This window comes from Dermacentor variabilis, chromosome 2 (genome assembly GCF_050947875.1).
Source record: "Dermacentor variabilis isolate Ectoservices chromosome 2, ASM5094787v1, whole genome shotgun sequence".
NCBI lineage: Eukaryota > Metazoa > Arthropoda > Arachnida > Ixodida > Ixodidae > Dermacentor > Dermacentor variabilis.
Window position 1 is genome coordinate 94,908,268 of NC_134569.1, and position 288,358 is coordinate 95,196,625.

At 45.7% G+C, this 288,358-nt stretch overlaps 5 protein-coding genes across 19 annotated transcripts in view; 2 read left to right on the forward strand and 3 right to left on the reverse strand.

Annotated features, from left to right (window-relative positions):
* Positions 1 to 37,375: 37,375 nt before the first annotated feature.
* Positions 37,376 to 44,142, forward strand: LOC142572323 (uncharacterized). 2 transcript variants are annotated; one of them, XM_075681334.1, is made up of 4 exons: positions 37,376 to 37,723; positions 38,665 to 39,492; positions 40,309 to 40,394; positions 40,669 to 44,142. In XM_075681334.1, exons 2-4 carry the CDS (start codon positions 39,050 to 39,052, stop codon positions 40,887 to 40,889), a joined length of 750 nt encoding a protein of 249 aa, XP_075537449.1. In that variant the 5' UTR covers positions 37,376 to 37,723; positions 38,665 to 39,049; the 3' UTR covers positions 40,890 to 44,142. The 2 variants fall into 2 exon arrangements, with proteins under 2 accessions (XP_075537449.1, XP_075537448.1); XM_075681333.1 differs by having other exon boundaries at positions 37,378 to 37,723; positions 38,997 to 39,492.
* On the reverse strand, positions 43,881 to 135,397 carry LOC142572322 (uncharacterized). Of its 2 annotated transcripts, XR_012826042.1 has the most exons (20): positions 135,109 to 135,397; positions 134,929 to 135,014; positions 134,765 to 134,838; positions 132,211 to 132,377; positions 127,999 to 128,069; positions 121,510 to 121,583; positions 118,797 to 118,912; positions 112,849 to 112,956; positions 100,282 to 100,659; positions 94,971 to 95,035; positions 93,559 to 93,629; positions 84,119 to 84,261; positions 83,860 to 83,936; positions 83,273 to 83,343; positions 80,273 to 80,460; positions 72,160 to 72,230; positions 67,079 to 67,161; positions 66,405 to 66,520; positions 46,909 to 47,143; positions 43,881 to 46,452 (listed from the first exon to the last, which is right to left on the reverse strand). XR_012826042.1 is itself a non-coding variant. In XM_075681332.1 (19 exons), the coding sequence occupies exons 1-19, from the start codon at positions 135,155 to 135,157 to the stop codon at positions 47,127 to 47,129; spliced, it is 2,025 nt and encodes a 674-aa protein (XP_075537447.1). In that variant the 5' UTR covers positions 135,158 to 135,397; the 3' UTR covers positions 43,881 to 47,126. The 2 variants fall into 2 exon arrangements, 1 of the variants encoding a protein (XP_075537447.1); XM_075681332.1 differs by having other exon boundaries at positions 43,881 to 47,143.
* A 2,497-nt stretch (positions 135,398 to 137,894) lies between these two features.
* LOC142570369 (uncharacterized) lies at positions 137,895 to 156,076 on the forward strand. Its single transcript, XM_075678758.1, has 6 exons — positions 137,895 to 138,023; positions 140,070 to 140,179; positions 143,182 to 143,482; positions 148,942 to 149,451; positions 152,383 to 152,757; positions 155,835 to 156,076. The coding sequence occupies exons 1-6, from the start codon at positions 137,895 to 137,897 to the stop codon at positions 155,901 to 155,903; spliced, it is 1,494 nt and encodes a 497-aa protein (XP_075534873.1). The 3' UTR covers positions 155,904 to 156,076.
* Positions 156,077 to 156,840: 764 nt separating this feature from the next.
* Tm1 (tropomyosin 1) lies at positions 156,841 to 181,725 on the reverse strand. Of its 12 annotated transcripts, none has more exons than XR_012826045.1 (10): positions 181,506 to 181,725; positions 176,912 to 177,037; positions 170,401 to 170,534; positions 168,947 to 169,064; positions 166,630 to 166,700; positions 164,403 to 164,478; positions 163,463 to 163,525; positions 161,963 to 162,032; positions 161,085 to 161,224; positions 156,841 to 157,721 (listed from the first exon to the last, which is right to left on the reverse strand). XR_012826045.1 is itself a non-coding variant. In XM_075681338.1 (9 exons), exons 1-9 carry the CDS (start codon positions 181,617 to 181,619, stop codon positions 157,639 to 157,641), a joined length of 855 nt encoding a protein of 284 aa, XP_075537453.1. In that variant the 5' UTR covers positions 181,620 to 181,724; the 3' UTR covers positions 156,841 to 157,638. The 12 variants fall into 12 exon arrangements, 7 of the variants coding, with proteins under 7 accessions (XP_075537453.1, XP_075537451.1, XP_075537450.1 ...); XR_012826044.1 differs by lacking the exons at positions 166,630 to 166,700; positions 168,947 to 169,064 and adding exons at positions 166,939 to 167,009; positions 168,760 to 168,877 and having other exon boundaries at positions 181,506 to 181,723; XR_012826043.1 differs by lacking the exons at positions 163,463 to 163,525; positions 166,630 to 166,700; positions 168,947 to 169,064 and adding exons at positions 163,301 to 163,363; positions 166,939 to 167,009; positions 168,760 to 168,877 and having other exon boundaries at positions 181,506 to 181,721.
* Positions 181,726 to 223,807: 42,082 nt separating this feature from the next.
* LOC142572326 (uncharacterized) overlaps positions 223,808 to 288,358 on the reverse strand; it is an 85,238-nt gene continuing 20,687 nt past the window's right edge. The window contains exons 4-33 of one of the 2 annotated variants that reach the window (XM_075681343.1): positions 287,925 to 287,972; positions 287,565 to 287,597; positions 286,611 to 286,637; positions 285,681 to 285,824; positions 281,818 to 282,129; positions 277,018 to 277,053; positions 276,902 to 276,949; positions 276,767 to 276,814; positions 273,742 to 273,771; positions 271,681 to 271,809; positions 269,455 to 269,742; positions 260,997 to 261,032; positions 259,103 to 259,228; positions 252,140 to 258,373; positions 246,801 to 246,842; positions 246,560 to 246,679; positions 245,447 to 245,752; positions 244,388 to 244,441; positions 243,114 to 243,161; positions 242,968 to 243,009; positions 242,645 to 242,683; positions 241,252 to 241,395; positions 240,153 to 240,374; positions 237,352 to 237,465; positions 235,020 to 235,070; positions 233,226 to 233,264; positions 233,095 to 233,139; positions 227,252 to 227,302; positions 225,627 to 225,758; positions 223,808 to 224,118 (exon numbers count right to left, since the gene is read on the reverse strand). In XM_075681343.1, the coding sequence (XP_075537458.1) occupies positions 223,955 to 224,118; positions 225,627 to 225,758; positions 227,252 to 227,302; positions 233,095 to 233,139; positions 233,226 to 233,264; positions 235,020 to 235,070; positions 237,352 to 237,465; positions 240,153 to 240,374; positions 241,252 to 241,395; positions 242,645 to 242,683; positions 242,968 to 243,009; positions 243,114 to 243,161; positions 244,388 to 244,441; positions 245,447 to 245,752; positions 246,560 to 246,679; positions 246,801 to 246,842; positions 252,140 to 258,373; positions 259,103 to 259,228; positions 260,997 to 261,032; positions 269,455 to 269,742; positions 271,681 to 271,809; positions 273,742 to 273,771; positions 276,767 to 276,814; positions 276,902 to 276,949; positions 277,018 to 277,053; positions 281,818 to 282,129; positions 285,681 to 285,824; positions 286,611 to 286,637; positions 287,565 to 287,597; positions 287,925 to 287,972 (9,152 nt within the window). In that variant the 3' untranslated portion in view covers positions 223,808 to 223,954. The remainder of the gene's footprint in view (positions 224,119 to 225,626; positions 225,759 to 227,251; positions 227,303 to 233,094; positions 233,140 to 233,225; positions 233,265 to 235,019; positions 235,071 to 237,351; positions 237,466 to 240,152; positions 240,375 to 241,251; positions 241,396 to 242,644; positions 242,684 to 242,967; positions 243,010 to 243,113; positions 243,162 to 244,387; positions 244,442 to 245,446; positions 245,753 to 246,559; positions 246,680 to 246,800; positions 246,843 to 252,139; positions 258,374 to 259,102; positions 259,229 to 260,996; positions 261,033 to 269,454; positions 269,743 to 271,680; positions 271,810 to 273,741; positions 273,772 to 276,766; positions 276,815 to 276,901; positions 276,950 to 277,017; positions 277,054 to 281,817; positions 282,130 to 285,680; positions 285,825 to 286,610; positions 286,638 to 287,564; positions 287,598 to 287,924; positions 287,973 to 288,358) is intronic. The other variant, XM_075681344.1, reaches the window with a different exon arrangement.

Below are 288,358 nucleotides of genomic sequence, written 5' to 3' on the forward strand. Positions count from 1 at the left end.
AGTGGCTCAAAGAAGAGAAAGCGTTTGGTGACCACGATAAAGTTCTGCAGTGCTTCGGGCTAGAACAGTTTTATAGTCGGTTACCGGAGAACGTGCGATACTGGGTCTTGGATAGGCCAGACGTGAGTACGGTGGCTAGAGCCGCTGAGCTAGCCGAGGAGTTTGTGACGCGTCGAGCTCGCGGAGCTAAGGACGGTCAAAAGGGTGAATTTGGCTCGAAGTTTGAGAGGCCGAAGTTCACACCCATGAGAGCAAAGGGGGACACGCGTAGTGCGGATGCGAGCGAAAGCAGTCCGACCAAACGTAAAGAGACGGCGGCAGCCAAACGCAGAAAGCGGTTCGAGATGAGGCGAGCGCGCTTGTGTTATACGTGCCAGAAGCCGGGTCACTTTTCGGCGCAGTGTCCGGAAACAACACCAAAAGTTGTGTTTTTTTCAATAGGCAGCACTGACGAGAACATGAAGCTTCTCGAGCCTTACATGCGAGACCTCCTCGTGAACGGGAAAGAGTGCCGAGTGCTTCGCGATTCCGCAGCTACGATGGATGTAGTTCACCCATCTTACGTAGAACCGCATATGTTCACGGGCGAGTGCGCATGGATCAAGCAAGCCGTGGAAGCTCATAGCGTGTGTCTGCCGGTAGCAAAAGTGCTTATTGAAGGACCTTTCGGAGCGCTTGAGACGGAGGCCGCAGTGTCATCTATGCTGCCACCCCAGTACCCGTACCTATTTTCAAACAGGTCCGATCACCTCCTGCGCGAGAAGGGGCTTTTGTTTGGTGAAGCTAGTGTTCAGGCCTTAACCAGATCGAAGGTTCGGGAGCTCGCTGCAAAGGCGGTAGTTGCGGGGCCGACGTTATCAAACAACGAAAAAGGGTCAGAGGCGCAGCAAGCTGATATTCAGAGCACGCCCGAACAGAATAGAATTGAGTCTGTAGCGTTGAAGGCGCCAGATACTGGAGAGGAAAATCCCGACGCGGGAAAGTTAGAAGAGCTATCTACTGATTTGCTCATCGCGCCTACGTCAGACGGACTTGATAGGTTGCTAAAAGTCAGCCGGTCGGCTTTGATAGCCGAGCAAAAAAAGGATGGCAGCCTGGAAAACGTGCGCTGCAATGTCAAAGAAGGTATCGCCAGGAAAACTGCGCGTTTTGTGGAAAGAGGGGGAGTCCTGTACCGGAAGTATCTAGACCGCCGAGGAGTGGAGTTCGATCAGCTGGTCGTGCCTCAATGCTATCGTCAGGATCTGTTGCGCTTGTCACACGGGGGTTCGTGGTCCGGACACCTAGGAGTTAAGAAAACTAAGGACCGTCTCTTGCAAGAGTACTATTGGCCAGGGTGTTTTCGGGACGCAGACCATTTCGTGAGGACATGTGACACTTGTCAGCGGGTGGGCAAACCAGGGGACAAATCGAGGGCGCCGTTGAAATTGGTACCTATCATTACGGAGCCTTTTAGACGGCTCGTTATTGATACTGTGGGACCTCTGCCGGTAACAGCCACGGGGTACAGACACATTTTGACTGTGATCTGCCCAGCGACAAAGTTCCCTGAAGCAGTGCCGCTTAAAGAACTCAGCTCAGTTGAGATAGTTAATGCACTACTGTCCATATTTGCGCGAGTTGGTTTTCCTGCAGAAATTCAATCAGATCAGGGCACAGTGTTTACTAGCGCTTTGACGACAACTTTTCTCGAAAGGTGTGGGGTAAAGCTGCTACACAGCTCAGTGTACCACCCACAGTCGAATTCCGTTGAGAAGCTCCACTCCGTCATGAAGCGCGTGTTGAGAGCCTTGTGTTTTGAACATCAAACTGACTGGGAGCTGTGTCTGCCTGGGGTGATGTTTGCTTTAAGGACCGCGCCGCATGCGGCTACGGGGTTTTCGCCAGCTGAACTGGTGTACGGTCGCTCGCTTCGATCTCCGCTTCGCATGCTTCGAGAATCATGGGAAGGTAGGGGCGACGACCCAGTCGTGGTGGAGTACGTGCTTAAGCTCCTCGAACGCTTAAGAAGGGCACAGGAGTTGTCAGGTGAAGCAATGACAAAGGCCCAGCAGAGGGCCAAGGTTTATTATGATCGGACAGCCAGGGCCCGTCGTTTTGAGGTTGGCGATGAGGTCATGATATTGCGCACATCGCTAAACAACAAACTAGACGTGCAGTGGGAGGGCCCAGCGCGAATTGTTCAGAAACTGTCGGACGTTAACTACGTGGTAAGTCTGCCAGGAAAGCGGAAAGCACAGCAAGTTTACCACTGTAATCTGCTCAAACCTTATAGACAAAGGGAAGCAGTGGTGTGCATGATGGTAAACGTTCCTGAAGAGCTTCCGGTCGAGCTTCCGGGACTAGGCTCAGTGACGAACAGGGAAGACACCGGTCAAGTCATTAGTGACCTTATCAGTAAAGCACCGCTGTCGCCTGAGCAGAAAACCGAACTACACCAGCTATTACAAGAGTTTCAAGGTCTGTTCTCTGAGAGGCCTGGTAGGACTTCTGTACTTACTCATGATATAGAACTTACCTCCACAGAGCCAGTACGATCCAAGGCGTATCGGGTGTCACCCCGCCAGAGCGATATTATGGAGGCTGAGGTAAAGAAAATGCTACAGCTCGGTGTTATTGAGGCAGGTGAGAGTGATTATACCTCCCCTTTGATTTTAGTTGAGGTACCGGGCAAGGAACCTCGTCCTTGCGTCGACTACCGCAGGCTTAATTCCATCACTAAGGATCAAATTTATCCGATCCCTAACATCGAGGAGCGCCTTGAGAAAGTTAGTAGCGCTCAGTTTATTTCCACCCTAGATCTTGTCAGGGGTTATTGGCAGGTTCCACTTACAGAAGAGGCTAGGAGGTATGCGGCGTTCATTTCACCAATGGGAACATTCCGTCCTAAAGTGTTGAGTTTTGGTTTGAAGAACGCGCCATACTGTTTTTCAAGTCTCATGGATAAAGTGTTGCGGGGACAGCAAGAATTCGCTTTACCGTATCTAGACGACGTAGCGATATTCTCCGCATCCTGGTCTGAGCATATGACACACTTGCGGGCAGTGCTAACCCGCCTGCGCGAAGCAGGCTTGACAGTAAAGGCTCCTAAGTGCCAGTTAGCACAGGCCGAGGTTGTCTACCTCGGTCACGTGATTGGTCAGGGTCGTCGCCGCCCCTCTGAAATAAAAGTGGCCGCTGTGCGAGACTTTCCGCAACCGCGCACAAAGACCGATATTCGGTCGTTCTTAGGTGTCGCCGGCTACTATCAGAGGTACATCCCTAGGTACTCTGATATCGCGGCTCCCCTGACGGATGCTCTAAGAAAAACAGAGCCTCAAACAGTCGTCTGGGACGAGACAAAGGAAAGAGCTTTTAGCGCCCTAAAGAGTGCCCTAACAAGCCAGCCTGTGCTACGATCGCCAGACTATACAAAAGGGTTCATTGTTCAGTGCGATGCTAGTGAGCGAGGCATGGGCGTTGTACTGTGCCAACGGGAAAATGGAGAAGTAGAACACCCCGTCCTGTATGCTAGTCGTAAGCTGACCAGTCGTGAGCAGGCGTATAGCGCCACCGAGAAAGAGTGTGCGTGTCTCGTGGGGGCCGTTCAGAAATTGTCATGCTATCTAGCCGGCTCGAGGTTTATCATTGAGACGGATCACTGCCCTCTCCAATGGCTGCAGACCATCTCTCCCAAAAATGGCCGCCTCCTGCGCTGGAGCCTCGCTTTACAACAATATTCCTTTGAGGTGCGTTACAAAAAGGGGAGTCTCAACGGTAACGCCGATGGCTTAAGTCGAAGCCCCTAACGTAGGAATCAGCCTCAAAATTGTTTGTTACTGATGTTTTTCTTCCTGAGGCAGGATTTTTTTTAACATATTGCTTTTGTTTAGTGTTTCAAAGTGATGATATGCTTTCTAGTGCAATTTTTCAATTTGTGGACGCGTTCTGAGTGATGCTAGACTACTGTAAGGAACTAGGCAGTGGTATAAAAAGGGGAAAGAGCCTGGCGGGGCTTAGTGAGGGTTGTGCCGTGCTTGCTGACTGAGCGGTTGAGTTTTCAGCGTAGTTCTAACGCTTGCCGGGAACGAGAACAAAAATGTGAACTCTCCCGAAGTCACTTTGCAGTGTCCCGTGCGAACCTGAACGAGAGAACGAGGCCTTCTCTGTGCGCTGCGCTCAAGAAACGTCAAGGGACGCCCGACTTCGGTTATGAGCATCATCGAGCGACATCCCTCCGGACAGCGGATGCAGTCCCCTGTCCATCGGGATCTCCTTTCCCCGGCGGGGCGGTCTGTTGCGTTTCGCCTGCGACACGTGGTTTTGCCGGCGCGACGGCGGCGGGGCGGCGGACATTTTGGCCCGATCGTCGTCACCGCAACACTCATCGCCAGGTGTTTCCAGGCGCGTCTGCGGCGATGCGACCGCCTAGGGATTTCGTTCCAGTCATTGTGCCCGAAACAGGCGATGCCAAAGCAGGGATCTCCTTCCAGTTATTGGGCCCGAAACAGGCGATGCCAAAGCAGGGATCTCGTTCCAGTCATTGTGCCCGAAACAGGCGATGCCAAAGCAGGGACCATCTTCTCGTTACAGTCATTGTGTCCGACCGGCAGCGCCACGACAGTGTGCTGCGCAGCGCCACGACCAGGTGCTACGAGATCGTGCGCAGCGCCACGACATGGTGCTACGGCATCGCTACGACAGTGTGCGTCACCATTAGCCCATTGTACATTCACGTGCTCGTCTTTTGAGGGGTTCCTTCTTGCCCTCAACTGCGAGAGTATAAAAACAGCTGCCCCCGGACGCCAGAGGAGGGCTCCGATTTCTTCTGCTGAGTGAAGTGCTCTCCCGTCTCTCTACTTCGGTCAAACCTGACCGCCAACTCTTTGCGATGTTAAAATAAACAAGTTGTTTCGTTGTTACCAGTCGACTCATGCTTTGCCGGGACCTTCGGATGCTTGCAGTTGTACCCCAGGCCGCCAGGCCAACGCTACCCTTGGGGCTTGCGACCCAGGTACAACCACGGGCGTCAGCGCCGAGTTCCCAACAGATCGTACCAGCAGTCGGATCCAAATAACGCTAAGATTGAGCGCTGGTTGTCCGCAGGATGAGAAGGTGGCTTGAAGACGACGACGACACGATAACGATGACGAAGGCCGTCAGTGACGGCGTAAAGAACGGACTTGTACAGCAAACACGGTTTCATGCTTCTAACTGCTGCCGCAGCTAAACATACATCTAGACAAATGTTCCCTTTGTGGAGCTGAAGGAAGTTGCTACTAATGACGAATGCATTCTGAGAAATGGCCGCAGTCAGCGCGAGCCACGAAATATCCATCACCATGTCATATATCTGGAACTCCAAGACTCAACAGTGTCAAAACGCTAAGCTGAGAGCCTGCTGATTACGGACAGCATCGCGGCCTTGTGGGCCCGTTCGAGACACAGTAAAGTGAGTGGCGCTACTAGTCCTCGCTTTCGGTATTTGCATGCTCTGGTTTGCCTCAGACTATATTGGGACTTGGTTTACTGTTTTCGCTTACTCTTTACTGTTACCAGGCGTTCACTGCCTTCTACGTTCTTGATTTTCCGAAATTGTGACGCTGTTCATTATTTTGTATTATTTTTCGCTTATTATGTAAGAAGCTCGAGTAGTCGTCAGCACTGTAAAGTAACGGAATCTCTTTATTTTATTTTCATTCAAGTTGAGAAGAAACGGGTACATAATGGGGCGCAGCATTTTCATGCCCTTCGTCATCATCATCAGCCTGTTTTATGTCCACTGCAGGACGAAGGCCTCTCCCTGCGATCTCCAATTACCTCTGTCCTGCTCCAACTGATTCCCACTAGCACACGCAAATTTCCTAATTTCGTCGCATCACCTAGTCTTCTGCAGTCCTCTACTGCGCTTCCCTTCTCATGGTGCCCATTCTGTCACCCTAATGGTCCAGCGGTTATCTAATCAGCGCATTACATGACCTGCCCACCACCATTTTTTTTCTCCTAATATCAATTAGAATATCGTCTATACCCGTTTGCTCTCTGATCCAAACCGATCTCTTCCTGTCTCTTAAATTTATGCCTAGGATTCTTCATTCCATTGCTCTTTGCGCGGTCCTTAACTTGTTCTCAGGCTTCTTTGTCAGTCTCCAAGTCTCTGCCCCATATGTTAGCACCGGTGAAATGCACTGATTGTATGCCTTCCTTTTCAATGATAACGGTGAGCTCCCAGTCAGGAGCTCACTATGTCTGCCGTATGTGATCCAACCCATTTTTATTCTTCTGTAAATTTCCATATCATGGTCAGAGACCCCTGTGATTAGTTGACCTAGGTAAACGTACTCCTTCACAGACTCTAGAGGCTGACTTCCGATCCTGAACTCTTGTTCCCTTGCCCGGTTATTCATCCTTATCTTTGTCTTCTCCATATTAATCTTCAACCCCACTCTTACACTCTCCCTGTTAAGGTCCTCAATCATTTGTTGTAACGCGTCTGCATTGTTGCTGAATAGAATAATGTCATCGGCAAACCGAAGGTTGCTGAGATATTCGCCATCGATCTTTACTCCTAAGTCTTCCCAGTTTAATAGCTTCAATAGTTCTCTAAGCACGCAGTGAACAGCATTGGACAGATTGTGTCTCCCTGTCTGACTCCTTTCTTTATAGGTATCTTCCTACTTTTCTTGTGTAGAATTAAGGCAGGTGTGGAACCCCTGTAGATATTTTCCAAGGTATTTACGTAAGCGGTCTGTACTCCTTGATTACGCAATGCCTCTATGACTGCTGGTATCTCTACTGAATCAAATGTTTTTTCGTAATCTATGAAAGCCACATAGAGAGGCTAATTGCACTCTGCGTATTTCTCGATTACCTGATTAATGACATGGATGTGATCCATTGTAGAGTATCCCTTCCTGAAGCCAGCCTGTTCCCTTGGTTGACTAAAGTCCAGTGTTGCCCTTATTTTATTGGAGATTACTTTGGTAATATTTTACATAATACTCGGAGTAAGCTAATGGGCCTATTATTTTTCAGTTCTTTAACGTCTCCCTTCTTGTGGATTAGTATAATGTTTGCATTCTTTTCTGGGACCATTGCAGTAGATAGACACTTCGTATAGAGAGCCGCCAGTTTTTCTAGAAATATGTCTCCTCCATCTTTGATTAAATCGACTGTTATTCCATCTTCTCCTGCCGCTTTTTCCCGTTTCATGTCTTGCAAGGGCCTTCCGACCTCATCTCTAGTTATAGGAGGAGTTTCTGTACCCTGTTCATTATTGTTCTAATGGAGTACTCCTGAGTCCTCTGGGTACTATACAGTTCAGTATAGAATCCTTCCGCTGCTTTTATTATACATTCGAGAGTGCTGATGATATTACCCTGCTTATCTTTCAGTGCATACATCTTAGTTTGTCCTATGCCAAGTTTCGTTCTCACTGATTTCAGGCTGCGTCCATTTTTTACAGCTCCTTCTTTCTCTTCCCCTTCTCCCATCCCCCAGTGTAGGGTAGCCAACCAGAATATTGACTGGTTAACATCCCTGCCTTTCCTGAATTCTCCTCTCTCTCTCTTTTCTTCAGTCTTTCTCACGTTATAATTTCGAATATCACTTATTTTCGTTTTGTTTATCAGTTTTGACAGTTCCGCGAATTCTACCTTATCTCTTGAGTTGGACACTTTCATTCTTTGTCGTTTCTTTATTAGGTCCTTTGTTACTCGGGAGAGCTTGCCTACTGCATGGTTGCCTTGGTGCCTTGCCTCCCACTTCAATTGCTGCCTCTGAAGCTAGCCTCGTTACGGTTTCATTCTTTATATCTCTATGTTATCACCATCAGCTCTCTGGTCTAAGGCTGCATATTTTTTCGCAAGTAGCAGCCTAAATTTGTCTACTTTTACTCTTACTGCCTCTAGGTTGACCTGTTTCTTCTTGAGCAATTTTACTCGTTTTCTGTTCAAATTGAGGTGAATCCTAGCCCTCACTAACCTATGATCACTGCACTTTACCCTACCTATCGCTTCTACATCCTGCACTATGCTTAGATCACCAGAAAGTGCATAGTCAATTTCATTTCTTATTTCACCATCAGGGCTTTTCCAAGTCCACTTTCTGTTGCTACTTTTCCTGAAAAAGGTGTTCATTATTCGAAGCTTATTCCTTTCTGCGAATTCTACCAGCATCTCTCCTCTAGCATTTCTAGAATCGACGCCGTAGTTTCGAATTGCCTGTTCACCCGCCTGCTTTTTCCCCATTTTTTGCATTGAAATCACCCATTACTACTGTATACCGAGTTTGCACTTTTCTCATGGCTAATTCAATGTCTTCATAAAACTGATCTACTTCCTCATCGTCGTGATTTGTTGGAGTGTATAGGCTTGTGCTACCTTTAATTTATACCTCTTATTAAGTTTGATTACGGCTACTGCTATCCTCTCATTAATGATGTAGAATTCGTCAATGTTGCCCGCTATGTCCTTATGGATTAGCGATCCTACCTCGTATTGCTTCTTATCAGGGAGACCTCTATAGCAGAGGACATGGCCGTTATTTAGCAATGTATAAGCCCCACCAGTTCTTCTAATCTCACTAAGGCTGATAATATCCCAAACAACGTCTTATATTTTTTCAAAGAATCCTGCTAAGCTAGCCTCACTCGAAAGAATTCGGATGCTAAAGGTTGACAGGGTCAGTTTCCATTGGCGGCCTGTCGGGACCCAGAGATTCTTAACACCCTCTGCTGCGTCACACGCCTGACCGCCGCGTTGGTCAGGTGCTCCGCGGCTGCTGGGGAATGAGGGCCGTGAGTTAATTGTAGATATAATCAGGGAGGTTGTGGCCGAATACTGCACCAGGGAGGCCAATTCCTGCTCTTGTGTGGGAGTGTCATGCCCTTATGCCCTTATGCACAGGTAAGCGTTTCCCAACGCTATGTACCGGGTTTAAGCAAACGCTTTCAATTTTTTTTTTAATTGCCTTTGGCAGATAGCACAATTCTAGCCCTCGAGTTAATCTCCTCGAAGAGGCGGACACTACTTGCACAAGAATTGAAATGCACAACCGAATAATTAACACAAAATACTAATTAGGACTTTAACCAATTGCCTCATGGCACGTATTGCAATTTACAAATTCTAGCCCTGGAGCTCGCAAGACGGATCATCCCACTTGGAGCGAACTCTCGGAATGACACCAGTTTCGAGGTATTAATTCCCGAACTTTGTGGAAAAAATGCATTGGCGTTCCAGTTACTTTTCTGCTCCAATGCATAAAACGACGTCTTGTTAAGAAAGTAAGTGGAACGACAGCGCATTTTTTACCGCAAGTTTGACGGCGCATGTCTCGTAAATGGTGTCATCCACACAATTATTTTCAAGTGGACGTGCCTTGCAGTCTCACCCGCTAGAATTTGTAAATCGCAATATGTGCCATAAGGTAATCAGATGTTTGTTAATTAGTTGATTATGCATTTCGATTCCTCTGTGGAAGTAATGTCTGCATATGCAAGTAGACCAGCTCACGGACTAGAATTGCGCTATCTGCCACAGGCAATTTTTAAAACCATTTGAAAGCGTTCGCTGAAACACCCTGTATATAGGCTGGTGAACGGCCGAGGCTGAATGTTCTGATGAGCACACAGAGCCACTTTTCGCAGCCCTGGTTTCGGTATAGGAAGCGTTTGGCCTATCCGTCTTCATGATGTTAACGTAAGAACACTACCGCATAGGAAGCCGCGATTTCACGTCGTTGCATGGAGGAACAGATGCGCTGCGTATGCCTTGTCGAGCGGAAGTGGCCCCACTGACTATATCGAAGCTGTCTCCGATCTCCAAATCACTCCGCTTTAGCAAAAGACAGACGGGACTTCCTGTCTGTCTTTTTTTTTTTCGTTTTACATCAAGCCTGTTCGTGCTTGAAAAATAGAAGGAAGTCTAAAAAAAAAAGAAGTAAGTAAGTGCGGCTAAGGAGATCGGAGAAGCGGTGGCTAGCTCTACACGCGCGTGGCAGGCACGACGTGCTCGGTAGGAGATAGCTGGTATCACCTCTTTCCTTACACTACCGCTCTAAATGGGGCGCTGATCGTGTTTTGTTTTGTCTTACGGGTTGTTTTGACACCACCAGTCTTCCTCTGGCGCTTCCTTCTATCCAAGGCGAAAGTATCTTATCTTTATTTTATTTATCTTTTATTCTCCTTCCTCTACTTCAAGTTTCATTTCTTACAGTAACTTCAGGAAACAACATTGCGAAAGAACGTACCCAATATCCGGTCACTCTGCCCACGAGGAACGCTTAGCAGGTCTTGTTCGTTCGTTTGGCTTTGTGTGTGTTCTTAGTGGTAGTTGATCTGAATAATTATGCAGCACAATCAAGCACAGCAAAGTTATTATTTTGCCAGTCTAGTTTCTGAGTCTTATCTTTTTCCCGACATAGGCGGCACGCATTCTCGCGCTTTCAATACGAACGTACAGTGTTTGTCCCCTCTATTAGCTCATAACAGGGATATCGCCATCTGAGCGAACGCAGTGTCACACCTCGTCGCTATACCCTCCCTTTCTGAAACAGGCGGAGACGCTGCCTTTTAATTATCAAGCTTTTGAGGCACCTGCCGGAGATATTATAATGGCGTTTCCGTAGAAATTAGTACTATATATGTCAGAAGCTCTATTTGATCCGGCCCAGAATTCGGTAGAGCGTCCGATACATGTGAGCAGATTTTGCTTATACAAAAGCGCTGGATATAACCACGGTTTCAAAGCGAAGCGTAATTAAAAGCGACATTTTCAAAGCGAAGCGCCATAATCTACAGGCGCAGCAAGAGCTGCGCCTGTAGATTATGGTTGTTGAGATTATAGATTATGTAGATTATGTAGATTATGGTTTAGTTGAGAAACTTGAACCCCTGGATCAGCGTAAAACTTCCATCCGCTCGTGCAGGTTGTGCGACAATAGGGCCAAATGTTCTTTTCTCTACTCACCTGCGTAAAGGCGAAAGGTTCTCGGAAGACTGTGTACAGCTCCTCTGGAGCAGATTCGTTAAGACGTATAACGCACCTCTGTCCCAGGGGAGCGCGGCTCTTCTACACCAACGCCCACGCTGGGCTGTACAACGCTTCCAGTGTGGAACGCGAAGAGGCGGTCATCACATGCAAGTGCACCCTAAAAGCTCATAGACACAACTACGGATGCCGTGTGAATGAACGTCGAACATAGGATGTCCAGCAAAATGAGATCGATCGCCCTTGCCGTTCTGCCACTCATCATCCACAATCGGCCATCGACAAGCCGGACATGACAAAGACAAACGTAGATGTGGCAGACGGGCTCGTGAACTGGGACGTCTGAATGCTCCATTGCATCGATAAGGAGCATTAAGACGGCGAGTGCCGTTTGATTTTACAGTTCGAAAACGCTTCCATCGGTGCACTACAACTAGGACGAAGACCAAGCCCTAGCACCCGCACAACCCGGAGATCCAAGGTAATGGGGGGCCCACACAGGAGAAGTTCGTTACTGAGACCATCCACGAACGAGAAAACATTACCTACACGAGAACGAACTTCCCCCTTGTCCACGCAAGCGCAATGGCCATGCACAAGTGTCGTACGCGTAAGTCGTACGTAAGTCATAACTGCTACGTACGCGTAAGAAGTATACGACTGGCAGACGGGCATACGGGTATACGTAGATGTGGCAGACGGGCTCGTGAACTAGGACGTTTGAATGCTCCATTGCATCGATAAGGAGCATTAAGACGGCGAGTGCCGTTTGATTTTACAGTTCGAAAACGCTTCCGTCGGTGCACTACAACTAGGACGAAGACCAAGCCCTAGCACCCGCACAACCCGGAGATCCAAGGTAATGGGGGGCCCACACAGGAGAAGTTCGTTACTGAGACCATCCACGAACGAGAAAACATTACCTACACGAGAACGAACTTCCCCCTTGTCCACGCAAGCGCAATGGCCATGCACAAGTGTCGTACGCGTAAGTCGTACGTAAGTCATAACTGCTACGTACGCGTGAGACGTATACGACTGCGACAAGAAGCGCCCTCGGCGCCTCGTCAACGTAGGGGTTTCACGCGCCACCAAGTTGCAGGAAGTTTACCGAACTAACGGCGAACATTCAAACACAAGAGCGGGCTCAACGAGCTCCGAAAGCCAAAATTGAGCACTTGCCTCAACGAAGCTCTTGATGCGAGGACCACTTCGGTGAAGACTGGGGAGTTTACCTCGCAAAGCCATGGTCGCACACGCTTGCAGACATCGAAGCCGATTTAGTCGTCCTCAAATCCGACATCGTCGCGCTCTCCGAAACGCAAGGCCTCGAGATGGTCTGCCACGCGAAGCAGGAATCGCAGAGACGCGCGGAAGTTCCATTCTACAGAAACGACAGGCAACGAGGCTTTCGGCCGGTCCACACGAGTTCACCTTGCCGCACCCAGTGCTGTGATGTCCCGACTCCCAAGCAGCGTGGGACACGCCTCATGTGGCAACGGTGTAGTAGTATTCCGAAGACTTCGCCGTTGCCACAGTTTACATTAATTAGGCCCAACACCCCCAAAGAGAAAGTAAAAGCATTGCTCGCGTTTCGCTTTGCCGAGTACTTTCAGGGTACTACGATCGCCGGTCACGATAATTACAAAGAGGAGAGGGGCTGCCTCAAATCGTGACGGGCGATTTCCATGTGGCCTTGCACGAACCAGAAAACACCTAGATAATCAAATTAATGCGAGAGACATGCTGTTCGCGTTTTATTCGTCCTCGTCAACAATAACAGCACAAGCACATTTTGGCAACGTGAAGACAACGTGACAACGTTCACATGTATGCGTGTCGTATACCTCACCGTACACACGCAGGCAGCGCTTCATTCGCACTTCAACAACACAATTTTAGCATTCCTTCACGTAGGTCCATCACGTTCTTGCGTTTTTCTTGGCTCCGCAAACACGTCAAGTATGGAACCGCCTTTCTGCACTTGGTTTTAATATAAGTGAAACTAACGCTCATGATGACACTTAATGCGACCTTAATGCGCGCACACGTACCTACGCGTACGTGAGTGTGTATGTATGTATGCGTGTGCGTGCGTGCGTTTGTCTCACTGCACTGGTTTACGTTAATCGTCATGTGTTGGTACTCACTTGTTGTGGGAACTGGGTATCAAATGTGCACGGCTACACAAAGAGGAGAGAAAAAGGGTAGCAAGACTTGGAAAATTAAGATGTCAAGGCTAATTTTGTGATTAAACGAAAACTATATTAATAATCTCTTTTTTGGCCTTTAGCAGCCGTTTCTCTTTCTAAATCGAAATTAAGCTTTAGGAAAAGCTCTGAGCCCTCTGGCAAGCAGAAGATGCAGCCCGAGTCCAAGGACTTCGAGCCGCCGCCTGAGGCCACCACAACCGAAACTGCCAGGTCATTCTTTTCATTGAAGTTTATTTTCTTCTTCTTTCTTCAGAAACGCCGTACACTTCACTGTCGTTGCCTATATTTGAACGTGCCCGCTATATCCTTTCTGTCGGAGTCTCTGTACCTAGGCACTGTCACGGGGATGCCCGCGCTGCTGTTAAATTTCCTTTTTTGATCCAAGGCGGTTAGCTCGATCAAGTCTTCTTTCTGTGCGGCTTCAATTGTTTCCTATTTGTGCCCTGTGTATTGCTTGACGTTAAGCAAGTGATAATTTGTAGTTGCCAATGGCAACGACAAATTATCACCCGTTAGTCACTTCTTCTTTTAAGGGCCGTCCTCAACTTTTCGTGTTCTTTCCATTTCTTTTTCTTCCCATTTTTCAAAAATATTTTATTTATATTTCGCGCGCGTTCCGCTTCGCGCTGGGACAACAGCAATGTCATGTTTCCAGGTAATGCGCCGTCGCCGCATAAATTACGAGGGCGCCGAAGCGTACAATGGTACCTGCGACGAAAAGGAAATCGCCAACGCGTGAAGGGACTGTGTGAATCTGTTGCTAGGTGGGCGGGTGTCTACGATAACGGCAAGCGTCAGCCGAGTGGGCCCCGTCCATGAATTAATGGCGCGACGACAAAGCGAGGTGCAAGCAGCACAATACAACCCAGCAGCAAGTATATATGCTCTTATCGTTGTCACGGGCTCTGTGCGACACAAGCTCTGTCGTGTCCTCGTGCGCTTGGCGCTGTGCATATAGTTATTAATGCGTACTGACCCTACCGGATTACTAGTCTATGTACAGCTGCTTTTCTGTACGTGCCTAGTTTCGCCGTGTACAGTTTTCTCATTCCACGCTTAGCCGCATGTGTTGTCTTCAACATGTACGTCGTCGTGTTTTATTGGTAACGTGTTTCATGATGCCCTCTTAAGAGAAACCTTTAGCTCGGCAACCGCTGCACCAAATTTGACGAAGTTTGTTGTACTTAAAAGGAAACCTAAAATCTAGCGACTGTTAGTTTCAAATTTTTAATCTGGGCCTTTAATCTTTTATTAAAAATTGACAAAAAAAAGGAAATGTTCTGAAAACGAAACTACCAAGTTTACAACTCTGTAACTCCGCAATCAAAAATGATATCACAATTCTGTTAATTGCATCTAATAATGCATCTAAAGCAGACAAAATTGAAACGTTACACAAGAATCTCAAAATGTTTAGTAATATGAAAATACAGATTTTGCAGAACCCTCGTGCACAACGTAACGAATTCACGTAAGATATAAATTGACACATGAAATTTGTCCGCTTTGAATGATCTAATGGATGCCGTTTACAGAACCACGATATCTGTTCTTGATGCAGAACTATTGAGCTGTAAACATCGTTCTTCTATTTTCTTTTTTCAAAGTTTCGAATCTTTCAAAAGTCTTTTAACAAAATTCAGGCCACAAATAGAAATTCTGCTTCCAGCAGTCACTAGAATATAACTTTCTCTCTCAAATGTAACAAATTTCATTAAATCGGTCCAAGGGGTATTTCAAAAAAGTGTTTCTGCGTTTTACGTGCATTTGAATAAGCAGCGTCGGAGTTGGGCCCGAGCTAAAGCTTCCTCTTGACGTGAAATTAAGAACATCGCGTTTCTTAGCAGCCTTTTCCTTTTGTCTTTCGTAATTAAAGAAGGATCGAGTTAACCACTTAATGCAAATACATTTCGACTAGACGCGCCCTCTCTTACTTGGAAGGTATAAGGCTTGGAGAAATACAGTATAGTAAGAGTGCGAATGTTGTAATAGAGTGGTTGTGTCGCCCTGAATGTTGGCGTTGCTTTCGTCATGCAACAAGTATAAATTACAAGCAACCTTAAAATATTTCTGTTTAGATATATTCAGTTGGCAGGAAATAAATAAATTTCGTTAGTTTTAAATTACCTCCTATCTATGCCTACTGGCTCAATAAGAAAAAAAAACAGATGAAGGGACTCGCTAACCTTACACGGGCCAAGCTTCAGCTACACAAATAACAGATAAGAAAAAAAAATATAACACGAAAAGCATCAGCTATAAGCCCCACAATCTTCTGTGCAGACAACTTAAACATACGGCAACGGTGGGTTATCAGCCCAAATTTTGTTTATGACTCCTGTAAACGTGAGACATGTTACCACGCATCAGCACTTCCGACAACGAAAGCCGCCAAACTTCGAACAACTTAGACAGGCTCGGCCGCATTTCAGCCCGCCGTATTTCGTCCCGCTCGCAACACATCTCAATAATCTAACCTTTTATTTCTCTCATTTCTTTCTTTCCTTCTTTCTTTCTTTCTTTCTTTGTCAAAACCAGCGTTTACACGCTTGTCTCAACGCGTGACGCTTCTATTGCGCGACACTTAAAAAAGAAACACGTGTGAATTAATGGTCTCCCGGTGCTCCTGCACGGACCTCCGAAATACGACACAGAGAAGCCTTCCAGATGTATACCGTTGACCCACAAACAAACCTGCCGAGAAGATAAGGAAACTGGTTTTCTTTTTCTCCGAAAAAAAGCAAAATCGCACAGCCGCCCTCCGCAACCAGCGCCCATACATAGCAGCTTCCCCCCGCCGATCTTAGGTAAGAAGCAGCAGCGCGAACAAGGAAGGGAGGAAGGAAGACCGGAGAAGGGGAGGTGGCGCTCGAGGCAGAGCGTGCTATATTATCGAGACGCCTGCGTCTTCGTCTCTCGCTCGGACGCGGACGGGCTGTATATCCACACGCTTGCCTCACAACGTGTACTGTGCCATGATCGCGCGGGAACACGAGGCGAGCGGCTCTCCCGCGCGTCTCTGGGTTCGGAGCACGAGGCCGTTTCCGCACTCACGTGCGGGCTCTGCCAGAGCGGTGTATATGTACGTACGTGCGTTACGTACGAAGGGGGTCGAAGCACCTGCCGGATGCGTGAGACGACGTCCCGGAGCGGCCGCCGGGGGCCACGAGTTTCGCTTTTGCTTGTTCGCGCGTGCCAGCCCGGAGAGGATGCGTCGTCGATGGGCCGCCGTATATACATCGAGCCGTGACTAAATCTCATCGGCGCCGCGGCGCCGTCTGTAGACCTGCGGGATAACGACCCGGCGGTGCAACGATAAAAACTATATTCCCGAGCGTGCGGGGAAAGAAAGAAGGACGCCCGAGCACTCGGAGGCATAGGGCCGTATACAAAAGCTCGCGGTTTTATATCTGCGGGCGGGCCCCCATAGCCTCCTTGGAAGACCCTTCCTGAAGTCCGCGCCAAGTAGATTTGTAGCTTGTCTTCTTGGCGTTCGAATCCCGCGTCGACCCGAGTTTAACCCTTCGGCTCGAAAAGCCCGGAGGTGTCGGCCATTGTCGATGCCTTCTCGCCGCTTTTTCCTTACCCGAACCTTTCTAAGCAAGAAACTCTATTTGAGGTAGCACTTCTGACAGGCGTTCTATAAGCATTAGCATTTCATGCGGCTTCCTCACGGTCTGACTGAAGACATATATTGTTGGGCAATGCCGGGCTTGTATGCGTTACGTAGGGAAAAACACCGCCACCGAGCTACATGTATACCAGATGCCAACTGTAACGTCAAGTGTGTGGAATAAGTCTCTGAACGTGACCTCATCAATTACCTTTCGTTAATCATCACGTCATCTTCTTCGCGTTCGACGAAATCTTTCAGTGCCTTTTAGGCCAAACTTATCAGTGTATGCACCTTCACCGTCGGAGCCCAAGTCGGAAGGATGAAGTCGGATACGTGTGTCATCATCGCGAAATGCAATTGACGCTCTTTATTTATGAATCAAGTGGTATACCAAACGACGTGAAAGGGGGGAAAATCAACATAACGATTGCTGCTCCTAATGGGCTAAATGAGCTCGTTTATCAGACCTCATAGTTTCTCTATTCGAGTACACGGTTTGGGTGCTGCGACATTTATAGCTGCAGCCGTATGTTAATCTGCACCATGTTTAGTTCAGGCTTATCGACGCTAAACTCGTTTGCTGGTTACTTACTTGTTTACGCAAGTTCCCGAAGGCTATTTCGTGACCCCTCCTTGGATCTTTCGAGAAGCTTCTCTATGCCATGTATGGAAAACATTGGCCCATTCTATTTAAAGAAACAAAAGATAACGAGAGCGTATCTAGTGGAAGTATCCGCTTATAGAATATCCGAGGTGCCATCCAAGTTTCCTGTAAGTGTGCATCGTTCAGTATTGCACCACCAAAGTACACTAGTCACTTTGAGAACCCTGGAAACGGTGCCGTTAAAACGAACACTTTGACTCGAGAATCTGCCTCGCTGGAAATCTTCGCTACGCGTTCGCCCTATAAGAGAGCTAGCTATATACGGTGCATGCATACACGCGCTGCCCAACACGGCTCGTTCTATTCACATGCTGGGACTTTGTACATACAGCGGCGATTAAGCGCTGTGAACTCCCATCTGCCTAATTACATCCGCCAGTAGGTGGCAGCACTGTGTCCTTGTGCAGTTGTATATGGCGCTCACGCGAACATTGTGCGCGGCACAATCATCTCGAGCGCAAACCACTTCTGCCAGCCGCCGCGCACTAAATTTGAATCCGTTCTGTGTGCCGCTGTTTCCAACGAGGCTGGTACTCGGGGCGGCGGTCGTGGCGCACAGTTGAGTAGAAATTGTTAAGGGCACCTTCGCCTTTAAATCCTATGCGCGGGCATCCATTCGCTCCACAAGTCGGTACGGGCATGCGGCGCGGAATACATTATGGTAATTGATGGCCAATCAATTGACCGAACTAAAACACTATATAACGAATAGTAGCGCGTATTTCATTTCGTCGAACTATGCTCATTTCAACAGGTAAGACTTCTTATTTTATATGTCTATTTTATCCATTCCCTGCCAATAGCTGCAATGCGGCGACAAAAGTCCTTCCTTGAAAATATTTCTTTTTTAAAGAAAAAGGAGGGTGGGGGGAGAGCAGACTTTCAAGCACTTCCTTCAGCTCTGAACTCGCGTACACGGCGACACCAACAGGCTCTCGCGAGGACGCCGTCATCTTGCTCGCTTGCTTGCTTGCTTGCATCCCTAATGATGGTGCTATCTTCTCAAAAACAATTTGATAATAGTGATGACGACCATGATGATGATTCCTTCAACAATGACGCAAACCTACCTTGGTTGACACGCCAGGAACCGTGTGGTTATTATGACAACCAAAATATAAATAAAAATACGAAAGAAACCTGTATATGTTATCAGTCAAACAAAAAAGTGAAGGGCATCCCCTTCGTGGATAAATGCGAAAGCATTGCGTCGTCTTCCAGATGACGACGCGTTTCACCAAACGTAATGGTATTGTTTTCACGTCGCCTTGTATCATTTGTTGCATCACGTGCCTCGGCCTCGTTCGCGTACTGCGTGGATGTTCCAAAGCAGTCGGGCGCAGCTATACTGACTGAGACGTCGAAGTCGAAGGTTCGTTCATCGGAGCGCGCGATAGAACTCACCGAAATCACCGCACCGACTGGCAGTGGGGTCAGTACCGTCAGCGCCTTCGCAGAGGGAGAGGCAATATGGGAACGCTGGCATGATGAGCGGCATCGGAGCCAGCTGTGGAAGACGACGACGAACGCGCGAGCAGTGGTACAAGCACGTCTCTGTGACCACGTGACTTTTCGTACCATCTCCGCCCACGCCGCCGGATTTCCCGTTTCATGAGCCATATAATGCTTTCGCATTAATAATGCGTTATAGAGCCCGTAAGTCACAAACAAACAAACAAAAAGAACATCGAGAAGAGCTGCAAAAAAATCCGAGGATACCTAAACACTTCTTACGAGTTGTGAATGCGAAAGCATTAATGTCCACTTGAACACTGCTGCGCCGTCTTTCGAGCTATAGACTCCTCGCGGGCAAGTGAGCGTACGTGTTGAGACGCTTGGCGCGTTTGATTTGGCCTAACCGAGGCCATAGCCTCCTCTGTATGGCTATACCAAGCGCAGTTAGAAAGCAGGGGAGAGCTTGCGTGGACAACGCAGGCTTCCGAGAGCGATAGCGACGGTGACCCGGCGATGCCCTCTCGCCTCACACAACACCGGTCGCATCATCGCTATAGGCGTGTGTGCCGTTTCGCCCGCTCTGATCCGTCGAGGCGCGCTCGTGACGCGGCGTCGCAGCCAATGGCAAAGGGAGCTTGGGCGCCGTTTCGCTGCTACAGGCGACGGACGCGAGGCTTTTTCGCTCAATGAGCCATTCGACGCTTTCGCATCAATAGCGATTTGAGGTAAACGGTAATCACTAACAGATCTAAAAAAAATTCGTTGCAATGTGCGCAACGCCGTCTTCGTGCGCTACAGCGCTGCCTGCTGTGGCAGCCTAAACACAGACACTGGCATCACAGAGTCTGCGTGCCGCACAAGGCACCGAACAAATTTCGAAGCGCCGATGATGCGCGATAGCTCACTGTTGTGTAGACTGCAGGGAAGCCGTGCTCCTTCGGGACATTATTCGGATAACGCTTAAGAAAGACTTAGGTATCACACCGTACACAATTCGTTTTCGAGACCTTTTAGAAATGTGTATATACGACTCACCACACGACATGTTTATGTTACTTGACCTGCACAGCCTTTTCCGACAGTACAGAATGCGTGACAGGCACGATGAAACACCGCGAAATCTCGGCCGCTCTGTCGGGAAGTTACGGTCTGCGCTGTGTATGCAGAGTAAAGAATCTCGGCCGGACTGGATATTTTTGACACTTGCATTTGCCTGTCTGACTTTTGAGTTCATGTGCTTGTAGAAATACCTTCTATTTTTGTTCGACTGTGTGTGTATGTGTGTTTTTTTTTAGATTGCTCTAAACTCCCGTGTAATAAAACAGCCACTTAAGCGTACGCTCAAGAGGCTAAATGTGAGAGCCTGCGCACTCATGAGGCACTCATTAAATTACTTTGACATTCTCATTCGAATGTGTTGTTACTTCTTATTGCTTTTCTTTTATTATCTTTTTTCGGTCGCCTAGACACCGCCACTGGCTCTGCATGGTTAATGGCACGTTATAACGATCGTGGCAAGAATATGAATACCATTAAGACAAATAAGAACACTTTCATCGACGAGGGTAGCTGCAGGGGCTTGTATATATGGTGCCTTCTGCTTTCTTGCAGCGCAGTCAGAATGAGAGGTACACGGAAAGGCAAATTAGACAAACACAAAGCGCGAACTTTCAACAACAGATTTATCTTCAATTCTCGCAGGCGTACTTATACTTCTCAGCATTGCCATTTGTTGGGCGTGTTGGAGAACTGAAAGCATATTTAGCGCCAGCAAACAAGGACGGAAGGGAGACGCATTGTGGTGTCGTCTTCTTTCCGTCCTTGTTTGCTGGCACTGAATATGCTTTCAGTACTTATACTCCTCAAAACATCATAAGACACGTGTACATTTATCGGCAAAGAGCAAAACCGAGAAAACCGCACGCAGACACTTTTGCGGCCACACTGATTATTTAGAAGGGTGTCCGTTCAACGCGAACAGAAATAATCGAGCTCTTTTTTTATTACTGATGAAATACTGGCGCATGCGCTTGACCTTTGGCGCCATAACACCGGACGGTCAATTTTTCGACCCCTGAGCCATCGAAGGTTTTCACCTTAAAAGTCGCAGTTTCGTCCGAAAGGCGAAGCATCGATTGCGATAACAAATTAGTAGACAGCTATACGAAGTAAGGACAGTAATTTTGTCAGCCGTGTAAACTATAGTAAATGTTCGCTTACTAAATAAATAACAAGCATGGTGTCACGCGCGCACAAGCAGACATGAAAACGTCTCACTGGATGACCGCGGAAACTCGCTGTCAAAACGCTGGAGTGAGGAAGCGCGGCAGCAGGAGGGAGCGAATAGACCTTCGTGCTGCCTCCCGCATAAACGCGAACTATGCGACGAGAACACAACGCACACGAGGCTATCGGCCCTTGGTGTGCTTAGTCGCCTATAGACTCTGTCTCCATCGCAGATCGCTTTCAATATCGGGCTCGCGCGGCCGCGCCATACACAGCAGCCGCCGGGCGCGTTGCTGCATCGACATTAGTTCGACCCCTCGTGGAAGTGGTGGGCCAAGTTTGTTTTAAAGCGAACAGCTTCCTTTGGTTCGTTCGCCCATTTAGGTGGTTGGTGGTCGGACCTTCAACGCTGATACAAAGGCGCCTATGCAAAGTGCGCGTATTCTCGCGCAACCGATTTGTGGGGCTCGTTCTTCGCCGTACACCACACGTTCTCCCGCGCGACTTCGGAACATCAGAAGGTTTACGTGCTGTGGTGGAGCGCTCGGGAAGGACTGCCCTCCTCTTCTCCAGCCGGTATTTGGATCCCACCGATGGCATCGGTTGTTGGGAACTCGGCGCTGACGCCCGTGGTTGTACCTGGGTCGCAAGCCCCAAGGGTAGCGTTGGCCTGGCGGCCTGGGGTACAACTGGAAGCATCCGAAGGTCCCGGCAAAGCATGAGTCGACTGGTAACAACAAAACAACTTGTTTATTTTAACATCGCAAAGAGTTGGCGGTCAGGTTGACCGAAGAAGAGAGACGGGAGAGCACTTTACTCAACAGAAGAAATCGGAGCCCTCCTTTTGGCGTCCGGGGGCAGCTGTTTTTATACTCTCGCAGTTGAGGGCAAGAAGGAACCCCTCAATAGACGAGCACGTGATTGTACAATGGGCTAAGGTGACGCACACTGCCGCCGGTCGGGCACAAAGACTGGAAGGAGAGGGTGACCCCCTGCTGTCGCATCGCCTGGTTCGGGCACAATGACTGGAAGGAGAGGGTGACCCCTGCTGTCGCATCGCCTGATTCGGGCACAATGACTGGAAGGAGAGGGTGACCCCTGCTGTCGCATCGCCTGGTTCGGGCACAATGGCACATACACTCACACACGCACATGAAGACACGTGGCATCGGAACATGCCTGGAAACGCCTGGAAACGCCTGGCGGGGAGCGTTGCGGCGACGCCGAACGGGCCAAAATGTCTGCCGCCCCGCCGCAGTCGCGCCGGCAAAACCGCGTGTCGCAGGCGAAACGCAACAGACCACCCCGCCGGGGGAAGGAGATCCCGATGGACAGGGGACTGCATCCGCTGTCCGGAGGGATGTCGCTCGATGATGCTCATAACCGAAGTCGGGCGTCCCTCGACGTTTCTTGAGCGCAGCGCACAGAGAAGGCCTCGTTCTCTCGTTCAGGTTCGCACGGGACACTGCAAAGTGACTTCGGGAGAGTTCACATTTTTGTTCTCGTTCCCGGCAAGCGTTAGAACTACGCTGAAACTCAACCGCTCAGTCAGCAAGCACGGCACAACCCTCACTAAGCCCTGCCAGGCTCTTTCCCCTTTTTATACCACTGCCTAGTTCCTTACAGTAGTCTAGCATCACTCAGAACGCGTCCACAAATTGGAAAATTGCACTAGAAAGCATATCATCACTTTGAAACACTAAACAAAAGCAATATGTTAAAAAAAATCCTGCCTCAGGAAGAAAAACATCAGTAACCAACAATTTTGAGGCTGATTCCTACGTTAGGGGCTTCGACTTAAGCCATCGGCGTTACCGTTGAGACTCCCCTTTTTGTAACGCACCTCAAAGGAATATTGTTGTAAAGCGAGGCTCCAGCGCAGGAGGCGGCCATTTTTGGGAGAGATGGTCTGCAGCCATTGGAGAGGGCAGTGATCCGTCTCAATGATAAACCTCGAGCCGGCTAGATAGCATGACAATTTCTGAACGGCCCACACGAGACATGCACACTCTTTCTCGGTGGCGCTATACGCCTGCTCACGACTGGTCAGCTTACGACTAGCATACAGGACGGGGTGTTCTACTTCTCCCTTTTCCCGTTGGCACAGTACAACGCCCATGCCTCGCTCACTAGCATCGCACTGAACAACGAACCCTTTTGTATAGTCTGGCGATCGTAGCACAGGCTGGCTTGTTAGGGCACTCTTTAGGGCGCTAAAAGCTCTTTCCTTTGTCTCGTCCCAGACGACTGTTTGAGGCTCTGTCTTTCTTAGAGCATCCGTCAGGGGAGCCGCGATATCAGAGTACCTGGGGATGTACCTCTGATAGTAGCCGACGACACCTAAGAACGACCGAATATCGGTCTTTGTGCGCGGTTGCGGAAAGTCTCGCACAGCGGCCACTTTTATTTCAGAGGGGCGGCGACGACCCTGACCAATCACGTGACCGAGGTAGACAACCTCGGCCTGTGCTAACTGGCACTTAGGAACCTTTACTGTCAAGCCCGCTTCGCGCAGGCGGGTTAGCACTGCCCGCAAGTGTGCCATATGCTCAGACCAGGATGCGGAGAATATCGCTACGTCGTCTAGATACGGTAAAGCGAATTCTTGCTGTCCCCGCAACACTTTATCCATGAGGCTTGAAAAACAGTATGGCGCGTTCTTCAAACCAAAACTCAACACTTTAGGACGGAATGTTCCCATTGGTGAAATGAACGCCGCATACCTACTAGCCTCTTCTGTAAGTGGAACCTGCCAATAACCCCTGACAAGATCTAGGGTGGAAATAAACTGAGCGCTACTAACTTTCTCAAGGCGCTCCTCGATGTTAGGGATCGGATAAATTTGATCCTTAGTGACGGAATTAAGCCTGCGGTAGTCGACGCAAAGACGAGGTTCCTTGCCCGGTACCTCAACTAAAATCAAAGGGGAGGTATAATCACTCTCACCTGCCTCAATAACACCGAGCTGTAGCATTTTCTTTACCTCAGCCTCCATAATATCACTCTGGCGGGGTGACACCCGGTACGCCTTGGATCGTACTGGCTCTGGGGAGGTAAGTTCTATGTCATGAGTAAGGACAGAAGTCCTACCAGGCCTCTCAGAGAACAGACCTTGAAACTCTTGTAAGAGCCGGTGTAGTTCGGTTTTCTGCTCGGGCGACAGCGGTGCTTTACTGATAAGGTCACTAATGACTTGACCGGTGTCTTCCCTGTTCGTCACTGAGCCTAGTCCCGGAAGCTCGACCGGAAGCTCTTCAGGAACGTTTACCATCATGCACACCACTGCTTCCCTTTGTCTATAAGGTTTGAGCAGATTACAGTGGTAAACTTGCTGTGCTTTCCGCTTTCCTGGCAGACTCACCACGTAGTTAACGTCCGACAGTTTCTGAACAATTCGTGCTGGGCCCTCCCACTGCACGTCTAGTTTGTTGTTTAGCGATGTGCGCAATATCATGACCTCATCGCCCACCTCAAAACGACGGGCCCTGGCTGTCCGATCATAATAAACCTTGGCCCTCTGCTGGGCCTTTGTCATTGCTTCACCTGACAACTCCTGTGCCCTTCTTAAGCGTTCGAGGAGCTTAAGTACGTACTCCACCACGACTGGGTCGTCGCCCCTACCTTCCCACGATTCTCGAAGCATGCGAAGCGGAGACCGAAGCGAGCGACCGTACACCAGTTCAGCTGGCGAAAACCCCGTAGCTGCATGCGGCGCGGTTCTTAACGCAAACATCACCCCAGGCAGACACAGCTCCCAGTCAGTTTGATGTTCAAAACACAAGGCTCTCAACACGCGCTTCATGACGGAGTGGAGCTTCTCAACGGAATTCGACTGTGGGTGGTACACTGAGCTGTGTAGCAGCTTTACCCCACACCTTTCGAGAAAAGTTGTCGTCAAAGCGCTAGTAAACACTGTGCCCTGATCTGATTGGATTTCCGCAGGAAAACCAACTCGCGCAAATATGGACAGTAGTGCATTGACTATCTCAACTGAGCTGAGTTCTTTAAGCGGCACTGCTTCAGGGAACTTTGTCGCTGGGCAGATCACAGTCAAAATGTGTCTGTACCCCATGGCTGTTACCGGCAGAGGTCCCACTGTATCAATAACGAGCCGTCTAAAAGGCTCCGTAATGATAGGTACCAATTTCAACGGCGCCCTCGATTTGTCCCCTGGTTTGCCCACCCGCGGACAGGTGTCACATGACCTTACGAAATGGTCTGCGTCCCGAAAACACCCTGGCCAATAGTACTCTTGCAAGAGACGGTCCTTAGTTTTCTTAACTCCCAGGTGTCCGGACCACGAACCCCCGTGTGACAAGCGCAACAGATCCTGACGATAGCATTGAGGCACGATCAGCTGATCGAACTCCACTCCTCTGCGGTCTAGATACTTCCGGTACAGGACTCCACCTCTTTCCACAAAACGCGCAGTTTTCCTGGCGATACCTTCTTTGACATTGCAGCGTATGTTTTCTAGGCTACCATCCTTCTTTTGCTCGGCTATCAAAGCCGACCGGCTGACTTTTAGCAACCTATCAAGTCCGTCTGACGTAGGCGCGATGAGCAAATCAGTAGATAGCTCTTCTAACTTTCCCGTGTCGGGCGTTTCCTCTCCAGTATCTGGTGCCTTTAACGTTACAGACTCAAGTTTATTCAGTTCGGGCGTGCTCTGAATATCAGCTTGCTGCGCCTCTGACCCTTTTTCGTTGTTTGATAACGTCGGCCCCGCAACTACCGCCTTTGCAGCGAGCTCCCGAACCTTCGATCTGGTTAAGGCCTGAACACTAGCTTCACCAAACAAAAGCCCCTTCTCGCGCAGGAGGTTATCGGACCTGTTTGAAAATAGGTACGGGTACTGGGGTGGCAGCATAGATGACACTGCCGCCTCCGTCTCAAGCGCTCCGAAAGGTCCTTCAATAAGCACCTTTGCTACTGGCAGACACACGCTATGAGCTTCCACGGCTTGCTTGATCCATGCGCACTCGCCCGTGAACATATGGGGTTCTACGTAAGACGGGTGAACTACATCCATCGTAGCTGCGGAATCGCGAAGCACTCGGCACTCTTTCCCGTTCACGAGGAGGTCTCGCATGTAAGGCTCGAGAAGCTTCATGTTCTCGTCAGTGCTGCCTATTGAAAAAAACACAACTTTTGGTGTTGTTTCCGGACACTGCGCCGAAAAGTGACCCGGCTTCTGGCACGTATAACAAACGCGCGCTTGCCTCATCTCGAACCGCTTTCTGCGTTCGGCTTCGGCTGCCGCCGTCTCCTTAGGTTCGGTCGCACTGCTTCCACTCGCATCCGCACTACGCGTGTTCCCCTTTGCTCTCATGGGTGTGAACTTCGGCCTCTCAAACTTCGAGCCAAATTCACCCTTTTGACCGTCCTTAGCTCCGCGAGCCCGACGCGTCACAAACTCCTCGGCTAGATCAGCGGCTTTAGCCACCGTACAAACGTCTGGCCTATCCAAGACCCAGTATCGCACGTTCTCCGGTAACCGACTATAAAACTGTTCTAGCCCAAAACACTGCAGAACTTTATCGTGGTCACCGAACGCTTTCTCTTCTTTGAGCCACTCCTGCATGTTTGACATAAGCCTATACGCAAACTCTGTATATGACTCACTTCTGCCTTTCTCATTTTCCCGAAACTTCCGACGGAACGCCTCCGCAGACAGCCGGTACTTTTTTAGCAGACTCGATTTTACTTTGTCGAAATCCTCTGCCTCCTCTCTATCCAAGCGAGCGACTACGTCGGCCGCCTCGCCGGGTAACAAAGTGAGCAAGCGCTGTGGCCACGTTTCCCGAGAGAACCCCTGCTTCTCGCACGTTCGCTCAAAGTTAACCAGGAACAAACCAATGTCCTCTCCAAGCTTAAACGGCCGCATCAGGTCAGTCATTTTGAACAATACGCGTTCTCCTGCACCGTGTGCCTGACTTCCATTACGAGCGCGTTCCATCTCTACCTCAAGACGCTTCATTTCCAAAGCGTGTTGACGGTCACGCTCTTGTTGCTCTCGCTCTTTCTGTTCTTTACGTTCACGCTCTTCTTTTTCTTTCTGTTCTTTACGTTCACGCTCTTCTTTTTCTTTCTGTTCTTTAAGTTCGCGCTCTTCTTTTTCTTTTTGCTCTTTAAGTTCGCGCTCCTGTCTTTTTGCAGTCTCCCTCTCTTCAATGGTCTCAAGGCATTCCGACAGCTCGTCATCCTCAGCTTCTAACTCAAGAATAGCCTTTAGCAGTTCAGGTTTTCTTAGTTTGTCTGAGACATCCAGACCCAACTCTCTTGCAAGCTCCAACAATTTCGGTTTGCGCAACGACTTCAAATCCATGGCTGCTCTGAATGCTGCTTTCTCTACTGCTTACTATTGTCTTGCCGCAAACTAACCCGGCAGCAACGACAACCACAATTACCAGCTCTGTTTCTGACACTAACAAAAGCCTGGCAAAGCTCAGAAGAAGAAAGTCCCGCACTCACCAAACCTCGCAGCCAAGAGTCCAGCGCAGTCGTTCCGCTGCAGGCAACCAGTCATCACACAGGGCTCGTTGCACTGCTCCCGGATCGTCGTTGAGCTGCTCAGCATACAGTCAACTGCATATCTTCGCTGCTGGCCTCCGTTGTCGCGATCTCACCGCTGGCAGACAGTTATTTGAAGTCGGAGGCGATCTCACCGCTGCCACCCAGATGTTTGGATCCCACCGATGGCATCGGTTGTTGGGAACTCGGCGCTGACGCCCGTGGTTGTACCTGGGTCGCAAGCCCCAAGGGTAGCGTTGGCCTGGCGGCCTGGGGTACAACTGGAAGCATCCGAAGGTCCCGGCAAAGCATGAGTCGACTGGTAACAACAAAACAACTTGTTTATTTTAACATCGCAAAGAGTTGGCGGTCAGGTTGACCGAAGAAGAGAGACGGGAGAGCACTTTACTCAACAGAAGAAATCGGAGCCCTCCTTTTGGCGTCCGGGGGCAGCTGTTTTTATACTCTCGCAGTTGAGGGCAAGAAGGAACCCCTCAATAGACGAGCACGTGATTGTACAATGGGCTAAGGTGACGCACACTGCCGCCGGTCGGGCACAAAGACTGGAAAGAGAGGGTGACCCCCTGCTGTCGCATCGCCTGGTTCGGGCACAATGACTGGAAGGAGAGGGTGACCCCTGCTGTCGCATCGCCTGGTTCGGGCACAATGACTGGAAGGAGAGGGTGACCCCTGCTGTCGCATCGCCTGGTTCGGGCACAATGGCACATACACTCACACACGCACATGAAGACACGTGGCATCGGAACATGCCTGGAAACGCCTGGAAACGCCTGGCGGGGAGCGTTGCGGCGGCGCCGAACGGGCCAAAATGTCTGCCGCCCCGCCGCAGTCGCGCCGGCAAAACCGCGTGTCGCAGGCGAAACGCAACACCGGCAAGTCCCTCGCTCAAAAGTCCCACCCACGCTCCCTGTGGCGGCAGCTGAAGAGGAGGATGGCAGTCGCAGTCTACGTAATTCTACCCCGAGGCCCGCGCCGCTGGAGACAACACACGTACGACGAATCTGCCTATGCTACCGGTACAGGTGCACTGTAGCACTGGTTATAACGCACTGGTTACAACGGCTCTGTTCACCAAAGAATTGCACAATTAAACAACAAACGCTACTTGAACATCCTCACGGCAACAAAAAGTAGCAGTTTTGCACGAAAGGTAAAGCATCGATTACGATAGCAAATTAGTAGACAGCTATACGAAGCTAGTAGTTTTATCGGCTTTATAAACTTGTAAACATTCTCTTAATAATAGAATTAACGAGCATTGTGTCAGCGCGCATAAGCAAACATGAACACATCGCACTCGATGAGCGCGCACACTCACTGCAAAACACTAGAAGTTAGCCGGTGTGAGCAAGCGCGGCAGCAGCAGCGAGCGAAGTGACCTTCGTGTGGTCTATCGCTTCAACGCAAGAGCGGCGTGAAAACAGCGCGCACGAAAGTATGAGCCGTCTGCAGATCCCTTTTAACGCTGCCTCTCCGTTTTACTCCATACATGGCGCGCAATATTGAGCCGGGATCGTCAATTTCTCTTGCGTGCGGTTGCGAAATGCGCAGTTGCTGCCGGAGCACAACGCCGCCCATAGCCTCACGGCCTTTCGCGCGACGGAAGACGGGGCGTTTACTCCCCACTTTCTCCTTCGCGCGCGCCAAATTGAGCCGCGATCATTCGCTTCCCTTGCGTGCTTTCACTCGCACATACAACATACGACGCGCGGCGACGGTGTTATCGCCCTTGGACTTTATACAGAACATCACGGCGACGGCGATGCCGACGGCAAAAATGCGCCTGACGTGTCCATATAATTAATTGCTATCGCAATAATAAACTGCACCAGGATGTTGCTACCAGCTCTGTTGTAGTGCTATTGCCGCACACATCTCTGATGTTCACGTATTCCATGAACAGCAATACATATGCGGACGCGCAAATCTCCCTAATGTGACAATGGTGCCATCGTGTGCACATCTCAAGGCAACTTTACATAGCATGCGGAGACCGTGAAAGAATGCACAAGTTTGACTAGACTCTCTCTCAAAGACGAGAGGAGACGACGTGAGTGTTTTTAGCCTAGTGAAATTTGGCACAGGAAAGAGAGAGCCATAGAGAAGCAACAAAAGACAAGGAGGTCAACTAAAGGCACACGATTTCGATGTTGCACTGCACAAGAGGAAAGGGGACAAGCGCATGGGAATGTAGATAAGGCGAAGTGGGCATTCTCCGAACACGCAAGGGTGCACAGCAAGGCGGCGCTGCGGGCCAATGCGTACGTTGCCGACGAGAGTTTGACTCCATACCGTGCGGAGCCGTGCAGCGGAGAGTTCTTGCAGCGAGCATTTCCTTATACAGTATTGTATTGCCATGTGGTGATGTACGCAAGCAGATTGAGATCGCTGACACAGCGATCTTACAAGTTTTTCACATACATACATACATACATACATACATACATACATACATACATACATACATACATACATACATACATACATACATACATACATACATACATACATACATACATACATACGTACGTACGTACGTACGTACATACATACATACATACATACATACGTACGTACATACGTACATACATACATACGTACGTACATACGTACATACATACATACATACATACATACATACATACATACATACATACATACATACATACATACATACATACATACATACATACATACATACATACGTACGTACATACATACATACATACATACATACGTACATACGTACATACATACATACATACATACGTACGTACATGCATACATACATACATACATACATACATACATACATACATACATACATACATACATACATACATACATACATACATACATACATACATACATACATACATACATACATACATACACATCTCGTGTGCAGGGGATCGCGCATGCAGTCGGTGGTTCACAGGCTCTTTCGGTGCCTTCGAAGGGCAGAAATTATCGAAACCTTTACGTGGTAAACTTAGCGAAGATGGTCATATAATTGTTGATCGGGGAGCTTACTCCTCAAGTAAGCATTCTAGAAGGTGCCAGTAACACTTTTGCCAGTTCTAAATGAGTTAAAAGAAAATCTACAGATCCAACGCACAGGTTGAAATCTGCTATGTGAAGCGAAGTTTTAGCGAAGCGGTTAATTACGCATTATATAACTAGCGGCGGTGCGTAAAATTTTCTTTACTTTCATCTTATATGCAACGTGCCATCTCATGCTACGTTTATGTTTATTCACCGCAAAGATCACTGCTTTAATTTCATGCTATGTTTATGTTTACGCACTACTCCTCTCACAAGCTATGCGTGTATGGCGCTTGACGTGGGAATCGAACGGCGATGATAGGTGCATGCACAGAGAAGTACGACACATATAAATTTAAGGATTCTGTACATCTTGCGTCACAGTAGCACGCACCGATTCTGGAGGATTGGCCAAGAATGGGCACACACCCTATGGCACATACCAAATGCCTAAACCAAAGAAAATCAAGCAAATCAAGGAATCCGTTGAATATAATGCGCCATTCTATTAAGAGATCGGCATGCTTTAAAGAACCTATGAGCCGACACTTCATAGTAGTGTAGAGAAGAATTGTAACAATATAGTGGGTCGTCCTCTACAGCGATTTCTAGTGGGTCGTCCTCTTCAGCGCTTTCGTTCGTGAATGCCGCTCGTGGTGGGAGTCCGTGCCCTGCTCTAAAGGTCGGTTCCAAACGGCGGTGACCAATAAACGCCTTTACAAGTGGTGGACGTCGGGCAACCTTCCCTGGCCCGGACGTCTAAAGGCATCGCATCGACACTGGCTCCCAACCGCCACTGCGGCAATGCCCGTGTCGCGTGTCTGCCGCAGAATGTTGTGTAATTAACGAGCAAGTCGACGACATGCTTCGACGCGAAGTGATTCGACCTTCGAACAGACCATGGGCATCACCTGTCGTCTTGGCTGCGAAAGAAGACGGTTCTGTGCGGTTCTGCGAGGACTTTCGGCGTCTCAACAAGATTACTCGCAAGGACGTTTACACCCTACCACGAATTGACGACGCCATTGACAGCCTACAAGGAGCAGAATTATTTTCTTCCCTCGATCTGCGCTCGGGGTACTGTCGGCGGACGGACATCTCCGGTCAACTGCGTGATCGAGCCCGTTGAACCATCTTCAAACATGCGCCGTCGGGGACGAGACATTGTCAGCGTCGACCGCCTAAAGACCTATGACCCCACTCATAGTGGCAAGCTGTTAGGTCGCCGGGTGCCTCCCTTCTCGTTTCCGGGGGTAACCGTAAAGGAGGATTGGAACGATATAGTGGGTCGTCCTCTCCAGCGCTTTTGCTCGTGAATGCCGCTCGTGCTGAAAGTCCGTGCCCTGCGCTAAAGCAGGAGACACACGGTACGATTCGGCGTCCGATCCGACGTGCGGCGCCGCATGCTCCGGCATGCGGCATACGACGATTCGGGGCACACGGTGCGTGCATCCAAAAGATTGAGCGGCGCGTAACCTCCGCCCAGATCCATCCCACCAGCTTGACTTCATAGCCACGTCGAGAAACGCAATATAAACAACTCTGCACAACACTGCTTCGCTTTACGCGAACACTGTCAATCAAATCATGCCCCTGCGAGTGACAGAACACTTCACGACGGCGCGTTGTCCACTGACGACTCCGCTAACAGCCAGCGAGAGGGCCGGTAGGCCTAGCTAGGCATGCAGACGCCGCGGCCGACGGCGCTTACGATCCAACCAGAGCTCGTCGAAGAGCACTTATGTTTGCCAAAACAATTAAAACTGTACACTTAGGTAGCCCGTAATTAAATACAATTGGTTGACGCAGTCGTTGCGAAGGGCAAACGTGCAAGCGAAGCGAGCAGCCTCGCTCAGGCAGTCGGTGTGTGATGTATGCCCGCGAAATGCCCTCGCGTCGCGGCTCCCGATCTCGCCAGTAGCTTAGTGCTAGTGTACTAGGCGCTGCTTTGCATAACAGGCGCACGTTCGAGATAATTTTACTGAACTATTTTACTATGTCGGGTCGGAAACAAACTGGAGCAGGCGAGAAAAAAAAAAAAAAAACACTGCGAGAAACTGGCCAGCCAGCGCCGCCTCCGTGGAGGGAACGTCAGAGAACGTCACTGGTTTGTCCGCTGTCATTGGCTGCGGCCAGACAACGGTGCGGTGGTCGGACGCGTCGGACAATGAAAATGTGCCCGGTTTGTCGCACGCCGGACGACCGATCCGACGCTTCGGCACGACAAAACACCTCGATTCCGGCTGCCGTTCCGGCGCGTCGGACGCCGGATCGGACACCGAATCGGACCATGTGTCTCCCGCTTAACGGTCGGTCACGAACGCCGGTGACTAATAAACGCCCTTACAAGATAATATTGCTTTTCTGCTACGCAGAACAGTGGTGCGTTTACTGACACTACGTCGTTCCGCATGGTATAACGTTCTGCGCACACATAACTTTAGTATTCACAAATATATCGGCCGGGTAGCGGCCGATCCAGCAGCCACGCCAAACCGGGGACGGTAGACAAAAAAAAAAAAAAAAAAAAAGACCACTGCCTTTTTCCTATGTGAAGAAGGATGACCAGCGAAGCTGTGTATCCGCCGCGGGTCGGCCCGGCAATGCACTATCTTCGGGATTTTTTTTTTTTCTACACGCGGACGCGATAGTGGGGAAAGTAGTCCGTAACAACTTCACTGTAATTGGCTTTAAAAACTAGTGCACGGCTATATCCCCGGTCATGTGTGGGCAAACGGGTGCCATCTATAGATGTGACAAATATCTCCTTTCAAACGTGGCCGGTGAATGGAACCTGCTAACCAATTATTCTGCAGCCCTACAGTTAACATAAAGCAGTCGTTTTTTTTTTTTTTTCTGCGTATGCAGTGCGTATGCTTCCGAATTTCATTTCATTTTCTCGCGTTTTTCTCTTTTCCTTATATTAGCCACGGTCCTTATGGTGCCCATTGTTTTCTGTTTGTCGTGCTTTCATAACAACTGCAATGTTCTATACAGTCTCTGTGTATTTACTACTTCTTTGTTCACTAGATTTTCGGCCCTTCCTCCCCACCCTCCAACCGTAATGCCCTACGAGGAGCCCTCAAGGGTCCACAAACTGTGACGCATCACGCACCTGCGCTGCGATAGAAAAATGCCGATCACCCGAGAAGCACCGCGTGCTCTCCGCCGGATGCCAGTCACCCGATGCTGCGCACATGCTACCTAACAGCCGCGCTTTGGCTCAAAAACAGACGTTCACTTGCACACCGTGACTGCTAGTATAAACGCAGCACAGCGTCAGACGGTAAGCAAGGCCAGCACACAGCTGTAGGTGAAAAGATTACGTGGTCACTTTTAATGCGAAGCATTCTTTAACTCATACCGGGCATTTTGCGGCAGGTAGGTGGGCTCCTGTAGGCCGTCTCGTTGCTGTCCTCTTCAATTAATATAGGCCGCAGATGCTTATTTTTCCCTTTCGTAGTTTAGTTATTACGAAAAAAAGAGTAAACGTGCGTGGAGCGTACATATAGCGTCAAAAATTGCCATAGCCGCGCCAACGTGCCCGAGACATCACACAGAACCATTAATAGCGCAAGCAGTTCCTTAAAACGTAAGGCAAACAAACATACCTCATCAACCGAGGATACCAGTCCGGTGGGCACACACTTTCGCAACAGCAGTCTTTCAAGTGTAAAATTATTTCAATTAAAAATTCTGCATATCCAACACACGTTGTGGAATCTATTCGAAGCGAAGCTTTAGTGAAGCGGTTACTTAAATCCTGCACACAACTAACGGCGGTGCGCGCAATTGTGTTTACGTCAATCATACGCAGCATGAAACATCATTCGATGTTTACGTTTATGCACCACAAAGGTCATAACTTTATTATCATGAAAGTTATTATGTATATGCGCTGCATCGCTCGCAAGCCACGCGGATACAAAACCCCCCATTCAGACGGATGCACAGAGCGAGACGCGTACACAGCGATATCACGATGACCAAGGCGATATATATGACGCTGGTTGAGGGAAGAATGGTGATGACAGGCACATGCACCGATAAGTACGACACATATACAGCTACATTTATGGATGCTTCACTCGTGTCATAGTGGCACGTACCCATTACGGAGGATTGGCCGAAAAAGGGGCACACACACCAAGTGCCACATACCGAATCGCTAAATCAATCAAGTACGTCAAATAACCCGTTGAATGCGTCATTCTATTAACAGGTCGGTGTGCTTATAGATAACTGCGAGCCAGCCTTACTTGTGCAAGTTTTATGTAGCTTTTTTTTTTTTAACGCAGAACGGAGGTGTGCTTACTCCCACTACTTTGTCGGTCAGAAATACCAGCTGTCCTCATTTCCAAATGGAAATGAGGACACCTGTTACGAGTAATACGCATATGAGGGTTCACTATAGCTTCGCTATTCAGTCGTTCACCACATATAGGGTCTTGCCCCCAGAGTTCGCGCCCGGGTCCTGAATCGCCCTTTTTAGCCACACACTGGAACAAGGGGATCGAAACTCTGTATATCGTCTCTTGCGTTTCAGCTGTCATTAGTACATTACATTTCTTTTGCATTCGCGAAACATAAAGTATACCACTCTAAATGAGCAGTAGATGGTAAAGATTCCATCCGTCGTGACGGCTTATAGTGGCAGTGGCGCTCGATACTGCTAAGCACAGAAATCGCGGTGTCGCTTGCTGTGGCAGCACTCCGACGCACGGTGAGATGAAGAAATGCGCGTTTGGCGATAATCTATAGTGCTCATTAAAGAAGCCTTTGAATTGGTAAAAATTATGCTGTACCTACATGCTATGCGGCCTGGCTCAATGCTTCTTTACAGATTCTAAGCGTTAAGCCAACCACGAACTACAACTTAACGAGCGTATCTTATGAAATGCCGCCCAACAATGAAGCAGAAAAATGGGGCAGGAACAAAACCAAAATGAAAGAGCAGCAGAAATGGTACCATTATGCAATTCTGAGACAAGAAGTATGCGTATAAATGCTCATGGAAATGTGCACGATTAATCACTGAAAAAAAAGAAAGTTCTCTGGAAGGCCGCTGCAAGGCACAATGGCTGGTATAAAGCCTGAAGAATTGAAGGAATTTGTTGTACCAGACACACATTTGTCGCTGAATTGGTTGTCAAGGCGCCTATAGATGGTGCGTCAAAAAATACAACGGTATTTCAAACGGTAATAGGAATGTCATTACACTATGAATGTAGTTGTCTATTAGACATAAAAACCAACAGATCTTCAACGCATAAGCATCGACGTAAATTCAATTTGCCTATTGCAAGTACATCGGAAAACAGCAAAAGTATTCCAGTTGGTGCGCGTTACCGCTATGCAATTATAATGTACATGTCGAGTGCAGCATACACGGTGTAAATATGTGTACACACAGCATTTACGTGTGGTGTGTAATATGCGAAATTACAGAGCTTTATGCATGTCCATTCTCATTTCATACATGCGAAGATGTCTCTTCACCTTTGCAATGACAAAACGCCTGCATTGCTGAAGCTGGCTCTTCGTGATGGAGCCAACCTATTTATTTCTATCTAACTGTCAGTTTAAGCAATCTAGAGGTCCAAATGAGACTCGAGCAAGGAACCGACTGTGTAAACTAAATAAAGCTCTAAGCTGGTTGGCGAGTTTCAACTGCAATGCATAAAGCACGAAGCGGAACGAATGAAGAGAACAAGCTGCACAATAGTTTTGCCTTTTTTTTCCCCTCAACTTGCGCATCTGGGCGCGGTTGAGCCATTCGTATGCAAGAACTGGCGTGAGCCATTCTTCGTAAGGAACAAAATAAACCAAAAGCGATGCCAGCCAAACAAATAAATCATGGAAGTAAGATTGGTGTTCCCTGGAAGGCATCTCCATGGTAAGTAGATGCGAAATAACAGGGACCCTGGGCCGGTGTTGCAGGCGTTTTATATGTGAAATTCGCAACCATTATTTCTGTTCCTCAATTAAGTTTACTCGCTGCTCCCTCGTGAAAACTTGAATTCAGCTTTTGCAGAATGCATAAGTACGTCACCAACTACTCAGTGGTGCTGATGTCACGTTTTTTCCCTTTTTTTTTTATTTTCGCGTTTGTAGGACGTCATTTCCACTTCAGATGAACATTAGAGCTCGCTATGCAACAAAACAGTGCTTTAACAATCTAAGCAGGATTCTCTAAAAAGTCCCATCTCATCGACTTCAGAAATTTTCATACAGTGGAAACGCTGAGCAGTGCGCGAGCTTTGCATGTAATGTTTAGGAGTCATGTTCAAAAGGGGGGAAACAAGGCGAACTGGTGAAAAAGCATGCGTTGATATTCTTGAGCACTCTGCACTATGACCCCGCACACACTCTATTTATCGATAGAGTGAATGTCACTCGACGCCCACCGGGCTTTATTAAACGCGACCCTTATGCCGGTCCTTGCTGGCATTGTCGAAGCCAAGCTTAGAGCGCAAAAGGCTGCGCAACTTACCGCGACGTGACAGGCGCCCCTCTTACACATTTCATCGTGCAATATGGGCGATAATTTGTCCGACTAAAAAAAAAAGAACATTATTACAGCATGCCACATCACAGCCAAGCACCTACAAGCAGAGAGAAACGACGTTTCGACTTTAAAATCATGGCGCCGCTCAATAACGACGACACCAGCGCCACAGTTCTGAAGGCCGCCACCACCAGCCCGTCGCCGTAGCGGAGAGAAAGGTAAGGAGAGGAGGGCAGGAAGAGTGGGGGGAGAAGAAGCGCGCCCGCAACGGCGGGCCCCTCAAGAGCACCAATCGAACCGAGCAGCCCGTGTGGGGCTGTGATGAGGCCCCCCCACCTTCGGCCCCCCGCCAATCCAACGGCCGCCTCTGGCCGTTGTCTCGACGTCGCGTAGGTTCCACGAACGCACCAAACTCGAACTCATTGAACCAGTCCAGTGACCGTCGGAAGCGCAGCGTCGGGGATACGACGACGGTCACCGCGCAGCGCTCAGGTGAGTTTGCTTCCGCCACATCTCGCGCCCGCCATGAGCCCACGCTTGGACGTGCGTGCAACGGTCGCCTTTGAAATGCCGCCGCCGCCACCTCTGTTTTGGGGCGAGAGTGCGTGTTGCTGCCGCCGCTCATTCTGAAGTCCGAGCTGCGCTCGCCGCATATGTCCGCTTGCCGTCAGCGCCTACTCGCGTCCGTAATAAACTATACTGTTGCGTCACTAAAATATCAGTAGCATCGCCGAGCTTCGTGTCTGATCACAACCCGCAGCCGTTGCTATATACCATAGCGCGTTGGCTTCAACTAAATTTGTGCCACTTACTCTGCCTTGGGTGAAGTTCGTACCTGTGTAATTGTGCACAGTATTTGCTCACTGAACGCGAATTCGCTTTGCTCTCACTTGGAACTCCTACCAATCGCCTACCAAAAGCCGCAGTTTTGTGCATGGTACTATGTGCGCTTTTGATCTCCCAAAAAAAAGCTTTCTTTCTTTTTTTTTCAGCGAAACACAATGACACACATACGCGCGAGTGCGAGTACAGGTGGAGCGTAACGGATATCGTTCCCATCTTACGCGCAGTGTCCGATGCCAGGATATGTGCGCATCCGGGACTGCTCTGTGTGTACTCTAGCGCAGCGCGACGTTGTATTCCATTAAGCTGCACGGTCGTCCAGCGTAGTCGGTTGGTCGGCAGCATACCTGTGCGGTTCGCTGAGCACCCCAACACGCATTCAACATACTCCTTTCGCAGATGGGGACTCGCGATGCGCGTCTCATTCTAGCTGGGCCGTTCTATTTCCGCTCGGACCGGACCAGACGTTAGGAACAGCCGAACCGATGGGTCGATCAGTCGAGAAAGGAGCCGCGCGCACCGATCGCCAATGTCAACAAATCATCCTACGGGAACGGGAAGTCCGTATATAGAAAGCCGCGTAAACACAGGTCCCTGGTGGAGCACGTCGTGTGTTTGGAGAGCGGGAGAAAGCTCCGGAAAAGAAAGCCACGGATGGGAGCTCTGGTCAGTGCGTGCCGCGTTTAGCAACGGCAGCGAAGCGTGCTCCTTCTCTGGAGGACCCCGTCACGCCGGACGGCCGATCAAGGACCGTGTGCGGCTGGCGGCGGCGGGCGCCGTTCTGCCCTCTGGCGTGACGGCCGACGCATTCCGCGGGAGCCGTTGACCCGCCGACCGAGGGCCTGCCTCGGCTGCTTGCTGCACGGGCAGCAGCGTCGACGGCTGGCTGGCTGACCGGTGTATGCCCGTGCCGCCCGTGCAGGATTCCGGCCTTGAGCCCTGGGCCATGGCCGGGACGTCCCGGGCGGCGCCGTGATGTCGAGCTCGGCGAGCCTCGAGGCGTCCGCCACGCCGCCAACGCTCAAGATGTCCAGCCGGCAGCTGCTCAACGTCAGCTCGCTCAGCAAGCACTCGGCGGCCGCGGGCGGCGGAGGTACGCCGCTGCTCGTGGCCGATGCGCGCAGGCGCCTGCACCTGGCGTCCGCGTCCCGGCTCGCAGTCCACCAACTACTGGGCTCACTGGCGCTGCTCTGCCTCCTATCGCTGCTCATGGCGTTCCTCGCGCTGTTCTTCTTACAACGCGTGGCCAGCGCGGGCCCCCAGAACTCCGACAGCCCGGAGGAACACCTGGCCCTCTACCAGGTGGCCGTTGCCATGAGCACGCTCACCATATCGCTCAACCTGTGCTGCCTGTTCGTCTGCTGCATCCAGTTCCTGCTCGGCGTCAAGCTGCTCCGGACGCCGAATGGACTGGACAGGTCGGGACACAGTTCATCTGGGAGGGTTGTTCGCGTATCGTGACATACGCGCACAAGCAAAAATACACGCACATACACTCCTCACTGTCACATCAAATGCTACCTCCGCTGAAGATATCGGCCTGGCACGTTTTCTATCGTGAAATATATTACAAGTTTATGTCTTCATGAAGACTACACTCCCTGCAAGTCTTGTGCACCGTATTCTATTTGTTTAATGAAATGAGAATTAAAATCAGACTCAATGAAGATTAGATAAAACAACTTTTGGAACAGATAAAACATTGCAGCATATGACCAATGCCACTTCCATCTAGTTAGGCTAACTGAAATCCTTAGCAGATTGCAAGCGAAATGTGTGTGTGCCAGTCCTCAAAACTAATATTGTCAGTGCACCAAATTTAGTCCCCTGCATACTGGACACAGCATAGGACAGTTTGCAATCACTAATATGAGTGCAAATGCATTTGCATGTAGGCAGTTGTGCCTCTTCCAGAATCAGTGCCATCTAACATCTCTAAATCTCGTTTCCATATTTTAATAATGGTCTGCATAAGGTAGTGCAACCCAAGTACTATTGCACTAACTAGTACACAAAAACCTGCATCACTTCACACTGCTCAAACAGGCACATGGGACTGGCCAAGATTCTCATGCTGAACATGCAAGGGCAGTAGCAGCAACTGTCATGCCATTTCATGTAGCTCAAAATGAGCTGCCCAGGAAACAGTCCTCCCTCAAGTGAAATGTTTTATAGCATGGCTTCGTTCACTTAATCATACATTAGAATGACTTTGCTTTTATCTGTTTCTGCAGGACAAACATGTTCATCAAGAGGAGCTCACATACCCGTGTGCTGGCTATTGCCGGCTTTTTCTTGTCAATACCAGTCTTTTTCACAGGTAGGCCTACGACTTCAATATTGCCCATGCAAATAATTTATAAGCACTCAGTGAAGTAAGCTCTTGCAAGCAGCTTGGGCATTTCCTGCTAACAAAGCAGGCTTTGCTCCGCAACATTTAGTGATCTCTCGGTTTCATAAATCTGCTTTGTATCCATTTGTCTACAGAGTATGTTCCTTCCTTGTTCACTGCATATGATCTCAATTCTAAGAGCCTATATATGACATCTGACCTCACTCAGAGCCTATATGTGAAAAAATATGCTGCTTTCCAGGAGTAATCCTCTTCACATTCATCCACTTCCACGAGCTGCCAGCCATCGTAACCAGTGTTGTGATTGGACTGGGCATTGTCTTCTGTGGTGTGGCCTCCGTCCACAACGTCTACCTCTGGCAGTGGGAGAAGACCTGTGCCACTCGTGAACTCGTTGAGAGCCGAGCACTTGGTGTGCAGCCGGACTTGACCCACACTCTTGAGCTCTCAACACTGGTGTGACTGTGTGTGTGATGACACAAGCTACAAGTGACTGCCACACAAAGTGGAGGCCATTCAGGAATTGAGAACCATAACAAGCGATGCCCCTGGCTCACAATGAGGTGTGCAGTGTCATAGGGCTTTGCTAGCACATGGTAAGAGAAGCTAGTCAGCATGGGGCCTCTCCTATGTATGGAAAGCTCATTCTACACCTCGTACAACTGCTGATCTGCTGGATCCCGTCATAACGTAAGACTGAAAGTTGCCTGCAAAATTTTAGTGAAGTATAATTCGTAGCCTTTAACTATATACACTTGCACAGTGCAGCATTGTTTCAAGGTTTTGAGTATCTCTGATCACTTTACACTGAGTCAGTGTTTTTCCTTTCTTAATTCCAGTTGCTCTACTATGCCTAAAGTACTTGGAGCAATAGGGCCATTGGCCTAGCACTGCTTAAATTAAAGTGTACATTGCTGCCTCCATGAGGCCCATCAATTCATCCAAGCGCTACCCTACAATCAAAACTATGGTGTAGTCAAGAGCAATTTCTACATCCGGCATGTAAAGTGAGGAAAACAGTAGGGCTAAAAACACATAAACACATTTTTGTTGTTTCTTTTTCTTGTTTAGCACTGACTTCAACTTAAGCTCGACTTTAACAAAGTTTCACATGTAAATCAACATGTACTGTGCGATGACTCCTTGCCATGGTGAATTTCATGAACTGTAACTGTGAGAGAGAGGCACATCGTGGCTTGCTTTTCTTACTCTTCTAGCAGCCTTCTAGGCCAGCATTGTTCTCACCCACAGAAAAAGCTTGCAGTGATAGGTAGTTGAAACAGGGTGAATGAAGTGATCTACAGGATTTACAGTACTTATTCCGACAGGACAAGACATGGTTTAAAGAGTTAGCATGCTGAACAGCAGTTAATTTAGGAAGTGGGCAATACAATTAGCTACAGGCAATTAAAACAGGGTTAATCATATCCTCCACTAATGCTTAGGTAAAAGGACAAGATGTGTTGACACATCAAGGTGAAACCCTCGTGTACTTATATTTACATGCACGTTAAAAAACTCTGGGTGGTCATATTTAATCCACAGATGTTTAGTATGCCGTCCCTTGTAGCCTGGGTGTTACGAGACAGAGAATGCCACCAGCTGTTGTTACTCTGTTGAAACAGGGTGACTGAAATGCTCTGCCTGGGGAAAGATTTTATACTGAATTAAAAGTGTGGATTTTCACTTGTTGAACAGCATGCGCAAAATGTAGGTTGTAAGATCTCTTTGGGGCCAGAAGAAAATAAGCGGCTTTAACCTTTGAACTCGGACTATTTTGGTTGCTGCAAAATGCTTTTTTAACCATAAGCTAGCAAAAAGCAGTGACGCTGAAGAAAAGAGGAATTATCACATCACATATGCACAGTGTTTCCATTTGTGAATTTTAAAAATTTATCAGCTTTTATTCTCATTGTTGTACACAATGTTGTTATGATTGGTACACTGCAGGTTTTACAGTGAGCCAATCAGTTCAGCCTTACATGCTGCAGTTTAGCTAAACTTTTGTCATTCAGAGACTTACCAGCAACAGTCACCAGCCACTAGAGGGGTCATTCATTTCTCGAAAATCGCAACTACTCAAGTGATATTATGCACCGTGCCATTACTGGCTGATCTTTAAGTGTAGAAACTATGTTTGCAATATATATAATTCAGCTAAGTGAGCTGTTAATGGCTCTTCATTTAGAAAGAACATTTGTACAGTAGAGATTGTTCTTGCTGTGTGCCATCTATACCAAGCGGGCTTCATTGGGTGGCTCAGTGTAAAAGGCAGAAATCAGCACAAGTGCTGAGAATGACTATGATACTCCAAACAGATGAACAGAGCAAGCTTTTGCAGTCATGGCCACCAGTGTATGTAGATGTTTTCTTTTGTTCAAGGCAGTGGCAGCAAGAAAGCACAAAATCATGTTGTGTCTTACAATTATAACACTCTGCAAACAAAGAGAAAAGAATTGCTACCATTTCACATTAGGGCACAAGTACCAAATTATGCAAAAGTAAGAGAGCCACCTATAAATGACCATTCCAGTTCACTAGGTCAGTCAGTTCTGCCCAAATTCGGTTTAAAAGTAGCATTGTGCAGTGCATTTTGTTTAATACCATGTTTACGCACAGTAATTAGACTGTTTTCTCCAGAATGAATCAAAAGCATTGCGTGCGGCGATAATGGGCATAAAAAACAGATTTACTGAGTAAAGGGAACGAAGGCACTTACTGTTCCTATTGCTCTAAAATCTACTATTCTAACCTAACACTGCAAGTGGACGATCCACCTTTCCGGCTCATTATGGGTGAAACGGAAATTTATTGCACCCAAACTTGGCAATAATTTAACAAAATCCACTAGTATAACATCACCTTTACATGCAATTATAGAAGGCAAACAAGTGACTGGTTTAGACACAAGAACTATTTATTCCAGGCTCTGCTATTTTTACACATGAAAGGTGGAAGCAAGCATTGCATTGATAGAAACATGCATATTCTGCATTGGATGGGCATTCCTTCTTGCATCACAATACCTGAATCTAATTTGACAAAAAGTTGATTCAATTAGAACAGACTACCTAATTAAAAGGCCGAGCACAGTGGAGTACAGAACATTGAGACCTGGTAAATATGTTGTATGTATGAAGATGCACCATAAGTTACACAATACTCATTTATGTTAACTTTATCCAAAAAGTGTGTGTCCTTGTTGAATGAAAGTGTGAACACACAGCACTTTAACCTGCAGTAGAAGCCTGTTTCACGAGTCATTATTTGCTGTGCTGAATGCACTCATATCAACTTGATCTAAAGTATCATGCTTGCCTTATGGTTATTGTACCCCAGTTGTAAATGACAACCATTGCGTGCCTTTGAGGAGGCCTCTCTGTTGCCATGTCAAGTGTGCTGTGTTATAGCTAGCGCTGTTGTTATACAACTGTAGTCATGCCACACTCTTGCTCTGTATAGAAGCGACATTCGCTTGCAAAGTATTTTATTTTGATGTATGAACACAGTTCCGCGCAGTGAGAAGAAAAATGAAATGACTGTTTTGTTACAATATAAACACACATGGAAGATAGAGTTGCACATGTACACATCATCTTTTTTTTGGTGCTGCACACATTTGTTGCCAAGTACAAAACTTTGCACTGACCACAGTGATGATGGTCGTGGGACCAACTGCTTGTACATAGTAAATGAATATAATATTTCACGCACATTTCCGTTGCATTGATTTTGTTCATTCTCAACTGGCTTCAACAAGAGGCGAGGCATAAGGTTTAGAAACAAAGCTTGTTTGTGTAAATGCAAGTCCAATACCTCATGAACTTCAGTTCACTAACTTCGATCAGCATCCTATACATCACCAAGGAATATTTTTTCTTGAACGAAGGGTTATACATCAAATGTCTTTCCATTATGAGTGAAGAATTCAAGATTTCAACATCATAATAATGTCTTTCCGTCATGCATGAAGAATTCAAGATTGCAACATTGCAATTTACACAATCATGAGTTGAAATATTTTAGGAAAATTAAACGAAACTGAGACATTTCAAAGAATCCTCAAAAAAATATTTTCTAAGCAGCCTTTAAAGTTGTGCACTGCATGTTCACATATCGGAGTGGGAAATGAACTAAACTTGACAAATCAATCAAGGTCCTGCAGTGGCAATAAAGCTTCTCATGACATACGAAAGCATGAATACATCCATTTTGATCTTAGCTGTAATGGTTTACTCTACACAACCTTTATAGAAAAAGAAAGGAAGACGGCGGCATTATGTTTTCCACAGTTCTTAGATCTAACAGACCACTACTTATTTTTTAGCCTAGCTACTTATGTAAGCTGTTGTCTACAGAATTTGAATATTATGCCTGCATTCCACCAACAGGTAACAATCAGTCAAAAGGCTGTATTCAACTTGAGTGAAGAAATTTAACTGCAATGTCACTATGTTTTATTTCTTCCGAATAGTGTTTGCCTGAGCTCGCTGGCTGCACATAGCACAAATGGCTTCCAGCACAATGTACTTGCATGAACAGAAAGGGACGACAACACATGCTGGTTCACCAGCATGTGTCGTCGTCCCTTTCTGTCCGTGTCAGTACGTTCTGGTGGAAACCATTTGTGCTGTTTTATTACTTTCAGGAAAAGCCCTCCTCAGAAGTTAAACATGTGTAACTTCAGCACACAAAAGCCACTACATCCACAGAATCAGGCAAGCCTAATTGTGCATTCCTCAAGATATTCGTGGGATGTCTGTGCCACTTCAATAAGCCGCAAGTGTGGCCATTTCAATTTTAATAATCACCGTAATAGTGAATGAATTCTTTTTAACCAATAGGTGCTTTTCTGTTTATACAATCGCAACTTCTACCTCACTTCATTCTAAAAAATGCTCGATCATTTTTTGTCCATTCTTCAAAATGAATCGGTGCCAACTTGCCCACCTTACAGTCATTCTGCCTCACAGCTCTTTACATCTCACAAACGCACACCATGCGACACACCGCGTCCATAGTAGCTTCAAGACGATGGCCTTTTAGAAAGCTGCTCCAGAGGTTACACAGTCCAAAGACAGGACAGTTCATGAATCATATAACTACCTCCCTTGTCCACCACTTCCGTCGATAGGCTTTCTCAGTGCGCTACAGAACAAGCTCGTGGACAGCTGGCAAGCACTATGTAAGAAGCATCTACAGAACTAGAGTCATTAGCACATAAAATAAAATTCCACCCAAACAAATACTGCACCTGTTCGGATTTCCTACACGCAAAAATGTGCATAATCAATTAAAAAAAGAAAAACATGCACTATGTGTACATTATTTTTCAGACGATGCAGGGTACTAAGTACAGTTTAGAAATGTCCTTGATACACACCAGTTCAAGGTCTGTCAGAACATCAAAGCATAACTGCAGGGGCAGTACTTTTCAGCAATCACTTTAAGAGATAAGATGACTTAGTTAGCTCAAGATGAATTGACCAGATGCATTGGCATTTACAAGCAACAATGTTCCTGGCACTGGGCAAGGAGTACTGTCAGCCATAGATGACAAATCTGGAGCCAAGTACCGCCAGAAGTTTTCGCTCAAAAATGCGTGAGCCCAGGACTCAAGCTGCCCCATACTATATTTGTTTCCTAAGAACACTTAGCTATATACAATACTCGAAACCTATGCAGTTTAGCATGCATTATTCATAGCTTGCCTTTCCGGCAGCGTACTTCCGCAAAGCAACTGCTGCCAATAACTTGCCTTCCCACCTCCACATAACAAAAAAGGTTATTTTTTTCTTTCCACTAACCTTTTGCAAATCGCACAGACCTGAGCACAACCACAAGACAACTCACAGATACCACTTGCTATGCATAAATAAAAATCAAGCACCAAAGTCAAATGTTGTATAGTTAATTACAAAACATTAAATAAAACAACTGCTCCTCCATTGCAAAACGTGGATCACCAGGCTTCGTGCAAACGTAGATGTGCTCAGCACAAAGTATGTTACCCGTGTACAACACTCTGCAGAAAAATGAACAAAAATTTAAATGCTTCAAGCTGCATCTTTAGTTGCAACAATAGTCATCATTACTTTATGCAGCTCCTTAGCACTGTGTGTCTGGTGCTTTCTACAGTGGCACTTAAATGTGCACAGCACTGCTCAAACCCTGCAATCTACAATGCTTGTCACTCAAGGAGAGTACTTTTAAACCGACTTGCTCAAGAAAGGTACGGCTCAAAAGAGAACAACACAAGAAATGAAAACATAATATGCCACACTAGATAGTAGTACTGTCCTGTGCCTTTAAATTCAATGCCGCTGTCTTTACTGCCTTTTTCCAGCTATATGTGTGACCAACATATAGATAACATACCATACTACTGGAAACCCTGTCCATACAAACTGCTTCAAAAAGATGAAACAATGCTGCCTGGCAAAGTCCTACCAACAAAGAGCATAGAACACAACAAACCAACCTGCAATTTGGCTGCAAGGTCGGAGGGAACAACACAATCTTCTGCGTCAGCTTTGTCACGACCATGAAGATGGTAATGAGGAACTTGGAATGTCTTTTACACAGTCACAACACCAGACACACTAGAGGTAGAAACACGACGACTTGATTTTCCCACAGATACTGACATGACTTGATGCCAAAGGGTGAGAAGAAAGCAGGCCTCATTGACAGTGGGTCTCAGGGTGCTTTTCTGCCTGTAAAGAAGTATCGAAAAAGATATTTTCACCAGAGAACAATTTCAGTGAACACTATTGACACAGAACACTGCACAATCTGCACACGCTCTGTGTGTGGACACCGAGAATGTCTTGCTATTGTGAAATCCTAAGCTAGAACATCAATGTGCTAGCTCTAACATTCTAATATGCATTGAGAGTTTACGGGTTCATATATAATAAAACAATAAGCACCCAAATCTAATGCACAGCTGATTTTATTTTTTAAATGTAGCATGCCTATGATATTGTCAATCAGTAATAAAAGAAAATCTGCATAGTTTAGCTTTACAGAATGGAAATTTATTTATACTTAATGTGCATCATCATCAATCTCACACTGCTGTTTATGAACTACAAGTCCACAACATGGTGCCTTCCTCACAGTCCACTGTGTTTGATATTCTAGTTCTTGAACCCCTCCATAATAATCACAAACAAGAATGATTGCCCACACCTAGACTAGCCACTGAGCCAGTTCGTCCTGAAAACCATGGAAGTTTCAGGAGCTCCAAAAGCATGTGATACGGCTCTGCTTCCACTAGCTTGCCATACAAAATAAAGTGGTGGAACAGCCATTTCACCTTTCGGTGCTGATTCTGGCGTAGGCAAAGAGCTGATTTGGTGCAGCAGCAAGCTCTTTTGGCGCAGTCTAACACACGTGTGCTTACCATATACACGCAAATTTTAACTGACATAGTCTATATGTTGTGGACATGGGTTTGCGTGAAGCTTATCCTGCAAGTGCTTTCAGGAAAGGGTGCGACACACCTCGACGCACAAAGGGCGCTACGGCCGGGTTTGTCGATAGGGCACAGAGAAGACTCCACATACAGATCGTCAACAAACGCGTGTTTATTAACCCAGGATGCAACGCAGTGTGACAGTCACTGCTCGTGGGCAAAAACTCACCACAAGACCGATCGAGTATGCGTACCTGCACTGAACATGACATCATGCAACATATCCAGGTCATGCCGCACAGATTAGGGAGTTTTCGAATAGGGTCCGCGAAGGTTTTGCATCCGCAAAAAGAAGCATCAGTGCCACTGCGCATATGCAAGATGCGAATAGGATTTAGTGTGTGCGTCGGCAACACCATATCACTGGAACAGCGCAGCAACCCGAACTCGACGCAATAGTTTTGCGTTATCGAACATGGCGGCACCTATTGAAGTGGCGGCTCTCGTCGTGTACCGCATTCAACCTCGTTTGTGAATACCATTTTTAACTATGCACCACGAGCGATGCTGATCACAGGGGCTCATTTGCTGAGCCCCGATATCACCCATAAACATTGAAAAAGCTGGCCTTACTCCTAGAATGTGACATCCTCCTTCGGCAAACTCCGCAGTACCACGCAAGTTTGGTGAACGCCGAGATAAAGTGCCAGCAAAATGGTACAGCGGCACTACATTGTACATCCATCAGAGAAAAATGCGCGAATGACGAACCGGACGAACTGATGGGCCATAAAGTTTCTCATTCTATAGTAGGAACCTCAATGGGTGGGCCTTTGCTTCTATGACGACGATGATAACATACTCCTGGCTTTGATTTCAGTTTTGCTAGATGAGAAGCATCGACATAAGGAGGGCTTTGCTCTTATGCATGCTTTGGTGAAGGCTCTGCGCAATTTTTATCTAAAATGCCATTTTGGTGCAGGATGGCGGAAAGGCCCGCTCTTGACGCACTTTGGTGCAATCCGCCTTTTGCGACGCCGAACTGCGCGTGCGCAGTGCCCTAGCGGCTGAGGACCGAAGCAATTTGGCAGGCGCACGGCCGGACTCGACTCTCTCCTCCGAGTGAGCGAAGTACGGCCGTGACGGGCGCTGTAATTGTCAGTGGAATAGCGCGCCAGCCGTTTCTCTTAGACTCTTACGGACCGGCACATATCCGTGTCTTGTCGTTCTACACGGTTTACCCCGACACATATCGCGACGACGCCTGCCCGCCCAGCGGGCAGACCTCCACTCTAGCACATATGCTCCAGGAGTGCGTGTCGAGATACCCCAAGTTCAGCAAGGAGAAGTGGGACTCGCGTCTGCGTGGCCCAGCTCTAGACAAGCAAACCCTGGCTGTTCGGCGTGCCCATGACAGGGCCGGTGGGCTAGGCCTGCCAGTGCCGACGTGGGACTAGCCGGGTGCGCGACGAGTTCGCGTCCACGCCGGAACTCCAATAAAGTTCTTTCATTCATTTGTCAGCCTTGCCATTCTCGCTGCCGCGCGCACGGAACGCCTTACGAACATTATTGCCATCGAAATTTGGGTGCGATGCCAATGTCTTGTCTCGCTTACGGCTGCAACTCCCGTGACCATCCCAGCAGGGCAATGAGGATTTTCCGATTTCCGTCGGTAAAACGCGATCGACAGCGCCGTGAAGCTTGAATTAGGGCTGCACTTTGTGACAGGTATGTACTTTGCTATATGCAGTTTACCTCTCTGTTTTTGTCATTACTGACTCATACGAATAATCTCGTTGAAGACGCAAATGTATGTTGGAGCTAGCGAAACAAACGATCTCTGAGCTCGCTCGACCTGGTTGAGTGAAACTCGAATTTTTTTTTCCATAGTATCTGTGCGTTCGCCGCTAGAACGTCGTTATTTCGCAACTTCAAACCGTGCACACTTGCAGCTTTATAAACGATCAGCGAATGCTCGTGATGTCGGCGTAGTTATCCGTCGGAGCCAAGCTCACCTGCACTGCCGGGCTGACGTGGGAAACAGCGTGCACTGTGGAAGTAGCTGGTAGTGCTAGTTAGCAATCGTTGCTAGTTGTCGTTTCGTCATTCTTCTCGGCACCAAGTAATATTTACTTGCAGAAGGCATTCATGTTCGTTTAGCGAATCTGGATGTAGTACGGTATGTACGAAGGCTCATTTTCCTGTGCGGCATCTTCTGGAGTCGAGTGGCGCGTCTTACTGTGTAACTGACACATGTCAGGGCGCCTTCGCTGTCGCCCAGACATCTGGACTTCATACTGACACGTGTATTTGTCTATCTTTTTCGGGTGACCGCTTTCACCGTCAAACAAATGTTATCGCTCAGCGCAGGACGCGCCAGCATGCATCGGAAGTTTCTCGAATGTTATCGATCGTTCTATCCGCTGTCTTTTGTCACCGAGCCTAGTGTAATCTGACTGCATGTATGCGTGACGTGAATGGTGTAGAACTTTCTGGAAGACACGCGGGCACCAGCGATTACTCTCGAACGTTCGATGGCTCACGTATAAAAGCTGACGCGCTTGACCCGCTGATCAGATTTCGACGATCGCCGACTGTGTTCGCCGCTATCGTTGTGATTTAAGTGTATACTATAGCCTGTTTTTGTGGGCACAGGTTCGGCTGTAGTATTGTAGTATCACACAATACAGTGTGCTTTGCCGTCACTACCACGTGACATTACCGACGCTGTTTGTGTACGCACACGAGTTCAAAAAAAAAAAAAAAAAAAAAAGGCCGCGGTCGACCGCTATGTTCGTACCGCGGCGCGTTCTTAGAGGATGACAGGCGCCCCATAAATAGGAGGTGTCGTTGATTTTGGTGAGTCTGACCATTTTTGGCATTTTTGTTTATGTACACACATCTTATGTGGGTAAATAACGCATGCAACTTGGCATTCTCTTGGCCTCCCCACAGCGTGTGTATGTATGTACGCCTAGCACTATGGCACACCATAAAACAAGACATACAGTGGTGAAACGTGATATTTGCCCTAAGAACTACACCTCATGCCCTATTCGAGTCATTCGTTTTTGTGTGTACTCATACTGTTTTATTGCCTATTCACTTTACGCCACAGGTGCAGCGGTTTCAGGCCAAGGAGGAGCTTGTAAAGCGCTACCGAAGCTCCTCTTTCAGCCGTTCATTACGCTGCAGAATCTCCAGGTACAAAGCATTCACCAGCGGGCGCGATGGCTAGCTGACGATGACAAAATATGACTGCGCGTACACGTTGTTTGGGTCTTGTCTCGCACGCTGCTTGTTTGGTCGCAAGTCTCGCGTGGGGCGCCTGTCGCGGCGCGCAGCGGCGCCTGCCAAATTGTTTCTCGTGGCCACCGCGCGATGGCGCCACAATGCATCGCAAAAGGCGGATTGGCGCTACTGTTCCACCACTGCAAAATAACTTAGCCTTAGAATGCTGCAGCCATTGCATCACGAATGGGGTCACCATTAGGGCCAGGCACATGCATGCTGATCAGTCAAGTTTGAATTTATTGGCAGGGGCTAATTCAGAATCTAAATAACAATAGTTATGGCCTGTGGTTGCCAGCCAGAACTTTCATTCAGGATCAAATTAACTGGAAAACTAATTAATCAGTCATATTAACGGAAATCTACAGTAATAAATAAGTACGTTATCAACACACTTACCACTCAGAAAAAAATATTGCTAATATGCCACAGAGCAGACCTCTGTTGGAGAATTAATCCTAGGCTTATGTGAACATCAATTTTTTGGTTGGTTCAAAGTAAAGTCAAAGCAAACAGAAATAGGTGTCTTATAATTTCAAAGCAAATAGTAGTTCGAATAGTTGCGAGGTTTGCACAAAACCTTGACAACCCCAAGTGCCAGACGCTGGCACATCATCATCATCATCATCATCATCATCATCATCATTTATTGACCCTTAAAGGCCCCTGTTGGGGTATTACATAAGGAGGGAGCATACATAAGAAAAAGAAACTTAGAAACAGTCATGACTGAAGCAAGGAACAATAACATTGAAGAAGGTTAAAGAAGGTGTACTGAAATGACTGTCAAACACAAAAAGTGATAACCAATGCACTAAAAAAAAAAAAAAAGAGATGTAGTAAAAATAAGTCAAATGCGTTAAGCATCAGTACTCGGAAAGTTTGTTAGTATGTTTCGAAACTTGGTAGGGTTTCGTTCGATTACTACATGGTCAGGTAAACTATTCCATTCTGCAATAGCTACCGGCAAGAAAGAGCTGTTGAAGAATTTAGTAGAGCTGTGAAGACGTTGAAGACTGAGGTTGTTTGAGAGATGGCGTGAAGTACGGTTGGGTGGCAAAAGAAGTGTGTCGCGTAAATGTGGGAAATTGTAATACAGCTTTTGAAAGAGGCATAAGCATGAGATTTTTCGGCGATGTGCTAATGACTGGATTTGGAGGGATGATTTAATGTTTCTAACACTTAGCCGATAGTCGTACTGGGATGTAATAAACCAGACCACACGGTTTTGGATGGCTTCCAGTAGCTCAACAAGGTAAGCTTGATGGGAATTCCATATTGCCGACGCGAATTCCAGTTTAGTGCGGCTGAATGTTTCATATGCTAGTTGATGGATCACAGGGGGTGATGATGATAGTGATCATCTTAAGAATCCCAGGGATCGATTAGTGGCAGTAACCAGATTTTGGATATGTTCTGACCATGTAAGCTTGCTAGTGAAGATGATACCGAGGTACCTGTATGATTGAACCAGCTCAATCGGAAGGGAATGCAGAGTAAGAGAAAGACATGAGAGTGTGTTTCCGCGATATACGCATGAACTAGTACATTTTGTACATTCTGTACAACTAGTACAGCTGTACAAAGTATATCTAAAAATAAACGACAGCAGACTGGTGTGACCTTGCTAAACTACAGCCCAATCTCTAGCAAAGTTGCAATAAGAATTACAGATGACTGTAATTAAGCCACATATCTTAAAGCCTTGCCTGGAACAGCGCTTGCAAGCACTTGTTACCTTGCGTAACACTCCATCTTTCGAGTTTCTGCAGAACTATTGCGTCAAAATCTTGCGTTTGCTTCGAATTGTTCATAGGCTCGACTTCACCCTGTGATCTGCTAGTTGCCTAATTAGCTCTGTGAGGATGCGCAACTCTCACGCATCCCCTGATATCTTGTTTCCCGCATAGCTCCCGTCTCCTGCAATGCGGCTTCGCCGCGTGGCTTGGGACCCGCGGCAGTCGGTGTGGTTGAAGCGCAGTACGAGAGATGGCGCGATGGTTGTGCTGCCAATGCCGCCTACTGGCGGGGTTACTTGGGCGCGAAAAGGAGAAGGCTCTTCCTCTTTGGTTCGGGGACGGCAAGCAGCGCGGACGTGCTGCGCATGCGCCAATCCATGCTTCTGCGAGACCGTCTCGCGAGGGCTCGTTCGAACGCACCACCACACGCGCGAACGACCAGGTGTTGGGATCCAGCATGGGGCGAACATATTCGCTCGTTATCCGGTCGCGGTGAGTCGGACTTCTAGATTTGTCGCGTGCCCATCGGCATGTTTCGTGGATAGCAACTCGGCTAGTAGGCATTGATCTATGAAAGGTGCAATAAAAGCCCTTGTGATTGTTTGCACTACTGTGTTGCCGTTCCTTTGTCGCAAGAGCACGGATGAGAATCCCACAGCTCAGATGGTAGAGCGGCTGCCCCAGAAAAGCGGTGGTCCTGGATTAGAGTCCCAGACCTGGACAAATTTTTCAACTGTGAGGCTTTTCTTTCGAAGAACTCGCATCAATTTCCTTTGTAGCAATTGCTACGATGGGGTGGATGACTCATTTTCCCTTTATTAATTAACTGTCTCCACCTTACTCGTTTTCGCAGAACTATTACAGCAAGCACTAGTTCATTTTTTACAAAGGTAGTAATTCATTTACAAGCATTTTACTTCACAAGAACTGATCATATTGGTGCCTCTATATTCACTATGTATTTGATCTTCATGGCATTTATAGGTACCCCAGGGCAGCAAGTTAAGTTTTGTGCCATTCATAAAAAACAATTATAGTGCTATACGTAGTACTATGCACAGTAAAACACATACTGTATGATGTAAACGAGAAGAAAGAGGATTAACCGAGGGGCCCAATTTTTATTAGTCATATCACAAGAAGCCAACAAACACTGACACCAAGGACAACATAGGGGAAATTACTTGTGCTTAATAAATGAAATAAAGAAACGATAAATTAATGTAAATTAAAGTGGATGAAAAAACAACTTGCCGCAGGTGGGAACCGAACACACAACCTTCGCATTTCGCGAAGGTTGTATATGTATACTACTATATGATGCTATATACTACTATACTACTATATGATATGCATATGTATACTATATGATACATAACTTATTGCAAAAGTTGTAATTAAATCACACATTTTAAGCATTATCTACACATCCTCCATAATGTGCCCCTCATTTTCATCAAATATAAATTCAGTGTAATGTAGAATTCCCTCGGCACTCTGGGAAACACTGTAATATTATTGATAATGCTTTCAAGTATACCATATTTTCTGGACTATAGAAGTTTGAAAGTTGAAATTTCGCGGTGTGCAGATTATCTACAGATATGGACTATACACAAACAATGTTATTTCTCAAAATGGGAGACACACTTAAATATAGTGGTGCCAGGCTGCACATGCAAACTTTTCTCCTGCTAAGTCGCATAGCAAAATTAGCACCACCATGATCGCCCCTGTGAACAAGCATTATTTCCAGCTAATACTGGCAGCTCAGGGTATTATTAGGGTGTGTGAAATTGACACCATAAACTATGGAACACCATCCCAATGTGGCAAGAGAATGCTGCACTTTCAAAGTTGTTGAAGCTCAGTGTGGTCAGCTGTGCACAAGAAGTAAAGATTCTGAAAGCAATGAAGACATCGTGGCAGCCATTTGTCAAATACGACATGCTTAACTTGTTTTTGTTTTTTCTGGCAGCCCAGATGAGAGTGATTTTGGTGGCTTTAAGTATTCACTCCTATATAGAGTCTAATAAAGGACTGAGGCTTTCACTGGTTGACAATAATACTTTTGCTCACTTACAGTTCACTGATTGCAGACAAGCTAAAACACTTAATTTCTGTCAAAGTTTGTCCATGCAGACTACACAACAGGTGCAGACTACCTATGAAATTTGTTCTACTTTAAGGCTAAATTGGCCCCTGTGGACATTACACTAGCTGTGGACTATGTCTGCAAAATACAGCACTTGTTAAAAATTTTTTGCGATGGCTGTATTTGATATACAAGCTGTAGCGAAGATGAGGAACACTATAGTGGGCCATCTTCTCCAGCGCTTTTCAAGTTGGTCAAGCTCTCTAGCGCTATTCGCGGGAAGCACCGCTTGTGCTGACAGCCCGTACCCTGCGCTGACGGTCACCCCAACCGCCGATGGCTAATAAACACCTTTACAAGTGGTGCAGGTTGCTTCGGCCTACAACGTCAACCCTGGAATTTCAATGCCGTACTCTACGCCCAACCATGCCTGAAGACACATCCCAGCAAACAGCTCCAACTCCATCCCAGCAAGCGCCTCCTCAGCCGGTCCTGTGCTCTGGTATGCCTCGCCACAGGGACCCTGCCATTTTAGTTGCACAGACGATACCGACATCGAGGACTGGCTGACGACATATGAAAGGGTAAGCGCCCACAACAAATGGGACGATCCCGCCAACCTGAGCAACGTGCTCTTCTATCTCGCGGGTGTCACCAGACTCTGGTACAACAACCATGAGACCAACTTTTCGGCGTGGTCCTGGTTTAAGATCTCTCTAGTGGCTGTGTTTGGTCGTTATGCTGTGCGCAAGCTGCGAGTGGAATTGTGTTTGCAAGAATGTGCAGAGCAGCCGGGTGAATCATTTACCAGCTACATAGAAGATGTATTGGACTTGCCTAAGAAAGTCAATTCGACGATGTCGGAGTACGACAAAATCAGAAACGTCTTAAAAGCGATAGAGGACGATGCTTTCAACATGCTACTTGCCAAGAATCCTCAGTCCGCCACAGACATCATCACTCTATGCCAAAGCTACGAGGAGCTATGCAGTCAGCGCTCGTTGACATGTCGCCCTTCCTTGCACAATGATTTCACTGCTGGTTTGGCTACCATCTCTGGCCAGTCGGCATTGCTTGCCGAAAAGAAAGCGTTCGTTTGGGAGAAAGTTGCATGCCAGCTCTCCTTGATATCCGCCAGCTCTCCTTGGTATCATTGAATTTTATGCCTCCGCTCTGTTGCGTGACTGAGCAAGAAATCGCCGAGGTCTTTCCAGAGCAGAGCCAACATCTTGCAGCTGCACCCCGAAGATACGCTGACATCGTTGCGCCACCCAACAAGTCCCACTGGCTGCACCACTCAGCTACATTGCAGTCGTCGCGAGGACCCAGACACTCTCCTCAAGTAAGCTTCTCTGTTCTGCTGACTTCGTGCATAGGCCCCGACTGCCACCCGCTGTGCAGTCATGTCAGCACCCGCCCTGTACAACATGTCCTGTGACATGGATGGGACCTTCCCCGGCGAGCCGGCGGCATACTCCTGACAACCGGCCAATATGCCTTGCGTGCGGCTATTTGTAATCTTGTGCAGCCACCTAGCGCCACACCACCCACTACAAGCTAGTCCAATTGTGCATACTACGGCCCCCTGTCGGCTATGTCGCCGACATTGTGCCCGACGACAACTACCCGCCGCTAACCTTCACCACGCCGTCGCTCACTGTCGCCAATGTGACCTTGCCCCGTAACTCAGGACGAGGAAACCTAATCATTGCAGTCCAAGAGGCAAGGGCTGCAACAGCGTCGGAATGTGAAAGTTCTCACTGCAGTCCCTCGAACGTAATCAAAGTGTTTGTTGACGGTGTTCACGCATCTGCACTCTTGGACAGTGGAGCCATCATGTGTGTTATGAACGCTAAGCTTTGCCGTTTACTTCGGAGTCATGACACTCCTTTCTGGACTGTCTCTCCGCACAGCCAGTGCTTAACACATTCACCCCTTGGCGGCTTGCACTGCTCGTGTTCGGCGTTCTATACGCCATAGAATTTATCATTCTTTCCTCGTGCTCTCATGACGTTATCTTCGGCTGGGATTTTCTCTCGTGCCACAATGCCATTATTCATTGTGCATGAGCTGAAATAGAACTCTCGTCGCTGTTAGATTTTCCACTGACAAACAATTCTACGCTTTCGAGGAAACTACTTGTCCAAGCCAACATCCACATTCCTCCGAATGCCTAAACAATCGGGCACACGTCCTACAGTGGAATCTCAGACGCTGTTGCACTACTGTTTCCATCTGACTGCTTTCTCACTTGGAAAGGTGTGCTGCTGCTTTTTGTGAAAGTGTACATCACACAGGGCTACAGCACCATTTTCGTTTCCAACCCGTTTTCATACTCTATGTTGCCGCTCCGAGGGGAATGTCTTGTCAATGTAGATGCGATCAAAGACATGCACAAGCTATGGATGTGTCAGAATGTGTCTATGGAAGTTCCGGTAGAACTAGTTCATTCGTACAAGTATTTAGGAGTAACACTTTCAAGCGATCTTTCCTGGAATTCTCATGTTACTAACCTAATATCATCCGCGAACAGCATGATAGGATTTGTAAGACGCCATCTACATCATGCTCCTCAACATGTATACAAATCATTTGTCAGGTCAAAACTAGAATTTGCATCGCATATTTGGAATCCTCATCAAGCATACCTAATTAATGATCATGAATCTGTACAAAATCGCACCGCTCGTTTCATCCACTCATCATATTCCTTTGATATCAGCGTTTCCTCCTTAAAAACTGCATCCGCATTATCCCCCTTATCGCTCCGTCGTCGCATTGCCAGCCTATCTTTAGTTCCCAAATTCTTTCATAGCCATATGCGCATTGCACCTTACATCCTTCCCCCTACACGTATATCTCACCGCACCAGCCATCAGCTACAGGTTGCCTGTCCACGCTCATGCACTGTCACATTTTCAAATTCTTTTTTTTCCTCGCACAGCTGCAGACTGGAACGGCCTTCCTAACGACGTTGCTGTCATTATGTGCCCATCGAAGTTCATTGAAAATGTAAAAAACTTCCTGTTATTGTGACTATGTATTTTTATTCTTGCCACCCCTTATGTAATGCTCCATTTATTGGGGCCTTTAAGGTAATAAAATGAAATGAAACGAAAAAATGACAATTACTGTGCGAGTTCCAGTGTGCTCAGTACTATTATTATGTATGACTTATCGCCCAGCGATGTGTTCAGTTCTTCTATTGCCGATGCCCTTAAACCAGTCCAGCCATCTCAGCTTTCGTGCCTCCTAGAAGAATTTCATTTTTTTGATGTAGGGCAGTTTTCCTGGGCCGGACACCAGCTGTTCCACATTGCATCGATACTGGCCCACAACTGCCATCGTGGCAACGTCCGTATCGTGTATCTCCTGCACAACGTCGTGTAATCCAACAAACAAGTCGATGAGATGCTTCGCCATGAGGCGATACGACCTTCCAGCAGTCCATGCATCCCCTGTCGTCCTAGAAAGATGGTTCTGTGCAGTTCTGTGTGGACTACCGGCGCCTCAAGAAGACCACTCGCAAAGACACCTACCTTCTCCTGCACATAGACGACATGATTGAGTCTACAAGGCACAGAATTCTTTTCATCTCTAGATCTGCGCTCAAGGTATTGGCAAGTACCCCTGGCAGATGCCAATCGGCTGAAGACAGTTTTTGTCAAACCCGACGGCTTATATGAATTTAACGTAATGCCTTTTGGACTTTGTAATGCGCCCGCAACATTTGAGCGCATGTTGGACACAGTTCTGTACGGGTTGAAGTGGCACATGTGGTTGTGCTATCTTGCCGATGTTGTTTTCGCTCCTGACTTTACAATGTACCTTCAATGGTTCCGGTATGTTTTAACATGTTTAACAAATGCAAGGCTACAACTAAACCTCAAGAAGTGATGATTTGCTGCTCGGCAGCTGACAATTCTAGGTTACGTCGTATTCAAGGATGGAATTCTCCCCCATCCAGCCAAACTTCAGGCTGTCACCGAATTCCCCAAGTCAATGTCCATCAAACAATTGCACAGTTTCATCAGTTTGTGCACCTGCTGCAGATGCTTCATTCGCAATTTCACCGCCATCATATCGCCCTCTGACAAAGCTACTTAGAAGCAAAAGGCCCCTCACTTTGTTGTGGCTGTCCAAGTACGATAAAGTTTTCACAAAGCTCCGTAATTTGCTAACGTCATCCATCGTTTTGCGCTATTACAACCCGAGAGCCCCTACCGAGGTGTACACAGATGTCAGCGGTGTTAGCCTCGGCACTGTTCTTGCCCAGCGCAAACAGGGGTTTCCTGAATGTGTCGTGGCTTATGCAGCTCGTACACTTATGAAAGCTCAGACCAATCGCCAGAGCACCACAAACTTTTTACCATTTTTCTTACTGTACAGTAGACACCTGTCGCACACCATTGACACAATTCTACCATACTGGCCCGATGCATCTGAATGTGCACCCATTTCTGCCATGGCAAGACATGCTGAAGAGCACCATGATCTCGCACGGCCCTTTACCTTCAATGACCAAAAGCGCCAGAAGAGCACTCGCCGTTACATCACCTCTGCGCCCACATTCCTTCCTGGAGCACTTGTGTGGCATTCCATTCCTTCCGCTGCACCTGGGCTCTCTTCAAAAGTACTGCCCAAGTATGAAGGGCCTTACCGTGTCGTCGAGCACGTCCTCCTTAACTACGTGATCGAACCCATTGAATGCCGTCGTGGATGAGACATTGTCAACACCGAATCCCTCAAGCTGTACTATGATCAACTCATAGTTTGAGCTGTTAGGTCGCCGGACAGCTCCCTTTTCGTTTCCGGGGGTAACTGTAGCGAAGAAGAGGAACACTATAGTGGGCCATCCTCTCCAGCACTTTCTACTGGGTCAAGCTTTCCAGCATTGTTCTCGAGAAACACCGCTCGTGCTGAGAGTCCACGTCCTGCACCGACGGTTGGCCCATCCACTGGTGGCTGATAAACGCCTTTACAAGGCAAGTATGAAAGGCTTTGTATTAGTCGACAAATCACCTATTACAAGCATTCATAGGTGACAAATCACCTATGAATGCTGATTTGCCATAATGCCATAACTTTGCCATTTGTGCTAAGTTCAATGCCAGTGGCAATTGCAGTCATTCCGGGACAGTGAAGTAAATTTTGAACCGCTCATAAAACACACTCATAATGCTCTGGAACACTTGAATATGTAACATAATGCAAAAGCCACAATTAAGCCGCACACCTAGAACTCTGCCTAAACGTAACCCATAATGTGCCTCTTATTTTCACTAAATACAGCAGAATCTCAATCATCTGAATCTCTAAGGACGGTGAAACAACAGGGTGTCTACCAAGTTGACATTTCCAAATTCCCTGAGTTTTCCAGGTTTTCCCTGAGCACCTCTGCGAAATTCCCTGAATGAGCCAGAACTTTGTTTTATGTCAAGACAGGCTGACACCACGTTGCCCGATGCTGTCACTCTCTAGTAAGCATGCTGAAACAAAAAAATGACTTAATCTAGTTTGAATAGTAAGGAGTAATATCTATTTTATTTAAAAAGAAAACAGAAGGAAGGTGTTAGAAAAATGCACAGCGAAAGAAATGGTAAAGCCCATTCCAAACTGAGTCGAACATTTTCAAATACAAATGAAAAGGAGATGCATACATAAGTAAATACTTTTTAATATCCGCTATTTCTATCAACTGATAGCAAGCTCATCTGTATGAGGTCCTGAACTTTGTCACAACTAAGGTTCTCTCTCAGCAGCTGAGAAGTCAACCTCAACTGTCCTGACATACTCTCAGCCCGTACACAACATCTCAGTGTTGGGTTTCACTGCTTAAACAATTTATTTTGGTTTGGATGAGGGATACCTGTGTCTCAGCGTCAGCCAACACTTTGTTTTTTGAGCTCAAGCTCCTTCAAAAAGGCGGCGGCACCCTTCCTTTCCCGTTAATTCCTCAGTGCGTCGGTCCTTTCTGTTCTCATCCTCCTTCTACCACGCTTTCACCACATGGATCATCTGAAGCATCCTCTTGGTCAGTTGTACAGTCAACATTTGATTTTTCGGACTTCCGAGGGGCCGCAAAAAAAATTGAAAAAAAAAAACGGGCAGTCTGAAAAATATTAATGCATGTCTTTAACTGCCTTTAAGGGCTAAAATTACCACAGGCACGTCTGAAAAATCTCTGAAGGCCTGCCAGTACGCTTATTAGGCATATCAGGGCTTGTACTGTGACAGGAGACGGGGTGCACGCATGTGTAATTAAGGAATACATACTGTGTCCCGTGACAATTGCCCCCTTCCCACGCTTGCTATGCTTCACCGCCTAACAATAATGTACTGAGGCGAAGCTAACTTTCGGAGACTGGCATTACGCAACGCGCTGTGCTCTGCGAGCTTCAAAGCCAATCGCGAGGATTACAAAGGCGGAGTCGGTGGAGGCGGCGAGATAATCAAAATAGCGGCGGTGGCGGCTTTGATTAATGCCATTTCAGACCTGCAGTCAGGGCAATATACAATGACTATATGGAGTACGTGGTGGTGCCGCAAAACCGTGCAAATTATCGGGCATGTCCGAAAAATCGGGCGTCTAGAAAATCGGTCGTTAACTACTCTGGCAATACATCGTGCCGAGGACACGGTGTCAATGACGATTCGTTGCGATTCCTCTGTTACTGGAGCCAGCATTAACACGACTTTCGTTCCCTTTCAATAAAGTTAGAGCTAATTTTCCCTGATGGAAGCACAAATTCCCTGAGTTTTCCCTGAGTTTTTTCACTGTTCAAATTCCCTGAGAATTCCCGGTTTTCCCGGTTGGTAGACACCAATTTTAAGAATTGTTACAATTCTTAAAATTCGTATCACCCAAAAATGTAAAAAAATCAGGAAATTAGGGGGAATGTGGCAATAAAAATGGCCAACTTGCTCGAAATTCCAGATTTCTTAACCCCCCCCTCTCCTCCTCAATCCAAGAACCTTTCTTTATATCATGCCGAAATAGCTGCATGAAAAGACAACACAAAATTTTATAAAATTGCATGTTTTAGTGTGTTGTCTTCGAAATTGTGAAGAAAATAGGGCTCTCAGATGTGCTATCGCACCACTCAATGTGCAGCTTTCCTTTGATGCAGCATCGCCGTCTCGGTATCGCGTAAATGCGAACAACCAGAGATTCAGATAGCTGTAGTGCTGCATTTCTGCATGCAGAAATGCAGCACTGAGGTGCATATCACTGAACTGTATAAACAATTTGCTTCGCTTAGTTCACTAAGGACTATAGGAAAACCAACTAGGAAACCCTGGAATAATAAATGAAAACAGGGAAAAAAGATTAGAGTTCAGTAATTAATTGCAATGCTAATTAAGCCAGAAATGTAAAAGTTTGGCCACATATTAATTACCCTCTCCATTTCCACTGAATTTGAACTCTGTGTCATGTACAGTTCTTTAAAGGGGGCCCTGAACCACCCCTCGGGCTTGGTGAAATAACATAGTCCGCGGATAGCATACGCTGCTGTGAACATCTCAGCCAAGTTCTGCTGTCGTACGCGGTCCGTGGAGCTTGCAAGCTGAGCGCGAAAAGTCACCCTTTTCTCGAACGCTCTCGTTTCCAAAACCCCATAATCCTCGCTCTTTTCCGTGCGCTCTATTTCATCATAAAGCACACTCCAATACGTGGCTGCTATTGGTCGCTGCGCTTGGCTACACCGCAGCCGCCATGAGTCCAGTGGCTAAGCGCACTGCCGCTCTCTGAGGACAGCCGCGTTTGGCTTACATTTAGCGCGGCATAGGCACCAAATTGTAAATTTGAACTGCGCGCCACAGTGACGTCTCCACCGTAGCCTTTGCAGTGCAAGGCATTGGAAGAGGAAGGGGATCACAGCTGAGGCCGTGTTTGATTACCGATAACCACTTCTGCTGAACACATTGAAGTACTTTTTGCAGCAAAGTGGTTCTGAAATAGCCTATCTTCACTTCAAATGCCTTTCTCCACTTCGATAAAAAGTGGTTCAGGGCCCCTTTAAGACTTTGGAAAGACTGCAGCAAATTGCAAGAAAATGAGTACCCTATTCAGTAATTATTTTCAAAGCACATAATTGCCCGCAGAATTTAAGCTTTTGGTACACGTCCCATATACCATGGCCCACATTTTTTCCTAAATATGAAGTCGTCATCTTTGGTGTTCCCTGGGCAGCGAGGAAACTTGGTAAGCATATCATGTAATGCCTTAAACAGGCCAAAAATGACGGATTATCTATTTTCATTTAGCTCCCAATTGACCTCCCCACTTCAAAATTTGCCTGCATATCCCACTTAACATTTCCTACATTTCTAAAAAAAAAAAAACAATATACAGTAAGATCCCTAACTCAGCAGCCATTGAACATAGTGCGTTTTTTATCCGCATAAACCTTACCAGCTTATTCGGTACGTATCAGTTAACATGTAGTGTTTCCACTTTTCGTCGCGAATCACGGCGTTGCGTCGTCCCCATCGGGTGGCCCGGCAGAACAAGCCTCAGCGATCAGAACAACAGGCTCCAAGCACCCTGTCCGTTTGAACGTGAAGGCACATCAACGTCATTTCAGCACCGTGCCAGAGAGCATTATCGCGTCGTGCAAGCTAGGACTCTCGTCATGCTCGGATAAAACGCACCGGGGGCTCAGCATAGAAAAAAAAAAAAAGGACATTATTTGTGCTATCAAAGGTGGCACAAAGAAGTCTGCGCTGTCACGCGACAGGGATCTACCGTTGACTACGGCATGTGGCATTTCAAATGCAAAGAAGTTGCTTGGCAGCTCTGCTACGCCCGCGAAGAGATATCGGCTACGAGGTTCGACTTTTCGCCATCGTTGCCTCTGTTGTTGCCGAAGTGTCACCTAACGACAGTGATGATGACAACACGAAAAGCGACAGCACAGGCGATTAAAGCCCAACAGTGGCAGAAGCTGCACGTTACTTCAGCCTCATGAATGCAATTGTCGCAATGAGAACAGCACCCCGCAATGAAAAAAGCGCCCCGTGACTTCTGCGACGCTACCGCACCCGTGCATGGAGAATATGCACCGCTTACAAGGAATCTGCCATGCCAGTGTTTGCTGAGAAGAGGCGGTTGGCTGAAAAGCTGGCTCGCAGCTTCAGTAAGTTTCAGGCCGCTGTCGTCGCTGCTAGGCCACTGTGGCATCAAATGAAAATAACAGACCTTTGTCGCGCAAAGTGAATAAATAGTGCAGGTTTTTGCCCATTCATCACACTCTCTCCGAGTTCCGTTCTTGACAGGTAAGTGGTTGACCTCCTGCTATTTTGGTTAAGCAGTACTACCGTTTAGTACATACTTTTTCCGAGCTCCGGTCAGCTACGGTTTAATGAGGTTTCACTGTATAAACGTCATGAGTGATTTAGCCTTCTTAGAAAACCATGAAAACAGGCAGATAATGCTTTTAAGCACTTTAAGTCGCATCAACAGCTCCGCTTTAACCCTTCAACGGCCACTCCCAAAATAACTCGGGCACCTACACTAGCACAGCCACTGCCACTCCCGAGCATATTCATTTTGTGCTTTCAGCGCACTCCCTGCCTCTTCAGAGGCAACTAGTGCAAACACTAACACTGCGTACCCGTTGTGCCTTCAATGGAGAGGTCACTCTAAACACACACAAACCTTGTGAGTAAAATTTCTGACTGTAGGTAGAGCAAATGTTTCAGTGCTCTGCCGCTCTCACGGCAGAGAAGCCATGGCAAGCCTGTGTGGCAGGTTCATCAGCACTTTGACAGGCGAGGAGGTTTATGAACACATGATGAATTGTGAATCAGAAAAAAACCAACAACAGAGAACCAATTTCTATGTAGCATGAAATGTCCGCTGAGCCAACAAGAGAAAAAATAAACCGGCTGGGACAGAAAATTGGAAAAGCAGGCGTGGCTATGAACAGCGTGGCATGTCCATTTATCCTAATTATAACAGGCGAAGGAATATATAATCTGCTCACAAATACTGAAATGGGAGAAAATGGTGACGGAAAACTATCTTCTATGTAGCATGAAATGCCCACAGAACCAACACGGCAAAAAAATCCAGCAGGGGGTGTGTAGCAGTTGTTAAAAAAAAAAAAAAACTTGGCAGTCAGAGGCTTAAAATTGGTTCTTGCAAAGAAGGAAACATATTCATCACTGTAATTAGTTCACTTTAAAATAGCTGTTATTGAGACATATTAATGCAAAAATACAACTTCAGAATTACTTACAATGCGAGCAGCATAGAAAATTCGTTTACAGACTTTTGCTCGAAGTTACGATTCAGTCTACTTGAAATTTATGATTGAAGCTGTGGGAGTGCTTCGCATATGCCCATTGCACGTTCTCATGATGCCACGAAGTGCGACCTTTAATGCGTGATGCCAGCAGTTTATGCTGTGTTGAGAAAATTCAAGCTTGACGCTTTCCATCTACATGCGAGCTTAACCCATTCCATTCAGTAAGCGCACGGACGAACATGATAGGCATGCTTGCCACTTCTGCGGCCCTCTGTCCAGCCTTTGCACAGATCTCAGGCCTGATCATTGATGAATGGCAAACTTACGACAATGGTATGTCGCCCACCACTACACCTGCCTTGGCTGTTAAGCCTAACCAGCACTGCTTTGCAGCACGGCCTAAGTTACAGTTTAGTGCCGAGTCGACGCAAATATGTTTGTAGCTGTCGCACAGCTCTCGGGAAGAATATCTAATATTCACACAAGCCTAATTATTCAACAGACTTCCATTCAAATCTAGGAAAGGCCAGCATTAGGTCAGGCTAAAGTGATAAGTTAGTATCTTGAAATGCCTACAGCACCACCTTTGTGGATAACAATGTTTTTGTAAGCAACAAAACACTAGACGTAACACAGTACTGTCACCACCATTGGTGAAACGCGAAAACCAGCTAATGACGACTCCTTACCTGTATGTGTCACAAATATAAGTGGTCAACCAGTTGAAGATAGATTTACATTTGAACATAAAGTACAGTTTGGCTAATATTACCCGATTTTCTAATGGAGGAGCTCACTGACGCTAGCTCTTCAGACAAAGTGTCAGAGTACCAGTGTTTACCCTCTGCCAGTGTGGCACCCTCTCAAAGCAGCTCACCGAGGGCATTAGTGCCCCAAGAGCATGGCGTCTCATATCACTGGTGCAACACTGGATTTCCATGCAGCACTGGCATCGAATACACACATCTTTGTTTTATAGGGTGACTGAAATTGAGCAAGAATCATCTTTGACTGCCGTCTTCTCAATGACTACGTAAGTCACTTCTTGGCTACCCAAGTCCTAAATGAAAAGAGAATTACAGGACTGCAATCTATCACCCTTGCAAAACTTATCATTTGCCTTTAGTGGGCCTCCAGTGCTATTGCAGATGAAATGAGAGTGCAAATGAGTGCACTCACAATTATGAGGCAGTGAGACAACTACAATTATTCGGCCGTTGAAGTAGGTGTCATTCAGGTTCAGCACAGCGGTTTCTGCAGTGTCTCTGTCAGCCACCGTCACGTAGGCGTGTGAACTGCAAAACAAAATGAATGAACACCATTTTACTTGAATATTCACATATCCACACTGCCCTAATGACCTGCTGTGCCCAAGTTTCTCATAAGCAAGGTAGCCACATCTAACAGTCATCAAAAGAGTGCAATTACAGACATCAACAGCTGCAACGGTCAATTACCTAATGTAACGTGAGCGCATGCAACATTCAGTAAAGGCAATTCAAAATCAAATTAAGAGGCTTAATATCTCAAAACAATGCATCTAAGGGACACCATGGGGGGAGTCTCTAAGTTAATTTCAGCTACCTAAGGTTTTTTTAACAAGCACTTATGTCTTAAGTACACGAGCACGCTTGCATTCTGCTCCCCCTTGGAATGCTGCAGCTGAGGCCCGGAATCAAACCCTTGACCTCACACTCGGCAACAGAATTTTACAGCCACTGAACCATCGCAGCAATTCAGTACGGTCCATTAGAAACCACTGGTCACTGGGAGGCCAGTGCCTTTGCCTTTAGTTTTTGACCCATTACATTTATCTACGGGGTCTCTCAACATTTCTGCACATGGTCACTTACTATGATCCTAGAGCAGAGGAATCGCATTTCCCCATGACCACTTCAATGGGGTCCCAGCTGGAGAAAAGATCTGCGATGTCGGCCTGTAAAACAAAGCAAGAAGAGTAATGTGAAAACAGTAGCAAGTTTAGGGAAGAAAACCTCAAGCCGAGTGCACAGGTCTGTTTTGCACGAACACATGTAAAGACAGACGCTCCAATACTGAACAAGAAGATAGGTTGTTTTGCATTTGGGTCTTGTGAGCTAATGTGCTCAGAATGTTGGTGCCGCATTATGCCAGATTGCTAGCCTAGGGCAAAGGTCTCTTGAAGAAGCACTGCCATCATACTTTAGAAGAATGTATTACATGGAAACCATAAGATCAACCAGTACTGAAAATACATGTGTGCTGGTAAGAGAAATTTTGTGACAGAGGGGCTGGGTAGCCGAGCACAATGTTTGGCATGCTACTATATAGGTTTAATATATAGCTAGAGATCAAAGGACAAGAGAAAAAAAGAATAATGTGCATGCATCCCCTTCCGCAAAATCTCAGAAACCGCAGCAGTGAGCACCATAAAATGAACAAAGTGGAAAGTGGAGCTTTATGGCAGCATTAACCAAAATGTTATCAATATCGGTAGTGCAGCCAAAAGGATAGAGATAGATAATGTGTACTTAACTCTATCCCTACCATGTGGAAAATAGATCTTTTTTTGTAGGTTACACCAGATTTTTCTTTCTGAAGGAACTACTGCTCTCAATATTTTATGTAGTACAGAAACAAAAGGCAGAATGAATGCACTTTTTATGCATGAAAGTTTTATTAACAAGATATACGTCACAAAAAAAGAAATAAATTGCCAGAGTCAAGACTGTGGGATAAAATTTAATAACGCTTATAAAGACACACTTGTATCTACTACGAAAGAAATGTAACAGGAATTATGAGATATATAAAATGCATTGCCGTCTAATAGACACTCTCTCGGAAAAAATACAAAATTTTTCAGTGAAAAGGTCTTCTACTGAAAAAAATTTAACTGCAAGCACTACAGTTGGGCGTTCCATGTGGCAAAGCAATTCCTCGTTGCAAAACATCACCGAACGTTGCATGTCTTGCAGCAAACTTGTTTTCTGCAGGGTTTTCCTGTCGCTGTAGCATTTCTTGCAGTTTTGATAAGTCTCCATCTAGGCAGGCTCTCAAGCACTCCAAATGACAACAAAGATGGGCCAAAGCAAGAGGTGAAACTAACCAGGCTGTGGCCGCCGATGTTCCATGCTGGTTTGCGTAGTCGTTCTCAGAGTCTAAGTCAGACAAAAAGGCAGTATCCTCAGACTAGCTGCTGCTCGATCCATCAATATAATCAGCCACAGATACAGTGGAACCTCAAGATCTGCAATCTTTCAACGTGCACGCATGCCGCTTCCGGAGGTGGCCATTTTTGTTTTGATGATCGCAGAACGTTGGAGTGCGTTAAAAAATCACCGCCAAGCGGGAAAATAGTGAACTGCTTAAGAAACCAAACAGAGTTATCCTCCTTCACATCCGATGGCACAGTGCGTCCATGAGCAGTGCGGAAGGTCTCGAAAGCGTTGTTTCAAACAAACGATAGTGGGCTAACGATGCTCAATGGTTGCGGTTCGGTAGGGAAAGAGTTCATCTCCTTTTACCGCAACTACGTTTTAAGTGTTCACTGTAACAGTACAGTGCTTTTGAACAATAAAAAAATATGTAAAATATGCAAATTTTGCCTCCGTATGGGGTTTAGCAAGCATGTGTACAGCATTTCTGCAAGTAAAATACTACAGCCAAGCATTACTGCACTTACACAAAGTGGGAATTCCTTAATCAGGGTGTCTACGAAGTTGGCATTCCCAAATTCCCTGAGTTTTCCAGGTTTTCCCTGAGTGCCTTTGAAAAATTCCCTGAGTGATGCAGAACTATGTTTTATGTCAAGACGGGCTGAAACCATATCGCCCGATGCTGTCACTCTCTAGTAAGCATATGAAAAAAAAATTGAAAAAAAAAACGACCTAATCTAATTTGAATACTAAGGAGTAGTGTTTATGTTATTAAAAAAGAGAATAGAGGGGAGGGGTCAGTAAAATGCACAGCAAATAAAATGTCTTCGAAAAAAAAATTGCAAATCGAGTCGGACACTCTCAAATACGAATAAAAAGAACATGCATACAGAAGCAAATATTTTCGAATATGAGCTATTTCTATCAACTGATAGTAAGCTCAGTGGAATGAGGCCCAAACTTGTCACAATTGAGATTCTCTTTCAACAGCCCGTAAGTCAACCTCAACTGTCCTGACATACTCTCAGCCCGTGCACAACGCCTCCGTGTTGTTGTTGTGTTTCACTGCTTTAAAGAACTTATTTTGGTTTGGATGAGGGAACCTACATCTCGGCATCAGCCAACACTTTGTTTTTTGAGCTCAAGCTCCTTTAAAACGGTGGCAGCACACTTCCTTTCCTGTTCATTCCTCAGTGCGTAGGTCCTTTCTATTCTTGTCCTCCTTCCGCCACTCCTTCGTCCCAAAAACCATTTGAAGCATCTTCTTTATCAGTTGCACAGTCCACGTCCGATTTTTCGAACTCCCTAGGGGGCGCGAAAACGTCCGTAAATCGGCCAGTTGGAAAAAATAAATGCATGTCATTTACTGCCCTTGAGGGCTCAAACCGCCACAGGCATATTCGTTAACACCCTGAAGGCCTGCCGATACGCGTTTCAGGCATATCGGTGCTTGCACTGTGACAGGAAATACCGGATGCATGCGCGTATAATTAAGGAATATATACTGTGTCCCGGGGCAATAGCCCCTTCCCACGCTTGTTATGCTTCACTGCAATACTTTTGCGTATGCTTCTCCAAGTAACATTTCTGTACAGAGGCGAAGCTGACTTTCGGGAGCCGGCTTTATGCAATGCACCATGCTTTCCAAGCTTCTAAGCCAATCGCGAGGACCGCAAAGGCGGAGTCCGTGCCATTGCTGAGAGCAGCGAATTCTTTCTACAAAAAACACGGCACCCAACGGCAAGAAGCTTCATAGGGAACGTTGAAGCAGTTAGGCCTAGCGTTGCCGCAGTGGTGGCAACAGTTGCCAGCGGATCTGCATACGAGAGTGCCGGTTCGAGGCAGCGAGGTAATCAAAATGGCAGCGGTGGTGGCTTTGATTAATGCCATTTCGGAGCTGCGGTCACGGCAAAACGTCCGGAAAATCGGACGGCGAAGAGTTCTTGCGTCAGAAATTTCAGACGTTCTGATACATTGACTCTATGGGGTACGTGGTGGCGCCGCGAAGCCATCCAAATTATCGGGAATCCGGAAAGTTGGTCGTTGACTCTACACTGGTAACTCCTCCAGCTGACGACAGGGCGTCAAAGACGATTCATTACTTATCCTGTCTGTTACTTGAGCCAGCATTACCACGACTTTCTACCCTTTCAATAAAATTACAGCTAGATTTCCCTGATAGAAGCCAAAATTCCTTGAGTTTTCCCTGAGTTTTTCCAGACTACTCAAAATCCCTCAGAATTCCCGATTTTCCCGGTTGCTAGACACCCTGTTTATCTAAAAGCGCCACTCGTCAATACTCACTGTAGCCTCTCACACATATAAAAAAAAAGAGAACGGATATAGAATCCTTCTACAGTGGTGTCCACTTATAATGATATCAAGAACGAAAAATTTGATCGTTACAATCGATCATCGCTATATCTGGACTGTCATAAAAAAATGAAAAATAAAAGCTGCCGAACATACCTTCGTAGCTCCGAAATCAAATTTTGCACTTACGATAAAGAATTAACGTTGTAGAAAGAAGGCTGTGAAAAATAAGACATTTATTTATAACTCTAAACAGTGTGTGAAGTGTTAGGTGCGCTGAAATAGTCAGAAAACTGCACTTGCTTTCACGGATGTTTCAGGTTCACAACTGCAGTGTGCATCGTGTCCAGCCGCTGTGCATACAGTGGCGGCTATAATTCAGCGTGCATGAAATCAATGAGTGACTCTATTGACGTCAGCGCACTTTACGTAAACATTGAGGTTGGTTTCAAAGACGGGCCACTGGCAACCTCGTCGCCTCCGTCGCACAACATTGCCGTCTGTCATGACAACAATCGCCCCTTCGGAGATTCTTCACAGAACGAGGCAGCGCTGTTGCACTGAGAAACTCCTCCATCGAAGCACCACCTATTTTATTGCCAGTAGCGACGTGCTCCCACAGTTCGGCAATGTCAGCGGTTGCCACCGTGTTGTTTTTATGCATGGGGGTCTTGCCCTAGGGCACAAAGCTCGCCGTTTCCATTAATGAGCACGGTCACAGGCTCTAGCCTTCATGATCGTGGCGCTCGTGGTTTTCAGAATCGTCAATATCATCGACTGCACAAGTCTTGCAAAATTTTCAGCTTCGTCCCAAGCGACACAACTTTGCGCTTCGTCGGCGCACCAACTTCTGCTTCCGCAGCGCATTTCCACGCCCCCTGAGGAGCAGAGGGAGGTTGTAGAAAGGGAGCGCAGACACGATTCGCTCGTTAGTTTTTTTTATCTCTGGACGCTCGCCGGCGACACGTACGCGAAGCAGCTGGCGGCATCATGTGGCACGCTGCGCCAACTTGCGATGTTCTGAATCGGCACGCTGAGAGGATGCGCTGCACGGTAATGGTGGCAGATACAAACTCACATAGGCAGACTTTTCGCCCCGTCTAGAACTTAGGAGAACTTAGCAAAGCAAATTTCACTATTATTGTGCATGGAAAATGCTGCCCAAAAGGCAGAATTTTCATCATTATATTCTATATGCGGTGAATAACATATCATTATTTACGTTTTTCTTTCTCATAGCCCTAATGCACAAATTGATACTCTGAAGCCAACTCATCGCTATAACCGATATATCGTTATATGCGGTATCCTTATAAGTGGACTGCACTGCATTTGAGGCGATGAGTACATTAGTATGAAAGCCTGAGCAGAATACAGCAGGTGCAGAACATTTTATAAGCAGGCACCAGGATGAATAACAAAAAATTAATTGAACTGTCAATCCATGCTGCCAGATTCTAAAAAATGTGATCAAAGCTACTTGCCATTTTTGTTTCAGGGGGAAAGTTTGCAACACAAAGTACCACTGGAGATGGCTCAGATGAATGGCCAGGATCTGCATAGTGATGCACATTGAACAAAAGGGGGTAGGGCTACAACAGCAGAATATATGTTCAAACATTCAAAGAAGATCAGTACTGTGCACCAATACAACACTAAACAGTGAAAACCCAAAAGCAAATGGTAAATTTGACAGCAGCCACCATTTCACATTTATTTTCTGAGCAAAACTCTGTGAGAGAGGCTCCTAGAAGTAATATGCAAAACTTAGTGCCTCGTATTTAGACAAAAGGACAAGCCAAGGAACCAGTACCACACATCGCAGTGGCATGAATATTCTTGCCTAGGTGACTGAAATGCATGCATAGTTTTTGAAAGCTTCAGAGTAGAACCTCGTTGATACGATTCCATTACATACAATTTCCCGGCACCAACGTTCACAATCAAAAACACAAGAAATGACCCAATACAGTTATGCTTATTTTTTACCAAGTCATACATTCCTGGAAAACGCCATCTTTCAGTCCCAATGTTCACTAGACTGCTAAACTGCGATCAATCGTATGATACGTCTTCCCGGTCGCTAGATCCCTTGTAAACAAGATAAGGCACGAGGCGTGCACAATCGATAGTAGTAGCCGCCCACCTCAGCAGCTTCTCCACAATACTCGACCACCCATCTCGCGTGAGAACACTATTGCGCACCAAGTTCCTTATTGCAGTACCAGTAAATCTCCTCCCGGGTTCTTGCACGCCCCATTCACAGCTATCGCCACCGACCCTATTGTGATGAGCATCGTCACTCATTTGTTTCACAGCATGTGGGCCGTGGTCTCATTGGAAGCATACTGCGTCCAAAACCCTTTCAGGGTCGATTTTTTTCGCCAATTGCGGCCACCCAGGGTCGATTTGTTTTATTGCAGATTTAAATTCTTCAGAGAGACCTATTTTGAAAAAAATTTACCGTAATTTTTCTAGGGTGAATGTAAAGTGAGAAAAAATATCTTGCATTGGTATATACTATGTACTGTTTATTCATGAATAACAACAATAAAAACAGGAAATAAACTTATAAGAATGAAAAATTTGATGCATTGTTATACACATAGTTCAAGGCTTAGAAAATGCGCACACGAGAATATTTCGGAAGTCTCAAATGTTCCTGCTCTTACACTAATATTTACGTCCATAGCATAAATGAACTATGAGGGTGAGTGCACTCAAGAAAACTGTGTGGTTGTGTGCCCGTCAACAAAACAAAACCTCTGACAAACTTCCACTAATCTTCATCTTATCGCCAACCAGAGACAATTAGCTTTTGCAAGGCCCCCCCCCCCCCCCCCCCAGTAAGGAAAGCTTGCACAGTGGCATCCTTCGCATGTGTACTCCTGTGAGCAATAAACGAGCGAGTAACAGGTGGTTGCCCTTTGAGCGATTAGTAATGAGATAGCCATCAGTTTTGCGAGCGCAAGAAGCCGAAACCACCGTGGAACAAAACCCAAACTAACCGCCGCCCGCCCGTGCTCGTGCCATTACACGAGCGGTAGTATATACAGATGCGTCGGGGCAAACGAACTAGCTCTAAAAGAAACCATGCAACAAAAACCGAGAGAGGGAGGCGCGAGAAAAAAAAATCCCTGTATTCCCCGCATAGTGGCAACACATGCCAAGAAAGAAAAAGTTAGGAAATTGGCGAGCTTTTTAAACATACAGATGGCGCCATAAATACATGGCATCGACCATTTTGGAATTGTTCACGGCGCCATATATTTATGTCATTGACCCTGAAAGGGTTAATAGGTGATAACCCAAATGCAACACCGTTCGCTGTTGCATGCGGCGCGTAAAGGGAGCGTCATATCCTCTGGCGGCACTCTAGGCATTGTATTTCTGTGTTACCAACAGCTCAATTTCATTTATATTTCCAATGCACAGTATAAGAAAATGAATGTCTCAGGTCACTTAGGCCCTACCGTCTGTGTGTCAGCATCTTGTGCATAACAATTCTCAGGGAGTGAGCACATCAAAACTACGCATCCAAAATGCCCCGCTCAAAGAAGCTGCTGAATTCGAGGTGCGACCTCGAGCTCAGCAGCACAATTCTCTCAGTTGAGGCGCAAGCAAAAATAAATCAAACAGGGTTCAGGTAGCAACTTGATTTGAATAGTTGCGTAGTCCACAAACGTCAACTGCAGAGCCTAGAGGGTCTGTGGAATTCAATCTGGGATATTTTTAGTTCATTTTCCATCTTCTCTTTAGTGCCAAAGCCATAACTTGCCCTGTAGAGGGCTACGAACTAATTTTCATTTGCTGGGGTTGACATGCACCAATATCTCAGTGTACAAACATTTTTGCATTACACCCACACTAAAATATGGCTGCCGCAATCGGAAGCTAAACCGTGCTGATTGGCAGAATGGCACAGACACTGAGCACCACTATGGCAGGTGCCCATGAAGGGATCCAAAACACCTTAATGGACCCAATACTAGTGTTATCAGCTATGAACCGAGGTGCTGCTTCCTCCACTTATTTCTGCATAGCTTTTATGCCATAAACATTAGTCATTACAGTCGACTATCTAGATTCAACCTACTCAGGGTCAATGGAATTGTTCAAGTTATCCAGAGGGTCGAATACAAAAAAAAAAAGCAGGAAATACTGTTCAGACACGCTTCATTTGGCGGTATTTACCCTATGCTAATAATGTGCACTCACTATTTATGGGTTTATAGTAAAAGATAATGTGCACATAAATCCTTTACCTTTATTAATTACAAAAAATTAAAGTAGCATGCCTTTGATTTCGGCAAGATATAATATGGAACCCGCAGAGCTTACACAATAAAAATTTATTATAGTCAATCTTGGACCGCTTTAATCGGTGTCTACGGCCCACAACATGCCACCATTCTTCTGGTCCATTGAATTTGATATTCCACAGTTCTCAAGCCACTCAGCCACAGTAGCAAACAGGATGACCCATGCCTGGACTAACCATTTCACCAGTTCTTCCTGCAACTCATGCAAACCTTTTGAATGTTCAAAACATGTCATGTGCCTCATTTTCCACTAGCTTAGAATGTTAAAGAAGCTTTTGAATAAGCTTTCGTAATTATTGGGTGAAAGCAGCAAGTTGTTGCCGCCAACCTACACGAAAACTTATTCTGCTATCATCTTTCGAGGACAACAACACTGGTTCTGACATTAGGCTGTTGCTAACACAGCAAATGCAGTTTCAGTTTCGTATCCAACTGCAATGCACAGGCAAGTTTAGGAGCAACTGAAGAAATGATGTGTATTAGAATCGCAGATGTGATAGTCATTCATTGTGAGCTCCTGTTTTAGCTTTGAACTCTGCCAAAGGCACGCCGAATGAGAGCATTTTTGGCAGGAGATATGATGTTTTCGATGCATGCTCTGTCCCCTAGGCAGTTCCAAGACATGCTGCTGCCGTTAAGAGTAACCATTGAGGCCAGGGCGAGGGCAATTATGTGGTGAGGGAAAGTTCCAGGATTGTAACGACGAACATTTTGGCTTATAGAAACATGAGAACCAAACGGGACCTTTGGTCTCAAATTGAATTGATGGAAGTATACTGCATTATTATTATTATTATTATTATTATTATTATTATTATTATTATTATTATTATTATTATTACAGACCCGTTGCAAAAGTACATGGCCATTTTCCTGCACTTGAAATCTCATTTACAATGGCAACACAGTCTGTCCTGCCATAATGAATGAAACTTCAGTGTAAGAAAGCTGCCTTGTAGGTTTCGCACCTCATCTACAGGGCGATTCCACGAGACATCAAACATGTATATCTGCTTAATATTTTTGTTTTACCTGCTTTTTTTTATGTCGTGTAGGAATGTTCAAACTGCACGGAGCCAAAAATTTTATTCCTGAAAGGCATTCCCAACAAGCCAAAAAAATATTTGAAGGTGGCAGCACAAGCATAGTCCTATTGCTTACCACAATATTTTCTGATTTCACAGCCAAATTAAATGCAAACTAAAAATATTGTGTCGAAAAACTTTCTGCTCATTTTAATATGCTTCACAGTAAATTAGTTCCATGGATTTTTTATGCTGTCCCAAAATAAAAAAAAAGATTAAAAAATACAAACATGGCCGAAATCAGAAATGTTTATAACTATGATGCATCTTGGCACATTTTCTATTTCACATAGAAACTTGTAAAAACTGTCAAACATAGAACGTCCTCCTTGCAGCATTTATTCAAAATATTATATTCCTACGTGAAATATAAGAAAAATATAGTTAAACAAACAAGATTTTTTAAAAAATAAAATAAAGAAACTACGGACGGCTCCAATAAAAGAAAAAGGAATTTTGTATGGAAGTCCCCTTATGCGGGGCAAGACATGAGTGCAACAATATGTTTCCTAATTTATTTTATTCGCAAAATATAATGGGTCAAAGTGGCCCATGTTAAGCGTGCTGGCTTTAGTGCAGCAATGACTCATTCTGCTTTGTAATATTTACTCTTTTAAGAAAAGGCAATGGTTGCCACAAATGAAGGAAAGTTTACCTCGTTTCTTTTTATTGTGGCAAGAACAGAGAATGTGTTTTCTGCTTTGTTTTCTGGGACACAACAGAAAGCAAACTCGACACTACTTGTGGTACTCGAACAAACTTATTGCGTGTCTTTGTAGTTAGTATTTAAAACAGCTTAATCACCATCAGCTGGCTAATGGCAGTTCTCGCAATGGACAGCACATGTCCACTTTACTGATCACGGGCCCACATCCGCAAATGCCATGACTGAATTCCCAGCACACATGGCACCGACTTCCACTCCACAGACTTCTGCTGATGATCCTCCTCGATGCCTGCAGCAGGCGCACGAAGCACAGCCACATTCTTGATGCTGCCACTAAGTTGGGAGACCATTTCATGTGCTGACTGAATGGAAGTGGCACTTCCAGAACTCAGGTTCTACAGGGAAGCTTGGTGCTTAACCCTTTCACTGCCACTCCCGAGATAACTCCGACAATCACACATGCACAACCCCGACCTCTCCAGAGTATACTCGTTTTCACTTTTTAACTCGCTCCCTGCCGAGCCCGATAATACTTATGTAAAAAGAAACGATGCAACCATGTCACGCCATGTATGGAGAGGCCACATAAATTTTATAGAATTTGTAGGGTGAATTTTTAACAGATGGAGCGCATGTTTCTACAGTGCTTCTCTTTGTTTCCGTCTTGGCAGAGCAGCCATGGTGAGGCAGCGTGCGTCCGCGCTTTGACAGATGAAGAAATTCAAGAACTGCTTATGAATTCAGACTCTGATGATAGTGACAACGAGGAGCCAGCCAACCTAAGTGACTTGTCAAGTGATGACAGTGATGAAGAGCCCCTGCTACCAAGAAATCCGCGTAAGAAATCTGACAAGCGCGATTTCTACTGGAAGAGTTCAAGCCTCACGAGCATGCTTTTGATCCATCGTATTCAGGAATCTGCAATGACATTACAGCGACGTCAAGTGAGCTCAAGATTTTTTAAAGAAGTTTGTCTACGCCGGACATAGTGGAAGCAATTGTGGAACAAACGAACATTATCCAGCGCCAAGTACATGCCGCACTGACACTGGCAGCCAGATCCCGTAGACACCAGTGGAAAGATGTTACTCCGCATGAGTTTTATGTATTTCTTGCAGTCGTAATTCTCATGACTCATGCAAGAAAAGGTAACATTGCCCAGTATTGGTCAACGGATCCCCTCTTGAGTACGCCTATATTCTCGAAGTTCATGAGTCGCAACCGCTTACTCTTCATTTTGAGGTTTCATCATTTCTCCAATAACAAACAACAGATTCATGGTGACTGCACAAGGCGCGCTCGGTTCTCTTGATGCTTCGCAAAGCCTTTCAAGGGGCGCTATCACCATACTAGGATCTTTGTATAGATGAAAGCCTGCTGCTCTTCAAGGGGCGACTGTCATTCAAACAATATATCCCATACAAACGAAGCAGGTTCGGCCTGAAATCATTTACGCTCTGTGATGCGAAGACAGGCTTAGTGCTGGACATTGTAATTTACACCGGATCCTCAACTAAGATCTATGACTTTGAGATGGGATATGGAGCATCAGTTGTCCTCAATTTATTGGACAGGTACCTGGGCAAGGGGCACATTCTCTGGGTTGCCAATCGGTGCACCAGTCCCGCCCTTTTCACGTAACTTCATGAAAAAAAGACCAATGCTTGCGGTACAGTCTGGAAGAAGAGGAAGGGTATCTCACACGACGAGAAAAGACTGGAAAAAGGGGAAGCAAGCGAGATGTGCAATGATAAGCTTCTCTTTGTCCGCTGGAAAGACAAGCGTGCAGTGCTCATGCTCACAACAAAGCATAAGGGTGTCGTGGTAGAGTCCGCGAAGGTGGACAGGAAGACGGGTGAGAGCAGAAAGATTCCCCTGTGAGTCTCCAAGTACGACTTGTGCATGGGGCTGTAGATAAGGCAGATATGGTTGCGATATGATTCTGTGAGCGACGCAGAAAACATGTGATAACATGAAATGAAATAAATGGCTTGGAATATGACTCAGATAAGTTTTTAGAAAGGCACGGTGTGAGTCGCACCCGGTGGTGCAAAAGGTTCCAGTATCCATTGCACATGGGGGATGGGGAGCAGGCAGTGAAGCAGCACCTCCTCAATGGCGCAGCTGCTTATTATCAAAACGCTCCGTCGCTTACAGATTAGCCTGCCTTTGTGCCACTCACAGGTAATTTACTGTGTCCACCAGGCGGGTTTTGGCAAAGTCAGCCACAAAATACACTCGTGGTGTCTCGTATACTGTTGACAAGCGAATAATGGAACCATAAGTGCGATGCTCACAGAGGTTGTAGGCTGCAAACTCGGTGCATGTTAGCACTTCAGAGGATGGCAGCGGCCCACCGCTGTACAACTAGACAAATAAAATCTGACAATATATTTCTGTTGAAAACAAGCTGCCAGAGCAAAGTTCTGAAGCAGCAAAGAAATTACAACTATATTTGCATACAGTGCAAACTGATAGACAACCAGCAAAAGCACTGAAGCCAGCACACTCAACATGGGCCACTTTGGCCCATATTTTGTGAATATAGCAAATGAGAAAACATATTATCGTACCCATGTTTGCCAGGCATAAGCGGATTTCCATCTAAAATTTTGTTGGAAATTGGAAATGGAGTTATTTTTATTTTATTTGTTGAAATGTTTTTTTGAAAGCTTGTTTATTGAAATGGAGTTATCTTTATTTTATTTTTTTAAATGGTTTTTTTAAAGCTTGTTTATTGAACCATTTATTTCTTTTCTTGTGTTTCACATAGGACCATGATATTTTGCATAAATGTTGCAAAGAGAACGTTCTATGTTTGACACTTTTTTCAAGTTTCTGTATGAAATAAAAAACATGCCAGGACGCATCAAAGTTACAAAATTTTTTTGATTTGGGCCATGTTTCAATTTTTGTACATTCTTTTTTCGTTTGTGCACAGCGTAAGAAAATACACGGAACTAATTTACTGCAAAGCATATTAAAATGAGTCTAAAAGTTTTTCGCCACAACATTTTTAGTTTGCTTTTAATTCAGCCTTGAAATTGGAAAATATTGTGGTAAGCAATGGGAAGACGCTTGGCGCCGCCAGCTTCAAATGTTTCTTTGGCTTGCTGAAAATGCCTCTCGAAAATACAATTTTAAACTCAGTGCAGTTTGAATATTCCAAGACATAAAAAAACCAGACAAAACAAAAATATTAAGCAGATATGCATGTTCGATCTCTTGTGGAATTACCCTGCTATTAAATCGAGTAAGATGATGAGATGACGGATCAATCATAAACTCAAGGTTAAAATTCCATTATGTCACACTAACACTTGCCATGCCTCTTTTTTGCCACAAACAAGCAGTGACTGGAACCACCTTCCCGCCTCCATTGCTGCAATCGAAGACCCTGCCGCCTCTAAAATTGCGATTAACAATTTACTGTTAGAACACTCCTCTCTGTAATATCCACGAGCCCTGAGACTATGAAAATAAATAAAATAAATAGATGATTTGGGCAGGAAACATCACATACTATAACTACCGGTAACAGGGTCATTGGAAGAAACTACGTTGGTCTTGGAAGCAGGGTTAGCTTGTTGGTTGCCATCCCTCCTTGAAGGCAGGCCAATATACAGCTTGTGATCTTGAAAAACGAAGCCCTGCATCTCATGTAGGGCTGCATTGAAGGCAGCCTCTGATGACAGGGTGACAAAGCCATACCTAATAGGAGAAAGAGATATCTATGAGTACGTGTGCTAGGTTTCTTCTTCTAACAACATACTAAAAGTCTACACTGAGTGCATCAACCTCTAACTCCCCATGACATGATTCAATACAGTGAAATTTCATTAACACGTACCTGGTGGGAATACGGCACAACTATTTGTACTAGACAGTAGTACACCCCAACCTCCATATACAAATTTGTGTCTCCTGATATGCACCGTCACTACCAACAAATAAATCAATGCAATGCTGTAGCAAATGTTGACCAAAATATGCACTATGAGGTTTTTTCTTTCTTTTTTGTTCTCAGAAGTGCTGAAAAATTCCAGCTCTCTCGCACAATCGTGTGATAGTGCAAAGGCCAGGGTGGTGATACCAAAGGAGCATTTCGAAACACAGTGGCACCCATGGTGGCTATGCAGACGACTCGTCTGGCTTTTCCCAAAGCAATTTGTGTACAACCTTTCACCTACTAAGCACTCATAGTGTTAGGACGTTTTCTGGGGCAATCATTCTTGGTTGATCGTGCTTTGGAGATTTCATTTTCGTGAGATTTCATGCGACTCGGCATCGGACTCGTATACGCGTATAGAGCCGACAACGTTTCTGGCATTGAATCAAGGTTGCTATCTGTACACAATGCCAAGAGCAATGTTGACCGCATACTTGAACACACCCAGGGCAGAAAATCACGAAAGCGACACTACAGTAAAACCTCATTAAACTGTACCCACTTAAACAGTAGTTTCGCTTTAAAAGCAGTAAAGTCAAATCCCTGACTCAGCGGCCATTGAACATAATGTGTTTTGTATCCGCATAAACCGTAGCAGCTTATTGCGTACGTATCAGTTAACACAAAGTGTTTCCACTTTTTATCGCGCAAACACGGTGGTGCGTCGTCTCCATAGGGTCGCCCGGCAGAACAAGCCTCAGAGATCAGAACCATGGATCAGAACAATGGCCTCCAAGTGCCCTGTGCATTTGCGCGTGAAGCCGCAATCAACATCAACATCCTTTCGGCGCTGTGCAAATGACGCCGTGCCAGAGCACGTTGTGGCGTTGTGCAAACAAGGACTCGTGTCATGTTGAAGCTCGGATGAAAAAGGTGCCGGGTGCTCAGCATACAAAAAAAAATTAGACATTGTTAGTGCTACCGAAACTGAGAAGAAGTTGGCGCTGGCACGCGACAGGGATCTACTGTTGACTGTGGTGTGTGGCATTTGGAATGTGAAGCAGCAGTTCCTCGGCATCGCTGCTGCGACCGCGAAGAGAGATCAGCTACAAGGTTCGACTTTCCACTATCGTTGCCTCTGTTGTTGCCAAAGTGTCGCCTAGCGAAAGTGATGAGAACGACATGGAAAGCAACAGCATGGGCAATCCATGCCCAACAGTGGCAGAAGCTGCGCGTTACGTCAGCCTCATGAATGCAATCGTCGCAACGAGAACAACAGCCCGCAATGAAAAAGGCACCCCGCGACATCTGCAGCGCTACCGCGCTCGTACATGGAGAATATGCAACGCCAACGAGGAATCTGCCATGCGAGTGCTTGCCGAGAAGAGGGCGCTGGCTGAAAAGATGGCTCGCAGCTTCAGTAAGTTTGAGGCCATGGTCGTCGCTGTTAGGCCACCGCAGCATCAAACAAAAATAACACTTTTGTCACGCGAAATGAATAAATACAGCATGTCTTTTTCCCCTTTCATCGCACTCTTCCCGAGTTCCGTTTTTGACAAATAGGTCAGTGGTCTCATGCTATTTCAGCTAAGCAGTACTACCGTTTAGTACATACTTTTTTCGAGCTCCGGCCAACTAAGGTTTAAAGCGGTTTCACTGTATATCCAAAGGTGATCGCCCGAGAATACTGTTTCTGTACCATACACCTGCATGTTTGCCAGCCAACTTGCACTTTCGTTTCGTGTGAGCGTCTGTGCATTGAGGTTTCTCTGTGCCCGCGCCACTCCTGGTTAGCTTTTCTCCATCATCACGTGACATGTGCTGATTCCGTATAAAGTCCATGTAGCAAAAGATTGCGCCTTGCACACTGTTTGCTGCCAGTGCAAGGAAAAACATGCGAGTGTGAACCGTGAGGTATGGTGGCTCGACGCACGCCTTACTCCAATGTTGGAAGTGACATGACTGAGTGCACGCTAAGAGAGGGGCGTACGTGAGCATGGGGTAATGTGATCGAGCACGCGTGGTAACATGATCAAGCGCTCACTGGGGGCTCCTTTCTGCTCCTTTTAATCCCAATAAGAAAGGAAGGCATATGCTGCTCTGCTTGCTCCTGTTCAATCTTGGCTTCCTGTGTATCTTTCCTTGTCATTTTAGAGCATGCAACATTACGGTAGTTAGCAAAGCATCAAACTTTTGCCTTTGGCTCAGGTTTGTACGAAAAGCGGTGCATGGAAGAGAAATTCTATTCCGAATAACTGTTTGTGGTTTTTATAGCCCAAATTTGTCAGAGTTTTTCTTTATCAATTACATAGGACTGTGCCAAGACCAATGGAGCAGTTCGGAGTACCCATCAATTCAAATTAGGAGACTTCAAATTTTCAGGATTTCACTGTAGCTGACTTTTCATAATATGGTAAACCAAAAGACAACAGTAGCCGATACTTTCTATGTGTGCTAAAGGATATATTGAGTGATGCTTGAGCTTTCTTGTACAGCTCTTCAATATCTGCTTGAGTGACTTTTCAACAACCAGAAACACTGCCTGACACTTTGCGCTTTGTCTACTCTTAGTATGCATTTCTTGTGCTTTCCCCCCATCAAGATTTAACAAAGCAGCCAAAATGTTCAACTCACGGAGATCCTTTTGAAGTGATGAGAAAGGTCTCTTCCACTCCATACTTGTCAAAAATATTCCTTAGGTCATCCTGTAGAAAAGGTCAAAGGACCACCGTGCACAGGTAAGTCAGCACCACTGCCAGTCCCACCACAGCCTCAACTAGGCATATCATAGTGACAGGATTAATTTCTTAATCATTTTGGCTGTAACTGCGACCAAACAGACAGCACAGCACTGACCTTCTCGTGCCATAACCTACTATGGTGAATGTGTACAAACTGCAATTGGTAACAACAAAAGAATGCAGCAGCAAGCACTACACTGTGGTCCAACTTGAATAAAGAGAAAGATTTGATTTACAGGAAAAACAAACACGTCAACCTGAGCTTAAGAGAATCTGTATAGATGTGTCAGCCAATTATGTTCCCTCATTTGTGTGAAGTCACAGCAGAGGCAAGCTTCTTTCAATGTGGGCTTCGAGTGGCAATATGTTTCAGGGCACAAAGGCATGAAGGAGGGCAGATGCACTGCAGTTTTCTGTGTGGATCTTGGAATGAATTCTCAGGAAATCGCCGTGTATAGCATCTGCAAAAGAACTTCATACCCTTGTGATGTTCTTCGGGAGGTTAGCCACAAAGAGCTTGTTCGCATTGCTGAAGGGGTCCTTGGCAGCAGGTGCCTCTGTAACAGACATCAGAAATGTTTTTTAAAATTTTTTTCAGTATTCTTCTCATCACTGCATTGATTACGCCAATCAAGTCATCATGAACACATATCTTCTTTAGGCCATCAAAAGGCTGAGCGCCGATTTTCATAATAAACAGAAACCTTTTACAGAAGCTGTGTATTTAAAAAGACTATACCTGCTTTCTGTGGCTTCTGTTTTGGCTTGGGGGCATCTGCCTTGCGAACAGCCAAGTTTTGCTGATTTCCCACAGAGGTACCATCCAGGTCTTGAACAGCACGCTCAACACACATTGAGTTTTCTAGTTCCACAAAGCATATGCTGGGTAGAAAAAAGAAAATTGAGCAACTTAACGACATCTCAATCTATGGGCTCACTTACTAGTACTGTGATCGCAGTAACTCATTTAAGGGAGGACATGGGTCTTACAGACTACAAAATTGTGGAAAAATCACTTTTTCTGAAAACATTATTCTTGAATTCTAGTGTCTGGTACATTCTCAAAAATTTTTGTACTCCTTGGACCAATATTTTAATCATATTGGCATTTTATATAACATCAGCATATATATATATTAATCGTATTGGCATTTTATATAATGTACCCCAGTGTTTAGCTTCTTCACAGCGCATATTATATGCAGACGATACCACAATTTTTTCTTCCCATACCAACTTTGACCATCTATTGTTCAACCTGCAAACAGATTTAAACTCTCTTCAGAATTGGTCCAATATAAATAAGCTACAAATTTGCGTAAAGAAAACAGACTTTATGCTTTCTACGTCTCCCTCAGAAAAAAACTTCAATTCTTTGTCCTCTATACATTCAAGCTCAAGAAATCAAAACTAACAGTAGCATGAACTTTTTAGGTGTTGTTATTGACTCCAAGCTAAAATTTCATGACCATAGTTTGTCGATTAGGAAAATCGTATTAGGACTTCAGGCGCTCATTCTCGCTCGAGCTTTAATTTTTTTTTATATCACAACACTTATCACTTTATATTATGCATTTATTCACAGTCATATCAATTATTGTATTGAATCCTGGGGCAGCACTTATAATATCCATCCTTCACCTCTCTTAACCCTTCAAAAACAAGCTATTCGCATTATTTCTTTTGCCCTTCGACAATCACACTCACTCTCGTTCTTTTTCAACAATGGCATACTATCTTTATCCCTATCTTATTACTATAATCTTGATCTATTATTTTTCAAAGTCTTTCATTGCTATCTCCACCTCAATATAATTTTATTACATATTGGGTAACACAAACTGCACCCGTTTTTCTGTTAAGGGAACCTTCTTTTGCCTAAGGTACACACTAACCATGGAAAACAAACTATTCTTTTTTCTGCTATATCACTATGGAACTCCCTGCATACCGACTTAAAACAATGTAACTCTCTTTCCATCTTTAAATCTTAATTAAAGGACTACTTATTTGAATAAAAAAATGACTGTACTATATAACTTGACATAGCGTGTGACTGTCTGCGCCTACTTATTTAAATTTATCCTTAAGACATGTTATACCAAGGTATTAATTTTTTTTTTATTTTTTGTCGGTTTTCTTTTGTATTTTTGTACTCTTATTTTTGTAACTTGTTTTTATTATATGTTTATGCATGACATCAGTGTACTTATTTCGTCTTTCATCTGCTTATTAATTTTTCACCTTTGCATTGTTAGTTTCACTTTATTTCTCTATTTACAATTCATTGTAAGGTGTCCGGCCAGCAGTTTTTACTTTGGGACCCCTTCCTCTATACAAATGTTTTTGTACTAATTTACTTATCAATAAAGTTATATTGAATTGAATCAGCGAGCTGCATTTTTACTGATGAACACACAACAAAAAGGACCTCTTTTCGTGATGCTCAGTGGCTGTTCTAGGTTTCCAATCGCAGCCATGTTGGTCTTGTTTGAAAGAGCCACTTTTCTTGTTTATTTTTCGTACCAGCGTTACTTTGTGCGTTGATTAGCTATGAAGAAAGAGCCCACGAAAAAGTTGTCCCGATGCGTAATTCCATTCGTCAACTGAATCACGTGACCGTAAGCAAGTCATGCCATTGGCAGATTTTTGCTGTTGTCTGCCCAGGCTGCTCGGGCGTGCAAAACTCGGCATAAAACGATGTCAAATTCAGTTTGCTACACGCGTTAAATTCAGCAAACAGAAGAAACGAGGGGTGTTAAACTTTTGAAAGTACACAATGACTGGTGCACTTTCGGCTATTACATGTTACGACATGTTAGAGCTGCACAGCACAAAAAGAAAAAAGGACGCTAGGCAAAGAATGGACAGGACAAGCGCTGACTACAAACTAAAATTTATTACACACAAGAGTGGAAAAGTAAAACAGAAGAGTAACATAATGCATGTACCAAAGTAGTGGGGTGAATCAATAGACTTTTAAGCAGATTCACTTCACTCTTGAGCAGAGCCAGGGACGATCAGATAATGCACATGTCACCGTTTCTCTGGATTAGCAAAGCTTCCATGTTAGTGCGTGCTATCAAGTGTTAGTCAGTCACCGCAGTGTAAGGTGTAATGTAATGTAAGAGACCCACTTTTAAGTGAGATGGGATGCTCTCCGAGCAGAACGTTAATGCAGCAGCCCGTTTGGCCGATGTAGTGCCTTCCACCAATGACCGAAAATTGGCTACTTTGATCCTAAAATTCACCTTCACCATATTGTTAAAACTTGGCTAGTCATCATGCATGCACCCGACCCCAATGGTAACCGCAGTGGCGACCCTAACAGCGTCAGCGTCAGTCATGGCGGCGGTGAATGCATGGAACACGCATCACCTCCCATCAGAAAGGCCCATTTTCGGCCTGCCCCAGGAAGATTTTAAACCAAAAAAGCTAACTTACAATGAATTACAGTTGAAACCGTTTATAATGAACGCAATAGTACTGCAAAATGCAGTGAATATATTAGTACAGTGGAACCCTGATTACATAACTTTCTCGGGAGCCAAAACCACCCAAAAAGTAAATGCAAAAAGAATAATGCACTGAAGGTGCCAATCATGTTTTATTGGACGGATTTAGCATACTGTGTTTTGTAATCCTCACCCTCCAGCATGTTAAAATCTCTTCTCACATACAAAATTTAAAAAGCCGGCCATGCAGCACAAGCTTTATTTAAAGCGCAGCAATGTCTGCAAGTAGGTCACCTACGCTGTCACCTACAGATGTTAACATCCACAAACATAGGAACAGGAACAGCAGCACCTGTAGTGTTTTCCTCACTCAAGGTGGCAGCCCAGTGTGTCAGTATTAAGCAATGCCTCCTCGCGCATCCTGTCTCATACGATGACCCACGCGAAACCAGGAAATCAACAACAGATGTGAGAGAAGTCTTACGTGCTCGTGTGCAGACAGAACACTCCGAACTGCGTGTGTGAGCATGTGTATCTGATATGGTCTGCATACACTGTATCACATACATGTGTATATATGATATAACCTTCCGATGGCTAAAAATTTAAATTCTGGACTTCGACGTGCCAAAACCATGGTATGATTATGAGGCACGCCGTAGTGGAAGACTCCAGATTAATTTAGACAACTAGGGGTTCTTAACGTGCACCTAATGCACAGTACACAGGCGTCTTAGCGCTTCGCTCCCATTGAAATGCAGCTGCCATGATCGGGATTTGATCCCATGACATCAGGCTTAGCATCGTAATGCCAAAGCCACTATGCCTCCACAGTGAGTATTCCAGTATGTAATTGGTTCAATCTTTACACATGCTTTCGCACTTCTCATATGCAATAGGGCGATAATCTCAGGTGATCCCTTTCAGAGATAGTTTCACTTTCGCGACACTCGGCACTGGACAGGTCGAAGTATATTATGGCTGGCAGTGCTAGCTTGGCACAGCGCCAAGAATGCTTTTGGCCATACACCAAGTCACGTGATAGTGAAATTGTCTGTGAAGGAAAATGTGGAGGAGTGTGGTCAGGCAGTCAACACAAAAAATGCAGAGAGAGAAAAAGTGCAATGAGATACCAACAAAGGGACGAAGGCAGGCGACGATTGAGTGACACAAAGATGGGGAAGAGAAACCAATGATAATTAAAGCCCCTAAAACTTCATGAAGTAGTGCCACTCTCCTCCTCCACCTTCACTCCTCCTCGTTTCTCCTCTCTTTCATGCTCCCTCCTCGACCATGGCGCCGCCTACGATGCTCGAGCGCAGCAGACGACCTTTCGCAGAGTGAATGCACGCATAGCAAGGCAGTGCTCTTTAGGCGTTCACGTTGGTTTTCCAGCTCCGCGTAACTTCGTGTACAGCATAGAATTTCTAGTTGGATGCTTGTACAACTTCGATAACGGCAGCTTTTGTTTCATTTTTTGATAACTATTTCTTAAAAAAGTATCTGAAGGAGTGTTAACGCTGTGTGTTGACGACTGCGAATGTATCGTGTGCCCTACAATTAGGTACGCAACATTTGTCAAGGACGTGTCGCAAGATCTTGTTGCGAATGGTTGTAAATAACACGTTTACCATCGAATGACAACCTCTTGGCTTCCAGCAAGCCCTCAGCCTAAAGAATCCGCGCCGCCCTTACCATGTGAATTCGCGGCGCGTATGAGCTATGATGTACAAAGGCTGACGCAGATCATTGCTCGGGAGGTTCGAAAGTGTATTACAAGCTACAGTGCCGCCAACGTGCGTGCTTGCCAATCTAAGCGCGCGCAAAGCCTCAGAGGTGGGCGCTGGTCATTATGTTTCTCGTGTCTCAACGCCGACAGAAATACCGCGGCCGATCATCGAGTCGGGACTGTGCGTACACAAGAAAATGAGTTTTTAGCATTCGTGCGCGAAGCGGGAGCGCGATAACAATGCTTGACTCAATCTCAAACAAGACCACTGTGGCCTTCAGTAATTTTTTTCAGGTTAATGACTTCTCATGAATAACCCTTCATCGTGCGTTGGTTCGTCCGTTTACTAAGTGACGTACTTGTCGCGAACCGAGTTGCACTGAGGTGCATGCATTCAGGACGGTTGCACTCCCTTCGAAGTAACATTTGCGAGACATGACTTTATTAGTGAAGTCATGATCGCGCAAAGAATCCCCCCGCCATGACGCGGCCGAAATTGCGGCAAGTGAAATGATGTTTTATCCATAGGTTAAAATGATATGAAACGGCATTCGAGTTGCAAGTTAACAGTTTATTTTCACATAGATGCATTACAGATTTGCCTTTGCAGTCACAAGTCCATGTGCACCATTTATTGTCTCATTGCGTAAATAAACGCACCAGCCTAAGAGTCCTACAGCAAGCGCGTCTCAATTAGGCATAATGACTGTAGAAACTAATAGTGGCATAGACGATCAAGCGAACGAGTATATAAGCGCGCGAACAAAATGAGCGAGCAAACGACTAAACGTGCGTGCGAACGAACGAGCAAACGACTAAGCACGAACGACGACTAAACCAGCCAGGGAATGGGCGGGCGACCGCACGTTTTCTTTGCGAGTGCTCCACCGCCGCATCTTAAGCTTCGCACACTTCAAAGCTCACGCGAATTAGCACATACGTCTTAATTACCTATGATGCGGTCGCTCGACGACGAACGCACCGCGTAACACGGTTTCGGGAGAGCACGCACGCTTTTCATCGGTGCCTCTGTATCGCAAATTCACCGGGCAACCGCCAACGAGGAACACGAACAAATGTGGCAAACAAAGCTAGTCTGTCTAAAGAAGGCTAGTAAGTAACCACAAGAGGCAGAGAGTTGCTCTCCTAAGGCGCTTTCATGATCGAGACTGAAATTTTATCAAAAGGACTGCGCTGAATCTTACAAATTTTGTAATCACGTTATCGTACGCAACCTCGCGTGCCCGCAAACTCAAGCCGGTTGGCGTTCAAAACGATTAAGCGCACCAAATATGACTAACACGACCACGTAGTGCGCATATAAGCAAAGCAGACGTTGCGTAAAAATCATGTTAAAGCATGCGTACAAATGACAACATGCACAGTGAACTGTGCAATATCTACTATGTTATTGCCCGCAGCACAATACGCAAGCCTGGCACATACAATACTCTGAGAGAGCCACAACTTACATCACATAGTCGTGCGGAGGAAGTTGGTCGGAAGTTCTCCCTCCCGATTCGGTGAAGCCATGTCTTTCCTCTTAACGCGTTGCGCTTACCGGACGGTATCGCAAACATATTCTTGCCTTTGCTAAGACTGTATTGGCATCCAAACGCGCAGCAGGTTATGGTAACAGAAAATGACGTGAAGCGACGTCGCACTTGCCACAAAACATCCTTCAAGGCGTTCACAAGATCAAAACAACACAAAATAAGAACGGAAGGAATGCCGCCAACAAGCGCCGCTTCTCGAGCAAAGATGGCACTGAAGCGCGACTGTAAACAAACGAAGCCGGCGCAAGGGGCCACGTGATGCCATTAGGCCAATAGCGACGCGGCGTCAGCTTCGGCCAGAGCGCTGGAGGAGGATGCGGCGTTCTTCAAAGCGTGGCACTACTTTACGAAGTTTAAGGGGCTTTAATGATAATAAGACAGCAAGCTGCAACCTAGCTGCGACTATGGGACTCTAGGCACATGACTTGTACGTCACGGACCTTCTATAAATAACGCCATGGATCGAGCAATAGGTGTTCCATTTCTATGTTCACCACATAGTTGCTTTTTGTGTGCCAGGTTGTAACATACCAGTCCTAAAACTAGGGATGTTGCAATATCGAGGCACGCATAACCAAGGTTCCATTGTGTTTCATTAAATATGAACCCTCTCTTAAAAACACTTTGAAATTAACAGCAGTGCAGCTGGCATCAGCAGTGACAATTCCAGCAGCACTTTGTTCGAAAATGAGATTTTCAGTGTCATTTTTATTCCCGACACTTTCCTGCACATAGCTGCAAATTTCCTTTAGAAACAGCGATTTTAAGAAAAAACTACACCGCAGTATAGCTCTTTCAAAACAGCACTCAGTTGCGATCACCTGGCACATCGAAACTGCAAGCACAACTGTCGCAGAATGGTGGCATGCAGCCGTAAACAAATTTTTGATGAACCGTGATCACCTGATAATGGTTTAACAGCTGCCAACCCTTTGCAGGTGGCAATGTGTGGTGCTGCACTCTTGCCAACTCGGGCTATATGAATATTGACAGCAATGATAGCAATGCTTGAGCATTGTTAAGCTAGCGGCAACAGGTTGTGTCACGTGTTGGTGGTGTTCCAGAGAATCCCATGCATCGCAGGACAAACTAGCAAGCCAGTAACTCTAGGCGTGAGCCACCATCCTGTTTGTGATTGTGGTGGAGTCGTTTAATAAATGCAGCACATCGAACACTCTATGGACTGTAGGAGGACATGTGGTTCTATACAGACAGCGATAAAGTGCTGTCTGAGAGTGATGACAACAAATATTAAGTAAATAAATTTCCATTCAGTAAAGGTAGAGTCTACTAGTTATCACGTTTTCTTGTTTGCATAATCAGAGGCATGCCATGTTTTTCTTGCAAAATATTGAGTGTGCATTCAATTTATGCACACACTGCTCTTACCATTTCAACTATTCTCACCAAATTTGAAGTTGGTGCTCCCGTCTTAGTACTTTGGTAAATATAGTGAACTATAGCAGTACGATACTCTGGAACACTTGGATAAGTTAGGCTACAGAGATGAAACATTTATAATTTGTTACGCATGACATGCTTTCTACATCAACAAAATATAAGCCCTGTGCTTCGCATATTTCAAAAAGGAACTCGAGAAACAGCAACTAGATGCCCTGCATAAAACACAAGAATTGTGAGAAGACAAGTATTCAGAAATTATTTCTAAAGCACATACTTAGCCTAAACATTCCAAACTTTTGCCACATGTCACTCACAGGAAGTCCCCCATTTCAACAAAATATGAATACTCTGCTATTTATGGTAAGTACACAGAAGAAAGATTTTAAAGCATTTCATGCAAAGCTTCTATATGGGCCTAAAAAGAGGGCTCAACAATTGTCATGTAACCCCTAACTGACACCAAGAAATTTTAAAATTTGCCTACTTATTACTTTTTTCATAAAACCATGAAAACTGGCATATAAGGTTTTCAGGCTGTTCTAGTCACAATTACAGCTTTGCTGTTATTGAAAGAGACCAACGTTTTGACCAGGGAGAGGAAAAAAATAACACAGGCACGATCAGAGCGGCGAGGCACTCGCTTGCCGGCCCTGCTCCGCCAAGTCTACCATGTGGCCATGATGTTCACGCTATCGGCGCTGTCACTGGCTGCGGTTGTCCGAGCAACGCAGCAGTCATGCGACAATTCTAGCAAGTTGGTTGCATGTACGGCATGCGATTCAACACCGCATGCAGCGGATCCTGTTGAGAACCTGTTGAGTGCGGCTGCTGATGCGAACAGTCTTACGACAGATTGCATGCCAAGTTGTACTATGTGTCTCACGCTTTACTTGTTGGCTTGGGTGGCAAGATAAAAAAATGTCGCTACTTTTATTCAGGGGGCCTAACTAGTCGCGGCTGTTCGCGCTCACGGCGGCCAGAATATGTAAGGCCTCCGAGACCAAACAAACAATGCCCGGCACTGCCCCGGCTATCTTTTGCTGATGCCTGCCAGAGCCAAAGCTGTTTTGGTGCAGCATGGCACAATTTCAGTCATTTTTCCGCTTTTGATGCTATCTGGCACAGGAACTTGTGTTCGTATCAAAATAGTGCATTTGGCACAGGATTCCCACCTCTGAATTAACGGAATTCAACTGTACTGGCTGTTGGCTTTTCTGCCCAGCAAGCTGCTTCCGACAAGCTGCCACCAGTCGAATGCGAGAGCTACTGCTGGCTCACTCAATCACCACTTCTTACAGATGAGTGGTGCCACAGCCAGCTATATTCACTTCTACACCTGCTGGATCGCTACAATACTGCCATCTATGAGGGAGACTCTCTCTCTACCTAGAACGTGGGGTGAGAGGCACAGTATTTTGGGCAGGATAACAACAAATCTCGACAGTGCTCGATCAAGCAACATTAGTACTATACAGCAGCGGACGCAAAAAGTCTGCATGCTAGAAAACATCAGCGGTTCTGTACGGCAGCAGCAGGCAATATCGTTTTGAAACACAACGGGCAGGCAAACATCCATACTGCACATAGCTAGTCATATTTCCATGGCATAAATGCCCCGGGAACATGAAATTCAAGCCAATACACCAGGAAAGTCTACATTTCAATACAGTCAGTGCAGGGCAGGTATGTCACATTCAGCTTGCTAACTGGGTGCAACAAGCTGCTTTCTTCTGGCATTGTTTGCTGCTGCGAATGGCAGTACAGCAGTAAAAAGTTATGGTTGTGAGCCCAGTCAACCAACAGTAGCAATGCCAAGCCAGAGTGAAGAGTTACCACATTCCAATCCTCATCAATTCAGAAAGTTTATGGTAGTTTTGCAAGTTCTGCCTTAGCCTTCTGACGCAATATGCTTCTCTTAACTTCAGCCATAGCGCATGCACTGTGCCACAGGGCTATAAAAGCTTTTCTGAACGCCTTCTCTATCCTACCTACAGCTACAGTCTGGCATGACAGCAACAATTTAAAGAACACTTACGGCTTTGGGCCCTTCGCTTTCAGGGAAATGTTGACCACTCCATACTTTGCAAAAATGCTCCTTATTTCTTCCTAAAGAGAAAGCGCAAGTGAAAGATAACACACTTGAGTAAGGCCACACTCACATGTCATAACTCGCATTATCCTTCTGACAAAGAATGACAGTCTCAGTGTTACATTAAAAGTACCCTTTTGCATGAATACAGCACATTTGTTACCCTGCAATTCCTAGATTAGAATTATAGTGTGCACTTTATTCAGGATCACTTGACAAATGCATGAAATAACTTCAATGCAGCAATTGAAACACTAACATCCATGTAGTAGAAGAAAGTCAATCCTATGCTTCATACAATATTATATTGCAAGTTAGAATAAACTGGTGCAACAGCAGTAGCAAGGCAAGGTTGGCAAGCATGCAGTAAGGACAGCTCATAAATAGAATAGACACAATTTACGCACCAATTGAATAAATGTTCACCCCCATTGTATTTACATTTCTAGCCTCTGGCTTTCCTTGACATACCGTGACACATAGTTATGCTACCATAATGACTTGAAACCTTAGCCAGCCCCAGTGTTATTTTGTGCAAGCACTGCACTTCAAAAAAAAAAAAAAAAAAGAGGAACACATTTAGCATACACAAAAGCATACATATAATGTGTTTCCATCTAAAAGAATATGAGCACAGATTCATTGTGTAGCAACAATACTACCACAATGATGGTGCTGAAACACTCAATTCTTTCTTGCTATTGAAACTTTAATAAATGTCCAGCTTTCAAACATCACAAAGGAACAAGACGAAAGTTCATTAGGATAACATGATGTGAAAATCCAGGGAAAACAGGGGGAAGGCAGGAGATGGAAATTCAAGACAATGAGCAAAACGAGAACAAGGTTCGACAACAACACATTTCCAACCAACATTTCGACAAGTGGACTTGCCTTTTTCATACTTAATTTTATTTTACTGTGGTGAGGAAAGCATATGTCGCCTTGAAAAAGACAAGTCCACTTGTCGAAACGTTGCCCGCTTTCGCCTTGTTCTCGTTTTGCTCATCATCACGATGTAAAAATGGTACATACATACTTTCAACATACAATTGGCTAAGAAATGGGTAGGCGATTCTTATTTTTGCGTGACAATGCAATGAAACTTTAAATTTAACGGGAGCAGCAGGAAAATAAGACTTGATACAAAGGTAAGGAAGACAAGCACAGTACTGTGTTTGTCTTCCTTACCTTTGTATTAAGCCTTATTTTGGCACTGCTCGCCTCCAAAATGGCACACCAACATGCCCACCCAGCAAACCATCCTGATTTTTTTTTTTTTTTTTCGCTTCATCACATTGGTTGGCAACTGTTACAGAAGGAGTAGGGACAATAAAATGTCGAAGACTGAACCTTACTTCTGTGATGCCTGCCTTCAAATTTCCAACAAAGACTTCATTTGGAGCCTTTGCAGCTGCTGGACCTGCAATACATTTTGAACTAGTTTAGTTTAAAGAACAATAAACCTCACAGATATCAAAATTTGCAGTTCCAGATAACCATTCCCTTACTATGCTTACATAATCCTGAATGCAAAACAACAAATAATAGTAGGGGATCTCAGCACTTTTAGAGGGCACAAGGATAAAACGAAGATCCCAACATCACGCACCATGCCAAGAAGTGGCAACCACCCACAAGAGTATCTCTTACGAAACAACGGCAATTATCATGACTCATCAATATGAGTCGTTTACACAAGGAGACAGCCAGAATATGTTTTGATTAAATGATCACAATAGACTCTACTTTTACACGGCCATATTTTCCTAAAACCTACCTGCACTACAAAAGTTAAGCTGGAAGCCCCACAGTTGGACGAGCCATGTTAAACATAGGGAAATGTTGCAAGCGTTGAAATAAGCTCTTGTTTTCTGCTGCGTTTTGCTGTCACAACATTTCTTGCAGTTTCAGTATGTCTCCATGTTAGCTGGCTGGTGCTGAATGGCTTCAGTTGGTGGAGGAGCATGAACTTAAGGCCCATCCTAATGTACTTGGTTGACTTACGAACTCCTCGCTCTCAGAATCAGTCAGGTAAAAAGGCAGCATCCTCTAATTTGCTGCTACTCGAGCCATCAATAAAATCAGCTGCAAACACAGTAGAATCATGAAATCTATGTTTCAAAGCATGCACGCTGCTTCTGGAAGCAGCTGTTTTTGCTTTCAGCTCCAACGAGCATGCGGCCGTCTTCGGAGTTTGTAAAAAAATCGGCACCAAGAGGGAATAAGAACTAACTCCATAAAAACAAAAGTATAGTTCATGGGTCAGCATGTCCTTAAGTGGTCCAGAAGGTCCCCAAAATAACATTTAATTAGTGGTTAACAATGCCCAATGGTTGAGGTATAGAAACAATTACCGATTCTTCAAAGTCTAAGAAGTTCCTTTTTGATATTGACGGCCTTTCAAGGATTTCAAGAAGCACAACAAAACCAGCGGTAAATGCAGACGTGACAAAATAAATCTGCAGGCAGATGCACTTCTGACCAGTATTTTATTGAGTGCCACAGTTGTCAAGTGCTTGTTCCAATACCGAGCAGCTATGTTCCTGCTGAAGCATCACAATAGACATTACATATAAAGCGAAAGTGAAAGCACTGCCGAGAGTCACCGACTGAGACTCACCAGAGTACCGATTCATCTTGCCCATCTTGCTCCCTTGCTGTGCCAACATACCGTATTTACTCGCATAATGATCGCACTTTTTAGTAAAAAAAACTGACACAAATTCAGGGATGCGTTCATTACGTGGGTTAAATTTCCCATGAAAAAAACATTTTCTTTTTCATCCTGCATTTGCTGCAGGATGACAAGCTGCGGGTTGCCGCTCTCAGTGCGGGACACCAAAACAAAAATGGCGGCTGGCAGAGCAAGCCGAACGCGATTATTTTTTGTCTCGCGAGTACATTACACGCATTGAAACAGTTTCTTCCACATCAGTAATGAATAATATTGTTGCAGGAAGAAAGCCGGCCCACGAGTGTAAAATAAAGCATATTTACAACTGGCGTATATGGCATTCAGGCAACTGCCAGAATTCATCTTCATCTAGTCCAATTCAACTTCTTCGTTCCCTTCACCGTAACATCACCCTCCCGGTGGAGTAGCTCCGTCCCAATGCAAGTATTAGAGCCTCACTTATAGGAGGGACATAGGGCTTAAGCCTGGCAACGTGAACAACATCGCTGGTGACGTTGGGATGCACTGAAGACTGACCAACTGGGGCAATCTCGTATGTCATGTTGGACAGTTGCCGTAAGATCTGGTACGGACCAGAATAACGGGAAAGTAGTTTTTCCGACAAGCCAACGCAACGTGAAGGCGTCCAGAGAAGGACAAGGGAACCAGGTGAAAAATGGTAGCCTCGGTGCCGAAGGTCGTAGCGTTGCTTTTGAGAAGCTTGCGAGACTGTGAGGCGATGACGGGCAACAGCTCGGGCCTGGGCGGCTAAGTCAATAGCATCGCGAGCGTAACCAGTGCTGGGTGATTGTACTGCGGAAGGTAGCAACGTGTCAAAGGGCAAAGTGGGGTCGCGGCCATACAAAAGGTAAAATGGTGAAACTGCGGCAGTGTCCTGACGGGACGAGTTGTATGCGAAAGTGATGTATAGTAAAGCGACGTCCCAGTCACGGTGATCATCGGAAACGTACATAGCCAGCATTTAAGTTAGCGTGCGGTTGAGTCGCTCGGTGAGGCCGTTCGTTTGAGGGTGGTACGCGGTAGCAATCTGGTGTTTTGTAGAGCAGGAGCGGAGCAGATCATCGACGATCTTCGATAAAAAGTAGCGGCCGCAATCCGTCAGCAACTGGCGAGGGGCGCCGTGGTGCAGGATGACATCGTGTAGTAAGAAGTCAGCGACATCTGTAGCGCAGCTGGTTGGTAGCGCTCGTGCGATGGCATATCCCGTGGCATAATCGGTTGCTACAGCTATCCATTTGTTTCCTTTGATAGAAATTGGAAAGGGGCCAAGAAGGTCCACAGGAAAGAAAGGTTCTGTGGGGATATCAATTGGTTGAAGCAAAACAGCGGGAGGCGTAGCAGACGTCTTCTGGCGCTGACACAGGGGCCGTATTCTGTAGCGGTTCGCTTTGGAACCAGTTCGGTCTGGCTGTTACGTCTGGATTACGTCACTCGGAGAAAGAGTGGAACGGGGCGGCGTGAGGGGAACCAATCAACGAGCGGCAGTCTGCCGGGAGATCACGTCATCATTTTTGCTTGTACTTCGGGGACGGTATAGCAATTAAAGGATGTTGGTGGTTTGATAAAAAAACATTGGTTTGTATAGAACACTTGCAAATATAATTTTCAGTAATAAATGTGACCTTGCGGCGCAGACGGCTACTGGGAGTTGTAGTGTTATTTGTGTTGTTATATTATTTATTCGCTAGGTGGTGTGCCATACGTTATGCAAAAAACTTGCCTCGCTTTGTTTATGTTTTGGACTTGTTCGCGCACCGAAACCGAAACGATGTTGTCGCACAAGGACAGGCGCCTGGGTCCTCATGTTTCAGCGAGGCAGCGCGAAATACTCGTTTCATTTGTCGAGGAGCACCCCTACCTAGCAAAGGCGTCATGTGTGTTGGGCCAGCACAGCTGACGGTGGCTTTCTGTTGCACCGTGGATGGGAATCTAACCCATCCTTTTTCTTTGCCCACAACCGTAATGGCCTTGGCGACGGCTGTAATGATCCGGTTGACAGTATCTGCAAATTTATTCGCAGATACTAAGAAACTATTAACAGGTTCACTGCAATGTGGATCACTGGTGGGTCAAGGCAGTTATTCCCCTGTGCAGAGCCTTCCTACATTGTGCAAGCGGCATCTCTGCTAAAAATCAATAGATAAAAAAAATTCTTGTTGCTCCTGGTTTTACGCATTATGGCACCATCGGTTAGCACCCTGAGTAATTTCAATGGAGCCTAACTTCCTGGGGATTTAACAGTGGGCCACGACGCATCAGAAGAATATGACAAGTAATGCACCGGTGCCACCAACAATAGTATTTACTCGCATAATGAACACACTCACGTAATGAACACAGCCCCCACTTTTCTAATCTAGAAGTGTGTTTTTTGTTTTTCTAGCATAATGATCGTACCTTGAACTCGCTGCCATGAAGTAGGAGACAGACGGTACGATTCGGCGTCTGATATCGCGTCCAGCGGGTGCGATTGTGTCCGACACCGTGTTGGACACCAAATCGTACCGTGTCTCCAACTGTTATTGTGATAGCATTTTTATTGCTGCTCCAGGCACAGTTTTGCCGCCGTTGTTGCTGCCGCGCGCCATCTTTCGTCACGCAAAAGGGACGGGAGGCGGGCGGGGTGGGGGGGGTGGGGGGTGTGGCTTTGTGCTCTGCAGCGCTGGCAGCATCTGCATATTGCACAACCGCGCCAGAGGTGCACCGATCATCGCAGCTCAATCTCCCGCGTACATGGGAGGAATGCGAGAAGAAAAAAGGCCGTCTTCCATCGCATGCATAGCGCCGGAGCGATGGAGGGGGGGGCGGCATTTTACTCTGGCAGCAACTCCACATTGTGCAGCCACGACGCGCCCTATCCTCAAAGCGATCTGCGTCGGTGGCTGAGTTGATGATGGCTCAAACCTTTGCGCATGCTGCGTTCTCACCCCTCAGTTTGCATTGAAGTGAATGTCTGCAAATTTATGCGCTCGACGAAACTACTATCGTGTAGCTGTCTACACATTTGCTATCACAATCGAAGGTACGCATTTCAGGCGAAACCAACTGTTTTAGAGGTGGCCGCGAAAAAAGAATTGCTCAAAATTTTATTATGCAAAAAAGAAGTGAGGCGTGCAGACAGGACACAAGAGTAAAGAAGTGGACAACACGAACGCCGACTATCGTGTTGTCCACTTCTCTACTCTTGTGTCCTGTCTGCACGCCTCACTTCTTTTTTGCATAATGAATCCTTACCAACTAGCTCAGCTTTCTGTCGTTCTAAGCAAAATTTTACCCTGCATAATAAACGCACCCCCCAACTTTGCACATATTTTTCTGGAAAGAAAGTGCAATCATTATGCGAATTAATACGGTAATTAGTACTTCAAGATGTGTTGCCACAGTGAACCGCAGAGGAGTAGTATTGAAGCATTGAATACCACACCGGTGTCACTCATAAGCATCATTATCAGAAAAGCCAGGAGAGACAGACAGTTAGCAAAGTGTCTTCAATGACTGAACTGGGCAAGCCACCATCCCCCCCCCCCCAAAAAAAATTTTTTTTAAACACGATTGGTGTTGAACTAGTGTTGTAATTCAGACTACTTTCGGGCCACCATCACATCACAGCATCAGCAGCATCCACCTATATTATGCAACATAAACTACGCCATTGGCGGTATGCTGGAGGTGTTTAAAATGTAGTTCTGGCAACTGCAAAACAAACATGTTTCTAGTTTTTTTTAGCCTTTGTTCGAGGTCATTTTCAGGCCCAATTTTTTACCAAGAAAACATAGTAAAGTTAAAGCTTGAGGGGGTTCTTGCAATAACCTGTGAGAAAGTCAAGAGGTTGACGATGGCTACAACCTTTATGCCATGCCGGGCCATCAAACTCAAATTTCTGTTCAGAATGGTGGAATTACGCTGGATGCTTCACTGTGTGAAGGAATCATGAATAGAAAAAGCATAGCCCTGGTTAAAAAGATACTAACCTTCTTGCTGTGGCCTGCCATGGGCTCCCTGAGCTGGGACACGTTCCAGAGGAGGCGGGCCATCCTGGAAGTCCACTCCATTTGCGGCAGTGTGCTCAGATATGTGAATGACAGCTCGTTTGGGAGCCGTAGGCGGTCGACCATCCCTGACACGGATCAACGGTGGTGGAACGTCACCAGCCCTACGAGCATCCAAGACTCGACAAAGTGCTGGAGGTCCATCAAGGATCGGCATGGAGGGGGAGGAGGAAGAGTGTACGTCAGGAACAATGCTAGGCGTAGATGGCCCATTCTCCCAGCTTTCTTCTGAATTGCCGCCTTTATGAGAAAACCTGTTGCCATTCTGCACACCCTTGGTATTTGGCAAAGGTAATAAACCTGAAGTATGAAAAAGAGCGAGGTCACAAAGGCAATTAGATTTAAATGAAAGACTGCCAGGCACAGACAGATTCATTAATTTCCCTGCCTCAAATCAGCCACGAATGCTGCCCACACTTGTAGCCATTAGCAGACTATATGGCAACTACACAAACATTATAAACTATAAATTATTGTTGAGTTTAATGCTCTGAAGCCTCACAATGGGCTATGAGAGACAGTGTAGTGGAGGGCTCTGGATCAATTTTGACCACCTGGGGTTCTTTACCTATGCCATAAGCATAGGTAACGACCGTTTTCGCATTCCGGCCCCATCGGAATCTACCGTAATTACTCGATTCTAATGCGCCCTCAATTGTAACACGCACCTGTTTTCCATAACCAAAAAAAGAAAAAAGAAAACCGCGCTCAATTGTAACGCGCACCTGTTTGCCGCGACTTAAGAAAAGAAAAGTCCTTAAAGGGACACTAAAGGCAAATCTTCATTCAAGCTAAAGTGATAGATCAGTTCTCGAGAACCTCTAAGGTGTCAATGTTATTGTGAACAGAGCCTTAATAATCCATAAATCGAGGTAAATGCAGGACATGATTGGAGACTCCCTCGGGACATTCAAGTACTCGCCCGATGACGAAAGCACTCCTCAGTTAATTTGTGTCACTAGTACTTAATCACTCACTGCAAAAAAAAAAAAAACACCTCCTTGTATTGTATTATCAGGCGAAATAAAATGCTACTTGTCCAGTTCTATTTTATTTGTAGAAAAAGCAACTAATTGACATTACCCTTGACAACTACGCAGGCGGTCGAAAGGCTTAGTCTTCATTCGACTGTGCGCCGCCCACGCTTTCGTGTTTCAGTAGTTTCATTATCGCCTAGTGATGCGCTGGTTTTGCTGGCTTGCAGAACTTGCACAAACTGCAAGTAGCAGAGAATTCAATTTCCATGTGATGTCGTGGGATGCTCGGACGGACTACGCCACTTGACCAAAAAGCTGTGGTGAATCCACCACTCTTTCTTGGCTCGGTACCGCCATCTGTCAGGCGCTATTTAACTCACCGATGGCAGCAAAGGGTGGTGATGGCGTATGCAACATCATATGCACCCCTGGTTGGGTGGCGGGAGATTTGAATTACGATAAAGGTATACGGACCCTTCAAATGCAATTTTCTCGTAAAATAAATATTTTCTTGGCACAATACAAGCATTTCGAGATTTCTGGAATGGTATTTAAGGAGTCCACGTCGACTTAGTATTTGCATTTAGTGTCCCTTTAAGAGTACCGCACACCTCATCCTTTCTTACAGAAATAAAACGTTCTCTCATTCGGAAAAACAAAGATTTACTCCCAATACACTAAAGTTGCCATAAATAGAAAAAGTAACAATTTCGCCAGAAAGGCAAAGCATCAATTGCGATAGCAAATTAGTAGACAGCTTTATGAAAAGTAAGGATAATAGTTTTATTGGCCATATAAACTTTCAAACACTCACTTACTAACTAAATTATCAAGCATGGTGTCACGCACACACAAGCAAACAAGAACACATCTCACTCATTCCTTTTTTTAATTTTCGAGCTGCAAAGATACATATCAGCACTGGTACAGTAACACCTAGTTAATTCAGAAAATCAGATAATTTGGACCCGTCCTCTGATCCCGGAAGGCATATGCATTATTTAATGCAATCAAACTCTCGTTAATCCAGATGTATTTGGCCACAAATCAGTTAAGTCAGACAACTCTCTGAGCTCGGTGTGTGTGTAGCGCCGCAAATGTGCAACGCAGAAGAGCAAAAACAGCGCTAGCATCCAACCAAAACAATGAAGCAATGTCCACTTGCCATAGTCATCAGTGGAAATTGTACACTTTGGGGATGGAGGTATGCGCTAGTGTCAATGCGCAGTAATTCACCTGCTCTGTCATCCCTACGCCTCTCCCCTCTCCACTCACAACGGTCGTCAGCAGTGGTGCTCCACTTAAAATGGTTTGCAGTGGCGGCACTCCCGTCACGGCGTAGCTACTGTGGGCTGCTCACGACAGGAGTGCGGATCTCTTCTCTTGGGACTGCACTGGGTATGCACACATTTTCCTCTTGTCTGCCAGTCCCTTTGTCTGAGACATGCGCTCCCATATGGTGCCTTTACCCATACGGCAAGTATGTGCGTTCTGTTGATCCTGCCTGGACGCTAAGCCGAAAAGCGGTGCCTAGTGCTCGCACATGGGCCTCCAGGCTGCAGTTATCAGAGGCACTAGCTGAAGGAGACTGCCTGAGCTCTCGTGAGTTGGCCCAGTGGTTATACAGAGAGCAAGCACATAGCCGCGGGGACTTTTCCCAGCATCACATCACAGGAGCCTTTGGCCTTGCAGAGACATGCTACAGATGCCCCTGTCTGCATTTTCACCCTTGGCAAAAATACAGACAGAAAATACAGTTCGCGGGAACCAAAAGTCTCCACCGAACCTCGGGACCAGGCTTTTGTGCAGTATTGGGGGCCGCCGGAGACAAACGGTTTCCACCAACTCGGACCAATACTGTGTTTTCCTGTGTTCGTACCACTCGGCAGCCCATGCACGACTCGAGCACACGCGCAGCAGTGTGCTAGAGGAGACGGTTAATGTGGCCCTGTGGGTCTCTAAGCTCGAACCCACGGTGGTCAGTGCTCCTGTGAGACACTAGGACCCCTTTAACGTGACTGTCAGCAATGCCAGAATGTCTTGTGCCTATTTGTGCCTTTAAAGCCTTTATTCTTGCATTTATCGCCGCGTATAACACTGTGTTGACCGTATGCCTTCGTAACTGCAAGGTTGGCATCCATGACTGCGTCAATAGAGGCTATGGTTTCGTCGTAGTTTTTAAGTAAACGGTGAGTGAGTGAGTGAAGTAACTTTATTTTGGTCCAGAGAAGACGCAGGGGAGATCCCGCGCCACCCGGCTAGTCCCACGTAGGGACCGCCAAGCCGAGCTTGACGGCCCGATCGCGGGCACTCTGGACGGCCAGGGTTTGGTCGTTGAGTTCGGGGCTGCCCAAGAGCGCAGCCCACCTATCCTCGCTGAAGGAGGAGCCGATGGCTTCACACTCCCACAACACATGGTCCAATGTTGCCCTTAGTCCACAGGCAGGGCAGTCCGCACTGGGATATCTTTCGGGGTATATGGCATGAAAAACCGCGAGGTTAGGGTACGCACGGGCTTGTAAAAGTCGAAGGGTAACCGGTAATTTCATTTTGACTCTGTGTGCATGTCAGCCACGTGCCTTCAGAACTGCAACGTTGCGGTCCATGATTGCATCGATAGTGGACACGGTTGTGGCAAACAGCAGCTTTGTTTTTGACTCAGTGCAAAGCTATCAAGGATGAGGAGCACCAGCTATGTCACAATAGACAGACAATCTGCTGACAACCAGCTCACTGGTGAAAAAATAACCAGAACAAGCCTGCAGTAGTGAAAAGCGTGTCTAAAAGAAGAGGCTGCGTCACGGCCAAGCTGAGAAGCAAGTCACGAGGCCTTCGCCGCTATGTGCACTAATCAGTCACGAGATGACAAGAATTGCATGTTGCAAAAGAGGAACACAATTTGCTGGTTCATTCAGTAAATAAAAGTGTGTTGACGCATTGAGCATCTGTTTATTGTTTTCTAGATATCCTCAATAATTCGCTGCTCGGTTGGTTCGGACATTTTTTTCAGTCTCGTGAAATCCGAATTAAGCGAATTAACAAGGTTTTACTGTAACATATTGCCCAAAAAACCAGACCGTATGGTAGAAAGCTGGGCTAGTTGGATTTCTGATAACTGCTTCTTCCCAAGCGCTAGAAATTCATCAGTTACCAGAGGATCATTTTCTGCTTTTTAAAGCCTTGTGCATAGTTTTCCATTCCTTGTAAAGCAAAAGCAGGCTGAAATACATACGCCAATGACAAAATTCTTCGTCATTGCTGCAAAGAATGTGCAAACAACAGTGAAATCTTGGTATAGCGAACTACAGGGACCATGGCAAATTGTATGTTATTCTGAAAGGTTGTTATATTTAAAACTCCAAAATTCACCATTCTGTGTTTCAATTTCCATAGATTCCGCCACCGCACTCTACCTAAACACTATATTAACAGCAGCGCATGCAAAAGATGCAAACAAAACCACAGACAAGGAGAAAGCTTCATGTCGCCTCCAAGACACATTACCTTTTTTCTATCAGTTCCTGTTCCTTGTCAGAACTACTGCAACTGTCTCACTCGAGGCAGACACCTAAACTATTACAATGTGCAAGCGTGTGTAAACAACCCCATCAGGAAAGGGCAGGCCGTGTGGCATCCTCCATGAGCATGAAGGTTACATTTCTCTGCGCATGTAGAAAGAGGCGCCTGAAGAAAGCAGACCAAAAGAAGCAAGCCTTCATTGTTAGGCGACACCTGTCCATGCGGAGCATGCACTCACAAAACCTGATGCCTCCACACAGAAAAGTCCCATCCTGTGCCTTTCTACTCTCACAGCATCTCAGGTTTTCCAAGTCTATGCGCTGCACCTCCCTAGGAGCAAGTCGCAAGGCATGCCTGCTTTCTGCACCGTGTTATCTGCTAGCCTACCACTCCGGTTGCCATGAAAGATACACTAAAATCTAAGAATCCCCAGATTGTGAAATATGAATTTGTAGTATTGAGGCGTTGTTAACATGAAACGAAAATTTAATAACAAGCATTGCTCTGACAAGTTCAACATTACGAAGTTCATAGCACTGAAATACTTTTACATTGAAACTTGCATCTATAGATGTGTGATAACTTGAGAATACCACCCCTATATGCTTGGTATCTGTGGCCAATGAAGCGCAAATGGTGATGACAATGTGCCGCTTTCATCATGAAAGTTCATTTAAAAAAATGTTTCTCTTCTATGAAGGTTAATTCTGCACAGCTAGCATTTGCTGAGTGCGAACGTGAAGTCATGCTATATTTTTTATTTTATAAACTGGGACTGTGTTAGATTCAAGTACAATTTTATTTTCTTACTTCAAGCCAGAACAAAATGGGTGTCCATTGGTTTCAGGGGCAAATTAGAATCGGGTAACTACGATAGGTGGGTTCGTCTGTACTTACTTATAATTAAATTTGTTTCAATGTTTGCCCCCTCTGCCTTTTTTAGACAACCCAGTTATGACACTTGTCAGTTATAACAATGGGATTTTCTAGCGACTTGAATACTGTTATAAGTGGGTTTGACTGTACTGAGATCGGTGACGTGACATGACTTCTAAAAATATCAGTGCAAAGGCAATCTTAGAGCCAAAGCGTAATCGATATTCTTCATTATCCAGTGAAATATTGTTCATGGTGTCTACCATGATGACATTTCCAAATTCCCTGATTTTTCCAGGTTTTTCCTGAGCACCTCTGAAAAATTCCCTGAATGAGCCAGAACCTTGTTTTATGTCAAGACAGGCTGACACCATGTTGCCCGCTGTTGTCACTCTCTTGTAAGCATGTTGAAACAAAAAAAAATGACTTAATCCAATTTGAATAGTAAGGAGTAATATCTATATTATTGAAAAAGAAAACAGAAGGAAGGTGTTAGTAAAATGCACAGCGAAAAAAAATGGTAAAACCCATTCCAAATTGAGTCGAACATTTTCAAATACTAATGAAAGGGAGATGCATACATAAGTAAATATTTCTGAATATGAGCTGTTTCTATCTTTGTCATCTATCTCTATCTCTATCTCTATCTTAACTTTGTCACAACTAAGATTCTCTCTCAGCAGCTGGGAAGTCAACCTCAGCTGTCCTGACACACTCTCAGCCCGTACACAACATCTCAGTGTTGGGTTTCACTGCTTTAAAGAGTTTATTTTGGTTTGGATGAGGGACACCTGCATCTCGGCGTCAGTCAACAATGGGCCTCTTCGATTTTCGGAGTTCTGGCAGCCCGCTGGCAGCCAGATGGCAGCCAGCTAGTTCCGGTTGTGACAGGAAGTCACGTGGGCTGGGATCCCAAGACAACCCGAACCTGCCCGAAGTTTGCAAAATCGAACGCCGGTCAGCTGGCCAAATGTAAACATGCTACCAGCATGGCAGCGCCCGGCGAGGCCGGCGCGCGCGGCATAGTTGGCCCATTTATGTGTTGTCAGCTTGAAAATATATAGTTGCATTCAGGAATCCGATCACTTTCGCGCGACTCGGCGCAGGACGCGTACTAAGCCAACCTCGCCTTGCACAGCGCAACCGATGGCCTCCGACGCGGCGGATGACAAGACGTGAAATCGTGATTGTATACTCAAAAGCGATAGCTGGAGGATCCCTGCTTGCAGCGACCATGTCGCCCTCCGGCGACATTGATGAGTTGGCGCTGTGTCATCACAAGACATGAAAAAGCAGGTTATCGGGTACGTCTCTATGCATAAAATTTCGCGCCGACCTGTTTGGGCTTCGATTTCAGAAAGTTTGTTGCGGCTGATGGTGCTTCTAATTTTGACCTTAAGGAGCTGGGGACGTGGCTGGCGCATGAAAATGCACGTCGTCTGTGACCAGCAAAACGTTTCACACGAAAAACAACATTGGTCGCAATCATGAGAGCAATAAGCCAATGTACATGTGTCTAATGTACCGAGTGCAATCAGTGTATTCTTAGATCAACGGCCTGCAGTTCGAACACATATCGGTTTTGAGCTGCCACCTAAGCATACGACGGAGAGACGGAGCGAACACGGGCTAGCTGCAAAGCCTTCGCTAACTGCAGAGAAAGGAGATGATATACATACGCGAGATATGTGAAAAGGAACGCCACCAGAGAAAGACGAAACCAAAATGTACCGCAATGTGTGAATGAGCATCTACAACTTGCGTGGAACACGATGCAGATAACATTCACGCATGAGAGCGCAGCGCGCTGTTCACTGCCGCGAAGAAGCAATCAGGGGACACACACAAAAACTTCAAACGGTTCACCACGGCTCGCATCACGCCGCTTCGCAATGCGGAACGGAGCGTTAGCACCTAAAAAGGTAACGCTAGAAGTAAGGAAATCCGAAGATGACCGTAGACAGTTGGCTGAGCGAGGTAAACGTAAGTCCTCAAGCGCCTGCGTTGAATTCCGTGAAGTCCTCGCAATGGCGGCGAGCTCCCATTGCATCTTTTAGTCGTCTGCTAGCCAGAGAACTTCCAGAGAGCAGCCAGACCAAAATCGTCCTGGCAGGTTCTAGCAGCCCGCGGGTAGCCAGAAACGTCCAGCCCGAGCAAAACAAATGCCCGGCGGAAGCGCGTCGCGCGGTGGGCGGAGCAACCAGAGAAAAACGAAGACGCTCTGGCTGGCTCTGGCAGCCCGCGGGTAGCCAGAAGTGGAAAATCGAAGAGGCCCACTGTTTTTTGAGCTCAAGCTCCTTCAAAGTGACGGCGGCACGCTTCCTTTCCCGTTAATTCCTTAGTGCATCGGTCCTTTCTGTTCTCATCCTCCTTCTGCCACGCTTTCACCCCATGGGATCATTTGAAGTATCCTCTTGGTCAGTTGTACAGTCAATGTCCGATTTTTCGGATTTCCTAGGGGCCGCAAAAACATCCGAAAAATCTGGCAGTCCAAAAACAAATGAATGCATGTCTTTAACTGCCCTTAAGGGCTAAAATTGCCACAGGCACGTCCGAAAAAACTCTTAAGGAGATATGGTAAGGTAAATAGTACAAACGAGTTTTAACGTATTTTAGAAGTGCCTGCAGATATTCGCATCAAATTTCGCGCGCTTATAGAAGTGGCTCTTGGTTACAACATGAGACACTTTGTTTGAGTCTAGATGGTTTGCCTTTCCTGTGGCCCACTCGCAAAATTTCAAGTTTGTTTAATTATTTGATGTACCTTTTCTCTGCAAGAACACAGAGGAATGTGATGATATTACAGTGCTTTTCTAAATACCAATAGGTTTTATCTAAACTAAAGAGATATCATATCCACTTTGAAGTTCGCCCCCCCCCCCCTTCCGAAATAACATCTCTGCATGCGCAAAGCCAGAAGGGTGGTTTTTTGCAGTGTAAATTTTTTCCAGTGTTGTCATTCATATCATCAGAGATTTCTTTAGTTCAGAATATTTATGACTGGTTGTAGTACATATGTACAGTTTCACTGGAATTGGATTAATACTTTCTGAGAAAAGGTACAATGAATTTGAAAAAAATCATTAAAAAATCAATTTGAAAATAATTAAGTCTTCTGTTCAAATACTGCTTCTGGATGCTCAAAATGCCCCAGGAGAATACATTTCACTGCTGACTTTCTTGCATGTGTCTCCAAAACCCTTCTTAGCGTTCCTTTTATCAGACATCCTTCCTTGCTCTCAGCAGAGTCACAAAATTCTGCCCTGTCAACACGCTCTTTGTCCGTCCTGTCGAGGGCAATATTACAAAACAGACCTGGAACAATTCCAAGGGCCTCCAGAACAGCTTTTCGTGCAGAATTACCGTCATTGTAGTTGGCTACAGCATTGTTAGTTGCTGTCTTCAATGTGTAAGCACTGACAAAGTTATCTTAGGGCAGCGGCACCAGATGAGTTGGTTGAGCGACTCATTGGTGTTCTGTGTTCGTCCATGAAAACATTTGCTCAGAAGACCAATTACCTTTGAAAGTTCTCATTCTGCTCCATTTGCTGGACGATCGGGCCGTCTTCTCGACAAGTAATATGTTTGAAACTCGAAACAGAGGCGACCACGACCACGTAAGCAAAAGCAACAGTTTGACGTAATAGTTCTTTTCTACAAAGGGCTATCACGTCAAACTCCTGCTTCAAATTGTTAACAAATTCGACTTCGCCCTGCCATCTGCTAGCCGCCTGGTTAGCTCAGATGGTAGACTGACTGCCCCAGAGAGACAGTGGTCCCGGGTTCCAGCCCTGGACCAGGACGAATTTTTCATCAACTGATGCTTTTCTTTCAAGGAACCCATATGGGATTCCTTTGTGGCAATTGCTACAATTGGGTGGATGTCTCATTTTCTTTTAAATAATATATAAGTTTTTAGTACAAATCATTTACTTACCACACACACGCACACAAGTAAAAAAAAAAGAAGAAACACGTCATAGCGAAGAAAACCGCGAACGACAACGATAAACAAACCAGCCTCTGCCCGCCATTCTTAAACGCCAGGACGCGTGGCACACTTCGGTGCGACATTTGAACCGCTTTGAGCTGGCGCTCGACGTTGCGCTTCCGCAGGTTTGCTCCTCATAGTGCAGTCGATTTTTCTGTGCCAAAATCGCAAATTCAACTTTTGGTGGGGTTTAACCTACCATGCCCCCTTAAGGCCTGCCAGTACACTTATTAGGCATATCAATGCTCGTACTGTGACAGGAGACAGGGGTGCACATGTGTATAATTAAGGAATACATACTGTGTCCCGTGACAATTGCCCCTTCCCATGCTTGTTAAGCTTCATCGCTTAACATTACTGTACAAAGGTGAAGCTAACTTTCGGAGACTGGCATTACGCAACGCGTTGTGCTCTGCGAGCTTCGAAGCCAATCGCGAGGATTACAAAGGCGGAGTCGGTGCCATTGTTGATAGCGGCGAATTCTTTCAATGAAAAACACGGCACCACACGGCAAGAAGCTTAATAGCGAACGTAGAAGCAGCTAGGCCTAACACTGCCGCGGTGGTGGCTACGGCTGCCAGCGGATCTGCCTGCGAGAGTACCGGTTCGAGGCAGCGAGATGATCAAAATGGCCGCGGTGGTGGCTTTGATTAATGCCATTTCAGACCTGCAGTCAGGGCAATATACATTGACTATATGGAGTACGGGATGGTGCCGCAAAGCCGTGCGAATTATCGGGCATGCCCGAAAAATAGGGCGTCTGGAAAATTGGTCGTTAACTACTCTGGCAATTCAGCGTGCCGATGACAGGGTGCCAATGACAATTCTTTGCGATTCCTCTGTTACTGGAGCCAGCATTAACACGAATTTCGTTCCCCTTCAATGAAGTTACAGCTAATTTTCCCTGATAGAAGCACAAATTCCCCGAGTATTTCCAGACTATTCAAATTCCTTGAGAATTCCCGGCTTTCCCGGTTGGTAGACTTGTTATGTGTAGCTGGAGCACGTAACAATATCATTACTACGAACACCACATTAACGAACTTGTCAGATTACCAAACTTTTCAAAAATCCCCAGCCAACTTGTTAAAGAAGTACTGACAAAATTTTGAAGTGGGGATAACGCGTGAAATTGATTTATGTGGGCACGCACACATCATATGCAATATATCAACGGTGAATGTAGCTTAGAACATATTTAAAATCAATATAAAGTATGTATGCACAGCCATCCGCAAAATGCAGCACCTCGCAACATCGACATCAAAGAAGGATTATACACAACCGAGAAAACACTACGTCATGTTGGCTGTCATGCTGTTTGCATGGGCTCGTCTTTTCAGTTGTTGCTTGTAGTGGGATGCTCTCCATGTCGTTGCAAACTGCAGAATTAAGCTGCAGTTTTTGTTGTGTGTGCAGATTTCCCCACTATCAGCTTGACTGTGGTGCACTGACTACACAGGAATTGCGAGTACAACACAAGGCCATGTATATACTGCGCCGCTGACTTCTGCCTAACGCATTCAGGGTTAGGGATAGCTATGCATCGTTTTCCCTACAGTAGCCTTCACTGGCAGATGTGAACACACTAGTGTTAAGTACCATGCAGGCCACGACATTCGACACTGATTTGTCTGGTCTTACCAGTGAACGTGTCCAACGCGAGGGTCTTAGGGTTTGTCCTCGCTGTTGCCAGCCACAATATCCGAGTGGCTGCTTTCTAGTGGGTCGAATCAAAAGTGATTGGCTACATCTAATACGGCGGTAACCCCCGCCTGCAGGAAATCGCCGCCGCTGGACGACGATGGTGGCGAGGACATCACACGTGCAGACTAGCAGACTGACAGCAACAGAAAACTCGCGCACCAGCATACATGTCAGAGCGTACATCAGATGTTTTTGTGATAACACGCCAGCTGTGTTTACATTTCTTCTCTGGCCCATTTCGTAGCTCTCCGAAACCTGGACTGGTCGCTACAAACAAGACTCCAAATAATTACCTGTCGCGGTCTGAAGTAAATGACATTTTGTGCCGTGATTATTGGGTCATCAGCTACTTATTGAAGCAGAAAAACCAGATCAAAATTTTCTGTGTCAGTACCCTTAAGTGTCCTTTAAGGTTTCAATGTAAAAATATTTCAGTACTACAAACTTCAGAATACCAAACTTTTCAGAAAAACAATCATTATTCAGTTTCCGTGTCATGTTCAACGCCTCAGCACTATGAACTAATGCATATTCCAAAGACTAGGGATTCTTGGATTTTTGTGTATCTTTCCCGGCAGCCAAACAGTAGGCTAGCACACAAAAAGGTGCAAAAAGCAGACGCCGCGGCGCATGGGTTCAGTAAATCTGAGACATCACTCAATAAAAAAACAAGATAATCTTTTTTTAATCTCTTCCGAAGGCAACAGTGCATCAGGTTTTGCGAGCGCATGTTCTGCCCAGGCAAGTGCAGCCTAGCAACAGAGGCGCGTCTCTTCCTTCTTTCGCAATTCTTTCAGCGCACGCCTCTTTCTTTTGCACTTCTTTCTGCAGCCGTACTAGATACGCACATGGAGAAATGTAACCGTGTGATGTAACCTTCGAACTAGCAGGGATGCGACACGGTCGCACTTTACATTTCCCGAACGGTGTTGTTCACGTGCGCTTGGGCTTTGGAATAGTTCACGTGCCCGCCTCGAGTGAAACAGTTACGGTGCCCACGGCAAGGAATGTGAAAACAAACAAGAAAATTGCACCTTGGAAGCAACCGTGGAGCTTCCTTTTCATCAGCAGTTTTTTCAGCATCAGCATCTGCTCTGCGCGCATCCCTCTTGTTATACAGTGGTGCATGGTGGTGGAATCTATGGAAAATAGCAACAGCGCTGGCCGAGAGCCAACAGCGACATTTTTGTAGATAGCTCAAACGGTAGCAACTTATGAACTGATGGGTCAATGGGCGGAATGGTTCATTTTGGGGCTTTCACTATAACAACCTTTCAGAATAACGAACACCTTTCGGTGGTCCCACATGATTCATCATATCGAGATTTGACTGTAGTTTGCTTTTTTTTCTTTTTCAGTAATGTTATCGTGCAAAAATAAGGAATCAAACAAACAACAAAGAAGTGCGTAAGACCTTACTTGGTGCAGATGATGGCATGTTGTCCCATGACTCCTCTATGTTACTGCTTTCATGAGAAGAATTAGTGTTGTTCTGCTGCATATCCCTGTTTGGCTGAGCTGATGAACCTGAGATGCAAAGAAGAGGGCAGCAAGGAAGAGGTAGTTCTCAGTGTCAAGGGCAACAGAAAAAATCTTTGGCATTTCATGCTTAGCACTAAGTCCCATACCCTTTTTCTTCTTGGTTCCTTTGGCATTGCACAAAGAAAGAGCAAAGAAGAACTTGTCACTGCAGTTCAACTACCACAAACTCACGACGTAGAAATGTGATGCATGACCTAACTCTCTCCCTATACTAATGTCGTGCAGGTCCTCACAGTTCGTATCTAAGTGCTACCAAAGAAGAGGACATCCAAAATTTTCTGCCTTAATTTCAGCACTCGTAGCATCCAACATCCGCATTAATTGATGTACAGCTGAATAGCTCCTAATTAAAGGCAAACTTCAAACTGCAAAGGCAAACTGCAACAAAATTTGGACTGCAAAAGAGAGGCTTATTTCAGACACGAGATATAGAGCAGCCTTCCTGGAAAATTTTACATTGGAAATAAGAGCAGCAAGATTCATCATGAAAAGCTAGCAAAAACAGATGTTCTGATACAGAAAATGAAAAATTGCCGCTCACATCGAAAGGAATGCAGAACACAGAACGCTGAAAACTAGCATGGTTCCTCAGCCCGACTACCAATATCCCATGGTGCCCATGACGTGCTTGAAATCTTGGATGCCAGGGTTGGGTGTTTGCCTCAAATCTGCTAACCAACAGGTGCACGCATCCATTTATACCCCATTTTATACACAGCAGGCAACACTACAGAGGTGCCTTCTTCAGGATGTCTACCAAGTTGACATTTCCAAATTCCCCGAGTTTTCCAGGTTTTCCCTGAGTGCCTTTGCAGAATTTCCTGAGTGATGCAGAACTATGTTTTATGTCAAGAGAGCTGAAACCATATCGCCCAATGCTGTCACTTTTTAGTAAGCATATGAAAAAATGTTTAAATAGACAACCTAATCCAATTTGAATACTAAGGAGTAGTGTTTATGTGATTTTAAAAGAGAATAGAAGGGAGGGGTTAGGAAAATGCTAGTAAATGAAATGACTTCGAAAAAAATTGCAAATGGAGTTGGACATTCTCAAATACGAATAAAAAGGAGATGCCTACAGAAGCAAATATTTTTTAATGTCAGCTATTTCTATCAATTGATAGCAAGCTCAGTGGTATGAGGCCCGAACTTTGTCACAATTGGGATTCTCTCCCAACAGCTTGTAAGTCAACCTCAACTGTATATGTAAGGACAGTTCAGGTATACTCTCAGCCTGCGCACAACGGCTCAGTGTTGTGTTTCACTGCTTTAAAGAGTTTATTTTGGTTTGGATGAGGGACACCTGCATCTCGGCATCAGCCAACACATTGTTTTTTGAGCTCAAGCTCCTTCAAAATGGCGGCAGCACACTTCCTTTCCCGGTCATTCCTCAGTGCGTAGGTCTCTTCTGTTCGCGTCCTCCTCCCGCCACTCATTCGCCTCAAAGACCATTTGAAGCATCTCTTGGTTAGTTGCACAGTCCAAGTCCGATTTTTTGAGCTCCCTAGGGGATGCGAAATCGTCCGAGAAAATCAGCCAGTTGGAAAAAATTAATGCACATCATTTACTGCCCTTAAGGGCTCAAATTGCCACAGGCATATTCGAAAATGCCCTGAAGGCCTATCAGTACACATATTAGGCATATCGGTTCTTGTACTGTGAAAGGAAATACCGGGTGCAAGCGTGTATAATTAAGGAATACATACTGTGTCCCGTGCCAATAGCCCCTTCCCACGCTTGTTATGCTTCACTGCAATACTTTTGTGCATGCTTCACCAAGTAACATTTCTGTACAGAGGCGAAGCTGACTTTCGGGAACCGGCTTTATGCAACGCACTGTGCTTTCCAAGCTTCTAAGCCAATCACGAGGACCGCAAAGGCGGAGTCCGTGCCATTGCTGACAGCAGTGAATTCTTTCAATAAAAAGCATGGCACCCAACGGCAAGAAGCTTCATAGCGAACGTCGAAGCAGCTAGGCCTAGCGATGCCGCAGTGGTGGCTACAGCAGCCAGCGGATCTGCGTGCGAGAGCGCGGTTTGAGGAGGCAAGGTAATCAAAATGGCAGCAGGGGTGGCTTTGCTTAATGCCATTTCGGACCTGCGGTCATGGCAAAACGTCCAGAAAATCGGACGGTGAAGAGTTCTTGCGTCCGAAATTTCAGACGTTCTGATACAATGACTCTATGGGGTACGTGGTGGTGCCGCAAAGCCGTCCAAATTATCGAGAATCCGGAAATTCAGTCGTTGACGGTACACTGGCAACTCCTCCAGCCGATGAAAGGATGTCAAAGACGATTCATTACGGTTCCTGTCTGTTACTCGAGCCAGCATTACCGCGACTTTCGACCCTTTCAATAACATTACAGCTAATTTTCCCTGATAGAGGTACAAATTCCCTGAGTTTTCCCTGAGTTTTTCCAGACTACTCAAAATCCCTGAGAATTCCCGGTTTTCCCGGTTGGTAGACACCCTGACTAATAACTTAAGTCGCCAGTGTCGCAAATTTCCGTGCTATCGCCAAAACAATGTTTTTCAAAGGGTGCGCACATGCAAAACATGTAGATCAAGCAGGCACATGTCTGGGAATTGAAGCATACGAACGGAATGTTCCCTCACTTTCATTGATGAGGCGTTTCCTCTACTTTCCAAGTGCCATAAAGGCATTGCAAAGCATTTTGTTGACTCTGCGCCAAGCTGTAACTTTGGCCACCAACTCCAGACGAGATGGCACTGGTTAGGCTTAGCCAAAGGGGTAATACTGCCGAGGGAAACAATCTCGACATATGTTCGTACCCGTAGATAAATACACATTGATCTGGCGAAAGATCATGCGCACAGGCTGCAGCGCCCGTGAAGCAGGGTTTGCGGGCGATCAGCTGGCAACTACTGCAAATGCGTAGAGAAAAAGTTCTTATGTTCGCTTATTGAGGACATATTCTCGGACAATTACCTTCAGTTTGCACTGACTGGCTGGTGGAGCTGAACCACTTAAATCATCGAATAGGCCGTGTACTACGTCATGAGAAAATGACAGTATCGCCGAAACTGATCGCCTGAAAATACCATCCCTAGTAGGAACAGCAAAAGCTCGCATGTGGACAATGTCCTCAATTGATGAACTTGCAGAACGCAGTTTAAACTGACAGCATCACAGAGTCAATTTCGCCCACATGATATCTGCAATCTGCAATGGCACACATCGCAAGAGGCAAATGCGAAACACTCACAGCCTCGAATGATTTTTCTGCGGTGCTGGAGTTGCAAACAACAATAAATCGATTTTATGTTGAAATATTTCTTCCAGCCTGTCCGATAATTTAGACATTTTTGCTACCCTATCCGCACGCTAAAAAATCTGTCTACAGCTGTATTCACTTTCCGCACACAAACTGAATTGCCAAAGAGCGACAATGCACACAAATTCAATGGGGACCGAGCGCCGCTGAGCAAACTGCTTCTATATCGTTTAGGCAACCCCCACAAGCCTGCTGAGCCAGCACAATGCCGCCACAATTTATTGTTTCTTTCTCTTTCTTTTTTCTTCCGTTTCTCGCTGTTTGCTCATTCTGCCTCTCCTCCTCCGCATCGCCCTCGTTGTTCTCTTCTCAGTCGGCGCACATAATTGAGAAGCATACTTTGCTGCCTCACTTGTTTGCAGGATTTGTTTGCAACCACATTATAACTGGTATTTCGTCTTGCACAGCTGCACTATAAGCGGTATGCGTATATTCTCGAATGTGGCATTTCTCGAATGTGACTGATTTGATCACACATGAAGGCATACTTAACATGCTGCTTAGGCTAAATGTTAAATCTTCACCGGGACCTGACTGCATTCCAGACTCATTCCTTCAGCGTTTCGCGGAAGCCCTGAGCTAGTTCCTTGTGATATTTCAAGCTTCTATTAAAACTGGATCCACACCTGACGACTGGAAGATGGCACGTGTTGTTCCCGTCCTGAAGAAAGGTGACCCGCTTTCTTTGTTCAACTAGTTTCTAAGTTCCCAGAGCATATTGTGGCTAACATCATTTCAAAATTTCTTCAGGAAAATAACATTTTGTCGCAACACCAGCATGGCTTTGGGAAAGGGTTTCGACAGTTACACAGTTACACTATATTTCACTTTTTTGGTTCTGTCACTGACAGGGCCGGCCAGGTAGACTTAATCTTCTTGGACTTCAGCAAGGCTTTCAACCTTGTACCGCATGACAAATTAATAGAGAAACTTCAGATGATAAAACTGCCCGATTTTCTTATTGCCTAGGTTTCATTTTTTTATTGCCTAGAACGTATTTAAAACAGCCTAAACAATATGTATCTATAAACGGTAAAGATTCATGGACCCTTCCAGTCACATCTGGCATCCCTCAGGGCAGCGTGCTTGGGCCACAGCTATTTCTGGTATACTGTAACAACATTGTCGATGTGATTAATGAACCTGTGCAGATTCCCATGTATGCGGATGACTGCATTATCTTCAATGAGATCTGGTGAGCTGATGATCATGTTGTACTAGACACGGCCCTTAACAAAATCCTCACGTGGAGCAATTGACAGGGTATGAAACTAAACTTAGAAAAGACAGTTCTACTACGCGTTACTAGAAAACTCCATCCATTTAAATTCTCCTTTTCTCTGGGTTGAGGACTAATTACAGAAGTAAACGAACATAATTATCTTTGCATGCCACTAACAAGCAACTTAAGCTGGAACACAGACATTTCTAATACTTGCTCCTCTGCCTTACATAGACTCTGCTTGTTGCGCCATAAACTAAAAGATACACTGATTCAGGTTAAAAGACTAACATACGAAACCTTTATAAGGCCTAAATTAGAATATGCGTGAATTGTCTGGGACCTGCATACTACCACTAACCTAAAAGCACTTGAGAAAATCCAAAGGAAAGCCGTCCATTTCATTTTTTCGTGATACAGTCGAACTGTTTCCGTCTCAGCACTAATGCAATCCAAGTTAATCCCAAACCTTCAGTCCCGCCGCAAATTTTTTCGTCTGAAATATTTATATTTGTTAATTAACCAGAAACTTGGATTGAATTCCTCACTGTACATAGCATTATCGACAGCTAGACAAACCTGACATTCCCATCACCTTTCTCTTGCCCCGTACTTTGCTAAGGCTAATTTATTTCAGCATTCTTTCTTTCCTCAGACAATCACTGATTGAAACTCTTTGCCAGCTGACTGTGTGGATTGTACTGACCTTATAAGTGACCGTGTTTTTTAGTTCATATTAGTATTGTTAAGAGTTATTTCCTACTGCTCGTTTTGCTTGAATTTGGATGTTGCAATTTAACATATATATTTTTGTATTCCACCCCTTCTTAGGCCTCATGTCCTGCAGTATGTCATGAATAAATAAAATAAATATTGAGTTCTATGGGAAGACAAATGGGAGTCGCAAAAGAATATATTATGCCCAATCCTGCACAATAAGCAATTACATTATAAGTGGTCCGAGCTGTATTGTTTAATTTAATATTTGTATTTAACAAATTTGTCCAAAGAGAAATTTTGTTGCAGTTGGCCTTATATCTGCATTCGATGCTGCTTAATAATGCACACATCTGCCATGGCCAGATACTAAGTCTGAATAATCAGTTTCCAAAAAAAAAATGGTCATCAAATAAACAAGCTGCTGAAAAGCCAACAAGCTCATAAAGCTAGCCCTCTCTTTTTGGTTAAACTAAATTACGACAGCTTCAGTGTTACAAACCTGTTCTCCTCTAGCGTAAATAGCCAGTAACAGATATTGCAGTAAAAAGCATTTCAATGTGATACACATATTTTCATATGCACACTTACCACCCCTTTGACCGGAGACCATGACACTGATCTTCTTTCCCAGAAAAACATAGTTATTCATCTCACTGATGGCATCTGCAACTGCCTGCTGGTCTCGCAATGTCAGGAATGCAAACCTGTTTTAAATGTCAAGGCACAGCGTAAGTAACATAGCAGCCATGGGAAAAAAAAATAGAACATTATACCAGTGAGCAAACAACAGATACTGTAGGCTCCCGTGATAAAACATTTTTATTATACATAGAAACAATTTGGGCTAATAACAAGCTCAGACTACTATTACAAGATGCTGCCAGCGAGGCTTCTCAGGCTGAAATTTCACTGTGCTGCTGCTTTTGCAACAGTTATAGCTACAACACACATCTTTTGCTTGCCTTCCGACACCTCAGTGCTAGATTAAAAGAACGTCAAAAGTTGGGTCAGTTTGAGACTTTTATACACTCCCAGATCCTGACTGGGAGCTTACCAATATCACTGAAAAGAAAGGTGTAAAAGCACTGCATTCTACTGGTGCTAACATATGAGGCAGAAACTTGGAGACTAAGAAGCCCAAGAACGAGTTAAGGACACCGCAAGGAGCGATGGAGCGAAAGATGTTAGGCCTAACGTTAAGAGAGAGGAAAAGAGCGGTGTGGAACAGAGAGCAAACGGGGATAGCCGATATTGTAACTGACATTAAGAGAAAAAAATGTAGCTGGGCAGGCCGTGTAATACGCAGGACAGAGAAACAGTGGACCATTAGAGTTATAGAAAGGGTGCCAATAGAAGGGAAGCGCAGTCAAGGACAGCAGAGAACTAGGTGGGCTAATGAAATTAGAAAATTTGCAGGCACAAGTTGCAATCAGTTGGCACAGGACAGGGGTAATTTGAGACTGCAGGGAGAGGCCTTTGTCCTGCACAGGACATAAATATAGGCTGATGCACTCCGCTGGGAACCACTAAACCTGCCCCATGAGGCACTGCTGCTTTTAGCACTTCACTTCATTGTCATCGCATCACAGTTGCCTGAAGCATCAATTTTCGAAAGCAGATGTAAGGGAAGGTGACGTGAGGCAGGGAAATTAAAAAAAACTTAGCTCCAGAAGTAAAAACAATCAATGCCTCACACCTTGTTAGGAACAAACCCCAATGGAATGCGCCATTGTTGACAGACACTTTGCATCTCAATGGGGGAGATAGGCCACTTTGGTGCTGGGTATATCAATGGGTGTGGTGTGCACCGGTTAGGCTATTGCGTATTTAACCGTAATCATTGTTATGCGCCCTTACGCTCCAAATTGTCCAGCAGCTCTAGCCACTTTCAGGGGTGGGAGAGCTGGAACAGCTTGTGGAGCAGAATATACAGTTAAACCTTGACATAACGAACTTCAATATAACGAAAGTCTCAATATAATAAGTATAACTTTTCATAACCTCTTGACCTTAGAACACCATGTATTTAGAACTTTTAATATAACAAAGTGTGTTTGTATGCTATTTCAATATAACAAAATTTCACTGTCGCCGTAAAGGAATGCCATCACAATAAATGGAAACTTATGCAGATGCAGCCGGGCAAACGAGTGAATTACAAGCGGCTCTTTGCAAAAACACCTCTCAAATTTCGTGCGGCACCACAAGAGTGACCTCCAAAGTGGAGCCGTATCATGTTCCGTATAAAGTCCAAATGCCTATTTGGATCCTATCGTGCCCCGAGCACTGTGCGCTTTAGGTGCGAGTGAAATTGTGCGAGGGTGAGAGAAGAAAGATGGTGGCTACAGGAGTGCCGCCTTCCCATGCAAGCAAAGGGAAAGAAGGGGAGGGAAGCAAGCTCGCGGTAATTCTATCAAGCGTGCGAGAGGGGAGCGGAGTGTGGGGCAAGTTGGCGCTCATCTCAGTTCTGGCTTTGCATGGCTGTAAGTGCGGCTGAGCGCATATGCAGCCGTGCACCCTGCTTTAGAGGTAATCTGCCACATATACAAGCAGTGGGCGTGCCGAGACAGCGTGCCACCATGTAAGCTGTCTTACGGTGCGTTCAGTATTGGAGGTTGTGCAATCTCGTGTTTCAGTGACGCGTTGGAGCGAGAGGCAGACAAAGCATTCACTCTCCACTGCCGGCACTATTCCTGATAGTGGCATCCCAGTGCGGGCAACGCTATCAGCCTCGGGGGCAGAGTGCACATGAAAGTGTGGCTGGCTTCACTTCATTCATACCGCCCAGAAAATTACAACCGCCCAGAAACCCGAGGGGTGGTTGAGGGCCCCTTTAAGGAGGAGGCCCAGCTGCAACGTGTGCCCCACCCTCACCCCCGAACGAAATTTCTGGCAACACCACTGGCAGTGGTGCCAGGTTTTTTATCTTATTGTGTGATAGCTTTCCCATTTTCATACTGCTGAAACTATAAAGTGGTGCAGCAATGGTGAATTTAGGTAAAAAAATGACTCTTTTGGAGCAGTATGGAGCTACAAGTGCCAGTCAGCACAGGATGACGCAATACGTGCAGCATTCCCTTCACTTCTGTAGGCACTCAGTGGTGCAGGCAAATTCAAGTTCCATGCGAGTGAATGGCTGATTGAAATGTTTTATGGATAGACACAACGGTACATGATCACACCTTTCTGCAGCATGCCCTGTCACCGTGCAGCTGTCTCCCCACAAGTGCACCTCACAGCTGCTGTTGCCATACCAAACTGTGACAAAACCTTCGTGACCTGTGAAAGAAATATCACTTACGGCTTCTTGTTATCTGGTTTCTTAAGCACCACTTTCTCAGGTCCAAACCTCTCAAAGAGTTGGAGGATGTGTTCCTGTAAGTATGGTAAGACATACCATCACATCATTACTGAAGCAGGATTCCATGAAAACATAAATAAATTGAAACAGATACGCAACACCAAAATGTGAGCAATCACAGTTCCACTGATAGCTAATATATTATAGATTAATGTAACACCCTTTGTCAATATTTTGTGGCGTTTTCAATATTTTGTGCACATTTGGCAAGTTTTCTACAGCCAAACTCTTTTTTTTTGCAAGAAGGTACATTCTTCCAATAAATGCAACTAGTAGTATACAGGTTTGTGTAGCACAATATGACACCAGCACACACACATCACAGAAAACTAGGAATATTGGGATGGTTCAAAACATTTTTTGGCTGGGCCTGATGCTCGATTCACGGGAGGGTCACACTTGTCATCGCCAAAAGTTGGGTTTTAGCCTGTTCTACACTGAAATCAAAATGTCGCTTTCCAGACTTGTCAATCAAACTTGAAGGTATGGCTATCACATGAGCCTGATTATTACATATACACCTGGTGGTTAGTGAATAAGATATAAAACCCAGCACGTGCCTCAGATTTTTTACGTGCTGTGCGAGCTGCGCAGTCACGGAGGTCATGCCAAAGAGCCACATGTTTTCAGTCATGCTTCACTTCCTGCAAGCCTTAACGGCAGAGGGTTTCTTTTTCTCTTCTAGTTTCGGTATAAAAGGCGCCTAATCTGCTAGCTTACCACCAATGCATCCACTCTTCCTTCAAATGTAAAATTTTACAGACACGGCTCTGTATCAACACTATCAGAAATTAGGCTTTTTTTTTTTACACATTACAATATTTTGTTGTGACTGGCCTTAAACTTTCTGGATTGGCTTTTACAAAGACTTCATTAAAAATTCAGTTGAGCATAATATATGCAGTTGAAGCTCAATATAATGAAGTCGGTACTAATTGGCAATTAATTTTGATGTATCAAAATCTTTTTTATATTGAAATTCTGCCTTTTTTGTAACACAAGCACAGTCGCTGATGACTTTTCTTACCTATATGGGGCCGCAACGTTTTCCAAATTATCGGGCAATAGGAAAAAGCAAGTTTGAATGAGAAAAAAAATCATTTTGTTAAATTTGAGAGTCGATGACGAAAGATATGGTCTCATGCCATGTATCAATGATATCTTCATATTGTCAAGTAGTAGTGACGGTGAATAATACAGCTGTAGAACTGTGAGTGACACAAACTAACTTTTTTTAAGGCGAACTTATGCCCACAAAAGCAAGTTACCCTCAAAGCACAGCAATAGTGGCGAACACAGTCGTCGATCGCCGAAATCTGATCTGCCAGTTAAGCGCGTCATCTTTTATTCATGAGCCATCAAACGTTCCAGAGTAAGCGCTGGTGCCCGCATGTCTTCCAGAAAGTTCCACACCATTCGCGTCACACATACATGCAATCAGATTACACAAGGTTCGGCGACAACAGACAGCGGATAGAACCATCGATAACATTCCAAAAACGTCCGATACATGCAGGCGCGCGTCCCATGCTGAGCGATAACATTTGTTAGGCAGTGAAAAGTGCTTACCCACAAATGATAAACAAGTCCACGTGTCAATATCGGCGATACAAGTTAAGCAAAGCCACTCTTTTCTGTCCACTATGCCCCCATGGCTGATAGTGTCACCCACAGTGGGACGACGCTATCATGAAAGGCAGCGGGGAGAAAATGCTTTATCTGCCTCTCAATTCAGTGCATCTCAAAAACTCAAGATTACACAAGACTTCGCGTACTACAGGCGTGGGAAGACCGGGCACATAACGCCAGGCCATCTCGGCATGCAGGTCCACTCTGTGGACACACAGCAGATTACCTCTAAAAAGCAGGGCGCACAAGCAGCATGTGCGCTCAGCTAGCCTGCACTAGAAAAGATGTGCGCCAACCTACCCCCACCTCACCCCCCACTCGCGCACACGATTGTGTTACCGCGAGCCCCCCACCCCACTCAGTGCTCTCCCACTTTCCCCTTGTTCATGCAGAAAGACGGAGCTAATCAAACCACTGTCCTTCTCAGCTTACCCTCACATGCTTCCACTCACACCCAAAGCATACTGCACGAGGGCATGATAGGATCTTATCCCACTCATACTTCATACGGAACATGACACGGCTTCACAGCGTCATATCATAAGAAGCCAACAAACACTGACACCAAGGATAGCATAGGGGAAATAGGGTCCTTGGTGCCAGTGTTTGTTCGCTTCTTATGATATGACTAATAAAAATCTGGCCCCTCTGCTAACAACCTGGCTTCACAGCGTGCCACTTGAGGTAGGTTCACGAGCAGCAACTCGTAATTCAACGATCTGACCATCTGTGTCCGCGAAAGTTCTAATTTATTGTCTTGGTATTTGTACACGGCAGCAGTGAAATTTCGTTATACTATAATCATTTATAAACACACTTCGTTATATGTACTGACTCATGAGGTTCTAAATGCATGCTGTTCTAAGGACAAGATATGTGAAAACACCAGCGTGCACTCAGTTTACTACACCAGTACCAGCAAACCTCCTACTTGGTTGTTGAACGCCGCATTCACAGCTATCACCGCCAACCCTAACGCGTTAAGCATCTTTACCTGCTTCACAGAAAGTGGAGCGTAGTGCCCGTCGGAAGTGTACTGCATGCTTTTTAATAAGCAATAACCCAAACACGCTGCCATCGTCACTCACCAGCTCAATTTCATTTCAGTTTTCTGTCACCGTCTTAAAATACCATGCTATAAGAAAAGGACAATGAGCGACTTGGGACGCTCAGGCCCTACCAGCTTGACGCACGTCTAGGTTTCGCGGCACAATGCTTCCCATCATGTAGATGTCAACTACAGCTGAGTCTGTCAAATTTTTCAGTGGCCTCGGATTGTAAATTTTCCCGGTTGGTATTTTTGCTCGAATTTTTTTCCAATACACATGAACGAGGTTATACTGTAGTAAATGTGCTTTACTATACAATAATCATTACTAGAAGAGATAGCACTTAAACGAATAAACAGCTTCAACAGCTTCCCAAGCACACTTTCAAAATGAAAAATTAAATTCAGTCACAGTCAGACACAGCCATGAAAGTTATAACTATGAACATGAGAGTGCATGGCTTTTGGTACAGTCAATGCAGCACAGTGCTACATGTGTGTGGCAGTTCTAAAAGCGGAGGCACTCTCTACTCGATTGTTTTTTGCTGCCTGGGTGCATGCTGTTTCAAGCACAATGCAATGCTTCCTTTGTTCCTGCAAGGGTGGAGGTTTTGGCAAGTTGATTCATGCAATAAAATTTTGTGCCTCATCTTTGTGCACCCTGTGTGTATTGTTCCTGTGTGCCTGTGTAATGTGGCTAACTGTCTTCAGAAGCCGGTGCACAACAACAGCAACTTATCTTTAGGAGTACTCTGTTTAAGATAAATCAGCTATTCAGCACTTCTCCTTTTAACAACCTAAGCAGGTTGTGCAGCCATTTGGGTTTGTAGCCACAGCTGTAGATATTTGAAAGTTCCCTATGCTTTCTAGAATTCTTGCATTATCACTGTACATATGTTATATGACTAGCATAATGACAAAACAGCAATACTGAGGTAAGTTATGTTGAGTGCAGTAAGCTTAGCAGACGACATGTTAGCTGGAAGAGTGTCAATAGATCTAATGGTCACAAAAACGTGGCTGCACTGCTCATGCACTCACTATGCTGCATTTAATGTACCAAGAGCGATGTGATCCCATGTTCTCGCTCATAGATTGTATGACTGTACATCACACAGAATCAAAGGAGTTACCATATAGGTAACTGCTTAAGTTAGCCAAGCTGCAGCATAAGAAAAGTAAACTGGTCGTTGATAAGCTTTATATTGAAAAGAAAACACACGTCTATTACAGTATGACTGACTCCATTGTCAGAAAGGCTAAGCTGGCGTCCATGCCAGCAGCCTGGATTAAATACTGTGAATGCCTCAAATCGCATTGTTCTGCCCTTCGCGCGTCCAAAAATAAGCACTTTTCGCATGGCTTACCGGCTCTCCTTACATCTAATCCCAAGAAGTTTTGCCGTGTTAGATCTCCTGACAATACTACCAACCATTTTCCATTGTGTAATGATCACACACCACTTTCGGAGAGTGAATGTCCCGATGTGTTTAATAGATATTTTGCATCCGTATTCATAAGGGAAGATAATTCCAACATACCCACTGTTCCTGATCATGAATATCAGTACATGGCTCCGATTACCATCTCTGCTAAAGGAATCGCTCATCTTATAGCAAACCTGAAGGTGTCTACAAGCACTGGTGTCAATAACATTTACTCTAAAATTATTAAAAACACTGCAGCGATCGCTAGTTAAATTTTATGCCTCATCTTACAGCAATCAATCAATCATCTGGCTTGCTCCTTACAGACTGGAAAAATGCAAAAATTATCCCCACATTTAAAACCAGAAACAGAAATTCACCGGAAAATTACCACCCCATTTTGCTAACATGCGTTTGCTGCAAATTACTCAAGCACATTATCACTTCTCACATATACAGTTACCTGGAATGTAATTCCTTTTTTCTGAAACAGCACAGCTTCCGGAAAGGTTATTCTTGCGACGTACAACTGCTAGAATTTACGACTGACTTGCATTTCAACAAGGACACTAACCTACAAACTGACTGTATCTTTTTATATTTCGCTAAAGCTTACGACCGCATTGCACATTCCCGTTTGTTCTCAAAATTGTTTGCTCTTTGTTTTGATTCTCTAACCATGTCATGGCTTCGTAATTTTCTTCCTTTCCACCAGCGGTTCACTAGTTAGCAATTTCACCTCTTCACTCTGCGACGTATCATCTTGCGTACCTCAAGGCAGTGTCCTTGGCCATTTGTTTTTAATATACATTAACAACTTACCCGCTGATATAGCTTCCTTCTTACACCTTTTTGCTCATGACTGCATCATTTACCGCTCAATTAATTCTATGGATGTTCACCTCGCTCTCCAAAGTGACCTTAACTACATTTCAAACTGGTGTACTAAATGGCAAATGAGGCTTAACTCCACTAAATGCAAAGCAATCTCTTTCAGTCTCAAGCGTACAAATTCTAACTTCTCATACCTCATTGATAGCACACTAGTATCTTGGGCATCAACATACAAGTATTTAGGTGTTCACCTCATGCATAATCTTTCACGGGCCAAGCACACTCAGAACATTTCTGCCAAGGCTTCCAGGTCACTTGGGTATCTGCGCCGGAACTTGGGAAAGTCCCCCAACAATGTAAGAAAACTGGCTTACCTAATAATTGTACGACTGCAACTAGAATTCACATCAGCTATCTGGTCCCCATATCAAAACTACCTAATCAGAATGCTAGAATCTGTACAACGCGAGAGGGATGGGAGGCCTTACTCTCCAGCTCGGAGGAGGCAGCCCAGAGGGCTGCCACACTCCAGGCAAGCCACAGAGCTCAAGCCAGTGGAACCCTAGAACAGGGACACCGACCAGCCTGAAGACCACTTGTCCTATCTTGTACAATAAATGTTTTCTTTCTCCTTTCTGTACAAAATAGAGCCGCTCATTCCATTCTGGTTCCAGATATTCTCTAGAACTAGAAGATTAGATTAGAATGCTGTTCCATTGCTTTGTTTATGCCTATTTCATGAATATCATTACAACACCAGGCCGCCTCCATTAACTCTGGAGGCACCTTCACGCATTTCACGTGAACTACATAATCAATTTAGCATAAAGCACACACACGGAAGCACCAAAGCCTTCTATGCATTGGCACTTCCACGTGACATCGCTCTTTGGAATGATTTTCCCGACTCTTATTGCATCCATCTGTGACTACCAATCATTCCATAATCAGCTGCGGGAACATTTTTCTAAGGAGTGATGTCGTGACTTGAGTCTCTTCAGTTGGTTTGCATTTCCATTCTTGTTGCTATTGCAGTGTGCCTTGTTATCTTGTGCATCTTCCATCAATTACCTTTCTTGTATGACCACTGTTTTTTCTTACGATATGTATTTCCCACATATGACACATTCATGTTACTCATGGTATAACGCGATGTTCCTAGCACCTACGTATACTTTTTTGTTATCATTTGCTCTGTATAATTTTTCCCTTTTACTTACATCTTGAGTTGTTATTTGGTACTTGTTCCTATACTGTTTATGGTGTTTTTGTCCCCCTTACTCAATGCCTTTTTGGGCTTTGTAAGGTATTTTGAATAAATAAATAAATAAATAAATAAATAAATAAATAAACAAACAAACAAACATAAGCGACCATGGGGCATGTCTTTCTAGCTGTATGGTTAAGCAGGAAATAAGTTTAACTCTACGAAGAAATAACATTTTAAAAACGTTTGCAATTCGACGTGCTCAGAGAAGTATTAAAACGAACCTCCTCAATATGGTTTGGCAAGTTTGCAAGGAAGACTTCCTTTGACTTGTCAGTGCTGCTGTCCTTGGAACCTAAAAAAAATCAGGGGCCAGTCAATATACTACTAGCACACACTACAGGTAGGGCACAATAGACACACAGGGCACAATAGACACAGACTTAGGCACTGCCATCACTAGAGACAAAAACTTTCTGCAAAATGCCTTTTCTTCTTCTTTGTGTTGCTATCGTGACTATTTGCAAAACGTGAACAAGGTGAATACAGGAGCCAACGTTCCGACAAGTGGACTTGTCTTCTTCACGGCGACGTATGCTTTCCTCGCCACAGTATATATAGGTGGGGTTCTTCTAAAGGGGAGAGGGTGTGAGGCGGGAGGATGCGCATCCTCCCGCCTCACACCCTCTCCCCTTTAGAAAAACCCAACCTATATATACTGTGGTGAGGAAAGCATACGTCGCCTTGAAGAAGACAAGTCCACTTGTCGAAACGTTGGCTCCTGCATTCACCTTGTTAACGTTTTGCTCATCGTCTTGAATTTCCATCTGCCGCATTCCCTGTCTTTTCTCTGGATCGTGACTATTTGAAAAATAAGCATGGATTAGGCCATTCCAAGCACTTTAGGCATAGTTTAATTGTAGCTATACATGCCTATTTCTGTGTTCAAGGGTAATTTGGTTTATGAGGGACTAAAAGTGGCCTTTTTCAGAGTTTTAATGGCTTAAGAATGCCATTTTTATGTTTTGGTTTCGCTCTGTTTGCACACATTTCTTGCACTACATCTGCTGGCAACACAAGCACCTATACACAACCTCTAAACCAGCAACACCTTCCGGAAATGTTTTTTGCACCTTGGGGTTTCTTGCCCGGCATAGTGAAATGACTGCAGTTGCACTCTCGCTGTGTTATTTACTTTGTTTCCCCTAACTAACTCTAATTCACCGCTGCATGAAGTGCGTGAAAGATGTCAAAAACAAAAACGCTCATAAGTGTGCTCCTCCAGCAATTGACCCATGAGTCTCAGTGCTACTTCACGGATGGAGGAAACGCGTTCTGTCAGCTATGAGAGAAGCAGGTGAGAAGCCACTGCAATGCTCAGCTCTTTGTTAGCTGAAGTTGAGTGGTGCAGTTAAAGCACACATTTTCTACATTATTGGCTCACAGTATACAGAGTCTACACTTGCAGAGACACTGTCAACGCACCACTCGCCTCACAAGCCTCACTGTTCGTCTGTCAATAGATGCATGTGCCAACCGTCATCTCATCCATTTGGTGCGTTCCTCCCAACAGCATGTGCTCATCGAGTCCCTCGCCCCTTATGTAGTGTCCAGTTCCGCCCACCTGAGCTCTGCAGCAAGGACTCAATGCCCTTCACGTTGACTACTTCGACTGACCATGGACTCTTTTGTAGCGCAGTTACACTAACTTGCCATTTTGCCATTCCGTCTAGGCAGGGCACCCTGTAGTGCCCACCGACATTACAACACGGGGACACTAAGGGCGGTGCTCTCAGCTGGCGCCTCGGTGCCAGCTGCAAAAGGTGAGAAAAATAAATATGGGCAGCGCCTGCTCGATGTGCAAACACGGCACATGCGGTTACACTATTGAAGCCTACTACACTTGTCCTCTTGTTGTGGTGCTCCACTGCAACCCCTCGGTCCCTGACCCACTCACATGTGAAAAACAATACAATGAATATTAACCCTGACATCACTCATGCATACCTCTGATAACTTTACAGTGATCACACCTAAAAGCATTACATTTACTGAAGGTGTGCCCCAACGCTATTCTATATTTTTAATCTTCAAATGAGCCTATGCCACAGTGACTGCCACACCCTCACACTCTGCAGCACATGTAGTCCTCATGCATACTGAAAGCTATTTGTATATGTAGTTGGGGTCATGCTTCATAATAATACATTATTCATTCTCTTCTTAGAATCTATTGTATTACGTGGCCAACCCCTGTGATAACAGCAGTATGGCTATGTCCAAGCCAGTGAGGAAGAACAGAAATAATAGAAAATGAACTGGACTGTTACTAAATACAGTGCCAGGTGCTGTACTACTGCTCAGTGCACTCTGCTCTATCTCACTCATTGCCTTGGCACATTGCACTGGCAACATCCAGTTACAAATTTGCATCACCCATAACAACACAGTTGGCATCTTCATTTCCCACCCCAAAGAGAACTTGCCGAATGCTTAAGTCTAGGCTCAACCATGTACCCTTAACAGGCCACTTTTCCAGTGGCAGTCAAACATTGCTGCCTTTTTAAGTTTTAATAATTAGAGTGAGTGCCACAACCAATCACGTATCTGCTTTAGCATGACGGCACAACATGCTCGCACCATTAGTACCAAGAGCTCCCACAGATGCTTTGTATGTCATAGCAGTCTCTCCTGAAGTGTCTTTCTATGCGCATCATGAACTGCCGTGGCAACCACAAAATTTAAACCTAGGCCATGCAGGCAAGAATGGCATTGCCTGTACCACTAGGCCACACGAATAGGTTTAGCAGCACAAGTAGTACCTCAATCCTCTGCTTGTCACACAAACTGGCACCAGTGCCTCGCAAAATATGACAACTGCACACATTTCAGCAAAATAACCTACTACAATTTTAGCAGGATATGAGGAAAAAGGTCATTTCTACAGAAAAAAAAAAAAACTCCAGTGGTGAAAAACCAAAGGACCTTCGACAAAGAAGTAGATTAACCAATGGCACAGTGCATCATTTCAACAGAATCAAGTGAAATGAAGAAAAACAGTGACGACAAATTATAGGAGACTGCACTCCACAGCAGCTTTAGCTATCACTCTCACTGTTTTGCACTTTGGGAAAAGCTGCTCACAATGTTTACTGAAGGCATAACTATTGTTCACTGAGGCATTGACAGACAAATGCCATTCACAGAAAACATCGCCACATAAGTGCCATCACTGTTTAAACAGACATTTCTTGCAGCCATTAATCTGGGAATATGTGTGTTCATGTAGGTGACCAATGATAAGCACCTCTCAATATCAAGCTGCATGCAAAGTCAACAAGGTGATTATCTTCCCAAGACTGAAGGAAACCACACACTATTCCCGATTAGTGTATAGCGTAGTCAGAGCAGCAAGTCACCTTCAGGGCACTCAAGCTACAGGTGTACATGGAAGCAGTCTCAATGTAGTGTAAGTATGCGTAAAGGGAAACTAGCACTGCTTATAGCAAGATGTTCACTAGTGCCCCATGCTCACATGTTCCCTTAAACAGTGGACTGCACTGTGCACACGATATGCACCCCAACTATGGACTATACCCAGAATTGGCTCTTTGCCAGCTGCCTTCACAAAATGTACACATGGTGTGGAGGCACACACAAATACATATGTCCCTCTGCCTTGACAACACTAGCGTGCTGCATAGTTGCAGTCAACTGAAAACAGACCATTTCCAGGAATGAATAAAAAAAATCCTTAAAGGGATAGTATAGCAGCCATATGGCTGCTCTCACATCATATCGGCCACGATACGTGTAACAAGTAATTACTAGCTAAATAATAATCTTCTCAGAGTTCAACGTGCCGAATTTTTGGAAAATCTAAGCAGGCAAATATGCCAAAAGCACACTTGCCAAGAAAATCTTGGCCACTCTGCCAAGAAATGCAAGTAGTGAAAAGAAATTGCCTACAGCTAGATACATGACGCAGAAGTTATGATCTTGAATCATGACTCACATGATGGCAATCCTACTGCTCTTGCACAACTGACATCCATATGCTATTTCATAATATTTCTTTCTTTAATAGTGCATTGTAATTTGCTGCAATGTCATTTCATGGAGAAGCTTCTGTACATCCTCGCCAGTAGCTTACTTTATGGGGCTTGACCCAGGGCAGGCCTATGCTGTAGGCTTGCTGTGCAAGACTACACAGGTCTGTTGAAATGTAGTGTCAGATTGGACCAATCCCACTGCCTTTAGAGCTGGGCTTTGGCCAGGCTCAGAATTCCAAACCACACATATTTTCAGTCCTAGCACCAAAACAATGCACAGCATATAGATGAAGTTGAATGGATGGGCAGGCCTGCATGCAATCCAGCAATGGCAGCACCAGAAGTACTTCCATTGGCATCACAGCCATACCTGTAAAGCCTTGCTATAGATAAAACTCCCTACATATTCGCATAAGGTTTACTGTTGCACCAAGTCATTATTACCTTCACGTTGGTCTCGAGACGCTCCTGTTGAAGCCTGCGAGCTGAACCCAACAGGCTCAGGCCTGGTGCTAGGACTCTTGACAGCAATAGGATGATTGTTAAGCATATATGACCCGCACAGGGCCTCTTCTGCTTCTGATTCAGTAGAAAAGATGACAAAGCAATGCCTATAAAAAAAAAATGTAAGCAGAGGAACATTTTAGCTATAGCTATCATATAATGTACATGACCACTAGATGTCATAATTCATAGGCAAACAAGAAGCAGTCACTGACACTCCTATTCAAAGGCACCTATGCTGGCCTGTACCCAAGGAAGGGGGCTGCTCCCTCCCTCCCGAAATTAAGCTACATACCCCCACCCCCTCATCCACGCCCCACATCACCACTCCTCACACACATTCCTAAAGCGCCGCCAAATCAATCATGAGACTTGACAGCTACTCGGCGGTCAACATTCTGCTGCCTTTTTCCCTCATTTTGGATAGTGGTAGTTATCGGCATTTCCTGGGATGTGAAGGCCAGTTTTTTCACCAATTCGGTGCCCGTGCGATTAACTCGAGATGCGTTAAGTTGTCACCAGCTATTCAACGGTCTTGCGCGTCGCTGTTGGTTCGTTAGTTCAACCTTCTTTGTTTAGACTGATCCAAGGACCAGGAAAGGGATTCAGTTCATAGTCAGCTGACCTGTATGCTCATGGAACGAATTGTGGTCGGAGAAAACAGCACTTGCATTTAGTTTTGCTTCATTATTTCGTTGAGCGACAGCTTGCCGCAACGCTGGCAGATCCTCAAAACCATATACCTGCGATATGGGTTAGACACGGTGCAAATTAAAATAATGCAAAACAGCGTCTGTCATCAAACCCTGCAATAACCCTTAAAACCATAAGCAATACAACTGTCACCCCTTACCTCGTCTGGTATTTCCCCTAATTGTACACCACTAAAATTGGCAATTGGAAACAAGAGTCACAAGGAATTGAGAAATTAAGCAATCTACTAAGGGAGAGACCCAAGGCAAACAGCCAAACAGGAAGGAAAAGCAAAAATTAACAAATTTAACCGTTGCTTGTGAAAATATTTATGGATCAACATCTTTTTTATTTAAAAAGAAAGCAGAGAAAACGCTGCTGGAAGTGAAGAACAATTCTGTGTTTTTAATTATGCTTTTACAGCTATCAGTTGAGCCGCCTGACACAGCCACTTCTCTGCTGTGCTCATATGTCAGTGTTTTTCTAACCTTCCGTGGTGGACGCAGTACATGTAGAACCGCAACGTCCTGCGCTCTACACGGTTGTGCGCTACTGGCGGCCACACATCGTTACGCAACTTCTCAAATAACAATACAAATCTGCTTTGGCACTTGGTAGAGCAGCAAACAAGGGATCAAAAAATACAGCGATTTTTCTGCAAATATAAATTTCTCTATAATTTTCCCAGAGCTAATTCGAGAAACACTACTAGGAATCTCTATTTTACACTTTTGCTTGTTTATTTGTTCTTGGCAGTGTTCTTCCTGCGCAAGTCCATTTGGTGTGGCTTTTTGTTTGCCAAGTAAAGGAGATGTGCATCTCACAGGCATACCTGTGAGATAAGGTTTATTTCATTTCCCTTTTGCGGGTTTACGCGTCTTTATGGCGAATGGTGGGCATTATTCACATTTGTACTAGTAAAGGTAGCCCCCCTCATTTGCATAGAAAAGTTAGCTTGGGTTGCTCCCCCCCCAAAAAAAAGATATCCTGGGTATGTACCTGCACCTATGTGTACATAAACTGACTTTGTGGTTCCACTTCATTTAATATTTCACTCCCCTTTCCCCAGTGTAGGGTAGCCAACCGGGCTCAGTCCTACTTAACCTCCCTGCCTTTCATTTATCATTTGCTCTCTCTCTCTCTCAACCTCAAATTGGCCTTGCTGATGCAATAACCCATACCATGAGCTTCTATCCCCAGGCTAGTGGAGTGGGGCTTCATGCTCCCAAAATGCAAGCAATGCCCATGTCGACAAAAAAACTAACTCGGCCACTTGGCCTTCCTTGTCACATGTTCCTTGTTTGCGACATCCACCAGTTTGCACTCTCAAAGGGTTAGCGGAATGGTGGTTTGGTGAGGATGTCTCCATGTTGATGTGTGTTTAAGCAATTAGCCATTTTCTTACTCACACCTGCTTATGTTTGCTGATCAGGCATGTTGTACCTTACTGTTGTACTGATGCTGTAGCGGCTGATAAAATACAAGGGATCCGACTTTTGGCGCCTTAGAATTATTTACTAAAATGTGTAAGGGTGAAAATATTCCGCGGCATGTTTCTGTGTGACCTGCATTCATGGCTTTTCATTCACATTGTGATCTCAAATGTCGTACTTAGGTTTCATGTTATTATAAAATTTTATACGAATTTTGCCGTTCACGTGCTACCTTGGTGGCTCGATTGTCCTTTCAAAGAATTTAAACCAACTGTTTTACATCGTCAGCCAGCGCCAGCAAAGTGAGGCTTTGGCCGTAGCACACGACATATTGCAATAAGATTTGATGCAACGCAAGTTAAACTCACGCCTTCCTTTCTCCTTCGAATCGCATGTTCACGTTCTCCACTGTGTACTTTTCGAAAACCCGGCGAATGTCTGCCTGCGTGACACCAAATACAATTATGGATTACGCTTTCGTGCAAGGTCTGAAAAAGTACATCAGCAAAAAAGGATGATGATTATACTTTACCTCTCTGGCTTCGGCGCCGATATTCCCAACATACACTTTTCGTTTAGCGGGCTGATCTGGTCTCGCACCTTTCTGCTGCCGCTGGTCTGTAGTAAATATAGCACAGCAATTGGACTAGTTAGGTATTCAAGCTGAGCAAATTTTTCGTAGTGATGTAGCAATGCAATGTGTGTGATTTACCGCCCCAGCCGCCACGACCTTTCCCGGCGTCTGGTCTGTTTGCCTTCATTGCGCCAGCAGGTCAGTCTCTTACGCTACGAAGTAGACAACGAGACTGCTCAAAACACTAGACACTAGCACAAAGAAAGACCGAAGACATTCGTTGTCACTTGCCAAAAGGTTAGTGACAACACGGTACGATTGTGGAGCAGGCGTTGCCTAGCTACGCTGGACCTCTGTGTGCGCTTCCGAACGATGATATACGGCAAAAAACGGTAGAAGTTAACCACTGTCAACAAATGCAGCAACTTCTGGCAGCGGCCATGTGCGAGTACAAAATAAAAGAATATGATGATGATGATGCAGAGAGAAATGTTCCGTGTATCTGCTAGACACCTTGCAAGAGACAGATAAAAATATTAAGGACCTCCTTTTATATAATACATTTTCGATTAAATAAGTAACCATTGCCTATCGTTTTATCGCTCTCAATCTTAAAATCTTGAGAGCCATGTAAGCGTAGGCACCAAACGGCGAGCGTAGGGGGCGACCAGATTTCGGTTTCGGTACTACTTCTTTTTTATTTTTTACATACACTCTTAAAACGGTTGCACCCTTTGGGGTGTGTATTTGTCCCACAACGATAATCGTCATCTGCCTTGCTGGCGTTTCCTTTCTTGAAAACTCGGCGCTCGCTACTTTCCTGTCGAGAATGCTGCGTCACACTGATAACGCGCATGCCGTTCGTGACTGGGAAGTACCGGGCTCGCAGCGTTAAAGAAAAGAAACGCGGGCAAGACAGATGACGATTATTGTTGTGGGACAAGATAAGCCCCAAAGGGTGTAAATTTTTCTAAGAGTGTAGAAGACGTACACTCTAAGAACAGTTTACACCCTTTGGCGTGCCCCTTCTGCCACACAACGATAATAGTCATCTGCCTTGATGCGTTTCCTTTCTTGAACGTTGCGAGCCCGGTACTTTCCAGCATAGAGTTTCCTACAAGAATTACTAGAGGGAACTCTGGCGCTGCAATCGTTGTCCTACCATGGGAATGATGGGAAGTACATGGATTTGTCTGATCTTCGTGCTTGTGGATTCAGACGTTCTTGTGGCTTTGTATATTACGCTATATAAATCTTATTGTCGTATATTTCGGCGCAATCTATATTCTTCGAAGTGTAGAAGACGCCGGGGAACGCGTACAATTGCTATTAATTGCAATGATTGAGCTTGTTTATGTGCCCAAATCGAAACGCACCAAGCGTCTCAAAGCACTGGCATGCCCGCGATAAATTCATAAGTGCGTTTCATTCGCTTGTCGATACATGCATCCGTGGCTTAATGGTTTCAATATCAGGCTTCTGTACTAGAGTCCCTGTGTTCGAATCCTGCAGTCGGGCAATTTTAATGATGTTTATTTAATTATTTATTATGCAATAAACTGTTGAAAATGACGAGTTTACTAAGTCACAAAGCCGTTTGAAGCCAAAAAGGACGAAGTTTAGGCAAATCCATGTACTTCCCATAATTCCCATGCTGGAACAACCGCTCCCATTGTAGCTCACGTAGACACTAGCGCCAGAGTTCCCTCTAGTAATTTTGTAGGAAACTCTATGCTTTCCAGTAACGAACGGCACGCGCGTTATCAGCATGATAGCGTTGCCGACAGGAAATGCTAACATGCTGATAATGCGCATGCCATTCGTTACTGGAAAGTACCGGGCTCGCAGCGTTAAAGAAAGGAAACGCATCAAGGCAGATGACGATTATCGTTGTGTTACAGAAGGGGCACTCCAAAAGTTGTAAACTGTTCTTAGAGTGTAGAGGAAGGAAATATAAAGGGAAGGTCATGTAGCAGTTCTGATATATATATATATATATATATATATATATATATATATATACGAAACTTGTATATATATACAAGTCTCCGGCCTGACATCTATCGTAGGATGCAACTTATAAAAACAGCAGTTCGCAACCAAGGCACACGAATCGCGCGGCGTTGTGTTACTCCGCTAGCCAATCACAGAAGCAAACAAAGTCGTCAAGTTGGTTCTTTATTCTATGAAGTCTTCGTCATGCCGTAGGAAACTCTATGCGTCATGCGATGTTTTCAAAATGGCATCGTACTTCCTATCTACGGAGCGCCTGCTGTTCTTGAAGTCCTTTCACCGGCGAAAGCGACGAGGTGTGCAACACATGGACAGACAAAGTGTCCGAAGTCGGAGCATTTAACTCTTCAAAAGTCTTCGGTACAGTTCATTTTATTGCTGAGCCCGTTTTACTCGTGAAACTTCACTGCCAACATGAAGTGAAACTTGACAGTAAATAGTTGCAGCGAAGCAAGCGTTTTATTTCAGTTCAATAAAGAATTAAACTTTCACCGTTCCACTATAATAGACGAGTGAAAACGTATAAAATTACGCGCTTTTAACTTGATTTTTTTGCGTGGTTCCCGCCTTATTTAGGTAACATGAAAAGTACAAATTCACTATTTGCCACCTCGTGGAGGAACAGTGGCTGGCGGTTAAGGGGCGTGGGCGGGGCTTCACTGGAGACTTAAGTTGTATCCGACTACCTATCTATCCGACTATCGATCTCTTAGGAGACCAGCGTTGGAGTTTCAACTTGGCACGAGCGTTCGTCAGTAGCCCGCACTCGCCTGACAAACACGAGGCACGCTAAGTGGCGATAAGGCTAAAATGATAATGAAATAAAATGATAACGGGCAAAACAGTTTCGCACAGGAAGAGAGAGCATTGACGATGATCCCCGCAGTGCACATGGTCGGCCCGTAGACGTGATGACCGAAGGAATTGTCGCTCCCGTTGAGGAGGAAGTCTTCAAGGACAGGAGGCTGAACTTGAAAGAATTCGCGGCACAGGTAACGACCGCGTTCGGCATAATTCACGAGAATCTTCACATGACAAAGGTCAGTGCAAGACGGATGCTCCGAATCCTTTCTTCTGTGCACAAGGAGCGTCGTGTTACCTGTCATCTCGAGTTTTTAGAGTTCTGCCGTGGGAATGAGAGAGAAGCGTTGGAGTCTATTGTCAGCGGAGGTGAAACCATGGTCCTTTACTACGATCACTTTCCAAAAGAGAATCGGTGGAATGGCGCAAACCAGGAGAAGCGCCACCGAGAACAGCCAAGGTGACTCAATCGACCAAGAAGATCATGGCATCAATCTTTTGAGGTTGCCGCGGGGTTCTCTTGATCGACTTTAATGAAAGAAATGCCATCATGAACACACAGTGTCACGCGTCACTTCTACACAAACTGCCTGATGCAATAAACGAGAAGAGGCGAGATATTTTCCATCATGGCGTCCGTCCGCTTCACGACAACGCCACAGTTCACACGGCGAGCGTTGCAAAGGCTGCAGCGAAGGACTGTGCCTTCGAGCAAATCGATCACCCGCCCTACAGCCCAGACCTGGCGTGCAGTGACCACTACCTCTTCTCAAAGCTGAAGAAAGTTCTTCGCGGCGAAAAATGTACTGCTGATGATGAAGTGAAGAGTGCCGCCCGCGGTCATATTGAAGGCAAAAGTCCAGGCTATTTTCTGAAGGACATAGAAATGTTAGTGCAAAGATGTGAAAAATGTGTTGAAGTGAAGGAAGATTGTATTGAAAAGTGACACAGTTAATTTCTATCTCCTTTAGAAGTTGGTATGTATATATATATATATATATATATATATATATATATATATATATATATATATATATATACAGGGAGCCGGAAGCTCGCACACACTTAACAGTGTTCACCGCGCACTCAAAGGCGGTCGCAGAGCCACGTCATCTTAAAAAAAAAAGTACATGAGTGTTAGTGTGCCCGTCTGCGCGAACGATGGTCGAGTCCGTCGTCCCAGCAAGCTGGACGACAAAGCATTCACAGAAAAAAAGAAGAAGGAAAGATTCAGGCACACGGGGCAGTATATGGCAGCTTCCCAATAAACAGTTCAGCGCATGCGCGAGATTATAGCGTTCCTTTCTAGAAAACACCACCACCCTGTGGATTTATAGGTCACTGTCTTAATTGTCATGGTTGAAGAAAGTTCCAGCTCAGTAAAGGACGCGGACAAGCAAGTGGGCCAGAAGCACTTGCTCGTGTATTTTAATGCGTTTGAAATAACGTCCTTCGTAGGATACCTACATTTGTCGATCGTTGCTCTCATTCTCCTCAATATATGAGCGAGAAGAACCGAGAGAGAGAGAGAGAGAGAGATTTAAATATTGTGAGAGAAAAGCCGAGAAGCCGGAATGAACTACTGTGTCCTGGCCCGCTACTCAGCGTTGTGGGGGAGGGGAGGTGGAAAGGGGAACAAAAAAAAAGGAGAAAGTGAATATGATGATTTGAAAAAAGCATGGATAAAAAATAACACTTAACCGGAAACACTTATTACAACCACGCTTTTAGGGACGTCGAACTGGATATAAGTAAAACGAACAATTGTAACTTAAAGGGACACTAAAGCGAAACAATAAATCAGTTTAGACTAATGAAGCATTGTTTGAGAACTCTGCAGGCAGTCATTTCAAAAATATTGTTTGATTATTACATGAGGAAATGAAAGTCCAAGTATCAGTATTTGAATTTCGCTCCGAAACCCCAGCGCCCGTACGTCAGCGTGACGTCAGGGATTCCAAAGTATGTTTTCGCATTTGGGCAGCGTTGGCTGAATAAAGGTTCCCGAAACTTGCCATGTTTAATATTTCGTTCCTTTAGAACACCAATGTAGTCAATCTGTACCATTATATATAAATAGTAGGCCCTAGAAGATGTCATCAAAATCCAAGACGTCACAGCCCCCAGGTGCGGGAACTCAAGTAGACGTCGCCACCCGTATTTTGTTCTTGCGCTTTTTATGGCTTACCAAACGTCTTATCGTTGTAGAGTGGTGTTTTTGGTGTTGTAGAGTGGTAATTTACTAATGCAGAAGAAATCATTTTTCAGTTTAGTGTCCCTTTAAGTGCGCGCCGTTTCAACTGAGAAAAGAGGAGCAGAAGAAGAAGAAGCATTCTAATGTCATGTACGCCGTGGAGATAGTGGACGGCAGGTACTGCTACGTCCACAAAAACAGGTGAGACGTGCAGATTATACATACTGTGATTATGTTACGCTGTACATTGTCTTTACTTCGCAGTTAGGAGTTGCCAAGCAGTGTCAACGTCTTCAGCTTTGTTTCCTGCTGGGAAATATGGGCTGTTGGTACAGTACGCCATCGTTATTCCCCATCTGATTCCTTTATTTCTAGTTGTATAATTAGAAAGCATAGCTTTGATACGAACGAGTATTATGTATGTATGTATGTATGTATGTATGTATGTATGTATGTATGTATGTATGTATGTATGTATGTATGTATGTATGTATGTGTGTATGTGTGTGTGTGTGTGTGTGTGTGTGTGTGTGTGTGTATGTATGTATGTATGTATGTATGTATGTATGTATGTATGTATGTATGTATGTATGTATGTATGTATTGTAATGGTTGGGGTCGGGCATGAAACAGACGGTAGCTGGCCCATGCCGTCGTCCAACTTATCCACGCTGAGGACGTTGTTGAAGGTAGAGACTTGTTCTGATCGAGAACGAGGAATATGGGATTTATTTACAGTATCTACATGAGAACGTTACAGTTCATCAGTCTAGCATGACTGTAAGAGAATGCACACTGAGGAGCCGCCAACGGCTCCTTAAATACACTCTGTCCACCATAGATCCCTAGGTGAGGGAAAACGGCAGTTCAACCTTCGACCTGGGAGCGTCCAAAGTCATCGTAGCCTTCGTAGTCATCGCCTTTGAGGGGGAGGGTTTGCACACTCACTTCCGCGCAGGTTTTACTGACCACACCGAGGTGAGAGGGTTCTCGCAGACAAGGGTCCTGCCCCGAGCAGGCGCCTCTTGATCCCAGTGTCGACTCAGCAGACAGTGACCGCAGCGTCTGTCCATTGACTGACGCCTTCTAAGAAACGTGAGACGGCGCCACAAAACTTCTTATTCCAGGAGTTTCCCCGCTCCAATCATACCGTGAAGGCGACGGCGACTCCACAAACAATACTTGGTCCATCGACTTTTGTAGACATCCCGGCGCCGTTCGGTTGGTGACGCGGTGCATTGTGGTCCTTACAAAGCGAGTCGTTGCAGCAGACATGGTTGCCTCAAAGAGCTGGGGACTGACGTATTGTTGTCCGTTGGCGCCGGCAGACATGCCGGCGCCAACGGGCTGTTGACTGGGCGGTCGCTTCTCCGTAGATCGCCAGCCCCGCCGCTGCGGTGGGCTGGGAGAATTTTGTAGGTCGGTACCTCTGCAGGCCGTTCGTAACAGTGTGTATGTATGTATGTATGTATGTATGTATGTATGTATGTATGTATGTATGTATGTATGTATGTATGTATGTATGTATGTATGTATGTCCGCGCCTAACCTTTTTCAGTCAGTGATCAAATGGGTTGAGCATCGGGCTGCTGTGCTGAGGGAACCGGGTTCAAAACCAATCGTTGGACCAACTTGGGTCACTGGGTATGTAACACTGGATATGTGCCGCTCTTCAATGAACACTGTTGACGCTAACTTGGGTCACTTGGTATGTGCCGCTCTTCAATGCGAGAGAGAAAAAAAACTTTTTAAGCCTTCTCCGGTGCTGGGCGGAATCGAACTCACCTCATAGATATTCATACACGCACCACGCGCGGACTTCGTGGCAGCGCCGAACGCACAGCGTGTCCAGCGGAACAAGCGAGAGCGGAGCCCGGCTGCAGTACATGCTTCATACATGACGCGTTTCGGCGGTGGCGATATGGTGTGTCAGTGTTTCAACGCTAACCGCAATTCAATGCAATCGACATTAATCGTAAGATGGGTTCTGCTGGGATTTTTTTTCAGGTGGCTGGATATAGGTGCTCTTCAAGTATGGTAGACATAAAACAGTTGGGTGTTCTCATATTTGACGCTTCTGTAGAGTTCTCGCATGGACTAAAGGACTGAAAATTCTTAATTTGTTCTGTAGCTGTACACTTTTTAATGATTCTGAAGGTGCAAGAAATGTATTCAAACTAAAATTGTCCATGCACATAGATAATTGGCGCCGTAAGGGGAGCGTTACATATTTTAGCTGTGCTGCAGCCATGCTAAGTGTCACCTAGTATTTTTGCTCATGTGCTGGAAATTACAGTGCGCACGCAAACGGCGAATATTTATCCGCAGTCTAAGCGGTTATGCAAAACGAGAGAATAAAGACTGCGCGAAGGACAGGGCCAAAGCAGAGACGACGTATATAACACATAGCGTTGTGTACACGTCATCTGCTTTGGTTACGTCCTTCTGTTTTTATTCCCTTTGTATGAACCAGCCAGCCCAATGCAGCACACTCCTCCGTGCAAAAGAAACTTATCTGGGGAGGTATTCCGTAAGAGTCCACCTCGCGGACATGCTCATTTCGTCTGCTATTGAAGTTCTGATTGGCTGTGGCGCCTGGCTGCTGTGCACGCCTCAGCCCACTAAAGCCACTCAGAACTTCAGCAGCTGACAGGGACAAATGAAATTTTATTTCCTAGCAGCTTTTCGTGGCTATACTGGCACGTAAACATGACGACGCAAGAACTGCACGAGATAAACTTTCGTTGCAATCAGAGTCAAACTCCCGTGTCAGATATCTCAGTGCGCCCCAAGTAGTCAGAATCATAGTTCACCGTTTACGACTATACGGTTTCCGAATCTCACAGCAGATGTAATTTGAGCTAACTGCATGTCATGCACAATGTGTCATCTATGGGACAAACCAGAACCCTTAGATTTATTTTTTTTAACCATAGGGCACGGTACCTCATTATGGCACTGATCCTTTTGCCGGGAAAGTGTACGATTTCGCTCGTTTTCGATTAATTGTTTATGCAAAGACGCATCGGTCTACTGATAAGAGCTTCTTCATCGAGGTTCGCTTGCTCGCTTCGTCCACCGAAATTACATATTTGAGGCTGGCGCGAAAGCGTCACGGACATGCAGCCTTGAAATGCCGAAGTTGTTCATCGCGCGAGCAGCGACTTCGATCCTCATCCGCTCGCGGTGCCAATGCGATGCAGGCACGTGCACTCTCTGCGGTCGCTCTGCACAGAGCGCGCCTCGGCGTTGTACCGGCTTCGCTCGCCGCATGTGATGCGCGGACTGTGGCGTCTGTCGGGTCTGGAGCTGCAGCAGCTGGCCGACAGCGTGGTCAGCGTGTCCCCCCTGCGACAGGTGGCCTGGTGGGACCTGGCGCCGCTGTACGTGCCCCGCAGGCTCCACGAGCTGCTTCTCGACAGGCTGCTGATCGCGCACGGCGACTTGCGGGCTCTGCTCGGCGCCATCGAGCCGACAGTGCTGACGAAGCTGCGCGTCACCAAGGTTCGCTATATGCGGGCGCGCTTGCAATTCGGCAGCCTCGCATGCATTACGGGCCACGGCGAGATAACGTAATTTTACACGAAAATCACCGAACATGGGATATTTGGGCTAGTTTCAGAGACTGACACAGTTGTGTTTATGAATTGATTCACCTCCGCCCCCTGTGGTAATTATTATGCCCAAAGTCCTGGAAGCTTTAAGAAATTAAAAGAGCTAAAGACAACGACAATGACAAGAATGACAAAGCCGTGATGCTGCATTAGGAAACCGTCGTTTATATCGCACGCGCTCTCCTGTGTATCTCCTTGCTGTACGTATTAACTTTCAGCTAGCCCACAACTATGACGCCTCAGCTCCAAGTCTAGACGTCTCGTGCTACTCATTAGCAGGCATTGAATGAACACTTATGAAAAACGAGGAGATGGACGAAACGACTGCTTTTCGCAGTATAATCTTCTGTCTGTCCTTATTCAACGTAACTGTATCTTCAGTTGATCGCGTTCGGCGACAATACCTTCTCCATATGAGATCCAAACCGCGGTGCGATTCCTATTTCGCGACCGTCACCAACTGACGTCCTTATAGTTTCGTAAGAAGGGTGCGTCGGAGTGTCACAAGTGCTGTCGTCGTCCTCGCCATTTAGCTCTGTGTCCAAGGAACCGCCAACCATATCTTTCCGCAGATGTCCCAGAGGATTCCGCTCCCCTTCTAGTCACTCGATAATGGCGCCTTGTGAACATAATCGGCTATACGTTGCCAGCTAGTCCCCTAGCTCCGTTAATCTAATTTCATTTATTTTTCACCTAAAAACCAGGAGGCATTACTTAAGAGGGGGAGAGGGGGATTCATTTCACGTGACAATTTAATATTACTTATCGGAGCATAACGAACAGAACATAAAAAAAAAATTGCGGAAGAACCCATATCACGATGACTGTCGACAGTAATGCGTTAGCATTTAATCTGTATAGCTACTCAAGTCATTGCCACCATGGAAACGAGTTATGCATGAGGCGTGTACTGCAGCGGGACTCCTCTTTCGCGCTTCCCTAAGAACACTCGGCGCCAAAAGAAAGTGTGCGTTGTATTAGGGGAATAGTATGTTTCAGAAGTTTAGCAAGGTGGTTAGTTAACTTTCAGTTCGTTATGGCTGCTCTCACTGGCGGCGCGCTCCGGAAGTAATGACAACGTATGCAGCAGTGCGGGAGTGCTTTATTCCACAAAAAGGCGCTTGCTAAATTTGGCTTCTCCACAGTAAAAGGTTTTGTGCGGAGAAGCCATCTTCGGTTATCTATTGTCTCTATACCTGAAATACTTAGAAACAAATCGAATGAATGAGTGAAATTTAACGCGAGTCTTTCCGTACTTTGGTCAGTACTCGTAAGAAACTGAAAGAGTTCTCAATTTTAAGTCTCTCAAGCCCAAAACTCGGAAGTGACGCAGCAGTACCAGATCTCAAATTTCGCGTTTTTGTTTCGCAAGCTTGAATCTTCTTTCCAGGGAAAGACCGTAACAGTCGTCAGCTTTAAATATTGTATGATAGACCGGAAGTTAGCTTTATTTCAATTAAACAAATAGCCTGGACCGGTCGTGGCAAAATTTTTGACTTCACATATGCAGCTGCTTCGAGAGCTGGAAGGTTGCACCTCCAGATAGTTTTGACATTCACACTGTCACACCAGACTTTCACATTCATGCCGCTTTGTGTCACACAGAACATTTGCTCGCAGTTGAAGTGACGTAATGTCTATTATGTCTGAAACATCACGATTCGTGACGTTCGGTTGACATGTGCGACACATGACTAGCAGCCTGCGCTCTCTCTCAAATTAATGTAGCGCTGCAGAGTATGGAAGCTAAGAGGCCTCTAGAGACTACGTTTAACACTGAGCGCTGACGATATTTCAACGAAGGAACACGCAGCTTAAGAACACATGCATTCGCGCCCATGATTGGCTGGCCCCAGCTGTAGCTTGCTGACCAGTGGCGCATTACAGTGTATATCTGTTTTCGCATTAATTGCCTGTATGTTTTCTTGTTATTTGGAGCATGAGAACGTGGCTGTGCATAATAACATCCTCACCCTGCAAAAAGTTTTTCACCCGGGCCAGTACTCGAACTACATGGGAAGCGAGCTCCCCAACTGCGAAGCTGCGACATCGCCCCGCTTATAGTTTTAGCGCGCGATGCTATATTCTGAATAATTCTGAAAGAAGATCCAATATCTTATGGTTGCAAGAAAATTTCATCACAGCAAGAAGACAGGGACAACGAAAAGAAGACACACACTTGAGTGCACTTCCGAGTGAAATAATTTTAGCCCTACTCAACTTATATATGTAATTAAGAAATTTAAGTATATATAATTGGAAGTAGCACTTCTACGTGCTCATTTCGTATCCTCCGTCTTCTTCCTGCGCTGAGGTTTTCCTTGCGCTCATGGATGGTGCTAACTATAATTGCCATCCTTACCGTGAAAAAATAAATAAATAAAGAGGTCTGCCGAGAGGGGAAAGAAAGCAGCACGCGTCTTTTTTTTTTTTTTTAAGTAAGTACTGGTATCGAAAAATACACACAGAATGAAAACAAAATAAAGTGGCGATAAGCCGAGTGCAATCAAAATTTATTGATGGGCTTTATATAAAATTTAGTTTGCATAATTTTTTTGTAAGACTCCAGTAGGTAAACCTAAAGCCCCTGCATCCACGCGCCACCGCCGCTTTCTTAAGTAGCGCCAACCTTTGTTGTGCGCCGCCTTTTCTCCTCACACCAAATCCGGTTCCGGTATTTCCGGTTCCGGCGTTTCCGCTTCCTGGAGTTGCGCTGCGGGAATTTCCGCTTTGACTGCTGTTAGACGATGGTGAGACGCCCGCGCGTGCTTAGTTGAGCTGTGGCAGTCGCCATAAGAATGCAAAGGGGACAAGCTGTTGTATTCCGCTGTAGTAGTAGTTGGCGGTCACTGTTTTCCAAATGCACGAAAAACAGCAGTGGTCTCCAAGCGCCCAGGCACTACATTCCACTGTACGTTGTCGCTCGTGCCACAACCGGTCGCAGGTTGACGCGAAGCAGCGAACACGAGCAGATCGCTGGTTACAATAGGCGGTGGTTCTTGAATGGAATTGCATTCACAGTTTCAACCGCAGCTGGTGCAATTAAAGCCTCTCCAGCGACGCGAAAGTAAACAAAGCTAAAAAACAAAGCGTCAGTTCCACTCGGAACAGGAAGCTGCAGCTACGTAAGTTCCGCTTGGCGCCGGAAGCTAAGGGGGTGAGTGGGAGAGGGGCGCGGAGGAGGAGGGCAAGTTGGCGGTACTTAACCTGGTCGGCGGAAACGTGTATAGAGGGGCTTTAGGTAAACCCAATACACACTGAGCCTCATTTCTGAAGTTCAGGGTTGCGTGGGGGCAGAACCAACAATGTGCGCCTATTTCGCTTGCGTGGTCCGAACTGGTCGTGCCAGCTGACGCGAAAAGCGCCAACAGAGGGCGGTTGGAAATAGAGTATCCTCTAGATTTACCTAGAAAATACCGTTTGCGTTGAATGGGAAGGGATGAGGAGCGAGGAGAAAGTTCATATCAACAAGGGACTGAGGCAGGGGTGCCCTTTATCCCCGCTGCTGCTTATGATGTACATGATGAGGATGGAGAGGGCGCTAGAAGGAAGTAATATCGGGTTTAATCTCTCATACAAACAGGCGGGTACAGTAATAGAGCAGCAACTCCCAGGTTTATTTTATGCGGACGACATTGTGTTGCTAGCTAACAAACAAAGTGATTTGCAATGTCTGGCTAATATCTGTGGACAGGAAGGCAACAATTTAGGTTTGAAATTTAGTGTTAGAAAATCAGGTGTTATGGTATTCAATGAAAACAGTGAACAGACAGTGGAGATACAGGGCCAAGAAATACCTCGGGTAACGGAATATAAATACCTTGGTATATGGATAAACGAAGGCAATGGATATATGGAAACACAGGAAAAAACCATAACAGTAAAGGGGAAGAGAAATGCAGCCATAATGAATCACAGAGCGCTATATGGGGATACAATAGGTACGAGGTCCTCCGAGGTATGTGGAAAGGTGTAATGGTTCCAGGACTTACTTTTGGAAATGCGGTTGTTTGCTATAAATCAGGGGTACAATCAGGACTCGACGGCAACCAAATGTCAGTGGGTCGCCTCGCATTGGGCGCTCACGGGAAGACTACAAATGAAGCTGTGCAGGGTGATATGGGCTGGACTAGTTTTGAAGTGAGGGAAGCTCGCAGTAAAATTGAGTATGAAGAACGGCTGAGGGATATGGAAGAAAGTAAATGGGCTGGGAGAGTGTTCAGGTATCTGTACAGGAACAACATTGATTCACAGTGGAGAAAAAGAACTAGGAAGCTTACCAGCAAGTATGCGGCCTGTAGGGTGGACAACACAGCAACAAAGAAGGTCAAGCGGAAAGTCAGAGAGGCTGAATTAATCTCATGGGTGGCGGCAATGGAAAAGAAACCTGCCATCAGTAACTACTTAAGAGGAAAAAACGAAATCAGGAAAGAAACCATTTATGATAGCTCAAAGGGAAGCTCATTACTTTTCGAAGCGAGATCAGGATGCCTTAGAACACGGACATATAAAGCGAGATATAAGAAGGAAGAAGAAACATGTGCTTACTGCCGTAAAGCTAGGGAAACTACGGAGCATGTTTTATTAGAATGTGAAGACGTCTACCCAGCGGTCGATTTAGGCACCACTGGCCTCCTTGAAGCCCTTGGGTTCAGAGGGAGCAGTGGTAAAGCAAACATGTCCGCAATAGACATTAGTAAGAGGCGACTGGAGGATTGGTGGAAGAAAAGATGGGAAACGACAAAAGACGGAGACGTACAAAAGCACAGTTCGCAATAGGGGATCAGAAAATTTGGGCGTGGTAGTTCAGAGTGTTTTTCTTTTTCTTTTTTCATTGTTTAACCTAGGTAGGATATTAGGCAGTATAGTAGCAAGAGCTTGGTGGCGCAACCCACCGCCCCGTTCCAAAGGGGACGCTCATAATATCCATCCATCCATTCATCCGATAGCAGAAATCGCGCTTGGATCCACATAGAAGAAAGCTCGCAAGCAAAAATTAAAGTGAAAGGACGGACCACTGAGTTTCGCAACTTGGGATGACGCGACAGTTTCACAACGGTGAACAGTTTGAGAAACTATATAGGAATGAATCCGCTTGTGACAATTGACTTGTTCAATATGTATACGAACGGACTGACATAGCGATGCAAGTTCTGTGTCGATTGAACTGGAAAACCGCCGGCGTTGGGGTCGAACTGGCAGCCGGCAACATGAAGGAAAAACCGGGCAGGTGGGGGACCGTATCGTATACCAACTCGCCCCGAGCGTACAACCTGAACCTCTCACTTTAGTGTCCCTCTGGCGAAATGGTGGTCGCCTTCACCGAATGCCGCCGCCTCTCTGGTTCAGATCCGGTGCACGTGCCAGGTGAAGAGGAACGTCAACACATCTGGCATCCACTTGGGCTTGGGCGAGGCGTGCGAGGCGCAGTACAACGAGGACGTTGAACGCCTGGCGGGATTGCTCGCCGAGGCCAAATCGTTGCAGGAGCTGGCGACCGACCTGCCGGTCAACGTGAGGCGTCTGGTCGCGTCCGGTCCATACGAGGCCCTGAAGCGCGTCCGCCTGGTGCGCGTGGCGTCATCACTGGCGAACCCCGGGGGCCGCCCCACGTACGACCGGTACTTCCTGTCGAGGAGGGAGCTACTGTCGCTGCTCCAGCAGATGCCAGCACTGCGAGAGCTGCACTGCGACGCATCGCAAGCAATCGGCTCGCTGGAGGACGCCGAGCTGGCGCTGTTCGCGCGGCTGGAAGTGGTCCACCTGCTGCGCGAAGCACCCGAGGCGAACGCCTCGAGCGAGGAGCCCTTCGCGCCCTGCGCGCAGTTTCTGGTCGCGCACTGCCCCAACGTGCGAGAGGTAAGTGTGCGACAGGCCGCGGAGTACCATTCTGCGCACATCATGACCCATCCCGAAAGCGCTTGGCTAATGCATCAGTAACGTGTGCTTATCTCGAGCCCTCTTAAGTGAAACAATAAAAAAAAATAAGTGTCCGACGATTACGGCACTCCCTAATACGAAATTTGAGCGCAGCTCGATACGAGTTTTCATTTCGCGATATATCGTACGTGGGGCGGCCCCCGGGGTTCACCAGCATGTGAGACCGAAATCACCGCACCGACTGGCAGTGGGCCATTGCCGTCAGCAGCTCCGAGGAGGGAGGGGCAGTATGGGAACGGTGGCATGATGAGCGACATCTGAGCCAGCTGTGGAAGAATACTACGACGAACGCGCGAACAATACTGCATGAGTGCGTTCGCGCGCGCGGTTACTCCGAGGGACGCCGAAGCTCGCGCCTAAGAGCTGCGTTCTAAAAAAGAAAGATTATTTGATGTTCATTTGCGAGTTACCTTTCTACAATGCACCCGAAAAGGAAAATGGTACCTTCGTCCGAAAATCGACGCATTGACAGCGGTAGCAAGGTTTAGCGTAGCTAGCTTGGACTCTTTCGTTTCGTGCCTTTACTCTGGGATTCAGACTCAGGGATGTTCACTCCGAAGCCCAGGGAGCCCTTGTTAGTCCAAACCGATCGAATGCCCTGTTAAGTTCGTATCTTTTCCTTTCTTTGTGTGCTTTACAATTCATGATTATGAATTTTTTGTATTATTATTGCTTTCAACAGCACTTATTGTATAGCATTCCTGAAAGCTAATTTGTGGTTATATAACCTCGAATAAGCCACCTATTTCTGGGCCATCCCATCCCACATAGTGGTTATGATCCGCGAGTTGGATCGTGAACACCGTGCTGTACAACAACGATGACTCCTCGAACGGTGTTCAAACACTATGGCCCAAACTATACGCGGGCGCAACATATCTGCGCGACGCCACACGCAGGTCAACTCTTGCTGGGTAGAAGGAACAGCCCTCTGGCAGCTACAAAACGTGTCTTGTATGCGTGAAATTCTTAAGGATGTTCTATTACGCACGCTGAGGCAAGCTTCCGTGGCCTAGTGGTTATAGAGTATCGGGCTTTCATATGCTACAGAGGTCCTTTGTTGAAATGCGGCAGTCGGACAATTGTATTTGTTTGTATCTGTATCCCGCACATCACTGTGATGGCTACCACAAACGTTCGCATGGAGCGCGCTTTCGCTATCTAAAGAAAAAAGAAAGAAACAAACCACTCTAGCCGTAAGAAGAGTAAGCCGGGAAAAGACGTAAAAACGAAAGTCGCCGACTGGCGGCGACGCCATCTCGAAGTTTCCGCGCCAGCCAGTTGTGACGTCATGGATTTTGACGCCGTCTACTGATGTAGTTAGCATTCTTTATCGTTTAAAATGGACAATATTGAAGAAAAGACATACAAAACTTAGCAAACTTCAAGAACGTTTGCTGCGTCACAACGGCCCAAATGCGAAAAAAATATACTTTGAATTCTATGACGTCAGTGGCATACCCATAGAGTTTCTAAATAAATAACCTATGATAAATAATATGAAACTCGATGGACATGCCGGCGCTGAGGTTTCGGCGCGAAATTCACAAACAACATAGACTGAATGAAACTTTTACTTTGTTTTTATCGTCGAATAATTAACCTCTTACCGCGAAATCTACGAGTATGAAATATTTGAATGCAAGTTATGAAAAAAAAAAATACTTTATCGGTATAAACTGATTCGAAGTCTGCCTTTAGTGTCCCTTCAAACTTCAGTTCATCAGCGTTTTACCGCGCTCGCTCGTTAACCGTGAAAATTCTGCGAACAGCTGCCTGGGCCAGCCTCGTGCGCTGTGACAATGGGAGTTCGGGATAGGAAAAAGTTTCGGGGTTCACGATCACCTCCACGGCCGTGGTGCACTGTCGTGATTTTTTTTTCTCACGACGACTGCGTTCGGCTGCAGCTTGTATTTCGTGCGGCCGGACCGCGCGACCTTCGTCCCTTGAGCGGGCTGCGGCACCTCGAACGGTTGTGCGTGTGCTACGGCGGCCGAGGTGCGCGCGCGTTTATGGACGAGTCCCTGCTCGATGCACTGGGCCACGCCGCGACCAACCTGCGCCACCTGGAACTGCCCACGGAGGCGCACTTACGGCCTCAAGTAGGTGTGTCCATGTGGATGCCTCGAGTTCGCGTGCGCGCATGCATTAGCATTACGGGCTTCGGTTAATTCGCTTAACCCCGAGTGATCGCCAGCTTCAGGTTGGCCGCGCGGATGCAAAGTACAGAATATGAAAAGGAGGGAAAAAGTAAAAGGAATGTGCGGCATGGAGTATAAGGTAACAGTTAAAGTAGAATGTGACATAGCTAACGTTGTCTCGTTTCCTTTCTGATGGTGGGAAAGGTCGCAAGCGCCGCTCAATTTGCGCAGAACGGCCGACCAGCCTACCTACTCGGTCGGCCGGTCAGGCAGTCTGCCTGTCATGGCGATGGACGAGACAGAAGAATATTGTCCGTGCGGAGTTCGGACTCGCGACTCTTCGGTTGCGTGCCTACGCACCACGGCAGTTTCTACAAAGTGCAGTAGCGGGAGTACCATTACGGCAGCGATGATTAACACGATCAATCAATCAGTCGTGATACACACGCACAAGACGTAAAAGGAAAGCGGGACAACGCAGCGAGCGATTTTGCGCAAAGCTGTTGGCTGCGGCGTCTCTTTGTCTAAGGACTGAAAATCGGCATTACGGCGCGGCGTTCATTTTCCATGGAATCGTCAATGCTTGAGGCTCTAATCTGATTTTTGTTGTTGTTGTACTGGGTGCGATGTGAGCACTACCTGTTACGAACACGCTCCACGTGTGGCACCACACGCGCGCGCAAGCGCACTTCGAACCTCCTGCTCACAGGCGCTGGCGGACGCCTGCCCCGCGCTGGAATCGCTGGTGGCGCGGTGCTTCCTCCGGCGGAGCAACCAGCCGGTCGCCGACGGTCGCCGCGTGCACCAGCCGCCTCCCGCAGCGCCCGGCGCCGCCGGGACCCTGTCTTCACTCGCGGATATCGAGCTGATCACCCTGAGGGACGCCGCGGCGCTGTTGCCGCTGTGCCCCGAGCTGCGCACCGTCACGCTCACGCTGCCCCACATGGATCCCGCGGACGCGCTTGAGCTGGCCGACCTGTGCGATCGCTGCCTAAAGCTCGAGCGCATCACGCTCAACCTGATGGGCTCGTACCCCCACCTCACGGTCGTCCACTTCTTGCAACGCGTGGCGCGGGTGCCTCAAGTACGGAGTACAACAAAGCCCCTCCATGACGTTTCCCAAACTAAGTTCGAGCTAGCGTCGATCAAGGGGTGGGGATCTTTTTATAGCGCGGAGAATCTCTGCTCGCGCGCGTGACGCTCTAAGATACTCGAATGATCGTCTCACCTTTTACTCAGCAAACATTGGAACTTTCCATGGGCGCAGCGGGAAAGTGGCGAAACACGGGCTCTCGGGCATGTGCGCCCATAGCCAAAATTTGGACCAGTCGGTACTACGCGTTACGAAAGCTTCGCGCCCGAACAGGGACGCGAAGGACAGTACGCCCATTTCTAGCATTTTTGTCACCTATGTATAGGACGGACTGTAATCTGTCGTCAATTTGCTCCAAGGGGAAAAGCGCTAATGGCGCTTTTCAGTGGGTGAACAAGAACACTTAGGGGCCACGGCTGCTTAAGAACAGTGGCCTCGTGCGCTGCTCTCAATAACGTCAACGGTTCTTGCGAGCTCGCTACAGCGCAGTCTGTGCATTCCCATTCGCCATAGAAGCACCACAAGATCCGGTAGGCAGCACTCTGCTGTAGAATAACATAGAGAAAGTTGAAAAATGCCAGGCGAGTGCTCAAACAGTTCGAGCAGACGCTCGAGGCAGCACAGAGTCACTTGCCTTTGCATCATATATGGCGATCCCACTTGACTGGCGCACCTGCTGTATAGATTACATTGTAGTGCCACGTTATTGTGAGACAGAATATAGGAGGTCACATTTTCTTACGGCGCTCCGTCGGCTTAACACGTTCCATTTGCGAAGAAGATGGGAAGAATGGGTAAGGCGTGCAGTCACGGACACAGAAGAGAAGTGGCCAACACGTTGAACACGGACAACACGGCGTGACAATGCGGCGTTCGTGTTGTCCATGTCTCTTTTCTTATGTCCGTGTCTGCACACCCATTGGCACGTCTTACCCCTTCTTTGCATTATGAATCCTTACCAACTAGCTCAGCTTTCTGTCGTTCTAAAGTGGGAAATGCTCTTATTGAATTTTGCACTTATAGCCCGCAGCACAATATTGCTCGACGTCACGGATATCGCCATGTATATTTCGCGTGTTTAGGCACTTGTTGATGTGAATAATCCGTTGAAAACTACAAGGCTGCACTTTCGTTTATTTTCGTAAGCGTCGCAATCGCTACTTTATTAATAAACAGTATGACGTCATGGAGCTAGCACGGGAGAGCCCCGGCGTTGCGAGTCGTGATAAGTCTTCTGGTGTCAGCCATTTAGCTTTCACTTAAAAGCAACATTAATGAGGACCACTAAATCGGTTTACTGACACGCACTATTTCGTTTATTTTGCGGTAAGAGGTTGGAAGGTCAAGGTTCCACTTCCGAAATTTCACACCTAAACCGCAGAGCCGCAACGTCAGTGTGGTGTCACAGGCCTTCGTAGTATATTTATTTATTCGAGGGGGGGGGGGGGGTCGCTGCGACTCGGTAAAATTTAATGAAACTGGCTAAGTTCAGTCTTTGGCTCCTTTAGAATACACTGATGTCTTCTGCCTCTGCACATGAAAAATCATCTACCCCCAAACAGAGGGGAACTGCTGCAGCAAATTCAACGTGGCATCGCCGCCATATTTTGTTTCTGCATCTTTTCTAAGCTGCCAATACTCGGCTCACAGCAAGTGTGCCTTTTTTGACGTTATAGAAAGGTAGCTGAAAATCCTTTAATCGTTCGTGTCCTTATAAGGTAGTGTGAGGGATATGTTAATTTAGATTGCCTGCGCCGAAGGCGTTCACATGTCGTAGCTTCTCTGCGCCACATAAAATTTCAGCATTCGCGGTGTACACACACATAAACATTGAAAGTGCTTGCCATTGACGTTTTTTGCGTGGCACACTAGTTCACGGTGGTACTAATCAAGGCATTTGAAGCCCATTCATGCACCATTTACACGAGTGATAGCGCACACCCAAGGCAAAGACATGACTACCATTACTCGGAATCTATTTGAAAATTCACTTTTCTTTCTCAGTAAATAACAGCTGTTTGGGCAGCATGTAATGTGCTCAGCAGTGACATCATGGTCCCTTCCTTTTACTATGACCGAGTAGTGCATGAGGCATTGCTGCATAGCTACAAATGATTAAGTGGTCCTGGAGAGAACATAGTGTCGATAGCAAGCCCGTCATACTGAAGGAACTTTTTGCCTTCAAAGTACAGAATCCTTTGAGCGAAGGTGACGATGCATCAAGCATCTTTAGAGGGTTCCTCAGTGGGCTTGTACCACACACAACAATCAGGCAACCTGATAAGCAACTGATCCTCTACAATAAAATTTTAATGTTTTCACGAAAGCAGGTTTACCTCGGCACTTATCCTCATTCCCAAGGACCTAGCATTCCAGGCAGCAGATTATAAAAACTCCAAAGACGCCATGGCATTTTCCAAAATGCTTTGCAGTGACTCTCTCTTTTTAAAAAAATTTGGAAACTTGCATCAAGTTTACGATTAAACTATTGAATGATAGCTCCCCGCCAGAATACTCCCTGGGTCCAGCTGCCATCTTGTGGTTGGATGTCTTGCGGGTTACTTTGCAGCTTCTCCTTCAAGCAAGAGTAAGCATCGATTTATTTAGCTATCTCATGCCTTCACAAACATATTAACCTGTTGAATATGCCTAAATATTCTGCACCCAAATTTAGGTGCATGCCAAAGAAACCCAGGTGGTCATAATTGATCCTAAACCCAGCACCTCACATCTTTCAAAGTTGTATGGTGATGTGGGATTTAAAAAAATATCAATCAACACAAAATTAGTTTTAGAATAGGGGCCCCAAAGAGCTTTGCAGGTTTTAGCATTGGGGCATGCAGGAGTGGAGAACTTTAGAATAGAGAGTTTTAAATTAGGGATGCAAGCCGCTTGCGTCCCCTAATCTAAAACTCTATTCACTAGAGTACGGCTGGTTTCTGACTGTTTCAAGTGGGAACTTCACCAAAAACCCACTGAACCTGTTAGTCTCGCTTGACTGTCCATTTATTTGCTTCACCTTTTGTATGATCATGTGCCTCTGTTCCACCATACTTCTCTCTACACAGGTGCAAGTTTTTGTCATGAAAACACCGGACGTGTACGCCGACCTCAACATGGCAGGCCCTGCCAACTAGGATCCGTGAAGATAATGCACTGCAATGACAGCTGAACTTTGACGGACCATCATATATCATTAAGAATATTTGTAAGAGTCATGTATGTTAACTATATAAGCAATATAAACTCCCAATATGACAAAAAATGAAACTACTGAGGGCATGCTATTCTGTCTTGGTTGTTGAACTCACAATGCACATTGAGGGGCAAAGGGAAATGACTAGCACTGTGCACAAGAAGTTGCTGTTAGCCACTTCTGTATAGTATTATTTCATGTGCATCAACTAAGTCTTTCGCTCTGGTTCTCTCATTTCAGGCAACACTACTAGGGATGCATTTCCCATTTATATCTATGTAGAGCCCCATTTGCTTCAGTTGACTTTGCGGTGAAAATGGGATCATGAGAGATGTGCAAAGATTTCAACTTGATATTGAAATGTCAGGTCCACACCACACTCTGGTGACAGCTGTGTACGGCACAACTGAGTTCGGCTGTGTGGGCCCTAACTTGAAAGTGATCTGGAAAAGTATAGTTTAGGTGCGTTGAGGGCCGATAGCCTCATGTGCACTGCGTTCTCGCCACTTAGTTTTCCTTGAAGCGAGAAGCAGTAGAAAAGAATTTTCACTCACTCTCGCTGCCGCTCTTCCTCACGCCAGCGTTTTGACAGTGAGTTTCCAGAGTCATAGAGTGAAATGAGTTTATGTTTGCCTGCGCGCGTGACACCATGCTTATTAATTTAGAAAGTGAATGTTTACGAGCTTATACGGCGATAAAACTACTATCCTTAGTTCGTATAGCTCTCTAGCAATTTGCTATCATAATCGATGCTCCGCCTTTCAGGTGAAACTGCGACATTTTATTCTGCCTACTGTCATTTGCAAGATCTCAATATTGTCATGCCGGTGCAGTGTCAAGGGCAAGAGAACCACAAAATGAAACAATTTTTGCCAGAGCACCTTTAAATATGGTTTTCTTTTATTACCAGATATATTGGCATACAAATTGCTTGGCAGTTTTGGTTTTATCAATCAACCTTGTTTGCTCTAGAAACGGCTGGTGCACCCAAGATGCAGGCAATGCTACTAGGGCATCCAGTCATGTCCAGAGTACAACACGTGTCAAAAAAACACTTTCCTCGAATTCCTAGGCACAAAACTTAACACTCTCTTTGCTTTCCCGTCCCAATAAAAAAAAATAATAAAGCATGGGAGCATTCATTACACATCCTCACATCTGCAGGAAAACAAGATGTAAAATACTTACAACCTTGCCGAAATTAAGGAGAAAAAAAAAGGGGGGGAAATGCATAGAGCTGAAGAAAAAAAAAATACAAGAAAAGTGCTAGTTCTTCTCTGTGTCTGTATGTGTGGTTGGTGTCTCAAACAACAGTCAATGAAAAAGAAAGGCGAGAGGGGAGAGGCACTGTCTATCCATGTTGTAACAAGAGTACAGGGGACAAAAGAAGAAAACAGTAGCTCCTTCCCAAACCTTTCAGTCCAACAATGCAATGAGACAATGGCCACTGGCAAATGCAGCGCCAAATGTGTCCCAGGCCAATTTGGGTGGACAAGGCGGCGGGTTACAACAGGCCCCTCTCCCTGACTCCCGATCTCTGATTGGGTAAAAAGGCATTTTTCTTGTGTCCCCCTGCTGTCCTAGCCTAACCCCCCAACGACAACGACGAAGTGAGAGTGAAACGTTGGCAGAGCAGCGGTAGAAACGACGGTGGCGCCAGTCCCTTTGCATGGAGCTTAGTAGCCAGTGAGTTCAGAGAAGGTCTGATCCAGCTCGTCCGAGATGGCCTTGTACTTCTCCTTCTCCTGGACAAGCTCGTCTGTGAGGGGGTGGGCGTGAGCATGGCAACATAGCAATGAGATTATAATACCCTGTGGAAGAGGCTGGGGGCATCAAATTCCTGTCATAGGCCTCAAAGGCTTGCGTGCATTAACACGGCCTCTAAAGACATATCATACACACTACTGCTCGTCTACCACGTTTCATATGTAGCAGGCAATGCTATGAAGGCTAGAGATACTTCTCCCACGGCTCGCAATTGCGACCAAGAAATAGTGTCACATATGCATCATGTAATTCGATGTAACACTAAGTCTTATATTGTAAAGAAATATGATTTATTTATTACACAGCAGGCACCACACATCTCAATCTATTTACCATTGAACGAATGGAGCTATACGTTTCTGTGGCCAGGAGTCGCAGCGCATTGCTTGTGACCAAAACATATGCAAGTCGCATACTGGAAACACTAAGGCACACAAATAATATGTAATTTGACATAACCTTAGGTCCACAAGTTGTAATTGTAATATATGAAACACTCACTGATAAAAAAGTAACTGCACTGTGAAATGTGCGGAGCGAGACGTCTATCATCTGACTAGCATTTCTGCAGCTTCAGCAGCATTGGCAGCCAAGTATGAAACAAAGTACATGTTCAACAGCCTGCACTTTAGCACAGTACAAAGAAAGATAGAAATAGTAACCATGGCCCTGTGCAATATTTTTTTAAGGAGGTTGTGCAAACCTGCTAAAAGGTGCAAGCATATTCTGACAAGTTGCTTCCACCAGAAGCCGACTGCTTGCAACACTCATGTTTCACATTAAAAAACAATTAAGAGGGAACAAAACTTGCTAAGAGCAACAGCTGTTGCTCGTGTTTTAACTGCTGCAACTACAGTGTCAAACTAATGGCAAAATCCAAGACTGTATCAAGTTGCCGCTTCTCAGTGACACGGAGTGCACAGCAATGCCACACCTCAGCTGAATTAGTCACTGAGGTTCAATAATGCTTCTCAGAGGTTCCCATGCCTTTATTTCATCATGCGACACTTTCAGTGTCCCTCTACAAATGCACACAACTGGTGCAGTACTTGTCAAGCAAGCCTGTCAGAATGAATCGTTGGGAATAATTACTGACGCACAGTGTCTACTACACTCGAGGCATGGCATTGCCTTCCAAGAAGTGTCAAGTAAATTTGAGACAAGCTCTCATATCAAGATTAAAACAGCTGGTAGCACTAATCACTTTCATTATCTTTCAATCCTCTTCTTCAGACGAAATTACATTCTAAACTGCATGGTAAAAACTGTACTTTTAAGAAAGAACAAGGAACAAGTGTGCAAAGAGGTGCGAGCTGCTAGTGCACTTAGCGCACATGTCTGTTCAATATAATACGGAATGGAGAACGGATTACCTTTGTATAGAATGCCAAAATCTGTCTAAATTAGACATTCCCACATGCCATGCAACACATGGAGGTTAATATTAGGGCACGCACCTAACACAACACATACATCTAATCCTTTGTTGTATCACAGTTGACAACAGCAAATTTCACAAATGTCCATGTTGCATGCAGTTAACTAACAACCCTTAAAGGTGCCTTGCTCAACATGAAAATGGCTAAGTAACAAGGGATGTGGCTCAGTATAGTGCAGGCTTTTAACAACATCTCTCTGAAAGCCAGCTCTTACTGCCACACCGTGGTTTCATTAGCAAATGCTGCACATAATCTTAGGTTTTGACGAAAGGAACAGCAAGGCACCTCAATACAGCACTAATGCTGCAAATCCGTCCCAGTTAGCTCCACATCCCAAGCATTGTTAATCACCGCATACCTTAAAACAGCAAACCGCACAACCACCTGGCATCACCACCGCACGTGCACAGCACCACAAGCCACCACAACTACAGACGTGCCTCGTACAGCCACACTACAGCTAACCACACCGCAATGACTGAAAATGTAAAACAACACCACTCTTACTGCATGGCTCGCTGTGAAAAATAATTTTGTCCTGCACGATGACTGCATTCTAACAGCCTCAAGCGATGGTGTGCAAATTACCAGACAGGAAGAGGCAGCTACACATACGTAGTCAATGTGATTGGCCATAGCCTTAAGACCAAGAGGCCCACTAACTAAACAATATGGTCACCCGCCATGATGGCTTTAAGAAGTATGACCTGATGTGAAAGGCACAAAGACGATGATGGACACAGAGAGAAACACACATACACACAGGTTGTGTTTCTTTTTGGTACATGTTTCTTTGTCCGTCGTCATTGCGCCGTTCGCATTAAATCATGCTGAACCAACATGCCCAGCTATCCATCCTAATATCGTAAGTAGTACTTATGCTAAAACTTATATCTAAGCTAGCCTCAACTATAAAGGCTGAAAAGCTTAGAAGAGAATGTACAATGCCTAGTATCAATGCCTGCCAATATCACTGCTTAATTCTGGCAACATGACTGCTACAATTACAAGCCACACATGGCCTTGCATTTACTCCAATTGCAAAAAGTAGGTAGTACCATGAGACCCTTGGTAAATGACGTATAGCGAAACTTCGGCTTAGTGAACCACACTTTCATAAAACTTATTCTATAATACATTTCCATAAAGATCACAATTTTCCTCAGCATTGTCTGATCTCGTTTCTAATCCAGTGATGACCATGGTTCAACAACAATGCAATAAAAACAAGCCTTTACGCAAGGTTCACACTAGACAGCATAAGCTGTGTGAATATTCCACACATAGTTTGGCATGTTATCACACCGTCAACTGTTCTCTAGCTTATCCAGGAAACCTTACCAATGGTCTCATCAATATCTGATGGTCTAAACTGTTCGTTGAATCGACATTACAAATAACACAAGGTGCTTCAGCAACCACGTTTTAGGTTTTGCACTGAAATGAGCAATCAAAAAGTGCTTTTAAGTAAACCGCACGAATAATGCTTAGTTGCAAAAATTATTAATGCACCAAGTGAGTTGGTTTCCTGCCAACAGCCCTATTTCCAGAGTCTAAAGACCTTCTGTCTTGAGCAGTTATTTACCAGCACAGTATCCTGGGTTTGTGGTTTGCATGATCAGCATAACCTCTGAGAGGAAATAAACTGTTCTGCAGCATAGACACTGAATGCTTTGCATGTGACCTTGTTAAATCAACATCCGACTTTATATTCCATCCAGCCTGCATTAAAGGTGTCGGGCACACAGTGTTGTGGACCAAGACACTGCGGGTACGTCATCCAACAGTCTATCTATGGCAGCAAATGCTGTAGTGGTGGCTAAGTAAACGTGTACTGTGCATGGTGGTGCTGCTAACAATACACTCAAGGTGCTAAGGGGTTGGGGGGGGGACGGGGGGGTTGCGGTTAGTCACACCTGGACAGAGGGGGGAAGAAAGCAGTGGCAGGCAGAGTGGGGCGCCGGAGAGCCCGGTCACATGGACTGCAGGTCCTTCAGGGTGGTCTCCACCTCTTCCTGGAGCATGTGGTTCTTCTCGCGCTCCACAAGCAGCTCGTCTGTGTGCCAACAGAAGCTCCTGCTCAACAATGGCTCTCCCGACACCCTCGCCCCAACTGCTGATACTACGACGGTTCGTCACCATGAGGCGGTTTGTCACCACGCCCGTCACACCGTAATGTAATGATTGAAGGCAGAGGAATATTCCAGCTACGGTGAGAGAAGACTTTCCTGGCAGGGAGCACAGACTATGTGCAAGCAAGAAATTTAGTCGTCATGACAGAATGCAATCGTACAGCCACTTGATCAAAGTTGGATTTGACTGAACACAGAAGCCTAATTGGCCAACACTGTGCAAATGGTGTCTTGCAATTTTCCAGTAACTATATTCACCTAAGTGCTAGGGATGCATTCAATTGGTCCAAGATTAGTCCCATAAATAAGAATAATTTATCTGGAAAATTCGTTTTAGAAAATTTTAGATGTATATGATAAGACAGAAGCTGCACTTACTGATGCTAATGTATCCCAAGTCAGTTACCTATTATCAATATGTCTAATGATAAAATAAAACCTCACACAGCATGTACAAGCAAGTTTAGCGCATACCATTTATGCTTGTACATTCTGCTGTTCCCAAAAAGCATTCATTAGTACTCTTAAATGCCGTCCCATATTCCCGTACTTTCATGTGTTAATCACTGCATGCACTGAGAGAAACCACAGCAAACCGAATAAATTAGATGGCATGCTAATACAGAGAAATCATAGCATGCAATATTTGGACGAGCACTTACCTTCCAGTCTGTCCACTTCCTTCTGCAGCTTCTGCACTGACCTCTCGGCAAATTCAGCCCGGGCCTCGGCCTGTGCGTAGTGGAGACAATCACTGAGTGCTCGTATGGGAGACATTTGCAACATCACATGCACCCATCATGATGACCATGCTGGAGCATGCAGGAAATGTTTTCAGAGAAACTACAAATTTCGGCTAGTAGATCTTTTTGCTGTATGCAAAGAACAGCTAGAAAGGAATCCCAACATTATTTAGCCTTTTGCATTAAGATGATTCAGTATACACTCACAATAGAGACAACTATAATGCACTTTACCACAAATTTGGTGCCAAAAGAGGCAAATTGATAGGTAGTCGTAAGCAAATTCCAGGTCACTACATTCACATTTAGCTGATATACAGAGCTCCTGCAGCCCACAACTGCTGCATCAAACAAACTTGGAAGCTTTAGTGATAACACACAGTCCTCACAGTCACACCAAGAATAAGGCGATTCATGTTACGTGCCCTAAAAACGCTACTACCATGGACATATAGTTTTCAACATGAACAAATTTGTCAATGCAAGATTTGCTTTAGAAAATGTGATCATAATGACAAATGAAGTATAAGAAACAAGGACAACTAAAAGATATGAACACTCAAGGTGCATCTTGGGACGAAGGAACAAGATACTACAAGCAAATTAAAGACAGGATGAGTGCTGAACAAGCCTCAGTTCTCATCTGATGTTTTCCTTCAGTCTTTGTTCCTTCACACCAGTCTCAAGATGCATACTGAATGCATGCACCAACTAGCCCTACACTCCATGTTAACAATGTGAACACAATGCTGTAACGGAGGATCACAGCAATAAAACTACAAAAGCAGGTTTGGTAAACATTGGCACAACAAAGTATGGCACATACGCTCCTGCACAGAAAAGTGCACTCTAGAGCTGCAGAGGTAATACAATTCACAAAGGAATTCTAGTACCGTTAGTAAGTGGAGCCTAAAAAAGAAAGAACGAAAGAAAAGAACACCACATAACAAGAAAGCACAGTTAGTCCGTGACACGCAAGAGTACAGCGCTAAAGAGAATGGTAAGGATTTTACACGGCAGGTGACTAAGTTCGGATGCAAGAATTGGCAACGCCAGCTACGAAGGGGTAACTCAAGGGCTGCTACTGTTGTCATTCAACCATTATGGAAAGAATAGGAAAAAAAATATGTGTCGAGCAAGACGAAGGGGTGTGCAAGAAAAATAAATGAGTGCTAACTACAGGCATTCACGGTGGCACAGGGGTTTGGGTTGGAGGGAAGTCAACCGCTCATGGGGGCAAGCTAGCAGTAAGCGTACCTCTTGCAGCCTATTGGTCATCTGCCGGATTTGCATCTCGTACGTCTCCTCCTTTTGCAGGGCCTAAACCGTCCGTCCCAGCGCCCAGCGGCAACACGAGAACGAAGAGAAAGAGACACACACACGCAGCAAAGTTAGAACGCAAAAAGGGGCACACTTTACCTCCTTCAGTTTGGCAGTCATTGTGCTGATCTGAAGCGCATACGACTCCTCACGCTGCTGGGCCTGTGGTTCACGACACCCCACCCAAAGTCCCGAAAGACAGAGATTGCAGGATTAGAGGCGATAATGAGAGATGATTAAAAAAAAAATAGAGAAGCCAAGCATTTCTAGGGTGACAGATGCCACCCACAAGAAGAAAAGACACTCACTATTATCGGATTTCATGTTTGCTGCAATGTCTGCCAGTTGACTGGTGCAAAAAGCCATAAGGAAGAGCGGTGAATCTCAAGGCCCAGTGGCTACTACTTTTCCGATTCCGAGCTGAATGTAGCTAGGCAGTTTGTTTTTAAACATATACACCAAGATATCTGGCACAAGAATCTTGAGCCATATTTTGTAACGATTATTTTCGATATCTTTCAGTTTTGCAGTTCCAACATCGAGTTGTCGGTGCAATGAACAACGAGGCCTGAATCAATGGAAAATAATCCTTACAAATGTAGGCGTGCAAAACGTTAAGCTGCAATAACACCTATATAAAATTATTTGGCTACAAAGACAAATGGTGATCATAATTTGACATTAGTTATAACACTAGCAAGCCAAAATCTGAGCACAATGGTTAAGAAAGCAAAGACTGCAGAGTACCTATTTAGTGCAAAGTGCAACAAAGAATACTAGTACAACATTTTTCTAATATACAGCTGGCCAAGCCAACTGGCCATTCAAGATCAGTTCAATGATGTACAATGTGATACGCTGAAGAAATTTCGTTCGGAACAGCATCGTGTCTCGATAATGCAAAGCAAATTTTGATCACCAAGCAAGAGCCTGAAGTTACCAAGCACAGGCAAAGAAATGCCTTTTGTTCACGACTGAGGAGAAACGGACTGCTGCTTATTCCTCATCCCTGTCCAAATTCATGATGACTGCCCATTACCTTCTCTTCGCTCACTTCCAGGGACTTCAGGTTGTTGCCCACGACACGCAGCTCCTCCTCAAGTTCCACAATTTTGCTGCACAGAAGAGTTGCACAGTGAGGTAACCAACATTTGTTAAACAGAACCAGCGTATAGATCAATACTGAAAGTGGTAAAACTGAACTGTCAGCTATGAAAGTACCCCAAAAAGAGAACGAAAGGAACAAAGGAAGAAACAGAACTTTAGAAGAGAAAACTGCAATCACAAATAATGTGGGCCTGCAGGCAAATAATGAATAAAGCATGCAACATCTCTAACTAGCACCTTTGTCGTAAATGTTATGAAAAACTGCGACGAATAAACTAGCAGGCTGTGCAACAAATTATTATGGAATCTTGAAGAGGGGACAAGAGGCAATTTTGTGAGAGAAAGAACAAAGACACCAAATGATCACGAGTGACATTACACTTAGTCGCAGTGGTCAATGGACAGTAACTCCCATTGAAAATGTCAAGGCCAGTTGGTACTAATGAAAAGCCCTACCATTCCCCACAAGGTATGAATCATTTGCTCTGGGAAAAGCTCGATGGCAATAACACTGAATCTCAATGAAGCTAATACAAGGTTTATTATCGCTAGATGGGCCCTCCGTAAGCATGGTGACAATAGTTCTTAATGAACATTGAAACTCTCATAGTAACATCTGTGTAAGAAATCAAGGAAAGAGGGGAAGAACAGCCTTTCCACAGAGCTTGCACTGTTGACAGTAAAAGCTTAGGGGCAACAGCAGCGATATACAAACTAAATTTATTTATTGCTGGCAGTCCTGGTGTGCTACCCAATATTGAGGGCTGCATTGATTGATTTGAGAGCACACCTAAGAAGTTACTTACAATGTCTCTTTACAGCTCCCGTGGCCATAAGCTATTTTGGCCAGTATAGTGCATCCCAACTAAAAAGCTACCAAAAACTCAAACACAAACCAAGTTATGCAATATTCTTTAGACATGCAGACAAGCCTTGTTACCAAGGGGCAGAACAAGACCAAACCACATAACATTAAAAGCCCAGCTCTACATCGCAAACCATTCTCAGGCGGGTAAGTGAAAACCTCTCCTACTACGATCACCGAGAGTGAATGTCACATAAAAGGTATTGTAGCAGTTACATATACGCCACTGCCCTGTAACAGCAAAATCCTATTTATAATAATCAAGATGGCAGCTATCACGAAAGCTTTACTAAAAGAAGAGTCACTACAAACCACCGTTCCCACCAAGTAGCTTTGAAGCTGAACAAAAGGTTACCATTAAATCATCAACAAGTGCATAAAGCACAAACATCAACCACATTGAATTGAAAAAGTTTAACTTTGCCTAATTTGCACCTCTTCAAAAAGTTGCTGTCTCATCATCAGTACAGTTTAGTGGTTGCCAGCGCCTACAGCATTTAATGTCCTCAGAACAGTCTGACCTACATAGGAGCACACATCCCTGGATGCCACAATCAGGAATGGCAAAACCATTGCTCAGTACAAGATCCCAACAGAGGTGCCAGTGAAAGTCTTAGACAAAGGCTATAAAAATGCATTTCCTAATGCCACACCTCCAATTTTGAATATTTTTATCTTTTCCACATTAGAGTGCTTGAAGGACTGAACTTCCTTCCTGTAGCAATTCTTCAAGAGTATGACACTATGTGAAAGCCACGACAAGCCATCCCACCACTTCACCTAAACAGTCTAATGAAATGTTGCAGTGCACATAAGACATTCCTCTTGAAGCTTAATCATGTTGTTATATTTGTCCACTTCATATACAGTCACTCAGTTAAGACCAATCCCTATGCAAAATTTCAACCTTGCAATAGTCCCTCACTTCGGAAAAAAGGAAAGAAACGGCTGCAGTTGCTAACACTTACGAGGTGCGGAAATGTTCATGTCTGTCAACTTTAGAGCAACCAAAAATTTGCAGATGTGCAAACTAAGGTAAGTAACTTTAATCCAAGGGCCCTTTCACTGTGCTGCTACACTTAAAAACAGCAGCAAGACAGTGAATGCACGCAGGGCAAGCGACATATGCATGCAGGGCAAGTGACATAACAGACTATACCTAATTCACGGGACTCCAACAACTAGAGCAACCAAATACATGGCTGCAATTACAACCGAGTCTTTGCAACAGCCACTGTTAATGGAGGACTGCCGAAGGTTAAAATAATAAAGGGTGTGCGGCACACAGCCTCACCTCTCGCCCGTGGAGGCCCTCTCCTCAGCCCTTTCCAGGTCAGCCTCCAAAAGGGCGATGCGGCGTGCCATCTTTGCATGCCACCACACACATTGCACATGCGTTTGTTGTGTTGCACGATGGCAGGGGCGATCATTGGGGAAGACAGGATCAGGGTGGCGGACGGGGAAGAGCAGACACACGGCAGAGTTGTGAGTGGCGGAGCAAGGTACACGTACCACACGCGAGAGGCACTCTCACACAAGTCAATGCCGCAAGCACGCGCACACACTGGGCAGACACATGATGGGGTCGTGCGGAACCACTTACGTCTCACCAGTCTCTGCACGCTCTTCAGCGCGTTCGAGGTCGGCCTCAACCATGGCCAACTTGCGGGCCACCTGGGGTGCGGCGACACACACACGGAGCATTTAGTCTTGGTAGACACCGCAACGTTCTGCTACCTACTGCAACCGCTGCTTTATGCTGATGTAGAGAATGTCGCTCTGCTTTACTCCATGCCACCCCCCCTCCTACCCCAGAACAATCACTAATCTTCTCACGCACAATTTTGGTCCATAAAGTTCAGTTTTAGCAGCCAAAGGTGCATAGCAAAGGTGAAAAGAAAATACTGGCAATGGTTTTTGAGGCAAGCAAGCAGCAGTTCAAAACAATGACAAAACCAGAGTAAAAGGAATGTCTGAACATTAGGAGTGTGTCACCTTCTTGGTATCGTTTTGAACAGCATAATCTTCGAACAGCAACTTTGTAATTTGAAGTTATGCACAATGATATAAAACTTTCAAGATTTCAAGATGGTTAAGTCATATACAGTATAGTTCCAGCAAGATCTAAAAATGAATTTCTCATTGTCTTATGTGACATTAAAAACAAGTAAACACAGTCAGCTTGAATGAGTAACAAACTGCCTACAACTGCTCAAGATGCATACCTTAATCATGCAGGCAAAAGTTTTTATTTTCTTTGTAAATTGGGATATGGTTAACGAACACACACATGCAGCTTTCAATGAAAATTAATTTAAACCTGTAGCAAGCGTAAGAATATACACTCTTTTGTTAAATGAACAAACCAATATATTTCACAGAATCATCATCTGCAGATGCAAGCATCAAAAGCCATTGCTCCGAATTGTGCGGTTTAAATCACAACAATGATCACACAGGGACGTGCAGAGTTAGTGGACGTAAGTGTGTCGGCCAAACCAAGCGAAGGCAAACATTTAACCCAGTGGTGATTAGTTCAAGTATGTCTCGTTGATGCCCACAAATATTTCAATACACTCCAGTACAGGTAACGGAAAAACCTCAACGTGCTGCAAAACCTGTGGGTTTAAATGCTAGACCTATTCAAAGTTAAAAAATTATGGGGTTTTACGTGCCAAAACCACTCTCTGATTATGAGGCACGCCGTAGTGGAGGACTCCGGAAATTTCGACCACCTGGGGTTCCTTAACGTGCACCTAAATCTAAGTAGACCTATTCAAAGTTAAGTTTACCCAGCTGTTTTCTTGACAATGCTCCAGAAAAATGTATACAATGCAGTAAGTAGTTATATACACCTAGATTCTCATGCTCAGGTATTTGTGACTAATAAACAAATGCTGAGCAAAAATTTGTTTCAAGCAAGAGCTGTTCTTAAGTCTTCACAAAAGGAAGACCTACACAAAAGGAAGACCTCTAGCTACTCACATTAAACAGCCCTTCATGGCAACCACTGATACTGCACTGCCATCACAGAGCAGAGGGAACAGAAAAGCACAACGACATTGTGGTTGTCTAAATCAACCAAGTGAGCTTGCTTGCAAGGCCCACTTTGAGGAGACAGCTTGCTGACAAATAACTAGGTAGAAGACCATGCACCTAAAGAGTCACTACTACAGTCCCAGTGGAACATTCAACTAGGTAACGGGTGCGGACCCACAAACCATGTTATAACAAGTGCATCGCTGAGTGCGGCAAACTGGAAACAAGGGTGAACGTGGCTCTGTTAGGGGTGAAGCCGAAAGGTTGCAGGGGGGGCACACTCCGAGGCACAGAACACACGGCAGCCGGGGGTCACATGGAGCAGAAGGCAGTGTGGAGTAGCACACAGCATGCCTCGCTTCCACTCTCTCCAGAGCCAAGTCACCTCATCGTATTTCCTGTCAGCATCCTCAGCCATCGTGCGCGCTTCCTTGAGCTGCCCCTCGAGACCGTCCATGCGCTCTTCGTCTGTGATGCTCCTGTGCTCCAGCATTTTGCGCATGCTGTTCGCGAGGACAGAGAGAGAAAGAAAAAGGCCGCGCGGTCAGCTGTGGCCGGCCTGGATGCCTCACCTCTTCATATTTTTTGTCAGACTCCTCAGCTATGAGGCGTGCCTGGCCCAGCTGGTTCTCAAGCAGTGTGATCCGGTCATCTTCCATGTTGGTGCGGTTCTCCAGTGCCTTGCGGATGCTTGATAAGCAAAGTAATGCGTGTTTGAGAGCAGAAGCACCAGTGAACACTGGCAGGCAATTTCTCTAAATGAAAAGTTTGTCTGTACGCAACTTCATTAAGCCGTGTGCTATTGTGCAGGAAGGCTACCTCCCCCAAAAGCTAGAATTTTTTGGTCATGACCTCATGAAAGAATGTGGTGTTGACAACAAGAAAATTAGTTGGAAGTGCTAATAGTGTGCAAAAAGTTCAGCAACTTTGTGTGTTCTACATAAGAAAGAAAGCCTTTAGATTTGTTAGTTTTGTACAAGGAACAGAGAAATGCTGGATATATGTACTGATGAGCCAAGCTGTTTCTTGGAAATGCCGGAGATCCTTACAAGCCATGCATGTCTTTGGCACATGTGATACATACAGGAGCACAGGCACAGTGTGACAAATTTGTGCTTTCCCCCCCCCCCCAAAAAAACAAATAATGGCAACCTCTAGAGACCAATTTTGAATGTACAAAGTAAGAACAATCAACTGACACATAGCTTGAGTACTGATACTACTACAAATAGCAGCCTGACTAGCACTTGACATTATAGTAGATATGATCATAGTAAATAATGAATGCAGTGGGTCACCAGCAGCCTTGTATCTGTAATTTTGTCTTTTACTCATTGACTATGTTATGAAGACAGGAATATTGCAACAATTTTCTGGTCGTATTGAGACAATGCTGCAACAGGCTGAAAGCGAAGTATTTGAGCTTTGCAATACCTCTAGAATGCTCCAATCAACATCTCACTTTCTTTGCAAACATTTATTTCTGCACCAAAATGCTTCCATATTTGGATCACTTCCTTAAACTAATCCATACTTCAAGCTTTCCACCTCGTGGCAGGCTAGGAGTGGTAGTTCAAGCCCCTGAATCTTAGGTTTGGGCTTGTTATAAAGGAAATTTTCAAGTCCTTTAATAATGCTGACAAAGAAAATGTACACCTATTTGATATGAAAATTAAGGAAGCTACAATGAAAGCTATACGTTTCATGAACTACCTCGTAATACCTCAAGCCTATGTGAGTGTATGGGGCTAAAGGAAGCACAAATATTCAAATATGTGCCAACGGTGACTCAAGTTTCTTTAGACAATTTGACTAGAACTTGACAGCAGATCAAGCTATAAGATGCTTTCCGGCATAAATAACATTAGAACAGTACTACAGCTCCCCAAGCTCGCACTCATGAAACAATGCCCCCTTTCCCTCCCCGTTTCCCAAGCTGTTCTGCAATTACATACTTATTTTCACTGCCCTGAATTACACACATAACACAAAAAAAGTGAGAGCACAATTTTAAGGTCAGGAGTACCGTTCGCTTTCGTCAGCCGCCTGGGAGGCCTCTTCCAGTTTCTGGGTGGCAATCTTGAGTCGTTCCTCAGAGCGTTCCAGGTCCTCCTCCAGCAGCTGGATGCGTCGGTTGTGGGCGGCAACCTCAGCCTCAGCCTGTGCAAAACATAGACATTACAGTCAGTGATTCCAGTGACGAAAACCATTACTCTATTCAGGTTTGATTTTCTGCAGAGTGGACAGTATGCTGACAAGAAAAATAACTGTCTCGCCTTCAAACACAAAATACAAAAGAAAAGCGCATATGCTCTGCTGTTTTAATGAGCTCGCAATTATGTCAGAGGACGAGAATTGGCAAAATGTGCCGAACTCTTCACCCAAGAAAGATCAGTGTTAGAAACCATCAACAACCATTTTTAAGGTGGCGTTGTCAGACATAATGAAGTGTTTAAAAGACAGCTTTGGTGTTGGTTTCATGGCTTGCTCGCTCGATGTCGAAGACATGCATCATTTGATTACTCAAGACAAACTGCTGTTGCGCCACAAAATGCAGGAACTGCTTTGGTGTGGCCACATTTAAAGAAAGATGCCAGCATATCCATGAAGAATTCCATTAGTCTCACGTCCGCATGTGGAAGCCAGATTTTAATAATTGCAGAGGAAACACCTCTAAAAATTCATACCGGTGATGTGTAGCAGTAATGTCTATTCTAGAGACAATTTTTTTTTTCAGGGCAGTTTTGAGGCTAAATAACAGCTAAGAAGTACACGGCTCAGCGATTCAAAAGCGATACTCTGAGCATGTGGCTGCTGGAACTTTTTTGAGCCATCGGTGGGCACTGGAGACACAGATCTGATTTACTTTTGCATAAAATGAAAGAGAGTGTCTCTGTGATAGATTGCGACCGCATTCGGCCCCCTCAGCAATCACACAACATTCACCAGTGGCCCAAAAAGGGTTGGCCGCCATGCAGTCCAAGTATTGTGCTTCAATTGCCGAGCACTGTACATGATAGCAAATGCAATAATACAGCTTGCGTGAATGACAACATTTACCTGTTGGATCAATTTTAAGGCTCCCATAATATTGCTACTGCTCCAGTTCATAAAGCAGCAGAATGACATAAGAAATGTGCACAGGCTAGAATGGAAGCAATTCATTCACTGCACATTATCCATACTTGGTAAATGAATAATCACTGCAGATGATTCCGAGGCTATTTGTGTGTATACAAAGCAACTATTTTTTCTGTTGCAAGAAAACTGACATTTATGACAACTGCATTAAACATAAGCCTCAACATCCAGGAGCAGAACAAGTTATATATGTTGCTAGCGGCAAGCTGACCAACAAATGAAGCAAATAAGGCCTGCAAGGTACACTACTTATCTCGATGCTAGCCATTTCTGGTGCATACCTGCAGATTTGCAACATAGAAGCAAGGTTGACTGATGAATGTTAAAAGGTAGTAACAAAAGCAATGTCTAAATGGTAGACAACATTCTAATCTGACTACTATAGCCTTGGAGACTGCACTCATAATAGTTTCTCTCAGAAAGCAGCTGTGCCTGACTGTGCTTCCTATATCTGTGCTTCATAACAAATAAGAGAAACTAAATACCTTGCGAGTTCACGTTTGTTAATCGAAATGCTGTTCAGTTCATTGACTGCTGCAAACACGATGCGGAATGAGTACCTTGATGCCAAATGAATGCTTGAAACACTCTTGCTTGCTCAAGTTGCTGAGTGTAGTAGTATTTGCTCCACAGGTGCAAGCTTCAATGGAATTAACACAATTCACTGAATTCAGCAGGCCTTCGGACATTTCAAAGCAGCTGTCCTGAGTAACAAGCAGACATACTTGCAATGAAGAGTGGATTTACTGCCTGCCGACATTTACATATCCGATGATGCCCTTCAATTAGAGCACACCAATAACATCTGATAACATTTCAGCGTTAAGCCGCGCAGAGAATTTTAACGTAAGATAATTTACGGTTTTTTGCCTCTGCTTTAGAAAATGTCACGCCTTGCAATCGCAAATAATTATTTGATGTTAACGCAGGCAGCGAACTAAGTGGCAAAGACGACGTGGGGTGCCAACAATCGAAGTCAGGCATCGCGTCACAAGCCGTGCTGTGTCATACAAGCTAAACAAGCGAACAGGTAGGGCCGATCCAGGGATGTAGCGGCGGTCGCATGGCGACGCCGGCGCTACTAATACAGCGTACATAAATTTCACTTGTGACAAGTACGGCACGGAAACGCACACGTGCGTGCACTGGGCGGTCGTTAGGTATTAAATAACAATCGACAACGAAATGCGCTCTACTCGCAGCTACCGCGACATCACCGGGGGGCACAGCAGAATTATGTGCTTCTATGCGTCATGGAAACCGACTTCCCTGCGGAGGAATGACATGAGATCGCCAACTGGCGTACAGGACATGCATATGCGGGCCTGTGGTTGGGAGCGCTGTGACTCTAAAAACCGGCCGGCCACAAATTCCGGGTCGAACATACACCGAGCGTAAAAACCAGCTTAGGAGCACTACGGTGTGGAAGGGGGGTGGGGTGGGGGGTTGCGATGGGAGGGGGGAGGTGAAGAGCCGGCCACGGCGGGCCACCGCCGGTAGCCAATGGGTATTCGATAGTATCGGAACGCTTTAATTTCCTCGGCATTTTTTCGCGCTAGCGCAATGTTGCGCTCCTACAAGGTCGGTCAGACTAGAATACCGCACCGGACGCCGAGCTGGGAGCGGCACTTTCACGAAAACAAACCGAAAAGGTGCGCTACGCGCAGCGCAAGCACCACTTTAAGCTACGACATGCACCAAAACACACGAAGTTTACGTATACTACATGCCCAAACAGTGGTATGCAAGGTCTCCGCAACTACGAAGGGGAATAAATAACACAACGGCAGCAGGACCGGGATCGTTTGCGTAATATGGGTTACAAACTCGGTCCTTATAAGGTTTCGGCAAAGTAGAAGTAAAGCTACATCGCGCGAACACGCTTAATAACGTGCTCCGTGACCACGGATTGAGCCGTACGGACCACCACGGTTCCGAAACACACGATTCTCGGGCGCCGTAGAGTCTGTACAATGCAAAATTGGCCACTCACTTCTTCACGACGCCGGATTTCTTCCATCACCCGTGATTGCGCGTCCTCTGCTTGTTCTTTCGCAGTTTCCAGTTCATCTTTCATGGCCCGCATTTTTTTCTTGAGCACTTCTAGCAACGTTCCCTGCTGGACGGCGCTCATCTTGACTGCTAAAGTTCACACCGAAATACTGACAACTGGGTGGGGAAACACACCCGCTACAGGCCTAACGTGGACGAAGTCGCCGAGCGGCGCATGTATACAAGGTCGTGATGGGCGAGGCCGCGTGCGTACAGCGGTCGCACGGACGCGCGCGCGCGGTAAATATAGTTACTCGGCTTAGGAGTTACCTGAGTGCTTCCTGAATCACGAAAATGGTCAAAAACGGTGATGTCGACGTACTGCTTTCACTTGCAGTAGCTGCTGTTGCACTTTTCCGCGCTTTTATCTCCAGTTCGAAAAAACAGAACTTTTGTGTGCGTGTTTTTGTAGCAAGCGGTACGAATGTACGCGCGCGCGCGTGTTCCCCCGTGACATTTTCAGGTTACCTTGAGGCGGGCTTTTAAATTTTATTGTTGAAATGTATTTGGGAAACCGACTTAAATATTTTCGCATGACATCTGGCAGTGACCAAAATGAATCGGACTGTCGTTCGCTGAAAAGTGATCTTCGCTGTGAAATAAACAAGCAATTTAAGGAGCACGTTCACGTTGGAGTTGGCGAGCTACAGCTAGCGATATATTTTCGAACAAGTTAAAAGCTAACACGTGTAAAGCTTTCATCTGTTTTCTTTTTTCCTGTCTGTCCAGCATTTGTGCGCTCTTCACACTTAAATTTTCAAATGTAACTTTGGTGATTTATTTGCGTCAATTACTTCCTTATCTGTTCTCAGCACGTGGCATGACCGAACAGATAGTGCCCTATGCTGCGGCTCTTGTGAAGCATGATTACCGATTAAAATTTGGCGTTAGAGGGCAATGTACATAATGCACAATTTACATAATCTATACTGCAGTGGAAGACATTGTGGCATATTGTCCTCTAACGTTAAAACTTAAACAATAATGATTGATAAGGCCTGAAAAAAAAAAAACGCGGCTTGTAAGATTCTCAGTAACACCCAAGCCTCATTATTGTGACAAATGTAAAATGTTCCGGGCGCGACAGTGACTGTTAGGATCCAGCACATTCCCTATATTTTTTTTGTCACTATCTGAAGGGAGCGCGGCCAACATATCACCGAAAAGAGTGCAAACGCTCGAGTGTAATATTCGCCACGGTGAGGAATATCGCAGAACAGTGTCAGTGTGACACTGCATACGTGTACATGCATGTACTAAGATTCGGTCCGCGAACTCCGATGCTAATTTGATGAAGCGCCCTCATCTCGACACCTTATACGCGCTCTCTGATATTCGAATTGCAAATTGCCAACGGAAGTTTCTCAACACGGAGACCACCGCTGGTGACACGCGACAGTGGCTGGGCAACAGGGCGGCGTCTTACGAGGCTTCGCCACCGCTCCTTACGTAGGTGTCCCACCGCGAAACATTTGCATCTTGTTATAGGAACGCCCTTCTATAGCTCGCTTTACTGGGGTTTAACCTCAGGGATGTCCGTCAGACGCTGTCCAATTAAGGATTGTTGCATGAATCACGGTTTACTGCCGCCAAAAAATTGCCAACAAGGTTATCGTTGTGACTGAATCGTCCAGCGCACTGCTACGACACCATGTAGTTTACCGTCTTCTCTTGTAAACTCGGGTAACATGCACGTTTTCTTTTTGTTTTTTTTCGTTCGAGCACTGAGGATGTGCGTGTCGATTGTAAATGGAACCGCATTCTACTATGCAGCGCACCACTTTGCGCTGTTCAGCTGGCTATTTACCAAGCGACATACTGAATCGAATCTCGAGCTGGTGATAGTATTATAACCTCGGCGCCAGTATTGATCAAAGTCTGCCTTCGGTTTAAAAAAAAAAAAAAAAAATGGTCTGCAGCCGAACGGTCAAGTCAGGTTGTGGCCACGTTAGGAAGAGCTCTCAGCGCAGCCCTTTCCTTTTTCCCCTGTTATATATATATATATATATATATATATATATATATATATATATATATATATATATATATATATATATCTCGTCGCAGTTTTCTTCCCTTTGTGCGCTCGGAGCAGCTTCTGTAGTTGGCCCTATTAGCCGCGATGCCGAAGACGAGGAACCGAAGCTCTCGGCGCGTCCTTATCGCCTCATCGCAGACAGCGTGCGCAGGTTCGGCAGTTGCCACCGCAGGAGCCCGCCGCGCGTCTCTTGATGGCGTCGAGCTTGACGCCGCGACCGAGAAGCTAGCTGCACGGTGTCCGCGCATTTTCTCCGCGGCCACGTGCCCACTTACGCCGAGCGTCGGTCGAGCGCGCGGCGGTGTCGTTTTTCGGCGTGAAAGGGGCGCCCTTGTGCTGCTGCAGCAGCTCGCTTCGGAAGAGCGCGGCCGCGGGCCCGCCAGGGGAACTGGGTTAGCGACGCTTTCGCCGTTTCAGGGACGCGGCGTCCGAGACGGAGCGCGCGCCCGTCGCCGCTGTGGAATGCATGCAAATGGCGCGACGGACATTCCTTCGGGGGGAAGCCTCCCACCTCGCAGGCAGTGCGGCCGCGCGCGTTGCAGTGTCAACGCGCAATGCGCGGCGGAGGTTATCTCACGTCTCTCGGCGGGAAATGCGACTCACGAAAGCGCTTGCGGACGTTGAGCCTGAGCTGAAGTGGATTGCTCGTCGGATTGCTCATCGGTGTATATCAACTTCGCTTATCGGATAGCTTGGCGTTCTTTGTGTTTTGCACGGTCGACGTTTTGCCTCGCAGGAAAAGGTGCGCCGGCTATAATTAGCCGAACTGTCGTTAATACGACTTCGACAGCGTCAGCGAGCTGTGGTCGCATGGTAGTGTAGGCGTTCGGTGCTACAGGTCAGCCCTTTTGCCAAGTCGGCGCTAAAAGATAGGATGATCATAAACGTCAGGTCGCATTTCAAATGAAAATGGCAACGCTGTAGTGGCTTCGATATTACTGCCGCTTAGATATATAGGTAGGTACACTTAGGATAACCCTTAGCCCACGCAATATAAGCCAAAACAGTCCAAACGATACGAACAGACAACCCACGTTGGTCCCATCGTTGGTATTGGCGATGTGGCGTCTTTTTCGCATCCCAGACTCGTTAGTCCTACACCTGTCATCCGCATACTGCGAGATGCGCCCACATAATGACGCGCGTTATCACTGCCAAGTCATTTGCTTAAACTCTACAACAACAGTGCTCGTTTAAATACGCAGGACGTGCAACACGAACGCGACTCGTCCAACGTCACCGCGCCGAGGGCTGTTCGCGGGGGTCGATATCTCTGCAGGAAACTCTATGGCTAATATGTACTCACGGCCTGCAGAGCCTTGTCCTTCTCCTCCAGCTTGCTGTTGGCCTGGGACAGCTGCTCCTGCACCTGGTCCAGCTCATTCTCGATCTGCTGGATCTTCTTCTGAAGGCTGCGCACCTCTTCTTCAGCCTGCGAGGGAGCAACGGGCCGTCCAAGGCACGCGGTTAACGGCAAGCACTTCCACGTAGAACTCGCCATTTCCTTCGGCGTGCATTACATTTTGCGAGCGTCTATACTTTTCCACACACTCTACCGGTCAACGCTGCCCCACGTGCATGCGCGCTTGCCACAACTGTCAGCGCACGTGCTGTGTTCTTTGAGCGGAACGCTATGCGATGGTCCCGCATGTGATGAGACAAGCGTTCAGCAGTCGAAGCTGAGAACGCGTGCACTGCGGCGTTCGCCAGGTCTTTCCCTGCGAACGCAACGCATACAACGCTCTCGGCGTCTCGACCGCGGGCGCATTCTCGGCTTCATATGGAGGTACTTATATGTTCATGGGTGTAGAGGACTGTGCTGTGGATTTATGACCGTATACGAAGTGATTTCTTTTCATTTTCCTACAGATTCTTTATATTGTTGTTTCCGCTATACGAGAAAAGGAGTAGACGTCACCATTATAAGGTGACTACGTCTCTTTCTTTTATTTTCATTTCAGTAATAGGAAAAAGGACCCAGAAAAAGTTCGGGGCCTTAGTGTGTTTTTTGCTTGTGAGCTTAGCGGGGGGAAATGGCTTACGAATGAATAACGCTCGCGGAACATTCATTGCTCTTTCTTTTTTGTACAGCAAGATGTGTCTGCTCTAAAGGTCTACTTAAGCCAATGTCCTTTTCTTTTTGTTGGGGTAGGGGGGGGGGCAGGAACTTTACACTGCCGCCATAATTGGTCATATTTGGTCGCCAAATTTGGTGAACTGGAACTTATTACAGGTGCAGCGTGATCGACAAAAGTCAGGCTGTGTTAAACCACGGCCGCGCTTGAACGCTGGCCGACGCGATTAAACTAACATTTACGCAGACATATGCCACGGCCTTCGCTGTGATTTTTCGTGCTCGACAATTACGTTACAGATTCAATTCTTGAAGCTGGCACACTGTCTTCTCTACCCCTCTATGCTCTACCCCTCCCCCCCTTTTTGTCTGTGTGTGTGTCCTCAGTTAACTGCAGGCTTATTGCTTTAATCAAATACGAGTGATTCATCCGGGAGGAAACATTTAGCACATCTGTTATCTGTACATCTGTATATATATATATATATGCGTGTATTCTATTTTTTCTTCCTGTGGCAGAAAGGATGTTCCACATCTGCCGCCGAGGTTTGTGAGTGGTGGCGCTGGCTAACACTCCCAGTGCTGGTTCTAGTAGTAAAACAAAGACCCCAGAAAGTTTTTCGTGGTAGCTTAAGTGGTAAGAGCATCGCACGCGTAAAAAGAAGACGTGTGTTCGTGTCCCACCTGCGGCCAGTTCTTTTTTTTCATCCACTTTCATTTCTATTAACTTATCATTTCTTCAATTCAATTAGTACGAGTAATTTCCCCTATGTTCTCCTTCGTGCCTTTGTTTGTTGGCTTCTTATGATATGAATACTAAATATCAGGTCCCTCGGTAAAAAAATATGTATACATATGTCTTCTTTTTCTTTTAGGCCGATGACACTTGGCCCAATTCACCTTGCGGCTATCTGGCCTCGAGGCGGAAAATTTTAGAATCAAATCAGAGAGAATATTGTTCGTTTGTTTGATTGCCTTGTGGCGTGTAACGTCAAGAAACAACATCGTGGCTGTGGGATACATCGTAGGGGTGTGTTACGGATCAATTTTGACCACCTGTGGTCAAAATTGTATATTGTAAATAATTGTAAAAATTGTAAATATATACGCGTGCACCTAAGCCTAAGTAGTACACAAGTGAATTTGTATTCCGCCTCCTTCGGAATGTGGTCGCCGCGATCGGGAACCAGATCTGCTACATCGTGCTGGGCAACAGATGTCATACAGTGTAAAATAATTTACACACTTAAAGGTGAGTGAGGGTGTAAATCTCCCTATAACTCGCACTCTTACACTCGGGGACAACACAGGGAAGGGGGGAGATGGAAATTCAAGACGATGAGCAAAATGAGAACGAGGTAAAAGCGGGTGCCAACGTTTCGACAAGTGGACTTGAAAAAGGCAAGTTCACTTGTCGAAACGTTGGCTTGCGCTTTTACCTTGTTCTCGTTTTGCTCATACTCTTACCTTCAATAATTTACACCCTTAAAGGTGAAGAAGTGTGCAAATGTGTCTATATCTTACACCCTTACTCCAAAAGGATGTAAGGGTGTGAGTTATAGACACATATTTATACAATTATTCTCTTTTAAGGGTGTAAGTTATTTTACAGTGCTATAGCTCTACATGTATTTACCGCGGTGAGTGTGAGCGTGAAGGTCACTTTTGAAAAGTTAATTATTTGAGGGTCGTGTACATTAATGCTATGAATTATACAAACATATATATATATATATATATATATATATACGCGCGTGTGTGTGTGTGTGTGTGTGTTTGTGTGTGTGTGTATAACATGTACCTCAGTTTTGTTCTATTTTGTGCTATAGCGCGATATGTTGTACTGTACTCCTGGACATCAAATTGACGGGTACGGTACACTATGTAGGGCATATGTACAAGGCTGCGTAGATTTGGTTGCAAGCCATAGGATACTTTTTTCTTAATTTCTTCGCTTGCACTACAGATGTTAACCTGGGCAAGGAACGAAGGCAAGGACACAAGAAAGCAAGAGTAAGCCAGATTTGAAAGGTATTTGAATGCCCAAGACTACCACAGCAATTGTCGTCTCTAGGCGGAATTTGATACGAATGAATGGGTGTGTATTGTCTGTGCGGTACGAGTATCTGGACAGCACGCATTCGACCTCGCTGGGATTTTCCGATTTACAGGATGATTAAAGTCTCACAAGCGCGTTTGCAAAGCCCATAGCACGTGCTACGTTATTATCCGCAAAAAAGACAATGCAGAAGCTCGACGGTAAACGTCTGCTATCTTGGATGCTGAATGCAACATGCACCCTTCATGTGTGAGTAATATTCTGTGGCTGCAGAACAGCACTGCAACTCCTCTGTGACGCGTCGGTTGCATAAGACTACACAGTTCAATTCCATTTCTTTTCTGCTTCGAAAAAGCTTCTCTCAAATAACGAAAAGCAAAGCACGAAAGTGAAACAAATACACAAAAGGCTAACAAGCTCACCCGCGTGCACCGGTGTCCATCTTACGACGGAAAAAGTCTTTTGTTTTGTTTTGATTTTAAACTGTAATTAAATGTCTCTTATCAATGCTGTGTGAAGGAAAGGTGCCCGTCATCAAATAGCAGCTGCACCTTTCGGACTATACGTTTATGTATACAGGCTACGAGAGACCATGAGATGCATCCGGATCAACTATAGCGATTGTGCTTTCATCGAAATAACGCCAATTCAGCGACAAGTTTACGAAAGCGAAAGTGCAGGCAGCCGCGAAATTTTATTTGCGCGAGGGCGCAGAGTAGTCCGAATGTTCGTGTCCCCAGCCCAATGACGGTATCGGAAATCCACGAGAGCCTGGGTCAGGAACGCCGACAGCTTTGACGTCACATCCGGCACGCGCTGCACGACGGGGGAACCCGAAAAGGTATTTGCCAGGACGCGTGCCCATGTTTAGGTCCGCCGGCGCCGGATTTAGAAGGTCCGAAATAGATCCGCGGGAGAAGCGGAGCGCCGGGACGCCTCGTCCGCCCTCCCGTCTCTATCTGCCACTTTAGGCCCGACGAACCGAGCCCGTTTAGTTCTACAGCCCGAATCGAGGGCCTAAACGTCTAAATGGACGCGTTCACCTTCCTCCTCTGTTCTTTTGTTTTCTTTTTCAGCTCGCAAGCATTGGTTGCATGCTGTCTCCACCGCCGAGCATAGTTTAAGGTTATACTCCCAGCCGTTTTATATTTGTTTGTTTTGAGCATGCTCGACCGACAAGAGCAATACCTTTGTCTCCCATGCAGCGGCTGACCATTCACGTTGGTCGCTCGGGGGAAAGACTGTCTTACGTCACGAGCGCTTTACGATCTAATAGCCCTATCAAAACTTACGAGCAAAATTCTAAAAAAAAAACACGTTATCTGTGCGATATTTAGCGATCGGTACAGTAGTAAAGGTTACTTGCTGTGCCAGCCTGTAGAGGACAGCACCAGCAATGATCAGGGACGACTTAGATTGACATCCTACATCCTGACGAGTTATTCTGAGCTTATGCTTCTTTGCACACCTGACAAAAAGAACGATGAGACGGCACAAGGGGGCGTTCACGTGAGACCCGCGATCGGCGAAACATGCGCGAGCGGTCGCGTGTGAACATCTGTCCCTCGTCCCGCCGCCTCCTGACCGCGCGAAGCAGGGGAGGACAAGCAGCATGCCGGCACTTCTGCTTTCGCTTCTACAAGAAAACCCTCGCCGATGCACACATGACAGCCGGCACGGTGCAAGCTTAAGGACACGGTTTCGGTCTCTGGCTTCGCGGCCGCGGTGCACACACTCAACGCGTCGCCCACTGAAGTCACTCCGTACCTTCTCGGCGCGCAGAGCGGCCTCCCTGGACTGCCCTTCCGCGGTCTCTGCCCTGTCGACCGCATTATCCTTCTCCAGCTTCATCGCCTGCATCTTCTTCTTGATGGCCTCCATCTTGGCTGGTGTTCGTTGCGGCTCGGCTCGCTGAGAACTGAACGGTCTGGGGAGCTTGGACCACTCGTTGAGAACGCCCTGGGACGACTGGAGTCTGGACGCCGGGGGAAGATAGTTCCTCGGGGTCTCTCTCCCGGGGCTGCCGCTAGCGCCCCCCGGCGCCGGCCGCCCACGTCACGCGGTTCGAGTTTCCTGCCCCTCGGCCTCCTCGGCTGGCCGTGCCAAATATGGCACGCGGCTGGGGCCCCTTCCGAGACGGAATGTGGCTTTTTGCTGGCCGCCTCCTGTGGACTCTGCATGCTGCTGCTGCTGCTGCTCGTCGAGCGCGCGCACACACACACCGCGCGTGCTCGCGGTCCGCGCACCGCCACCACCGGTCGACAACCGCCCGCTGCGCCCCGCCCCCGCGCCACGCGTAACCTTGTCCTCCCGCCGCCGCTGCCGCGTCATAGCATCAATGACCGACCGACCGACCTACCGCGGTGTAACAGCCAATGCAAGCATCGACCAAACCTTCGCGCTATGTCGCGGCCAGGTAACGCTGGACACTTGGATACTGTTTTTCCGGGCGCCCCTTAGCTTTCTTTCGTCTGTCCTCCAGGAGTGCACAGTTATGTCGCATGTTGTGTTCTAAGTTTATGGCTCCGGTGGGGTTTCTCGGTAACGGGTTTCTAGAAAAGCAGATGCGAGCATAGAATTCGCGCTGACTATAATACATTTCTTTTTTTCTGAGGCTCGAAAGAGGGGATTCGTCTACTGCACGGCGCCTTCAAACTTGGTACGCATAACCGACACGGGACTGGCAAACCATGCCTTCAAAGTGTTTCGGCGGCCACGTGCATTCGGTGCCATGTGGATACACTTTCGCAGCAACATCTGGACGGACTTCGAGAATATGAAGAGTTCTTATATGCAGCTTTTCATCGAGCACCGCATCTATTGTTTAATCTGTTCGGTCTTCTGTAGCCGGCATTGGCCTGACCTTCACCCAGATTGAGACACGTCATTTTCCGGCCGCCTGTGGCCGCTTTCTTCATTATTCTACTGCGCCAATATCGTTCCGAGCGGTCGACTTTGTTGATCTCGCAAACCGCTTTCCTTGATTTGACCTTTCTTTTGGCGTAGATTATTACGTTCTCTCAGCGCCGGTTGAAACCAAACCGAACCGAAACCAGGCCTTCTCGTCGAATCTATAGCGTGACGTTTTTTGGCAGCCAAGTCGTCCCGCGGATTTGGGTCAACCCTGGCCAAGGCGCATTCCCCACAGGTAGGGCGCGCGTGATTCATCGGGTAGCACGAGAAAGAACCGCGGCCTTCGCCTCCTTTTGCATCGTCGTCCGTTGCAAAAAACAGAAGTGTTGTGCGCGCCAGGCGGGCGCGCGGTCGCTCAGCGCGCGCATTGCGCTTCGGATGATTCGTACGCGCGGGGTGGTCACGTGACGTGGCCGTACAGTTACGCGCTCCGGGGAAGCGCAGCGCACCGATCGCCTCCGAAGGAAAAATATGTGCGGTCTGTCGTCCGTTCTGCGCGGAAGCGGAACAAGCGGATGTTTGAAACCCCGGCTTCCTGTCTTCATTGCCGGCGCGTTATCTCATCCTTTGCAGGCGCGCTGAGACACAAAGGACACGCATGTCGCATGACACACTTATACGTATACAGCGTCGTCGTGTGCAGCATAGGCTGAAGGCATGTTGTTTGTCTGTTTCATTTCAGTGCATGCGATGAATGGTTCCTTCACACTGCGAAACCAAGAATAAATGCGACAACGTCCGCGGATTATCGAGTGTATACTTTAAATAGGCCTAAGCCCTTTTTCGCAACTTATACATATGTTTTCCGCTCTGCGTTGCTATTCCTCAGAGTAACGCGAATGGAAATAGTAGCACTGTTATCGTAGAACAATATATAGAATGCTTCCAACAGCATCAAGCGACTTAATCTTGCGTTATTACGTCCTGAAGCATGCAATGCTTGCGGCAAGACTTTTCATTTCCGTGCCTCGGGTCCCTTCAGTTATTTTTTCGAGCTTGCATGTGGCGGCACCAGTAGACCAGCTTAAAGGGACACTAAAACGAAACAATAAATCAGTTTAGACTAATGAAGCATTGTTTGAAAACCCTGCAAACAGTCATTAAAAAAATTGTTTGTTTATTAGATGAGAAAATGAAGGTCCAAGTATCAGTATTTGAATTTCGCGCCGAAACCCCAGCACCGGTACGTCAGCGTGACGTCAGGAATTCCAAAGCATGTTTTCGCATTTGAGCCGCGTTGGCTGAATAAAGGTTCCCGAAACTTGCCATGTTTAATATTTGGTTCCTTCAGAACACAATGTAGTCAATCTGCACCGCTATATATAATTAGTAGGCCCTAGAAGATGCCATCGAAATCCAAGACGTCACAGCCCCCGGGTGCGGGAACCTAAGTAGGCGTCGCCACCCGTATTTCGTTCTTGCGCTTTTTCTGACCTACCAAACATGTTATCGTTGTAAGAGTGGTGTTTTTGGTGTTGTAGGACGGTAATTTACTGATGCAGAAGAAATCATTTTTCACTTTAGTGTCCCTTTAACAACGCGATATTGCCCTGCATTAGGTAACTTCTGGATTGACTGAAAAGTGGTTGATGAAACATAAAATGTGAGTGAAGACAATGCATACATCAGTACATGCAGGCGCGCATGTTATAATAGCGACGGAGAAATACACGCCCAGCTGTTGATCAAACTGTCACCACCTGCGTCTTTTCCCACTTGTTATACCTGTTAGCTGCTATATTGTCTCAAGCGTAGCTGGAGCCTGTTTATAAAGGTTTAGCACTGTACGGTTATTTATTTATTTATTTATTTATTTATTTATTTAACAATACTGCCAATCTCACGAGGTCATAGCAGGGATCGATTGTTAATCATAAGGCTAAATACAACTGCTTTGTCCTGGAAGCGTGAATGGGACGTAGTAGCGTCTTTCTTTTTATGGCGTAGCCAAACTCTTCTTTTGGTGCTCCTTAAAGAAAACTCGTTAATAAAAATAAAATCGCTCCACCTGCTCTTCCCAATGTTATCTGTTCTATATTAAAATTACACCCTGGCTTATCATCCGGACATAAAACCCCTTCACCTCGCCCTCTTTGTTGTTAACTAATTGTTCGTTGTCCTGTCTCTTTCGGCCGCTCTCGCCAGCGAAGCAGTGATTTGAGACACAAGAGCACACGCACACAAAATAGTATTGTATGTCGCGATTGCATTTCGCACTCTGCAGCGTGGGAAGCGAACTCCGAAGAAGGATCGGCGATGTGTACTTCATCGTATTATGCCACACATCTACATGGAAAGAATCAGTCCCGTGTATATGTATACGGGCGCGTCACAATAGCGGCGCTCTCGGGCTGCGTTGACATTCGATATCGAAGTTTCATCGGTCCGTCCTGCATAGCAGCTTTGAAAATGCGATAATTTGACACCGCGATAGAAGACGCCTCTGCCCGCGCAACATTAACTTTCCCCGTCCATGTTCACCTTCCATCTGCCCTTACGCCCAATATGTTCACGAGCACGGAAGAGGTGAGGTTTTTGTCCGTTTATTACAAAATAAAGAACACGTTCATACAACATCTTGAACAACAACAACGGCCCTACTGTCGCTGTGATACAGAATGCGACAAAAAAGGAAAGAAAAACTGCGCTGGTATTCTCGGTATGCATATTATAAGAGATGAAGCATGTGTAGAAAAGCAGGGAGCTTAATCGGAGATAACCCGGCACGTAAGGAAAAGGCAAGAGGATAGAAAGAGAGAGGCGGCAACTCTCTTTAAGAACGTCGCCTTACTACGGATGCCTATTAAAAAGGGCCGCGAAATGACAACGACGCTTTCCTACCTAATAAATAACCCGCCTTGGAGGCATATCGTTGCGCTGCTAAGCACGATGTCGCGGGTTCGATCCCCGGCCATGGCACACCAGCATTCCGATGAAAGCGAAATGCAAAAGAAAAGAAGAAAAAAAAAAACCCGCTCAAGTACCGCGCGTTGAGTGCCCGTTGAAAGAACCCCAGATGGTAAAAATTAATCACTACGGCGTGCCTCGTAATCAGATCGGGAGTGTGGCACGCAGTGCCCCAGATATCAATCAAATTTAATTTTTTCCAATACATGAAACATTTGCGAATAAACTACGCGTTCGTACTCGATAAAAGAAGCATTTGTGAGTGCATATACACGTCAGTCCCGTTCTCCGCATTTGTCTTTATGCGTTGTTTCAACGGGACGTACAGAGTATATATTCGGTTCGCGCCCTACAAATACATTTTCAGGTGCGGAATAGGTTCCCAAGCGCATGCTATAGCAAAGCCCATGCATTATGGCAGCGTTGAGGGCGTCGAAGCTCGCCTTATGGCTCTGTATATTGGGGAGAAAGGTCAGTTTGTCGAGCGTATTTATTCAACAACAACAAAAAGGAAAGTGCCCAGGACATCGGAAGACCGGGACGCAGTGAAAATGCATAGCTTACTTACACTATTTAAATGCATTTTTTAATCATACAGATAGTACTATAGATAAACTTTATAGATTTGTAGTTCACGCCGCATTGTATGTTTTAGTCGCGTCGACTCAGCTTGTCGCTCTACTCAAGTTTTCCTTTAGGCAATATCTAAACTTGAATCAGTTCGGAGCTGGGCAAATATATGAACACAACAGCGTCTGCACCGGAACTAATATATATATATATATATATATATATATATATATATATATATATATATATATATATATATATATATATATATATATATATATATATATATATATATATATATATATATATATATATATATATATATATATATATATATATATATATATATTTGTACCATGGTTCAGCATCTGCTTTCACAACGTTCTTGTCGCTCTGCGCTTCTGGTCAAGTTCCAATACCTTGGTTCTGTTTCGTATTAAATGGGTTGCTATGTAGATATTCAGATATGAAATATTACAGCTACTCCATCTTTACCGTTTCTGTAGAAAAGACAAGTGATAATAAAGCTTGGTCTTTGGCGAGTTTTTATCGCTGTCTTCTTATTTCCCAAAGGTCGAGCTTCAACTCCGTATATATACGAGCCCCGTAAATCTGTATTAGACTTATTCTCAACAATGGGACTGTCATCTGTGATGCCTATACTCTTACGGGCGTGTGATGTATTGTGCTGTGCCTCCCTATTCTCCCTTTCTCTTCTTTCTTTCCTCCACTCCAAGACGGTGGGCGTGGTATCTCTCTCATAAAACCGTTACTACTAGCCTGATTCTCTTTCTTGTTTGCGTCCCGTTTCTGTAAACAAATAATGATAATAACGTTCCATTTACTATTTCATGATCCAAACTATTTGAAATGAATTGACGATATGATAAAGAACCTTGCAGGCACTTCTGTTTTGAGGCAAACTTATATATCGACGTAGTTTTGATTAGCAAATCGTGGTCACTATACTCGTCTGGAGAACACGGTGAAGTAGGAAATTTTGTCATGAGTACGGAGTACAGACTTTTGAAAGCTTGACGATTCAGCAAAGTGAGGTCCTTGCCCCAGGTTACTCGCTCTACTTCTATCTTCGTCATTACCATGTATATTTTTTGATGCTGCTTTTGTCGAGACCAGCCGCAGCGCAATTGTTTGCAGAAGTAAAATAAAGATAGGACATTCGCCTACGAGGTGGCGAATGACGAACTAATTTGTCAATGTCAGGCTGTCAAGAAAGAACATGCCTCGGAGTGACAGCGACCAGGAAAAGAAAGAGAGTCGCACCGTATACCAGCTGCTTGCGTGCAGATAGCACGTGCCTGCTGTTGCGACATGATCGTGCCCGAGGGCTTAATGACAGCGCGGGCTTGGAAGTGCGGACATGCGTTGTTTGAGGCACTAAGGACTTCAAGCGGCTTGAGGCACTGGGCATGCGTAACTGGGTAAACGTGCCACTGGGTAAGTGCTCGAATAGCCAACGTGGCTGCAAACCACCTAGGCCGTTGGGTATGCGTGTACAAAAAGACAGCTCGCATGGGCGACTGGGTGTTTGCAACCGGGTACGTCACCCCGGGTAAGCGCCCATTATCTGTCAATACCCGAGAATGGGTACGCGACAATCGGACACAAGGGTTATAGAAGCCTTGAATGCATTTACATATCTGTCGCACTTCTCTGTGCACACATCTCTTATGAACATTCCTTCCTCGACGCGCGTCATACGTCGTCTTCGTGACACACAGCTAACAGCAGATGCAGGTTGAGAGACCTCACGTTTGTCATATACTACCGCTGCAACCACGCTAACTCAAACAAGGTTCGCGTCAATTAGATTCCAACAGCTTTTGGGTCTGAGAATTTTCTATTTTATACACATTCGAATACAATGTTAGGGACCGCACTATAGTCACGGCTCCATTCATAAACTTTCAGCATTATTCAGTCATCACGACAGCTGAACAGCTGGTGCAGGGCCTACGAGAAAAGAACAAAAAAACATTGTGTAATCATGTCTTGAATTTTCGCGCAGTCTAGCTTACATGGCGCTTTGTATTTCCCCCGTCTATTGTTATGTCAGCCGTAGGCGGTGCTTTGAAAAGCACCGCTTACATTAAATCTGAGGCTATGCCCAAGTTTTTTCTTCTACGTGTTAAGCAGCATAAAAAAAACATTGTTTTTCGTCCAGACTTAGATAACTGCACTAATTGATAGGATAAAAGTGTAAGCTTGTAGCTATGAAAAGAAAAGAAATAATGAAGAAAACAACTCACGATAAGAATAAGGCCTTTTTTATGTCATCCAAAGGAGTTCAGTATTTTTCATTTTGTGTCCCCATAATAGGCTACACCAACTACATCTACATCTACAAGAATAAGGCCTTTTCTCATATCCTGAGAAGTTCGAATTTTTTTTTTGTCATGATAGGATATTTTCTGTGTTCACCGACTAAATGATAGGCGAACCAATGGATCTGTTCATTGACATAGACGACTATGACTACGACGACGACGACAACAAGAACAGCAACAACAAGGTATGTGCCCGAATAAAAACATTCGTCCGCACAAAATGCGAATAAATCGCCCTGTTTTTGTCGTACAAGGCAAACTAAGAAAGACATGTATACCCCTTAGAATTTCGGTGCTTGAACGAAAAGCAAACTTCAACAAGAATTCACGAACAAGACGTCGTGCTTATAATCGGGATTTTGCGGCATCTGCAATGGCACTGATCGGGAAAGCAACACAATTAAGAGTGACTCTTTTATTTGGTAACTCATCCTGCTGCATGCCCGGTATTTCAACGAGTAATTTCCGGACTCTCTGAAGAGGGACTTCTTCTGACCGAGAACATAAGAGCTGCACGCACACTGTATCAGAGTGTGAAGCACACCGATGTAGTCGCCCTTAGCCTGTTGCCGGCGAACATGCCCGATTCCTGCGCGGTGTCTACGATCGCTTATCTCACTCGGGACGATGATTTGACGGGTGACTCAAGACGGCACTCGATGCGATGGCCTCACCTAAAAAGCGTGCTCGCGAACGACTGACTGACTGCGTACTGCAGCCGCTGCCTACGTGCTGTCACCTGTACGATTTGTGCAGACACGCATTGTTAATAGTAGTGGGGCGTAGACATGTAAGTGAGATATTGATTGACCACTTCGTCGTGGCATCTCTTTTTTTTTATTGAAATGAAAATAGAAGAGAGAGGTGAAGCCACCCTATAGTGATGACGGCTACTCCTTTTCGCATAATAGTAACAATATAAAATATATTGTAGGATAAAAAGAAACAACAACGTAGGTACAAGAAATCTGCAGCATACAGTCCTATGTACACTCAAACATAGAGAGATAAACGTCGAGGACAAGTTGCACCACATTGAGTCCCTACATACAGATTTTCCAAACACAGAGGTCACAGATGAGCAGGTGATGAAAAAAAAAAACCCAGCTTGCTGCAGGTGGGGAACGATCCCACCTGCGGTGGTGAATGATCTCACAACCTTCCCAATGCGAAGGTTATGGGATCGTTCCCCACCTGCGGCAAGTTGTTTTTTCATCCACTTTCATTTCCATTAATTTATCGTTTCTTTATTTCATTTATTAAGCACAAGTAAATGCCCCTATGCTGTCCTTGGTGTCAGTGTTTGTTGGCTTCTTATGACATAATATACAAGCGCACACAAATACAAATAATGGAAGTGGGTTTTAGTTACGTTACTTTATTCAGCGCGGCACCTAGTACGCGTTATAAGTGTGCCTGTCTTTGACGATGCGTTCGAGTGCGTTCGATGTTTTCCGCTGTGTTGACTTCGATGGCCAAGTGCTCTGCGACCTTACGATTGAGAAAGGTCGGTGAGGATTAATTGCTTGTAACTCCTGTTCTAGTAAGAGGCCGTCTATGCATAGCGTGTTTGGGACAATCCAGGAGTAGATGGCGAACACCCTCATCGTCGTCTCTATTACTCTTTCTTCAATTAACGCATTCTTCGTTTATTTATTTATTAATAATTAATTATTCTTTTTTGCTATAAAATAGTGAGAAACGGAGTGAAATATGCATGTTATATCTCAGTCTTTTTGTAGAAACCAATTTACGACAGAAGAAAACATTCGCTTGTTTCGAAATGCACGGCAGGTCTCCTTCTAGGTGTGCCGACAGACAGACAACTTGCCCTTTTGTCTACAAAATATAATTTTTGGTGCTTTGGGCACCGCATAAATGTAAAGGCCAGGCGTTCATTTCCCAGTCTTTCACCTTGGCTAAAGCATATTTTAGCACGTTTTTGGAACTGAGATCTAGGCAGTGGCGCTAGTGTCAGGACTTCTGGTCGGCAGACTTTCGAACATGCTCCCTAAAGTAAGCAACTATTACAATTTATTAGTGAAACTGTTTAATAGCCACCTAGACATTGCGCTTTCTTACATAAATGACGCAAGTAGCATCATCATCTGCCTATAGTTATTCCCACTGCAGGACGAAGGCCTCTCCCAGCGATCTCCAATTACCTCTGTCTTGCGCTAGCTGATTTCAAGTTATGCCTGGAATTTACACAATTTCATCATCCCACCTAGTTTTCTGCCGTCCTAGACTGCGCTTCCTTTATCTTGGCACCCATTCTGTAACTCTAATGGTCCACCGGTCATCTTCCCAACGCATTACATGGCCTGACCAGCTCCCTTTTTCTTTCTTAATCTTAGGTAGAATATCGGCTTCCCCCGTTTGCTCCACTGTCCACTTCACTGTATTCCTGTCTCTTTACATTACCACTAAGATTTTTCGCTCCATCCTTCCTTGTGCAGTCCTTAACTTGTTCTCGAGCATCTTTGTTAACCTCCAATTTCCTGCCCCATATGTTTGCACCGGTTGAATGCAATGACTGTACACTTTTCTTTTCAACTACAGTGGTAAGCTCCCTGTCAGGATTTGGTAATGCTTGATGTATGTAGTCCAACCATTTTTTATCTTTTGTAAATTACATTCCCATGATCAAGGTCCACTGTGAGTAATTGATCTAGATAAGTGTACTGTCGCACAGTTTCTAGAGGCTTACTTTCAAATATGAATTTTTGTTCTATTGTCATTTTACTGAACGTTACCGTTGTCTTCTGCCATATTAATCTTCAACCAACTCTTACACTTTCCCAGTTAAGGTCCTCAATCAATTGTTGCAACGTGTCCCAAGCGTTGCTGAATAGGACAATGTCATCGGCAAGCTGAAGGTTGTTGAGACATTTGCCGTTGATCCTCACTCCTAAACTTTCCAAGTCTAATAGTTTGATTACTTCTTCTAAGCATGCAGCGAATAGCATAAGAAAGATTGTGTTTCCTTACCTGACCCGTTTCTTGATAGATATTCTACTGTTTTTCTTGCGGAGAATTAGGATAGCTGTGGAGTTTTTATAAGTATTTGCAAAGATAATCACGTCTGATTCCTCTACTCCTTGATTACGCAGTGCGTGCATGACTGCAGGTATCTCTACTGAGTGAAATACCTTTTTCTAATCTATGAAAGTCACATCAAGAGGTTGGTTGTACTCCGCAGGTTTCTTAATTACCTGACTGATGACATGGATGGGACCCATTGTAGAATACCCCTTCATGAAGCCAGCCTGTCCTCTTGGTTGATTGAAGTCCAATGTGGCAACAATTCTGTTGGAAATTACTTTGATGAATATTCTGTACAGTGCTGAAAGCAAACCCGGAAGGGAGTCTAATTATTAAATTGTTCAACGTCACACTTCTTATGGATTAGTATAATGTTGGCATTCTTCCAACTCTCTCGTACACTTCAAGCGAGAGCCATTACGTATAACAGGAAACAAGCTTTTCAAGTGTAATGTCACCTCAATCTTTGATTAAATCGGCTTTTATTCCACATTATTCTGCCGCTTTTCGCCCAAGACATTTCGTGCAAAGCACTTCTAGCCTAATCGTTAGCTATACACGGAGCCTCTGTATCCTGTTCGTCACCAGCTCCAATCAGGGTTGAGTGTCTGCTCTGGATACTATACAAGTTAGCATATAGAATTGCTTTGCTGCCGTTACTATATCGTTGAATTTCCTGATGACCTTTTCCTGCTTATATCTTTCACTGCATACATGTTGATCTTTCCTGTGCCAAGTTTCCTCCTCACTGATTTCGTGTTGCCCCCATTTTTTACCGCCTCCTCGATCTTCCGGCGTTATAATTTCGGATATAACTTACTTTCTTCTTGTTCATCAGCTTTGACGCTTAAGCGATGATCGCTTGAGTTACATTTTCACGCTTTGTCGCTTCTTAATTAGGTCCTTTATTACTTGGAAAAGCTTACCTACTTGTTGTCTTGGTGCCCTACCTCCCACTTCAATTGCGGCTTCTGAAATCATTCTAGTGATGGTTTCATACGTTATCTCTATGCTAACCCCATATTCCTGTTTCAAAGCTGCATGTTTGTTCGCGAGCATCAGCCGAAATTAATCTGTTTTACTCTGACTGCTTCTAGGTTGGTCTGCTTCCTCTTGACTGATTTTGCTCCTTCTCTTTTAAAGTTGAGAGCAATCCTGGACTTCACTAACCTATGATCACTGCATTTTATCCTGTCTAACACTTATACATCCTGCACTATGCTGCGATCGGCAGAAAATATGAAATATATTTAATTTCTTGTTTCACCATTAGGGCTTTTCCAGGTACCCTTTCTGTTGCTACACTTCCTGAAAAAGGTGTTCATTATTCGCAGCTTATTCATTTCTGCGAGTTCTACCGCTAGCGTTCCTAGAATACCGACGTCGTAGTTGTCAATTGCTTGTTCACCAGCCTGAATTTTCCCCACTTTTGCATTGAAGTCGCCCATGACTACACATATGCTGAGTTGGCACTTTTCTCATTGCTAATTCAACATCTTCCTAAAGCTTATCTATTTCATCATCATCGTGACTGGAAATTGGAGCGTAGGCTTGTACTACCGTTAATCTATATCTCCTATTTAGCTTTATTACGATGATCGCTACCCTTTAATTATTACTGTATAGAATCCATTAATGTTGTCCGCTATGCCATTATGAATTAGAAATCCTACCCTGTATCCTCTCTTATCTTGAAGACCTCTGTAGCAGGGTACGCGGCCATTATTGGTCAGCAGTGTATAAGCTTCACCAGTTTTGCTAACATCACTAAGGCCAATGGTATCCCAGGCAATCCCTAATAATTCCTCAAAGAGCTCTGCTAAGCCAGCTTCATTCGAGAGAATTCGCGTGTTAAACGTTGCCAGGCTCAGTTTCCAGCGGCGGCCTGTTCACATCCAAAGTTTCTTAGCACACTATGCTGCTTCGCCGGTCTGACCCCCGCCTTTGTCAGGTGCTCTGCAGCCGCTGGAGAATGAGGGCCAGGGGTTAATTGCAAGAGACGTGAGGGAGGTAGTTACCAAATACTGCATCAGGGAGCCCATTTCCTGTTCTAGTGAGAGAGTGTCTTGCCGGTGATTACTGGACCTTCCTAATTTGGTTGCACCTGGAACGGTATAGCGCTACAGGATCTCGGCATTTCTTTCGCTGCCTGTTTCAGGCATCACTCCAAGCTTGAAAAATGTAGTGGTCCGGACGAGGGATTCGAGCTTATGACCTTGAGAACAGAAACCATATATTTTACCTCTACTCCACGCCACTACCTCTCGCAAGTACAACGCACCTCAATCCGCATTTTTCACGGCGCGACGGCGCATGCGCCCTGCCCTAGCGGATTAGTCGCGAAACGTTTTGGAAGGGAGGCGCGCGCAGCCGCGCGGCCAGATATTGGGGGAAAGTACCCCGGAAAAAAATAAAGTGCTTGGACGCGCACTGTTGCGAGCGATCGTGCCATGTACTGCGTTGAAACTCTACTGGTAGCTCGACGTCGGTGCGGTGCCGAAAACGTGCGTAAGACTGCAACTCCACTTTGAAACAGAAAAGGGCCAGGGCTTGGTCCGGACTGCACTGTGAACCACGTGGTTGCCGCCTTGCATTGACGGCTGTCAAATTTATCGGTAAACCCCTGCGTTACACTTCGGCGACACTTCGAAAAACACGTTGCTGACGCAGTCTTCTTGCAGCGTCGGCCCACTGTTGCTGGTGGTGGCAGCGCGTGCCTGAGTTCATGTACTCTTTTAAACCGACAAGACACTGACGCCGACGATTGGCCGACTATTCAGCACTGTGTCACTGAGACCATTTGATCGTAATAGGCCGACAACGACCCAGCCGACGGGTGCGAGTTGTCATATAGCGCAACGGGCTTTTGTGACAAAATCAGCGTGCCGACCGGGATAGCTTGACCGAACCCTACGTGATCAGCCGTCGAACCGACAACGCGATAGCTGCGGATCATTCACTTGTAAATAAAAATTCGCGCTGAAACTGCATCGACATGCCTTCTAAGTTGAAATGCACGAGCTTCAGTACTCTCAAGCCATGCACATGAAGTTTGAGTCAATGTTGATCATGTTTAGCGAAGTTTGGGTTAGGCCTGACCCCGTCGAGTTCGTGCACCCGCTACCGATGGAGCTCGACTTAAAAAATAAGCAGTCAGGACGAAAAAAAACTCTTATAGTTAGGTTGTGGCCCTATAGCGATTTGGTAACTACTCTTCACTTCCCACGGCACGTACACAATAAGCGGCAAGCGGCGACACAGCGCTGTGCCAACATCTTGTACCTTGGTCGCCGTTCCCGAACGCTGCCGGTCGCATTCCCGTAGATGGTGGGTCTGTGCGTGTTGTTATGATGACATTTCTTAATTCCAAAGAAGCATTGTTTACCTCTGCGTGAAACAGGAAAGAAGAGACAGTGCATTTGGTACAGCAGCACAAACACGCTCAGTTGCCAACGGTGTCAGCGATGGCATTCGCGTTTTCGCGAGAGAACTGCCTATAAGTGGGGGACCTATGCCGAGCACAGTTGTCTCTAATGATACTTTATAGCACGCGCAAACCGTAAGTATGATAAAGTTAAACAAAAGCGAAAATCAGTAGTAAGAGCCCGTAATATATATATATGTCTGGATCACAGTTGCAGTTGTTTAAGGGACTCGGCCGCTCATAATGACTCGTCTGTATACGTTTTGCTACGTTTTGAGATTATTTCACATCAGCGATGCGCCGTTTCTACAATAACCGTAGCTAACAGCGATTTGGGGCTGTAGAGGTAAACAAATGCACCGCTTTGGCTAATCCCACATGGAAGGCTGCGCTCGAAGGCTTCTTGAATATGCGAAACGTTTAATGAATGTGTAAAAGGAATACAAAAGCGGTGTGCAATCGCAGACATCAGCGACAACGAACTCAAGGTAGCCGCGTCGGCTGACGGAACTCAGCGTGCCTTTATCGGCCGCGCTGTTACCACAACAGCGCCACTCGGGCCTATTCACCCACTATACTCGATGGGTGAACGACATGCTGCCTCGGAGAAACCACTAATAATTAATCGCGATCCACGAAACGCACAACCGACGCACACTCAACATGGGCGCAGGTACACAAATCAACCGGCGAAATTCCCGATGCCCTTCCAAAACGTTTCCAGCGGTGTGCGTCAGAGGACAGCACAGGAGCATGAAAGAGGCGGATTGGTCGAATTGCACTATGTGCAATTCTATGTGCTCCTTCCAATAGTTAAAAGAAATGTTCGAACTAAGAGAAGACACACGGTATACACGCAAATGCAGCCATTGTCAAAGTACAGTATACAGCCACTTCCAGTACACGAGTCCTTCTCGTACACTGCCAAAATACACGAATCAACTGCGCGCAAGAACGCCGCTCTCTCTGGAATGTCTAGCTTGCCTCTTGGCTGCATCCGCTTTGCGCGAAAGCTCTGGAGAGGGAGGCGAACCCTTGTCCTCACCCTTACTTCACGCCTTCCAGTGCCAGGAGTTCCATGAGTGTGACATAATGCAGCTTTCTATACCGTCTTCCGTTCTTTTAACAGATAATACATTATGAGATTTTCTGCACAACCTCCCGCCTTCTGTCGAGCACAACGTCGCAGGTTTTATTCCTGGTAAGGGCGGCTGAGTTGCCATGCAGGCAGAATGCGAAAACGCATGCGCAGGGATATTGAGAAGAAAGAGGTGAGATGGAAAAGACGAGAAGGAATTGAAGCACTGATTTATATTTCGGCGTACTTACAGTATACCGGGATGCCAAAACTAATCTGGAACGCTCCAGTAAATCGTCTCTAATAAATAAGGTGTTGCTTCAGGGCGTCATTATGATCATCAGCCAGACGAAGCTCACTGCAGGACAAATGTATCTCCACGACATGTATCGAAGTTAGCGGTGTCGTGCGTAACTTGCCCTGTATCCGCATGTTTGCTATTCTTGTTCCACCGTATCATTCTCTTCTACCTTCGCCTTCGCCTCCCTACCCTTGGCGCACATGTTTTACTTTATAATAGAACGCTGCCTATTTGATCCACGCACTACGAAACTTTCCCAGCTTCGCTACCTCCCTTTAATCCCAATTATAGTATGCCCCACCCGCGTCTTATATCCCAAATCCTGGCTGCTGTCTTTCTACATTTTAATATTACGCCTATCGCTTTCATTTCCATCCTCTGCTATGTGGTCCTTAACAGCTTTCTTCGCGCTAAATTCCCACAAATTATTGCAGCAGTGAAAGTGTCGGCACGCCACGACTGGTTTGTGCGCACAGTCCCCATCACATTTAACCCGAACACGCCATAAGCGCCTCTTCGTTTCTTCTTCGAATTTGCTTGAAATATCTGGTTGGGGTGGCTTGAAACTGCTAGCTTAAAGAGTCTTCTTTCCGAGGCCTTCGGTGTTTGCTTCTCAAAGACTGCGTTTGTTGAAATTAACACGCTATAGATATGTGTCTCGATCGTTCGGGTGATGTATGTCTTCGATTGTACTACATGCTAGCTTTGAGAGGGCAGCGAAGAATATGACAACGAAGACGGTAAACCTGAAGGGAGGCTCGACGCAGTGGCTGGCAACTCTGTGCAAGTAGAAGCCCGAGGCCGGCGTGCCAACCGGGCGTCGTGCCGGTCGGAGGGGAGGGGGGGGGCAGGGAATGGAAAGAAGGTGGAAGCATGCCGTGACGCTGCTTTTTTTTTGTTGACACAGAAACGCGAGTGGGCCGTCGCCGCGCCCAGATTGTGATCCCGACTGGCATGCATCCATTTCGGAGAGGGCTGCGATTCCTCGCCAGTCGAGCTCGCATCTCAGGGGGCGAGCCGCGAGCGACAGCCGTGAAGGTCTCCGAAAGGCCACGCGCCAGCCGCCTTCTCCAACCGCGCGTCTCTCTCTCTTTCGGTCGAAGCGAAGGGCCAGCGTTTGTTTCTGCTCGCGCTCTGCTCTTCCAGCAGGCGCTCCGCCTCTCCCACTTCTTTGAATGAAAGTTCACAATATGTCTGGCAGTGGGTCTACTGAGTCTCAAAGTAGCACCAGCTGCGGCCCTGTGCGAAAAGGAGGCGATTGTTGCATGGAGAACAGGGGAACAATAAATGCAGTTGTTACACGTGTGGAAAATGTTACGACGGTGATACCGATCGTTTCTCCTCAATGCGGTGTTTTCAGCATTGCCATTTGTTTAGCGTGTTGGTAAACTGACTTGGAAAGCACATTTAGCGCCAGCAAACAGGGACAGAAGGGAGACGGCACCACAATGCACCACAATGCACAATGCATTTTGTTTGCTGGCGCTAAATATGCTTTTCAAGTCAGTTTACCAACACGCCCAACAAATGACAATGCTGAAATTTATTTCTAGTATAGCGCATTGTGGTGTCGTCTCCCTTCTGTCCTTGTTTGCTGGCGCTAAATATGATTTCCAAGCGGTATCTTCGTACAGATAGTACATTAATGCATCTTGAAGTTAAACATTTCGACAGAATTGCCTGTCTGGCTGGGAAATTGATTAGGACTTTCAGACTGACTGGTGAAAGTCTGCTGGTGAAAAAAAGAAAACGAACAAGAAGAGAAGCAAAAAGCTCATTGAGTTTTCGTCAGGTAGAGTTCTCGAGCGGGAAAGTAACTTGTAAATACCCTTTAATAGCTGCACACCGCCACCCCCCGAAGAACGACCCCCTGAAGAAGGAGCGAAATGGGCTCTGAAACGTCCCGCTAATAAAATTCAGTTATTTGGTTGGAGTCAGTCTGAAAGTCTTAATGCATCTGAGAGATAATTCCTAATTTGAAAAAGAAATCTGTACTCGGACAGTTTCGTACCAACATTTTAATTATTTTAGGCAAGCTATTACAGGCGCTTTCGTATAGGTGTTTTAGTATAGAGGCATTGGCATTTTTGTAGTCACGCTGGTGTTATTCATAATTTAGGGATTCATAGTAAAATACATGAGAAATGAAAATCGGCAGATGTTATACGCATTTGTTGGCACATATAGACGAACTGTAATCAAACTGCAGTTATAGACGTATGAAGAACAATTTTTGGTAGTATTAGGATTGCGAGTTCGTGGATATGTGCAAGGCGAATAGTCATCTCATGTATCATATGCTTTAATATTTAATTAGTGTGGCAACCGTATACTTCGAGCTAGAGCAGCTAGCTGTCGGATCGGGCCGTAATGCCAAAATGTCTGAATAAATAAAAAACGCGGCTCTCTTCCTCCCCCCCCCCCCCCCCTTCCGTACCCTTTCGTGTTTACGGATTTTCAATTCACGACTTAACTACAAACACCTAAAAAGCCACTTTACACTTTATACTAACGTGTGACCGATTTAAAACAAGATCGTAGAACGAAACTGTCATATAAATGTATAAACTGGACCTCAATCTTATAGACGTGTTAGGATTGCTAGGTCACTTAAATGACCTGGACGTCAAGCTCAAGAGTTGTTAAAGTTAATGAACAAAACTTTAAGTTTATTAAGTTAAACTAAGCTTACTACCGTTTTATTGCTGTTTTAACAATTACTCTGTAACGTTTGATATGAGAAGTTCCACTACAGCCTAGTGCTCTCGGACCTCCTTCTATATATTTATTTTGTACGTCGCTTTCTGCTATGAACATAAATTTGATTCTGATAGACAAGAACCTGCTGGTGAAAAAAAGAAAAAGAACAAGAAGAGAAGCAAAAGGCACATTGAGTTTTCGTCAGGTAGAGATCTCGAGCGAGAGAGTAGCTCGTAAATACTAAAACAATAAACGATGAGGTTAGCTCAGCAGTTAGGTAGCTGTCATAAGCATCAAAAGAAAAGAAAGTAATAACAAAGAAAAAAAGGGGGTATGGCAAAGTTATCTCTGGAAGACGAAAAAGAAGTCAGCGCCGGTGTAATCTTGCCGAAGCCTCCTACTCGCGCATGCAATACCCGTGAAAAAATAAAGCAGAGGTAAGCTTAAAGTGAATGCGGCTGTTGCTAATCTAAACTGGAACAGGAGGACAATACCTCGATTGCGGACACTGACATGAGTACTGCGCGATTTACACTGAGAGCTCGGATCGGCTGTCCTCTTCCGGGAGGCATTCTACATGTTTTATTCTTTTATTCACGTACTCGAATTTCTCGTTCTAGAAAAACACTGTGCAAGGAGGAATTGTGCTACGCACTTGAAAAACGTTGCTCAGTTATGGTGATTGCACAGTACCTAAAAAAGAAGAGACCACAGAAGTACTATAACACGCAAACAAAGCGTGCCCAGCTTTATATAACTGTGACAACAGAGAACACATTCCAGTTTAAGCAATACGCGAAGGGGAAATCAAAACTGCGAGAACGTAATGCGTAATATGAGTCGGTGACACGAGGCAGTGGCTTGAGACCAGATAGAAGTTGTAAACTTAAGTTTGTGAAAGCATTGAGAGTATGGTACAATGAGTTATATAAAAAAAATGCTAATCAGGCTTTTCAATTGCGCCGAGCGAGTGGTTTCCTTTTTATGAAACTTTAAACTACTAAAGACGGGCTGTACTGTCACTATTCTTTTATTCTACAAAACGTCCCACCGCGGTGACTCCCTGGCTATGCATGGCGTTCTACTTCTGAGCACGAGGTCGTGGGTGCGACTCGCGGTCACGGTGACCGCATTCTAGTGGGGGCGGAATGCGAAAACGCTGGTGCACCGTACCCCAGCTGGTCGAAGTAGCTGGTGTTCAAATATACGCTCGCGGCGACGGCTTTCTCGGGATAACAGAAGCTAATCTCGAGGGCCATGCTTTTGCTGACTACATGCGCCGGAAGCGGTGGTGGAGCCAGAAATACGTCATGGACCGAATGTTTTAGAAACAACTTATTTGGAGCTATTCACTGCGGCGTCTCCTAAAGCACCGGTGTTGCTCTGGAACATTAAACCCCATAATTAAGATAACTTGAAAGCGTGAAGCTACTGAAACCTCCATCTTAATCGAGGCATCTTTTCTTGTTTTCTGTGCTTTAATCGAAACTCAGAGAAAGAACAAAAGCGGAGAAACAAACACGCGCTACTTATAGCCAGAAAAAAAGATACATGTAAAAAAACAGACACAGATTAAACGCACATGTCGGAATCTATGTGAGGCGAAGCTGTTCGCTAAATGCTGCATAACGAAATGAATTGTAACTTGTTCCCACCTTATGCAACGTGTAATCTCACGCAGAGGTTTTGTCCAGCATAGGTCGCAACTTCAACCTCGCGCAATACGTTTGCGTTTACGCGCTATACAGCGTTCATAAGCTGTGCCGAAATGGAGGCGGACGCGCGCTGTGCGAAGTCGACGCGGCAATGTGTCGCGAGCACGAAGGCGACGTGATGAGCTAAGAAGAGGCCCATACACAGTGGCACGTACCCATTGGCACAGACGCCTCTCGTTTACACGTTGAACAAAATCGAACTGCCCAGTCAAACGTTCCAAAGCAACTTAAACGGGCTACGAAATGCGCCCAAGTGGGGAGGTTCCGGAACAATTTCAACCACTTGGTGTTTAACGTGCACTTATATCTAAGAACACATCCGTTTCGTGCTGTCTCCGCCCCTCTCCCCCCGCACCCCAAACTAAACAGGCCGCAGGCGCTAATGCTACGCTTGTTACGAGCACATGCCTATCCCAACACCGCCACGTTGCACATAATCTACCCGGACGTCTGCCCCGACGATGCCTGCCCCTCGAGCGGGGTCACGGCGACACTCGCACACGTGCTCTGGGAGTGCAGCAACGCTCCGCCCGGCTCTGCCTCCGGCAAGTGGGAGAACCTACGAAGCCCGCTCCTACAAGACCAGCAATGGGCCGTCCAGCAGGCTCGCGCAGCGGCCGCCAGGTACTCCCTGTCGGCCCTGCGTGGGAGATGCCCACTGCGCGCTGAGGTGCGTCCTGCAGGACATTTATTAAAGTTTGTCCAATCCAATCCAATCCGTTCTTGTGCATTGCGACGCCACCGGTATGCAGCCGACTTGAATGGGAGTCGAACCCACGACCTCGTGCTTAGCGGCAGAACGCCATGGCCACTAAGCCTATAGTGTCGGGTCGTATCAACCTGGTGAAGCGTTTTTATTTGTTATTCACGCAACGTCAGAAGCGTTCTTCGTAGGTCCCGTCACAGAAGCACTCGTGAAGTATAAATAGTGTCCTTCGTTACCGGGTTCTATAGATTTTGAAAAATGTGGGTGGTTAAAATTGGGTGCTGTATTTAAAGAGGAAAACCGGGCGAGAAATGGGGAATGTTTTGTTGGCTGGTAGCGCAAAGTACGGGATTTTCCTGGTAACTTTCAGAAACGATTACCACAGTCAATTATCTCCTTTAGAAAGCAAATGTTTTGTTTAAAGCAAGTGAAATCACTTACAGACACCGACAAACAGAGCTGCCTGCAAGTGATGCGACGAACTTATTTATCCGAGTCTTCGCCGGCAGGCATTATTGGCCCTTTTCAATGAACCGCATAAACGAAAAACACATAATAGAGACATATTTGGCGAACCCTTACTTAATTCGTTCTCCGGACTTTTTGACAAAGAAAAAAAAAAGACAGAGACAACCATAGCGCACACGGGCGTGCTTCGCAAGAGGCCCGATATCTGCAATTACGAGCCTTTGTTCACGTACATTATCATTTGCACTTTGATTATTTCTGCGTGAGTCCTCGACCCGTCAGTGCTTTGAACGTACCTTAGTCGGGAACACGCCTGTTCAACATCACAACCTTACCTTTTGCACTGCAGGGATACGTCAGCACTGCGTTCGCTATATATATATATATATATATATATATATATATATATATATATATATATATATATATATATATATATATATATATATATATATATATAGGCATCTATTATGAGAGAAAAGCTGAGAGGTCGGTCTGAATCAATGTTCTGACCTGCTACTCGGCGTTGGGAGAAGGGAAAAAGGGGTGGACAGAAAGAATAGAGAAGACGTCGATTATGAGGATGAAGATTGGTTGTACTACAGCAAGCTGTGGCGTCATGCGTGTCTACGCCAGCACATGAGTGCAGTTCTTGGGGCTTCGTTTCAACTGATGTTCTTTAAACTCGCCCTTTAGGGAGTGCAATTCGGGGTGAAGTTCGGGGAAAAATTGCGTTTAACCCGACTTTCATAAGACTTATTCGCGTGGTTGCGAAAATCAGAAATTATAAGAGTTTGCCCGAAAACGAACGACCCCGAGCATAAACGGCACTCTGCATGTCGGTGAAATGGTTAAGGCGACTTAGCGCTTTGGCAGAAGGCCAGCACCCCAGCATGCCTCGGAAAATGCAGCCACCGAGCCAGGATGATAGCTGCCAGATAGCGACGGTTGAGCGCGGTTTAGAAACGCATTCAGGGAGGGGCGCTAATCCTCTGGGCGCTGAACTCGGCCACGCATTTAAATGGAGCAACGGTGTATGGGGATATCGTGATTTCGAAAATATTAAACCTGCTCCGAAGTACGCTCAGCAAATAAGTCGCAAATTAGGGATTAGCTTATAGATCACCTGAATGCGCTAGAGCGAAGGCTGTTTATCCACTAATGAGGTGTACTTAGTGCGTTGATGCATTTTGCGGAGAAAACTGTTAGAGCTAAGTAACATTGAAATTTGAGTTATGAATACTGTGATCTTTTGTTAAGATCGAAGCAGCGTCGATGAACACCATTTTCTCGCACAGAACAGGCACAAAATAATGAGACAGGTCATATTTAATTAAATCTCTCTCTCTCTCTCTCTCTCTCTCTCTCTATATATATATATATATATATATATATATATATATATATATATATATATATATATATATATATATATACCGTTTTTTTCGTAAGCGCCCCCATATTGTGAACGCAGTGGCGCCGCCTATGAGCAGCGCCATACTGGCTTGGGTGAAAGCGGTCCTTTGCATGGCAGGTATACGCTCGGCGGTAGGTTCTGGCGTTTGTTTTCGCGGTCGTGCGGTCTGTTTAGTATGACGTGCGTCTTCTACGTGGTAAACGGCTCTGTGAGGCATGCTGAAGTGGTTTAAGGCGTCGTGGCCAGAATTTCTGCTGGCGTTGAGGTGGACGGAACACGCAGCCCGATGTGCGCGCGCATATTTGAGCCTACAATCAGCCTCGGAGGTCAATTGTGTAGTTCTGAATGTTCCAATCACTAATGTGACCTTAATGCAGTATTATCCTCTATTTATAAGCTGCGGTTTAGGAGCCATGAAGCATACACGACGATCGTAACGGCGTGGGTACCGTTCTGCTACGATAGGAGCTGTGTTGTTATACTTTGACAAGCGTTCAATCTATTCGCTGCAGGTTAAATTGCCTGGCTACTTTGTTGGATGCATGCGGTTTCCACCCATGAATAAAATAGTTTTGGCTAGTAATAGCAGCATACCTTAAAGTCCGTATTAAGCTTGTTTACGAACTGCGCAAGCGTCCTAAGCAGTAGTGGGTGCTGAATTACAGATATATTTGTTCTATATAGAGCATGGTCCAAGCATACGGCATCAGCGGTTATATATTTATAAACTTTGTGTGGCGTTAGCCCGTTTTCTCTTGCTTTTCAGAGAAACAGAATGATAACCGATTTTTTTTATCGGTTGTGTTCGTTCAGTTCTCTACGACACACTCACACGTATTACGGAAATTTTGCGCTCAAAAATAGCCATCGCATTCTTTTTATGCGAACCCTCTCATATAATATGGCTGTATACAGGCCAAAAAGGCAATGCCGAAGCACAGAGCGTATATATGTATCGTGCTGGCTCACCAACCGCAGTGATCGCTGTGTTAAGCAGCGCCATGAGCCTCATGCAGCAAGGCTAGCGTAGACATATGGTAATTTCAAGCATACTAGACTTGAAATGCGTGAGAACGATGTCAGTGTATCACAAATATTTGATAGCGCCTCCCGTTTAGGTGTTTCGTGGTTGCCTTAGGTTGGCCGTGCACGAACGAGCATGAACTCTTATGTTTTATGTTTTACCCTCTACGCCAATCGATCAGACAGTGAGCTGATTTACCATTTAATGCTGGTAATAGAGAGACGCCGGTTTTCTTTGTTGAATTAAAATCGATCTAAGTAAAATAGTAAAGAACACATACACGCACCGCGACTGATAATGCGCGTACACCGCGGCTGATTATGCGCGTCACATTTTTGCGCCCCCAAGACATATTTCTGCCTACAGTGGTTACGATGCACCGAAAGGCTTCCCTGACGACCTTATATGAACGAACATGGCACAAATTTCACAAAGTACGATCTAAAGCATCTCGAAATCGTTCCGCAGCACGCGACAGCAATACTTTCAAGCAGGGCCGCGCCGGATCGCCCAAGCCAGAGAGGAGGAAAGGCTCTCCGTTCGCCGTATCCTCCTCGCCCGATGAAACGGTCTATATATATATATATATATATATATATATATATATATATATATATATATATAACACGTTTAGATGAGATACATTTTAAATGGTAATAGAGAATCCTGTGCTACGACGTCAGCGATGAAGATGTTCCAGACAGTAATTGTCTTCCGGAAATACGAGTAGTTAAAGCAATTATGTTGAAAAGTCAATTGTGCACTGGCAAAATAATGACGTCGCCAGGTTGCACAGCCTGCAGAATAAGTCAATATATTTGCGGTTATAGCCCCCGTTCATTAACTACAATAACTTTCGGGGTGCCGATGTGATTCCTTTGTGTAACACCAAACTTTTCGTGGCGTTTGTGGCAGATATCAGCGCCATGTTTACTCATCCTATTAGCATTCTTTGCGAACTTAGTCCAGTTTGCGGTACGTCGCTGTGTCTCTGCGTGCGCTCCTAAGCCCTTTCCCTCCTACTTGGGTCACTATATATGTATCCCATGGTCAGATAGGTACAGCACCGCACTCTGCAATGGACCTCTTTGACGCCAGCTTGGGTCACTGGGTATTTGCCACTGGGTGAATACCAGTCAAAAAACACCTTTGATGCCAACTTGGGTGACCGAATATATGCGTCATTTGGCATGTGCCGTCTTTCGTAATAATAATTATATGAAACATATTAACAACAACTACCCTCGAACCATAAGACAGATTATTAATAACGTTAAAGTAGTCAATCATTGCTAAAGGATAGATGCGCTGCACATCTTTTGTTATCGCGTTTTCTTAGCAAAAAGTTGCCAGGAAAAGAAGGCTGTTTGCCGCCTCCGCCCAGGATTCGGTCCAGAGTCTGCCACGCCCGGGCCGTCGTGCAGACAACGTCGTCGTCGATTCGTCATCAGTGCTGCCATCGTCGTCACATGTCCGAGCCGTCATCATCGTTTCATCGTCGTCGTTGTCGTCAGGCCGGCTACTGCTGCTCTGAGGCTTTCTTTTGAATGGCCTTACATTTTTTTTTTTGTGTGTGTGGTTTCTGCCCCCGCAGCTGAAGTGACTTCGATGCAACCGCTCGTGTGCCGATCTCGTCGTAGGCCTCTTCGAATGCCTGAGCTGGAACACACTTGAGGTATGCAGAACAACCATTTAAAAGTGCGTTTTGCTGTGCAGTGGTCGAGATCGTCATTTAGCAGTAATACTTAAGGCATCTTTGCACGAGGCCGTAAAGAAACATTGCACTGCTCGTTAAAAAGATACGGATATGCAACGGACACATTTTTTTTCGAGTTATGCAAGACAGGAAGTTTGCCGGGGACTGGCACCCAAACCAGCGTTGCGCTGTCTACCACACTGTTTCAGGCGCGATTATGTTCTGTTGTAAAAGGGTTGCTGTGCACGAATCGAGGCAAAAAAAAAAAATGACCTAAGTCACTCGATTTCCACTTCATTTCTTGTCCGCGATATGCGTTTATTTCAGCACGCGAAAAAATACTCACGCTCTCTTCCAAGCCACAGACGCCTACACTTCGCGCTTTTACGGCGTCCAATCCTGGACGATGTCACCAAACTCTGATCTTGCGAACGTCGAAGCTACAAAAGCAATCGCTGCAACGTCTGTCCTATGCTAAGCGGGAGGTTCGCTTGTGCCTTCTCCAAGAAGACAACCCTGAGTTCTAGCGTATGGCCAGAGCTTAACGATGGTCACGAAAGATAAGCAGCGTCAGCGCACGGCGTGCACTTCTTTCAGGCAGTCCCTAACATCTCGGATGGCCATCAGCCAGAGCCTCGCGTACCATCTTGGTACTAGCGACGCAACGCCAGCGCCTTCTTGCGCAAAGGTGCGACGCTTCATAGACCGTTCTTCTGCAACGCGTTTTGACACCCCAGGAGGCTTGTCAATCATGTTCGAAGGGTGCTCACATTAAACGACAAAAGTAGAAAAGGAAATGACTGTCGATTACGTGGCTTTACTAAACAAAATGTCACTCGCAGTCTAAGATATAGTGAAACTTCAGCAATTTCACCCTGCTTGTCTCAACAACAACAACAACTCAACAGGATATATAAGTAATAAGCAAAAAAGAAAAGTTAGAATTATTTGTAAAACGGGGTTGTATTACTATCATATGTACTTGACCGGTTATATCAATTCCAAAACTGCACTGCGCCCGGCATACGTAACCTGCACAGACGTAAGTGCGAATGATTTAAATCAAGAAACGCCTACGCCGTGATCAACTGCCAAGACAGTTCATCGCACTGCTCCAACTATATATATATATATATATATATATATATATATATATATATATATATATATATATATATATATATATATATATTCAGGGGAGAGGTGCTAGGTGGAGATTATGGGATGTAGTGGTGGAGGGGCCGGAGTGTTTTGGATCAGAATGATCAACTGTTCACCACTAAATGTTCTGGAAAATAACAACACACAGAGGCATCGCGGTGCGGCTGCAGCGTTAGGCTATACCAGCGTTCTGCTGCGAGCCGTGTGCATCGAAGTTCGCGCTGACGGCACGGAGTGAGGCAGCGGCTCTTACCGCCGCGGGACACCATGCAAGTACAAGGCAGCAGCAAAAGTTCAGATTCCTCGTGGCAGCGGCGGCGGCGGCCATTTATTTTTAAACGTAGAACTGTGTCGAGTTGCGCTTGTCTCGTACGGGTACGAGGAGGGAAGACGCGCTGGGATGCGGGGAGGGAGACCACCGGGCACCACCAAACTCCGCAGTGCTCGCGCCGAGGAGGGTTCGCGAGGCACGGCGGGAAAGAGGTGAGAACGAGGAGGAGGAGGCGCGCGGTCGCCGCTCAGCCTGGGTTTCAAGCCTGGAGTCGGTCCAAGACGAAGGTGCACCGCTCCGCAGCCGCGGCGGATGCGAGTGCACGGTTGCTGCTTTCCTCCTCCGCGGCCCACACCCGACTCGCGTCCCTGCTGCATGCGAGCCAATCCGCGCGCCCCTTTAAGCGGCTTCTCGTTAGGACCCGCGCGAAGAAAACGACTCCGCGCGAGAGCGGGCTCTGCCAGAATCCCTTGCCTTCTTGGCCGAAGCGCGTGGACCGGTTAACTCGCGGCTTATGTGTGCATCATATATACACCCCCGCACTTGAGACCGCCGGCGCAGCGCTAACAGGGGGCGCGTCCGAAAGCGGGGAGCAAAGGTCGTCGTCGTCGGCCTGCGCCATGCGGCGTGCACAGGCGCACTTGGGAAACAGAGTTCGTACGCCGCAGCTGATGGGCCTGCGAAGGAAGTTTAGCTTCGCCCGCAGTGGGGTTCAGGGTTAGAGCTCGGAGGTTAGGAACGATTCTCTTTGTTCATCGAAGAGCAGAGGGATAAGCGACGTTTTTTCAGGTTTACTATAGAAGGCGGACAGGTGGGCGTGGTTATACGTGAGAGCTCATGTTACGGTAATGAGATAGAGAGCTATGAAGATTGGAGCAGGAAAAAAACTTTGTTTGTAAAAATGAGCTGACGGTGGAGTTGTCTGAGCTATGAAGACAAAAAGAAAATTATTTATGAACAAACAATGGTCCGGCGCTCAAAAGCTAGCTTTTAGAAACCCTAGCGCGACCCGTTCTTGAGATACTGGATGAATTCTGGCAGTTGAACTCGAGCTCTGCGTCTTCGGAACTGAGCCAATCACACATGCATTTCTAAATGGAAAAAAAAAGACGGGACTCGCGAAAGAGAAGGACGACGCAGAGATGCATATTTCCAAATGAAGGAAACGTCTCTCCTCGGCTCCCATCCTCAATGCGGATCTGCAGCGTCGCATGGAGAATCGGACTTCGCAGCGCGCACAAACGGGAATACAGCGCACCCGTTCTTTGTGACTCTATGCCTAGGTTGCAAGAAAAGTAGCCTTTTTTTCTGTTGCTTCCGTAGCATATAGAAACGTGAGGGACAGCTAGCGGCTGCCCTGCGATTTTGTAGATTACAGCCCGAAGCGGGAGGGGCGTGGGTAGAGTACGTGGAGGTACTGGTGGTGATGGCAGAAGTCGGATCTATAACCTTGCGAGAAATGTTCCGCCTCCGCAGCAATCTTTTTGAATGCTGACGTCGCCGCCCTTTTATCATTAAAATATATCTCTCTTTCATCGTCTGAATACGGAATAATGATCGCACGTATACGAAAGCACCACCGTTCGCTCCCAAGCTTAGCCCCAGCCAGCAATTTCGGGAGGAGCCGACACGCGTCCGTTCTGGAGAACCAGTCGCCCTGCGGACAAAAAAAAACGGAAAGACGCGATGAAGTAATTTCCTGTTGCTAATGTCTTCGTCTCGTGTTTCTTTTCTGCTTGTTTTTTCCCGCGTTCTACGACGCGCTGCAACATCCATGATTTTTTTGGGAGTCTGCGTACGTGTGCATGGATTGCGCAGTCAGCTGGTATTAGTAGCGGCCTGTTACCTGAGCTCTACTACTCTTGCCGTTACTTCCACCGGTGTGCACACATAATAAATGTGCAATGCGAAGAAATATGGCTGACACATGATACTCGCGTGATATGAGCTACAACTTTCAGTTAAGGGATTCCCTTCAGACTGCTGACGCTTTTCGTTTTTTACTGCACGCTCTGTGCTGCATACGGCGAACCTTACAGTGCTTGCCAAAACCGGTATCTCGTCAAACTACTGCGTCAGAGACAAAGAAAACAAAAAACAAAGATGCTTTCGCGACGCGGAGGTTATCTATTCCTCGCTATAAAGGCGGACGCAGGTTGGTGTCGTTGCTGAATGCAGGGATTCTTGAGGATCATGTGCAAGCACCTTGTGCAATTTTCCATTGCTTCCTTTTTTTTTTTTTGCCCGAAGACCCATGTGCACACCATAGCAAATGTCTTGTCGATCTCACTACAGTGTTAATCGATTCAACTGAGCACGCTGACGCTAATGGTTCGTTCATTGTATGTATATTAATTGTGGGCGTTCTTATTTGCACATTTGTTCATGTCATTTCTTTGGGATCGTTAGACAATGAATTGTTGCGGAAAAAAAAAAGAAGCCGGCGACAAAAGTTGCTAACGTCTTCAATATGATCAAACAAGTTTATTCGCGATCTCAACATCTCAACGGTGAGCATCGGCAACGCTGACGTTCACAAAACCGTGATATGCAATATGCATGGTTGTAGTGACACGCGGTTTTAGCGTGGGGGTCGAGACTCGCAATCGCTCCGCCTGAGCGTGTTACAGTGCCACTGCGAGACGTTACCACGTGCCCATCAAACCACTCTTGCTTAGCAGTGCAAGGAGAAGGTGCCGTCTATCGGGAACTTAGTTGTCGACTGCGGTGCCCGCGTACACGCTGCTTCAGCCTTAAGGGCTTCGCAGCATCAAATTCATCTCTTTCACGAAGAGGCGGTTGTCCAGAAGAAAATAGCCGTTATCACTCACAGTTTCGCACAGCGCACATTTCGGCGATGAGAATCGTTCCAGCGTTTCCGTGGCCACTGAAAGCGCGTGCAAGCGGAAGCGGGGCGTATTCGATGAAGCGCGACAGATTTCTCGCCGGTCATACCACTCAGGGATGCAGGGTCTGTGAAGAAGTGTCTTGATTGAGCAGAAGTAGTCTGCGAGCAGGTCACTGGCGAGTCTGAAATCTTCAGGAACTTTTATTGCTGCTGACCATTGACGTACAATGCTCTCTTTTCTGTACATAGGCATAACTAGTCGCGACGTTCTTGTAATTCCCACGGGCGAATGTGTTCGTTAGCAAAATAAACTCGCCTTGTTGACGGTGTTCCCCGCGCGCTGTCAGAACGCACATCCTTACCATGTCCTTGGAAAGGCCGCTCTGCAGTTCTTTGAGGGATGCTTTCAAGTGTGCGGGCATTTCGGTATTGGAGCACAGCTACAGGCACTTGAATGGAGTTGCAATCACTGAAGACTTTGCTACTGTGGAGAAGACCTTACAGACCAATTACCATACCCATCACTTACAGAGAGAGAGACAGAGAGAGACAGAAGTTTAATGATATGGTCCGTGGAGTGCCTCAAGGCGGAGTGCTCCGTCCAAGCCTTTCCAATGTTGCTACTATTGGCCTTGCGGAAGTAATTTATGATACAGTACGCATCAGTACCTACGCCGACGATATTTGCATATGGGCGTCCGGAGATGAGATGATGAAAGCAGTGGTGAAAGCTTGACTTGGTCGAGTTAGGTCATACTGGGTTAGAACGCAGCGCGACTGGAACGAAGACAAGAGATCGCAAAACACAGGAAAGGGCTTTTTTTTGTGATTTGTGTTCTGCCGCATTTGCCCTTACGGCGCTGCAATAACGCTGCAAAAGAAAAAAAAAGAGTGACACACGTTGTCTATTACTGTGTTAGTACTGAATTATATTACTGAAGGGTGAAGTACCATCACAGATGTAAATTAGCTTCGTGTGCGCTTTTTAAGTGCTCAAGCATAGTTTACAATTACATTTCGATTCGCTCGTACTCGCTTCCCTAGTGCTGTGGATTGGTTTAAGATTGTCAGTTTGACTACAGCAGGTCCAATGCGGCAGGGAACTCCGCAAGGCTAGCATCGCCTGTAGTGTCAACTCTAAAGCTACCACTACGACGTAAAAAAACAATGCTACATGCGACTATCGCGCAAGCAATAAGTGAAGATCTCGCGCGCTTTGTACACCGAATATCGGAAGCTGAGTTCAGTGAACGGTTTAGAATCATCAGGGCTAATCAACCAGCCCTTTTCAGTCTCCATACTGGCAATATTCTAGGTTGCAATGGAAATACAGGCACTTACCCACACTATAAATTACGTCAAGGGGCCGCAATTCATTGATGAGTCCTAATGGCATTTCGAAGCCGACCTTTAATTGCGACATCTAGTGATTAATGGCTCCTTTCGGATAATGAATGGCGCCATCTACGAAACGCACTACAAAGTTCCCAATGCCTATAGTAAGGATCACACATAAACAGAGCAATTAATTTGACATAGACGATGGCAAAATACTTTTCTTGGTTCTGCCTCTCACACACGTGTGAGACACCACGTGACTTCAATCTACTAACTTCTAAAAACTAACGCTCCAAGGACGACAAAGTCACCTTTGTAAAAGATATGTGCCCACCTATCGAAACGTCGACCAGCCTGTCTGAGACCCTTTACCTCGGTTCATCCAACTTTTATTCTGCGCTTTTGTCATCAAAACATTCCCCACTCACCCGGAGATAATAAATATAATAAAAATATAGATAACGAGGATGTGTAGCGTTCACCAATTACTTGATTGTGAATTGGATACGAACGAAGCAAAACAATCGGACTACGTCAAAGCTCCATTATTATCAAGCAGCGTCTTTCGCATTGTGTTTTTGTGTACGCGTTATAAGATCGAGCGGCCACATTTCAACAAGCCGCAGTGCGAATCTTTGTATGCGAACCCCACACGACGACATTCTTTTTGCTTGCACCCAACGTGTTCGTAGAGAATTAATTGAAAGTTACATAAACGCACTACGGTGCGTGCGCGCACCCTCAGCCACAAGAAAAAGCAAACTAGATATGAAACTGGTAAATCTATAATTTGAACTATTCTGAGTAACGGTGTAACTTTCTGCAACCGAATCCTGTGTCTCGCAGAACGCTACGGCAGTTAGAGATGCAAACTCTGGTAGATCGGTTGCTGAGATTTAACGTCCCAAATCAATACATAATCAACAGTGGTTGAAGAAGGAACGTCGCAGAAGCCGACGTTGCGACAACGGGGACTTGCCCTTTTGATTACGCTTAAAGCGAAGCTATTTTCGGCTTTCCGCCGGTATTTGTGAACACGCGTAGACAACTGAGGCCACTGAGTATGCGTCTGAAGAGACAACTTGCAGCTGGCTGCCGTCTGGCCTATACAGTAGTCAACTTGGGTAACTGGGTGCGAACGGGTCTTGCAACTGGGTATGTGCCAATGGGTAATATGTGCCCGTTCTTGGCCAGTACCCCGGAATGGATGTGCCACTGTAGTACAACGGTTGTGTAGCCTTAGATGTATTCAGTTGCCCGTCGTAACTCTCTCTGTGCATACATCTCTCATCAACATTGTTCCCTCGACAAGCATCATACATCGCCCATGGCCTCGTGACACAGTGAGTGAGTGAGTGAATAAACTTTATTGTAGGTCCGGCGAGGACGCGAACTCGTCGCGCACTCGGCTAGTCCCACGTCGGGACCGGCAGGTCTAGCCCACCGGCCCGGTCGCGGGCACGCCGGACGGCCAGGATTTGCTTTTCTAGAGTGGGGCTACGCAAACATACGCGCATACATCTCTCATCAGCACTGTTCCCTCGACAAGCATCACACATCGCCCGTGGCCTCGTGACACAGACATCTAACAGTTACAGGCTGCGAGGATGCACGCGCTCGCGTCATCCGCTACTGCGGCTACCTAACTCGAATTAGCTTCGTGCCTCACTTAAGACTCCAATAATGCGTTGGATTTGCGTCTTTTTGTTCGCTTCTACCGTCCGTCTTCCCGTGAATATCTGTCTTCAGAGCATTTACAAGTGCGATGTGCATGCGTGATGCTGTGGCGCATGGCTCCGTACTAATTTTTCGCCACCGTGCACTGGTGCATCAACGTGCAGCATATGCTCGTTACGCAAGCGTTTTCGCCTTCCGCCTCCATCGGTATGCCGCGGCCGCCGCAAGCCGGGAATCGAACGAATCACCTAGCGTTCGACAGCATAACACCGCAGCCACGGAACCAGGGCGCCGGTGGTTGGTTTAGTGGATGCGGCCCTGCTATGCGCCACCAGTTCATTATGCCGCGAGCCTGCTCACTTATCGGAGACTGGAGTTACTTTCAGGAAATGTCTCAATGTTCAATTCACCTACGAACGAAGACACACTTGATTAAGTATTTAATTATTTACTTTAGGGCACATATAGCAATTGCGGATATGAAGCCGGTCAGCAGACATGTGCACGTTAGAGAAAAAGAAAGAAGAAAACGATTTTATTCAAAGTTGTAATTGACTACAGTGACCAGTTACTGCCCCACGAAAGTAATCGCACAATTACTGAAAATGTAATCGGTTACCTTTACGCTACTTTCCTCCCGACATTTATTAACATTGTACAATTACAGTAAACAGAACAAGCTGTCTCGGCTGTTTCAGTTCGTCCACCGCAGCCCTTCACACGTTGTTTATCTTCACTAAAAGAATTGCTTTTCAAAATTTTTTTTGGTAGTGTACCCTCGTTTTCTTGTGAAAGCGTCAGCAGCGACACTGAAAACTGTTTATGTGCTCGGTGGAGGGAAGGGTAGCGTTGCAATGGACGAATTCATTGCGCACAATATTGTGGTTACTCGATGTCGCGATGCTCGCGTCTGAGTTCTCCCTGAATCACAATGCTTCACTGTATCTAGGACTATGGGTAGGCACTTCCGATAGAGCTAGTAAAAAAAAATGGTCCGTAGGTGACCCTCTGGCATCAACATATAAAGTGAACCATTGCTATCTAACCATAGAAGTGTTGTTTCAATTTGCCAGGCAACGTTTGGTGGATCTCTTCCCGACACCCTTCGCTCATTAGCCATTTACACTTAAGCGACTAATTACAATGGATGCCAGCAAACGTTCACGTTCCTCGAAAAAGGGGTCAGATTTGTAACGTAACCTAAAATAAAGCTGCATATTATTCAGCCATATTTCGTGTTACAGTTGCAAAAAAAACCAAGATGTATATGAGTGAGGACCAGGCAGATAGAAACATGCGCGTTTAACGACCAAAAGCTTCTCTATCTTAAACAAGTCATAGAGTGCACTAAGCGAACAATAATTAGGTAGCGGCCCCTAGCGCCCATGCAGACCGCTTAAAAGCTCTTACAGGAGAGAAAGAGATATAGATAGATAGATAGATAGATAGATAGATAGATAGATAGATAGATAGATAGATAGATAGATAGATAGATAGATAGATAGATAGATAGATAGATAGATAGATAGATAAGCATTTATTATGAGAGCAAAGATGAGAGGTCTGTCTTCCACGGGCTGTTGCGTACTCCAGGGTAGCGTACCGTACTGCTGCCGAGATGTAGCGGCGCCTGCCTAACGAAGCTCGACCGACATTACTTATTGGGTAGCGTGGCGTTGTCGGCGGGCTGCAGGCATCCGGTAGATCATGGCGACCAAGCAGGGGCGAGACGATTTGCTAGTGCGAAACTTGCACGATTTATTCAAAGTAGTTGAAAGAAAATAAGGAAAGCATGAAGTATGAAGTCTCAAGTAAGAAGTATCTCAAAGTACATTTCAGAGCCCCTTAAATAGCTCTCTACACGTGTGGGCGGTATCTTGTTTCCATCGATGACACGTGACAGGCACGGAGAGAGGGACCCTCCTCCTGCAATACCAAGCACAGGAAGGAGAGGTCGATCCTCTCATCGATGAATCCGGGGAGAAGGTCGGGTGAATGACCCCTCCGGTGCACGTGGGCTCCGGTTCAGAGAAGATCGGGTGAATGACCCATCCGGTGCACGTGGCTCCGGTTCAGAGGGGGTTGGGTGAATGACCTGTCGCCACGTGGTGTCAGACTCCAACCATAACAGGGCATAGCATGGGCATAGGATCGATGCATAGCTGCAGGAAGCTGGTTATAGGAAGGGGAAAACCCAGGTACGTCCATTTTTTCGTCCCTTCGGACAATGCAAAATGCCGACCATGGGCGATCTACTGTAGTTGTCGCCATGTTTAAGTGCTCAAAGCTATGTGGCCTGTTACAGCTCCTTTCGTCAATGGAGGTATGTGTAATTGGTTACTGAAAAAGTAATTGAAATACAGTAAGCTTTACAGAGTAGCCAAAGTAATCGTTAACTTACAAAACTAAAACAAATGTGATTGATTACAAGTAATTCGTTACGTTCTATTTATTACGTTAAGGTCTGCCTGTCATTAAGGGAGTTATGCCCACTCGGCAGATAACTTAAGATCGGCTCCAGCTCCAAGATATTTGCCGCCGAAAAAAGGTGTGTTGCGAAATAGATTGGTGTTTCGCTAAATCTTATCACGTATATATAGTGTGCGAGGAAAGTTTCCAAGATGTTTTACTCTCTTCCGAGGAACTGTTAACTAGAGCGACAAGTTATTTACATTCACCTTTTGAAAACAGATATCTCAAAGCCTGTGTTAGTTTCAGGATTTTCCGCTTTAGTATACAATACATTGACTCCCCGATTTCAGTTTCCTAATTGCAACGTACGTTCTGTTGTGCTTAAATTAAATGTACCTAGTAGAACATTATTGCTATTTGAACGCTCAATACCTTACTACATTTATCTCGCATGTAATGTCCTCCTCCTCTTGGAGCAATCCATCCGAAGATGTGAAAGACCCTTTTTAGAAAGTTGTGTTCAGAATAATAATAAAAAAAGGATCACACACACTGTATAAAGAGAGTGACAGCGATAGCTTCAGCTTCTTTGCGCGACTTGCTGGCGCCCATGCTCAAAGCCACGAACTGTCCACGTCGGCAGGCAAGGTTGCGAAAGGCCAGCTTAACCCTGCGCCTTCCCACGACCGCGGAAGCTTCCGATAGTTTGGATGCGTCGTTGTTTGTCGGCGGGTTTGGCCGGCGTCCTAAAGCGGAGCTGTCTGGCGAGGCTCCTCCTCGCCTGACGCTCTTCGAAAAGCCTCTGACGTCTGTCTACGGCGGCAGATCTTGCTTTCTTTGTGCGCCTATCTTTGTCGTGTTGTTTTCACGGCGCAGGGCGTTGATGTTTATTGAGGAGCCGCACATAACTCTTTCAGGAGCAGCGGTACGTGTTCTTTCCCCCCACCCCCTCCCACTTGCCCTTTGCGCTACAGTACATCTTGCTGTACCTTTCTTTTATTTTTCTTTCTCTTCGTGTTCGTCAAACTAGCGGAACAGATCATTCTTGGAACTGGTACCGACGTTACGGAAGGACCAGAGGCAGGACATATTTTGTTTTAGCCGTAATAATGCGTCTTCGTTAAAGGTGACGGGAAAGACTGTCGGCTCACGTTTTCCCCCTCCGATGTGGCTCACTTGCTCAGGCGTTCTGATGCTAAGCTCGAAGTTGCGGGTCCGCTACCCATGACGCTGTTGTATGGATGACAAATATAAAGTTTTCCAGTGTGCTGAGTTATCAGTTGGCATTCAACATCTCCAGGTTTCTCACATCCAAGATGTGGCTTTCAAGCGTAAAGCGCCATCGATTATTAACAATAATCGCTTCAGTTTTCTTCAATATTATTATTTTTTTGCTCTATCGTCATCCATCGCCATTTGCCATTAATTCTATTGGTTTAGGATGCTCACGTGTCAGAGGTGATGGAAAGCCCCAGTGGCTGGTTTTCTTCTGATGTAGCGTAAGAACATTTAGAAGCATATTGCTGAAACGAACGAACGTACGAACGAACGAACGAACGAACGAACGAACGAGAGAGAGAGAGAGACAGAGAGAGAGAGACCGCTCATTCTGCTCGTGGAAGCGAGCGCTCTCCCTTTTGCTCTAGTCAAACATGAAGAGTTTCTTTCCATTTTTTTCTCGAATACAACTACTAAGCAGCCGTTATGATTCTAATTGCTTGGTGATTGCAGTTAACTTCCCCCTTGGCACTACAGAGCAAATCAATCAATCAATCAATCAATCAATCAATCAATCAATCAATCAATCAATCAATCAATCAATCAATCAATCAATCAATCAACATGGTGATGTTCTTGAACAAGAAAGGGGGTTAACCGACGGGCCCGATTTTTATTAATTACATAATGAGGAGCCAACAAACGAAGACACCAAGGAGAAAATTTTCACGCTTTCAAGGAAATTTATCATTTCTTTAATTCAGTTAGTAAGTACAAGTAATTTCTCCTATGTTTTCCTTGGTGTCTTTGTTTGTTGGCTTCTCATGATGGTGATGTTGTGGAAACCCATGCAGCAGTAGGTAAACCGCTAGCCTACAAGGACGAACCAGTGATTAAGTACAGACAATGGCTTCGTAGGCGTACCGCGGATATATTGGGTGTCCCAAATATCATGCATCCATATTTAAAGATATGCAAAGGCCACGTAGCTGGACAGAACCAAGGTAATGTTGTTTGCCGTTGCTTGGAGATGTATTATTTTTTGCACACCACCTAATCACAAACTTAGTCTTAAATAAACTTCTGAAATGTTATAATTATGTGAAAAGTGTTAGTGATGAAATTGTAGAGCAACATCGAAATTTCCCGATACAGCTTTCTGTTGCTCAATACGTGCTACTTCAAAGTGTTTTTCCGACCATGAAAGAAGCCCGCGAATACATGTCGCAAGACTGCTGCGCCAGTGGCGTGTATGTATGTATGTATGTATGTATGTATGTATGTATGTATGTATGTATGTATGTATGTATGTATGTATGTATGTATGTATGTATGTATGTATGTATGTATGTATGTATGTATGTATGTATGTATGTATGTATGTATGTATGCGCGCGCACACACACACACACACACACACACACACACACACACACACACACACACACACACACACACACACATATATATATATATATATATATATATATATATATATATATATATATATATATATATATATATATATATATATATATATACGGAAAACAGGCCACTTGTTTCTTTTTTCTGGTTTGATTTCGTATGTTATCAGCGTTATCGCGCTTACAATTCACTTGCGTTGTCAGTATTGTATAGCTGCTTTCGGCGTACATGCGCGTCGCTATCAGAGCACATGTTCGAATTGTACTTTTGATCTCTTCTTGATATAGGAGACAGATGGTACAATAAATATGTATGCAGTACCCATTGTGAGACGCCTGATCAGACATTGACGGCCATCGATAGCGCTCGCCGTTGTCACTATAGCTGACTTAGTGTTGACGGTGCTAGGCGTATGTTATGGTAACCTGAGCCCCAAATATACAGGTTGTCCGCACCTTGTTCAGATTGGCGCAGGAGCACAACCAACTGGCTTTGGGAGACAAGCCGAAGCAGTGTTGAGCAGCGTGGAAGATAGGACGCGCCCTTACGGCACACCACGTGAAATACGTCCCTCCTCGTTTGCAGTGCTTAAAAAGCGAACACAAATAACAGTCACTAAGGAGAAAATGAACGAAGCGTACATTGTTGCCCATGGTTTCCTTGGTCTTCTCTTGCCTGATGATAGGTGCCGCTAGGACGCAGTAATAAGCCTAAAAATATCCATGAAAACAATAAGAGCTGAAAAACCGTATTTCTGACCCTCCGTGGTGTCTTAGCGGCTGTGGTGTTGCGCGGCTAAGCACGAATTCGCGGGATAAAATCCCGGTCGCGGGGGCCGCATGTCTATGGAGGCGAAATGCAATACTCCCGTGCCTCGTGCATTGGGGGCACATTAAAGACCCCCAGGGGGTCAAAATTTCCGGAATACCCGACTACGGTGTTCCTCATAATCATATCGAGGTTCTGGAACGTAAAACCCTAGAATTAAATTTTAGTAACCGTCTTCTCTGTGGCGTTCGGTGTGGCGTAACCAGAGTTAATACACCCTCTTGAGCGCATAAGAGCTGCCTGAGACCAGCTATACACGCTGGAAGTTGAGTTTTCTGCTTCCACGAAACAATTCATCCTGACACAAATTTTTCTATGACCATCGCCATGCAATATATTAAAGAAGAGAGTGGGCATTACGAGGCTAAATCAGCGACGTCTTTCCTAGGTTTCAGAAATGCACCGTACGTGCTACTTTGCATTAGCTCTGGTACGTCATTCTTCTGTTTGTTCCTTATTGAAATGGCGTAACTCACTCTGGGATGGATTAGCCATGAATCGGGCGGTGAAATGATGGTTATTATAACTTTTTTTAGGAAAATAAGTTAAAAGTTAATAAGTATCTTATGAATGTGAAATAAAAGTTATACTGTTATAGATACGAAGGCTTAAATATTCGAATATTACAGAATATATTATGTAAACATAAGAAGTAAGAAGAACAATCTTAGCATGCAATTAGTCTTGTCTCGCGCAGAAAGTTGCAGAGGGCTTCACAAACGTTCCTATGCCTATAACCTTGTACGTTAGCCCCAATGGAAATAATTACCGGAAGAGTCAAATTCAAGCCAGCGTTTTGGAACGGTTCTTCAAAACATCTTTTGCTTTGAATATTAAACCGGTGACATGCCAAAAGGAATATTGTGGAGATTCATTCTCATTACATAAAGGACACAAGGGTGATACAGCCAGACCAAACGTGGGAGGGTAAAAGTTCAGTGGTGGCACTCAGTGGTGGCACCGTCGTAAGCTTCACTGATATCCAAGATGACTAAGGCGGTATATTTTTTCTGATATCAAGCAAGCTGAATTCGTTTTTCTAGGTCAATATGAGCACACCAAATGGAGCACCCATGTCTGAAGTCAATTTGGCGTGGGCTCAAAATAACGATCTCTACCAGTCAATTATCTCTGCGGTCGTGTAAGATTCTTTCCATGAGTTTTACTAGGTTAGATGTAAGGGATATTGGCCTAACATTAACTAAGTCGCAACCAGCACCTTGCTTTTTAAAAATGAAATTACTTTTGCGAGTCTCCATTCCGGAGGAATTCACGACTTTTTCATATAATGGTTTACCATAGTAAGCAATGCCTACGGCGAAATCGTATATAAAGTTTCTTATTATTGGCGTAGTAATGCCATCAGTACCAAACACTGAATTGGGCAGCTGGCTTTATCTATTTGTCGGCTCCGAAACTGCAACTTTTTCAAAGTACTCACCGTGAAATACACACGAGATACCAGACGAAAAAGACGACGGGACTAGCTGGAACTTACAACTTAAAGAATGACACCTGAATGACGAAATATACCTGCCGGCAGGTCACATGTCGCACGCGCAAACTGTCACTACAAGAGGCCAATTTCTTGATCAATCTATAATCAGTAGTGACACTAAAGAAATTAATATTTTTATCCGTGAGGCCCAGAGACGTGTCACTAACGCAAGTGGTGTTTCTTCTAATTATGCGGAATGCCTGCAGAATCTATTTGGTTCTTCGTTTTCCCGCGGCCTAAGATATACTTGTGCTACCAAACACAGGTGTGTATCGGCACTCTCCACAGTGACTTGGCAACTGAGCGCCACCGGTTGCGGAAAGGGAAGGCTTGTGTTCTCTAATATGATCGTTGATACACTGACTAGTCTGGCCAATGTATGCTTTCCCACACGATAAAGGAATGGGGCAGACCACTTGTGGGGCGCAAGGCACAAATTCGACAGCATGATTAGTGCCGCACGAGGACCTTCCTTGGAGTTGTCGTTTGATGCGGTTGCACAGTCCACTTTCGCGCGACTGAGAACACCATGCGGATGCCACATATATTCGCCACTTTCTTGATGTTGTGCGATAGCTTGTGTGTGCACATAAGGCATAACTGCAATTCTCCTTTCACAGAGAAGTTGTATATGGCTAGTATGTGAAAAAAAATGTGTCCGAGACGTTGACAAGAATAAATCATGTGGGCCGATCCTGGTGATAGTGCAGAGAAGGTTTCAGCTCATTGGCACATACCCCTGTGGGCTCGGGGACCTGCAGTGTAACGCACCCTTGAACTGCCCTTGTCCCACGTGGGACCCAAAGAGGTCCCAGGCACAAGGGTAAGATCAGTTGTTCTTGAAAAAGGTTTTGTGCAACTTTTTCAAAAAGGACTGTTAAAAATTCTCGGCGCCAACCGCACAAATGCGCTAGAGCTATTGCTCGCGCGTTCGTCGTCGTCTTCTTCTTCTTCCTCCACAGCTGGCTTCTTTGTGTAAAAATCATCATCAGCAAACGCTCGAGCGTAATCGTCTTCCACAGCTGGCTCCGTTGCCGCTCATCAGTGCAGCGTAGAATTTCATTTTTCTGTCGTCGTAACGGGGAGACCGCGTTTACGGGGGTACGAGCCATTGCTTAATGGGGTATGAGCCATTCATTGTCTTACGCGACGGACACATTTAATAACAGAAGCAATACGCGAATGTGTGCGCGTACCTATATCGCCACGATGACCACAGATTAGGACAATGAATATGTTCGTACCTGTGTTCAGTGTTCTGGGTCACTTATATGCATCGTGCGCTAAACAGCTTCGCTGGTCATCCACTTTCACCGAGTGCAATGGCAGTGATTTTTTTTTTTTGTAAATTGGAAGTTACAGAATGTCCCGTAGTTTTCTTCATCTGGTCTCTCGTGTGTTTCCGCTGGCTTATTTTTATCCGTTTTACAATGTGCCAACTAGTCCACTTCACCACTTTGCTTCTTCACCATGAGTAGGCGGCGTAGCAGGATAGGGAAAAATTGACTTAAAGCGACTTTCCACACCTTGAGCAATATCTTCCAGGAATTAAGTCAATTCGTAGGAATCGAAAGAGGGCTTTTCTACTGGTGGCCTTTGAAAGAAAGTCCAAGTGCTTAGAATGAAAGCTTCTTTCGCATTTTGAACTGTTACTTTAAATGTTGCAGCCGCGAACTTATAGTCTCTCCAATTAAGTGACTAGGACACTGGTTACAAAGTATTTTTCGCAATGTCACTTTTCTTAGCCTTTAATCACTTGAATACTCCCGTGTTCCGCCAAAAGAAGGCCCACTTTTAGTGATGCGCGCAGTGAATTGATATTTCCTTACGAAGCTTTTTGATATCACCTCTGCTTCACACATTGTTGAAGATAAGGTGAGAGCGAGTCTAATGTAAGATGTCGGCCTTGTTATATATGCTACTTCAGATAGGATATTAGTATTGACATGAAGAGGACCAGAAGATAAGAAAAAAGAACAGATAAAAAGCTAGTAATAAACAAGCAACTCAAGCCCAGACGACAAAAGGATGACGAAAGATTAACTGGGCAAGGATGACAAGCAACTGTTGTCTTCGCTGTTTTGGCAGTAAATTAACAGTGCGAGCAGAGGACAAAGAAAATGACAGGGCCAGGGCTGACTTTCAACTACTTTGTTTTTTCCAGATTATCTTTTGCTTGCGCTCTTAATTTGTTACAATGAGTTATCAACTAGCCCAAACCCACACTTTGCATTGGCAGGTAGGCGAGAACCTGATTTATAATCAGGTCCACAGCTCAACGCAATCGTAGGCAGCTCATCGTTGACTCTAGCTCTCGAAATGTGAAAAAAAAAAGCGTTCACAGATGAAGAAGTAGAAGAAGTAGTAGTAATAATAATAATAGTAGTAGTAGTAGTAGTAGTAGTAGTAGTAGTAGTAGAAGAAGAAGAAGAAGGAAGAAAGAAGTAAAAATAAGACTGCTACTGACTGATATTGATAGCCTCCATCGATCGGCGAGATGAATAGACATCGACAAATTCTTCCGCTGAGTCAGGAGAATGTTGTCCTGCTTCAAGTCGAGGGTTTCAAAAGGTCTACGTGCCCGAGGCTTACCAGCAAGGGCATTTAATAGCCAATGCTATGGATGTGGGAGTGAACATCGACACGCTCGCGCAGAACATCGCACATTGTCCTTTTTTTAGCAGTTTAGTATGTTTCCGAAGCACGCAATTCATTCGAATAACCGTCATTTTCGTTGACGGACCTACACATTTCTTCAACAACTTGCGCTTCGCTCTTCCACGGGTCGCACAAAGGTACCGTAACTTGACTGAAACAGGGCAGCCTGACAATTTCATGAATTTCGTAGCTGCTTTATTTCTGCGCGGAGTGCATTCAGACTTCGCTAATGTATTGTGCGAATCGTACTTCAGTATAGCGAGTACAAGTCCGTTTAAGTGAAACGTTTGCTTCCGATTGCAGTGATCGCCACAGTCGACCACCGCTACAGTCACAATTTTCTATTCAATTCCGTATCCTGACAAACAAGTATCACCGTGAGAACGCAACGAAGCTACACTCATGCATACCCGTAGAGACAGACGCAACACCCCGCACCTTCATTCAAATAAGGCACTTTATTGTTATGGGCGCAGCACTGAAGCATAATGCCCTCCTTGAAATGGCGCCCGCTCAATGTGCCCGGAGAAAATGCACAGAGCTTTGTGGCATAATCTGCGCTGCTCGCGATCACCAGAACTTCCAGCGGGACTTCTTGGCAGGCTTGGCCCGCACGCATTTGGGCAGCTCGGTCTTGCCCAGTGGCAGGCCGATGAGCGTTACGTCTTCGCTCAGATGGAGTGGCTCATCGCTATTTGGCACCTTGTTGCTGGCCAGCACGGCGAATTGAGTTGCTGCACACAGAAGACGACAGGACACTCGCGATTGAACCACATATAAAGAAGTGCTCACATGCTAAAAAGTGCTCATATGCTAAAAAGCACCCATATGCTTAAGTGCTGTCAAGGACTGAAACTCGAAGGTTAAGTAATAAGCTTTAGAGGAAGCCAATAAGCGCGCGAAAAGCATATAGCCTCGAGACGCGAAGAACGTTCCTTGGAAATTGTATAATTTTGAACTCGCTTCATGTTCCGGGTTGTGAATTATGTATTTGTTCCGGTATATATATGTTCTATATATATGCGTTGTCTCCTTTTGTACAAATTTATTGAAATATGTGTACCACTCCCCTCAATAATGCCCTGTGGGCCATGAGGGTATCTGAAATAAATAAATAAATAAATAAAAAGTCAGTATGAAGCAAAGAGCAAATGTGTGTAGCTTGTTTACCCGTTGAGATCAGGACAAATAAAGACTATGCAGATTCCACGCAATGTGGGAACCAATGTTACGTGAAACATTTTGCAGGTAGTTGGCTATCTGGCATGATTCGAGGTTCCCCAAAGTTTCACCCGATGGCTCAACATGTCCGTGTAAGGGGGGCAGTTGTGTGTGTCCGTGAAGGCCATGCCAAGGCGACGGCTCGACGACGACAATGGCTTGACGGCGATGACGATGGCACAACCACTGATTTATTGTACTCCGATGAAAAAATGCTACGACCTCTTCTGTTGCGACCATGGGCCGATCTTGAAAGCGGCAAAATATATTACAGCGTTTCAAAGCGTTAGCTGCCACAGGGGAAGGATGTAGAAAACTGACACGTGCTAGTTACATGCAACTTGTTGATTAACTCACGTGAAAGACCGCAGCAAGATTAAAAATTACTCGCACGTTCCATTCCTGCGCCCGTGGCCTATTGAAAACTGGCACGCGCTCATCTGCCTTTGTCTTTCTGAGTGAATTGTCGCCACGCCCAAGGCTGCGCACGCATGAATAATCTCAAAGCACTATAGTTGGCATTAGAAAATTATACACACGTCTGTGGCTCGATGGGCCGAGCATAAGATATGGCACTGGGCGAACGTGGTTTGAATCCAGCCAGAGGACACTTAATCTTTTTTTTTTCATTGGAAAGGACCAAAACGAAACTATAGAGAGGAACCTGCCGCGCAATGTGCCTGGCATGATACAATGAATGGGAGGTCACACAATGGGCAAGGAAAATAACCAGTGTACTACTAGAGTAAAGGAATGGGTGCCAAGCAAGAGAAGCACACAGAAACACCGCTATTATCCCATCTATAAATATTGAAAAGACAACAACAACATACGTGAACTTTAGAACTGAGGCCGGTGAACTTTCTTTAACCATTGCTTTCATGGATTTCATTGTTCCGAGATTACTTATGATGTCAGAGAAAGTAGCCTACGTTATTTACAGACAACAACGTACATCTTTAAATAGAGCTAATAACATTTTAAAAAAGAAAGGACGGTGGGAGGGGTTCGCTATACGTACGCTGTTCCAGGAAGCCACACTTGCAAGAACTCATGATGGTGAACTTGACGGCGTCCGTGGCTTCTCCCTCGTGTCCAGACATTATCTGCTGCTTCACGTGCAGCTTGCCCGAGCGACACTTGCGGTTGTGGTCTGCAACGAGCATGCGCCGCAGCAAAGTTAGGCGACGCCCGTTCTTCGGTGATTCATTCCCATTCACGCACTCACTGACACTCACACTCGCAGAGGCTCGCATTCACGGGATTTCACCCTGCTTCCACACTCACATCCACATGCATTCACTGCTGGCAAGCTCAAGAACCCCCAACCATCCCTGCCCCCCCCCCACTCCCCCCCGCCCCCGAGCGATGGGAGACCTTGTTGTCCAGCCCCGACCTATCGACCCAGCTCGCGCTGGCGGCTAGGGGCCAGGAACTGCTGGACGCATATGGGACCTGAGAAGAAGGTTCCACCCCATCTGGTGCCAGCGCGCACCAACCGTTACTAAGGGCTCAGTATAAAAGTTGATTCTCTCTCTCTCCCTCTCTCTGCCGGCATCACTCATTCAGCTGACTACAAGAAGTCGCGGTTTGCACCCTATCACGACGACATTGGCAAGTGGGCGTTACCTAAATTAGCTTAATTTAAACGCTAAATATTAACAATGTTAACGTTTTTTACTCCAGAAGTAAAGAAAAAGTTATGGCGTGAAACTTTATTTTTGGGGCTAACAGCTTGAACATGTCCCAAGTGATTATTTTCTCGGTGTTACATTTGAGAAAAACCCAAGTTGGACAGAGCCCATAAATACTGTACGCAAAAACGTTGCAGGATCAGTAGATCTCTTAGAGGGTCTCTGATAGCTTGTGCTTTTCAGGCTTTTAAGACAGATGTACTTTTCGCCTCATAACATTCGCACCGGAGTTACTGCTACTTAGTGTGAGGAAACGGTAAGAAAATATATATATCCTATATATCATCACCCATATATATATATATATATATATATATATATATATATATATATATATATATATATATATATATATATATATATATATATATATATATACAGTGGTAAAGAAACCTCGGATAAACTATAGCACATAAGCTATTGAATAAGAGACTATGCGTTTATGCAACATGCGTGTACCAGTGTTATTAATGTGATAATGTATGACCTATATTTTAATGTTAGAAATAACATGTACGTAAGTGGATTTGTTTGGAAGCGCTCTAATTAGTAGCTGTGCTACTCATTACAGCTACTTGAACAAGTAAACAAACGAACAAACAAACAAACAAGGAATCACATAAATAAATAAATAAATAAATAAATAAATAAATAAATAAATAAATAAACGCATTCCCAAAGCTCTTTGAGCCTATAGGAAGGGCTCGGGTTTGGACAGTGCGAAACGTGTCTGTCCTCCAAACAAGACGAACAACGACACTATCGAGAAGACGCCCGACAACCATTAATTATTCTTACACGTTCGAATGCTTTCATGAAATCGGTTCGTAATTGGCTGCTGAGGGTCGCAAATTCTACGACGATGTACGGCTTTCGCAAGACAGAGCGCAGGGCTCGAACTTTTGAGAGCGGGTTCAAAGAATTAGAAACTTGACGTAAAGAAATCTCTTACCTGCGTGACCAAAGGTGCGGTCCATCTGTGGAAATTGGTACCTCGCCTTGGCTGCAAGAAGACAGAAAAAGAAACTTCGATGAATTCAGAAGCAAAAAGTTAAATTTATTCTTTTTTTTTTGACGACTTCCAGGAAAATGGTGACGCGAGGAAAGCAGACACGAGGCAGGTGTCAATATATCTGTAAGCGGCATGCATAAATATTAAGAATACACTGTACAAACTTAAGACAATCTAACATAATCCACGGTAGAATTAATTCTTAAAATTGATAAGAAATGCGCTTTCTTTACGGGCAGCTCGAGCACATCTGGAGATGTTCAATGACTGCTTACTTATGCATACATAAACGTTTTCAGGCACCTATTGAATTGTTGGTGGTATTTACGGGATGATCACTTTTAAGATTTCCGGAATTTTTAGAAATTGCAGATAACGCAATTCTAATCCTTGAACTGGATTATTCACGGACGCGGAGATTACCTGCACGAGAAATAAGAACATGTATTCAACTAATTATATAAACCAATAATTAATCCATTACTTCACAGCACATATTGCAATTTACCAATTACAGCCGACGAATTTACAAGGCATATGCACTTGGAATGAATTTCCAGAATGAGACCAGCTTCGAGATTTGCGCATCAAACTCACCACAAGAATGCACTGTTCCACTAACTTTTTAGCAAAACGCTCTTTTGTGAATTGAAGCCGAAAAGTAACTGGAACGCCCGTGTATTTCGTGCCACATTTTGGTAAGTAATATCTCGTAACTGGTGTCATGGGTGTCGCAAACTAACCGGCTGCAGCTTGTAAATTGCAATATCTGCCGTAAAGTAATTAAAAGTTATCTAGTGAATTTTCGCTAATTAGTTGAATAATTGTTTCAATTTCTCATGCTTGTAATGTACATCTCTTTGAATAAACCAGCTCAAGAACACGAATTATGCTATCTGCCACAGGCTAGTTTTAATTAATTCCACAAAACTTGAAAATTATCATCCAGTGTTTAATGCCAAAGAGCATTCGGCATCATAGCGCGGCAAAATAAATTAAACTTACGCAGGCTGTGTTACAAAATATATATATTTTTTACTTAGAGATCACTCAGACTCACGCTCACAGGTCGGTCTAGTGTGAGTGAGCCGACTCGTAAGTGAATTTGCCAACCTATGCTCAGCATTGGTGTCTTTAAACTCATAATTGGCGCGTGCTGTGACCGTTGAAGAGGTGACGCGATACAAGCAAGCAGCGGAGGAGTCACCATAAAAGAGTTGCTTGTGCACAGCTGCCGCTTTGACTGAGACACCGCAGTGTGCCACAATGAACCCTTCAAAGGCTGAGCAAGCAAAGCGCTTCGCAGTGAGTCAGGCCAGGCGTCGAGCTATCTGACCTCAGAAGTGCTGTCTCGTTGCACTCGGAGTAGCGAGCCCTCACGTCTCGGCCTTGCACATCAGATAAAAGCTGCTTGAAGTGCTGTCGACTTTTCGAAGCTCATGGCAACAAGGAGAATTTGGTTTCCCGATTTCTGGGGGGGGGGGGGGGGGAGGGTTACATTTCCGGGCTACCGTGCGACAGGAGTGTGCATCGACGTAAGATGAAATGTCATCAGTACTACGGTAAATGGGCACCAATACCGAAGGCGCAAAGGAGCCAAGGCTGCCCATGACGTTAGACAGCGTAAACGCCGGTAGACACCGGCTCGCCAATTCTCCGGTGCTTCCTGCCATAACGTCATCGCGATAGTTATTCCTTTCTCTTTGATTCTCCTTCTCCTTACCTCAAGGAGGAGTAACTGGCTAGAAAGCATTAATCCACGTCTACCTCACAGCTATGCTTTAACAAAACTCTCTCTCTCTCTCTCTCTCGTCACTCGGAACACGACTTGGCTGAGCTGTACTCAATTGGGACATAGACAGAATGGTCCGATGTATCCAAAGCTATAGATCCATGCATGAGAAACTTCTGTGAGCGCGTTTACAAGGCCGTTAGGAACACATGGCTGTGATGATTTGGGGAAAACCGTTAATTTGTTAAGCGTATGCGTACGCTACAGAACGTTGCAGAGCCCGCAACCAGCCCCACCACGGCTGAAGACTATAATGCTACAGCGGCCACATACACATTTCTTAATTGCAGTGGGAGTGCAGCGTACTTCGATCGTTGCTGGTTACCTATAGCTTTTATTTTTGACGTTAATCGGGAGTGTCCCTCTGTAGAGCTGACGCGATGATGATCACTATGGTTGTGACCGAAGGTGTACCTGTCGTGAATTGCCGAAGTGGGACACCTTGTGCGACTTACGGTTCGCAAGCCTATAGGCTTCGACATTTCTTAGTTGTAGCGCGTGTCCCATTAAGTTATAAATTATTTTGTCCACCCGCAAGCACTATAAGGTAGCTGGGAGATGGTGCATCCAGCCTGTGCATCTAGTTGTCCGGATAATCTGCCTTTTCAATGTCAATCTGAAGTGACCCCATGGCTTTTCTCACCGACTGTTCTTCACACGTTGTTTCGTTAGCTTTTCATTTTAGGTACTCGAGCAACGTTACTATTTTCGTGCGAAACATTATGTCTGCTCAAATTGTATCGCGCACAATTAATTCGACTACTTGCGACTATCGTTGTTGCGTTGCGCAGCAAACTCGCGCCGTAAAATAATTATTTGATTAATTAATTATAAATTTTCATACTCTCAGGGCCCGAAGGCATTGCAGAGAGGAGCGGAGCTTCTGTGAATTTAGTGGCATCAGGGATGGCAACGATAGCGGCAGGAAGGTGGTCCCAGTCGTTCGCAGCTCTTAGTACGAAAGAGGTTGAGCAGACATTTATGCGGCTTGATGGGACAGCAACTTTGTATCGATGATCAGTGCGGGATGAAACACGTGAAACACAATAACAAGCACTGCAGCAAATGAGTCTCCGTGGGATTGGATTGGAGCCATTTTTATTTGTGCCTGCAGTTGGGACAGTGAGCGAGCATGAAAGAGATGTGCTACGCAACTGAAAAAAAAAATTGCCGTGTGGAGTCTGTCATGGTCTTAGAGAGCAGTGCCGTCCTGGTGGTCAGCGGAGAAGCGAAGTTAGCACGATACTCACTCGCCGGACCCATTCTGCCCCTATCCTTCGTGCTCGTGTTTGTTTGCACCTTTATAACCACCGTAGAGAGCGCTTATCGCTTCCTCCCGCGCTACCTCTGCATAGATTGCACCCTCCCCTACTCGCCGACACTCGTTCTGAGATACCTGTATGGGACCGTGGCTTATCAGTGCACAGTGTCCACTGGTGTCTCATGAAGACGTCGCCCGAGGCATTTCCGTTTCTCAGTTGAGGCTCACACCTCGCGGTAATTAAACGTCGTCTCAACACAAATTCTTCGAAACGTCGTAGTTAGCCCAGATAACTGCCACTACTATTTTGCGACCTTATTGCTCCTAATTCAGGGCAGCGGTAAGTACTGCATGGCCCTGACTCAAGCGTGTTTTTTTTCTTTTTCCTAGCTCGGCAAAAGCCATCGAGGTTCTCGAGCACCTGAATGCTGAGGGGGTGCGAAAGGAGCAGGAGAGGAAGAGAGGGAACGATAGCGAGGTTAGTCAGTGCATATTTAAAGAAGTGCTTTAAACGAGGCCCAAGTCGAAGATGGCGACCAGGAGGCCCATAGAGCCTTGCTAACTTTCATACAGAAAACTGATTTGGCCTCTCGTTTATAGGCATTTTCTCCGTGTTTCTTCTTTATTTTGTCCGTGTCTCTGTCATTTGTTTATTTCCAATTTTTTTTCCCATTTCTTTGTTTCCTATCTTCTTCCCCTCTATCTCATTCTCTCCTCCTGAAAGAGTAAGCAGGCGTTGTACCCCTCTAGGTGGCAGTTGTCAGCCTGCTCCCTCCCTGTTTCGTGTGCTTGTATGTTTCCATATAATAATAATAATAATAATAATAATAATAATAATAATAATAATAATAATAATAATAATAATAATAATAATAATAATAATAATAATAATAATAATAATAATAATAATAATAATAATAATAAAGAAGGGAGACAGGACCGAAAGAATGCGCCGTCTACAACCAAGCGTTTAACTGGAAAGACCAAGGACACATAAGCAAGCTACAATGATGGTGCGCATGTGCCACCTGGACACCCGCCTTTGCCCAGTTGTCGCTGGTGCATGTGTCCTGCCTTCCATCCCGGCCTTGCCCCTCGTTTTGAGCCCGTCTTTAAATATAAAGCTGTAGCAACTTGCCCAGTTTGGTACTATTACCCTGTGCCTGTTGGTTACCCTTGTGCTGGCGAAGGGGCGATAAGTGAATTAAAGGTGATATAAGGAGGCACGAGGTAAATTAAACAATAGATAGATAGATAGATAGATAGATAGATAGATAGATAGATAGATAGATAGATAGATAGATAGATAGATAGATAGATAGATAGATAGATAGATAGATAGATAGATCTGCACTTGTGGGATGTAGTGCACGACAATTCTCAAGGTCTGTCACTCAGCCCAACATGTCCCTCGAGGAGCGCAACAGCGCGTTCAACGCGATCTGTGCCGAGTACTGCCTGGACCAGTATCCGAGGATTCTTTCTTCTGATACAAAAACCGATTGTCCGGTCGATCACACGCGGCTGAGAATTATTTTCTAGGCGCAGTGTATCGGGCACTGTAGCGAGGGCATTCGCAAAGGAGACGCGAACTTTTGCTAAAAAAATAAAGAATGACCATCAAAAGCGTCGTATGCATTCATAAGTTCATAATCTCCGCGAGCTTCTTGGCGCAGTAACGAATGAACGACAGGAGCATGGATGAGATTAGACGAAAAGAAGGCTGCACTTTCTATTCAACTCGTAGTATCGACGAGCTGTTAGGACAGCAACGGATGACGGACACATTTACGAACGTAATGGCGCGCCCGCTGGCCGCGGCCGTTTGGGAAGGCCATGCGTTCCTTAGTGCACTTGAATGAGCTGAAAGCATAACTAACAACAGAAACGTTGCAACAATTTTTTTTAGTTGCTTTCGCTTTTGTTACATTTTCAAAGCTATCTATAACACGGTTTGTGAGAGGCAAAACAGGCTTTGGCGCTACAGATGCCTTGATCACTGGGCGGCTTTATTTTTATTCACAGTACTTCAAGAACTTTAGCTTTAGATAAGACCACACGAAAAAAATAAGGCACGTTTCTACTAGACTTATTCTTATGGTTGCTGTCTTAGAATAAACACACTGTAGGTATTCCAGAGCGCTAAAGTACCTTTGCTTGATCAAGTACTATAACTTACACAGCACTCATTGGAATGGCTGACAGTGCTACACGTGACGACTGTGGCCGCGAAGAGAACATCGACCACTTTTGTGCCCCTGTCCTCGAGTTGATATACGAGCTCAATTAATGTACAATGCATTGTGATGACTTATACGATCGTCCACTGACCGTGCAGAGGCTACCGGGATACCGCCCACACCGTACGAATAAAATTCAGTTGATAGTTAGCGCACGTCCTGTTGTCTTTCATGTCCTTGTCATTTCAGGGCTATGACTTCAATTCATCTGTACGTACGCCCAGAAAGAAGCGAAGGCATTTTTGTGCTCGTTGAGGGCTACTGATCCTGTGCGAGCGTCTTTTACTCCATGGCGATGTCCACGCACGCATTCTCCACGTCAATACTTCGTCTGTGTTTCTCGCTTTCATATGTTATTTTTCTCTCTCCCAGTGTAGGGTAGCCAACCAGACGCGTTTCTGGTTAACCTACCTCCTGCATTGTCTTTTTCCTTTTGCTTCCTCTCTCTAGCTCCTGGAAAACATAGAAAGAGAAGAAGAGCAAAACTTACGTTTCACGTTCACGATAACCTGAGTGCTGGATCCGTTAGAAACGGCTGTAATAGAAAAAAAAGAGTGTTCAAGTTATTTGTTTTTATGACACTTTTGGTGCAATGTAAGCAAGAGTTGATGCAAAACTTACTTGAAAGGCTGAGCTTGGGCGCCCACCAAGGTTGTATTGCTGTGAGTAGAAGATGTGACGTAAACAAAGCTGGTTTAGTCATAGAAGCTTTTAGATAGATTTGAAAAAAAAAATTCTCCCTGAATTATGTGCATTTCCGGGTGTTTCAGTAGTGGCTTTGTAGACCCGCTTCTGATACTTTCATCAGAAATGTGTTTGATATCTCATGATCCTTCAAGTTTTTCGAGAAGTCGGACTGTCATATCACATCGATTGGCGCATAAAGGCTGAATTTATTTATTTATTTCATTTGTTTATTTATTAATTTATTTATTTATTTATTTATTTACTTAATCATACTGCAGGCCAATTCATTGGCCCAAGCAGGAGGGGCATTACAACAATAAGTTTGAAAAGTCAAGAGGCTATACAACAATAAGAACAAAGATCTACCTCTAATTCAACCCTATAGACAAGTTAGCAAGAAAAATGACACAAATCGAGAACACAAAAGAAAAAAGTGCGAAAGTACAAATAGGCTTTCACATAGGTAACCAAAAAAAAAGGGGGGGGGGTTGAATTAAGAGATGAATGGGAAATTAAAGTTTGCATATCCTTGATATCTGGCTCATTACAGGTTATTTGCATAAGTTGATGCGGAGATAAAAGAATCCAACATATTTAGTTGGGCACAACATATTTTTTTAGTCAAATGCAACGTTTGCATGTCAAACTAAAGTATTGCTTGCACTCTATCTCTGGCCGCCCAAAAGTTGTAACTGTGTTTTGGTTCTGCTGTTTACGCTTACTTGTTTTTATCTGGGATGTTATCCCACAGTGATAATAAAATTAATTAACCGTATCATAAAACAGGCAGCAGATACAAACTGCTAGTAATATAACCTCATGGACATACCGGATATTATGCACAACAGCGCCTTGAGCCTTATGATAATTATTAGGCCACATGAGCCGTAGTTGTCCTACATTTAATCTGATCCCTCAGTAGAAGGACTCTCACTGTCGCTGGCCACTATTACAAAACAGAGTAACGTTTTCTGCAACCTGACTGCGGTACGGAGTAATCCGGGTGTCAATATTTCTTGTTCAATGAGTTACACGAAAGCAAAGAACGAAAAACAAAACGCAGTATTCCAACATGCGGTAAGGACCGTGTAAGTGAAGTAACGCCAAATGAGAGAATTATCGGACCATCATTGCTTAAGAATTTTTGTCATGCGACACGCATGCAAAATGACGCGCTTGCGCTAATACCATAGCCACTTCGATTCTCTTTGATGCTTTAAGATTGTAGCTTGTTCGCAGATTTCACATTCAGTCGAGGGAAGGTAGAAACGATGGGCACAGCTCGCTTGAAAGACGGCGCTGCGTTCATAGTTTCACATAACATTGCACAGTAGATAGTCCGCTTAAGGTAAACGAGGAAAACTCAGAAGGGCAGAACTTGTCATTGTTAACAATCTAACATTCGCAAGCCAAGGGAGTGCAAGAGGCATATGCTCTTTCACGATACCTCTATACACGTCCTAAATAAGTGTGGGAGTAAGACTTGTACATGGGCGCACACCTTTTCAACTTGTAAATTTATCCGTGATTTGTTTCGCCTTTTACATTTAGTAGACGTATTTCAACATAACTGAGACTAGAAAGGCTGCCGCTACGAGCGACGTGATATTGCAATCACCATTAAATTGTGTTCCGCCGAAGTGAGAACACCTCTTCATCATCTGTTGCGTGTTGAAGTCAGCGCACTCTTATTTGGCCCCAGTCAAGCTCGGGGAAAGCCTTACTCACCAGACTGGCTGCTGGCCAAGAAGGCGTCATCCGGAATGCTCACGACGGCAGCTGTCGGAGGGAGCGGGAGACAGGATCAAGCGCGCAATTCGAAACACCTCTCGCTCGAACGTGCGTTTAACCTTTCGAAATATCTTGGCAAACTTTGTTGCCAGCATTTCCTTGCATCATTTTTTTTTCACATTCAACAGCCCTTGTGCATCTAGAGTTACCACATTCTCAGCTTGCTTATCGTTTAAAAAATAGAATAAAAAAGCGCTTGATATATTTTTTAAAAATGTGGGCTACATATAATATGAAAGCCTCTTGAAAATAAACTATACAAAATTCTTTTTTTTTTCGATGGCATGCGCAATAGTGTTGCGCGGCTGGTCTAACTAAACTGAAAAAAGCTTTCTCATTTAATGTTGGTTCAATCGACACGAAGTGTAGAGCATGTATTTTGAGAACGCACAACTTAAGTTCCTCTATTAACGTTAGCTATTCGAAGGTGAATAAAAATATGAAATTATCGGCAGTCCTGTTACCTAAAAAAATTTCTCCGCTGCTCTGTATTATCGGTGTTTTCCATACGCGCCCACCGTCTCTCCAGCTACTTCTGTTCAATCTTGGGCCTATACCCGTCGCAGTGGCTCAGTGGTTACGGCGTTGCGAAGTTGAGCATGAGGTCGCCGGTTCGATACCCGGCCGCGGCTGCCGTATTTTGATGGGGTCGATATGCAAAAAACTCTCGCGTGCTTAGATTTAGGTGCACGTTAAAGAACTCCAGGTGGTCAAAGCTAATCCGGAGCTTTCCACCACGGCGTCGCTCATAATCCACTCTGCAGTTATGCAACGATAGAATCCCTCGAAAAAAAAAAAAGAACACCAGAAAGCAGTCATGGACCTGCTACACTGGTTCAGTTATTTTACTGCAATGCGCGCAACGATGGCCGCCGTATACTTGCCGCATTCAACAACACAGAACACGAGCCCCGATTCATTCTTACTTGGAAAGTGCGCAGTCACAGAGATATTCTGTCGTCTACAGTGAGCACTTAAATGTCACATAGCTTTATGCAGTCGCTACGACGGAAGCCTTCGTGCCGAAGGACTAAGCGAGCACCAAGTCGGCTTCTTATCGTCTTCTCCGAAACAGTTTCGCTGAGGCTCATTTCTACCAGCCCAGCGCGAAAGACGAAGAAAACGTGCCGTAACCCATTACTTAATGTAATCCTTGTGTCGTCAAAAAAAAAAAAAAAAAAAAGAACTCATCCAAATCTGTTTACCACTCCGGGCTCGCCTTCAGGACACCGAAAACGAAGCGCTGCGCGCATACTGTAGAGAAGCGGGTTAGGTGCTCCGCCATTAAAACTGAACCGATGCAGCGTGTCCAAACTTGCAAAGCAATGACCAGATAGACAGGAATAATAATAATAATAATAATAATAATAATAATAATAATAATAATAATAATAATAATAATAATAATAATAATAATAATAATAATAATAATAATAATATAGACCAGGAAGAATAAAGCAAAAGAAACAAAAATTGACTATGGCAGTATCACGAAGCGTCGACGCAATGCTTCAAAAGCATCAGTATACCCACTGACTGACTTTAATTTCACAGTTCTCGACAGAGACGACATCTACGACGACGTGTTTCAATGCACAAATGTCACTGTGAGTCTGAGGGGTAATTACCGTGAGTGGAAATAGCTAATCAAACAGTCGACAAACATTGTATTTTTAAGGAAAAGGAGTGCGGATAACTCTTTACTCATATTCGTCGTAACATGGTGTGAAAGAGCAGAGGTGCAGAGTAGACGCCGCAAGAGACACCGTTGCCCTTAGACATGGTAGCCTTATGGCTACCATGTATTCTTTTTTCATTTGTTTCTCTCTATCTCTCTCTGTCTTGAGCTGAAGGTATACTGAGAGCTGAAGTCTAAATACTGAGTTTATAACTGTCGGAGCAACAAAGTTATTTATTTAAATGTGTGTACACATGAAGAAATGATTGTCATTTTCCCCCTTGCGGACAACAACAAAAAATAAGAAGGATCCACTTCTGGTCTAGCGCTAAACGCGCGAGAAATGCGTTAGTATTGCGTCGCACCTCTTTGAGGTCCTGGATCCACGATCACCGCGTTCACCACATTGCAAAGTCGTCTATATATATACGCACGCAAGCTCATCTAAGCCCTCCTATCCCCTCTCTACCTCTACCACGCGACACGCTTCCCATACTTCACATACATACATATTTTTTCCCACTTTGATACTCATAACGCTAACGCATTAAAAAGAACGCTGATGCCGACTGAGTTCGCACTCATACTGACCATATTCTGACTTGCAGTACTGTGTAGCAGTAGCCGCCGGCTCTTCGGAGGCGTCGATGCAGACTGGACAAGTGGCCGGGGAATTTTCTGGGCATGGGCCCTCGTCAGATGTATCTGTTATTGAAAGTATAATATGAACACCCGCTTCCACCAATTCATTTTCTGCACTTTGTCTCTATTGTAATAAAATATTTATGGCACGGATCGGTCTTTCAACAAACGCCGCTAGTTATATAGCCTTAAACGAACGTTTCCGTAAAGCAGAGCATGTGTCCCCATGCGGCTATAAAGGAACTCTGCGTCGAACGAGAGCGCCTCAAAGCGGGGCATTTGGTTTCTTTCTCCTAAAATAAGCAACAATGAATCTTTTTACAGTTTTTGTTTTTGCTCCTGCAACGGCAAGCTGCTTCACCTTTGTTAAGGTCACACTGCGGCGAAGCCACTATAGCAGGAGTAACACGCCCGAAAAGAATGACGCACGGCAGTCACTCTGCTCTTATGTTGTTCATGTGCAAGGTATAATAGTAGCACAATCAACCATGGTAATACTCATGTTTAAAGAGACGAGGAAAGTGCATATTAAAAATAAATGTAAATACAAGCATATTATTAAAGTGGAATGTCATAGCAGTTGAACAATAAACGGTTCTTAAACAATTCTTACCGACCTTAGACATGTCCTCAGTAAAACGTCCCACGTGTTTTCTTTAAAAAAAAATGCCGCAGCGGCTTCAGCGAAAAATCAATATGAATTTCATATATGTTCACACCGGTATTAAGCGCGAGCGCCGTCACTGGAAGCGTTAACGCTGCTGTCGTTTTTGCGTCCAACGTTGTATCACGTGAAAACACTTCAACTCAGTAGCACTCGCATGGCTTGCAGTAAGCCGCGTTTTCGCGCGTCTTAGGAGGCTTGTCTCAATATTTTTTTTTTAACTCCAGGAACGTTTACCTCTCGTCGTCGACAATCGCTGTACATCGCACTAGCAATCAAAGTGTTGTCTTTTCAGCCTCGTAATGCTACATTCGATAGCATCAAGGCGCTCATCATGGAGCTATCCCAGCCGGTCCCAGTGCACGCTCTTGTTTTGATGGGTGTCGGCATATCTTGATGAAGAAAGGCACTACGACCTTAGTTTTTATTCACCGTCATGGACGTGTTATGTTAGCGAACCGTAGTGGCGGGTTCTCGCATTTAGTTTTTGCGATATATCTGCGTTGACAACGCGTGGGCTACACATGCTCCCGATGGTGTTTGCCATCGTGAAAAAGGAATATTCTTTGGCGTACCTTCTTTTTTAAAACGCAAAATCGATGAGGAATGCTTAGAATGGCGTGGCACAAACGCCACATAATATTAGGCCATTTATACGGTATTAGGCACGAATATGATCACTACGCGCCCCCACCACAGTTTCATCATATTCTATTTTTTTTCTTGATCTTCATTATATCAAAAGCTGAAAACTACGCTGAGTCTCATTCTCTTTGTCACTCAGTGCTGAGAGACATCAACAATGCACGATTGTCCGCCGCCGTCCGTTGCCTATACGCAAGAAATGAACGAGGCACTCATCCAGAAGGCTAACATAATTTTGCACATGTAGACATGACTAATGTTTCTCGAAATAATTTCTGAGAAACTATGTTGGGGCTTCAAATAAGGAAGACGCTAGATGGTTACACCACAGAGGTAAAATGCAGGTAGGAAACGTCATGTAACACTAGACGGGCAAATACCATGATTTGAGGGAACGACAGAGTAGCACAGAGGTACTCACGTGGTCAGCGATAAACTATACCAACAAAGAGCTCTTAATCATCATTGGAAGGATTCTCTGTCCCGTTGAAGTCCACTAAACGGTAACGGTGCACCCGATAAGTTGCAATACGGCGCAGTATTCTGCATCTGACAGTTGCGCGACTTCTTTCCCGTACTCGAATGTATCACTGTTAAGGACCACGTTTCCTAATTTTGAGCATTGCTTTAAAAGCAAACCTTCATTTTTTTTAACAACTGATGGTTCCGGAAAAAAACTAGCGCGTCGTTTATTTCCACAGAGTGTGCAGTTGCCGCGCAGTCGCTATACACAGCAAAGTCTGAGGGCGCGCAAGAACGAAGAATTTTCTCAAACAGCATAATAAAATAGTCAAATCAAAACAAAGTACCTCCTCGGGTAAAAGTATTCGTTACACTCTATGAAAATTGCGTGCCCATACGTAGAAAAACATAGTACGTGTTCTTGTCCTTGTATGTGCTTCACAAGGAAGACGCTCCACACGTGATCCAACTTTACATGTCCCTCGGGCACTGGATGTAGACGGCGCGGCAGTATGTCCTCGCTCCCACTAATGTAGTGCACAATGAACAAGGCTCAATGTGACAGAGTGGTGTGCTTGTAAGTCAGCTTTACGCCTTATTAACCTTCATTCCCACCCATACCCCGTCCCCCTTCTTACTATGCATTCTTAAGGGATGTGCGCTACACGTGTCCTTTATTCAAAGCAAATGATTTACGACATATACGGTGAGAAACCACTGAGAGGCTATGAAAGCACTGAGACTGCCTGTATAAGCTATTACATTGCGTAGTGCAACCTGCTTAATGCACGTATTCCTGGACGCCGCTGAGATTGCGCACAACGCCTGCTGCGCGGGTTCTGGAAAGCGCACAACGTAAGCACAGTGAGAACCCCTTAAGCTTTCGCTGTCTGCGTACGTGAGAAACGCGCAGGCTTACTTTTACTTTTTTCTCCTTTTTCTATCGAGAAATTTATTATACCATTAATGTACAACTCACCTCCACCGTCCTCCACTGGTATCTCGAGTTCTGGCAATGGCAGTTCGGTTTCCGGGCCAGGATCGATCCTAGAATCTTTGGTGTCGCCTTCGACCGGGCAAGAGGGAAGCGTGTGCATGCCGTATTCAAGCGGGTACAACTTGGCGCCCGAGCCAAGCTGCAGCACCCCGTCAGAGAGCTTCGACTGCTTGTCGACAACGAGCAGCGCGTAGCCGGGCAACTCTGCGGAGGAGCAGGTGTGAACGGTACCGCATGACGCTCGAAAAAGAAAGAAGGCAAATGCTACAAAGAAGTTACACCCACAGATCACTGTAAGCCACTCGCAAATGACGGTTCAACGTAAAAATGGCTGATGGAGTAGAATACGGCAGAGGGATGGCTTTAAGATCAGACAGTGCTAGTTCACAAGGGCATCGCCATTTCCTCAACGGGGTCGTGAATCGTTGCTTTATCTTTTCCTCTTCCCCGATTCGTGCATCGGATATTTTTTCGCCGCTTCCGTTGAATCGCTGAAGATGAAGCGAAACCCATCATCCTCTGTTGTCGTCATGCGCGAAGACGCAGTACATTCACGAACCCATCAGTGACAAAGAAAGCAACATGCATAGCATAATCACATCTAATAAAACGAAGGTCGCAGGCACACCACGTAATATATCTGGGCGTCTAGCATGTTTCAGTGAAAAGAAAAGAGGTAAATGCTCTGAGACCAAGAAGTCACAGCTATGTCGAATGCTTGCTTAGTGCGCAATCCTTTAACACGGCAGCGGACTGAAAAATAAATGGTATTTGCCTATGGTTTGCATAGAAGCTGCGCTGTTTATTTTCGTAACGTGTAGATTAGCACGTGCTGTCATTACAGTGCAAAAGTACTAAGCCCGGTTTTCATGACAATTCAAGCCACTGCGATTATACCATGTGTTAATCTTTCTTAGGAAGAGGAAAACTAGCCTACGCTTACAAGAGGCCAACATTCTTTTAGCTAACATGGCCCCAGCAGTCACTAATACGCCGTAAAGTAGGTAGCTAAGCTAGAAAAACGTGAACTTAGTAGAAATAATGAAAGAGCAGCAGTAAAACGAGAGAGACAGAAACGTACGGCTCTTGAGTTGCTGGCAGGGACACTTCTTGTCGAGGAAGAGCTGCAGGTCGTACGTGTCCGCCACAGGGTCTGAGCCGCGGCTCACGTTGTACAGTGCCTTGACTGTGTACGTCAGGCACGAGTCCGTTAGGCTGCCGGGCTCTGCGAGGATTTCATGGACTTATGTAACACGAGTTGCATGCCCATGAGAACAATTTAGGGACTACGTAAGGTTTCATACCCATTAAGCTAATTCTGGCACTATATGATGTCTGCGTCCTGTGCCAGATGGCCTTTATACAAGCGTGGGAGTGAGGGGTCAGTGCAGTGATTTGTCTAAAAGAAGTCCTTCTGACATCGAATGCCCTGATAACGTTTTACACGAATGCCCTTGAAGTTAACTTGACATCGCAACTTTGTTATAGGGTAATTATTATTTAGTGCCATTTCGCCTCTAATTACAACCATTAGGAAGTGTTCCGACTTTTACGGAAATAAGAAATTTTTCGGAATATCAAAAGCAATTTACCGATGGTGAGCGGCAGTCCAAATTCCATCTAGATTTCGCGACATGTATACGCTAAAGTGTAAGGATTTATCAATTTTGTGGAAATCGCGTTGCCAAATGAATTATCTGCGGGCATAAAACAATTCACCGTTCCAGAGAATGTTTTCCGTTCAGCACCCGACACAAATGAGCTTCAAAGAGCAGCCAAAGACGTCGAAATCTGATTTCTTAACAAAGCTTGTCTAATCGTCGAAATATGTACGCGTCTCATAATGGTCGAACGATTGCAGCGCCCAAAGTTCCTCTAGTGATTTAAGTATGAAGCTCCATAAGGAAATATTCATAAAGTTACTTTTATTGTTAATGCTTATTTGATGACGTGAGACCGATACACAAGATGGGAGACTGGTGAGGAATACCTCAGGTAACGCAAAATGACCGGAAAGGCAAAGTTGAGAGATAAAAAAGCAAGAATAAGTAAAAAGGAAAAAAAAAACCACTCTCGTCAATTAACAATTAACGCCTTGTCAGACACAACAACAGATTAAAAGGAATCGGGGAACATCAATTCATAAGCTCTGTGAATGTGAAGTGGCAAGTACGACTTACGAAAATGCAAGAAACAAACGAGAATTGCAGAACGAGAATCCCGGCCATGGCGGCCGAATTTCGATGGGGGCGAAATGCGAAAACACCCGTGTGCTTAGATTTAGGTGCACGTTAAAGAACCCCAGGTGGTCAAAATTTCCGGAGTCCTCCACTACGGCGTGCCTCATAATAAGAAAGTGGTTTTGGCACGTAAAACCCCAAATATTATATATAAGATCTAAGTTTATCAACATTTCTGCACAGACCGAGAATGTTTAGGCAATTCACGGTACTTTCGTGGGCTTGACGACTTACCTGGTTCGGCTAGCGCGGTCTCAGTAGGCGTTGCATTAACTGTTGGAAGAGACACGTGAATCAATTTGTTAGACAGAGCGAATGGTTATAAATTATTAGTACGCTTCATCGCAGCGCCGTCGCACCGATTGTAGACTTGCCCCGGTGCGAGCCGCATGCTTAAGTGATGCCTCAAGTACTTCCAACAGTGCAGTACAGAGACTTCGCCGGGTCGCACCACTTGCATGTTTGCGCCGTTCAGTTATGTTGGGCAAACTTTACTGAACCTAACAGAAGCGTTGACTGAAAAACGAAGTATTAACGAACAGGAATCAGGAACGTACCTTTGATGACAACACTTAGGTTTGTGCTGAATGCAGTCTCTTCTGAAATGTAACGTGAAATGCAGTTTATGCGCAATGCATCTTCAGTGACTTATTCTCCTACTTGCCGTCGTTAATGAGAGCTCGACAAAGATGAAAATGCTCACCATTAACTTGAATGTCGGGGAGATAAGCCTGCTTCCATGTGAACCGCCCTGTGGGAAAGAAACCAATTTAGAAGCTTTGTAAAACAGTAGAAGATAAAGAAAAGCGGCAGTGCTCGAGTGGCGATGTAACTGTCGACTTTTATCTACGAATCGTTGCTGGAGTGGCAAAGAATTGCCTTCCTGTCTCTATATATTTTACTTTTCGGTACGATTAGTGCCTCTTCGAACTAGCCACAGAGAGCCGGAGTCAGACACAGCATAACAGTCAGAAGGCAACTGCGGACACAAACCGCGCAGCGTTTTCGCATTTGCATTAATTTACTACATGAACGGTATTAAACTCAAAAGAGTAACCAAACTTAACTGAGAGTCCCGCAGGAACACATTTCCACCTACTTAATGATGCAATTTAAAAACGATAATAGAATGACCGGGCAAGGAAACAGGAGAGGGAGCAGAAGGTAACAATTAAATAAAGAGAAGGAAAAAATTAAAAAAGAGGGAAAACGTCAGAGTAAACGGAACAAAGAAAACAAGAGGATGGGAAAACGAAAGGGAGAGCCCTTGCGCATATGTCCACATCTGGAAGGCGTTTGAATCGTTTGCGCGGTTCCTGTTGTAGCTTATTCTTTTAGGCAGTGGTCTCATAGTGAAATGTAAAGTTCCGTTGATACCCCGCCCCTGCACAAAAGTATTCTTATGCAGTGAATGCAAATCACACTCTGACGCGCTGCTCAGGCAATATAACTTTTTGACTTTGTAGGAAAGCAGTGTTACGGCAGTCTACTTTACATTAAAAACAAACGTCACTTTGCAAAGTGTTTTAACGCTTCCGCTACGTTTGCCATAGATTCAATCGCGTCGACACTATAATGCTTGTGATATGTGTTTTAAAGATTTTACTACTTTCTCATATATTTTTTTTTCTGCTCATATGACAATCACAATATTGCTGAAAAGCTGGCCCCGAAAGTTGCCGACATTTCAGTTATCATCAATTAAATATATTGCTTTCAAGTACAGAAAGTTCGAAATAGCTAGCTGGAAAATCGATTAGCTGAGTTGGTTCGCTGTTTCGGTGTTTCAAGTTTTTTTTATTTATTCTGCAATACTAATTTGCCCTACTAAATTTCTAAATCGAGGCTGAGTTTGTCACGGTGGTTCTGAAGGCAAAGGCAGCTTTACGGATGAAGCAAGCTTGTGAAGAAGAAATATACGTCTCTCAGCGCCCTCTCAGCATTATCACACAGGCAGACGGCGACTGGTATACGAACCGTTTTTGTATACGGCCATCTTCTGGTAGTCGAGCCCAATCGCGACGACCGAAGCTGCAAGTAGGTGAGAGACAAGCATAAAAGGTCATCTGATGATGCACTGTTACACGTAAGAAAAGTCTGTGAATAATTTGTAGTGTCACATACTCGTTTTTTTTATTTATTGAAATGAAGAGAAAAGGAAATTCCTATAATAAAAAAAAACAGACCCTCTAATTGCGACTGCTACTCGCTTTCAGATAAAAGTAATAATAATAAGAGTGAATATTGCAAGAAGAAACGTCAGTATGTCTTAGATATTTTTGTTTCGTTAATGCGGAGAGCACGGGCCCTATTGGGGTAACAATGCCAGAGGACAAGCCTACCGCTAAGCGGACGAAAGGAGATCCACATAGAACCATAAACAAGCAGCACCACGCCGTGTCACTGTCCCTCGCCAAAATTTTGGTCCCGTACTCACGGGTACGTTTTTACGTATAGAACTGGGCCCGCATTAACAAAGTTTTTCGTCCGTAAGTGCTGCTTGCCATCCGTCGTCCGGCTTCGCTAATAATACGCCGAGTATCAGGGTTGGCTTTAATTTTCTCTTACGAACAAGTCTAGTGGAGACCTTTCTGTGAATCGCTCCCTGTGCTTTCTGTGGCGTCATTGTGTGTGGATTCGTATGGTTGCGACATAGAAAGAATTGATCCCTTCGGATCTCCTCCTTCTTCTCGCTCGTGTTTTCTAAGTGAGTTCATGTATTTCGTGCTTTTAGGGGCGTTCCCCTATCCCAAGGCCACCGTGGGCAGCCAAATTCACAAAGGTATTTATTCGTAGGAACTTTTCTTCTGATGCACGGTGGTCCTCGCCAATAATAGTTTAATGTGGTTTAGTGGCGCAAAAGCGGAAGGCTGTATGCTACGCCAAACACGAAGCCAATAATAGGTTCGCTCTCACTAATGGACGCTTCTTGTCCTTTCGAACTTCACCGAGGCGCAAGAACTTTTTGCGAATACGGGCCGCGTTCTTCATCGTTTGCTCGCACTATTTCGCTCTTCGCCCTCTTTCTGTTCTCACCGTATTCGGACTTGCACAGGTCCGCGGTCAGGCTCTCCGCAGCGACGGTGCTGGCACACAGGGGACACGACTCGTCGAAAGGGTCCGGGCAGCCGGCCGGTCCCGCGTAAGCAGCGTCCGCGTACGCCTGCCGTCCCGGATACCGGTGGCTGCGCTTGCATCCTTGCAGAGCGTCCGCGAGCGCCTTCACGGTAGCTTTGCTGGAGGGCAGCAGGACGGTCTTGTCGTCCAGCGTCAACTCTCCGTAGGAGCCACCGTGGGAGCGCCAGCTGTGCCGGGTGCTGAACACGATCACCTTCCCGTATTCTGGTGGGTGTCGTAAAACGTTAGCCAAGCACGGATTTAGCCTCTCGTTACGGGAGAAGGCAAGAAAGCAAACAAGAAAATGCAAATATAAATGTCACATTGTGGTATCTACGTGAAGCGAAGCTTCAAGGAAGCGGCTAATTAAGTGATATACAGCTAAATGAGATGCCTACAGTTGTGTTTATTCGCACCTTAAGCAAACAATATTTATGTTTGCGCGCCGCATTGGTCACGACTTTAATCTCACGTTTATGGGTCGCGCACTAAGCACCGTTTACATGCTCTGCTGAAACGTAAACACCAAAATTAGGTGGATGCAAAAAAAGGCCAAGAAAGCTTTGGTAAAAAAAGAAAGAAAGAAAGAAAGAAAGAAGGAAAGAAAGAAAGAAAGAAAGAATATGCAGATTCAACAAAACTATTGGAATCTATGTGAAGGGCTTAATTAAATGCTACGAGGCTGTTAATATGCCACACCGCGTTTTGCAGCATAGCGATTTAATGACTTCCAGGCAAGACGGCAAGGCGGTGACACGAACAATGCTAGTGTACGAGTTTTTTTGCGAACATGAGCCCTGGTCCGGTATATAATTCACGGATTCCCTTTCCTTGATTCTGTTTATTTCTTACACAGTTCATGAGTGGCCGATCCCGGTGACTATGTAAGTGGATGGACGCGCGGACGCCCTGCCGGAGCGCGAGAAATGAGATGAATTGGAATATAACCGTTACGTCCTTCTGAACCTGCTAACCCAACCTAAGAAGATGCCAGTTTACGAAATTAATTTGATTTGGGTACGCAAAACTCACCTTTATACGCGGTATTGCAGGAGCAGTACTTGTTGATGGAGAAGCGAATCTTGTCCATGACGGAGGCTGTTCCGTGCAGTGTTTCACCGACGCACATCTCAGAACAAAGGCCTCCGTACGCTGCGTAGACAAAAAGTGTAACGGTGTTTATTGATGCGGTACATTTAAGCGGCGCTTACGCCTAACCGTTAACTATAGTGAGCCACTATAACTTGATGTAAGCCACGAATATCGTACTTACGTGTCCCAGCCTGGGGTGGATAGCTCACTTCGGCTTCAGCAACTAAAAAAAGAAAGAAAAGAAAGGACTATTAAGAAGTTGCTGCCTTCAGGAAAACTCTAAGCCCACTCTTGCACGCAGCGCAACAACAGGCGCTTGTCAGTCTGGGGCCGAATTCACAAAACTTTTCTTTCGTATCAGTGCTATTTGCCACTGGCCGAGGCCCTTCGCTAATTATATGTTTAGCCTCACAATTGGCTGGAATTCGCTATAACGAAAAATTCTCGCGTAATAACGATTTTGCGAATACTTGCCCTGGATAGCGAACGTGACCGACCAGCGGCACACAGTTCGCAAGAATGAAAAAAGAAAGAAGCTCGAAAAAAAGAAAACGTTTGTAAGAGCCGTTTGTCGCCAAGGGGAGCTATAACGTAAAACTATTAATAATATTTCACGACATATGCGCAACCTTGTCATAGTAGCAGGTGGACTAAATGACGTCCTAAACAGGAAAGGGACCGGACTAGCCCAGCGCTTGGCGAAGGGGGTGGACGACTCGCGCGAGCTATCCCCTCACGTGCAGATCGTGGTGTGCACAGTGGCGGAGGTGCCTGTACGTGACAGTCACGTACAAAGAGCCGTAGTGGCTGCTAATGAGGCGATATGGAAAATGAGCCGAGAGAAAGGCTTCGAGATTGTCGAAGTAAACAGGGAAGTGAGAAGGTGTGGCGGTTTTAAACGAGACGGGATCCACTTCAATTACATGCAGGCTGGCACGAGAGGCGGGCTGGCGACTTGGTGGTCGCGCTGTTGCTTTTTAAGGGGCCCACAGGCGCTCAGGAGGCCAGAGTAGGTAGTAATGAAGAAGGTCCCCTAGGGGAACCTCAGAAGAGTCTCGCGGTCGATAACAGAAAAAGGAGGAAAGCAAGAAAGAGAGCTCGCCATGCAATAGGCTACATAAACATGCAGGGCGGCAGAAAAAAGGAAACGTGGGCTGAGATTGAGGAACAGTTGAATAAGGAACAAATAGGGGTGTATACCGTTACGGAAACGCACCTTAGAGACTCGGAAGAGCCGCCAGTGATTGAGAATTATGTTTGGGAAGCGTGCAACAGGACTAAGTCGGAAAGAAAGGGAGGGGGAGTCGGAATGCTCATCCATCAGGGAGCCAAATGGAAAACAGTAAATTCAAAATGTCAAGAGCATCTTTGGTTATCAGGTACAATGAGTGGAAAAAAACGTGGCTGTGCGTTACGTATTTGTGGACCGGAAATTATTGCACAGAGAAGAATAAAGAGTTGGTGGAATGCATAAGCGCTGACATTAAGTATTTCGGGAATGGTGCTGAAGTTATCCTATTAGGTGACATGAATGCCCACACACAGGATTTAGATGATTATACCGACAACACCGGGAAGTCAATGTTAGACCTGTGTGAGCAACATAACGTCGTTATCGTGAATACAGGGCCCAAGTGTGAAGGGCAGATCACGTGGGAAGTGGGAAACCGGCAATCAACCATTGATTACTGTCTGATAACAGAAGGAATTCATGATAAGTTGAGAGAAACGGTCATTGATGACGAAGGGTATAGCAGCATAGGGAGTGACCATAAACGTATCATTTTAAAAATGGGTTATGCAGTTGGGAAAGAGAGCAAGGAGTGCAAAATAGCCAGTCCAAATTTGAAAGCTGAACAAATAAGAACTATAGTCACTAGAGTCGAGGAAGAACTTGGCAAATGGCCAAATAAAGAGTGGGAATATAGTGAGCTTCTAAGTGTAATAACGGCAGAAATACGGAAAGGGAAACAACATGTTCGTTGGAAAGGAACAAAGAAACCGAAAAGCTGGTGGAACAGGGAGATACAAGAAGCGATCGCAGAACGAAAGAAAGCATCTCGAGAGCATAGGCAGGCAAAGAAGGCGCAGTTGCCGCAGGATGAAGTAACCAGTAAATGGGAAACTTACCTGGAGAAAAAGCCTATGGTTCAAATACTGGTGCAAGCAAAATTAAAAGGTGAAAGTGAACGTTGGTTGTCAGAAATATGTGAGAAAAAGAAGGTCGCACCTAGAATATTTTGGAACCACGTGAAATTATTAGGCAGGAAGTCAACTTACAATACAACCACATATCCTAGACGAAGCTGAAAACAGAATGGAAGGAGGAGCGGCAATAAATTACATTCGAAAAATAACAGCCGAATCTTTCCAAGGCAATGATGAGGTTGTATTTGAAGAAAAAAAGAGCATGAAAGAGACCCAGGTGGAAAAGGAGCTGGTGCTGACAAATTTCAACTGGGAGAAAGCCGAAGAAAAAATTCCTAAGCGCACAGCCACAGGGCTAGACGAGGTTCCCGTTAGGTTGATTAATGAACTAGGAGCAAAAAGTAAGGAAGCTCTGGTGAAAGCAGTGGAAAAAACTTTAAATGGTAGACGGATACCAGACAGTTGGCGACAAAGTAGAATGAATTTAATTTATAAAGGTAAGGGGGAGAAAGATAGAATTCACTCGTATAGACCGCTGACTATTACATCGGTAATATACAGGCTAACAATGCAGGAAATCAAATTAAAGCTTCAAGCATGGGCAGAGAATAATGGCATTCGGGAGAACTTCAGAATGGCTTAAGAATAGGCAGGCGTTTATATGATAATTTATTTGTTCTTGCTCAGTGTATTGAAATATCAAAAGTAGCAAGCAGACCGTTATATGTGGCCTTTTTAGACGTTACAGGAGCCTATGACAACGCAGACGGCAACATTTTGTGGGATATTCTGGAAGGGGAAGGCTTAGGTGACGATTGTCTACAGCTTTTGAGAGAGGTTTAGCTAGAAAATACCGCTTGCGTTGAGTGGGAAGGGATGAGGAGCGAGGAGAAAGTTCATATCGACAAGGGACTGAGGCAGGGGTGCCCTTTATCCCCACTGCTGTTTATGATGTACATGGTGAGGATGGAGAGGCTGTTAGAAGGAAGTAATATCGGCTTTACTCTCTCATACAAACAGGTGAGTACAGTATTAGAGCAGCAGCTTCCAGGTTTCTTTTATGCGGACGACATTGTGCTGCTAGCTAACAAGCAAAGTGATTTGCAACATTTGGCTAATATCTGTTGACAGGAAGGCAACAATTTGGGTTTAAAATTTAGTGTTAGAAAATCAGGTGTTGTGGTGTTCAATGAAAACAGTGAACAGACAGTGGCGATACAGGGCCAGGAAATACCTCTGGTAACAGAATATAAATATCTTGGTATATGGATACACGAAGGCAATAGATATATCGAAACACAGGAAAAAAACAAGAACAGTGAAGGGGAAGAGAAATGCAGCCACAATGAAGCACAGAGCGCTATGGAGATACAATAGGTGCGAGGTACTCCGAGGTATGTTGAAAGGTGTAATGGTTCCAGGACTTACTTTTGCAAATGCGGTTGTTTGCTTTAAACCAGGGGTACAATCAGGACTCGACGGCAACCAAAGGTCAGTGGGTCGCCTCGCATTGGGCTCTCACGGGAAGATTACAAATGAAGCTGTGCAGGGTTATATGGGCTGGACTAGTTTTGAAGTGAGGGAAGCTCGAACTAAAATTGAGTATGAAGAACGACTGCGGAATATGGAAGAAAGTAAATGGGCTGGAAAAGTGTTCAGGTATCTGTACAGGAGAAACATTGATTCACAGTGGAGGAAAAGAACTAGGAAGCTTACCAGCAAGTATGCGGCCTGTAGGGTGAGCAACACAGCATCAAAGAACGTCAAGCGTAAAGTCGGAGAGGCTGAAATAATCTCATGGGTGGCGGCAATGGAAAAGAAACCTGCCGTGAGTAATTACTTAAGAGGAAAAAACGGAGGAAATGAGGAAAGAAACAATGTATGATAACTCAAAGGGAAGCTCATTACTTTTCGAAGCGAGACCGGGATGCCTTAGAAATTCGCGTCCGACGTGCCTTTCATATTTAAAATCTTGGCTCAAGTTACGTGGGACACCGTGTATAGCCAGCCCTCTATGACCAGCATTGCGAACATTCTTGTATGGATCGCTGGTGTGAACCGTGTAAGAGGTCTGAACTGCTCCAGCGTCCGTTCCAGTACGCTCCAGTGCTCAACCGACTCGCAGTTTTCTGTAAGTTCTGCATTAGAAGCACATTAAAATGTGTTTTTTCTTTCTTGTTTTGTTGAGTAAGCATAATTTTGCGCATTGAGACACGTCGCATAGGAAAGCGCCGCAATTGGTTCACAATTAAGTGTTAGCCAGCATGAATTGGTGGGGTCATAAAAGGGAAGTATGACTAATACTCAATGTACCGATACGTATGCACTTACGCGCACTAAGATAACAACAGATTGATGTCGCTTAAAGGATGGCGTACAAGTTGCGTGCAGTAGTCTAAACGCTGGCACTCGCGTGCATGCATGCATGAATTATGCGGCGTATATGGAAATGAAAGAAAGCGGATGTAGCTGCCCGCAGAAGCCTATAGTTAATAAATTTCTGGCAAATATACTTTTCAAGATCCGCCGCATCTGTAATGGCCAGAATATACACCCACGCGGAAAGGAATCGCCTGTGGAGTTTGTTGCTTAATCAACCTCACTTGCTTCACCTAATCGACCCTATCCTAAGATAAAGACCTCCACGTCCGCTTTTCCATCACCATGAGACAATGTACCATCGGATCCATCTGGCATTCACCAACCTGTGCTATTTTAGACTGACCACCAACCCATATTGCGACAGGTGTGGTGCCCGTTAGAGGCCATGGAATATACTTAGTTGATATGCCCAGGGTATACAGAGACGAGATGACATGATATTTTAGTAGGACGCTGTCTGCTTCCCAAGAATGCCGAAGGAAGCATGCTACTTTCGGCGACTGTCCTGTGTGCATTCTTTCCGTGTCCTGTCCTCAAAACGCGCGCGGTTATAACCATGTTCCGTCAAGAAACATACTAGGTACTACGACTTCTTCAAAGCGACATCAAGCTTAAGATTATTTTCTTCACTGCTTCATGACTTTAGCTTAATTGACCTATTTGCTTAATTCAGCTCATTTACGGCAATACCTTTGTCTTACCTGCGATACCATCATCACTCATTTAGGCGCCTTTTTTTTTTGCTCTTCCCGCTATTCCTCTCCTTCTAGGGTATTTCTGTCCCCAATCCCCTACCCTATGCAGAGTAGCGTGTAGGCGATTGAATATACACCGATAGGCCTGGATTTTATTAAAAAAGGTTTCTCTCTGTCGCCGTCAACGTTGTCAATCCCTTGGCCTTAATGGCCACCGGCCGTAGTATCGGCGGCAAAAGCTTGCGGTCAAAGGAAGCAGATAAGTATGTTACAATAAGGAAGCGGCGTCACTCACCAAAATCATAGTTGCAGATGTTCTTAAGCAGCTCCTTGTCCAAAACTGGCGGGCATACGGGACAAGTGTGCGCGGCCTGAGGGCATTTAGGCTTGTACGGTGGCATTTCTGGCGACACTTCTGGCGGCGCCTGTGGCGGCGCTTGTGGCGGAACTTTTAGCGGCCCCATTGGGTAAGCTTCCTTGTAAGATGACTCAAGCGTCTTCGCAGGGGCGTAGCGCATCATGGTCTCAGGGTGGACTGACCTGCCGTAGGAAGGTTGCACCAGAGCCGGAGCTGGGTAGTCGGTAGCGGGAGATCGGTAGTCCGACAGCGCTGGCGAGTAGGCGGGTGCTGACTGAGCTGCTGGCGCATAAGGGGCTTCCCCGTAGCCATGAGCCGAGTGGGGTGGAGGCATGTGAGGAGCTGCTGAGTAGCCAGCAGGTACGTCGGTGACAGCCGTGTAGGTAGGCGAAGGGTAACCGGGATCGGCGTGCAGAGGCTCTGAGTATGGTGGTGGAGAGTGGTTAGGTGCAGAATATCCGGGCGGTGCATGGGTGACCGCCGGGTACCCAGCAGTAGGGATGGAGTAGCCCGCGGGAGCGTGGCTGGCCTCACTGTACGAAGGAGCCGAGTACGCGGGTCGCGAATAGCTCGGAGAATTGTAGCCCTGTGATGCGTGGGTAACCGCTGAGTAGCTCACTGTAGTGTAACCGACTGGAGCGGCATAGCTGGCAGGCATGTAACCTGGCTCTACATAGCCTGGCGAATAGGTGGCAGGCGGATGATAGTTGGGCGAAGAGTAGCTGGGAGCCGGGGAACTTGTGGGTGCATAGATATCACTGTACGAGGCGGGCCCGCTGTTGCCAGAATACCCGTAGTCAGGCTCCGAGTGGCCTGAGTATGCCAGTGAATGCGTAGTTGCCGACGCCGGTGAATATGCTGTCGGTGTCGCGTAAGTCGTGTACGACGGCTGAGAATAGCTCGGAGCGCGCGTAGTGTAAGTCGGCGAGGGGTAACTGTAAGTAGTGTAACCCGGCTGACTCGATGGCGCGGCGTAGGTGGTGTACGAAGGTGAGTAGCTGCTCGGTGTGGCGTACGTTGTGTATTGCGACTGACCAGAGGGAGAGTAGGTGGTGTACCCGGATTCATAGCTTGGCGCGGGGGCAGTGTACGACATTGTAGTGTACGCTCCGCTTTGCGGTGGCCCTTTCCCGTATGAGACGTCGCTTCCACCGCCGCTGCCGTACGAGGTGCCGGCGGCGGCCACGTAAGCGCCACTACCACCACCTGCTCCTACTGCAGTTGCGGGCACGTAAGACGGAGGAGCGGAATAAGAAGGCGGAGCGGACGTCGCGTGCGACTTCATCTCCGAACCGTAAGCAGAAGCTTGCCCATAAGAACCAGCTCCATGCGAACCAGCTGGTGCGTATGTAGCGCCTTCGGCAGGTCTTCGCTGAGGCGCGGGACCATAGTTCGGGTTTGCAGGCCGGTAAGTATTTGCCGAAACACTTACTGGGGCACCGTAAGCCTGATTGCCGTATGATGGGGAAAAGTAAGACGGAAGTGGTTGTGCCGGCAAAGTGTAAGACATCGTCACAGCATGTTGTGGGTAGCGCTGATACGAGGGCTGACCGTAAGCGGCATTTTGGCCAGCGTTATCGCCGTAGGACGGCGCTGCATGATGTCCCACAGGATACTTGACGGGACCAGCTGCTACACTTGTGTAGCCGCCGTATGCAGGAACGTGCTGGGCGGCGACCATGTGTGCTGCCGTGTTCTGGTGCGCGGGCTGGCCGTACGTGGGTCCAGCGGAAGCTGGTGCCTTGTAAATCATCGGTGCGATGGAGGCGCCGTACGATGGCTGCGTATGCGATGGTTTAGAGTAGGACGGGACTGCATACGCCGGAGGTGCGTAAGACGCACTGTAAACCTCCTTGCTATAAGCTGGCTGCGGGTACTGGGGGGCAGAATACGTTGGTGGCGCATAGGAAACTAAATTGGCGGGCACGTTGTAGGAGGGATGAGCGTACGAAGGTGCCGAGTAAGCTGGTGGCGCGTAGGAAGCACCATAAGAAGGTGCCGAGTACGCTGGTGGAGCGTAGGTTGCGCCGCCGTAATGCTGCGGATTGTGTGAAGGATGGGGATATTGTGGGCCGTGATGGGGCGGATACGGCTGGCCTGCGTAAGAAGGAAATGGATACGCTGCAGCTGCATATGTAGGCTGGACGTGGGGAGGGTAGAGAGGAGCAGAGTAGCCAGGGGGAGTGTACGAAGGCTGACCGTATGGACCAGGGACGTATGCCGCCGGAGCATAAGTAACAGTTAAGTACGCTGGGGCAGGGTACAACGGTTGGTGCGGGACGTGACCATAGGAAGCCATAGGCGCATAGACTGGAGCAGAGTGAGCGGGAGGAGCGTAAGACGGGGCGTAAGATGGATGGCTGTAAGTAGGTGGGGCTGCCGCAGCGGCAAAGTTGTCGGGCTGGGCGTAAGCGGGTGGAGCATAAGTAACAGCATACGAAGGTTGGACGTAGTTGGGGGAAACGTAAGCAGGTGGCGCGTATGAAGCTACAGAATACACCGGTGGTGGCACGGTGGCGGTGGCGACGCTGTAGGGCTTTCCAGCACTGGATGTCGCCGATGGTGCCTTGGGCAACCCGGCATAGGACGGCACCGTTGCACCAACTGAGCCATACGCAGGATTGTACGTTTGGCTCGCTGACGAAGGTGCGACATTGGAAGCTCCGTACGATGGCGCTGAATAAGACGGTGGCGCGCTCGAAGCACTGTAGCTCGGTGCGTTGTAAGGCGGTGGGGCGTAAGTCGCTCCCGAATATTCCGCAGGTCCTGAAGCAGCCGCCGCTTCAGCTCTTGTCGGCGCGTTACTCGAAGGCATAGAATAACCTGGCGCGTTGTGCGCTGCGGGAGCGTAAGTTGCGCTGTAGGAAGCAGGACTTGATCCCTGCGTTGTGTAAGAAACTGAGCCGTAAGAAGACGTCGTATAAGCCTGCGACGGGGAAGAACCATCATATGAGGACTGCTGCTTGTCATCTGTGCCATAGGCTGGAGCGGCATAAGACGGGGTTGGCTGACCGTCGTTAGAAGGGTTGCGACCTTGAGTCGGTTCGTAAGCTTTAGCCGGCGACCGGTAGGACGGAGCCATGCCATATGACGCATCGTGTCCGTCGGCTCCTGAATACCCAGCCGTTGTGACATACGTGGCTGGATTATACGAGCTGCCGCTACTAGCAGGTGGCGCGCTACCATACTGTGATTGAGAAGCGTATGGCTTCGGGGCGGCGTATGCGGGCGCAGACACGGTCGCTGTGTGACTGCTGCTACCATGGGGTGCCTGGTCGTAACCTGCGGTGACGTAGGCCATGCCCTGTCCTGCTGAGACCGGGCCGTACGATGGGACAGAATAAGGCGGGGGACCGTACATAGTTGCAGGCCCTGGAGCGTTGATGTAGCTTTGCTGCCCAGCAGTGGGAGGCTTATGCGCTATCTTGTCGTACGACTGCTGCGTCGCATAAGCGGGTGCAGCCGGCGCGGTTGTGTACGATGCAGCCGACGAAGCAGGCGCGTTGTAAGCTGGAGCGGGATTTTGTCCGTAGGAAGTTGCACTTGGCATAGGGGACGGGTACTTTGGACCCGGAGAAGCAGCCGGCGCGTATGATGCTTGCGGATACTTAGGTGAGAAATAAGGCGAGGAGTCAAAACTGGCAGAGTTGTAGGAGGCCCCAGAAGAGCCCGCGCTTTTGGTGTTGGCAAGGTAGCTTCCGCCGGCGGTACCATGCGGAACCGGCGCGTGATATGGGGCTGCGGCACGGCTGCCATAAGACGGCTGGGTGTAGGCTGGCGCAGCGTACGAGGGTGGAGGGTAGGATACAGCCGATGCCGCGTGCGATGCGGAACTGTATGATTGGCTAGGAGCTGCGCCGCCGTAGGAAGGAATTTTGTCACCGGTGGCAGGATAGCTTGGCGCAGCATAGGCGGGGGCTGCCGGAGGTGGGTTGTGCGCCGACGGTCCAGCGGAACCGTATGACGCTGAAGAATAAACCGGATTGGAATGCGCTCCATTTGAGGCCTGTCCGCTGTGCCCAGAAGATGGGGGTGCGTGAGTACCGTATGGCGAGTCGTATCCAATATTGCCTCCATAAGACGAAGGAGCAACTGTGTAGGCTGAAGGAGCTGGAGGAGAGTAGGTTGGCTGTCTGTAAGCAGGAGCAGCGTACGGCGGGGGAGAGTAGGTCGCGCCGTTCGAACCGTATCCCGTCTTATCGTGCGAATCCTGAGCGCCAGCAGAGTATTCGACCTCAGAAGCGTCCGTCGGAACGTAAGAGATCACTGTGGCATAGTCTTCTTGATTAGGGTACAGTGGCTCGTAGGCAGCCGGCGGGGCCATTCCGTATGGAGGCACATAAGTTACATCTTGGTAACCGTTATACGCGCTGCCTCGGTAGGCTGCGTCGGTCCCACCACTGTACGTAGGTGGTCCGTAGGTTGATGAGGAAGCTTGACCGTTCGCTGCGGCAGCAGGGCTGTACCCTGATCTATATGCTCCAGATGAAGGCAATGCTCCGTTACTGTAGGCAGCAGCAGGTGAACCGTAACTGGGATTAGCAGCTGGAGCATAAGCAGGAGGACTTTTGTAGCCAGGACGAGGCGCGGGGCCATAACTGGCAGCCATACCAGAGCCATAGTTTCCAGACGACGAAGACACGTATCCTGGAGCAGGTTTGCTGTTAGCCGGAGCCTTTTGCTGAGCAGCGTTGTAGTTTGATGGTCCGTAATTGGATGCATCAGGGGGGCGTGCGCCATAATTTGCTGATGGTGCTAAGCCATAGCTTGAGGAACTCGGAGTGCCTGAGCTGTGACTAGACGCTCCAGCACCGTAACCCGCACCTGCTTGGTTGTTGCTGCCTTGGTTGTACACAGAGGCCGAAGCGCCTCCGTGTCCCGTCACACCGTAGCTTGCACTTGGAGCGGGTGCCGCGTAGCTAGGAGCTTGCGTTGCACCCACAGTGGCGTAGTTTGTCGCGCTCGCAGAATCATAACTACCCGCCGAAGTCGCGCCATAAGAAGGTGCAGGAGCAGAGTTGTAGCTCGGCCCGTGTACGGCCTCTTCTTTAGCAGCATTGTACGAGTGTCCCGGGGAGTAAGAATTCGAAGAACCGTAAGCCGGAGCCGAACCACTGTTGTACGCTGGCTGTGGGGCAGAACCGTAGTTGGAAGGCTGAGCTTGCGCGCCGTATCCAGAGGCAGGAGCGCTATTGTGAGCAGGAGCAGGAGGAGGAGGATGTCCATAGCTTGGCGCTGCGGGTATGTAAGCTGCGGGCGCAGTCCCGGCGTAGCTTGGGGCTGCAGTCGCTGCTCCGCTGTACGAGGTAGCGTCGTAGCTTGACCCATGACCAGAGCCTCCGCCGTAGGTAGGGACAGTTGTTGCGGAATTGTATCCAGGGGCACCAGTTGCGGAACTGTAGCCTGATCCATAGGTGGAACTTTGAGGTGCCCCGTAACCGGGAGCTGCAACATGCGCTGATCCGCTGTAACTAGAAGCGGGGGCGCCGTTGTACCTTGGCGGGGACATGGCTAAGTTGTAGCTCTGGCTTGGAGTACTACCGCCATAGCTCGGAGATGGAGCGGCGTAGCGAGCCGTCACTGTCGAATCGCCATAGCTCGCAGTAGCGGCATTGTAATTCGGAGGTGATTGCGCGTAGCGATAACTTGGCGGAGAGGTTACACCATAAGCAGGATGCGGTGGCGGCTGAGCCCCGTAACCGACTGTCGCTGCCGGAACGGCGTAGCCGGGTGCAGGTGCTGGGCTATACGCGGACCCGGCTGTGTGGACAGCCCAGTCGTAACTCGGCGAAGCTGGCGCTGCTCCGTAGCTCGGGGCTCCGTAAGCAGCTGACGCAGATCTTCCCTCTTTGTACGTGCCGTATCCGCCGGAGATTTTCGGCTCGGCATGCTGAGTGTCACCGGAGGCTGAACCATAGAGAGGACCAGAGGCGCCTCCGTAGCTGCCGAAGTACTCAGCCTGGTCAGCCGCTGCGTCGGCGTCCATTCGCTTCTGCATCGTGAGAAGCGACGCACTCGCGAAACTTGGACATGCGGACAGAGCGTCATGCAGGAGTCGGGCATTCCTGTAGCTGTACGCCAGGATGCGCATCCGGTTTGTGAATGGCACGTGTGTCGACCTCTCACCGGCTGTGGCGATGTGGCCCGTGAAGACGAAATATTGCCGGGACGCTGTAAGAGAGCCATTGACACTACGGTAAGGGAAACACCCCCGCACGTTGAGCAGGCATGATGCGATGCAAAAATAAAAAGATAATAAGAAAAAAAGACAAAGAAAGATGCGGGGTTAGCAACAAACGGAACTCGGTTATATCGTCGTATGCTTCCGCATACGGTAATGTTCAGTTGATACTTTGATAATACTCTATTAATCGACTAAGGCACCTGCAACAAGGAAAATGCATAATTGTTATCGCACAGCTGTATAGGTAAAACAGTATCAGGTGATGAAGAAGGAAAATGAAAAGAAATATATGTATCCATACAAAGAAACGAAACTGCGAGAAAATGGCAAGCATAGGGCTTAGCACCTGCCGGTTGGTATGGTTCGCATGAACATGGCTTTGATCTGACACCATCTTTGTTCGGCGTCGTAAGCTGACGTCCACTTTTTATGTGTAGCACTTTGTCGTACATCACGCTTTCTGGAAACGAGTAATTTCAAGAGTCATTATATAGCGTGTCGTCTGGGTATCACCGCGTGCATGCTGTCTGTACCCCTTTGTCATAGCGTATGTATTGGTGAACTGAACAATTTCAATAGTTCTATACGTGTGAAGTGATTGTTTCAGTTACAGTGCGTATCTGGTACAGGGCGCACAAGTCGTTTATTGTGTACATTACATGGGCGTTAAACAGGCTTAATCGCATACTGTCTGCAAGCATTTCAGAACCGCTTACGTTTGGTCACGTAGTCACATTTGCAGTTCTCTGGCAAGGTGTAGATCAGCGTATGTCCGATCTTGTCCTGCGCTCCCCTCACGGACTGGACGATTCGGGTCTTTCCAATGGATGTGCCAGACGGACCTGTATGTAGAATTAGGTAGTAAATATATAAAAAAAGAAAGAAAACATTCAGGACGAATTTACTTTGCAGACTGTGAACAGTTTGCGCTGCCTTCCCGAACCTATAAAGTCTTATCGCTAGCAATTCGCTTTGTCTGTTCTTTTTGACAATTTACTATCTTTGTGGCTCCGATGCTCCCGACAGTGAGAATTTTAGGGGCCGTGAAAGAGTAATGCAGTTCATAACATACCGGACCAGATGAAAGCGTTGTTTATGAAGTAAATACGTGAGAAGTTATCTTGTAGGTTTTTTTTCAGAGAATAGGAGGAACAGAGTTACTAAACATATATCTTAAAAGAAGCTTTACTAGCATGGTTGAACTAGCGCCTTTTTTAACAAACTTTCTTAATCAGCTATGTCAGTTGATATCTTCAAAAGCCGGGGAATAAATGGCTTGTCGGCAGTGCTTCGAAGTGCAAGCCTGCAAACGTAGTAGCAGATCTGGAGGATATTACATGCCCTCAAAGAAACTGCTTCGCCTCACTGCGTGCTGCCATCTCCATCTCAAATCGTAACACGGGATTTCGTCTTTCGAGAAGAACTGGGCGCTCGTTTTAGCAATGTTGGAGTTAAGTTTCAACGAATTTGAAGCGCTTGGGTTAATAAATATGGAAGCCGAGAAAGCTGCGGCGCGAAGGTCACGACACTGCTCTGCGCCCAGCGAGATAAACTTATGCGGCATTTAACTATGGAAACGCTATTCCGTTTACGTAGCCTGACTTGTCAGCTGAGCTAGTACCGTCAACCGCTGCGTATTCGAAGCACTGGAGAATCAGAAATGGCATTTGTAAAGAATAATGCACTCTTAATTTTCATTAACGGCTTTGGAAGGCTCTACGTTCTCAACTAGCATGAGCGGCTTCCGGGGCACTATACTAACTAACTAACTAACTAACTAACTAACTAACTAACTAACTAACTAACTAACTAACTAACTAACTAACTAACTAACTAACTAACTAACTAACTAACTAACTAACTAACTAACTAACTAACTAACTAAATAAATAAATAAATAAATAAATAAATAAATAAACAAAACAGCGAACTTACAGCACTTTTTGTTGTTAGAATAAACTATTCCTCATTGGCATCATTGGTTAAGTGGAACCTGTTTTCAAGAACAATTTTATAATACAAACTGCCTTGTGAATGCAGGCGCAGAACTTTGACGCTTATGTTCGCCTAATAATGAAAAAGAAAGGTAGGATTGCGACTCTGTCTTTTCATTTTGCAACGTCAGCTCGGCATTATACTTACTTCTGTTACAAGGCTTCTTTTGTTTTCTTCCTTTGTTCTATAAAATTTACCGTCCGCACTTATATAGCTTAGTGTGACGCAGGAGCGGGCAGCAACGTATCACGCCGCCAAAGTTTCGCAGCACTTTCACAGAACATGGCGTTACCCGCCACTGCTTCTGAGAGGTCGTGATTAATTGCGCTCTCCGGACTGGATAAATGGCCCCGCTTTGACACCAAACTCTATTTTTCGTTGAGACGACCCTTATTTTATGTATTTTCAGCTTCGGCCTGAAAAAGTAAAGTTGGAACGACGTCGTGACCACGTTCTTCACTCTTAATTTTTGCATCGTTTCGTCCGGTATAAAAGGAAAAGAACGCGCCTTTGGTGCTGCAGTAGAAGAAACTAAACGAACATTGGTGAGCAGCAACTAACGAACACGTTTTTCTCCTTATAAAGAAAAGAGGAACTTGCGATGAATAGACGTACCTCTGGCGGCAGGATTCAGGGACAGCATTCGGACAACTGCAAAGAAAAAAGATAAATAAACAAAGGGCAATCCTTTCCGAAGGAGAGCTGCACCAGAAAACCAGGCTGCGGGTTACGGAAGGGCTCGGAGAATTCGGAGCGTTTACTTGCGATCTCGACGGAGACTTAACCATTTGATATCTATTTGCGTACAGGGTGTCTGTCAAACGCAACAAATACGCTGCTCTCTATATGACATCGCTGAATGAGTAAGAAATGAGTTTAACTAAAGAAAGAAAGAAAGAAAGAAAGAAGAAGAAGAAGAAGAAGAAGAAGAGAGAGAGAGAGAGAGAGAGAGAGAGAGAGAGAGAGAGAGAGAGAGCGCTTTTCAACTGCGTTTCGTCTGTGCTTTATGAGCTGGTGTCACGGGGACATCATACTGAATATATTAATAACAAACTTTGTAAGATATTGGGCTTACTAAGAAAATGTCACTGTTATGTTGCTAGTTAGAAAAAATACTCGTGTTATACAATGTTCTTTCTTTTTCTCCCCGTACGCGTTACGATTTTCTGGTTTGGGCGGCTACCACCTAGAAGGTCTCCGCATAACTGAGAAATCTCACAAAAGAAGGCCCGGGGTTCTGTTACTGGTTGGCCGTGTATTGCACACACATCCAATTCGTATAAAAAATATAACATATTGAAAGTTGCGATTTTCTATGAGTGCCAGCGTTTAGCAGCTTTAGGATGTAAAGTTATGCGATACCACATAGATGTGCGGAGCTTGGGTAGTTTACATCCAAATCAGACTTCCGTTTAAAAAGTCATACTGACCACTGGTACGTTCCACGACACCCTACTAATTACGGTTTCCAACTGCAGTAATATTCCCTGCCAAGCGCACTAGGAAAGGTTTAAATTGACGGATGAAGCTTTACGTGCTTTGTCAAAAGACGCTATATTAAATACTATGCGTTGATTATGCTGTTTAGTAAATTTCTTGCACATGGTAGAGAAATGGTTGTTTGTTGTGCGGATTTTGTAAGCTTTGCAGTTGTTCATATTGCGTATTTTTTTCGGGAGAAGATTCTGAGCGAACTCCTGCGCAGTTGCTTGTCGCGGCCTCTTGTGTTTTTTGAAGGATGGTGGAACCAATGAAGCTGGCGTAATGCAGATTTTCCTCCGCTATTCTTGCCACTCGTGTACAATTTTACCTCGGGCTGGCGTGATAAAAATAAACTTCAAACAGACTTCAAACCAGAGCGGTACTATTGCCTAAAACATCAGTAACGTGCGAGTCTAACGCACGGTCTTCGAAATAAGACTGCGCAATGGTGAAAATGTGCGGTTTATCTCGGAGTCCATGTTGAAAGTGCCGCGTGAGGATGACGGCCACAAGGACAGCTGCTCTACTCTACTGTTCTGTTCTCTGTAAAAAGAAAGGAAAAAAAAGAAGGAAGAAAAGATCTGCACCACTTTTGAGGAGCCGGAGCATGGGAGGCGGCTTATCCTAAGAAACGACTCTTCTCGAACCTGCACGATCGCTGGGTTGCAGGAGAGCAATGCCGAGTGGCAGAGCATGCGTTTGAATTGTAAACCGCAACGAATATTGCTATTCAAGGCGTTTTGTTAGACTACGGCATCAGGCAAGCGGAGGTCCATGTGGCACATATCCTTCTCAAGCGGCGCGGTGTTTGCTCGCGCAATTTCTTCTGCGTCTCTCCTTTTATTCCGCCTAGGCTCCGAGCCGGTCTGAAATCGGGCTTAGCGTAAGGTGTTTGCCCGGAAATCAATGTGTCGGCGTTGCGAAGATGCGCATTAAGTCAGGAGAGAAGCGAAAATGCAGTGTTCTGCGCTACGACGGCTGCGGAAGAAATCAGATGGCTGATATTGTTACGAGACCATCCACTACGACGCTCGTGGCCTTTTTTATAAGACCGCTGTGACGCAACAAGGCGAAAGAAAGTGGCAGGCATGCGAAACTAGGAATATGCAGTGTTATTCTTTTTGTACAGGGCTAAAGAAACATACGCAAAGGTTGCATCGCATACTTCGCCGTATATTGATCGCACATTAATGCGCGAGCGCTCAGTTTGACGCGTTTCTTTTCTCGTCCCTCCTTCTCACTTTTTTTTTTCTTTCGGTCTTCCTTACGCTGCGGGTCGTTAGCTACGATTTCGAGGTAGCTCCCCTAGACACGATTTGCTTACCTCTGGGCATTTCAACAATGAAGAACGACCGCCACATTTTTCTTTGCCCGTTTAAAGGAAGAGGATGTTGGCTGCAGGCGGAACCAATGTTGCGGGAAACCGTGGGCATGGATGGATGGATGTTATGAGCGCCCCCTTTGGAACGGGGCGGTGGGTTGCGCCACCAAGCTCTTGCTATTATACTGCCTAATGTCCTACCTAGGTTAAAAAAAAATATTGCTTATACCCCGTGCCGCCTTTCGACGGAGTTCAGGAATCCTAAAATATGGTGAGGCATGTCGCTTAGCGCGTCGTCATTCGAAGCGCATAGCGAGACAGCCCAGCAACACGACGCGCACAGCGAGGAGGAACGGGACGCGAACCCGTGACCTGTCAGTCGACCAGCGCACGATGCCGCGCCGAGCCTCGACAGCGTCGTGGGCTGCCCGACTCGACTTCGCCGTCTCTTCGGCGGTATCTCCGCTTAGGGGCCCACGAAAGACGCCATTTATTTCGTAGTCGTCGGCAAATCGATTATTAAATGAGAAATGGAGACCCAAAAGCAATGTGCTGTAACACAACAATAAGATTCACGATTTGCCTGAATAAAATTGGCTTTAGATGCGTCTTTGCAAGGCAGTAACTCCTTTGGAAGTGCCGTCTACAAGCAAATACCTTTCCGGTTTGTTGCTCTCCGGAACATTTCGCTTCGGTTCTGACGACATTTTAGAGATTCCGTGTATTCGAAGGACGAGAATATGTCCAGGTGTGTAGAACAACGACGTGAGATGTTTATTTTTATTCACCAGAGATAAAGAAAGATCGCACAAACACACACACGCGCGCGCGCGCGCGCCCGCGGATTTAGAAAGGGCTTACAAAACATGGTTTTTCAACAGTTTTTCAAAGAAAACATAACACTTTCCGGTAAATGATTCCATTTCCTCGCTCGCAAGTGAAAAAAAATATGGTTTCTGAAAAAATGTTTGTGCGGACAAAGTATGATTGAACCACTTTAGAATGAAAAATACGCGACAACCTGTGGGGAGCATGCGTAATATATGTGGCATTTGCTAAACCTTTTCGGCTTTGAAACAACGACTAAAAAAAAGAAAAGAAATGTCAGCCTGGCGATCTTATGGCGCATGTGGAGCGGATCTAGACCGAGTTTTCCTAACATACCAGAATCTGACGATGACGTTTTGTAATCTGAACAGGAGGAGGGAGGAAAAGAAGGAAGGAAAGGCAGGAAGGTCAAGCAGACGCACGTTCGGTTTGCTACCCTACACGGTGAAAGGGGTTTAAAGGATGAAAAAGAAAGGAAGAAGAGGGAGGGAGGAAGGTAATCGCAGTGTGAGCACGAGCGGTTGTCCATCACCTCCCACCTACAATAGGTCACCGAGTCCAGTCAATCTGAGCACGTAAACCATGCAGCCAGGCGCTGAATTATTTCGAGATTGTCAATTTCCTTGCTAATGTACGAGTCGCACACTACGGAAGCATACTCTAGGACTGGGCGCACGAGGGAACGATAAGCTTGCAGCTTGACAGGTGAAGACGACTCCTTCAGTTTTCTACGTATTAAAGCAAAGCCTTTTTAATGCTTTGTTGCATATGTTGTTAATATGGGTGTCCCATTTGAGGTTGCTGTTGATTGATGCGTCTAAGTACTTACCAGAGGTAGCAGATTCAAGGTTCCGATTGCCAATGTGGTAAGTATAAGGTAATGCTTTTTATTTCAATGCTACGGTCATTGACATTGTTTTAGAAAAGCTTGTTTGCATTCCTCTTTCGTAGCACCAGTCAGCGAGTTCATAAAGACGGCTGTTAAGTGTATCCTGGCTTGAAGAGCTCCTAAGTGACAGAATCGATGACACAATCATCTGGTAACAATTTCAACGTGACATTAGAATCTAATTGTTTAGCAATATAATTTACACGGATAAAAAACAACAGGGGTCGCACCACTGAAGCTTGTGGCGCACAGGAAAAATCAAGCAAGCTATTTGATTTCACACCATCAATTTTCACAAACTGCACACGATTCTCTAAATAAGCCTGAATCAAACGCACCATATTTTCTGGTAGTCAGAGTAATATCAGACCTGTGGCGCGAACCGCACGTACAATTGATGTTCGAGAGAGAGAGAGAGAGCAAATGATAACTGAAAGGTAGGGAGGTTAACCAGGACTGAGCCCGGTTGGCTACCCTACACTGGGGAAAGGGAAACGGGGACAGAAAGATTAAAGAAACAAGAGAAAGTCCACCGGCGATATCGTTCAGTCACTCAGTCCGGATCACAGACGCTGACTCAATCCTGTATCTTTCAAATATCGCAGCAGCGCTTCGAGATTTACCAATGTACTTACCAGCTAAAGTGGATACCGCAGCTGTAGCAGAACAGCCAACAGAGGCACACGCTACCCTCACGACGTTGTGAATTCTACTTTCTACAGCACAGAAAGGTGGTAAGCGAGGGTGCGCTTACTAAACCTATTTCTTTTTTATGCCTGCTCATGGTCGTCATGTTTCCCACATGATGAAAATACCAGCGACAGCATGCCGTATCAATTCAACTCAACAGGAAGTCATACCCATAATCAAGCAATGCAAATACCTGGGTGTATACCCAAACGAAAGAAAGACTTACTGCCGAGCGTCCACCAAGTCAATCTAGAATGAAAGGGAAGCAGAATGCAGCAATAATGAAACACAGAGCCCTTTTGGGGTTGCATTAAATACGAGGTGGTGCGAGGAATTTGGAAACGTATAATGGCGCCAGCGCTAACGTCCGCAAACGCAATTTTGTGCTGTAAATGAGAAATATTGTCGGGGTTGGATATTAACCAGAGGGCGGTGAGCCCAGTGGCTTTAGGAACCTAAGATAAAACCATAATATAGGCACTAAATAATAAAGGCATAAAATAAAGGCAGTAGTAATAAAGGCAGTAAAAGGTGACACGGGTTGGATTTCTTTTGAAGTAAGAGAAGCACAGTGCAAGATTAGATAGCCTGTGCCGATACTTGATCTAAGCGACGATTGGCGTGAACGTGCCCAAGACGGTCATTGAGTTTGATAAATGATATGACGGGACAGGCGTCATTTATATCAAGTCATGCATGGAATTCAAGTTAAGATGCATTTATGAATATGGGGGTAAGGAACACGGATGAAAAAACAATGGCCGGCTAACGTGCACAAATACGGGCACCTCAAAAGCGCGGAAACGGAAGGGAGGGGGAGGTCAAGAAAGTTGGCAACGAAGTACAGGGTAGTTGAAAGTGTGAATAGACAACCAGGAAGTCATACGAAAAAGTGAGAGAAATAGAGATGGTAAATTGGACGCTAAGGATGGAAAGAGACAAGGTCATTGAGATGTACAGAAACGGCAAGAAAGAAATCAGGTGGCAAAGCCTGTATGACAATGCAGAAGGAAGTCTCTTCCTATTTCAGTCCCGAACTGGCTGCTTGAGGACAAAAACATTTTGGAGCAAATTTGCCCGACGGGATGAAGCACGTATGTGTTTGAAAAAGAAAGAAAGAAAGAAAGAAAGAAAGAAAGAAAGAAAGAAAGAAAGAAAGAAAGAAAGAAAGAAAGAGTCAGGAAATGATTAGACGCAGCGTAATAGAGTGCCAAGATTTTCACCTACTGAGACCAGTAGGGTGTGCCTACTTTCCAAAAGCATTGAGATACAAAGAACATTGCAGGATGTCAGTGGTGAGATAAGTAACAGAGGATTAGAGTATTGGTGGGGAAAAAAAAGCAGGGAAGACATTGATACAACCGGAGCCATTGCAAGCCTATGTAATGGTACAATATATTGACTGACGTTTTAAATACGAAAGTTAAGATCGGGATCGGATAGGCAAAAGGCTAGATAGCGATATATGTAGTTAAACATGATTAAATTAAGCAGGCTAGGTGACTATTTGTACACGCCCCGTTTCAGAGGGGATGCCAACAATCATAATGACCACCGTGAACTTGGCATCTCATTTTACTAGAGCGCGGCAGTATATTATACCCATTCTCGAACAGGTTTAAATGCTGAAGAGACAAGTGCGAGAATATGCTTAACGGGGCTATCCTTCCACTGCGTATTACTAATTTGGTATCTTCAGTCTTTCATCTCTTCGCCACACTGAAAAGATGGAGCAAAACATAGGGCGAGAGAAATATTAACACAAACTGGAGAACACGCACTACACGAAGCAGGTATAATGATGAGATTCTTTAATTTAAAACGTGGTGTCATCCCCGGAAGACGATATCGTAAAGAATGCACGCGCGCCCTGTAGTTTCATTCTGGTATAAACCCACATAATGCAAGAAAGACTATCGTAAAAAAATGAAAAAAGACCCCCGATAAGAACAAGAAGAAGCAGCAGCAAGAAAAAAACTAGGAAACGCCAGTTCCCGAAACACCTCTCCCCCTTTCCCATTTCCCCAACATTGTTATATTAATTTTGAATATTGTTTATGACCAGATGTGGCACCACAAGTTTGTATTATATAGCCTTTCTAATCAGGAAGTGACACAGCAAGCTGCCGCTTTCGACGTGAAAAATTAATCGATTATGGCTTTAGCGAGGAGCACTTGCTCATTGATGTCTAAGACAAAAGGCGACATTAACGAAACTTAGCGGTGCTCTTGAGAGCAAGAATCTTAAGATACCAGTGCGCTATTCGGACGCCAGACAAGTTTTAGCGTAGCCGAGAAATTTGGCACGTTTAATTTAATTCTCAGAGCTACAGCGACTTGCTGCCGTGTCATTTGTTACGTCCGCATTTTCACTATCTGATCGAGCAAATGCTGGCGTGTTGTTTCCTAGTGACTATTCGCAAAGTTTGAGTGCGCAGTTGCTCGATAACCAAAGGCGCGCCGAGAAACAACACGTGCGCATGAGAGATTGGCAGAACACATACAAAATGTTTTCGTTCATAAGTGCCATCTGGAATTAGACCGCAATTACCGCTGTGGTTGTCTATTTTAGCACACATATCGCACCCGTGAGTGGCTGGCGCCCGATAGGCCAGCCGACGGAGTCGTTCTTCAGCGCAACAGAAAGATGGAAGACCATAGAACCAGGGGACCCACGGAGCATTAGAGGCCTTCCATATTAGGGAAAGAGGGGATGCTTGCGTCGTCCATGCTTCTGACTTGCTACACGATAAGTACTTCGCATTTATCGATTGTTAACATACGTGTATGTTTGGCGTCACGTTTTTATGTTTTTTTCATGGTTAACCATTCTTATCGTTTTTGGGTTTTATCTCTTGCTTTGCTCCGCATGCAGGATTACTCTATATGAATGCATGTGCAGCTTATTCAACAAATTATTCAGTCGTGAGTAAGCGCATTGTACTATAGTTCCACCATCTTTCGTTGCTTTTGTTGTTGTTTCTTGATTCTTTTTTTTTGTTGCACTAAAGAAGTGCTCGTAATGAATGTCAACCAAGTGGTCCGCTTATTCACCCTGCTGCAACGCAGGGGTGACATTATCGGAACAGGCGGGTTTATTATCCTGGCGTGCTTGGCGGGCAACTGTTCCATCGGAACGCCTCCTCACGTCTGTAACACAGGTGCTTCATCAAACCTTTATGAACTAAGTGTCTCGTAGCAAAGCAATGAACAGGCGTAGAACTCCTTTCCTCGTCATTCCGGTCCCACTAGGGAGCGTTAAGGTCGTGCAGGAAAAAAACTCCTTATTCGTTATGTAGCAGCGTCTTTCCACGTCGAAATGTGTGTGGATTCAGTAGGGTTGCTCATCATTCATTAAACCACACCAGGAAACTCCTACGTAAGGGTTATATTGGGGAATATTAACCCAGTTTTCTCACCGCGAATTTCCTACTTTTCGAATAAACAGTCCAAGGAAAATGAATATTGGTGGGCATTTATTATGCAGCGCTTCCTCATCTCAACATCGTTGTTATACGTTTGTGCTTACTCTTCATCGCCTGTGTGTGATCACCATCATCGTGACCTATGCTGGGACTTCGCCGGGACTTCGCCAAGTCTCTCGGGCCGTTTAAGGGTTCTTTTATCTACTGCCTCACTAGTGGGGGAGTAAGCATATATGTACCTACTCGGGATGATCACACACAGGCGGTGAAAAAAAGGAAAGACAAACATGCGATGATGACCATAATGTACAGACGAGGAAGAAGTGTATCAAATATACCTACACTAAATAGGGCAGTGTACTTTCTGGGACCACCAACATAAATACTCTGTGCGATAATCTCTCCGCACACCATGGAAGCGCTGGTAAATTGCGTCACCTGTTTGGGCCCTGCAGATGGGGTTGTAGAGGTCGGGTTCCAGCTCGCTGTGGCACACGGGACAACCCTGCGGAAGTAGGGGAGCTTGGGTCGCGAGCGGATGCTGCGCGGTTCCCAGGGGCTGGTCCCCCAGCATCACGTCGGCCTCGTCCGCGCCATCAGAGCCGCACGACGTCAGGTTGGTGACGCCGGCTGGCAGCGAGACGAGCGTGAAGCTGTCGTCGAGCTGCACGGTCCTGGCCGTTCTTGGAATGGGCTTGTCGTGGAGCAGCATGGCGTATCCGGCGTCTGCAGTGAGAAGCGAAGATCGACGGACACTTTAAGCCGACGCCGCCAACGCTGTTCACCCGCCGTGGTTGCTCAGTGGCTATGATGTTGGGCTGCTGAGCACGAGGTCGCGGGATCGAATCCCGGCCACGGCGGCCGCATTTCGGTGGGGGCGAAATGCGAAAACACCCGTGTACTTAGATTTAGGTGCACGTTAGAGAACCCCAGGTGGTCGAAATTTCCGGAGCCCTCCACTACGGCGTGCCTTATAATCAGAAAGTGGTTTTGGCACGTAAAACCCCACAATTGAATTGAACGCTGTTCGGTATGCCTAAGTCGGCGACTCATATTTACAGATACTGCCAAAGCAAACAAAGACAGCTAAACAGTTCTGACTCAGAATATTATTTCAAATCTGTACTTCTATCCTTTTTTTTAATTAGATGTACTTGAGGAGAAGTTGGCACCTCGCTGAGTCGCCGTCTACTCCTCCGCTCCGACGGGCAATAATAAGAGAAAGACATTGCAAATTATAATGCCGTAGGGATACAAAACCGTTTATTGACGAGTGCTCGCGAGCAGGTCATTAGTATCGATGTAGCCAGCGCACCAGAACACAAGTTCAGTGCAGTCCGCGGTGTAAAAAGAAATAAATGAGAATAACGTACATAGCGTCACAATACATGTGCAACGCACCCCATAATGGGATTCCGAGTAACTCGCCGAGATTCGTAATTCTTCAAGAAAGTCTGCAAATCTGCTAAGCACGAGGTCGCGGGATCGAATCCCGGCCACGCCACGGCGGCCGCATTTCGAAGGGGGCGAAATGCGAAAACACCCGTGTACTTAGATTTAGGTGCACGTTAATGAACCCCAGGAGGTACAAATTTCCGGAGTCCGCCACTACGGCGTGCCTCATAATCAGAAAGTAGTTTTTGCACGTAAAAACCTATAATTTTTAATGTCCACAAATGCACGCATTGCCTGCTAGTGAAGTTTCTTCAATATGGTGAAAAAAAAGCTGTTAAATAGTTAAGAACATGCAGTTCGAGCTTCTCTTCTTGAATCTTGCGTCCATGTTAGGAAGCACAGAACGTGAGTGTGATGTTGCGGTTATCGCAGTACGTTTGCGTGATTAGCTCATTTTGCGCAGGAGAAGCTTCCAATCGTAACCAGGTTGTGTCCTTTGTTAATTTAGAATGCAATATTATTCTCCTGTGTTAATAAAACATAAAGCTCAGAGCTGACTCTGTCTGTGTTTTATTTTAACGTCAATGGAACTTTTGAGCATCGCCTGTCACATTTATCACAGATCTACTTATTGGGCTGGAATACTCAAAACAGTATACATTGCATACACTGGAAATCTATATGCATAATTTATTATTTAACGAAGTTTTAATAATTAACTTTTCAGCTAATAACTTTAGCGCACATATTGCAATACACGTATTGAAGGTGGTTATTTCTAAGGTACATTCATTTGGTGGAAATTTTGAAACTAGCAGAAATATTGAGATAAGAGCCGCCCAACTTGCTGTGAGAACGCACTGTTGTTCCACTTAAGTTTTAACAAAAAGCCTTTTTAATCATTGCAGCTCAAAGGCTACCGGAACACGAATGCATTTCGTCGGAAACATTGGGAACGCATCTCTCGAAACTTGTGTCATCCTCAGAATTAGTTTCAAGTGGATATCACTTTTAAGCTCACTGGCTACAACTCGTAAATTGGAATATGTGGCGTAAAGTAATTAGCGTAAAAGTTAACTAGCAAAATTGTGTCAGTGAAATCTGCCTTTCAGTTTTTGGTGCAAATTTCTTGATTGTGAGAGTAATCTAGCTCAAGAACTAAAATTCTGCTACGCGTCCCAGGTGATATTTAATAAAAAATCTGTTAACGATAAAGCAAAACGAGAAATAAATATGGCGTCACTGCCGGCAAAGAGTTATCGAACTCACCTTTGCGGAGGAAGTCGCAGGCGCAGTGGGACCGCATAATGAAGTTGAGATTCGACGCTACGGTGTCGATACCACCGGGGTTGACGTCATCCAAAATCGAGAGGGCTCCCCTGACACAGGTTGACGAACCTGTTCAGTTGGGTTCAGGAGGACACATCACCGAGCGTTACCGAACTTTCTGAACGAAGCAGGGTTACGCCCATTTATACGACGTTTCTGAAATACTACTATGTCTCAAGGTATCCCTTACTCTAATGAAGAAAAAAGAGATCGAGACCCTTCCGCACCAAAACCTTGTCCGGAGATATGGTATGCGGCGTCCTTGAGTTACGTCGTTCGTCATAGTTTTCCTTCTTGGTGAACTGGTACTTGCCGGGTTGCTCCGCCGATAGAGGCGTTTCCCGAAGGAAAACTTCGTTGACAATTCCTGTTAATTGACAAAGCCTGTTTGGCTTTCAGTACCACATTGTTAAGTTTCCTTGGCAAACGGTTCAGTTCGCCGAATTCTTTAAAGGTCGACAGTAACAAAATATTGAATCACTAAAAAGTCCCAATTTACGGTGGCGCAGATATAGAGTACATTCCTTGCAAAATTATACGTTTGCAATACGAGCGCATGCATCGCGAATAGCTCTCAGAAAGAAACGGTTCTGATTCCGAAACTTAAATAAATAAATAAATAAATAAATAAATAAATAAATAAATAAATAAATAAATAAATAAATAAATAAAAACGCCGCCATTACTGCTTGCCGAAAATTAACTCAGAACACAGAACGTTCGCGTCTCCTCGGAATCTCCGACATTGTGAAGCGCCGGCCGCGCGCTGACAATCTTGGAGGCGCCGTTCTTGGATTTGCGTCATGTCCGCTAGTCACCAGGTGCACGTGTCGTCCTCATCAGTGCTATTCTAAAGGTGGTTGATAAGAAAAGCATACAAGCAGCTTTGCGAAGATTGCTGCAATAATCTACGCTGCTCACTTATAACAAATTTCGCTGCAGAGAAATTTTGCTGCAGTTGGCCTTTAATGTTTTATAACAGAGCTCTTCATTAGGCGTTGCCCTATTGCGACTCTACTGTCGCGAATGTGGTTTTCGGCAACATGTATGTTCGAGCTTCTTGGAATACACGCCAACTGACAGTCTGCGAATGCGTCGTCCGCCTTGCTTTGCCTTCTTTGTTGCGTTGTTACCACAAATTTGGCTTTGAAGCAACTAGATCAAGTTTGAACAATTGTGCAGGGCACGGCATGAACACTTTTCAAAACGAGCGCGACGTCGTTACCGCACGGCTCTGTCGAAACCGCCGCGCGTTTCCTATCACTTTAGTTGCACTTTAAGATATTCCTAATCTCCGTATCGAAACACAAGGATGTGTATTCTCAATTTTGCAGCTTCTGCTTAGACTGCCGTTTATTTACGTACTCGGCGTGATTGCACTTGTTTAGTTGCTACGACAGGGAGTGGCGACACACGCGACACCTGCTTGTCAACCTGTTCACCACTGTTACAGAAGAGAATCGGAATAATTTGAAGGATCACGTATTGTACCTGCTGTGAACCTGTACGCTTCACACGACAAAGTGTACTTGGATGTGCGACGCGTATGCAGAAAAAATACAACCTCATCATAGTTCGTAGTTAGGTACCTGCCTGTATATTGTTTGAAACGTTTATCAAGCACGCTTACTCATAAACGCAGAAAAAATAATATTGACAACCCCGCTTTAATTATCTTCTTTTTCCCGCCATTTTCAGCCGCCTTCCAGTAATAATCGCCACATTAGACCATTACTTCAGTAGCGTTGTGCGCGCAAGTGCCTCAGTACGTGCCACGTATCATGCGCCCCGGAGTCGTTCTATTCTGCGTTATTTCTCTTCGGACATGGCAAGTTAAGCTTCCAGCACAAAGTTGACGGCTGCCGCTCGTTGCTCTCACAAGTTCCATCCTCGCTTTCCACAACGTAAGTCGATTAGCACCCTCTCCCGACCCAGAACTGCGCGCCCCGTTTGACGACGCCGTGAATAAAAGATGGCTCTTGAAAGCACCTCGTGCCTCACCAGATTCGTTGCCTCCGAGTGGTCTTCTCTCTGCAAGAAACGAGATGTGGGTGAATGCATCTGCGGATTCCACAGTACCGCTCACGCAGGCGTAGTCAATATGCAAATAGTTAATGCAGAAAGTTGGCCTATAGTTGGAACCGCGACAATATAAATAAAAAAAATTCCAGTGCTTAGTAAAAAAGAGGAAGCAAAAATAATCAAAAGCCACAGGACGGAAGGAACGCTTTCTATCCTTCTGCCTTTTTTCCTCCTTTCCACTAAGTTCTGGAATGTTTTTTTTTAATAACAAGTCAATATGCACCGCGCCGCCGCTGGGAGGCGGCTATCAAAAGTTCAGAGCTGGCAGACCAGCTCTGGGCCGTCCGGCAAGCCGAAGATGCCGCTCGAGTCCAAGGACTTCGAGCCGTCACTTGAGGCCACCACAGCAAGAACTGCCGGACTATTCTTTAATAAAGTTTCTTCTTCTTATTCTTCTCTATGATGACGACCCTTTAAATTTGGGTTCATTAAGGGAGTGTAAGATAGCCTTGTCACGACTGCACTTTCAGCGCTCATCGCTTTTTGGGTCAGTGAGGCCTGCTGTAGTTGCTGAAGTCAATGGACAGCAGTGAGAGACTTGTTTCGATGTGCACCTCCGGACGAAGCGACACCTTCACTATTATCTCCCCTTTCTTTCTTTTCGTCTCATAACCCTCTTTTTCCTGCTTAGGTTAGCAAACTGGACGTGCGTCTGGTGGACCTTTTTTCTTCTCTCCCTTGGTTCACTTTCTTTTTCTTCTTGCAAGAAGTACTTAACTGTTTCTGCATTTATGGAAACTTTGTGGGATCTGGTCCCCTTTATTTTCATCATAATTTTTGAGCGATTTTAAACAGTTAGCTTTTCTTAGCTCGTTGCCCAGTTTGGCGCCGCCTGCAATGGTGGGCCGATCGCAGAGAAGCTGCAGTCTACAGTCCCATGGGTTCTCGTCACTGGGCGTGTCGGCATACAGCTGGATGTGTGCCGTCGTCGTAACGCCATCGTCTACTCGCCATCGTCGTCATAAAGTCATCGTCGCGCCATCGTCCTCATCAGATCCTCGTCAGCAGTCATCGTCATGTCATTGTCGTCGTACAGCCGTCGTCATGCCATTGTCGTCGTACAGCCGTCGTCACGCCATCTTCATCATGCCATCATTCTTATGTACTCGTCGTTATGCAGCCGTCGTCACACTGTCGTCGTCGTACACTCGTCGTCTTACAGACTTCGTCGTTTCATCGACATCATTTTCTTTTCTTCATTCCATCGCAAACATGCTGTCGTGCAATGGATCGTGATTATGACGGCGTTCTCATGCCATCGTCATCAGACAGTCGTCGTAATGCATTCATTGTCACAATGTCATCGTGATGCCATCGAGCTCTTTCCATGGGGGTCGTTCCAGCTTCGCCATCCGATACTCGTCGTACCGTCGTCGTCACGCTGTCGTCGCGTCATTGTCACCTGTCGTCATACACTCATCACCCTCATGTCGTTGGCGTGATGCTGTCGTCGCTATGCTATGTTCATCATTTCAGAATCACTATTTAAAAATATATTTACCCTAAAAGCTCATTCGGGCATTAGATAGGGGGGGAGAGGGCGAGGAGAAGACATGAATGGAATGATGCCAATTTCGTTTATTCTGGTGATGCTGGAAAGTTGGGAATAGTAACCTGCAATAAATCGATTTGCCTTGTGCAATGATTCCAAGTTGTTAATTAGGTGCGGCTCGTGCTGGCTCCAGACAAATGAGACATACTCAAGTATTGAGCGAACTGTGATAGTACACGCTAGAAGCGTTGCGCCACCGTTAGCCTTAGAAAGTATACGACGAATGAAGCCAAGAGGTTTACACATTGAAGACACAATCCAATTCTCATGATAACGTTACTGCAAAGTAGGGATAAAGAAGGACGCGTAAATATTTTGAAGATTCCGCAGTTTCAAAAGTTTGAACGTTTAGTATGTATTTGGGCGTCATAATTTCCCTGCGTGTGGTAAATCTCATAAGCCTAGTTTTTTTTTGTATTTACGCTCGTTTGCTAGTCTGAGCACTATCTTTCAATCATGTATAAATTATTTTGTAGTTTAGCACAATCAACATTATGTTTTACAGGGCGACAAGAAACACAGTCGTCGGCATGTAGGCGGATTTCCGCATCTCCAACTGAATATCGCTGATGTAGATTAAAAATAGAGTGGGTCCCAAAACTGAGAATTGAGGCACATAGGACTTAGCAGGTTGAAATAGTGAATGGACATAATTAATTACATCGTCATCCCATTGCTGCCTGCCGTCGTCGTCATAACAATGTGCTTCACATTGTTTGTTTTAAATATGAAAACTGTATAACTGCTTTACCGTGAGTTTCATGCTTTGAAAGGTGCACTTCAAGATTCATTTACTGTTTTCAGTGCAGATGGGTCTCGCTCATCGAAAGAAGGTACACGTCTTATTTAGAATTTACTCGGACACCGTCCAATTTCCTGTCCCTCAGGGTAGGGTAGCCAACCAGAGGCATTTCTAGTTAACATCCTTTCCTTCTCTCGTTATTTCCTCCTCATCCTCCTTCTACTTGGAGGATTCAGCAAAAGTGCACGTCGAATAAATAAATAAATAAATAACTAAATAAATAAATAAATAATGCGACTGGCCAACCGACCGACCGACCGACCGACCGATCGATCGATCAATCAATGAATCAATCAATCAATCAATCAATCAATCAATCAATCAATCAATCAATCAATCAATCAATCAATCAATCAATCAATCAATCAATCAATCAATCAATCAATCAATCAATTTTCCCTATTTCATGGGTAGAACAAGTACGTCGAGAAGTTCACAGAATTTACAGAAGTGATCGCACAACTTCGCGTCATTGAAAGCACCCGCTTATAGCGGGCCTTCAATCACCGTTGATACTGTGACGTTCGTGCAGTGTTTTCACAGTACGCCTGTAATTATTTGCCAACTTTAAGCAGAAGTGCTGGACTTACCTTGGACATGAATGTTGATTTCTCTGATAGTCCGCAGAGGTGCGACTTCTGAAATGCAAAATAAAGTTAAAAAAGAAAGGAAAATTATTTTGTTATCGTCATCAGTGCATGTTTTAACGACCATATTATACTTACGCGAGATTTCAAGCTTGGGAAGAAACCACGGCTTCCTACGATTGTGCGCTGTTGGACGGAATTTGAACACGGTAAGAAAGGTTGGCGCCATTTTATTGAAAGAGCGCTTCACTCACTTGTCAGCCTTTCCGCGTTTCTCCTCACGATGAACGCTGCAAGGAAAAATAAAATTGTGTCATATTTTTTTAAAAGCATTTATTGCACACTCTGATGCTCCCAAAAGTTTTCTTCCAAGGTGTGCAACATTCGGTGTGCGCGTGTTAAGGCTGCGGTCGTTATAGAGCGACATGTCGATCTCAGGCATGAACCCTCGCATAGAGCGAGATCCCCGAGCGTGCCAGTAGAAAGTGTAAGGGCGCTTCCTTGCGTCCATATCATTTCGCACAGAAGACAACCAACCTCCGGTGACAGATTTAGCAGAGTGCGCCGTGAACGTCGTGCTTTAGGTTAAACCGTGGGAGATAAAAAAAAAGTTACACTATGGAGGAGCGTGACGTTATATCCTTTGAAGCCTACTGAATAATAAATAAGGAACGAAAATATATATTCAATAAGAGGCGCTCTTGGGAAATAGGCCCTCACCACGTGATAGGCGAGCGGTAATTTCTAGCTGACGAGTACGCAGAGAGTGTATGAGGGAGAGCAGAACGTAGAGCGTATAAGCGAGGGCCGATCGTGACGAAGGCGTCGATAAATGCTGCCATAAACAAAACAATGCCTCGAAAGGTCTGCCAACCATACGGGGCCTAATTTCCCAAGAGTTGTCGCGCACAATGGCCCCGTAGGAGAGGAGGGTTGGAGTCGGAGGAAGTTGGCTTGCCGAGGTTAGTTGCCTCACATCATGCATGCTCTCTCCTAGTATTTTTCTTTCCTCCAAGGGGAAATATCCACACACACACAAAAAAAAGGAACAGTATAAACAGGGAGTACGCATTGATTTCATTCCAATTCTTTTCCTTTTAGTATATTCCTAGTGGTCTGACCGGCCCTCTGCCCGTACTATTGCCAGAATCGTCCGGTCGTGAGCGGGGGATGATACGAAATAGGATCTAACGAAATGAATCGTTGCGTCACACCGGCCCTGGGGTCAGTGTTTTGATGTCAGATATATACAAGATCAGAGGACCATTTCACGAAGGTTACCGTTGGTAAGTTGCACTTTGCGATGATAGGTAGGGCAGTTATCATATATGTTAGTGAGGCCTAGCATTCACCTCAATTTGAAAAGAGAAAGTGCTAAATTGGTCAAGAAGAAACAGGTCAAGCTAGAGGCAGAAAGGGTAAAAGCAGACAAATTCAGGCTGGTACTTGCAAACAAATATGCAGCCACAGAACAGAGAGATCATGATGACATAGAGCTAATGAATGAAACCGTAACTAGGTTGGCTTCAGAGGCAGCAATTGAAGTGGGAGGCAAGACACCAAGGCAACCAGTAGGCAAGCTCTCCCAAGTAACAAAGTACCTAGTAAAGAAACGACAAGAAATGAAAGTGTCCAACTTAAGAGATACGATAGAATTCGCGGAGCTGTCAAAACTGATCAACAAGGCGGAAATAAGGGATATTCAAAACTATAACGTGAGAAAGACTGAAGAAGCCTTAAAGAATGGACGCAGCCTGAAAGCCGTGAGAAAGAAACTTGGCATAGGACAAACCAAGATGTATGTACTGAAAGATAAGCAGGCTAATATCATCCGCAATCTCGAAGATGTAGTAAAAGCAGTGTAAGAATTCTATACTGACCTGTACAGTACCCAGAGGAGTCAGGATACCTCAATTAGAAACAGTAATGAACAGGATACAGGAACTCCTCCTATAGCTAACGATGAGGTCAGAAGGGCCTTGCAAGACATGAAACGGGGAAAAGCGGAAGGAGAAGATGGAATAACAGTCTATTTAATCAAAGATGGAGGCGACATATTGCTAGAAAAACTGGCGGCTCTCTATACGAAGTGTCTATCGACTGCAAGGGTCCCAGAAAAGTGGAAGAATGCGAACATTACACTAATCCACAAGAAGGGAGACGTTAAAGAATTGAAAAATTATAGGCCCATTAGCTTACGCCCAGTATTTTATACAACATTTGCCAAAGTAATCTCCAGTAGAATAAGGGCAACACTGGACTTTAGTCAACCAAGGGAACAGGCTGGCTTCAGGAAAGGATACTCTACAATGGATCACATCCATGTTATTAATCAGGTTATTGAGAAATCCGCAGAGTATAATAAGCCTCTCTATATGGCTTTCATAGATTACGAAAAGACATTTCATTCAGTAGATATACCAACAGTCATAGCGGCATTACGTAATCAAGGAGTACAGAACACTTACGTAGATACCTTGGAAAATATCTACAGAGGTTCTACAGCTACCTTAATTCTACACAAGAAAAGGAGGAAGATAGCTATAAAGAAAGGGGTCAGACAGGGAGACACGATCTCTCCAATGCTATTCACTGCGTGCTCGGAAAAAGTATTCAAGCTATTAAACTGGGAAGGCTTAGGAGTAAAGATCGACGGCGAATATCTCAGCAACTTTCGGTTTGCCGACGACATTGTTCTATTCAGCAACAATGCAGACCAGTTACAACAAATGATTGAAGACCTTAACAGGGAGAGTGTAAGAGTGGGGTTGAAGATTAATATGGAGAAGACAAAGGTAAGGATGAATAACCGGGCAAGGGAACAAGAGTTCACGATCACAAGTCAGCCTCTAGAGTCTGTGAAAGAGTACGTTTACCTAGGTCAACTAATCACAGGGCACCCTGACCATGAGATGGAAATTTGCAGAAGAATAAAAATGGGATGGATCACATACGGCAGACATCGTGAGCTCCTGACTGGGAGCTTACCGTTATCATTGAAAGGAAAGGTATACCATCAGTGCATTTTACCGGTGCTGACATATAGGGCAGAGACTCGGAGACTGACAAAGAAGCCTGAGAACAAGTTAAGGACCGTGCAAAGAGCGGTGGAACGAAGATTGCTAGGCATAACGTTAAGAGACAGAAAGAGAGCGGTTTGGATCAGAGAGCAAACGGGTATAGACGACATCCTAATTGACATGAAGAGGAAAAAAAATGAGCTGGGCAGGTCATGTAATGCGCCGGTTAGATAACCGTTGGACCATTAGGGTTGCAGAATGGGTACCAAGAGAAGGAAAACGCAATCGAGGACGACAGAAGACTAGGTGGAGCGATGAAATTAGGAAATTCGCGGGCGCCAGTTGGAACCGTTTGACGCAGAACAGGGGTAATTGAAGATCACAGGGAGAGGCCTTCGTCCTGCAGTGGACATAAAACAGGCTGATGATTATGATGAAGACTTTACCATTCGCAGGCGGTCTTCGCTAATAATACGTCCAGCGCCAGGATTACCTGGTATTTGCTCTTACGAACTGTTCTAACATAGGACCTTTTTGTCAATCCGGGCACTATTTCGTGCAGAGACAATGCTTAAAGGAGTCAGCACAGCTAGGCGTGTAGATGCAGTGAGCTGTAACTGTGCACTCAGCTAATACATTGTGTAGATACTGACGGATTTCTTAAAGTTGGTGTTTTAAAATATTGAAGCCCGCAATTAATTTAAATGTTTGTAAGGAAACTCGGAGCCATGGGCAGGTGTCCTCGATGCATAATAACCTTCTGTGATGTCACACTCCGGGCGTCGTCCGAGGTTATGTTCGTGCGTGCATTTACAAAGAACTCTAACAAATAGAAGAACGGAGGAATTGAGGCAAAATTTTGCAAATACTTGGCGGAACCGGAGTAAATATATGCAAAAGAGAGCATTAAAAATTGTTAGCGAAATACTAAAGCCTGAAATTGACAATGTTTGCAAGAGAGCGTCGGCTGCATTCAGGAATCCCCAAGGGCCTTTAAGGAATGGCCCTCAGCTTACGCTGTTCGTGATCCCTGCCGACTGAGCATTTGTTTATAGGTCCGCTTTGTTTTTTTCAGATCGTCACTGCCTTAAAGGGGCACTAAGGAGCAATGATAAATCCTTTTAGACTCATTAAATACTTCGTTTCACCCTAATAGGTTGAGGCGTCGTCTATTTCAAAGTATATTTTCTTGTGTTCTTAAGTTCTTAAAACTTGTTAAGCTCAGTATTGGGCTTTTAAAATATAATGTAGTTAATGTCACTCCCCTCCCTCCCCCCCCCACTTTTTCAGAAAAAAAAATACGATAAAACAAAGACAGACTCCAACAGACACCGCAAAAATCAGTGACGTCATTGCGGGCTAGTGCGAGAACTTCAAAGCAGCGTCACCACCTACGTTTCGTTTTCCCGTCCCTTTTCTGTCTTAGCTAACCTCTTCTCACGGTAAAAGCAGCGAGCAGCCTTTATTTTTGGCTATTATCGAAGGATGTTTTACTAACGTAACTCAAATTATTTTTTTTCTACTAAGTGTCCTCTTTGATGGAACACTGAAGAAGAATATTGTCTCGTTGGATTGAAATATTAGGCATCCGTAATAACGAATTCGCCATTCGTTGCGAGAACAGAGCATTTGTAAGCACGAAAAGAACGAAAAAGGGTAAATTGCAGTGGCGTCACTTCTTGTACACTATGGTAACTCTCCTGTGATGTCAGCATATCACTGACTGACAGGGAGCGCCATAGAGGGAGGCCACTTGGAGATTACGTCAACTCGTCCGTTCTCGGCGCGGGCGCGGTTCAAATTGAGGGAGCAGCAGCGGAGAACCTTCTGCGGCAGTTTCCTACGCCACAAAGATATATACTCGGCAAACAGAAAACGATTAATATGCTTCTAGACGAATAATCCGTCGATCTAGTCCGACTTTCTCGATTTTCCTCGAGTGTCCCCTTAAGGAACAACTCTGTTAATCTAACAGTCCACCGCCAAACGGGTCACCTCATATACAACTGCACCGACGTAGTGAGCAGCGCTAACCCGTAGGAGCTGTGCAGGCACGCGCTTTCAGTTCGTTGCCGATGTGCGATGGGCAGACGGGGCAGCTGAGGCGGATGGGTTGGCGCCCAATGTGGCACGGCACCGCCGCATCTGGCTCTGCATCGGTCAGCAGAAGCGCGTTCTCGGGAGCTCTGTGGCCTGGCCCGCCCTCGACGTCGAAGCAGGCCGGCACCGTTATGTTGCCGCTCTTGGGAAGTCGGAACACCGAGACGCCGCCTCCCAGTGATAGGACGTCCGCATTAGCGACATCACCCAGAGGCCTCTCCGACACAAGCAGCACGTGACCCGGCTCTGAAATTGTGTTATGAACAGTCGTAAGCACGTGGTGATCTCTGAGAAGGGAATGATGAGATTAGGAACTACGTAAGTGCAGTGTTAAGAACGGCCCAGCTGAGGTGCAAGTGTTGCCAGACAGTTGCGACGACGGCGGCGTCAACTTTCAAGGAACGCTACCGTTACGCTCTAGCCTCGTCGCCGTTGTGACTGAATGAGTTCGACGAAGCAGGCTTTGTGCGCAACACGACACCGCCTACCCGGGTCGACCGTGAGCGGGGGAGTGTGCCCGCGGGAACGTCTACTGATGCTCCTTCTCACGCGCCGACCAAGACGCAGGACAATGGCTACCCGGACGCGCTGCGAGGGGCAGCTCCAAGTTCTACGAAGTCCGCCTGACGTCGTCTCCGGACCATGAACCTGTGCAGCAGTGGATTTGTGTAAGCCGTCCCGGAGAGCGGCGGCTGGTTTACGATGACTAAACGAACGTTCGCGTCACCTTGTGACGCGAACGCGAGAGGATTGGCCTGTGGGGTGGTCTAAGTAGGCATCATTGTTCTTTAGGAATAAAATAACTTCGGAATCCTTATAATGCTGTGCACTTTATAATGATCTGAGAATTACTTCAGTGTGATGATATCATGGCTACCTTTTATTCGTGTGCAGGTTTTACTTACAGGGAAATTTGTCGAGGGGCGTTTTTTTGTTTGCTCTCAATTTTTAGGACTTTTCTTTCTCGCTTATAAGAAATTGCGCAGTGGCTCCTTTCTTGCCTTTACAGAGACCACCTCCTGGAAAACAGTGCTTCTCTGCAACACACGGTATACGTGCTATCCGATTTCTGGCCTTCAAGTATACTAAGATACTTTACAGATGCCTCAAGTAGCTTAATAGAGAATTACCGGAAAGCGTCTGTTCGAAACCTGTATTAGCATGCCCTTTTTGACGCGACATAATAGTAAATTTCACTCTCTTATATAGTCGTAGGGAGAAGGAATGTAGAGAGAAAGAGAGCCGGTTATAAGTATATGCTTTTTTTTTTTGTTACTGAACGGCTTTTATGGTACTTTTTTTGTAGTGCCCTCTTTTTATATATGAATAGGTTTCCGAACATGTGGTCTGGTTATTGGCTTTAAGTTTAGTTTGGAGCGCGCACTCTTCTCTCTTTGCCTTCGTTTTCCCATGCATCTTGCGCTGTTACGTCCCCCATTAGTAAACTGTGGTCTCCTATGCCCTTCCCTATTTTTAGCTCGTTTTTTTTCTCTCTAAACAAGTCATCTGGCTTCATATGTTTATTTGTATAGCCTGCCTGAGTTGTGATTACTGAAGAACGAGTAAGTTTCCTTTTGTTTTTTGTCCCAATTAGTAGATGTCACAAGTAATGTGGTTGTCTCGATGGCATGTGCTACTCGATATTGCCAGAAATTCTCACTCATTTCTTCATTATTCTGTGCCATTAGGAAAGCAGCGTCCTGGTTTCTTGATTCCAAAATCTGCCCCGAAATGGGGTAAATGAATATGAACAAGAACAGCAACCACGGTAAGCTCGATTTCTATGTTCTAGGCATGCGCTCCAAAAGTGCGTCATCGTGTTACGTCGCGCCACTCTAAGTAACTGTTTATTTTTTGTGGGTACCTCCGTGTACTGCGACTACTTGTACTGTGACTATATTTGCGTGATTTCACCTGTCAAAGTCCACCCTCTTGTTACCTGTATTTACATAGCGCATTTGCTTTAGAGTGCTCGACGTTTGCGTATCTCTACGAAAATCTATTTTTCTTGCACTTGGGAAGAACCTACTGCACAAAGTACACAGCTTAGGCTCCAACGCCTACCTCATAATTCTAAGCCCTTGATTCACAAACGATTCCTCGACGGAAGATTCTCCCCAGAGGACGGCGTCGATGTTCAACTGAAATAGTGACTTCGCTTGGACAAAGCTCCTTGCAAGAGCTGTAATTGCGCAATCAGGTGCCCTCGGCGTACACTCGAAGAAAATGGCGCTTGCAGGAAAGTCCTCACTGCGCGAACAGCGCCGTCCCTATTCAACCGAGAGGCCTTTCACACTGCGGAGCCGAGGGCCCCGTGGCAGAGGGTGAGCGGCGCTGAAATGCATGTCGCCACAGACAGCAGTGTGTTCAGGACCCCAGCCAACTTCCTGTTCTGCATTTTTGACACTCAAGTTAGCCAAGAAGAAAAAAAGAAGTATTTTGTAGCATAGTAAGCTGCAGGCACATATTCTTGATGTGTTCATATATGAGGCACGTGCGCCATGCGTCGAGCTCGATGTATGGGCTTTTTTTTTTTGTTGTTGTACCTAAGAATAAAATTCACTTGTAGAACGATCCAACCCTACAGTGGAACTGGTGCCAGCGGGAGAGTTCTATAAATTTACAGGCTACTGTAACTTGCGTTGTTCCAGAGGGCTTAACCGGAAGTTCTCCGGGAACTCTGTTTGTAAGCACAGAAAGGGTCTACGTTTTTTTTAAATATTTCTGTCCCTCACGGCAACATTTATCCGCTCATACGACAATTTTCGTGGTCAAATCAATCAATCAATCAATCAATCAATCAATCAATCAATCAATCAATCAATCAATCAATAAATCAATCAATCAATCAATCAATCAATCAATCAATCAATCAATCAATCAATCAATCCGCAAACCGTGATGGTTCTGCCCAAATGAAAACTATGTGCGACGGCAGGTAAGCTAAGACAGCAGCGAGACGAAAACTGATGGATGATTTAGTATTGTTATTAACGTGCTGCGCCAGATGCGCAAGAAAAGAAAGAAAGAGGACAGGACAGAGCACGATTAATAATTCACGTATGCACGAACTGGTCCGCAAGAAAATATTGTTGCAGTATTATTAGATCGTTGACGATTTACCCTGAAAAAAAAGAAAGAAAAGGAAATAAACGAATACCAGTCCTATCAAAAACAGCGGGGTTACAAAGAAGGGTGATAGTCCCTTTTCAAAATCTTCTTTAAAATCAGCGTGGTCTTAAATTTGTAATAAATGGTTGCCTTCGACGCCATCGTTATACATCTGTAAACACAACGGGTCTTATATGTACCATGAGCGTTTAAATCTGTTTTTTGCTTTAAATTGTAATGCGGCATATTATGCAGTTATATGAAGTTTCGTTGATCCACTCTTCTACAAAGACTGTGAACTTCTTTGCGCGTGCTCGGAGTCTTTCCAGTACTTTAAGTTGCTTGCCGAACAGTGCCATGAGGCCACTCTATTGTTGTGCTCTACCTTGTGCTCTACCTTGTGCTCTACCTTGTGGCTTCCGTCACTAGTGCACGGACCCCTGCAGGTGCAATCAGGCCTTCACATTGTCTTTAGTGCTTCTACTGATGCCGAGGACACTTGACTGCATAATTATTGGCCAACAATTGGAAGGAGCATTTTTCAAGCGAAGTTATAGCAACTTACAGTATTTTAAGTCTCTATCATGAGGAAACATCAGAGGCCGCTAACAGAATAAGCGCTTTCGTGCGTTGTTATTGAGCGCACAGATCCGTAACGAACCTGCATCAATGTGGACTGTACTTACGAGCAAACACTCCATGCGTGTCGCACTTGTTGGACACGAGCAAGTCTGCCAACCCAGCCAGGGGCTTGGCCTCGGCACTTGGCGATAAGTCGAAAACCTTCTTGACCTTGAAGCGCTTGCACCTGTCTGAGGCCAATGTCACGGCTGCTTAAAGAAAACGAAAGGAACAGAAACGAAAAGAAAAAAGGAAAGGCCAGGTTATGTTCAATACGGAGAACAGAGCGACTTCGGCATGTTTTGCCTCACAATAAAGTAGGGCGAAAATAATTTAAAAAAAAGGCGGGAAGGCACCAAACAAAGTCAAAACTCTAAAGTAGCGCACTGCAAATAATATTAATAATAATAATAATAATAATAATAATAATAATAATAATAATAATAATAATAATAATAATAATAATAATAATAATAATAATAATAAAGAAGGGAATACTGTGCTTTCAGTTAGGAAAGCGAGGATCGCTGAGATTTATTTGTGAAACACGTTGCTATTCTCGTCCCCGTGGCTCGCGGCATTTGAGAAGTGAATGAGAAGGCATTGCACGGGTTAAGCGAGTGGAATGAGGGAGTCCATTTTGTAATAAAAACTACAACAAAGCAGAAGGAAGAGGGAGGGGTCTATGGAGGGAAGATAGTTTTCTTCTTTTCTTAATTCTTTCTTGTTTTTTCTTTATTCCTTTTTCGCGATCGAGTCTTCGTTTTGGTTCTTGGATTACTGGGGGGTGAACGCGGGCGAGGGTTAGCTGTGGGGTAAAGACAGTGGAAGGCTACACCAAATTGTGGATCGATGCCCGCTTTCAGTTCTGTTTGCGGCATAGAAACGACAGCCACGCGATGCATTGGTGGAATTCAAGCAAAAACCTGTACGCAGGGTTCGCGATACCAGAAGCCAATATTGCGTAACGATTCACGAGCACAATGGGCACCCACCTCCTTCGCCGTCCGATCTGTTGGAAACTGAAAGAGAGACGAAAAAGAAGGATAAATTTCGAGTCTTACCTTAGAACTCCTGAATCAATGCCATTTTTTCTTATTTTTTTTTTGCCCGTACCCGCTATGTTGGAGGTATATGTATATATTTAAAACATCTCGTGCGATATAGTGGTCATGCGCCTCATTGTTGCCACTAGCATTGTTGCATTCCTTTCATTTATTTTTCTGACTTTATTCTCCGTTTCTTGTTGCACGTGTAAACGTTTGTGCTACTTTTGTAATGTTACCTTTTATTATGTCACGGGTTCCAAAGGGATATATACGCGTAATTATCAGGCTGTAATATGTTTACAGACACTCTTTCAAACGTGTCAATGCTGAAATGCTAGTGTTTTCTTTCCTTCGCCTATGTTTTCAACATCTGATATGTATTATGTTTCCTCTCTTTACAATTATCGTACAATTGGAGAGTTCAATGGGAGTACGATGGGAGTTCCGTAACACTTACGACATCGCCAAATTAATCAACAGGTAAGCGCTCCTTCTCTTTATTTAGATGCAGAAACATAGACGTTCTTGTGTGCTGTACGTGCAGATTACCTATGTATTATGTACATGTATGTTGCACACATAAATACAAAGTGTTATGTACATACATATGTGGCCCGACACTGTAGCTACTTTCACTATCGTGAAGAAAGGTGCATTATTCATTACACTAACGGTGAAGCACATTAAGTTACTCTACGCTGCTAGAAAAAATTCAGAGCTGTTCAGTCCCACAGCCAAGCATCAATATGTCGTTCAGTGTTAATCAAGCATCAGTTCAGTATCAGTAAGTTCAATATCAATCAGAGCTATTCAGCCCTTCAAATGAACGAATGAATGAACCAAGCAATGAACACATCAAATAATATAACTAATGAGTACGGATGCATATTAATAACTGACCTCGAACCGCCATGCTGCCATCCGCCATGTTTCCTGTGCCACCGAGAAGTACCACGGATGTGAAGAGTGGAAGGGGAGGCGATGCGTAGAGGACATAAAAATGAAGACGGAGAGAGAAATTATTAAAAAAAAAGAACAAAGAAATCCCCGCCTAAATCAAGAGCGCAACCAGAACCGGCGAGTTTACGCTAATTGCTCGCGTAGACACGGATGTATCTCGCCTAATTAAGGTGTCTCCCGCCATCCAGCCCAGCCAGCGCTGCTCATACCACTCGGGCGCGTAAGCGCCAGATGCAAGGCGACCGCTATACAGGATAAAAAAAAAAGGCAACCGGGTATAAAAAGAGACGCGGTGCTTACGGTCGACTTGCACGGTGAGTAGCCTCTGCGGGGACAGCCAGCTTGGCGCTGAAACACACAGACGAGAACCAAGGTAACTTTCCGCACCCTTTACAAAGTTCTCTATTTTGGATTTCTCGCGTGTCTTTTTTTTTTCTTTTTTACTCACAAGACTGCTCGATTTCCAGCCGAGAGCATGCGCGACATGGAGCCCCATCGTGTAAGCGCGAACTTCCCGCGTGCGCCACTCGATTCGCGATGTCCTCAAACTCTTGCTGATAGCTAATGTAGGCGGCACTAACACGAGTTTTACCTCGCTGTGAGCAAGCTGTAGTGCTGACGAGGAGCAAAGTGCCAGCCTGGTGGCACTTGATATCTGCCGCGTATGTTGGGCGACTTCGAGGATGGCCAATATCGCGCCGATAATGTTCGGCAAACGTTGCCTGGCTATACAG

Bases quoted from the DNA above. Each gene is read 5' to 3' on its own strand.
- Tm1 (XM_075681338.1), bottom strand. From the start codon at position 181,619: ATGGAGGCCATCAAGAAGAAGATGCAGGCGATGAAGCTGGAGAAGGAT. The intron at 170,535-176,911 runs GTGAGTACATAT...TGTTTTGCACAG, and splicing joins AGGACAAGGCTCTGCAGGCC to GCTGAGGCTGAGGTTGCCGC. The intron at 163,526-164,402 runs GTAATGGGCAGT...CGTGAACCACAG, and splicing joins TGGAAGTGAGCGAAGAGAAG to GCCCAGCAGCGTGAGGAGTC.
- LOC142572323 (XM_075681334.1), top strand. From the start codon at position 39,050: ATGTCGAGCTCGGCGAGCCTCGAGGCGTCCGCCACGCCGCCAACGCTC. The intron at 39,493-40,308 runs GTCGGGACACAG...CTGTTTCTGCAG, and splicing joins ACGCCGAATGGACTGGACAG to GACAAACATGTTCATCAAGA. The intron at 40,395-40,668 runs GTAGGCCTACGA...GCTGCTTTCCAG, and splicing joins AATACCAGTCTTTTTCACAG to GAGTAATCCTCTTCACATTC.
- LOC142572322 (XM_075681332.1), bottom strand. From the start codon at position 135,157: ATGAAGGCAAACAGACCAGACGCCGGGAAAGGTCGTGGCGGCTGGGGC. The intron at 135,015-135,108 runs GTAAATCACACA...TATTTACTACAG, and splicing joins AGGTCGTGGCGGCTGGGGCG to ACCAGCGGCAGCAGAAAGGT. The intron at 80,461-83,272 runs GTGAGTTGAACA...TTCTCCTATTAG, and splicing joins ATCACTTCAAAAGGATCTCC to GTATGGCTTTGTCACCCTGT.
- LOC142570369 (XM_075678758.1), top strand. From the start codon at position 137,895: ATGACCGAAGGAATTGTCGCTCCCGTTGAGGAGGAAGTCTTCAAGGAC. The intron at 138,024-140,069 runs GTCAGTGCAAGA...TGTCCCTTTAAG, and splicing joins AGAATCTTCACATGACAAAG to TGCGCGCCGTTTCAACTGAG. The intron at 152,758-155,834 runs GTACGGAGTACA...CTCTCTACACAG, and splicing joins GCGTGGCGCGGGTGCCTCAA to GTGCAAGTTTTTGTCATGAA.